Genomic DNA, 282,642 nt, shown 5'->3' with positions numbered 1-282,642 from the left:
CTGTAGCAGAACTCTTTTCTTAGATTCAGGGGAACCCAAAGCTGAGCAGAATCACCTTGGGCCCAACCCACTCAGCTCCCCACCATCCAATCTGCCATCAGCATTTAAATTGACCCCAGGAGCCAAGAGTAGTTGAAATGCAGAGCTAGCAGCAGTTTACCTCCATAAATTCGACTCCCTGTTGCTCCTGGTATTAACTCTGGTTTCAGGAGCTTCCACTTCAATTAAGACTTGGCACATTTCAAAATATCCCAGAACAGCAGGACACTGATTGAATGCATTCGAGGTGCTGGGAAACCAAATGGAAAATATAACAGTAAAACCACTGGTCCTTTTATACTGTAGTTAAAAGCCTGAACAAACAGCTCTTACACCTCCTTTGATGTTCCGTTTGGTTCCAAATTAACCTGGATTTTTACTTACACTGTTTTAACCTGCCCATTAGGCATGTGCATTCCAGCCCATAATGGTCTTGAATCGAGGTTCCAGTTTGCCAATCACCAGCACCGTTTGTACATGGCGTGGGTCAAATTGACAAGATTTATAAATATTGAAAATAATGTTTGCATGTATTTTCAAATATAACACTTTTGAACAATATTTAAAATGTTCCCCTTTGGCCATATGAATTATGGTCTACCTATTTGATAAAAACTGCCTGGTCATTTAAAAAGAATGCAGGGAGAGTGAAGAATAGGAGGAGGAAATGGAATGTGTGGTTAATTGCCTCCATGAACAACTGCCTCCTTTGCTATGAGACTAGAAGAACTGGATGGCGCCCTGCTACCATTACTGAACATTTTTATCAAAGATTCTATAGAAGAATCCTGATCAAAAGAGGGAAGATGCAGAACAGAATTAAAACTTCTCGTGGAATCCAGACTGTCCGGCTCCATGGAGGCTGGATGAACCCCTAAAACTATTGCCCTGAAGTTCTCTATTACCAGTACTACTACCAATTACTATGAAGTTGGTTCTGACTATGGTAACCCCATGTGTGTCAGAGTAGAACTGTGCTCCTTAAGGCTTTCCAATGGCTGATCACCAGGCTTTTCTTCTGAGGTGCCCCTAGGTATACTTGAACCTCCAACCCAATTGCTATAATTGGCGTCACTGAATTTTACACATGGAAAAACACTGGATTGGCAAATGTAGCATTACCTGTATTTTTACAACAACAAAAGAAAAAACAGCCTTCCTTCTGCTTCTACATTATTTCCACCCTGGAGGAACTTTCAGGAAGGTTGCATCTGCTATCAGATTGCCACCTGCTGCCTAATAGCCTCTGAAACTATCCAGAATCTTGTCCTGCAGCTGACAGCTGAGACCCTCCTGGATTGATTGCTGTGGCCTGGAGTTTCTCCCTGGGCTCTTGTTCTAAAGCCTCCATGGACTGGCTATTCTGCCACCCACTGAACCCTAATTCTAATACTTAAGCCTCACTGCAATCTAAAGGGGAAGCTTGGAAATGTGAGTGCTTTAGCTTCTGCAAGTCTGGGAGGGGCTCATCAGGCTTGAATCTCATTCCCTGGAAATCTGGTGCCTTGCCCCCAAGATCGTAGGGCAGTTCCTAAAGGGCTTTCCGATGCTAAAAATGATGGTGATAGGCAAGGGTATGTCCAGCCAATCTCCTGTTTCTGTAAGCTGCCCTGTGCTTTGATGCTATCTGTCAAGAAATTGGAGCCCTGGTGGTGCAGTGGTTAAGAGCTTGGCTGTTAACCAAATAGTTGGCAGTTCGAATCCACCAGCTGCTCCTGGGAAACCCTAGGAGGCAGATCTACTCTGTCCTATAGGGTCGCTATAAGTCGAAATTGACTTGACGGCAGTGGGTTTGGTTTTTAACAGGCCCATGGGGTTTTGGTTTTTTGAGAAACTAACACAGCAATGGTCTATGTAACCCACTTTCACAGTCTACTCTTCAGAACACCTTCCTGACACGTTCGGGGATGCTACCGGATTTGAATCGTATCTATTCACAATGAATGTATTCTGTTAACGCTAGTTTTTGGTGTTTCTCTAAGCAATTTAGGCTTTTGACAACCTATACACATATATACATCCTATTTCTTTCCTACGGGCCTTTGTTTGCCTTCCCCTGAAATGCCCTGCCCACCTGTCTTCACATGGCTGTTACTTAATCTTGGAGATTCTCGGCTCAGATATCACCTTCTCCACCCCAAGCTGATCTAGTGCTTTCACTTCACCAGGGTTTAACCCCATCCTAACCTATGGTATTGAAATGACCTGTTAATGTGTCTCCCCTGTTGGACTGCAAGTCTTTAAAGATGGGGCCAGGTCTGGTCCCCCTGAGGCTGCTCGGAGTCTAAGCGATGTCCAGTGTGCAGCAGGTGCTCTGTCCACACGCAGCTCTGTCTACTGGTTGTGATGTCAGCCTCCAGGTGGCCTCATGGTGTCCTGACAAGTTCCCATCAGCACACTCATTGCATAAGTTTGCCACTCATCCAAGACTCGTCTGAAAGAAGCTATAATTGAAATGGCTTCCGAAGAAAAAATCACTTCAAGAGTTTAATTTACAAGCTTGCAGCCTGGAGCATTCAAACTGATTACAGAAAGCTGTTAGAGTGCCCCTGCTCCCTGTGCTGGATCCAGATGGGTGTGTTTACTAGACTGAGAAATAATCCAATTAAAACATGGGCAAGGGAAATGAACAGACACTTCACCAAAGAGGACATTCAGTTGGCCAACAGACACATGAGGAAATGCTTGCGATCACTAGCCATTTATAGGGAAATGCAAATCAAAACCACAATAAGATACCATTTCACCCCAGCATTACTGGCATGAATCAATAAAACAGGAAATAAATGTTGGAGAGGCTTCAGGGAGAGCAGAACTCTTATGCACTGCTGGTGGGAATGTAAAATGGTACAACCATTTTTGAAAACAATATAGCGCTGTCTTAGAAAGCTAGAAATAGAAATACTATTAAAAAAAAAAAAAAAAAAAACGAAATAGGATCCAGCAATCCCACCCCTAGGAATATATCCTAGAGAAATGAGTCGTCACACGAATAGACATATGCACACCCATGTTCATTGCAGCATTGTTCATCATAGCAAAAAGATGGAAACAACCTAGTTGCCCATCAGCATATGAATGGATAAACAAACTGTGGCACATACACATAATGGAGTATTACGCAATGGTAAAGAACAACGAGAATCTGTGAAGCATCTCATAACGTGGATGAATCTGGAGGACATTATGCTGAGTGGAAAAAGTCAGTTACAAAAGGACAAATATTGTATGAGACCACTATAAAAAATCATGAAAAGGTTTACACACAAAAAGAAATAATCTTTGATGATTACGAGGGAGGGGAGGGATGGGGATGGAAAAACACTACATAGACAATAGGTAAGTGGTAACTTTTTTGAAAGGTAAGACACTACACGATGCTGAGGCAGCCAGCACAACTCATACAAAGCAAGGTCATGGAAGCTCCGTAGAGACACCCAAACTCCCTGAGGGACAGAATTGCTGGGCTGAGGGCTGTGGGGACCATGGTCTCAGGGAACTTCTAGCTCAATTGGCATAACAGAGTTTATAAAGAAAATGTTCTGCGTTCTATGGTGAGTAGCATCTGGGGTCTTGAAAGCCTGTGAGCAGCCATCTAGGATACTCCACTGATCTTACCCCTTCAGGAGCAAGGAAGAGTGAAGAAAACTAAATATACAAGGGAAGGATTAATCCAAAGGATTAATGGACCAAATCTACCGTAGCCTCCACCAGACCGAATCCAGCACAACTAGATCGTGCCTGGCTACCACCACTGACTGCTCTGACAGGAATCACAATAAAGGGTCCCAGACAGAGCTGGAGAAAAATGTAGAACAAAATTCTAACTCAAAAAGAAAGACCAGACTTGCTGGACTGACAGAGACTGGAGAAACCCTGAGAGTACGGCCCCTGGTCCCCTTTTCAGCTCATTAAGTCACCCCTGAGGTTCACCCTTCAACCAAAGATTGGATAGACCCAAAAAACAAAGCAAGACTAAAGTGGCACGCCAGCCCAGGGGCAGGGACTAGAAGGCAGGAGGGGACAGGAAAGCTGGTAATAGGGAACTCAAGGTTGAGAAGAGAGAGTGTTGACAGGTCGTGGGGTTGTTAACCAATATAAAATAATACATGTACTAACTGTTTAATGAGAAACTAGTTTGTTCTGTAAACCTTCATCTAAAGTACAATAAAAAAAAATTGGGTAAAAAAAGAATTTCCAAGCTTGCGGCCTGGATCATTCAAACTGATGACAGGAAACTGTTAGAGTGTCACTGCTCCCTGTGCTGGATCCAGGTGGATGTGTTTACTAGGCTGAGAAATCTTGATCCTTTCTTTGGCTCCAGAAGTGCCTGGCATTCACTTTGGAGGGAAATAGAAAATAGGGTAGTACAACTGGCTAGGCTTATGTATAATCATACATATGTTTTTTGGAAAACTAGGTGGGGGTATCTGTTAATTCTAACCCGGGGCTGTTGGGGGACCTTTGCCTGTCAGGAGGCAGTGCTACTGTCATTGGTTTTAAAAGTTCAGAAAAAGAATATCAAGCATTCAGTCTTTACTACCATTACAAGGCTGGCCAAATTACCCAAGGGCCTGAAGGCTGACACAAGGCGCATGCCAGAGGAGGAAGGAGTGGGCTCTGAATCTGCTGTTCTCTTGAGAATATATGTGACCATGTGATGTGGGCCCAGGACAGTAAAAATAAGAAGAGCTCACAAATGTACTGAGCCCTGGCTTGTGGCCAAGCACTATGCTAAAGACTACATTCTCTACCTCATTGGATCCAAGGACGCTTTGAGGTAGGCTTCCCCATTTACAGTTGAAGAAATCAAGGTTCAAAGAGTGACTTGTCCAAAGTGGCAGGATGTTTATTTTCTTTCTTTCTTGTACATGTACGTTTATGGTGGCTTTATCTGTAATTGCCGAATCTGGAAACAACCCAAATGTTCTTCAGCAAATTGTGGTCTCTCCCTGCAACGAAATACTACTCATCAGTAAAAAGGAACAACCTGCATACAGAACATGGATGAACCTCAGATGCATTTTGCTAAGTGAAAAAGTCAGACTCAAAAGGCTACATGCTGTATGATTCCATTTATAGAACACTCTAGAAAAGCTAAAACTATAGGAACAAAGACTACAGTCTTCAGCATGGATTACACCTGAACATAAAGAAAACAAAAATCCACATAATGGACCAATAAGCAACATCGTTATAAATGGAGAAAAGATTGAAGTTGTCAAGAATTGGACCCATAATCAACACCCATGGGAGCAGCAGCCAAGAAATCAAAAGACACATTGCATTGGGCAAATCTGCTGCAAAAGACCCGTTTAAAGTGTTGAAAAGCAAAGATGTCACCTTGAAGACTAAGGTGCGCCTGACCCAAGCTGTGATGTTTTCAGTCGCCTCATATGCATGCAAAAGCTGGACAATGAATAAAGAAGACTGAAGAAGAACCGACGCCTTTGAATTATGGTGTTGGACAAGAATATTGAATATACCATGGACTGCCAAAAGAAAGAACAAATATGTCTTGGAAGAAGTACAGCCAGAATGCTCGTTAGAAGCAAGGATGGCGAGACTTAAGTCTCACATACTTTGGACATGTCATCAAGAGGGATCAGTCCCTGGAGAAGGACATCATGCTTGGTAAAGTAGAGGGTCAATGAAAAAGAGGAAGACCCTCAGTAAGATGGATTGACACAGTGGATGCAACAGTGGGCCCAAGCTTAATGATTGTGAGGATGGCGCAGGACCAGGCAGTGTTTCATTCTGTTGTCCACAGGGTCACTATAAGTCGACATCAACTGGACGGCAATGGTTTTTTTTTTTTTGGTAACAACAACATAGGAACAAAAAACATAATTAGTTGCCAGTGGCAGGGGATGAGAGAGCTCCTACATTATTGCAAACTTTTACACTTGAAATAATTTTTTAAAACTCTCGAATGCTGGCAACGCAACCAGCCCAAAAAGTGTTCTATGGGGCAAGAGCTCAAGTTCCTTCATAGGCCGGAAGGTCGGCAGGTGTCCGCAGGCAGCAGGGCAAGTCGAGGCCCATTTGTCCCTAGTAGACATTTTTTCCATGAAGTGCTTAAACCCTGCCAAGACAGCAAAGACTACAGATTTATGGACTGCCTTGACTACCTGCCTGCCTTGACCAAGCTCTCTTACATTCTGTCTTCAGTTATAGATCCAGTGGGTAGTCAGGGAGGGGAGCAGAGTTTTTCAAAGCCATGTGACCCTGGCATGGAAGAGTTTCTAGGCCTCACATGGATATTCAGGGAGACAGCAAGGAGAGGAAGAGTCTCTGTCAATCAAGAAGGCCAGCTCACACATGACCCAGCAATTCCACTCCTAGGTATATAGTCAAAAGACTTGAAAGCAAAAAAAAAAAAAAAAACCCAAACCCATTTCCATCAAGTCAATTCCAACTCAGAGACCCTGTAGGACAGAGTAGAACAGCCCCATATGGTTTCCAAGGAGCAGCTGGTGGATTTGAACTCCAAACCTTTTGGTTAGCAGCCGAACCCTTAACCACTGTGCCACCAGGGCTCTGAAGACTTGAAAGCAGGAATACAAACAGATACTTGTACACCAGTGTTCATTGCAGCACTATTCACAATAGCCAAAAGGTGGAAACAATCTAAGTGTCTGTCAGCAGATGAATGGATAAACAACATGTGATATATACATACAATGGAGTATTACTCAGCCATAAAAACCTCTGACCCATGCCACGACTTGGATGAACCTTGAAAACATACTGAGTGAAACAAGTCAGACACAAAAGGACAAAAGTTGTATGATCCCACTTATATGAAATGTCTAGAGTAGGCAAATGTATAGAGACCAAAAGGAGCCCTGATGTCACAGCGGTTAAGCACTCAGCTGCTAACGGAAAGGTTGGTGCTTCAAGCCCACCAACCTCTCTGAGGGAGAAAGATATGGTAGTCTCCTGTAAAGATTTTATAGGCTTGGAACCCCTGGGGGGCAGTTCTACTCTTTGTTACAGGGTCACTATGAGTCAGAATTGACTCTAGGGGAGTTGATTGGTTACCAAGGGCAATAGACCTCTTTAAAGTGTTAAAAAGCAAAAATGTCACCTTGAAGACTAAGGTTCACCTGACCCAAACCATGGTGTTTTCAATGGCCTCATACGTATGTATGCAAAAGCTGTACAATGAATAAGGAAGACCAAAGAAGAATTGATGCCTTTGAACTGTGGTGCTGGAGAAGAATATTGAATATAGGTTGGACTGCCAAAAGAATGAACAAATCTTGTCTTGGAAGAAGTACAACCAGAATGCGTCTTAGAAGCAAGGAGGTTAGACTTTGTCTCACATACTTCGGACATGTTATCAGGAGGGATCAATCCCTGAAGAAGGACATCATGTTTGATAAAGTAGAGGATCAGTGAAAAAGACGAAGACCCTCAAGGAGACGGATTAACACAGTGGCTGCAACAATGGGCTCAAGCATAACAATTGTGAGGATGTTACAGGACCTGGCAGTGTTTCGTTCTGTTGTACATAGGGTCACTGTGAATGGGAACCGATTCGACACCACCTAACAACAACAACAACAACAAGGCAGGAGAGAGTGAGAGGCGAAGTTATTGCTTAAGGGGTACTGAGTTTTTATTAAGGGTGATTAAAATTGTAAATGGTTACTGGTGATAGCTGCATAACATGGTGGATGTAATTAATACCACCAGATTATACACGTAAATAAATGTTGAAATGGCAAAGTTTTGTTTGCCATTTGTCATGTGTAATTTTACCACAACAAAAAGAAGAGGAAGACCATCAGCCGATGCCGTTGCCAGAAACAGGGAAGCGAACATCCTCTCAGTGAGCCCTGAGCTCAGTCCCATGAATCACCCCACAGCGCCTGCCTTGCAGCGGGCTTTGTTTGTGGAACTCTGTAATTAGTTAATGAACTATTTGAATGATATTTCTGTAGTCATTCAACCAGCCCCATCCTCAGGGTGCTAATTGTATTTGGGGCTATTTTAGAACATTGCTGTATCCAAATAGAGTTTACATCAGCAGACAGGGTGATTAGTAATCCTGCTATCCCTGGTGTTCCTAAACAGTGCTATAAACTGCCTGGTGAGTTGACCAAGATGGCTGCACCCACCATGAGTTCTCCTCTACCCCAGCAGGGCTTCTCTGCCAGAAACAACCAACCGACCAAGAGGGAAGCGTTCAAAGCAACTTGTGGCTGGAGTCCCAGTGGACCTCTGGTTTGGAACAGTCCGTTTTCAGAAGAGGTTCTCATCTAACTTGATCACTGTCTTTGGATGTGAACAAACTCTTGTCTTTATTTTACTCCAGATAAAAATACTCTGACATCAATCTTGTTCTGCTTTTCTTTACCACCATTTCTGGAGATATTAGAGCGATACAGCTAAAAGCATGTTATTGCTAACTGCCCTTGAATCAACCCCAAACTCATGGGGGCCCCATGCACAATGGGATTGAACCATTGTGATTCACTGGGGTTTTGTTGGTTAATTTTCAGAAGTAGGTTGTCAGGCTTTTCTTCCTACTCTATCTTAGGCTATCTTAGTCTGGGAGCTCTGCTGAAACCTGTTCAGCATTCTAGCAACACTCAAGCCTCCATTGACAGTGGGATGGTAGGAATTGAACCCACATCTCCCACATGAAAGGTGAGAATTCTACCAATGAACCACCACTGCCCTTAGTTAAAAGCATATTGTTGTTGTTGTGTGTCATCAAGTTGATTCCGACTCATAGCGGCCGCGTGTGACAGAGTAAAACTGCCCCATTCAGTTTTCTAGGCTATAATTTTTACAGGAGCAGATCGCCAGGTCTTTCTTCCTCAGAGCTGGTGCTAGATTTGAATACCCAACCTTTCGGTTAGCAGCAGAGCTCTTAACACACCACCAGGGCTCCTGTTACAAGCATAAACCAAAACCAAACCCATTGCTGTCAAGTCGATTCCATCTCATAGCAGCCCTATGGGACAGAGTAGAACTACCCCACAGGGTTTCTGAGGAGAAGCTGGTGGATTCAAAGTGCTGACCTTTTTTTGGTTAGCAGCCTGATTTTTAGCCTAGCTCTTAACCACTGTGCCACCAGGGCTTCTGTTACAAGCTTACCAAAAAAAAAAAAAAACCAAACACATTGCCGTTGAGTTGATTATTCCAACTCATAGAGACCCTACAGAACAGAGTAGAACTGCCCCATTGAGTTTCCAAGGAGTGCCTGGCAGATTCAAACTGCAGACCTCTTGGCTTTTTTCATGTATGATGTCCTTCATGTCATTCCACAATTTGTCTGGTCTTTTTTTTTTTTTTTTTTCGGTCATTAGTGTTCAATGCGTCAAATCTATTCTTGAGATGGTCTCTAAATTCAGGTGGGATATACTCGAGGTCATATTTTGGCTCTCGTGGACTTGATCTGATTTCCTTCAGTTTCAGCTTTAGCTTGCATATGAGCAATTGATGGTCTGTTCCACAGTTGCTCCCTGGCCTTGCTCTGACTGATGATATTGAACTTTTCCATCTTCTCTTTCCACAAATGTAGTCAATTTGATTTCTGTGTGTTCCATCTGGCGAGGTCCATGTGTATAGTCACCGTTTATGTTGGTGAAAGAAGGTATTTGCAATGAAGAAGTCGTTGGTCTTGCAAAATTCTATCATTCGATCTCTGGCATCGTTTCTTTCACCAAGGCCATATTTTCCAACTATTGATCCTTCTTTGTTTCCAACTTTCGCATTCCAATCACCAGTAATTATCAATACATCTTGATTGCATGTTCGATCAATTTCAGACTGCAGCAGCTGATAAAATCTTCTGTTTCTTCATCTTTGGCCCTAGTGGTTGGTGCGTAAATTTGAATAATAGTCGTATTAATTGGTCTTCCCTGTAGGCGTATGGACATTTTCCTATCACTGACAGCATTGTACTTCAGGATAGATCTTGAAATGTTCTTTTTCATGATGAATGCAGCACCATTCGTCTTTGAGTTGTCATTCCCAGCACAGTAGACTATATGATTGTCCAATTCAAAATGGCCAATACCAGTCCATTTCAGCTCACTAATGCCTAGGATATCGATGTTTATGCATTCCATTTCATTTTTGACGATTTCCAGTTTTCCTAGACAATGAATAAGGAAGACCGAAGAAGAGTTGACACCTTTGAATTGTGGTGTTGGTGAAGAATATTGAATATACCATGGACTGCCAAAAGAACGAACAAATCTGTCTTGAAAGAAGTGCAGCCAGAATGCTCCTTAGAGGCAAGGATGGTGAGACTGCGTCTCACATGCTTTGGACATGTTGTCAGGAGGGATCAGTCCCTGGAGAAGGACAACATGCTTGACAGAGTACAGGATCAGCGGAAAAGAGGAAGACCCTCAACAAGATGGATTGACACAGTGGCTGCAACAATGAACTCAAGCATAACAACGATTCTAAGGATGGCACAGGACCCGGCAGTGTTTCATTCTGCTGTGCATAGGGTCGCTATGAGTCGGCACCGACTCAATGGCACCTAACAACAACAATAGGACCAATTTTGGAAACCCTGGTGGCGTAGTGGTTAAGTCCTACAGCTGCTAACCAAAAGGTTGGCAGTTCGAATCCACCAGGTGCTCCTTAGAAACACTGTGGGGCAGTTCTACTCTGTCCTATAGGGTGGCTATGAGTCGGAGTTGAGGATGGATTTTAAGGACCAATTTTATATCTCACTGACCACCTTTATAGAGTCCCTTAAGAGGCAAATGCAAGCACCTGGGCTCTCACTCAGAGAAATAGGTTGCATTGGTAAGGCCTGGCCTCAGGTGTGGGAACCTTTAAGTTACAGAAGCCCCTGGTAGTTGCAAGACCTCTGCAGCCAAACTGCCTGGGCTCATCTCTTGGCTCTGACACTTTTACTGTGAGACCTTGGGCAAGTTGAGCTCTCTGCACCTCCATTTCCTCATCTGTGAAATGGGGATGATAACCATAGCACCTCCCTCAAGTTCTCGTGGGGATTAAGAAATAATATGTGTAAAGCACTTAGGAGAGAGCCTGGCTGCTGTGATAAATTACCATAAACCAAGCAGCTTAAAACAACAGAACTTTATTTCTCACAGTTCTGGAGGCTGTAATCCATTGCCGTTGAATTGATTCCAATTCATGGTGACCCGGTGTGTAACAGGGTAGAACTGTTCTACAGGGTTTTCTTGGCCATCATCTTTATGGAAGCAGATCGACAGGCCTTTTATCCACAGCACCACTGGGCGGGTTTGTACAGCAATGCTTTATGTTAGTAGTCGAGAGCAAACTGTTTGCGCCCCCCAGGGGCTTCTGGAGGCTAGAAGTCCAAAATCAGTCAGCAGGTCTGTGTGCTTGCTGAAGCCTCTAGGGGAAGAGCCTTGCTTTTCTCTCCCAGCTTCTGGTCGCCCCAGGCTTACCTTGGCTTGTGGCAGCATCACTCCAACCTCTTTTCTTCTTCACATGGACGTCTTCCTCTGTGTCTGTGTCTTCTCGTTCCCTCTCCTTTAATTTTTTTTTTTCAGTGACAGTTTACACAGAAAATGAGGTGCCCATTTTGTGTCTTCTCTTCTTACAAGGACACCAGTCATATTGTGTTAGGACGCACCCTGCTCCAGTATGACCTCATGTTAACTCATTACATCTGCAGAGACTGCTTCCAAATAAGGTCACATTCGCAGGTACCAGGGGTTAGGACTTGAACACATCTTTTTGGGGGACACAAGTCAACCCCTAACATCCAGACTAGAATGAGTGCCTCCATGATTAATTTCTCAAGGCATCTGTCTTGGTTATCTAGTGCTGCTATAACAGAAATACCACAAGTGGATGGCTTTAACAAACAGATGTTTATCCTCTCACAGTCTAGCAGGCTAGAAGTCCAAATTCAAGGTGTCACGTCTAGGGGAAGGCTTTCTCTCTCTGTTGGCTCTGCGGGAAGGCCCTTGTCATCAATCTTCCCCTAGTCTAGGAGCTTCTCAGGCACAGGGACCCCGGGTCCAAAAGATGTGCTCTGCTGCTGGCTCTGCTTTCTTGGTGGTATAAGGTCCCCATATCTCTCTGCTTACTTCTCTCTTTTATATCTAAAAAGAGATTGGCTCAAGACACAATCCAATCTCGTAGATTGAGTCCTGCGTCATTATATAATTGCTGATAATCCTATCTCACCAACGTCATAGAGATAGGATTTACAACACATAGGAAAATCACATCAGATGACAAAATGGTGGACAGTCACACAATACTGGGAATCATGGCCCAGCCAAATGGATATACATATTTTTTGAGGACACAACTCAATCCATGACAGCATCTTATATTGTTCCTTTTGGTGTTAACAATTGTAATTAAATTTTTATTTGTGTAACTTTAATATCCATGTAGGAACTTGGTCTAGCATCCGTATTGTTCACTGAACACGCCCAGTGCTTAGCATGGGCCCAGCTCATGATACCAAAATCAAGCCTGTTGCCCTTGAGTCGATTTCAACTCATAGCAACCCTATAGGACAGAGTAGAACTGCCCCATAAGGTTTCCAAGGAGCAGCTGGTGGATTCAAACTGTCGGCCTTTTGATTAGCAGCCTGAGTTCTTAACCACTGTACCACCAGGGCTCCCAGCTCCCAGCAGGCACTCAGTATTTAAAGGATGAATGGATGAATGAACACATGTGGTATCCCTTCCCTGGACTAATTCCTTTGCTGCAAACTCCACTCTACAGAGCCCTGCCTCACTTTGCCCAGCCCTGCTCTGTGGGGGTGGTGGTGGAGGCAGACCGGGATGCTAGTTAAAGCCCAGCAGGCTGAGGACAGGTGACCCTTGTCAAAAAATCAAAGCAGGACTGTATTTTAGGGCTGATTTTCCAGTCCTCTGCTTTGTTAATGCTGCCAGTGATAGGGAACTCATTCCTAGTTGTTAGCAAGTTCTTCCCGATATTAACCTTAATCCTATCTCCTTGAAAATCTCCACCTATTAGCGAGATTTTTATTTTCTTCTGTGACTTCTGTATCTTCCAAATTTTATAGTTTATATATTTGCATACAAATTGTTTTTGTAATTGGAGAGACAATATATTTTTAAAAATTTTGTTGTTGTGCTTTAGGTGAAAGTTTACAGGGCAAATTAGCTTCTCATTAAACAAGTATACACAATTGTTTTATAACATTGGCTGCCAGCCCCACAATGTGTCAATACTCTTCCCTTCTCCACTCTGGCTTCCCTGTTGCCATTTGTGCAGTTTTCCTGTCCTTCCCTGCCTTCTCATCTTAGTTGGGCTGGTATGCCCATTAGTCTCCTTTACATGATTGAACTACGACAAAGCATGTTCCTCATGTGTGTTGTTGTTGGCCCTATATAAAAAAAATATATAGACCTGTCTAATCTTTGACTGAAGGGTGAATCTCGGGAGCGACTTCAGTACTGAGTTAAAAGGGTGCCTGTGGGCCATACTCTTGGGGTTTCATTTTTTAAAATTCTAACCACAGAATCTAGCTCTGCCCTTCATATTAACAAGTAAATACAGGAGAAAGAAACCCAGTCTCTGGCTTCCCCTCCCACATTAAGCCAGAGACCAAGTCTAGCACAAACACAGCCCTGCTTAGGTTTTCTTTAGGACCTAGTTGCTATTTGCAGGTACAGTGAGCTGCCAGTAGCCAGCAAATGCTTTTCCCGATCTTCAGCGTGCACCTTTACCAGCTGGTATGTGGACCTGGAATGGTGTATGGACTCCCAGGGGCCACCAGGTGTGTCCCAGCAGGTGCAGGGTGCCTGCCCAGGGCCTAGGCCCGCTCAGGGCAAAGACTGCCTGTTCCAGTTCACAATCAATGGTACAGGATCTCTGGGTGAGTAACCCATGCACTTGGAATAAAATTCATCTGGAAAACAGAGGAACTTTGGAAAATCGTAACAGGGCTTTCCCAGGTGTAGGTAGGCCAAGCTCTAGGCACAGTCCTGAAAGAACAACCCTAAAGAATTCAGAGAAAGGCCAGATTAAGACTTCCCAGTTGAAACACTTCATTAACACGAGTATAAAATTTTAAATACATTTTCAAACAAGGATACATTTTACATATTATTTATGTACTTTGAAGGGAGCCCTGGTGGCACAGTGGTTAAAGCACTTAGCTGCTAACCAAAAGGTTGGCGGTTCAAACCCACCAGCTGCTCCGTGGGAGAAAGATGTGGCAGTCTGCTTCCATAAAGATTACAGCCTTGGAAACCGTATGGGGCAGTTCTACTCTGTGCCACAGGGTCGCTATGAGTTGGAATTCAACTCCATGGCAGTGGGTTTGGTTTTGGGTTTTTTTTTTGTACTTTGAAAAATTATTAACATTAAGAAAATCCAAACATAAACAAGGAAAACGGTACTAAATATTCCTCTCTACTAAAAACAATGCTTCCTTTTGGAAGTGAGAAGTGATAAAACTGAACCAGTTTGGCTTGTCCGGGTGAATAGCTGCTGCTCAGTACAGGAATGTGATCTTGAAACACAACCAAAAAAAAAAAAACACCATTGAACCAAGAAGGCTGAGTTTCCAGGGGGATCTAGGGGAAGAAATGAATAGGGCCATTTAAATTTAACAACCCAGTTTCTATAAAATGTAAATGGCTTCGGAGGAATGCTCTGAGAGGTTTGTTCAGCAAGGCCTTGGAAGGGGAAAGAAAAAAGTGTATTCAAGCACAGTGATAACAAAAGGGTGTGTCCAGCCACCAAGAGGTAGCACAGGAATATACCAGAGGCAGAAAAAGCTTTGATCCTAGCAAAGGATATCGAGTCAGAGGCATCCTGGAAGGCAGGGACACCCTGTGTCTGTCTGGTGTACGTTTGTATTTCAGTCCCTAACACACTGGCTAACACACAGTACGTGCTCAGTAAATGAGGGTTACCGGTCCAAGAGCAATGAAAAACCTGAAAATGTGGCATGATAATGTATCATGTTTTACAACTAACAGTAATTTTATGTTATTTTATTCACATATCTCTAGATGGGGGACTACTGAAGTTCTAGTTTATATTTTTCTGCATTGCCCGAATTATTTACGAGTATGTATTTTGAAATGGAAAGCAATAAAGTTATTTCCCCGTTGGAATAAAAGTAATTCCCCTAACCATCACCGGTAGCTTCTTATTTTGAAACCCTTTTAGAACAAGGTAGGGAATTAATTCTGCCATAGATTATAATTCTGCAGGAGAGCAAAGTGATGATTTATTTGAATTCACTCATTCTGCAAATATTCATTCATTTCTGACTTGTGTTAGGACTAAGTGGTGGTCGTGGTTGTTAATCGCTGTTGAATTGATTCTGACTCGTGGAGACCCCATGTGTTTCTGAGTAGAGCTGTGCTCCATAGGGTTTTTAAGGCTGTGACCTTTGGGAAGCAGATTGCCAGGCCTGTCTCCCCAGGCACCTTTGGGTGGGTTTGAACCACCAACCTTTCAGCTAGTAGTTGTGCACTTAATCGTTTGTGCCACCCAAGGGCTCTTACAGAACTAGGTAGACATGGGATATATTTATGTGCAAAAACACCAGCATATGGCCTAATGAGGGGGACAGGCATTAAACACATGCTCCCATTAACAAGTATCCGGTTGAAGCTGTGACAGTCACCAGGGGGAGAGTACCCGGTGCTAACAGTGCTTGTGATCCCAAGGTTGGTCCCCTGTTTGGGCCTGGCTCCACACGCTTGTTCTTGCTGTTTCCTCCACCTATTCAAACTTGACCTTGCTTCACAATCCTTCTCAAGCTTCCAGTTCCTGCTCCAGGCCTCCCTGACTGCAGGGGTGCTCACTTGTTTCCTCCCCTCAGCATCCCTCATGCAACTCTTTAGTAGTCTTCTCTCCCCAGTTGGAGTCTACCATCTTGGAAGACATGGATTGCTGAATGCTTCCACAGGGATTACTGTCAGGAGGTGTTTAATAAATCCTTGAAGAGTGGCGGAATAGAATAGCAAGTTTCTACAGACTTTCTGGAAGGGACATCGTGCACCTTCTGGAAACAACAGAGAATGTGTGACCCACCCAAAACCCATTGTCTTCTAGCCAATTCCAACTCATAGCACCTGTGTCTCCACAGGGTTTTCAAGGCTGTAATCTTTACAGAAGCAGACTCTCACATCTTACTCCTGCAGAACAGCTGGTGGCTTCAAACCTCCAACCTCTCAGTTAGTAGCCAAGTACTTAACCATTACACCACCAGGGATCCTTAGATGTGTGACTAACACGTGCTTAAACCCGAGTCCAAACCACACAGCAGAGACTCTAAAAGCACAGCCCTGCTCCTTTTCTGAGCAGAGTCTACTCAGCCTTACCTTCCAAGATAACACAAAAATGTGTGTCTGTTTGGGTTTTAACTTAGTGCAGCCCTAGTCGGTCAAGAAAAGACAAAAGAACAACACAACAAAATGTTGTGGCCTGGGGGAGAAATTCTTGACTCTGGTCTCTGGTTATCTTTTTATGACGTGTTACCTGTTTCAACCTTTATGTTTCTCCCAAGCCTGTTGTTAATTATTAAAATTAAGGCTTGCCCTTGCTTCCTGAGCTGGCAGCCGCAGAGGCAGGAGGAGGGGAAGCCCAGGCCAGAAATCCCAAGCCCCTGGAATGGTGGTCCTCAGCCCCCATCTTTATGTGCCCACAATTATCTGGTGTCCTTTTTTTCTCCCCTCTTCTGCATCTGCAAAATCCCTTTCATTCCTCCATAGTCCCAATAGAAAAATGGGCAAAGGGTAGGCACAGACTGCTTACAGAAAGGAATCCCAAATGTCTCCTAAACACACGAAAAGATACTCAATTATGCTCATCATGATGGAAATGCAAATTTAAAAATACAAGGAGAATATATCAAATTGGCAAAGATCAGAAAGCCAGATACACGGTCTGGGGGGATGGGCACTCTGAACACTTCGAGCTTGACCTTCTTGGACCTCCTTGACAGCAAGTTGCCAAAGGATCTCAATTTTTCAAATGTGCTGGTTCGATGACCCAGCAATTCCACTTGCAAGCATTAACAGACACACTCGTGCGTCCGTGCACAGTGACTGATGTGTGCAGGGGAATGTGTGCTGCAGCGTTGTTTGTAATGGCAGGAGGCTGGGAACCACCAGAAGGACTAGCAATAGGCTACCGTTGAATAAATTATAGCGATCCCTGCAATAGAGCAGTGCGCAGCTACTTACAAGAGTAAGGAAGCTCTTACGGACTGATGGAAATTTTATGCTGTTAAGTGAAAGGTGTCAGGTGGAGGGCAGCGTGCCAGGTGTGCTAGCATTTGTGAATAAGCACGCTTACATTGGTAAATGCACAGAGCACCCCTGGCAGAACACCCAGTGACGTAAGGATACTGATCAACTCTAAGCAGACAACTGGGAGGCTAGGGAACCTCAGAAGGAAGAATATTCATTTTTTCACTGAATAACCTTTTGTGCCTTTGGACTTCAGTATCGTGTGGGAGTATTACCAATTTGAAAAAACATTGAACACAAATGTCCATTTCTCCCTGAAGCAGCAAAAGGCGCAGGGGTGTTTAGCTTTATAGTTAAGCACAGACTCAGACAGACCTGGGTTCAAATCCTGGTTCTACCTGCTGGTCAGCTGTGTCAACTTCGGCAAGTTAGTCAACATCTCTAAGCCTGTTTTCTCATCCATGAAATGGCTTTATTAAAAGCCTATGCCTCCAGCTGGAACAAAGAGTGAGAATAGTTGTATATCTTGAAGAATGTAAGCAATGTCACTGAATTGTACGTGTAGAAATTGTTAAATTGGTATATGTTCTGCTGTGTATATTTTCAACAACAACAAAAAAAATACTTTTAAAAGATGTGAAGGGAGAGTAAAGACTTCTTTTGATTAAAAAAAAAAAAAAAAAGCCTGTCCCTTAAGGTTACTAAACCAAAAAACCACCGCCATTGAGTAGACTCATAGCGACCCTATAGGACAGTGTAGAACTGCCCCATACAGTTTCCAAGGAGCACCTGGGGGATTCAAACTACTGACCTCTTGGTTAGCACCGTGGCACTTAACCACCACACCACCAGGATTTCCGTTCCTGGGGTTACTACGTGGAATAAATGAGATCAGGTCCTAATGTGTTCAGCACAGTGCCTGATATTAAAACAATTAGTTTTTAATGCTGGAGTCCCCACTTCCATGGATCCTGCCATCCTTTCAGGAAAGAACATGAACAGTTAAATAACAAAACAAGATAGTTTATGATTAAAGACCCAGATGCCTGGTACAGGGTGTACCTGCCATGTGAGGTCAGAGAGCGCAGACTTTAACTTTTAATAACAAACAGATGCAAAGTTAGTGCTGAAATCCTAAGCTTTGCTGCTCTGCCAGGTTCTGATTTTTTCACCTCTATAGTTGGAATCCACCAGGCGCTCCTTGGAAACTCTACGGGGCAGTTCTACTCTGTCCTATAGGGTCGCTATGAGTCGGAATCGACTCGACAGCAGTGGGTTTGGTTTTTGGTTTTTTTGACAGGGTGTATTTAGGGTTATCATCGAAGTCTCCATAGCATAATCAGAGCAGACATCACTTCTCTCCCAATGCACTTGACCATCAGAACATTCTAGAGAGGCCATTGCTCACATCCAGTTGGCCCTGGCCTCCCCTTGTCCAGGCTGCCCAGAGTAGAAGGGTCCACCTGGAAAGTATGCTTGGCAGCATGGGCTGGTCCCTGATAACACCCCAAAGACATGCAAAAATGACTTTCAGGTTCAGCTTGGGGTGAATGGTGCTTTCGCTCAGATTGAGGAGAACTGGCTGTTCTGCTCTGCCAGCTCATGTGTTCCACGGGAGATGGATTAAATCATCCAGATTTTCATCCAGACACTGAATGAAAGCTTTCGGGTGACATTTTCATTTAAAACTCACCATTGTAGGTGGGCTGGAGGCCCGGTCTGCGACCTCTGCTGGGACTCCGCCAGTCTCTTAAACCCCGTTCACAGGATTGATCTGTAATCCTCCATGGCAGGGCCTGTTGCTGCCCTTGTTTCTTCAGCATTGAGAAAAATATGTGCACGAACCTGGATTTTTGAATTACAGTTTTTAATTTGTTTCCCTTGGTGATGAACAGGACTAAACGATCAGGTCACGTATCATATTTATTGAGTGCCTGGCTGTGTGACTTGGAGCAGGTTACTTCACTTCTCCAAACCTTAGTTTCTTCACCTATAAAAGGAGAATCATAATAACGCCTACATTGTAAGGTTGTTGAGAGAACTGTCCTATGTTTGGTTCCCCAGGAAGCAAACGCCAAGACAAGGTAGCAAGCAGGTTGCTTATTAGGGAATGTGGAGGGCAGGAAGCAGGATTGGGCAGAGGGAGGAGTTGAGCTGTGATGTAATCCCAAGGAAAGCCATCAGCCAGCCCTGGAGCTGGGATTGCCTTTCAGAACTATCCTTAGTTGGGACAAAGGATCGGGGCTTTTTATACCCCTCGGTAGATCAGTCATTCCACCATCAGTTTGTCAGCTTGCCATACTGCTATGGCTTGTGTGCTGCTGTGATGCCGGAAGCTGTGTCACTAGTATTTCAAATACCAGCAGGGTCACCCATGGTGGACAGGTTTCAGTGGCACTTCCAGACTAAGACAAGGAAGAAAGGCCTGGCGATCTACTTCCAAAAATGAGCTAATGGAAACCTTATGGATCACAGCAGAATATTGTTTGATATAATGCTGGAAGATGAGCCCGCCAGGTTGGAAGGCACTACACAATAGCTGCAACAGTGGACTAAAAAATACCAACAGATCATGAGGCTAGTGCAGGACCGGGCTGTTATACACAAGGTCCTGTGAGTTGGAGCTGACTCGACCGCAAGTAACCACAACAACAGATCAGTCATTGGATGCGGGTTGCCCCTGGAAGGAGGTATGACCTTGGAAAAGGCAATTTTCTCCAGCTGAGCCAATTCTCAAAGGGGACTAACAGCTGAGAGAGGTCTTCCTGTATTGTTCTTGGCAGGTAGGGAATAAGACCCTTATTCCTGGAAGGGGATCTGGGCAGCTCATCCCAGCCTCCACCTCAAAGATGAAATGAGACAACTAACATAAAGTCCTTAACACACAGTACCTGGATTACAGTAAGCGCTCAATAAATGGTAGCCATTACAACTGTTAGCGTTGTGCTACATGCTGGGGATACAGTGGTGATCAAGATTCCGCTCCCGCCTTCCAGAAACTTGATCCATGAGCACATCAGATGATCCAATAAGCAATTTCCATGTGGTGTAATTGATAGGGTGGCAAAGGATTTATATGGGAGCACTTAGAAGGGACACATGACCTAGACTAGGAAGGTGGAGGTGAGTGATGTTGAAGACGATACCTGAAAATGAAGAGAAGTCAGCCAGGCAAAAGGAATGGGAGGAGCTGGAATGGGTGTGGCTCTATAGATGTAAAGATAAAAAAAAGATGTATAAAAAAAATGTATAGGTGAATTAAATTAAGACTGACCTCAAGGCATACACTAGGCGTGGTTTTTGAATTATTCACATGTATCAGCTCACTATCCCATTCACTCAACAAGGATTTATGAAGCATCTTTATTCAATATGTCAGACAATGGACTAGGTGCTGATATCGGGATGAATGAAAGCCAACTCCTGTCTCAAGGAGCTCACAGTCCAGCAGAAGACATCAAGGTAATTAATTCCGAACTGTTCAACAGGCTGTTAAGGCAGAGGGAAGGGCAGCGACCTCAGACTGGTGGTATGGGGCTGTTTTTCTCACAAAAAGTGGAGAAATTCTAAACAGTCAAGATTTTGAGTTAGTTGATTTGATAAGTAATCACTGAGATGGCTCCAGGCAGCAAGCTTAGACAACTCTTCCCAAGTCTCTTTCTGTAAAATTTATATTTATTGAAAGCACTGTGGCTGGGAGGTACTGTGATTCGCTCTTCTAGGAGAGACTGGATGGAGAGCAGAAATCCTCATTTGTAGAAGGGATCTATGGTCATCTGGCTACACCCTTCTGGCCTATGAAAAGTGGCTAAGGCTGACGGGAAAGTCTGAGCACAAGTCAAGTTCACTGCCCAAAACTCAGAGGATTAACACCTGAGTCTTGTTCTTATTGCTAGTTTTTTGTTCATTTGGTTCTAAGGCCTCCACTGAGCTAAATCACCTGCTTCTGGACAAAGACAAAGTCTTTTCTTATCATGAGGAATCTGTAATAAGACAGACATGCTACTCATTATTCAGCATGGCTCAGAGGGGCTTCTTCCAATCAGCTCTCCAAGACTCAGGGCTCTGCTTTAGACAAACCTATTTGAAATCCGTGGAGGACTACAAAGGAGGCCCGATGGTGCAGTGGTTAAGCGTTTGGCTGCTAATGGAAAGGTCAGCAGTTTGAACCCAACAGCCACTCTGTGAGAGAAAGATGTGGCAATCTGCTTCCCCAAAGATTTAGAGCCTTGGAAACCCTACGGGGCAGTTCTACTCTGTCCTACAGGATCCGACTATGAGTTGGAATTCGACTGAATGGCAATGGGTTTGGTGTTTGGTTTGGTGGAGTACAGTCCTCAGAAGCAGTTATGTTATTGCCAGAGGAACCTCCTTCCTCTCTGCTTCTGTCTATCAAAAAAAAAAAAAAAAAAGGCCAGTGAAGAATGCTCTCAGTGCTTAAACTGTAGTTGTAGTGGTAAGTAAATTGAACAAATGAAGAAAATAGAAATACAAATTCACTTTGAGTTTGATTTTCAATGAACATAAACATTTATTGAATATGGGCTCTGGGCCGTGTCCTGTGTTCAGGACATCGGATGCAAGAAAGCATAAGACACTGACAGGTCAACTTGAGGGCCCCAGTTTCTTCAACAGTAATTTTCTTTTGGTAAATTAATGCACTGCCATTGGGGTTTATACATCAGTCTCTTGTGTGTTTGGTTACCTGAGTCAGTGTCTGGGGTCTAATCACCTTTCTGTTTTCAGGAAAATGAATTTTTTTTTTTTTCCCATTCAAAGCCGATAAGTATACTTTTTAAAGTGGGTATCATTCCATTGGAAATGATTGGCAGGCCTCCTTAGGGGTCATTTGAGGGCAGGAAGAAACAAGAGGTGTTTCTGAGGGCTACAGACCTATTCTCTGAATTTGAGTTGGAAACTGGGCCTAACATTATTCCAAGAAAGCTTCTCAAACTTTCTGGGAAGGCATTGAGTCGACATGCCTAGAGGTCTAAATTGGAACCTCCCTAACATTCTCTCTGTGGGACGCAGACCTCCCAGGGGAGCCAGGGCGTTCTGTTGAAGTTACAAGTGCAACCACCATTGAATCAACCAAACAGAAAATTTTAATTGTACGTTTTGGTCTCTACTTTCCAAATGAAGGTCAAGCTTTAAGATTTCACCTTTCACTCTCCTAGCAAGAACCTCTACCATAAATAACGATCAAAACCCAAAAGAATGTGATCTTTAAAGTTATTCACTGCAATTAAAGTTTCTGTATTTGAGATATGACGTTCGAGGAGAATAAAACCATCGGCTGGAGCAATCTTTTTTCCTTCTTTAGGTTTCAGAAGGCAGGCAGGTGAGTTCCCACTGCGCCTCCATCTTCTGCCCGGCTTTGTTCAGTGTCCAATCAACGTTCCAGACCACCCCCTCCCCAAACAGCCCTCAAGCTCCATGAAAGAAAGTGATTAAAACGTAACTGAGCGACGCCCCTGTTCCCAAATACCCGTGTGTCGGTGGGGGAGGGGGGGCGGAAGGACCGTAACATCTCCAGCTCAAAACGACTTTAAAGGCTAACGATGACTTTGTTTTTATGAAAAGAAGGGGCAGCAGCCGCACGGCGCGCGGACTCCCAGTCCGGGGACACCCACGCGACGCGCAGGGGAAGGAGCGAGTCTGAAACCCGAAACCGGCCCGGGGACCCCAGAGAACGCCCCGGGGGCTCGCACGGCCTGGGTGCGCCCCGCGGCCCTCTCGGGGAGGGGTGGGGGAGGGGAGGCCGGCCTGGCCCCGCCCCGCGCGCCACGATTATAGCCGATGACTCAGGGCGGAGCTCCGCATCCAAGCCAGGCCGCCGCCAACTTCTCTGGATGGGACCAGAAGTTTCTAGCCGGCCAGTTGCTGCCTCCCTTTATCTTCTCCGTCCCCTTTGGCAGCAAGGAGGCTATTTCCAGACACTTCCACCCCTCTCCGGCCACGTCACCCCCTCCTTTAATTCATAAAGGTGCCCGGCGCCGGCCTCCCGGACACGTCGGCGGCGCAGGACTCAGGCTCCGGCGGCGGAGAGGTCCCCGCGGCGGCGGCCCAGCATTTCGGCGCCTGGAGGCCCGGCACCGCGCGAGCCCGCACCCCGCGACCCGGCACCCAGTTCTCTGGCACCCCGTGACCCGGCACCGCGCGCTCCGGCACCCCGTGACCCGGCACCCCAGCACCCCGAGACCCCGCTCTCTGGCACCCCGGCGGCCGCCCTCCGGGCCGACCCCGACCAGCATGAGCGCAGCCACCCACTCGCCCATGGTGCAGATGGCGTCCGGCAACGGCGCCGGCGACCGCGACCCCCTGCCCCCGGGCTGGGAGATCAAGATCGACCCGCAGACCGGCTGGCCCTTCTTCGTGGACCACAACAGCCGCACCACGACGTGGAACGACCCGCGCGTGCCCCCCGAGGGTCCCAAGGTGAGCTGGGCCCGCGTCCCCTCCCTGGCCGGCGGCCCCACCTCGATGACAGTCGGGGCCGCAGCGCCGGGGCTGAGCCTCCGCCTGTGCCCAGGCCGGGAGGTCGGTGGAGGCCACCTCGGCGGACGCACAGCCCTCGGGGTGACAGCCCTCCCTGTCCTCCCCGGGGTCGCCCGGCCCCTCGAGCTCGTCCTGCCGCGCTTAGGGAGACCCCTCCGGATACGCCCTTGACAGGCGTCGGGGCGAGGGCGAGGCCCCGGAGGCGACAGTCCCCACCGCGCCGCATTTAGTTTTGGGGGACGGGGGTGGCCCGGGCCCGTCCACTGGGTCGAGTCGCGAGGCGGGGAGCGGGGGGGGGAGCTGGCCTGGGGCCTGGTGCACCGAGGCCCCGTCCGTCAGGCCCCGCGCCGCAGGCGCCTCTGCCCGCCCGGCTTCTGTCCCCAGATCCTCAGCCGTGGGACCGAGGGGCCGCTCGCACACTCGGGCGGTGGTCTTGAGGACTTTGCTTCTTTAAGGTCCACAATTTGGCTGAGGGGGTCTCCTGACTTTACTCTCTCGTCTCGGGGACAGAGTGACTCAGGAGGCTGGTGTAAATACACAAGATTTTTTTTTTCTGTTTTTGAAATTGAAACTGTTTTATCGTGTGGAGTTGTTTTCAATAAGAATGTGTTCTAGTTTGACTTCTTAAAAACAGTGTACTCTTAAGGCAGTTTCTACCCAAAGCCCTGAGAATGTCGCTCCTAGTTGTCCCTCGCCTTAAAACATTGCCTCACGCTGGAGAGACAGCCAATGATTTTTTTTTTTTTAACGGCATACATTCCCTTACTTGTTATGCTATTAAAATGTTTAGGATTTGTTTCCAATACACAAATATAACTAAATAGTAATAATTTGGTAAGGAGCCCTGGTGGCGCAGTGGTTTAAGCGCTCAGCTGCCAACGGAAAAGTCTGCAGTTCCAACCCAGCAGCGGATCCAGTGGAGAAAGAGGGGCAGTCTGCTTCCGTAAATATTTACAGCCTTGGAAACCCTATGATGCTGTTCTACTCTGTCCTGTAGGGTCACTATGAATCAGAATCAACTCCAGGGCAGTGGCTTAATACTCTGTGAATACCACAATATTCCTTGTTTACATACATGCAAGGATTTATACTTCTCAACCCTTAAGAGCATGAAAATTTGAAAATATAAATTTGGAATGAGTCTGTTAATTTAAAAAAATTGTAATTAAATGTGCCACTCTTGTAATTTTCTATAAATTTGAAATTTTTCAGAATAAGTTTTTGAAAAATAAATATACTTAGACAAAGGGTAATTGTTAATACTGTCTGTGCAGTAAAAAACTGGTAAATTATTTTGAAGATTTTAAAAACTCACATAAAGTTCAAAATGCTTTATAAATCAGTATTTCAGACGAAAGACCTGAATGTCCCACCTTCAGTTTTGGGCACTTTTTTGCCCACAGATACTGATAAAACTGTTGTGCCCAACAGCGAGACGTACATTCAGCAATTTACGTTTACAAGGAATTAGATGTATATTTATTTCTGAAAATTACTCCACAAGGCTGTAATTAGCTGGAGTGGACGTAATTGTGTATACCTTTTGGTGTGCCTGTTCAGCCCCATTAATGGGTGAAATTTATGTCGCTGTCAAGCCAGTTCCTGTGACTGCAGTCAGCATGGCTGCAGAAGACCTTTAGTATGGTATAAAGCTATTATTTTGAGGCCTACTTCCTATAGAGGCCGACTCTGCCCGCAGCCTTTGTCCTGAGTGAAGATCAAGTTGGAACACACACTGTGAGTGCAGTCAGTATAAGACCCAAATTGCCAGCGCTTTGTTTTCAACATGGAACTCACCCGGCTAGTTGGGATTGCCTGCTTGCTTTGCTTCATGGACCTGCCCCTAGGGTGGATGGATTATGACTGTGGTTTCACAAAGCTTTTTAAGGGGGGGACAAGTTGAATTACTATTTCCAAAAAAATAGAAAATAAAAGCTACTGAGTCAGAAGTCTGACAATGGAAACAGAATTTTAAAGTTGAAAGGCCCTTAAAGATCGTATAGTTCAGCCTCTTTATTTTCCTGGTAAAGAAACCCAGAGAGTTACGGTAGGCTTCTCAAGGTCACTCAGCTAGTGCTAATAGCAAAGAGAGAACTATACCAAAAAGCCTCCAGTTTCTAAGAACAAAAAAATGGTTCACAGCCCCAATGAGAGAGAAGGTAGAAGTGTCTTGAATCTTTATGAAGCTGTGAAGCATGAAAGTTAAAAACTTGATTATCTTTGTGTCGTGCCATCCACCGAGTACAGGATTACCAACCTCTGTACCCTGGTTGCTCGGGATGGTGGTGACTGGATGTGATTAACTCAAGAAAAGCACCGTTTATCAAATGCGCTGCTTGAGATTTGGCAGCAGCATGGCACCAACCCTAAGGACAAAACGAATGTGCAGTCCACGAGCCGTTTGGGCTTCCTTGCTTTCAGAAAGCCTGTGCTTTTGATACACCAGAATATCTGGGTGACTAACTCAGTTTCAGGAGTCCCGGAGGCCTGCAATGGTTAAAGCACTCAGCTGTTAACAAAAAGAACGGCGCTTTGAGTCTACCCAGAAGTGCCTTGAAAGAAAGGTGTGGCGAGCTACTTCCAAAAACTCAGCCACTGAAAACCCTGGGGAGCAGAGTTCTAAGCTGACCCACGTGGAGTCCCCATGAGTCGGAATCAACTCAACAGCAACTGTTTTTTTTTTTTTTTTAAATTCAGTTTCACTTACATGAATTTCACTTTACTCCAGGTGAAATACAATGGGAAATTTTTCAGTATTATTTTATGTTAGAAATTGGTTTCTTAATGCACAGTGAGAAAGGATTCTGGCATAAAGCAAAGCGCAGATTTGGGGGGAGCAGAGTCCGCCCCCACCCCCAGCACCCTCACCTTGAAGAGGAAATGTGCTGAGCATCTGCGGTTTGCAAAGCACTGCATCTGGGGGGACTCTACTTCAGGATGTTTATGGTCTAACCGCGTTGGTAAAGAGATGGCTTTTGTGGGAAGGAGAAAAGGACTGCAGCTTCGTGTTTTATTTGCGACCTTTTATACTATGTCGTCTCACAGTTGACCCTCCTATATTCCCCTGAAACTGATAGAGCAACTCTTGTCCTCATTTTTACAGAGGAGGTGAGCGAAAGCAAGAGTCTTACCCTTCATTGCAGAACCAGGAGGGCTGCAGGCAAAGACTGTGGGCCTTATTTACCCAGTTCCATTCTAAGCTCCAGAAACCCTCGTGGTGGTGCAGTGGTTAAGAGCTACCATTGTAACCAAAAGGTTGGCAGCTCAACTCCACCAGGCCCTCTTTGGAAACCCTATGGGGCAGTTCTACTCTGTCCTATAGGGTTGCTATAGGTCAGAGTCGACTCGACAGCAACGGGTTTGGATTTTTTTTACTCTAAACTCCTGAACCTCCTCCCTGCAGTTTTCCTGGGTTTCAGTTTTCTACGCACTTGGGCTTCCCACTAGTCTCCTGGCAAGTTTGTACCAGTACCAGTCCAGACCCCTGTGTGGCGGAGAGGTTGGCCTTGGCTTTGGAGTCAGGAGATGCACAGTTCTGGAGCTAGGGCTCCTCACTGCTCCCTCATGGCACAGACTGAGGCTCTTCCCTCACAACCTGTCAAGGACCCAGGCTGATCTAGCCCCACGGATCTTGGAGGTCACCAGGCTGATCTAGCCCCACGGATCTTGGAGGTCACCAGCCCGGCAGTCTCCAGGGGAGCCTTTTAAGAACACAGATTCCCCGCTGTGACAGCCCCCCTGCCCCTGCGTGTTGAATCTGAATCGCTCAGGGTGGGGCCCAGAAAGTCTATAAGTCAGAAAAGCCCCCTTGAGCTGATAATCCTGATTCAGCCAGCCTGCCATTGGGGAGCCACTGATGGCTTGTGGTCTCGTTTTGTAAGGGGGAGCGCGACTCCTAGTGCACAGCTGCCCGTGGGCCCTGGAATCCTTCCCCAGTGGTACCTGGTCCACATCTCACCTGCAGAGCCTTTATCTGAGCCCTGTGTTCCCTCCTGGTGAAACCCTCCCCATGCCTGGCTTCTGGTTCTCAGCTTCTGGGGATGTAAGCACGGGGGTGGTGTGGGGATGGAGGGAGGGGACAGCAGCATGCAGAGTGGCAAGGTGGCAGTGCTGGGCATGGGGAAGTGTTCCAACTCAGGGCTGCCTCCAGCTCCGAGACCCTCGTAGAGCCCAGAAGGGAACCACAGTCACAGTGGTTCTGCTGTCCTGGCGGAACCTCGCCATAATGATTTGACAGATTGTTGTCAGACTCTGTGAGAGGTAGAAACGTTCTTCCATCAGAGGAAATTGGAAATGTTTTGAGTTCTGATTGAAGTGGAGAGATCCACTTGTTCTGCTTCGAGTTCAGAGAGCCTCTTGAATTTTCTTAAAGATGAGATCGTTTTGCCCTTTCCAGATCAATTGTGTGTTCCTGTGCCTCTTAGCAGAATCAGAGAACAATCAGGAAAGGAGTGGCTGTGCTCATCTTCCTGTTTCCAGTAAGACGCAGTTATGGCTGAGCAGGGATTTGTTGGGGGGCGGGTAAAGAGAAGGCCAGACACCCCCGGAGTCCAGCTCATCTGAGACCTTCATTGTCCCCCTAAAGAACAGCCTGTGTTTGGTGCCTGCAAGAACTGACCGCACCTCTGAGAACATCATTTGTCCCCTGTCTTGTAGAGGGATTTGCCCTTTACAAGAGTAGTCAGCAGACACACAGGAACTCTGGCAGTGTTTGACGTTAGCCAGGGCCGGGAAGGCTTAACTGCTTGATGCTGTCAGGGCTGGTTGTGAGTCAGAAAGCCCTGTACCACCCATAAGGCTTGACTAGTGCTGTCCTTGTTTCTGGAATGACACATGGTAGCCTTACATAAAATATTCTACATGTTTATGACTTTTTTTATTGACATTCAGAAATGACGTTCTGATGTTTATCATCAAATATAGGAAAGAATACGTAATGCAAAGCTGCTCTTTTTCCTTCAAATTTCTGCTGTTTTAATATTGCTCTTTAAAAAACATTGAAGAGACCTTCAGTAGAAACGGGCTTCCTGGGTGGTGCAAACGATTAAGTGCTCAGCTGCTAACTGAAAGCCTAGAGGTTTGAGTCCACCTAGAGGCACCTCAGAAGAAAGGCCTGGCAACCTATTTTTGGAAAAATCAACCATTGAAAACCCCGTGGAGCACAGTTCTACTCTGACACACATGGGGTCGCTGTGAGTCGGAGTTGATTCAAGGGTAACTGGTTGTTCATTGTTTTTTAAGTAGAAATACTGGGAGATTAAGATGGAGGCTGTGCTCCTTGGGAGCATCCAGTGCCCCTCTAGTACTGATGAATCTCCCTCTATTATTCCTGACTGCATTATGTCCCAGGCCTCCCTGGCTCCCTGAATCAGGCCTACAGCCCCGTGACCCTCTTTTGCCTCAGAACTCAAACTCTTGCTGTGCCTTTGAGGCAGGGCTCAAAATCCCCTTCTCTTGCAGATGTGGAAGTCAGTCTCTGTCCCTCATTTGGCACTGGTGATGCTCTGTGAGATGTCTGGTGTTATTAATTTTTCACATATTTCTATTAAGACCTCTTTAGGGCCTTGGCAGTGTTTCAGGAAGCCAGGCAGCTTGCAGAAGCATAGTCAGAAAGAATTTCTCTAGGAAGGAAGGAACCTCGTATTTTTTGTCTGTCAGCATGTTTATATGTATGTGCCAGACACTGGCGGGTGCTTTTACAAATCTTACCTAAGTCCTCGAAACAGTTTTCTGAGATAGAAACTACTCAGTGTGTCTTATGCTGGAGAAAACAGACTGGGAGAGGGAACGTGCCAGGCCTAAAGCCTGTCCACTATGGTAGAACAGAAAGGCTGTGGTGGCGGGAGTTAGCCCCACCCGGGCTCCTGAGGGGGCAACAGGCGGTCTTTGTTGGGCCTGGCTGCTTCTCAAAACTGCTCCTTCCTCAGAGGTGCCTGGGCACAGCCCTGGGTAACAGGCTTACGGGAGCCCATCTTCATACAGTTGGTCAGAAGTGTTGGCTTGTTTCCTGAGTTCAGGAGTTCTGAACTTAGGAGATGGGCGTCAGTCTTTACTCACTCATTCGTCCATCAGAGATTTATCGAGTACCTGCTCTGCCCAAGTCATCATGTCAAATGCCATGTAGAGGACAACTGTCCTACGAAGTGTTTCCTGCTTCTCTCTGGTCGAACTGTCCCTTCTCTGACCTCCACATTAATTTGAATCTTCCAGAAGTCAACACTTCCCTGCTTTGTCTTGAGGTCACCCCCCTGTGAGGCTGAGAACTCCAGGACGGGGTCTGAATCTGCCTCTTGGTGCCTGACAAGGCCTAAACAAAGAAGCAGAAAACCTGTTGCCATCAAGACGATTCTGACTCTTGGCGGCCCCCTGTGTTTCAGGGTAGAACTGTGCTCTGTAGGGTTTTCAGTGGCTGTGATCTTATAGAAGTAGATCCAGGCCTTTCTTCTGTGGTACTGCTGGATGGATTCAAACTGCCAACCTTTCAGTCAGTAGCTGAGCGCAAACCGTTTGCACCACCTGGCCTGCAAGCTCAATTGGAAATTGAACGGATGGTTCTGTGTGGAGAAGAGAAAAACCTGGGCCTGGGCTCGGAGTGCATAGGCTGGTCAAAGAAAAGCTACCCATTTTAAAGTGCAGGCTCATGACGGATGTGCTTGTCACTGGACGCCTTCTGTGGGTTCCTAAGGACTGAAGTGTTGAATGGTACGTAGCCTACCCCAGGCTCCTAAATGTCCCCAGAGGCCTGTTCCTTTTTATGTCACTTCTGAATGGCCTTTTCTCCACAGAGGACTTCAGTTTTGGTTCCCCGAGTTCATCCCTGCCAGTCTGGAGAAGCTATCTTTCGTTTCCACCAGTGATTCAGCATCCTACGGCAGGCCTCAGGGAGCTTGGAGCCTACAGCAAGCAGATGCCCTGCCCCGTGGCTGCACAGAGAGCAGTGCTGGCTTGGCAGCAGGTGTCCCTTTGTAATTTTTTTTCTTGTGGCTGGCAGTAAGATCGGACACCACATACATGAAGTTTCTTGTGAACAGCCCAGGATTGCAGATTGCCCGCTCTCTGTGTCAGAAGCCTGTGCACAGGTCAGCCCAGGAGCCCCCCAGCACAGCTCTGCCCCTGGTGAGCTGAGTGAGACTTCCCACTGGGATGCCCTTGGCTTCTCATTAGAGAAAGAACATTTCCTATTTTGAAAACACTTCTGCAGTGTTCGCTAAAGTCGTTATAGTTTTTCTCAGTTTTAAAATTCTTCTTGGACACTGAATGAATGAATGGTTTACAAATTCGAACCTCCAGAAGAGAGGGAAGCACACGTAGCCATTTCCCTTTTTGAATTACTGGATCAGCCTCGAGACCCGAAGCTGTGGAGCAGGACAGGCTCTCCTGCCTGAGTTGAGAGGGGCTTTCTCTCTCTGAGCCCGTGGTTCCGACAGAGCCCCATGCTGGGTGCCTGTGGAGTCTCAGGGCTGTGGTGACTCAGAATCGAGCCAGGTGCCTCACTCTCGCCCGCCTGCCTGGCTGGGCCGATGACTCAGCACTGAGCGGTGGCTCTCTGACACAGAGCACATTTGAACTGAATGTTCCAGGTCTGAGCCTCAGTCCAGCGCTTTCGGGCAAGATGAAATGCTTCACTTCCTGCTTTGTTTTACCCCGGGGAAGATAAGGGCTTAAGACACCAGCCACAGAGTTAGTATCCCACAGTGTACAAGTGTGACAGGAATACCCAAAGTAATAACATATACCTGACCTTAAAAAAAAAAAAAGAAACCAAACTCATTGCCGTTGAGTCAATTCCGACTCATAGCGAGCCTATAGGTCAGAGTAGAACTGCCCCATAGGGTTTCCAAGGAGCAGCAGGTGAATTCAAACTACCAACTTCTTGGTTAGCAGCTGAGCTCTTAACCACTGTGCCACCAGGGCCCCATAGGATTCTAGTGATCTTAGATAAATCACTTACCAACCCTGCGCCTCAATTTCCCTTTCTGTGAAATGGGCATAGCAGCAGAACCTGTCAACAGGGTTGCGAGGATCAAGGGAGATGGTGCATGGAAGGCGAGTGATAGTCCAGGGCCTGGCCAGACATACGTGCTATCTGTGGAAATGTTACAGCCTCGCTGTGAAGGAGGAGGGTATTGGTGGGTAGGTGTTCGGCCTCCACATGCAGTGGGTGGTTCTGGCTGTGCATGGGTCTTTCAACTCCCAGGTAGGCCTGAAGTTTTATTTCTCAGCAGGTGGGTGTTCCCTTACCCCCTTGTTCCATGTTTAGCTGACTCCCCCTAAACCAGGGACAGCCTTCAGAACCCTACCCCTGGGATCCCTGGACTCCCCCTGTGGGCGGGCAGTAACTTGGGACACAGGGCAGGGGTCAGATGGAAGCAGATGGGCTTTGGGAGCCTCAGCTAGCCCCGCGGCCCACAGCCCCATCAGCCTATGAACTTGTCCCAGCACCCACCAGAGACAGGCCGAGTGGACCTGTTTCCTGCATGGAGCTCTGTGGAGTGCCCATGTACCCTCAACCCCTTGCCAGGTGGACCTGTTGCCTGCACGGAGCTCTGTGGAGTGCCCCATGTACCCTCAACCCCTTGCCAGGTGGACCTGTTGCCTGCACGGAGCTCTGTGGAGTGCCCCATGTACCCTCAACCCCTTGCCAGGTGGACCTGTTGCCTGCACGGAGCTCTGTGGAGTGCCCCATGTACCCTCAACCCCTTGCCAGGTGGACCTGTTGCCTGCACGGAGCTCTGTGGAGTGCCCCATGTACCCTCAACCCCTTGAGGGGAGGGCTCTCCCTTGGCTGTCTCTGGAGACCCGAAGACAGCCAGGCAGGACCTAGGTGCCCAGTCTGCACTGAGGCTAAGTCAGGCCATGTAATGAGGGGCAGGTCATCTGTTGTTCTGGCCCGAGCACTCAGGGTCCTAAATGTCACCGTGGATGGAAGGAAGAGGAGGGAGGAGTTTTCCTGTTGCCACTACCCACTTGGAGAAGATGGTTCCGGTGGGGAGGAATGCTCGGAGAAGATGCGTAGGGTTGTTGTTGTGTGCCGTTGATTCAATTCTGACTCATAGCTACCCCATGTGAGAGTAGAACTGTCCCACAGGGTTTCCTAGGCTGTACTCTTTACAGTAGCAAGCCACCAGGTCTTTTCTCCCGCAGAGCGGCTGGTGGATTTGAACTGCCAACCTTTCGGTTAGCAGCCAAGCGCTTAACCGTTGTGCCACCAGGGCTCCTTCTGCTTAGGGTGGGGAGGAGATTTCCCCCTACCCAGGGGAATTGCCGTCCTCTTCCAGAGAAGGTCTGCAGCTGAAGAATTGGAGATTGTTTTGGAAAATTGTATTTTGTACAACGTGCGTGTCTGGGAATGCCTTCCGCACTGAGAACTCACCAAACACTTACATGGTTGTTGCCTTGTAGATGGAGTAGCTATGTGACTGGCCAGTGTTTTCACTTTTTAGTATGAAACAAGTCCTTGAGAAACCCATGGAAATGTACCTGGTGAGAAGAGGCCCTTTTCATGGTCTCTTGTCTAAATTCAGACAGCTAGCTGCCTGATGTGGAAGCCGCAGGTACTTTTCCATCTGTGATAGGCAGCTGTAGACTCATTCAAGCTGGAAGCCCCACTCTTTTTCCCTGAAGAGGAAGTAGTAGGGAGTTATTATTTCTCTGAAGCCGTGATTTCCACCCCCTGGCTCTGCACTAACTCCCTGTGTGACCTTGAGTCACATTGACGTTCCCACATCTGCTACTTGGACTCCTTGAGGAGGACTCCAGGGGTGGGGGCCGTGGGGAGGCTGGGAGCTGACTGAGTCCCCAGTGCTTCCTCCGCCAGGGGACTGCCCTGCCTCAGTGAGGCAGCTGTGACTGTGCCCTGGGGGTGGGGAGGCGCGCTGCACCGAGGGTGTTGAGGAGAGCCAGCAAGCAGATTCCCTCAGCCCAGTCAGCAGGCCTTGGCTTTTCTCCCCTAGGTCTCCGGGGGGGTGTGTAAGGACCCGCTCAGCACAATCTTTGCAGCTGGGTTTTGTGCACAGGTGAGGCTCTCTGACCACAGGCGCCTTCAGCAGAGCACACTGATTGGGCCTGTTGCGGGGAGAGGGGGATTTAGAGTTTGGGACCCCTAGAGTTGTCTTTCTGGCAGTTTTTGCTTCCAGACTCTGAAACTTCAGACACAATTCTTAGCAGAGAAATTGGCACCCTGACTAATTAGTATTCTTAAAGGCTATGATCTTCATTCTCTCAGATAAGAGAACTTGTAAGTCTAAGAGGGAAACCCTGGTGGCGTAGCGGTTGACAGCTACGGCTACTAACCAGAAGGTTGGCAGTTCATATCCACGAGGCACTCCTTGGAAACCCTGTGGGGCAGTTCTACTCTGTCCTGTAGGGTTGCTATGAGTAGGAATTGATGCGACGGCAAAGCTTTTTTTTTTTTTTAAAGTTCAAGGGGGCTCGTCACCAACATGGTGAGAACTTGGAGGAATTAGGCTTTGCAAACCATAGGCCAAACCAGCTTGCTCAAGAAAAGCTTGATCCATCAAAAGCTGACTGGGGAATGAAGGAGCTGGACTGTGTAGAGCTGGTAACAGTCTCAGGTTACAAAGACTTCGTCTTGCCTTATTTTCACTTAAATCATGCAAAAATCTCTGGGAGGGGTGGGTATCCCTGTTTTACAGCTGGGGAAACAGTAGCAAGGAGTCCCATCCCAGGCCAGCTGATGAGAGGCAGGGCTGGGACTGGCCTGGAGCCCAGAGGGCTGACCTGCAGACCAGGCTTAAGCTGGCTCATCCCAGCCTGCCTGTGTATTTGCAGAGGGGCAACATTAAGTTTCACCATTAAAAAAAAAAGTTCAGGGACACTCATCTCATAAATCCCAGAATAAAATAACCCCACTATTTTTTTTTTTTTTTTTCTTCTCCCAATAGCAGGCATATCAGATGAGTCTCCAGTAACCGTGGCTACTTATGGAGCCTGTGGTCAGCACAGACTCCTTTGTTAACTGGGAGTCAGTCTCAGGACAGAACCTGATTCCTCAGCTGTGCGGTAAATGGACTGGCAGGAGAAGGAACTTAACTGATTATTCAGAGTTTGTCCAGGGCCTGTTCTGTGTCTCGCCCAGAGCCCAGGGCGGTAGGCACAATCCTGTATCCCGTTATAGTGGGAACAGACACATTTTTGATAGTTTGGCTGAGGAACAAAAATGGACGTGTATAGACCAATTTGGCAATGACATTTCACTCATTTATGTGGCCTGTAATAACAAACGGAAAGTTTTGGTAGGATGTTGACGTTGAGCTCTCTATCTGTGCTTTAGAAGAAAGTTTTGCTTTTGTTTTTTTCCCTGCCTGATAGAGATGAGCCAGGCCATTTAGGCTTGACCCAGGTCTTGGCTGGATGGGGAGTTCCAGGATGCCTATCTCCTTCCACCTTTTTTCTTTGTCTCAGAAGTTTTGAAGCGCTGTTAGCTTAAAAGTCGACACTTGACCCGGTAAACAGCTCTTCTGGCCTAAAAGCCCAGTTAATAAAATCTGCGCCCTGCTTCAGGGCTGCCATACTGTTGGGCCGGAAGTGCTCCGGGGCAGCCCTGAAGAGGTAGCTTTGTTGTTATCACCCTTAATTCAGACCAGAGCTCTGGGGGCTCACAGAGGAGCCGTTTTTAGGGTTCAGAGGCCACTCAGTGTACAGGGCACCAGTTGTGGGTGGGGGGGGTCCGGGCAAACCCTCCCCTATAGCTGTCCTTGAAAGCAGCAGAGGTAGTGCAGCGTCCCCAGTGCAGCAGTTGGCATCAACCTAGTGAGTGCCCAAGTGCTGTGGTTCCCTTCCGGAGTCAACAGCTGCCTCTTCACTTGGAACGTGAAACCGGGGGGCACCTGGCGTTCCAGTGATTTCTAATTTAATTGAGCGCAATTAAGAGTGGCCACTTGTAGATTTCCTTGACATTCATTTTTCCTTGTTTTTGAGTTTTGTGTAGATGTTTAGAGCTAGAGAGGAGCCCTGGTGGAGCACTGGTTAGACAGCTGCTAACTGTGGTTCTAACTCACCAGCTGCTCCGCAGGAGAAAGACGTGGCAGTCTGCTTCTGTAAATATTAACCCAAGACCCCCAGTGCCATCGAGTCGATTCCGACTCATAGCGACCCTATAGGACAGAGGAGAACTGCCCCATAGAGTTTCCAAGGAGTGCCTGGCAGATTCGAACTGCTGACCCTTTGGTTAGCAGCCATAGCACTGTAAATATTACAGCCTTGGAAATCTTATGGGGCAGTTCTCCTTTATCCTATAGGATCGGTATGAGTCAGAATTGACTCGGCAGCAACGGGGTTTAGAGCTAGAAGGGACCTTGGAAATCAGAACCATGAATGTCAGAGCTGGAAGGAACTTTCGATCAGTGTTTCTTGGTGCAGTCTTGGCTGGGCTCCGCCATACACCTGCTGAATCAGACGTTCCTGGGCTTGAGCTCACAGTCTGCATTTTCGAACATTCATTTCCCAGAGTGCTTCTGATGTCCCTTAGAGTTTGAGAACCACTGCTTTTCAGAACATGTCAGGGCGTCTTCCTCACTTTACAGCTGAGGAAACTAAGGTTTCTGTCACATAGCTAGTTAGAAGCAGATTCAGGATTCGGACTCACAGTGTTTCCCCATGTCTCCTAGCTGTCCCCTTAGCGCCCACATTGTTGGTATTAAGACCAGTATAAAGTTCAGACATACTGTCAGACAGATAAGCCCAACTGCTCTCACAGAGCCTGCTTCTGGGCTTTCTCTAATAATTTCCAAGGAGTATCTGGTGGATTTGAACCTTTTGGTTAGCAGCCAAGCTCTTAACTACTGCTCCACCAGGACTCCATCTTGTACTTAAGAGGGTAGATTTTGGCTCCTCTGGGGTAGTTTTTACCTGCTTTTTATACTGGCCATCTTGTGGATCGTTTGGTGCCCTGAAACATGCTTCTGAGGATTTTAATGCAGTGCACAAGCAAATGGGAAGAACTCACCAAGTCGTTTTGTAAATTACTACAGTCAGATAAGCAGTGAGAATCAGGCGTCTGGCCCCTGGGCTTTGATTTCCTGATTGTACTTTGTATATATGTGTTCCTGATACCGTTACCCAAAGAGAGGACACTGAGCTGAGCTGCATGGGACAATAATCCCTGTTATGGCCCAGGCAGGCTGTGATGAGGAGGTGAGGACTGACATCCATGCGTTCTATCACTGTGACTGCACCCTGTCCCTGTCACAGGATCGCATGGAGGCCCCCTGAGAAGACAGACTCTGATGAGGCAGACTCAGACATTGGTCCCAGGTCTGCAATGAAGTCAGGACTGGGCAGCTAGTGAGTCTCACCTGAGAGATGCCTGCTGTCCCCAGTAGGCTCTTTCCAGGCTTGTGCTTGAGCTTGAGGACACTTTTTGTGGGACTGAAGAGACATGTTTTAGTCACATCCTGGGGGAAGCATGGATTTTAAACTTTTTTTTCTATTTAAAAACTTGCTACCTTTTTTTTCTGCCAGAACGTGATGAAAACACCATAGGAGATAGGAAGGGCACTATAACTCTTTCGACGGTATTTTTTAGAAAGTAATGAGTTAGTTAAAATGGAAGCATCAATGACCGCATTTGCTGTTGGCAGGACTCTAATGAGAGCAGGGTAGAAATATTAGGAAGTGGCATCAGAATTCCAAATACAGACCTTATTGTGCCTGAGAGTTTCCTTTTTGGTGCTAAAACCTTGCCATTGAGTCAATCCTGACTCATAGCAACCCCACAGGACAGAGTAGAACTGCCCCATAGGGTTTCCAAGGCTGTAATCTTTACGGAAGCAGACTGCCACATCTTTCTCCCACGGAACAGCTGGTAGGTTCAAACCACCAATCTTTCCATTAGCAGCCAAGTGCCTTAACCACTGTGCCACCAGGGCTACTTATTCATTTATGTAGAAACATTTAATTACCAATTCTGTGAAGCTGGTGTGGCTTTTTATTCACCTAAAGCTGTATTCTTCAAAGCAAAGCCCCTCCTGAGTGGAAGAGGGTCTGGTGCGTCTTTCAGATGTGAAGTTCGTGAAGAGACATGCAATGTTTTCTTAAATGGCACAAGTGGGTTGTTAATTCACAGGGAACCAGGAGTCTAGACATTAGGACTGTACGAAAAGCAGTCCCAAGGCTGCCTTCAACACTCCTGCCTTCCCACCTTGTGCCAGCGGGCAGCATCGTGGGTCAGTCAACCCCCAGCTCAAGCCTGAGTCTTCCTGGAGGCCTCCTCCTCTCACTCTTTTCCATGTCCTGCCAGCCATAAAAGCCTTTCCATCCCCCTCACCCCATCTTCCTGGGCCTTCCCTTCTTTCCATCTCCTCCGCTGCTGCTTTACCCTGACGCCCCTACTCTCATCCCTGACTTCTTCCCTTATTTTTTATTGTGCTTTAAGTGAAAGTTTACAGCTCAGATTGGTTTCTCATACAAACATTTATACACACATTGTTATGTGACCCTAATTGCTCTCCCTATAATGTGACAGCACACTCCTCCTTCCCACCCTGGATTTTCCATGTCCATTCAGCCAGTTCCTGTCCCTTTCTGCCTTCTCTTCTCACTTTCGGACAGGAGCTGCCCATTTAGTCTCATGTATCTACTTGAACTAAGAAGCACACTTTTCACGAGTATCACTTTATGTCTCATAGTCCAATCTAATCTTTGAAGAGTTGGCCTCAGGAATGGTTTTAGTTCTGGGTTAACAGAGAGTCTGGGGGCCATATCTTCCAGAGTTCCTCCAGTCTCGGTTAGACCATTAAGCCTGGTCTTTTTAGTAGAATTTGAATTCTGCAAGCCCACTTTTCTCCTGCTCTATCAGGGACTCTCTGTTGCATTCCCTTTGAGGGTGGTCATTGGTGGTAGCCAGGCACCATCTAGTTCTTATGGTCTTAGGCTGATGTAGTCTCTGGTTTATGTGGCCCTGTCTCTTGGGCTCATATTTTCCTTGTATCTTTGCTGTTCATTCTCATTTGCTCCAGGTGGGTTGGGACCAATTGATGCATCTTAGATGGCCGCTCGCTAACTTTTAAGACCCCACACCACTCACCAAATTGGAATGCAGAACATTTTCTTAATAAACTTTTGTTATGCCCGTTGACCTAGATGTCCCCTGAAACCATAGTCCGTAGACCCTCGCCCCTGCTACACTGTCCCTCAAAGTGTTGGGTTGTGTTCAGGAAACTTCTTAGCTTTTGGTTTAGTCCAGTTGTGCTGACCTCCCCTGTATTGTGTGTTGTCCTTCCCTTCACCTAAGATAATTCTTGTCAGCTCTCTAGTTAGTGAATACCCCTCTGCCTCCCTCCCTGCCACCTCACCTCAGGCAGACTGGCTTCCTTTCGTCCTCTCTCCCTCCCTCCCTTACTCATAATTTGGGTACAGATACATTCAGTGAGGTGCACAACTCTCGACAGGCTGGTTCTAGTGACTTCTGGATTCAGGGGGCTTCCCCCAGGAAGAGCCAAGCCTCAGCCAGCCCTGTCTCAGAATTCCAGACCCTGGGGGAGGGTTAGAGTGAAGGCACAGCCAGCCTCTGGCAGCAAGAGTATAGTGGCATTGTCAGTCCTAACCTATTAAATTTGGATAGTAGGGGTGCGGTATAGCAGGAAACAGGAAGTATGGGGGCTCCAGGGAAGTACATAGTTTGATAGATTTATACATAGGTGGTAGTAGTTGTTAGTTGCTGCCAAGTCAGTGTCGACTCATGGCAACCTCACGTATAACAAAAGGGATCATTACCTGGTCCTGCGCCATCTTCATGATGGCTGGTGTGTTTGAGTCTGTTATTGCGGCCATGGTGTCAAACTGTCTCATTGAGGGTTTCCCTCATTTTCCTTAGCTTCCACTTTATCAAACATGACATCCTTTTCTAATGGTTGGCTTTCCTAATGATGTGTCCAAAGTAAGCAAGGTATACACCCTTGTCACCAGCATCCAGAAAAAGAGAACATTTCCATCACCTCAGAAGGTTCTTCAAGACCCTTCCCAGTCATCACCATTTCCTCCAGGGGCAGCCATCATTATGACTACTGTCACCTTCAGTTAGTTTTGCCCATCAGTTTTTATTTCTTTGACACTCTGGGCCCAAATAGCACAATCTCCTGTCTGTTTAGGGAAGGAGCTAGCATGTCCGAGGGCCCGCCAGGTGTCCTTTTCTAGGAGCTTTTGTAACACCTCACAAAAGTCCTGCAGGGTGGGTGTTGCTGCTCTGTTTATTAGATAGGAAAGTTAAGGCTCAGGGAATTTTCCAAGATCACAGAACTGTCACTTGTTGTTAGGTGCCATTGAGTCAGTTCTGACTCACAGTGACTCTCTTAGGACAGGATAGAACTGCCCCATAGGGTTTCCAAGGAGTGGCTGGTGGATTCGAACAGCGGACCTTTTTTGGTTAGCACTTAACCACTGGGCCACCAGGGTTCCATTGGGTAGCCCCATAGTACCCTGCAGTGCTATGGCAGAACATTCCCCTAGGAGGCAGGCGTGGATGAGGGCATGCTAACTGCTGGGCTCCCTGGAGTGTTCAGATGGTGTGAGGCTTTTGGACGTGGCTGGGAAGAAGCGATAAGCCCTGTACGGCCAGAAAGGTGACGTCCCAGGACTTGTGTAGGCCCCTGATTCAGACTGGAAGGAAGGGGCCCCGTGAATGGATTAAATGCCCGGAACACATGTCATAGCTCCACACTGGAGCAGAGCCTTTCTTCTGCCTCTTGCTGGCTCCCTTGTGGTGCCTGTCTCACGGCAGGAATCGGGTCCTGAGTTGTGAGGCCTGGACCCACTCTCTGCTCTTGGGTGACCTGAGAGTCAAGCAGGCTAAAATAATGCCACTATCCTGAGCACGTGGGGATTCTAATCTGAGAGGGCCTGTCTGCTCATGTCCCCAAGGACACGGTGACACCCTTGCCTTTCCTGTGTGCTGGAGAGCTGCTCCATGAGTAGGGTCTCAACAGGAGAGAAGCAGTTGATGGGCCCGAAAGGGCTGAATCCCAGGGCAGCCACCTGGTGCTCATGCCTGCACACAGATGTAGGAACACATTGTGAACATAAAACGATTCATCAGTCAAAATGCAAGTCAGTCCTCAGTGTCTTTCCTTACTTTCAACGGGTTTTGCAGCAGTAGAAATTATACCCTGCGAGCTTGTTTGCAGTTCAGAGTAATGCCTCCTTAAGGAAGGATCGCTCTCCTTAGTAGCTGACCTACTTGGACATGCGTAAGTGACACGACTCACCAGCTCCCCTCCCTAACCAGACCACATGCTGTCAAGTCGACTCTGACTCATGGTGACCCTGTGTGTGTCAGAGTAGAACTGTGCTCCATAGGGTTTTTAGCGGCTGGTTTTTCAGAATTAGATTGCCAGGTCTTTCTTCTGAGGCACCTCTGAGTGAACTTGAGCCTCTAACCTTTCAGTTAGCGGTCGAGCACATTAACTGTTGCACTACCCAGGGACTCCCTCCTCTGTAAAGAGACCTTTACTGCTCAGAGATAGTTGGGACCCGTGGCCTTGGGGATCTCAGTTGCCCTGCTTCTGCTTGGTGACAAATGACATTGCCTGGTGAGTGACTGGCCAGCCATGTTGTCTAAAATAAGATCTTTTCTTGTGGCGCATCTGGAGCTTGGCCTTCTCGAGGGTCCCAAAATAGCTGGGGCACTGAGAGGAGAACTTCCCGAGAGCACACGAGAAGGTCCCCAACCAGGCTTCCCCCACCAGGCTTTGTTGGCATCTCGAACTGACAGCTAACCTGTCCCCCGTCCCCACGCTGTACAGCTCCTGCACCCTGGGTCTCACTTTCTTGCAGCTTGTTCTGGAAGTACTCCTTAGGGGGTAGCCTGCCCCCACCCCACCCATTCTCTGCCGGGATTTCCAAACTGGGTCTTGTGTTTGAGTCCAGCGCACACACTCAGGTTAGGAAGCTCGCGGACCTTATTTTGAAGCCAAGAAGCTTGCAGTAACGTGTGGTGGTGGTGGTGTGCTGTCCGATGGTCACCCAGAAAAAAAACCTGTCTTACGAGTTTGGGAAATTAGGACTGCTCTTGGGCTCAGCAGACAGTTTGGCTCAGTCTGCTTTCTCTAAATGCCCCTGGTTCTTAAACTGCTGTCTCCGAAGCAGCCTCTGTAGGGGAGGGAGCGTTAGGGGCTGTGGAGCAGCCACGCTCCATGGGTGCAGGTGTCCTGGCTGACCCCTGGGGACCAGATCGCTCTGTGGAAGGTCAGGGCGCTCAGCACCAGGCTCTGCTTCCTCTTCAGGGGAGTTTCCTTCCCAGTTCCTGACCAGTCTGTGCTTCTCCTCTTTTTACTTCAGGAAGCTCCATCCTCGGCAAATGGCCCTTCTCGAGAGGGCTCCAGGCTGCTGCCTGTTAGGGAAGGCCACCCTGTGTACCCCCAGCTCCGACCCGGCTACATTCCTATTCCTGTCCTCCACGAAGGCGCAGAGAGCCGGCACCCTTTCCATGCCTATCTTCAGCCTGGGCCACCGAGATTCCGAACCGAGGCGGCAGCAGCGGCGGCTCCTCAGAGGTCCCAGTCCCCTCTGCGGGGCGTGGTGGAAGCCACCCAGCCAGATAAACAGTCCGGACAGGCAGCAGCAGCTGCGGCAGCCCAGCCCCTAGCTGCTCACAGACCTGAGGTAAGGAGAGGCCTCTGCAGGGCAGCCTGGGAGCGCGAGCTGCCGGTGTCTCAGACCGGGCCCTGGTTCTGGTGCAGTACCCTGGCCAGGCACCTGTGAAACGTAGGGGGACTGGGCCGGATCTGCAACATCAGACACTCAACAGCCCCAGATTGTCCCCTCATGTTTTACAGGTGCGCTTTTCAGGTGGGCAGGGTGGGGGTCACATGGCCTTCTCGTAGTTAAGGCATCAGGGCTCAGAGGGTAAGTTTCTTGGTCCAAGTGCAAATAGATGGAGTGGCAGGACCAAAAGCCTGGCCTCTGGCTCCTTCTCGCTGTTCCTTATTCACACCCGGCTTTCTACTTCAGAAAAATGAAGACAGCTATGCATTATTATTTCGCTCACCTCAGTGCACGTGGATGGATATTAACTGCTTGGAACTACATTGATATAAAAATAAGACACCACACTTGCCCTCAAGTTCCACACAGTGACCCACAGCTTAAAAGGAAACCCAAAATCAGGAAGGCAGCTGCCCTAAGATGGTGTTTGAAGCCCGAAGCCAAACGCCTCTGGGCGGTTTAATGAGTGTAGTGCATGAATGTGTCTGTTTAGCTTCAGTGCCTGCTTGGGTATGAGAAATTACAGTAACGCAGGATACCGGGAGTGGGAGCTGCCTTCCCTTCTTGGAGAACTAGTGACCACCACTTGCCATGGAGTTGACTCCGACTCACAGTGACCCCACGTGTGTCAGAGTGGAACTGTGCTTCACAGGGTTTTCAGTGCCTGATTTTTCAGAAGTAGATCACCAGGCCTTTCTTCCGAGGCACCTCTAGGTGAACTTGAACCTCCAACCTTTCAGTTAGCAGTTGAGTGCATGTGTGCCACCTGGGGGCTCCTTTCCTGGAGAAGCAGTATCTATATCTGTAATGTTTTTATTGTAAAAATCAGAAGTGACACATTGGTCAGTGACATATCAGAGAAATTGGAACATATTTAAGCTAGCAGAGCCCTTTGAAGCCAGCTGGGGAAACCCCTCCTCGGCTACTAGGGGAGAGAAAGTGGTCCAGAAGGGGAAGGGCCTCCCCCGGACTACACAGGTGACACAGCTTCCAGGGGCTCAGCGGAGTTCTCTGTAGGCTAGTAGAGAAGGGTCAGGAGAGAGGCCATGAAATGCCATGTAGTGAGCACACAGTCCCTGTGTGTCAGGACCTGCGCTCAGGCATGTGCACAGATAGTTAATCTGCAGAACAGCCCTGGGGGAGAGGGAGGGACTCTTTTCTCCATTTTCATGATGAGAAAGCTGATGCGCACAAAGCTGTTAAGAACTTGAATCCAGGCCTCTTGACTCCAGAACTTCCAGCCTTAACATTCTAAAAACTGACGTGTGTACAACTGAGAGGGCTTTCGAAATGTGTTACCATGAGGGGACAATTATGGAAGGCCCCCATCTGTGGTAAGAGCACATGGCAGGGGCACTGCTTGTGGGGCCAAACCGTCTTACCATGAGCAGATACATGTGGAAGGCCCCCGTCTGTGGCCGGGGTACATGACAGGGCCACTGCTTATGGGGCCACACCCTCTTATCACAAGTGGATACATATGGAAAGCCCCTGCCTGTGGTCGGGGCACATGGCAGGGCCACTGTTCATGGGGCCATGCCCTCTTACCATGAGCAGATGTATATGGAAGGCCCCCATCTGCGATCGGGGCATGTGGCAGGACACTGTTCATGGGACCATGCCCTCTCCCTTTCTATCTTTCAGCGATCCCAGTCTCCAGCTGCCTCAGACTGCTCGTCCTCATCCTCCTCAGCCAGCCTGCCCTCCTCCTCCGGTAGGAGCAGCCTAGGTAGTCACCAGCTGCCCCGGGGCTACATCCCCATCCCGGTGATCCATGAGCAGAATGTTGCCCGGCCTCCAGCCCAGCCCTCCCTCCACCAAGCCCAGAAGACCCACTACCCAGCTCAACAGGGTGAATACCAGACCCACCAGCCTGTGTATCACAAGATCCAGGGGGACGACTGGGAGCCCAGGCCCCTGCGGGCGGTGTCCCCGTTCAGATCACCCGCCCGGGGTGCGTCAAGCCGTGAGGGTTCACCAGCCAGAAGCAACACGCCAGTGCACTCCCCGTCACCCATCCGGGTGCACCCTGTTGTCGACAGGCCCCAGGTATGGGAAGCTAGTTGTCAGCAGGCTTGCTAAGACAGCCATCTGTCCAGGGGCTGAGAACTCTCAGCAGGTGCCCTAGGTCTTCCATCAGAACTGGAGGAGGTGAGATTCCAGAAACTGCTGGTCATCTTCAGAAACACAGGACAAGGGCTGTGAACCCTCAGCACTTTCTACAGCTTTTGGTTGGCTGATCTTTTCTCACTGTGGATGCCTCAGGGCCAGGCCTCCAGCCACCTCAGTAGGAAACAGCTGGCAGGCCTCATGCCGTCACTCACATACCTGGGACCCAGGGTTGTTTATTGCCCACCCTGCCTTCCTTTCAGGGCCCTCCAAAACCCCGGAAACAGGAGTTGCAAGAATCATGCAAAGAAGTCCCATATACCCTTTAGCCACGTTGACTGTTGGTTAAGATTTTTCTGTATTGCTATGTCTCTACACACACACACACACAGACAGAGACACAGAGACAGAGTCTGGGGAAACCCTAGTGGCGTAGTGGTTAAGAGCTGCATCTGCTGACCAAAAGGTCTGCCGTTTGAATCCACCAGGCGCTCCTTGGAAACTCTATGGGGCAGTTCTATTCTGTCCCGTAGGGTCGCTATGAGTCGGAATCAACTTGACTACAGAGGGTTTGGTTTTGCTTTGGTTTGTACACGGTTTGAGAGTTAGGTACAGATACCATGCCCCTTGACCCTAAACACTTCAGCAAGTATTTCCTAAGAAAAAACATTGTCGTTCATAACCACAGTAGAATGATCAGATTCAGGAAATGTACCATTATTACGATACTACTAAACACACAGTGCGTACTCACATCTCCTTCACAGCAGTCCCCTGACCCAGCTCCAGGATCTAATCCAGGCTCGCAAGCACCACGTGTGGTTGTCATTTCACTTTAGTCTCCTTCAGTCTGGAACAGTTCCTTGGCCTTTCTTTGCCTCCGTGACCTTGACATTTTTTAAGAGTACAGGCCATAGAATATTCTCTCCTAAGGATCTCTAAAGTCAGTTCTTCTTCTGCAGCCATTGTTTTTAAAACCCAAAGAGGGATGTGTGATTGGTTTATGAGTGGTAAGGGCCAATGTTGAGGACATCTGGGCTAAAATCTGGTGCAGGTGGCCAGTGTTAAGTTAGCCAAGTGTCACACTGGATCCATACGCAGGCTCAGTAATCCTAGGAAAGACGCCCCCGTTTATAGAGCCACAGAAATTTCCCCACATAACTGGTGAAACAGTACTTCCTCTTTTACCCCCTTTACGTGGTCCATGGTGCCCTCCCTTCATAGCCTATTCAAAGATCCCTTTTTGGAGGCTTGCAAGGACTTGACCTAACTAAACATGATAGAAGAATTTAGCATTTTAAATGGGGAGTATTTTAGAAGCGATATAGTCTAACTCTTACTTCCCAGCTGATGAAATTAGGGTGTCTGAGATTTCTGAAGGCTTTTTAGATCCCAGCTGATGAAATTAGGGTGTCTGAGATTTCTGAAGGCTTTTTAGATATATGCATATATGTTAGAAGAGCCAAGATAGCTCTGTTTTAAGCACAGCTCATTTAAGAATACATGGCCCCAGCTTACAGTCCCAGTAAGGAACCTCGGCCTGCGCCAGGAAGTCAGCACAAAGATGCTACATCATAGCTGAACATAAGCTCCGGCACAGATGTGCTGAAGCAGAGTTCTTAGAGGGTTAACTATTTTGGGCAACTTGCTCATTCTTGGAAAATACATCAGTCTGGGCAGAAACCACGAGGCTGTCATGGGTTTTAAAAAAAACCACGCTGTAGCTGCTGACCATCGAGTCAATTCCGACTCATGATGGCTCCACGTGTGCCGGTTAGAACTGTGCTTTATAGTTTTGGAGGCTTGGAAACAGATTACCAGGCCTGCCTTCTGAGGCGCCTCTGGGTAGATTTGAACCACCAACCTTTAGGCTAGTAGTTGAGCACTTAACCAAAGTTTGTGCCATCTGGGGACTTCATTAAAAAAAAAAAAAATTACAGGTTTAGAAAAATAATGCCTTTGATGAAACAGGACGTAAGGTATATACGCTGCACAGAGCTGGTCTCCGTGCATGAAGAAGGAGAACGCTGGCAGGTGCCCCACAGCTGCGCCACCTGAGAGTAGGACACCCCGGTACTTTGCCTGGAGCTGTGGAGACTAAAGTATCTCAGCGTTGTCATGAGGACTTGGAATTTTCATTTTTGAAAATTATTTTGGTTTTCTTTTCATTGCTCTAAGAATACTTTCTACAGAGAAATTCCATGAGAGATAACAGACGGATAGACCAGGGTCGTAAATGGAGGCATAACAGTGGTTTGGACACATACATGATTAATGTCGTATGTCTATTCTATGAAACTGTTATCTGACTTAGAAAATCTTTTATACTGTTTAACTTAAAAAAAATTTTTTTTCCTCACTTTTGTTTCTCACTGGTACTAGCTGCAAACAGCTGCCTCTGACTTCTAGTTATTAAACGTATCTCTGTGTCCTTTGTCCTTCTCAGCAGCCAATGACCCATCGAGAACCTTCGCCTATTCCCCTACCAGAAAACAAACCGGAAAGTAAGCCAAGCCCTGCTGGACCAGATCTCTGTCCCGGACACATCCCGATTCAAGTGATCCGGAAGGAGGTGGATTCTAAGCCTGTTTCCCAGAAGCCCCCACCACCCGCCGAGAAGGTGGAAGTCAAGGTTCCCTCTCCTACTGCTCCAGTTCCTTGTCCTCCCAGCCCCAGCCCTTCTGCTGTCCCCTTAGCCCCTAAGAATGTGGCTGTAGAAGAAAGGGCAGCCCCCAGTCCTGCCCCCACAGAAGCTGCACCCCCAAAAGCAGGAGATGCCGAGCCCCCCCCGAAGCATCCAGGTGTGCTGAAAGTAGAAGCCATCCTGGAGAAGGTGCAGGGGCTGGAGCAAGCTGTGGACAACTTCGAAGGCAAGAAGACTGACAAAAAGTACCTGATGATAGAAGAGTATTTGACCAAAGAGCTGTTGGCTCTGGATTCTGTGGACCCCGAAGGACGAGCCGATGTGCGCCAGGCCAGGAGAGACGGTGTCAGGAAGGTTCAGACCATCTTGGAAAAACTTGAACAGAAAGCCATAGACGTCCCAGGTCAAGTGCAGGTTTATGAACTCCAGCCCAGCTCCCTTGAAAGTGATCGGCCGCTGCAGGAAATCATGGAAATGGGTACCATGGCCACAGACAAGAGTAAGAAAAGTGGCGGAAATGAAGACGACCCCAAAACTGAAACACAGCAGCCAGAAGCCAAAGAAGCAGCAGCTCCCAGCCCCGCCAGCACGACAGACACAGCTGGTAACCCAGCAGCACCATAGTCCCAGCTAGATAAACATCAGGCCCAAAGACTTGGAATTGATGGTGTGCTTAGGGAAGTTTAAGTTGCATGCATTTCAGGGACTTGAGATCAGTTGGTTTTTATTCTTCGTAGCCGCTTGGTACGCAGTATCAACTTGGGTGGAGGCAAAACACACTAATAAAAGGGCTAAAAGGGAAATAATGCTTTGCTTCTCTATCCTTATTCTGTACAAAGGAAGTTGCTTGTTGTTTCAAAGCTTAACCCCACTGCTTGTTGTTTGGGGGCTCTCTCTGTACCTGAGCACCACATGTTAGCCATAGCTGTGAGCCGTCTTCCTGTGGCTCTGGACTGAAGGAGTGTTTTTGAGAGTGGACGGGAGTCAATTTTCCCGTCACGTAAGTGCCAAGTCCATTCTTCAGAAATGTTGCCATTTGAATGGGATGATTTTCTTCATCTCATAGTTCAAATACCTGACTTCAGCTAGAAGAGAATGTGTAAGGTGCCGTAGGAATATCTGTATGTTGGATGACTTTAATTCTACATTCAAAAAAAGAAAATAAAGTATTAACGTAACTTAAGGTGTTCTTGGTGGTTTCTAAAACTTTGGAAAGAGTGGCAGCTTCTAGATTGTTACTAGCTTCAGTCAGAGTAAATGGCAGGCACATTGACAAGCCTGCTTTGGGATTCAGAAAGTCTCTACTGGCCCTGCTTACGAGAGAGGGAATGAGACCTGATCATTTTTTCTGTCTCCGGTTCCACTTGGAACCTGGGCCTGTGAACTCAGGTGAGAGAACTGTGTGCACCCCTTCAGACTGCCCCACCCAATGGCCAATGAGCCACTTGGGCAGCATCTCTGCCTGCCTGACCTTGGGCCACCCTTAGGCTGCACCCAGGGTCTAAGATGGTTCAAAAGTGCTCAGGGAAGTGAGTTCCCAGAATGGCCCAGGGCTCTGAGGGAGTGTTGGGCCATCTATTTGACACCTGAGTCACCAAACCAGACCAGCACCAGGTTTATCTTCTCAGATCGAGTTCCTAGAAGCCACTTGGGTTAGGGACCAGCTGCACACAGAAGCCACTGGGTGGAAGAAGATCCTTCTTCCTGGGCCAGTGCTTTTTAAAAGCTTCAGAAGGACCACAGCCACAGAATTTGGAGAGGTACTAGATTTTCTTTAACCACTTGACAAATCTGAAAATGAAAGGAAGCAAAAGATGGGCCTGAGACCTTAGAACTCGCAGCGAGCATCCAAACTTAAGAGTACCGAGCTGAATTCTCATGACTGTATTGAGTTTAATATTGGTGCCTGACGATGCTGCACAAAAATACACACTGGTGTACTTGCCACTCTTAGCTTGCTGAGAAACGTTGACATCATTCGGATGGGAGTGCGCCAGCATCATTCCTGGGTGAACTCATTTGGGAAGTACAAGCAGACTGTAAAGACATGCCACTGATTCTAGAAACTCAAACATGTAAATAGGAAAAAGCTACCAAACTATTTTTTAAATAAACCATAGTTAAACAATACGACCATTTCTCTCTGGGACTTGGGCATCTATTCTTGATGGCCTGAAAACAACATTAAGGCACCTTCAGCTGTTAACAGAATAAGTTGATGTTATTTTTTTTTATCACTCAACATCATCAGTAAGTAGCTCTTTCATGTAGTTACTGTTTTCAGTCTTCCCAGTTATGTGAGATATGAATGTAAGGCAGGAATTACTGGGCCTATCTGTGTTGGTGGTCCCTGGGCCTTGCATGAAGGCAAGAGGTCGGGCTCAGAGCTGGCTGCAAGTTCTTGCTAACACAACTGCCTTGACCCCCATAGGAATCAGGAAACATGTCTAATGAGTATCCGCCAAGTAGCTGGGGCTTTTGGCTTGTATAATCATACCAATACCCTTTGGAGACTATCATATTTAGAGCACAGGCTTGAATCACACCTCCTGGGTTCAAGTCCAGCTTCACCATAACAATTCTGTGGCACTGGACACATTACATAGTCTTTCCCTTCCTGGAGAAAAAGTATTAAATGATTGCAGGCAGGTGAGGTCCTAAAAGTAGTGCCTGGCATGTGACAGAAGTTGGCCCTTATTAACATCCTGTTTTACAACTGAGGACACAGGAAGTGACTTGCTCAGTCTCACGAACCAGGAGCAGAGACAGCATTTGGATTCAGGTCCATGAGCCATCAAAGGCCACGTTAATGTCACCACTGTGTACCGTCATCTTTAGTACTAAGTGGACTGGGGTGGCCAAGAGGGGAACGACTATCCTCCACCTCTCCCCAGCTCAGAGAGCAGTTGTTGTTTATATATTGCCTTGGAATCCTATGAGATTATTTCTGTGTCCCACATGAAGCAAGTGACTTGGAGCTAGTAAGTGGTGTCTACACTGCAAGCAGCTATTAAGTGATGGTGTCTGCACTAAAATCCACGTGCAGCCCTCTACATGCAGTCCAGATCCCTGGATTAGGTGTTAAACCTCTCCCTTTCTTCTTCTCACCTTTGTGTTCCTATTCTCACCTTCCATTTCTGTACTCTCCCAGCTGTCCAGATACCCCACCCTGAGGCCCACCTTTTTTGTGAAACCTTACCCACCTGGACAATATGCTTGCTCACAAATTTCCTGAACTCCCATCACCCTTTGTCTACTTGCCAGAGCCTAGTTTTCTAGATGTTTTAAGGTCTTTAGTCATTTCTTCAATAAGACTCAGTCTTCTGAAGACAGGTCTACGCTGACCCCTTCTCATCTGCACGGTGTTGTCCAGACCTGGGCACATAAAGCACCCTGGGTGGCCAGGAGACCCGGAAAGTCCCCTTAAGATGTGATGACTCCAAGGCTGAATTGATATTTCTTCAGAAGTGAACATCACTCATCATCAGTTATGAGAGTTTAGAGCCCAGCTTTCCCACAGTTTTCTCTTGTAGTATCCAGCTATGTAATTTGGGGCAAGTTGTTCCCTCTTGCTGGGCCAACCCTGGTGTTGTAGTGGTTAAGTGCTACGGCTGCTAACCAAAGGGTCGACAGTTCAAATCCACCAGGTGCTCCTTTGAAACTCTATGGGGCAGCTCTACTCCGTCCTATAGGGTCGCTATGAGTCGGAATCGACCCGACGGCACTGGGTTTTTGGGTTTGTTCCCTCTTGCTGGGCCTCCTTCTCCCCGCATATACAAGGTAGGCATTGGCCAAGGCCCCTCTTGGTGTTCTGGGTGATCCTGGTAAGTCCACACTTCTTGCTTTTGTGGCCTCTGCCCTTGGTGTTTCTCCATCACCAGCTCAGCCCTGAAGCTTAACATGGAACTCCATTATGAGGTGTGCGTTCCCACAGGCTCCCGTGTGGAGGTGGACAGTTTGTCCACTGTTCTGTAACATTATACAAATGTAATTGTATGCCAACGGACAGGATCCAGAGCTGCAGTTATTTTGGGATGTGCAGGAGCCTGTGGGAAAATGCTGGAACATGTCTGAGTCACTTAGGCAGATACCTTTCTTTCCGTGTTCCAGCATGTTTTGAACTTTGAGGCAGCACAAAAAAAGCTCAAGCTGGCGCACACACCCTTTGTGATTTGGTGTGCCCTTCCTGAGTAGTGCTTTCTTCTCCTCGGCCTAAGCCACCACATCCACTGGGCTCTGAGACGTTTAAGTACAGAGCGGTGAGAGGAGCCTGGGCCTCTGCCAGGGCTGGATTAAGCCATTGGAGGCTCTCAGCATGGAAAAAACACCCCTGGTGATGCAGTGGTTAAGCGCTCAGCTGCTAACTGAAAGGTCGGAGATTCGAACCTACCAGCTGCTCTGTGGGAGAAAGACTTGGCAGTCTGCTTCTGTAAAGATTACAGCCTTGGAAACCCTATGGGGCAGCTCTACTCTGTCCTACAGGGTTACCGTGCTTTGGAATCGACTTGACGGCAATGAGATAAGCGTGGAAAAGATTGTGCTTCTCCATCTTAAATCCAGAATAAAAACAATACTAAACACACCATATATAAAAGCAAATTCCACATGTACTAAGGATCTAATTGTAAAAAGCAAAACTTTAACATGTATATTTAAAAATTTTTTAAGTATTTTTTATGCCTTTGGTGAAGACAAGTATTAAAAAAAAAAAAAAGCCACGAAAGAAGTATGAGAGATCTGAATTTCCCAGCTTACACCTTATTGCTTTAAAAAATGTTAGAAGTCAGATTTCTCCAGTTGTGTGTGCGTGCACTTAGGTGTGCAGCCCTGCCCTCCTGGTACTCTAAGCCACCTAGTGTCCAGCTCTGCCCGTAGGAACCAGGGTAGACCAGAAGGAGCTGCTTCAGTCCCAGGGGAGGATGCGGAGCAGCACGAGGAGGGACCAGGACCACAGGAGAGAAGCCAGCAGATGGAGCTGGAAGCTAGCCTGAATGATGTGCGGAGGGGCTGGAAAAAGCAGTCCAGGCAGAAGGAGCGTTTTACTGGGAAACTCCTCCTCCTCTCCTTGTCCACTCTAGCAGTGCTTTCTCCTGATGACCTGGGTTGCCCAGCATGGAGGCTGCACTTTCTCCCACAGCCCTGTTGCTGAGGAAGCGGGTCCCTCTTGTTCTCTTCCCGGGTGGCACAAATGGTTAACTCGCTCAGCTGCTACGTGAAAGGTTGAAGTTTTGAGTCTACCCAGAGGTGCCTCTGAAGAAGGGCCTGGTGATCTCCTGAAAATCAGCTGTGGAAACCCCCATGGAGCACATTGTACTCTGACACACATGGGGTCATTGTGAGTCAAAGTTGACTGGACGACAGCTGTTTTTTTCTTTTCTTCTACTTCGTGTCTCCCTTAGCCTATAAATAGCACAAACCAAAAAGAAAAGTTTCCTGCATCTTCCTCAGTTTATTCCCCTTCGTTGTCAAGTATCTTGAAAGAGCCATCAAAGGTTACTGCCCGGCCTCTCACTTACTGCTCTGCCCACTTCGGTCTGCTCCCTTACCCCCCACCCCACCCCACCCCACATGAAACCACTCCTGTGGGCACATGTTGCTACCTGACCTCATTACTGTCATTAACACAATGGCTTCTTGACCTTCTTCACCTTCTTGACCCCCAGTGAGGCTGCCCTGACTCACCTTCTTCACTGCCCCCTCTTCTTACACAGTGAGGTCCCCAAGTGTTCTTCCCCTCCCCACTGCTCTTCTCACTGGTCCACCACTTCCTCTGCCACTCCCAGGCCCCCTCACCACCACCTCTATGCTTCTGGCACCCTCTCTCCAGAGCACCAGATTTAAAAGCTCAGGTGCCTTCAGGACTAACAGGAAGGCAAATGTTCACTTGATAGCCTCCAGGAACTGATAATTCAAATCCCAGGGTCCCCAGCATCCCATCAGCTCTGTCACAGCACAAGTCTTGAGCACCCACAGAGACCAGCTAGGTGGACAGTGACAGCCAGCTGTCATGAGCGCGGGAGGGGACAGGGGCAGATAGGGCCAAGCTGGAGAGCACGCACTCCCTGGGGGGCAGCTGCTTCTCAGCCCCTGCCAGTGGTTACCACACAGGGACATGGATCTAGAAAGACCAGAAATTTGTTTATGTAAAGTCTCTCAGTTTTTTAAATATTTTTAAATGTTTGTAAAAACCCAGGCAGGCTCAACAAAACCCATCTGCAGGCCAGATTTGGCCTTAGGGCTGCCAGCTAGCAAGTTACAAATCCTACTGTGCTGTAAATATTTAATTCTGTCTCCAGTTCCTATCATCTTTCTCTACCCCTGGGAGTGTCCAGAGGGCAGCGACTGGCTTGGGCTTCTTTGATTCGCTGCATCCGGCTTATGGTGGAGTCAGTGAATGGGAGAGAGACCGAGAGGAGGATCTTGCTACCCTGTTCTTTCTCCATCAGGCTAAAATCTTTTTTTCATTTTCCCACCCCCACCCAAGGCTTTCATCCTGTCACTCAAGGATCGCCAACAAGCACCTGTTACATCTAGCTCAGAGTAGGCCTGATATTCAAGGTCTCCCACCCCTGACTCCACTTTTCTGAAGAAGTCAGTGAGTTGCTCCTGGCATCACCTGGTGTAAACAAAACTCACATTCAAATTCACCCATTACCTTTTTACTGGCCTGTGCTGTTTGCTCATCACTGGTATTTTAAGGGTAGTGGTTGAGAGCCTGCTCTAGAGTCAGATAGGCTGGGTTCCATCCCAGATTCTTCTCTCAAAATCTATGTGACCTTAGGCAGGTGCTTAACCTCTCTGAGCCTTGGTGTCTCCTTTAGTTAAACGGTGATAGTAAGTGTACCTAACAGCCCTGGTGGCACAGTGGTTAAGCAGCTCAACTGCTAACTGAAAGGTTGGTGGCTTGAACCCACCAGCCACTCCACAGGAGAAAAATGTGGCAGCCCGCTTCTGTAAAGATTTACAGCCTTGGAAACCCAATGGGGCAGTTCTACTCGGCCCTACAGGGTCACTATGAGTTGGAATCAACTCAACAAAAATGGGTTTGATTTTTGGTTTTAACTTTTTATAAAGTAACCCACGTAATGTTGAGGACAACTTGCCCAAGACAGTCAATAACAGAGCATATTTTTACCACCATTCTTTCCTTCATAGCAGCCACAAGGACAAAGAGAAAAGGGCTAAGAAATAGGTCCAGGGTGTTGGTCCTTCTATCCAACCTCAAGATGGTATCAGGGCAGAGTCTAGGGAAGGGGTAATCAGACACCACTCCAGTTGCTTCTCTCTCTGCTGCCCCTACTCATCTCTGCAACCTCTTCACTCAAGTCTGGCTGAAATCTTTTTACAGCGTGTTCCAAGCAGATTTTGTGGTTATGAGGAACAGGGAACAGAGACTCACTTAAAGTACCTCGAGCAATGGGTCTATTGCAAAGATCTCTGAGCCCTGGAACCCAGGAAACACTCAGGCCAGGTCTCAGGGGAGCAGGAGCTTTGGATCCAAGGTGGCCTAGGATCTGCCATGGATCTGAGCCACCAGCTCTTCCTGAATTTTCTCCTTTCTTCTCTCTCCACCAATGACCAAGACATAAAAATCAGGACATATGATGTTATCAAGGAGGCACTCAAGTTGGCAACCACTGGCCATTCCAAATGCCCTGAGACGAGGCCTTCAGACAGAGTGGCAAAGGGAGACCAGGGGGCAGTTGGTTTCCAGGAGCTGAAACTGCTGTTGGTAAACACAATATAGAAGTAGGGCTGTAAGAGCAACCTGACCCTTAATGCACTTGACAGTTGGTGCCTAGCCATGGCAGTCGCCTTTAATGGCCCTTCAAGATTGTGTATATGGGCCAAAGCCATTGCCTTGGAGTCAGTTCCAAATCATAGCAACCCTATAGGACAGAGTAAAACAGCCCCATAGGGTTTCCAAGGCTATAATCTTCACAGAAGCAGACTGCCACATCTTTCTCATGTGGAATGACTACTGGTGCGTTTGAACCTCAACCTTTCGGTTAGCAGCCTAATGCTTAACCACTGCACCACCAGGGCTCCTTATGTATATGGAAGGGTAATGATTAAGGGAGCCAGTCCAATTCTAAAGGCAAGATAGAAAATGTATGCATCTATATAGCATTTAAGCAAACCAAGCCTAGATGGTAAGGTGCTGGGCTAGACAAGCTGGCTCCTGCCCTAGAGCCTCAAAAGTATATGTGCCTAGCCTCACAAATCCCCAAATGCCCACGTTCCTTCCTGCCATTCTTCCGCTGATAGAGGAAGGGTGTAATAGAATACCGTTTAGTCGTGCCTAGACAAACTTCTGGCAAAAAGGACTAGGTCAGGAATCAGTCACTTGGAAATTGAGCAGACAAGCTCCAGGAATGTCAGTAAAGAGTTACAGATTCTTACAATGGCTTCACTTTCAATGACCACTGCAGTGTGAGAAAAAAATGCATAGCGGCATTAACTCAAGTTAGAAGGATGTCAGGGCAGATTTCTTATATTCTGGAGGATGAGGATGTACTTAAGTGACTTGGCAGCTGTGTGAGGTAGAGAGTTCTAGAAGGGTGTAGAAGAGTCTTCAGAGATGGTGGTAACTGCATTAGTAGCAGTGAAATCACACAGTTTTGGAAGATCTTCTTACCCACTTACCCACCTCCTTCATCAATCCGTCCCTGGAGATACAGCTTCTGTATACTCATATCTTTGGTTTATACAGGGCCACCATGGCCATCCCGGTCTTTCTTTATATCTGAACCTCTCAGCTTCTTCTCCTACTGCTCACTGTCTCATTTTCTACATACAATTTTTTTTACAACAGCTTTATTGAAATGTAATTCACATGCCATACAATTCACCTGTTCAAAGTGTACAATTCAGTGATTTTTAGTATATTTACAGGGTTATGTGACCATCACCACAGTTTTAGAACATTTTCATCACCCCAAAAGAAACTCTATACCCATTAGTAGTCATTGCCTATATCCCTCCAACTTTTCCACCCGCAGCCCTAGGCAACCACTAATCCACTTTCTGTCTCTATGGATTTGCCTAGTCTAGACATTTCATACAATATGTAGCCTTTTGTGACTGGCGTGGCGTTTTCAAGGTTGATGGATGTTGTAGCAGGTATTCTTTCCTTTTTATTGCCAAAGAATGTTCCATTGTGTGGATATACTACATTTTATTTATCCATTCATCAGTTGGTGGACATTTGGTTTGTGTCGTTTCTTGGCTATTATGAATAATGCTGTTATAAACATTTATGTACAAGTTTTATGTGGACATATGTTTTCATTTTGCTTAGGTATATACCTAGGAGTGGAATTGCTGGGTCATATCTACGTAACTCTATGTTTAATCTTGTGAGGAACTGCTAGGCTATTTTCCAAAGAAGCTGTGGTGGCGTCACCAGGGTTGGTGTCACCCAGTGTGATTGTTGTGTTGTCATCCCTCCCGTGCTAATTACCACAATATTGTAGCTAAAACAGCAGAAAAACTGACAAAATCAGAGACTGTAAAAACACCGGTAGCAATGAAAACAACAATGCGTGTGTGTATCGTGTGCAGATGAAACCACGTGGTTTGAAGCGTCATTGTAATTGAGTATTAATGACAGCTCTGATCGCAGTATCTTAGAAGGCTTAAGAAGTAAGCTAGCATAGAGTTTTAGCCTTGTAGGTATAATGACACATGTAAGCTGGGCTTACGAAAATTTTTTTGTTTTTATAACTAACTACAGGAATATTTTTATAAAAAAAAAATTTCTGGTGAAACGCTGCACAAAAATTTTATAGACATTCATTTTGATGTCACCTCCTCTGACAGTTCTCACAGTATGGTCTGCACCCTCCACACCCCTCTAGAGACATCCCTGAAAAACTGTACTGTTTTATATTCCCACCAGCAATGTTTGAGGGTTCCAGCTTCCTCAGATCTCATTCTCTACATATCTTAGTTAAACGTTTAAGAGCATGGATTTTACCTACAAGTCATCTCTTAAAAGCAAAACAAAAACCATTGCCATCAAGCGACCCTATAGGACAGGGTAGAACTGCCCCATAGGGTTTCCAAGGAACAGTTTGTGGATTCGAGCTGTTGACCTTCTGGTTAACAGCCAAGCTCTTAACCACTGTACCACCGGAGTTTTACAAGCCATTTCTTAAAAACCCAACCCTTTGGCATCGAGTCAATACTGACTCATAGCTACCCTATAGGACAGAGTAGAACTACCCCATATGGTTTCCAAGGTGTGCCTGGTGAATTCGAACTGCTGACCTTTTGGTTAGTAGCCATAGAGCCATCTCTTAGCACCAGGTAATATAGTTCACTAGCTATCTCACGGATTGGCTGCCTTGGGTCAGACTGCCTTAGACTCCTGGGCCAATCAGTGAGTGCCAGCGTGATGAAGCTGCGTAATATGGTACAAAAGATGGCTGCCAAATGCCTATTCCTTCAGCAGGACCTTTGGGGAAGAGAAGATGGCAGAGCACTTGAGGATGATAACAGCTTCATCTCAGGGCCATATGCAAGCACAAAGAGGGCAACTGGCTAAAGGAAAAAAATGGAATTCCTTTTCTTGGGACTCTAATTAAGGCAAACTAGACCATGTAACTAGTTTGACTGCTTCAAAAAAACACTTGGGTTCCATGCGCAGCCAGGTCTCTAATTTTTCAAATTATTTTCTGAAGCACCTATACGCCTGCTATGGATTGAATTGTGTCCCACAAAATATGTGTTGGAAATTCTAACTCCTATACGTGTGGTTATAATCCTATTTGGATATGGGTTTATTTTGTTGTGTTAGGAAGCCCTATCAGTGTTAGGTGCGTTTAAGCCAATCACCTTTAAGATATAAAAAAGAGCAGACTAGGCACAACAAGCACTCAGAGATGGGGAAAGATAGGTGCCAAGTCACATGAAGACTGTCAAGGAAGAAGCTGAACAGAGACAAGAAGATTGCCAAGGAAGAAGCTGAACAAAGACCTTCCTTCAGAGCCGACAGAGAGAGAAAGCCTTCCCCTAGAGCCAGTGCCCTGAATTCAGACTTCTAGCCTCCTAAACTGTGAGAAAATAAATTTCTGGTAAAGGCACCCTCTTGTGTTATTCATGTTATAGCAGCACTAGATAACTAAGACAAAACCCTTATTACTAAAAAAAAAAAAAAAGGCCAGTGTCTCCATCCAAAACCTCCCCCTTTCATCCTGAATTGTCAAAGAACCTCGGACTCGCTCAGATCAGTGAGAGTCAATCCTGCTGGAGACGCCAGGCAGAGAGAGAGGGAAGGAAAGTTCTGATTTGCAATACCTATAAAGTCGTGAAAAAGCCGTCACCGTCAAGTTGATTCCGACTCATAGTGACCCTGTGCGACAGGATAGAACTGCCCCATGGGGTTTCCAAGGAGCACCTGGTGGATTCAAACTGCTGCCCTTTTGGTTAACAGCCATAGAACTTAACCACTACGCCACGAGGGCACCAGGTTTTACAGTGTTGCTAGGAGTCCCTGGGTGGTACAAATGGTTAAGTGCTCTACTACTAACCAACAAGTTGGCAGTTTGAGCCCACCTAAATGTGCCATGGAAGAAAGCCCTGGTGATCTGCTTCCAAAAGGTCACAGCCTTGAAAACCCCATAGAGCACAGTTCTACTCTACAACACATGGGGTCATCATGAGTTGGAGTTGACTAGATGGCAAGTGGTTACAGTGTTGCTGTTGAAATCTGGCCTTTTCTTACTGCACGTTGACCCTTTACATTCCCTCCCAGGTGTGACCCAAAGGAAGTGCTCATCACCATAGCAAGGCTCTTCTGAACACCTTTGCCTTAATAAGAGTCTTGTTGTTAGGTGCTGGTGGAGTCAATTTTCGACTCACAGCAACCCCATGTGACAGAGTAGAACTGCCCCATAGGGTTTTCAAGGCCTTAATCTTTATGGGAGCAGATCACCAGGTGGATGTTGCGTCTTAGCCACCTTTAACAGAACACAGCTGAAAACAGTTAACTCATATTTACCTATGAATGTCCTTCCTGGGCTTCCCGCCATGGCCTCCTGTGACCCTCACTAAATGCCCTTTGGCCTCCCTCCAATCTCCCCACCCCCACATCCTTGGTGTCCAGTGGAGATAGCTCTCTCATAGAGTTTCGCTTGGGGCCTTTGGTATTCTTTCCTGTCAATGGTCTTTTCTGTCTCAGAATATCAGAGAAAAAGGGCAGGGACCTGGAGATTTTGCTCCCAGGAAGCTCCTTGACTATAGACAAGTTTATACCCCTTCTCCATGGCAACCAGCTTTGCTCATCAGGAAGTATTAAGGGAGGAGCAGGCTTCATAAACCCTTGAAAAAGTTTTATGTCACTTTCCACTCAGGGCAACGAGTGCCTACTTGCCCTACCTTTTCATAACTAAAAGAAGGAACCCAAAGACTCTTGCTCCAGCAAAGAAGGTTCTAAGGTGACTCTTGGTGTCTACCCTCTGATGTAAAAGCAGCTGGCATGATTTTTAAAATGTCTTCCAATAGGAGCCCAGTTACATTTAAAAATTCTGAGATAATTTTGTCTAATTATTGGGTCACAGAGTTCCTTTGGGCATTAAAAAGACATAAAGGTCATTACTTCAAATATATTTTTAAACCTTCAGGATTTAAAAATATTAAGAATATTATGACTCTTCCATTTTGATGTTCTGTTCATTATATTTCATCCTAATGATCAAGGTAACAGAAAATATATAGTTTAAAAACAAATGTAATGGTTACATTTGGTAACCATTTCTTGAACAGTTGAAAGGATAAAGTTCCAGGTCAGGTGGTAACGGAGGGAGGGAGGGAGGGAGGAGAGAAAACATGGGTCCCAAGAATAACTTACTGTTGATTTGTTTAAAATTAATAGGCTGAAATGGTTAATTTTGTATAAACGTGATTTCTTGTGATCCATTGGAATGTGCAACTCAAAATTTGTCTTTACTGTTAAGGCTTTACCTAAGCTGTTTGTTAGTTCAAACTCTTCAAACAAACTTGTTGCGAATTCTGACTCACAGCGATCTGGGACAAAGCAGGACCGCCCCATAAGGTTTCCGAGGCTGTAACCTTTACAGATAAGCAACATCATGATAAACGGAAAAAATATTGAAGTTGTCAAGGATTTCACTTTACTTGAATCCGCAATCAACGAAATCAAACTTGATATTCCACTCGGCGAATCAGCTGTAAAAGACCTCTTTGAAATGTTAAAAGACAAAGATGTCACTTTGAGTACTCAAGCCACGGTATTTTCTATACTTTCGTATACATGCAAAAACTAGACAATGAATAAGGAAGAGTGAAGAAGATCATCTTTGAATTATGGTGTTGGTGAAGAATATTAAATGTACTCTGAACTGCAAGAAGAATGAACAAAATGTCTTGGATGGAGTACAGCCAGAATGCTCCTTAGAAGCAAGGTTGGTAAGGCTTCATTTCATTTACTTTGGAGAGACCAGTCCCTGGAGAAGGACATCTGCTTGGTAAGTAGAAGGCCAGTGAAAAAGAGGAAGACCCTCAAAAAGATGGGATGACACAGAAGCTGCAACAATGTGCTCAAACATAACAACCATTGTGAGGATGCCATGGGACTGGGCAGTGTTTCATTCGGCAGTGTACACCATGAGCTGGAACCAACTCGAGCGCCCCTAACAACAATAATCTTACTGAACCAGACTGCCTCCTCTTTCTCCAGCAGAGGGGCTGGTGAGTTCAAACCATTGGCCTTTCGGTTAGCAGCTTAACCCCTGTGCCAGCTCCTTAAGACTCTACAGGGATTGGTTTCTGAGTACAGGTAAGGCTGGCGGGTTCTGGCCTTGGTGGGCTGCGGAGTTAAATTAGTCCCTGGAGTCCTGAGATGGCGCATCATCCCAGCATCACCAGTAACTCACTGTGTTTTGTTGTTGTTGTTGTTAGGTGCCGACTTGGTTCTGACTCATAGCAACCCTATGTACAACAGAACAAAACACTGGCTGGTCCTGCGCCATCCTCACAATCGTTGTCATGCTTAAGCCCATTGTTGCAGCCACGGTGTCAATCCGTCTCATTGAATGTCTTCCTCTTTTTCACTGACCCTCTATTTTATCAAGCATGATGCCCTTCTCCAGGGGCTGATCCCTCCTGATAATATGTCCAAAGTATGTGAGACGCAGTCTCGCCATCCTTGCTTCTAAGGAACATTCTGGTTGTACTCCTTCTAAGACAGATTTGTTCGTTCTTTTGGCAGTCCAAGGTATATTCAATATTCTTCACCAATACCACAATTCAAAGGCATCAATCCCTTCTTTGGTCTTCCTTATTCATTGTCCAGCTTTCACATGTGTATAAGATGATTGAAAACACCATGGCTTGGGTCAAGTGTGCCTTAGCCTCCAAGGTGATATCTTTGCTTTTTAACACTTTGAAGAGGTCTTTTGCAACAGATTTGCCCAATGCAATATGTCATTTGATTTCTTGACTGCTGCTTCCTTGAGTGTTGATTATAGATCCAAGTAAAATGAAATCCTTGACAACTTCAATCTTTTCTCCGTTTATCATGATGATGGTTACTGGTCCAGTTGTGAGGATTTTTGTTTTCTTTATGTTGAGGTGCAATCCATACTGAAGGCTGTGATCTTTGATCTTCATCAGTAAGTGCTTCAAGTCCTCTTCACCTTCAGCAAGCAAGATTGTGTCATCTGTATAACGCAGATTGTTAATGAGTCTTCCTCCAATCCTGATGACCTGTTCTTCTTCATATAGTCCGTTTCTCAGATTATTTGCTCAGCGTATAGATTGAATAAGTATGGTGAAAGGATACAACCCTGAGGTACACCTTTCCTGACTTTAAATCTCGCAGTTTCCCATTGTTCTGTTCCAACGACTGCCTCTTGGTATATGTACAGGTTCCTCATGCACCCAGTTAAGTGTTCTGGGATTCCCATTCTATGCAATGTTATTCATAATTTATTATGATCCACACAGTTGAATGCTTCAGCATAGTCAATAAAACACAGGTAAACTTCTTTCTGGTATTCTCTTCTTTCAGCCAGGACCCATCCGACAGCAGTGATATGTCTCATTCCACATTCTCTTCTGAATCTGATTTGAATTTCTGGTAGCTCCCTGTTGATACCCTGCTGCAACTGATTTTGAACGATCATCAGCGAAATTTTACTTGCATGTGATACTAATGATATTGTGTGATAATTTCTGAATTCTGTTGGATCACTGTTCTTTGGAATGGGGGCACAAATATGGGTCTCTTCCAATCAGTTGTCCAGGTACCTGTTTTTCAAATTTCTTGGCATGGATGAGTGAGCACTTCCAGTTTGTTGGCTGAAACATCTCAATTGGTATTCTGTCAATTCCTGGAGCCTTGTTTTGTTTTTTAATTGAACTTTAGATGAAGGTTTACAGAACAAACTAGTTTCTCATCAGTTAGTACACACATTCTTTTTTTGTTTGTTTGTTTTCTTAATAGATTTTATTATGCCAATTGACTTAGATGTCCCCTGAAACCGTGGTCACCAGACCCCTGCCCCTGCTACGCTGGCCTTCGAAGCATTCAGTTTATTCAGGAAACTTCTTTGCTTTTGGTTTAGTCCAGTTGTGCTGACCTCCTCTGTATTGAGTACACACATTCTTGTATGACATTGGTTAACAACCCCATGACATGTCAACACTCTCCCTTCTCAACCCTGGGTTCCCTATTACCAGCTTTTCTGTTCCCTCTTACTTCCCAGTCCTTGCCCCAGGGCTGGTGTGCCCCTGTAGTCTTGTTTTGTTCCATGGGCCTGTTCAATCTCTGGCTGAAAGGTAAACCTCAGGAGTAGCCTCATTACTGAGCTGAAAGGGTGTCCGGGGTCCATACTCTCAGGGTTTCTCCAGTCTCTGTCAGGCCAGCAAGTCTGGCCTTTCTTTTTGAGTTAGAATTTTGTTCTACATTTTTCTCCAGCTCTGTCTGGGGCCCTCTATTGTGATCCCTGTCAGAGCAGTCAGTGATGGTAGCCAAGCACCACCTCATTGTACTAAACTTAGTCTCTTGGAAGCGGTGGTAGATGTAGTTCATTAGTCCTTTGGACTAATCTTTCCCTCGTGTCTTTAGTTTTCTTCAGTCTTCCTTGCTCCCGAAGGGGTGAGACCAGTGGAGTGTCCTAGATGGCCGCTCACAGGCTTTTAAGACCTCAGACACTACTCACCAAAGTAAAATGTAGAACATTTTCTTTATAAACTCTACTATGCCAGTTAAGCTAGATGTTCCCTGAGACCATGGTCCCCACAGCCCTCAGCCTAGGATTTCTGTCCCTGAGGGAGTTTAGGTGCAAAAAAAAAAATTTTTTTTTTTTTTTTTTTGTGGAGCTACCATGGCCCTGCCTTGTACAGGCTGTGCTGGCTTCTCCAGTATTCTGTACTGTCTTACCCTTCACCAAAGTTACCACTTATCTATTGTCTCTTAAGTGTTTTTCCATCCCCACCCCTCCACACTCTTGTAATTGTCAAAGATTGTTTCTTTTTGTATGTAAACCTTTTCATGAGTTTTTACCGTAGTGGTCTCATACAAATTTGTCCTTTTGTGATTGACTTATTTCACTCTGCATAAGGTCCTCCAGATGCAGCCATTTTTATGTGATGCTTCACAGATTTATTGTTCTTTAGCTTTGTGTAATACTCCACTGTGTGTATGTTCCCAGAGTTTGTTTATCCATTCATCTGTTGATGGGCATCTAGGTTGTTTCCATCTTTTTGCTATTGTGAACAATGTTGCACTGAACAAGGGTATGATGACTCTTATTTCTCCAGGATATATTCCTGGGAGTGGGATTGCTGGATAATATGGTATTTCTATTTCTAACTTTCTAACGAAGTGCCATGTCATTTTCCAAAATGCTTGTATGATTTTGCATTCCCACCAGCAGTGCATAAGAGTTCCGATCTCCCCACAGCCTCTCCAACATTTGTTATTTTGTGTTTTATTGGTTTGTGCCAGTTATGCCGGGATGAGATGGTATCTCACTGTGGTTTTGATTTGCATTTCTCTGATGGCTAGAGATTGTATTTCCTCATGTGTCTGTTGGCGCTTGAATGTCTCCTTTGGTGAAGTGTCTGTTCATATCTTTCGCCCATTTTTTAATTGGATTATTTGTCTTTTTGTTGTAGAGGTGTTGAATTTTCTTACAGATTTTAGAGATTAGATCTTTGTCTGATTTATAATAGCCAAAACTTTTTTCCCAGTCTCTAAGTTCTCTTTTTACTCTTTTGGTGAAATCTTTTGATGAGCCTAAGTATTTGATTTTTAGAAGATCTCAGTTATCTAGCTTATCCTCTGGAGCTTATGTGTTGTTGGTTGCGATTTGTATCCTGTCAATGCTGTGTATTAGGGCCTCTAGCATTGATCCTATTTTTTCTTCTATGAACTTCATAGTTTTTGGCTTTGTATTTACGTCTTTGATCCATTTTGAGTTCGTTTTTGTATATGGTGTGAGGCATGGGTCCTGTTTCATTTTTTGCAGATGGACATCGAGTTTTACCAGCACTATTTATTACATTAAAAAGGCTGTCTTTTCCCCATTTGATGGACTTTGGGCCCTTGTTGAAGATCGGGTGACTGTAGGTGGATGGCTTTACATCAGGATGGAGCCTTGTTTTTTGCCAATGCCTTCAGTGCAGCTTGGACTTCTTCCTGTAGTACCATCAGTTCCTGATCATATACTACCTCCCTAAATGGTTGAACATCAACCAATTCTTTTTGGTATAGTGACTCTGTGTATACCTTTCATCTTCTTTTGATGCTTCCTGTGTTGTTTGGTATTTTCCCCATAGGATCCTTCGATGTTACAACTCAAGGCATGTTCTTCCCTTTTGATTTTCTATCTCCAGGTCTTTGCACATCTCATTATAATACTTTACTTTGTCTTCTCGAGCTGCCCTTTGAAACCTTCTGTTCAGCTCTTTTACTTCATCATTTGTTCATTTTGCTTTAGCTACTTGGTGTTCAAGAGCAAGTTTCAGAGTCTCTTCTGACATCCATTTTGGTATTTTCTTTCTTTCCTACCTTTTTAATGTGCTCTTGCTTTCTTTATGTATGATGGCATGGTGTGTTTTAGCAAGCTGCTTCTCCTCGGATTCATGAAATTCTGCTTCAGTTCCATGATTGTTAGAAGACTAAAATCTGCGGTGAGGAATTTTGCTTCATTGACCAGTAGGGGGCAAGTCATGACTGTGCCTTCTATTTTACGCTGCCCCAAAGAAATCCTTTCCTGCTTTCTCAGAAAGTCATCCCTGTCATTGTCAGAATGGGCGACTGAAAATTTACTTCTTTTATTATTCTTTATTTTTACAATGCAAGTGACACAAACAAAGGGTTTTTACTTGAAAAGCAAGAAAATGAAGCAGGTAGTGCTGGTCTAATCAGTTGTCTGAGCTGATGAGAACACAGCCATGCATTCAGGCACTCTCATTCTGTGAATAAATGCAAGGATACTTCCATTTTCTATAATTGAGGAGATTTGTGAATCAAAAGGAAACCCTGATGGCGTAGTGGTTAAGAGCTATGGCTGCTAACCAAAGGGAAGACAGTTCGAATCCACCAGGTCCTCCTTGGAAGCCCACAGGGGGCAGATCTACTCTGTCCTATAGAGTCGCTAGGAGTCAGAATCCACTCGACAGCAACAGGTTTGGTTTTTCGGTTTGGTGAATCAAAAATAATCCAACCGATCATCTGATTAGAACTCCATTCTAATAATGGAAGTAGACCACACCCATCTAAGAGCTAACCCAGCCAGCCACATTTTATGTGGTTTTCTAGCCATGTAAGGCCGACTTTGGGGGAAAAGGCAAAAGCTCTCAGAGTTTTAATGTCAGGCTTAGGCTTTCATTGCCTGGCCACTGTGACTGGGCGAGGACTGAGCATGTGACACAAGCTGGGCCAACCAGAGCCCTACACCAGCTTTTTCTCCTGGAGACGCTGGGCATCTCTCTTGCTGTTGTTGTCTAAGAGGTGACGCTAGGTGAGGCTCAGGGGAACTCTTCCGAGATCTCTTGTTTCCATGGAGGGACTTCTGCTACCACAGTGGTTTGTAACCCAGGCTGCACAACCAGAGAGATTTTTGAAAAATATGAAAGCTGCGGTGTGATTGAATACATTTGTACGGCTTTTCTAGCCATGGTCTTGTGTATCCCACCTAGGTGATTGGGCAGGACTTTGTGATAGGGTGGTCATGGCCCACCAAGGGAATTCATCAGTTTTGTCTTAAAACAGAGCCAATTCCAGAGCAGAGAGGAGAATCCCAGCACCACCAAGGCAGCGGACAGCGTGTCCTTTGGACTCAGGATCCCTGCACTGAGAAGCTCCTGGAATCAGGAGCTTCTCAGGAGGCAGAGAGAAAGAGAGCTGTAACACTGAAAGAGAGCTGTGACAGGAGAAACCCAGCAACAGGAGATGGTGTGGTGGACTTCCCGGTCCATGCAGAGAGAAAGCTGAGTGCCTCTGGGGAGAGGCCTAGGGCCAGGGAGAGGCATGCCTGCGAGCATGGTTGGAAAGAGGCTGTCCTGATGAAAGAACTGTATCCTGAGTGTTCCTGAGTCTGAATTGTAACTGTTACTTCCCTTATAATAAACCCCATAATCGTAAGTATGGTCTTTGAGTTCTATGTGGCCATTGCAGAGACATAGTGCTGTGTGAAGGACAATTGGTGTTAGAATTAGTAAAGGTGGCGGAGATGAGGCTTGTCTGGCCTCCATCTCATGAGAGTCAGCCTTGCACTGTTCATCTTGGTTCTCCTTCTCCATTGTGGGGTTTGAGGAGGTCAGACACTGCCCCCACTTCCCATGAAAGAAGCCAGACACAAAAGGCCACATATTGTACGATTCCACTTATATGAAACGTCCAGCACAAGCAAATCTGTAACCTGACCCTAACGTTGTTGTTAGGTGCCATCGAGTCCGTTCCGACTCACAGCAACCATATGTACAACAGAGGGAAACACTGCCCAGTCCTCCGTCATACTTACAATCGTTGTTATGCTTAAGCCCACTGTGCAGTCACTGTGCCGATCCATCTCATTGAGGGTTTTCCCTTTTTTTGCTGACCCTCCACTTTACCAAGCATGATGTCCTTCTCCAGGGACTGATCCCTCCTGACAACATGTCCAAAGTACATAAGACGCAGTCTCGCCATCCTTGCTTCTAAGGAGCATTCTGATTGTATCCTAATAATGCCAGTAAATTTCCATTAGTCCTTAAACTAGCTCAAGCTAGATTTGGCCCACCCCGCATGCCCAGAATGGCCAGCTGTGACCACTAATTGACCTCAAGAGAGGACGTAGCAACAGGAGGAATGAATCAGAAGGAAAATCATCACCCGGACCCTATTTCCAAGCTAGAAATCCAACAAGAACCATGTCACCTCCTGTGTCCGAGCCACCTTCTGGAGTTTTCCCTCCCCAGTACGCCTGCGTGGCCGCCATCTTACTGCCCAAATCACGTATAAGCCCTACCTACCCATAGCTCAGGGAGCTGGATCTGAGGAACTTCTTCCCAGCTCTTTGCTCTGTGCATTCCAATAGTTACTTTCTCAAAGATCGGTGTCCAGATAATTGGCAAGTCTGGGCACACCGGACAAGAACTCACCTTCTAGGGTTTTGTAACCAATCCAGAGACAGAAAGCAGATTAGTGGCTGCAGGGGCTGGAGGGATGGGAATGGGGAGTGACTGCTAAGGGGTAGGGGTTTCTTTTTGGGGTGATAAAGATGCTCTACAATTAAATAGTGGTAATGGTTGCACAAAGGAGCCCTGCTAGCACAGTGGTTAAAGCAATAGACTGCTAACCCAAAAGGTGAGTGGTTAGAAACCACCAGTGGCTCTAGGGGAGAAAGATGTGGTAGTCTGCTTCAGTAGAGGTTTATAGCCTCTGAAACCCTATGGGGATGCCATGAGTTGGAATCAACTGAATGGCAGTGGGTTTTGGTTTTGGCTGGTTGCACAGCTTTGTAAATACACACTAAAAGCCACTGAGTTGTACACATTAAAAAGGTAAATTTTATGGGGTGTGAATGGTATCTGTCATGGATTGAACTGTGTCCCCCCAAAATCTGTCATCTTGGCTAGGTCATGATCTCCAGTATTGTATGATTGTTTACCATTCTGTCATCTGATATGATTTCCCTATGTGTTGTAAATCCTGTCACTATGGTGTATTGAAATGGATTAGTGGTAGTTACATTGATGAGATCTACAATCTCTTTTGAGATATAAAAGAGAAGGGAGCAGAGAGACATGGGAATCTTGTACCACCAAGAAAGTAGTACTGGGAGCAGAGCATGTCCTTTGGACCCAGGGTCCCTGTGCTGAGAAGCTCCTCAGCTGGGGAAGATTGATGACAAGGACTGTCCTCCAGAGCTGACAGAGAAAGCTTTCCCCTGGAGCTGACACTCTGAATTTGGACTTGTAGCCTGCTAGTCTGTGGGAAAATAAATTTCTCTTTGTTAAAGCCAACCACTTGTGGTATTTCTATTCTAGCAGCACTAGATGACTAAGGCAGTATTTTAATAATAATAATAAATAACACAAGCCCAGCCTCTGCCTCAGACCAATTAACTCAAAGACTCTGTAGTGGAGCCCAGGCCTGGACACTGTTAACGAACTTCCCCAGTGATTCCTATGAGCAGCCTGGATGAACCATTGTTAGGGTGACATGCCTGGGGGAGGCGGGCTAGATGGGGAGAGAGCTGCCGGCATGTTTGCTTGACTTTCTCTCTCTTTCCTTTTCTCAGATCAGTTCAGTGGGAAAGCCCAGTTACAGTCAGACATCTCTTTCTCTCTTAAAAAAAACATTTTTTATTGTGGTAAACAGCTAGGTAATAAAATATTTGCCATTTCAACAATCTTAACATGTACAGTTCAGAGACACTAATTACTACGTTCATCATGTCGTTCAACTGTCACCCTCACCCCCCACATCTCATCTTAGTCTCCGATCCAGCTGTAACAGCTGGTATTTGATCTCTGGTTCCTGAGTTTCTCAGTTGATCTAAACCCACGAAGGGGGAAAAGGCAACAACTGTTAACCTAAAACCTGAACACTCATTCTCCCGCCTCCCTCCCCACCTGTGAGGAGAGTTATTCTCACCATGCTTCAGTTCCTGCTTCCTGTTGGGATTTACAACACGTATTTTGGGGGGACACAATTCAATGCATAACAGGGAGTAAGCTTCAAAACGTGTTTCTGTTGCTCTTTTGATCTGGCCCCTGGCTCTCTGCTGGTCCTCACCCTCCCCACTCCTCTCGTCTTCATTTTCTACTTCCAGTCTACAGGGATTTCTTCCCATTCCTCAACAAGCATGCCCTCTCTTGTTCCCAGGGCTTTGTGCCTGCTGTGTGCTCTGCCACCCTCCCCACTCCCTTCTCCGGCAGGCTCCCATCTGTCCTTCAGAGCCTTCCTTGCTCCTTCTTTCTGCAAGCAGCCATGTAAGTCTCTATCCCCTGGAGCTGAGCTAGGACTGAGATGCCACTTCTTCAACAAGCTGTTTTGAGCCCAAGACTGGGCTACCCAACCTCTCCTTCTGTCCACAGTAGTAATCTGTTCTATGACCACATGCTCTGTAATTGCCTGTCTGCTAGCTCACTTGGCATCTTCCGTGACTGAGACAAAGATGTCCTATCTGGGCAGATACAGCTCTGCTCCAGGGTGCTCAGCCAAGTGAGCAGAGCGCAGGCTGGATTTCAACTCACTTGTCTCCTTGGCTGGGCAGTGTTCTGCAGTGCACAACCTGTACAACAGAACAGTGACTCTGCACACGGGAGTCACTCAGCAATTGTTAATTATATTTATTAATTTAAATGAATGAAAAACCTTTTCTTCTCCCTGAAAAGTAGATTCCAGCGAAATGGGGCTCAAAGAGTATTAGGGCTGGGAGAACATAAGGCACGGGTGTGAAACTATAGGGAATTCTGGTTCCAACTCACATGTTCTGGGAGTAAAGGGGGGTTGAGAGCGGAAGTGGCCTTCGCTGCCTGGGACCAAAATGCTTGGCTTAAGGAAACTGAGTGCTAAGTTCAGTTGTGATGTTTTTAGCAGTGGGTGGGCAGTGGTATATCTCTTGACTTTCTGTTTCTTGTTCCAGGACTTCCTCTGAGGTCTGGCTCATGTGATGAACTGGTCAATTCACCAAGCCAAGGCCAAGTTTTTGTATCTGGAAATTTATAGTAAGTCAGTAAGCTTATCGATTTCATGAGCACGTATTAGTTAGCACAGCCATTGATAGATAAGGAAGCAACCAATGGTATTTTTCTTTATGTTGATGACAAGCATCAACTGCAGGAATGTTTGGTGAGTGCTTGGGGGGGGGGGGTCCTGGGATGGTACAATGGTTAGTGCAGTTGAGGTTGGGGTCTACTCAGAGGTACTTCAGAAGAAAGGCCTGGTGATCTGCTTCAAAAAAATCAGCCACTGAAAACCCTGTGGAGCTCGGTTCTACCCCGATACACATGGGCTTGCCAAGAGTTGGCGTCGGCTCAGCAGCAACTGCTCACCGGGCCCCTGAGACACCCTTCCGTCAGAAAATAAATGTCCTTTTTAACTTAAGCTAGCTTGAGTTGGTTTCTGTTATTTGCAGCCAAGGGGTTCAAATCATACCCATTCTCCACATATGAGCCTTGATATCTGAAAAATGGAAGAAGCTCAAACATGGGGTCTCTTTAACAACTGGCAATATTCTTGTGCTGATTTTCAAAATTAGAATAACAGAATGTTGGCATTAAAAGCCCCAAATCCAGAGCCTACTCCGCTTTCCAGTTTAACTTTCTGTGGACTACATATCTATCTCAGTCAGCGCGCATTAGACAAACACACCAAGCAGTTATGTCGTGGCAACAACTGTGAGGGTTTGGGGGACCAGCACTGAACACAACTGGTCCTGCTGCAGTTAGGGGAAAACATTGTCTTTCCTCTTTTGATGATAATCACTTTTTGACCTATGACCTAAACGTTTCTTTATTAGATTGTATTCATGAGGGAAATCTATGAGTATACCATGAGTATATTTTTGAGTTATGTAATTTCACTTCCTTTTTCTTTCTCAACACTTTTACTATTGGTAATACTCTATCAAAATTTCCCCTTTTTCCTTCTTTTCTTTGTATTTCTCTTTTTTGTAAACTTAGAAAAACAAGGATGCCATATTTCACAAACTTTTATGAAATCTTCTACCATCTACCCAAGAGAATGACGCCTCAAAAATTTCAAGCACCAGAGTAAGTTTCTAAATGTGTACTTGATGGCCCAGAGTTGAAGACTCAGCATGATCGCGCAGCACGAGAGATCGACCAGCGTGGTGGGGATATGACTATTTCTTCTTTTGTTGTTGTTAGGTGCCAACAAGTTGATTTCCACTCATAGCAACCCCACGTGACAGAGCAGAGCGGCCCCATGGGATTTCCTTGGCTGTAACCTTTACGGAGCAGATAGCCAGCTCTTGTTCCTGTGGAGCCACTGGGTAGGTTGGAATTGCCAACATTTTCATTAGCAGCCAAGTGCCTAACTGTTTGCACCACCAGGGCTCCTTGAACATTTCATATATTCATATATATATGTACGTATGTGTGAAATTATGTACAAGGAAGGAACCAGTGCAGTGTCAAGGGAATCAAGACACCTGGGTTCTACTCCTGAGTTCTCCCCCAAATTAACTATCACTTTGGGCAAATCCCTTAAGTTCCCTAAACCTTAGCCCTTTGTCTATAAAATGATGCTGTTCAGGTAACTGAAAGTCCCTTTTTACTTTAAGTCTCTATGCTTTTATGATCCTAGAGAGAACCACAAGGAAGAAAAAATCAAACAGCTGGTAACAATTAGGGAACAGTTTGGAGAGGAAAAAAGGAGGGAAAAGGAAAATTCCAAGGAAAAAGAAGTTGATATAAAATAAATCAGAACAGCAGAGAGTAAAGGAGTAAAATAAAACAAGGCTTGTTGTTGTTAGGTGCCATCGAGTAGACGCTGACTCATGGAGACCTTACGTACAACGGAACAATAGTTGGTAGGTTTGAAGCCATTGTCATAGCTATGGTATAGTGCCTCCCAACTGGGTGAGCTCAGTTTGCCGTACTATATCGGACAATATTCAAAGCAAGGTAAAAAAGGAGAAAAAATAGAAATGTTTTCTTGGAATTGCAATGAGAAAGCACATAAAATTTCATTTTTAAGACTGAAGTTAATGTTAAAGGAAATCTAGTTGTTTGTATTTCTCTTGCATTAAGATGAAATCTTTGGAAATTATTATGAGTTGCCTCTGCAGGGTTTAACAAATTTACCAACAACAAAAAAAGAGAGCTGGTATCTGGTAGCTACTTGAGCTATCAATTTGTTATCACTATTACACAGTAGTTATTGAGTGAATAAATGATTCTAAAGAGAAGGTGGAGCCCTGGTGGTACAGTGGTTAAGCTTCAGATGCTAACCGAAAGGCTGGTGGTTTGAACCCACCAGCCGCTCTGTGGGAGAAAGATATGGCAGTCTGCTTCTGTAAAGATTACAACCTTGGAAAAACTATAGAGCAGTTCTACTCTGTCCTAAAGGGCTGCGATAAGTCAGAATCGAGTTGACAGCAATGGAGGGGTTTTAAGGAGAAGGTGGGGAAAGAATGTTGTGGGGTAAAGTGAGGCAACGTGGGGTCACTCAGAGTGAATCGTTCGATTTTGTTGGTGTTCCTCCACACTCAGAAAGAATGCTTGCACTTCGTGATTTCACCCAACCCTGCAACAATGCATTGTACAGATCAGGGAATAATGCTTAAAAGGCCACCCAACTTACACAACAATGGGGCCCTGTTGTAGAGTGTTGTAGGAATGGCTTATTCTGATTCTGCTGGTCTGTCAGAAATTTACTGAGGTGCCAGAGGCAACAGTGCTCATGCAGAAACAGTAGCTCCTAAACTAGCCACTACAAGCACAGAGGGAAGAAAAGAAGCTTCTACTCTGGGCCTCTTCCACGCCGTTCTCTCTGCCCCCTTTCTCTCTCATCCGAGCTCTCTTGCTCTTGGGGTCAGAGTAGGGTGTGTCAGTCCCTAGCTTACCCTTTCCCTTCTCAGGAGCTATGAGACCTTACCTGGCAAGTTCCTGGCATGATCTGCCTCTCATTTTCCACTTTCCTAATCTGGGGGGATGAGGGCATTGAAGGTTCAGTAGTAGAATTCTCGCCTTCCATGAGGGAGATCCAGCTTTGGTTCCCAGTAAATGTACCTCATGTGCAGCCATATTGCTATGGTGCTGAACAGGTTCCAGGGGAGCTTCCAGACTAAGACACACTAGGAAGAAAGACCTGGAGATCTATTTCCAAAAATTAGCCAATGAAAACCCTATGGATCACAATGGTCAAGTCTATAACCCATCACGGGGAGGGCAGTTTTCATTCTATTGTGCATGGGGTTGCCGTGAGTGGGGGCCCAACTCAACAACAGCTAACAACAACAATTTGGGATGATTGTGTAAATCATGCTGAGTAGACTGAAGATGCCTACCAGAGCATCTTAGAATGGAAACTCAAATATGTTTATTATTCTTATTACATGTTTCTCCCTCTACAGACATCTTTTCTTTCCTTCTAAAGAATGACTGAATCGTTAGCATAGACCACCACATTTCAGAAGACATTTCCTCTGAAAAAACCTGTTATCAGCTTTGGGGATGGAGATGCAAAAAAACTGTAATGGAAAAATCACATAAGATTTTATAGATTCTGTGACACAATAAGTTTCAAGTCACAGAATTATGAATCTTAGAAATAGGAAGAACTCTTTGAGAAAGTATTCAGAGAGTATCTGGGTTATTTCACTGGTAAACACAGCGATCTCTCCCTTTTTACATGAAGATCATGGCCTTTGATGATTTTGAACACATTTACCAGTCCCTGGGTGGTGTGAGGAAACCCTGGTGGCGTAGTGGCTAAGTGCTACAGCTGCTAACCAAAGGGTTGGCAGTTCAAATCCACCAGGTGCTCCTTGGAAACTCTGTGGGGCAGTTCTACTCTGTCCTATAGGGTCGCTATGAGTCAGAATCGACTCGAAGACACTGGGTTTTTTGGGGTGGTGTGAGGAGCCCTGGTGGTGCAGCGGTTAAGAGCTTGGCTGCTAACCAAAAGATTGGTAGTTCATATCTACCACCCACTCCTTGTAAACCCTACAGGGTAGTTCTACTCTGTCCTATACGGTTGCTACGAGTCAGAAGTGGCTCAACAACCATGAGTTTGGTTTTTGGTTGGTTTGGGTGATATAAATGGTTAAGCACTCTATCGCTAGCAGAAAGGCTGGCAGTTTGAATCCACCCAGGAGCGCCTCCAAAGACAGGCCTGGTGGTCTGCTTCCAAAAGGTCACAACCTTAAAAACCCTATGGAGCAGTTCAGCTGTGCACATATGGGGCTGCCATGAGTCGGAATAGACTGGACAGCAATTAACAACAACAATCCCTAGGTAGAAATATCCTGGTCTTAAACTGACCAACCGACCACATCTCTGTCACCACTCTTATTTTGATCTATAGAATGGGCTGATTCTTGCTCTCAATAGCTTTGAGATTTCTAATAAAAATTTTAATGTAATTATTAATACGTCATATTTTTATATTAAAATAATCTATATTTGTTGTTGTGTTGTTGGGTGCCATCAAGTCGTTTCTGACTCAGTGATCCTACATACAACAGACCAAAACACTGCCTGGTCCCGAACCATCCTCACAATCATTGCTATGTTTGAGCCCATTGTTGGAGCCACTGTTTCAATCTCTTTGAGGGCCTTCCTCTCTTTTGCTGACTTTCTACTTTATCAAGCAATAAATATTTGGACTGGGGAAATCTCCTAATGGTTCGGTTATATGCTTCTAGAAAAAAAGGAGAAACTCTACAGACCACCTCCTGTGCTGTTCTATTCAGGGCTAGGAGATCCTGCCCGGTGAACCCAAGCGCCACCTAAACACGCGATGCTTGAGTTGCACCAGCTGTAAATGCAGCTGATAGTTACTTCCTGCTACCTCAGAACAAAAATAAGTCTCTTAAGTATTTTGAGCTCTACGGAGGCTGCTGTGGAAAATTAAAGTTAGCGTTATTATCTTCCTCTACCTCTTCTCCCTTTTTTTTTAACTGACTTGTCCTGCCTCAGAACTTGTTATTTGGATCTTTTCCCTCAAGACATCTTCTCTTTGATGCCTGACAATAATTCTTGTTCCGATGTCATTGGCGATTCCACACCTAAGCAAAGGTGTTATTTTCCATTCCATCAGGAACTCAGCTGTTTATTTCATTCCATTCACAGGCCTGTAGGAGGAGAGGATGTTGTGGTTGAATTTATTCCCTCACCTGTTGGATTATAAACAGGAGTGTAAATGGAATGCACTGTGGGTTATCTGTTCATTTGTGTGTTTTGTCTAATTTTTTTATTGTGGTGAAAATATACCTAACAAAACATATACTGTCTCAACTATTTCTACATGTATAATTCAGGGGCTTTGATTACATCTTCAAGTTGTGCAACCATTCGGGCTATCCTTCTCCAGATTTTTTTTTTTATTTAATGTGAGATTGATGTAAACCCTGTCAACCTCACTCTGTTTTATGCCTCCCACTACCCCAGTGAGTCAGATTGAACCTGGAGCTGACACTACACTGTAGCTGAGTGGATTCTGACACTAATACCCAGAAAAAGGCTCATTGCTTAATTGCATCATCATTAGTGATAAGCTTTCTCATCTCATACTTCCTAACTACAAAAAAAAGGTTCTAATTTGCCTGTTGAAAGAGGGATCCTTTGTCCTGGTAGCAGGGCTGTTTTTATGTGCTTACTGCAGTCTTCAGTGTTAATGCTTCTCTAGGGCATTATAAATACGTCTTTTTCTCATGCCCCAAAAGTAAAAGATGAATAGCCACGTGGTTTTATTTTTCTATGCCCATAACTCTTGGCTAACATTCTGTCTCTAAAATTTAGACTTTTTTGTTGGCATTCATTCACCTTTTTTGTTTGTTTTAAGAGGAAGACACTTTCCCACATTAGATGTTGGTTACGACTGAATTTTTTATTTTTTTATATGTATAAATCTTTTTAAAACTTTGTGATTATTCTCTGTGAGCTTACTCACTGACAAAGTTTTGGTGCTATTTTTAGCACCCAGCAAACTTGTTGTTTTAGATTACATTAATAAAGGGACTAAGTTGGGTTCTGAACTCTCATTTTTTCCGTTTTCTCAGTTAATAAAATATTTTTAATGTTGATGAAATGATCATTTTTAAAGAGTACCCTAATTTATTCAAGAACTTTACAGAGTATGTCAGTCATCTGGAAATTGTTGCAAGTTTCTGGTTTAAATGCGTCTACCTAATTTCAAATATTTTGCCTTGTAGGCTGAGAAAGAATTTCACATTCTGTGAGGTGATTGGAAGGACCCCAAGGATTAGGATGATGGGGAGAAGAGGATAGGGTAGGTGAGCTGATGGTGAGCTCTTTGGCTGGGTACTGGCTACATCCTTCCCCATGGTGAATTTCAGTTTGAAGGGCAATGGAAGGGACATAGAAGAGAAGAATGAATGGCAGATCCATCAATTCAAAGATCTGCTTGGTAGAACTCTGAAAGCTCTGAGTAAGTCATCGTATATAGATTGGCTTCTTGAGGGTAGGTAAGGGGAGAAGCAGAGAGGGTAACAACAAAACACACTCAAGTAGGCCCGGGCAGAGGAAGTCGGCTGTGAATATTCCCACCTTAATAATTTGGTTGTTGTCATACTTGGATTCCTGGGTGGCTGATGTTTTATCTTTGTTAAAAAGTAAGTAAATCTGTACTCTGTAGAAATAGAAGGAAACAGTACAATTAATTTGCACAGGCTTCTGTTACTTTCTCTCTGTTTTTTCCCCCCTTTCTGAATGGCATGAAGAATTGATGTATTAAAAAGGAGAGTAAGTGAAAAAACAAGCCATCTAAAGAATGTGGAACCTACAAATCTCTCTTGGGTTAGTGAGCAAGGCAGGGACAAGCATGATGCTTGATAAGTGCTTGATGGCTCCTGAGTGTCATCCAGTAGCTACAGGCCCAAACAAGACAGCCTAAACACGTGGTGAGCATTATATAAGTGGTAAAGTGTCTGGCACAAACCCTCAGAAAAAGTTTCTCCCCTTCCCTTTCAAACACACTGCATGACAGATGGAAACTGTTGACTGAAGTCACGTGAGTACATCTCTTGGGGCTATTCATTGCTTCAAATACGATAACACGTGTAAAGAGCTTTAGAACTAAAGGAAACATCATTAAACCATGAGGTGATTATTATACCATCAGTGTGAAGAATCGTCTGTATCCTGAAACATCAGAAAAGCTGCTTTGGGGTGTAAAATCAACTAATTTTTGAGAAATCTTCCCTTTATGAGAAGAATTATTATTTAGCAGCAGGAACAGGAAGGTAAGGAGCCATGGTGGCACAGTGGTTAAGAGCTCAGCTGCTAACTGACAGGTCAGAGGTTCAAATCTACCAGCCACTCCTCAGGAGAAAGATGTGGCAGTCTGCTTCTGTAAAGATTACAGCCTTGGAAACCCTATGGGGCTGTTCTACTCTATCCCATAGCATCACTGTGAGCCAGAATCGATTCAAGGGCAATGGGTTTACAGGAAGGTATTAGGACTGCAGTATTTTCCTAAATCTCTCAGATGTAAATGTGAAGTAGGAATCCCTGGCTTTGATGTCTAGTGGTCTGCCTGTCATTTCCACCAAAAGAGGTGGTGTGAGGATTAGTGAAGCATATACTTGAAGCTGGCTGGAGATGAAATAGCAGCATTCCTATATACTAGGTTACCTGAGAGGCTAGGTGGTGTGATGGGAAACATGCCAGATTAGAACTTCCAAGGTTGACTTCTATGAGGCTTGATGTTAGGCAAGTTGCTGCAACTTGTTGAATCTTCATTAGACTAGATGCCTGCTGGAGCTCTCTATCTGTCCCCTATTGAGGGGGGAGGGTAGAGGTATGGACGACCTATGGTCAGAAGATGACAATAGGTCATCTCCACTAGTAATCCACAAGGGGGCAGGGGATCACCCCACCTGATGATTAGAAGTCAGTGCTGCCCACCCTTGCCAGATCAAGCACTTACAGAATTCTGAGATGGGTTGTATGAGTTTCCTATAGCTGCTATAACAAATTTTTTTTTTTTTTTTGGCTTAAAACAATACATTTTTATCCATTTACAGTTCTGGAGGCCAGAAGTCCAAAGTCAGTCCTACTGAGCTGAAATCAAGGTGTCACAGGGCCTTGTTCCTGAGACTGTAGGGGAGAATCCATTCTTTGCCTCTTCTAGTTTCTGTTGACTTCCAGCTTTCATTGATTTATGGCCACATCATTCCAGTCTTCAAGGCAAGCATCTTCAAATCTCTCTCTGCTCTGTCTTCACATTGCTTCCTCCTCTCTGCCTGTGAAATCTCCCTCTACCTCCCTGTCATAAGGATATAGGTGATTACATTTAAGGCCTACCTGGATAATCTAGGATAATCTCCCCGTCTCAAGATCCTTAATTTAATGGTATCTGCAAAGACACTTATTCTGTATAAGAAAACATCAGCAGGTTCCAGGGACTAGGACCTGATATCTTTGGGGACCCTACTACAGGGATTTAGACTGTACTTTTACATGGTGGCATGGTGGTTAAGAGCTACGGCTGCTAACCAAAAGGTCAGCAGTTCAAATCTACCAGCCACCCCTTGGAAACTCTATGGGGAAGTTCTACTCTGTCCTACAGGGTCGCTATGGGTCAGAATCAACTGGACAGAAACGGGTTTGGGTTTTTTAAGTGAAAGGAAGCCCTGGTGGTGCAGTGGTTAGGGGCTCAGCTGCTAAGGTCAGTAATTCCAGTCCACCAGCCACTCCTTGGAAACCCTATGGGGCAGCTCTACTCTGTCCTGTAGTGTCTCTATGAGTCAGAACCAACTTGACAGTATACAACAACAAAAACAGTGCTAGAAGCTTTGACTCCATTCAATTTACTCTTTTCCTTATACCACTCAGGTGTAGGGAAAGACCTCATGGTTTAGGTCTTCAGAGAATGTTCAAAATGGATGATATCTGTTTCCTCGATTTTATCTCCCCAATTTTCAATCCTCTGTCTCCTGTCCTCCTTTTGGCCTCCTCCCAGTCTGACGTCACCCATCCCCTACCCTGACAATTCCAACCTTCCCACATGAGCAACCTGCCCTCTATCTCCCCGTGTGTCCTGTAATCTCTGCACTTCAGGCTTCAGCCAGATGTCACTGAAGATATTCCTCTGTTGGCTCTGGAGTGGGGAAGTGACCTTGGGTTCCTAGGAATTGGGGGAGTGCTGTGGGACCTTGCTTGCTTCCAGGCAGTGCTTTGAGCAGGAACAGCTGTGACCAGGTTTTTCCTGAATCGTTCAAGGACAAGCACACCTTGCCACACACAGTTTTGCATTGCTTCCTAAGATAACCCAGTTTAATTGCATACAGTGAAAACACTTTCTTCCTATTAATAGTACTTTTGAATCCACTCCTGGAGAATCTATAACCCTAGCATTAATTGAATCAAAGAGTTCTTCATAAGGGCTCCACATTGACTGGGAATAGCTCTGAGTCATCTGGGGTGAATGCTGCCATCCTTGAACATACTATTTCCTATCTCTAAATTTATGCCCTGATTGAAGCGAGTGAGTTTGTGTGTGTGTGTGTGTGTGTTTTCACCCAGCTACATGATTGTTAGTGGATTAGATAACTGGAGGGAGCAGGAGCTATACCTGAGATTAGAAAAGAAGAATGGCTAAAATGATACAAGAGAATGATCAAAGAGGGGAGGACAAATCAAGAGAAGACAAAGAGCAGACACAAAATTCTCCTGGAGTATAGAAGCATGGAAGGTTCTTTCACGGTGCTGTTGGGAGCAAATTTTGTGGGGCCTGAGCTTTTTAAAATATGGAGGGTCCTCTTTAGCAAGACAAGCACAAAATAAAGAATACAGAATTAAGCACAGGGCTTTTGATGAAATAGAAATGTTCTGAAACTTAAGCCTCATTAGCCCCAGGGGAAATCCATCCCTGGTTGGGAATTAAAACCAACGTCTACCATATGACTATATAATGTACATATTCCTCTTATTTCCCAATGATGTGAGCTACAAACATTTGAAATATATGTATATCCCAGCCCAGAAATACACACACACACACATACATATGATTGCATCATATATATTATGTGTACATAAATATGTTAATAGGAATCTGTCAATAATGAATTTCAGATCTGTAGGATAAAAATACACATAAAGTAGGTGTATTTTTTGAAATTATAAAATAACATTTCGATAACACTTAATAATTTAGGACGTCCCTTCAAAGACTTTACATCATTTAATCCCGACAAGAACCCTGTAAAGACAATTTCGTATTTTACCCCATTTGACATATAGGGAAACTGACCTAAAGACCTAAAGACAGGTAGCTGGTTGATAGGGGAGGTGGCAGGGGACCCAGGGCTTGGTGCTTGCCAGTGTTGCCAGGGTAAACAAAATTCTGCTTACCAAGGGCAGAAGCGGGGTAGGGCGGAGAGGAACCAGACAACACAGCTCATCGGAACTGCCTGCCTCTCGCTGGTGACGTCTTACCTGTCTCCCACCACCCCCGGAGGATTTCTCAGCTCCAAGGTTGACAGGCAGAACAGTAAGTGATTTGCTCCAAACAGGACAGGTCAGCAGAAAATAAGGGACTGGTGACACTTTGGGGAATAACTTTAGATCCAGTTGCATGGTCATCTCTGCCAGTGGATCCCAGTCCCCCCAAAGCTTGCTGTCCATCTCTGAGTCCAAAGATACTCCTCAAGTTCCAATCACAAAATCACAAAGGGAGAAAAGCCCAGATACTAGCCTGCAGGCCTTGAATATAAGGGCCCCAGATAAAATCATTAACAGGACATACTTTTTTGACACTTGAAATGAAAATAGTTTTATTGAATCTTAAGGGGTGAAATACGGTCATGCTGAGGTCGTGGGGTAGATTTGGTTTATGCCTGAGTGTCTCCAGCCTTTTCCTTTTTCTCCAGAGCTGGAGTTTTCTGGCTTAACTTTGTGCTGTTCTTCCCGTTTCCCCCCTTCCAGGAGGGCCAGGCTTCTCCAGGGAAAAATGAACCCTAAGTGGTTTGGTCAGATTTCACAATAAAGAGCGGAAAAAGAGAAAGGAGGCTGGAGAGAGAAAGCATTGTGGAATTTTGAGAGGAGATGCCTGAATGCCCTATGGGGGCCATGGTGAAAAGAAACGAGCTTGTTAAAAATAACTGTCACAGAGACTTCATAGTATTCGAGAAATGTACCCAAAGGACTTGAGTTTTCTCAAAATATTTTTAATTGTACAGAATGCTTTTTTAAATTTTTTTATTTTTAAACTCAATGCTGTCCAGGACTGAACTCCTTGGGCTGTTGCTATATAAGTACTATGTTGCTGTTGTTGTTGTTAGGTGCCGTCGAGTCTGTTCCAACTCATAGCGACCCTATGCAGAACAGAACAAAACACTGCCTGATACCTACCTACAACTTAGAATTACCGCTTGATTAAATTGGAGAATGGCAATGAGAAAAACCACACGATGCACTGCTTTGGGGCAACTTAAATGTTAGCATCTTGCCATTTTTGAGAAGTAGCCACATGGAGGTAGTCCTCGAATCCTACAATTAGACTGAGGGCCATATTTTGAAAATTCATTTGCCACAGCTGCCGGGGGGGTCTCTGGTTACCCATCACTGGCCTAGTTAAAAACACCATCATGAGAACTTGGCAAATCACATTCCACTCTTAGCTCCTCTGTCCTATAAATTGCCTGTAACCCCACCCCCAACCCCTCTGCTGATCCAGTCATGAGCAGTACAACCCTCCCAATACCCCCTCCCTTCACTGTCCTCCCTGAGGGTCCTTGAAGAATTGCTGCATAATCAAGGCAAGAGAATGGAGCAGTGTTAGGAAAACCAGACTCCTGTGTTCCTTTGTCACTGAGTGCAACTCTTCATAAATGGTGGAACACTGTAAGATGTTATTTTTCTTTAACCAGGACAAGAAACAATTTCAAGATCCATGCGGCAGCTTTTCTGAGGTGGTACCAAGTTTCTACGGGGGTAATTTCCTCCCTGTTGTTTCCTGGTGCTGTACAGAGCATTCTTTTGACAAATCCTTAATGTGAGTATCTAACAGAGACCATTTCTGACAACTGTTGCTGACTAGTGAGGTGCAGGCCCCAACAAGCCCCCAGCCTGAGATCTAACAGGGAGCATTTCTGACAACGGTTACTGACTTGTGATGTGCAGGCCCCAACAAGCCCCCAGCCTGAGAATTAGGAGCAGCAGAAAGGAAGAACGAGCTATGGGTTTTGCTTTAGTTTAGAAAAGGTGGTAAAGAAAAAGCCCTGTTCCTTACCCTCCATTTAAAGGCATATACAGCATAGAGAGGTGGTTTACGTGCTTACCTGTAGCTGGCTTTGACAGCATTTAAGGTGTTAAGAAAGCTCAAAAATATTAAGTAAAAAAAATTTTTTTTTTACTTAATATTTAAGCATTTAAGGTGTTAAGAAAGCTCAAAAATATTAAGTAGAGGACCTAAAAGCAGTGACATGAAGAGACACAGGCATACATACGTTCATTGCAGCACTATTCACGATAGCAAAAAGGTGGAACAACCTAAGTGCACATCAATAGACAAATACATAAACAATGGGGTAAACAGCGGGGTATATATATACAATTGAATACTACTCAGCCATAAAGAGACATGAAGTCCTGATACATGCTACAATATGGATGAATCTCAAAGACACTATGCATTAAAAAAAAAAAAAAATTATGCTGAGTGAAATAAGTCACTCAAAAATGACAAATACTGTATGACCTCACTTATATGAAATGACACCAAAAACCAAAACCAAGCTCAGTACTGTTGAGTCGATTCCGACTCATAGCCACCCTATAGGACAGAATAGAATTGCCCGATAGAGTTTCCAAGGAGTGCCTGGGGGATTTGAACTGCCGACCTCTTGGTTAGCAGCTATAGCATTTAACCACTACGCCACCAGGGTTTCCCATGAAATGACAAGAATAGATAAATATACAGAGACCAATGGTTATTAGTGGATACTTAAGAGGAAGGGAAAAAGGTAACCATTCTCTGAGAAAGAGTGAGTTTATGTCTATGGTGTTGGGAAAATTGGCATCGATTAAGGGTAGAGAGTCCTGGTAGTGCAGTGGTTAAGGGGTCGGCTGCTAACTAAGGTTCAGCAGTTTGAACCCACCAGCTGCTCCATGGGAGAAAGATGTGTCAAGTCTGCTCCTGTGAAGATTACAGCCTCGGAAACCCTGGATCTCAAAGAGCTGGAATCGACTGGACCTCAGTCGGTTTGGATTTTTTGTTGTTTTTTGGAAGGGCAATGGTTATACAACTTGACTCATGTAACTGATACCACTAAGTACACCAAAAAAAAGGTGAAATGGCAAATGTTGTGTTACATATAAAAAGAGGCTGTAATTGCTGATACTACTTAGGCACAACCAAATACTCATGGGATTAACTCTCTTGGTTCAAAGTTTTAGGGTCATGACTTCATGACACTGTCCAGTCCATTGGCCTAATATTGTTTTTAGAGTTTCTGTTCTACCCCCTAGTTAAGTGAGAAGTACCTGGGATCTTAAAACCTTGTTCATGGCCACCCAAGATATGACAATTCGTCTCTATTCACTTGGAGTAGCTGAGGAGGAAGGAGACCCAGGAATCAGAGAAGGAACTGGACTACAGGTCTAACTGCCTCCATGAACTACTGCCTCCTTTGCCTTGAGATCAAAGAACTGGATGGTGCCTGGCTACCATTACTGAAGCTTTTGATCAAGGACTCAATAGATGAATACTGATCAAAAGGGGAAAAATGTGGAAAATAATTTCAAATTATTTTGGAATCCAGACTTACCAGACACATTGAGATGGGAGGAACCCCTGAATCTATTGCCTTGAAAAAATGTTTAAACCTTGAACTGAAACTATCCCCTGAAGTCATCATTAAACTAATCAACAGTTTAACTAAATGAGTAAAGAATGTTAGACTTGAGCATTGCCCTCTTTTAAAGAATTATCTATATGAGATCAAATTGACAACAGTAACTCTAAAACATAGATGAGAATTTTATAGGGCACCATCTATGACAGTGAAATGATATGGGTAGAGATGACGAGAATGGTAACACAGTGTGAAGAATGTAACCAATGTCATTGAACTGTACATGCAGAAATCATTGAATGGGTATGTGTTCTGCTGTGTACATTTACACCAAAAATTAAATAAATATTAAGGAGAATATGAGGAATAAAAAGAGCTAAAAAAAAAAAAAAACCACTGCCATCAAGTTGACTCCAATTCATAGCGACCCTATAGGACAGAGTAGAACTGGCCCACAGGGTTTCCAAGGAGCGACTGGTGGATTCGAACTGCCGACCTTTGGCCAGCAGCTGCATGCTTATCCACTGTGCCACCAAGACTTCAAGAGAGCTAAGAATGAATAAAAAAAAATCCTTTGGACTGCTGGTTTGCCAAAACAAAGGTTCTATAGCTCTTAAATCAATTTTTTGAAGAGGAAGAATGAGTTTTACACACATACACACACACAATATTTTACTAGTTTCTTTTTTGATTTAAAGCATTAAAAGATCAAAAGAGTATACAAGAATATAAAGTGAAAAGGGAAAGTCTTTATCTTCCTTCCTGCATTCCTTTCCCATGGCCACACCTCCTCCTCCATCTCCACACCTCAGAGGTAACAAACACTTTGTGTTTTGTTCCAGAACGTTCTCATAAAAACATAATATTTTTCCCCTTCCCCTTTTAAAAAATCCAAATAGGATACTATAAAATACTATACTGCAACTTGGGCTTTTTCTTTTAACAGTATGTCTTGGTCATATTTTCCAAATTAGCTTATTGAGAACTACCTAATTTTTTTTTAAGCTATTTTTTTTTTTTAATTGAGAAAGTAATGCATAACAGAAAGGAAGTGAGAGGCAGCTGGCTTTAGACAAATATGAAATTACCCACTGTAAAAGGCTAATTATCTTCCCTCTGCAAGGAGAGAAGAGAAAGACAGGAGGCAGAAAATACATTTTCTCACACACACAAACACAAGAGTTACATCAGGAGGTTTAAACTATAGCTCAAGGCCTTGATAATTTTATCAGGTCATACAATTAAAAAGCCGTACTTATTAACCCTCAAATTATGGCTATGAAGGCAAGATGGTCTTCTGTAGTAAAAGAAGTGATCTCTGTCTTTAAGACCGACAAGACAGTCTCCTTATGAGGGACTTCTCTCTCCCTCTTTGTCTTATGGTGCTTCTCAAAGGAACAACAGGATCTATGTCAAAGTTCTCTAAAATGGTCATTACAGTTTCCGATTGTCCTTGATGAAGCTGCTTCAGAACGTAGCACAAGTTCATTAGCAGATAAATCCATGACAAGTTGGCTGACAGTTGGTCAAATGTAAAAATAAGGGTTGTGAATGTCTTGGGCTCTTAGCCTTAAGCTGCCCTGACTGCTGGCCTGAGAAATTTGTGGACTTCTAACAGGCAGAATGTGTATACACACACACATACCTCAAAAATGGAATACTTGCTGTCAAGTCAATTCTGACTCATAGTAACCCTATACGATAGAGTAGAACTGCCCCGTATGGATTCCAAGGAATGGCTGGTGGATTCAAACTCCTGACCTTTTGGTTAGCAGCCAAGATCTTAACTACCATGCCACTAGGGCTTCATGTATATGTATGGAAACCCTGGTGGCACGGTGGTTAAGAGCTATGGCTGCTAACCAAAAGGTCAGGAGTTCGAATCTACCAGGCGCTCCTTGGAAACCCTATGGGGCAGTTCTACTCTGTCCTTTAGGGTCACTATGACTTGGAATCGACTTGACAGCAAGGAGTTTGGTTTTTTTGGCTTATATATATATGTAAATGTATGTATGTATATACAGAAATTCTCCCAAAACCAATATGGCATACATAGTTATGACTGAGGAAAGTGCTTACAGACAAACGACAAACAGACTGGACAAACAGACAGAAGACAGGAAATGATGCTAAAAGTAAAGTTTCATCAGAAGATACCAAAGTCTAATCAGAACCCCCAAATCCTGAAGACAAATAATAAACCTCACATGAAGGGCCAAAGAAAAAATCAGAGTTTAGATTCAGCATAAAACCCACACAACTGAGGATAGAGAGGCCTCGAGGGGTAAAACTCCAGGGGTCTCATATGGGCACATTATTACCAAGCCAACGGACCCAGTCCCTAGCAGCAAGAGTCACAGTCAGGATGCCGCGGTGGACAGCTTCATCACACGGTGGAAGATCTAAGACACAGCCACCTGACCTGGCTGAGACATCTTATGTAGGTTTAACTATGTGGGCACATTTCTTCACATTCACAGATTTTAGGGCTAAAAGAACCCTTAGTGATCATCTCTTTTAACAAATAAAGAAACTGAGACTAAACCAATTAAGTGACTTGATGGAGATAACACAGAACTGGCTAGAAGCTGACTCCTGAGCAAATGCCCTTAAATTATTGTAAATATGCCATACATGTAAAAGAAGAGATATAATATGTAGCGGTCATCCATGTTTTAAAAATAAGACAACATCATATGAACTTGCCATTAGAATCTAAGTGACATTAGGGCAGGAGTGCCTTGAATTAGGACTCTGGAGGACGGTAAAAAGGCTGGCAGGCAGCCACAGGCCCAGGATGGGGAGGCCAGCCAGGGAGGGGAGGAGCTGCAGGGTCTGGAGCTTCAGGCAGGCAAGCAGGGTCCAAAGTTGAGGAAGTCCAGGGCAGGTGTCTGGCAAGGCAGCTGTGGCAGGTGGGAGGCTTGATGTCTGCAGGGGTATTCATTCATTCTGCTCAGCCAGGCCAGAGCTCTGCCTGCCCCAAACCTGAGCATGTTATTTGGAGCATGAGGGAGGAACAGTGTGCCTTTGGGTCAGGTAGATAACACACCTTTCCTCCTGGTTTCCTCTTTTCTAACTACTCTGCTTGTTAACTCTGGATTTATAGATAACCAATCCCATACAGTAGTATTTGTTAACAACTGCTTTTTTCTGCTTAGTAGTCGTCAATCACATTTTTCTAATGAATTTTATTGATTAGGATAAATTTTTTTTTTAATTAATTTTGTTGTTCTCAATCCTGGCTGCACTTTAGAGTCAGCTGGGGAATTTAGAAAAAAATGCTGATGCCCCATCTCAGAGATTTTGATTTAGCTGGTCTGAGGTCCAAGCTTTGGTATGTTGGAAAAACACCCCGCTTTTTCTAATAGGTAGCCAGGGCTGAGAGCCACTGATTGGAAACGTCTGGAAAAATTTCAATCAAGTAATAAGTTGTTTTAAAACAGTTACAAGAGCATTATTTTCTTCACACCAGGCGGTATGATTCATTAAAAAATAACTAAGTAATTTGCAGAACATACTGTCTTCATAAACTTTCTCATTATCTACTCAGTTTTGCTAAGGAAAGTCAACATATGGCTTAATTCGACAATAAATCGGCAACTGATGTTTTCACTGAAACTTCTTTATCATCTTGTCTCCATGATCTTCTTTGTCCAAATCATACTACACAAATTTGATATAGTAATCAGTCCTCTTGACCCTTCTGTGGAGTAAGGTAGCCCAGAAGGCATGGTATTTAGAAAAGATTCCGGGATATTTTTTCATCTTGGGACTTTTCTGCTATGGAAGTTGAAAGGAGCAACCAGTGTGGGCTGGAACAAACTTCCCTCTCCCCAAAACAATAACAAAAACAAACCCGTTGCCAGCGAGTTGATTTCGACTTATAGCCACCCTGTAGGACAGAGTAGAGCTGCCCCATAGAGTTTCCAAGGCTGTAAATCTTTAGGGAAGCAGGCTGCCACATCTTCCTCCCAAGGAGGGGCTAACCCGCTGACCTTTTTGGTTAGCAGCCAAAGGTTGAACCACTGTGCCACCAAGGTCCATCTCTGGGATAATTAGCAATGTGGAACTCCTTCCTGCTTTTGGCGCCTCTCTCTTTCATCTAAGCAGAAGGTTAAAAATATTGCCTCCCAACGTGCTATCTCATTAGGGGGAGAGCAGCTAGGAGTCCACAGCAAGGTATGTATAACTTTTTGTCCGAGAGACTGACTTGATTTGTAAACTTTCCTTAAAGCACAATAAATAATTAGTTAAAAAAATTCTCTTTAAAGGAACAAAAACAATATATTTGTGAAAGAATAGCAATAAAAGAATAATAAATGACAAAAAAAAATTGTCTCCCTTTTTTTGTCTCCTACTTCTTGTCTTTTTTCTTTCTAAGGCATTAGATAACGCAGGAGATAGGAACAGAGAGACTGATTTATAGAACCGGCTGTGTAATTATAAAGGTCATTTAGTTCAACCACCACCTGAGACCAAGAGACTTTCGCAAGATCACACAGCTAGAGACACCCGGAGGTGAGTTTGGACCTGGTAGGCTTGGCTCCCAAGCCCCATTCTATTCAAAATACCACCTGGCCTTTTAGAGGAGACTTAGTTCAAGGATGCTGGGGAGGGATTCCTCTTCCCACAAGAGGTTCTCCAGCCATCTTGTGAAGTGCTTTACTACTAGCTAAAAGAGTGGTGGTTTGAATCTACCCAGCGGTGCCTTTGAAGACAGGCCTGGAGATCTGCTTCCAAAAGGTCACAACCTTGAAAACCCTATGGAGCAGTTCTGTTCTGCACACATGGGGTCACCATGAGTCGAAATGAACTGGACAGCAACTAACAACATAACCCTTCCACTTCATTAACTGCTTTCTTTTATGAAGTCTCCTCAGACCCATGCTGCCTAACCCAGGACACAATTGCTTCTGTATTCACTCCCTTGCCTGTCTAGTGCCCTCTGCTGCTAATAGTGGAAACCCTGGTGGCATAGTGGTTAAGAGCTATGGCTGCTAACCAAAAGGTTGGCAGTTCAAACCCACCAGGCTCTCCTTAGAAACCCTATAGGGTTAGTATGAGTTGACAGCAACTTTTTTTTTTGTGGCTGCACTTGTGTATTTTCTATTGTTTCATCTCCTCCTTGACGTGCACTTATTGTATGCCAGCTGTTGTCAAACCCACACAGAAGATGCCCCTGCTCTGCAGAGAGCCTGGCTGGGGATGGATCCCAGCAATCAGCCCTTTGGGGCCCATTTCCCGGTTCTCCTGGTGCCTCTACAGGCAGCTCAGGCCTGAAGGGCACCTGACGACTCGCAGAAGGGGACAGGGTGGCCTGGCCTTTCTTAGGGCTGAGGAAAGGAATAAATAACCCTACGGCAAAGGCGGGGGGGGGGCCCATAAGTGGGTCTCTGCCCCAAAGGCGGCGGCCGGCATTGGTCAGGCATGGCTAGGTGCTGCCTACAGCCGCCCGGACAGGAAGGCGGACTGGGCAGGGGAGGAGCCTGGGGAGGAGAAAGAGCCTAGCGGGAGGAGGACGGGGGAAGAGGAAGGGTCGGTGGGAGCAAAAGAGGGAGGAGGAAGAGCCGGGGGGTCGGACCCGGAGGACAAACCCGGGGGAAGCCTGAGAAGGAGGAGAAGGAGCCAGCGAAGGGCAAGAAAGAGGAAAAGAGGAGGAAGGCCAGGAGCTCGGGGAGGGGAGGGGCAGGGGGCGGAGCCGGTCGGGGGGCGGAGCCGGGAAGGGGAGGGGCCGGCGGGGAAGCCTCCGCCGCGGTCGCCGCCGGGGCGCGTCCTCCTCCCCGGGGCCGGCGGGCGGCTGCTCTCTCGGCCGGTGCTCTTCGGCGCCGTCCCTCCCGGCCGCTCCCGAGGCGTCGGCTCCGGCGGCCCTGGCCGACGAGGACGCCCCTCGCGCCCCCCGCGGGCCGCAGCCGCCGGGGCTGGGAGGCCGCGGAGACGCGGACGCGCCCGAGCCGCCGCCGCCGCCGCCGCCGCCGCCGCCCGCGGTGCCCGGGGCCGGCATGGAGCTCTTCCAAGCCAAGGACCACTACATCCTGCAGCAGGGCGAGCGCGCGCTGTGGTGCAGCCGCCGGGACGGCGGCCTCCAGCTCCGGCCGGGTGAGCGGGGGCGCCGGGGCCGGCGGAGAGCGGGGGGCGCGGCGGGCCTCGCGGGGAGGCCGAGCGGGCGCCGAGGGCGCGAGGGGTCTTGCTTCCTGACGGGGGAGGTGGCCTTTCCCCCGGCGGCGCGCCCTCGTCCACTCCCGCCCTCCGAGGGGAAGAAAGGGCGGGCGACCCTCGTCCTCCGGGCGCGCCCCCCTTCCCGGCTTCCTGGGAGCGCAGCCGCGAGCGGGCCGCCAGGAGTCGGGGTCCGAGGACCCCGAGGGCCGCGGGCCTTCGCAGCTGCGCCGGCCGCCGGCTGAGCAGCCCCTTCCACCGGAAAGTTCGAGTGAGCTGCCTTGGTGTTAGAGCCGCTTCGCTTCCCGAGAGGCCGAGTAGTCATCTTGCAGGCAGAGTCGTGCCCCCAGGTTCTGGGTTCTAATCCCAATTTAGAACATTCGGCCGGAGACTCGCTCCTGTCGACTTCTGTGTGTTTCTGGTCCCTTATTTAAAGTGTGAGTTCACTATGGTTACCTCATAGGACGCGATTAAGCTGTATTGCGATATAACTTTAGTATTTTTGTGTGACTCGATTTTGTGCAGTACACAGTGTACGGTGGGTTGATGTTTGGGTATCTTGTAAGCTTGTTAAACGACTGTAATATGAGATTCCCAAGTCTACCACAGTTAGTTTGCTCTAGGAAAGTTCCTTTACACTGGGAATGAAACAGACCAGCGCCTGCCCTCAGAGAGCAGACAGTCCGTCCTCTTTGAGGGAACTTCCCCCCTTTTTAGGCGGCCAGTCGTTTCCCTCATCACCTCAGATCTTTTCACTTTAGGAAAAGTGTGAGAATGTAGTTCTTTAATAAAGACGTAGCTAGAGCATCTCAACTTTACTTGTAATTCTTGTATGTAATCTAGACAAAAAAAATTATTCCCATGTTGGGAATCAAAGTGTAAAAGGTCCAAATGAGCTTCTCATGTCATAGCAGTTACCATTTATGGGAGGGTTTTCAAGGACCAGATCCCCTAAGATATTGTTCCCAATCCTCACAACAACTTTGCAAAGCAGGTGGTAAAAAAAAAAAAAAAAAAAGGTGGTAGCATCCTGTTTTTCAGGTGAGGAGAGGGATGTGAGAGGTTATGAGTAACTTGTCTGAGGTCACAGAGAGAGTGGAGTTGGGACACTGATTTCCGACAGTTTGACAGCCACCAGAAGGCTTTCTGGCAGGCCTCACTGCTGTTTTTCTTTCCCCCCTGGGGGGAGGTGGGGGTGGGGACCTGCTAGTTGATTTGCTTGAGCAGTGAACAATTTATTTTTTCTAGGCTCTGGCTGTATTTTCTTGCTGTTGCATTTTATTTTCTCTATTCAGAATGGAAGGAGCCCTGGTGGCACAGTGGTTAAGCAGTCAGCTGCTAACAGAAATGTCAAGGGTTCGAATCCACCAGCGGCCCTGTGGGAGAAAAGATGTGGTAGTCTACTTCCCTAAAGATTACAGCCTTGGAAACCCTGTGGGGCAGTTCTGCTTTGTCCTGTAGGGTCACTGTGAGTCGAAATTGCCTCTACCTTTGGATTCAGAACAGAGGAGAAACAAGTGCGCCCAGATAAGGTTCTCGATGATCTTGGGACAGAAGCTGTTGTAGATCGGCTAATTTTGGCCTGTCTCCAGTCATTCTCTCCTCACCTCTGTTTTTCCTGATTTGACCCTTTGTCTGTTTCCCTCTCCACACCTCCCCAAAAACGTTTGGGTAAGTCTTCAAAAGCAGCTTGAATAAAAGCTATTGCAGAATTTCCCAGGCTGTCAAAGAACCAACTCTGTGGATTCTCAGAGCCTAGACCTTTAGACCTGGATGGAACATGAGATCATCTCCAGCTCATCTGACAGATATAAACTTTTCTGTCCCTTAGTTTCTTTAACTCTAAAAAAAGAAAAAAGGTTGGGTTTTTTTGTCTGCTTGTACATAGTGAAAATATTTTTTTAAAACAATACCCAACTGTTCAATGTAGGTCTTGGAGCCAAGAATTAATATATTTCATAGAAAAACACTCAGGAAATCCCTATGTGGTTACTTGTGTGTTCGGGTGCTGAATTGAGGCGTACATAAATAGGGTGGACTTGGGTGTCTCCATTTCTAGCGCCACCTCTCTCCTTTCTCTTAGCCCCTAACATAGACAGAGATGAACCAAGCTGGTAAAATTACGTGGCACAAGGCAAGGTCCCTGGAGTCATCTGAATAGGAGGGGTTTTCAAGAAATGACTTGTCGTTCTGTTTGGTCTGTGTTCGTGTTTTGTACGGAGGATGCCCTCTGATCCTAATGGCTGCTTGGGGATGAGCTTCTCCTCTCAAGTGAAGTACGTCAACTTTTTTCAGGATTCTGGCTAATAACTTGCTTTTCAGTGGAATACTTATACCCACATGGATGAGCAGTGCCACAGGTTCAAACCTTTAAGGGATATTTACAGGGTAACCTGGCCTAGACTTTGTATTAAGCCCGGTGGTTTGAATTATTATTTATTATCCAAATTCCATATTATAAGGCAAATTAATTTTTTTTTTTTCCTGAATAAAATGGCTCTTGCCTTTGCAACTAATTCCCTCAAGCTTAACTCACTTCTTAGACTACACCGGAGCACAGTCTGAAGCAGACCAAAATCTAGACAGATGAGGGAAGAGGCCAGAAGTAGTGGCCAGTCTTGATCTTTAGGTGTTTAAGTATATAGCTAGTGAATAAAGAATCTCATGCACTTGACCGCACCACATAGTTTATCTTGTCAATACTCAAGATCCTTTCTAAATAATGGCTACTTAATAATGGTGTTTTAATTGAATAAATGGTTTTTAGATCTATTCTTGTATATGGAATCATTTAAAATTCTCTTCATGTTACTGAATTTTTTTTCACCTCTGCTTTTATGGCCACTTTTTTTTATTGTTTGTAGTGACAGCATTTAAAATCTTTCATTGTTTCCTATTGGTTATTCAGCTGAATAGATTGCTGACCAAGACCTTCTTTTTCCCCATAGGTCAGTATTATAAGACCAAAAAAAGCTCTTGGGCATTGCGGCTTTTGTATTTGTGGCTATTGAACAACCTTGAGGCAGGATTTTTCTTTTTCCTGGACACATCAGAAGAATCAGTATTGGTGATAATGTAAAGTTAAATGCCTGTTTCCTTAGCCTGGAATGTTGGTACTGCCAGCCCCATTTCTTGCCTAGTTCATTCCGTAAGACCCAGCTACTACCTTCGTCCTATGTTCACCCCGGTCCTTATCCCTGGGGCCAAATTATGGGCCATCTTTATTGTGTTTCCAGGCACTTTGTATGTGTAGTTTACACTTCAATAATAGTCTTTGCTGGATTATATAATAACTTACTTCCTTCCCCAAGGTCAAGGACTACACTCATCTTGGTAGCTCTGGGCTTTAGAGGACTTAGGATGTAGAAAGCATTTTTTGGTTGAGTTGAGCTGAATTAAATTTAAGTCAAAGTATGTTTCCTAAATTTTATTTATTTATATACACAGCAAAACATACGCCGATTCAACAGTTTCCGTGCCCGCGTACAATTTAGTGACATTGATTACATTCTTCCAGTTGTGGAACCATTCCCACCCTCCTTTTTAAGTTCTCCCTCCTTCATAAGCTTACTGCCCCCTGATGTTCTTATCTAATCTTTCGAGAGTTGCTGTTGTCAGTTTGATCCCATATAAATAGTTCTTAAAAGAGCTTCATACTCAAGGCAGGCCTTTCTTACTAACTAAGCTAAACTATTGTTTGGTTTTTAAGATGACTTCAGGGGATGTATTTGGCTTAAGGTTTAAAGACTGTCTCAGGGCAATAGTTTCAGGGGTTCATCCATTAAGTCCAAGTTTTCTCTCAGTAGTATTATTGCCTTAAAAAAATCAGATGTGTTCCTAGAGAAATAAGAGCCTTTACGCGAACAGATATATGCCCACCCATGCTTATTGCAGCACTGTTTACAATAGCAAAAAGATGGAAGCAACCAAGGTGTCCATCAAGGGATGAATGGATAAATAGATTACGGTATATTCACACAATGGAATACTATGCATCGATAAAAAACAGTGATGAGTGTGAAACATTTTATAACATGGAGGAACCTGGAAGGCATTATGCTGAGTGAAATTAGTCGGTTGCAAAAGTACAAATATTGTATAAGACCACTATTATAAGATCTTGAGAAATAGTTTAAACTGAGAACACATTCTTTTGTGGTTACGAGAGGGGGGAGGGAGGGAGGGTGAGAGAGGGTTATTTACTGATTAGATAGTAGGTAAGACCTACTTTAGGTGAAGGGAAGGACAATACTCAATACAGGGGAGGTCAGCACAACTGGACTAAACCAAAAGCAAAGAAGTTTGCTGAATTAATTGAATGCTTCAAAGGTCAGCAAAGCAGGGGCAGGGGTTTGGGGACTGTGGCTTCAGGGGACATCTAAGTCAGTTGGCAGAATAAAATCTATTAAGAAAACATTCTGCATCCCACTTTGAAGTGTGGCGTCTGGGGTCTTAAACGCTAGCAAGTGGCTATCTAAGATGCATCAGTGAGTCTCAACCCACCTGGATCAAAGGAGAATGAAGAACACCAGGAGACAGAAAGGGCTACATGAACTAGAGACTACATCATCCTGAGACCAGAAGAACTAGATGGTGCCCGGCCACAACTGATGACTGCCCTGACAGGGAACACAACAGAGAACCCCTGAGGGAGTAGGAGAACAGTGGGATGCAGACACCAAATTCTCATAAAAAGACCAGACTTAATGGTCTGACTGAGGCTAGAAGTTCCCCAGCAGTCAGGGTCCCAAACCTTCTGTTGGCCCAGGACAGAAACCATTCCTGAAGCCAACTCTTCAGACATGGGTTGGACTGGGCAATGGGTTGGAGACAGGTGTTGATGAGGAGTGAGCTACTTGCCCCAGGTGGACACTTGAGACTGTGTTGGCATCTCCTGTCTGGAGGGTAGAGGGGGTTAGAAACTGGCAAAATGGTCAAGAAAGGAGAGACCAGAAGGAGGGAGCGGGCTGGCTTATTAGGGGGAGAGTAAATGGGAGTATGTAGTAAGGTGTATATAAGTTTATATGTGAGAGATTGACTTGATTTGCAAACTTTCACTTAAAGCACAATAAAAATTATTAAAAAAAAAAAAGATGTGTTATGATTACTGGAAACTCTGGTGGCACGGTGGTTAAGAGCTATGGCTGCTAACCAAAAGGTCAGCAATTAGAATCTACCAGGTGCTCCTTGGAAACTCTGTGGGCAGTTCTGCTCTGTCCTGTAGGGTTGCTGTGAGTCAGAATTGACTCGATGGCAATGAGTTTTTTTATGATTACTTATTTTAGGCCCTGTTTTGAATGCCTTTTAGTTGGGGCAGAGAAATGTCTGTGCACTTGGGTGAGAAAATATGAGAAAGAGCGCACTTCCACTTGTGTTATTTTTCTGTCTGATTTAGGATTATTATTTTTGTTTTTTATCTTGATGATAATATTCCTTCTTATTTTCTTCTTTACCATTGTTTAAATTTTCTTTTCAGTTTTTTCTTCTTGAAAAACAGCTGAGTATTGTTATCTTTTCTGGTATTTCCTTTTTTTTCTTTTTAAGCGTAGTGGGTAGTTAGTATTCATACATAGCACTGCTCTTTGGTGGCGGCTTAGGTCGTAAGCTGGTGACCACCAAAGCAAAATATTTAGGTGGATTTATTTTATTTTCCACCAGGGAAATTGATAAAACACAGTGTAAACATTCAAGAGTCTCCTGAGAGTGGAGCTTACTATGAGAATAAGAATCGTAACTTAAAGACATAAAAAGGGATATAATACAGTCCAGTTTTGGGGAAGGGTGATACGGTCTTATCTCTTCCGTCTTAAAATTGCTTTGAGGAGTCCTTATGGCTTTGTCTGATACGACAGTGTTATATAATTTATTGCTGTGTGTTACCTCGTTCTATTCTGACACTGAATGACCATGGAAAGATCTCAAAGCATCTGCCATACACGTAACATTCATGAGGATATAAACTATATATAGAAAGGCAGTACTCTGAATGGTGAATACTGGTGAATTTTTTTTTTTTTCTGGAGGGGATACTAGCTATCAGAATTCACAGAAACAAAGTTTTCTTGTTGTTAGAATTTTTTTTTAAATAATAAAATTATTTTCATAGTATATCATGTAAAGTTAAAACTCATTTTTGAATGAGAAATTATAGTTATGGAATTGAAACCCATATGGAATATTTATCTCTTTGGAGGAATCATGTTTTATGAAGCTATATTCAGTTCATTTGGAGATTTGTGTCATCTGGTATTTGCTAAAAAAAGAAAAATTTTGTACTTCACCTTTTTTTGTTTTGATTCCTATTTGTTAAAAATTCAGGAATTACCATGACAAAATGTAATAGGCATCTTAGTTTAAAAGTTAATTACTAAATATATGGTAAAATCATTCTAACCATTTTTGATGTTGAGTAACCAGTTTTTCTCCTAGTGCCTTTAGCCTTCAGTTTTCTTTTAAACGGCTTACCAATTTTATACCCTGAACTTCTTTTTACCTAACAGGCCAGCAGTTAGTTTGAACAGGTCTGTGTGTTTATGTATGTATGTTAATTTTTATGCATGCAAGGTAGCAAAAGAATTGTCTTTCCAAAGTCCCTGTCCCCTTTGGTTTCAAAAAAAGACCGCCTTTCTAAGGTGACGGACGATATTTAGAATCGTGTTTTACGGATTGGAGAACATTTTTCTGTGTGTTTTGTTGTCTGTATCTGCAGCTGAGTGATTAATAGCTAATAATAACAGCTTTTATTTGTTGGGAACCCTGGTGGCACAGTGGTTAAGAGCTTGGTTGCTTATGAAAAGGTCTGCAGTTCGAATCCACCAGCTACTCCTTAGGAACCCTATGGAGGCTGTTCTGCTCTCTCCTATTGGGTCACTATGAGAGTTTATTTGTTGAGCACTTTTCTGAATCAGACACTGTTCATGCATTATTTCATTTCATCCTCACAATCACCTCAGGGGAAGGGTTCTGTTATTATCCTCATCTTACAGATGTGGAAACTGAGGCACAGAGAAGTAATTTGACCAAGTTTACAGAGTAAGAAAAAACCAGGCTTCTGCTGCCTTAACTAATGCTGCTATAACAGAAATAACACAGGTGGATGGCTTTAACTAACAGAAATTTATTTCCTCACAGTTTAGGAGGCTGAAAGTCCAAATTCAGGCACTGGCTGTAGGGGAAGGCATTCTCTCTCTGTTGGCTCTGGGGGAAGGTCCTTTTCTCTTCAGCTTTTCCCTGGTTCCTCGGAGATCTTTGTATGGGTGGGCATCAGTCTTCCCCCATCTCTGCTTGCCAGCTTTCCTTTTAATCTTTTGTATCTCAAAAGAGATTGACTCAAGATACACTGTACATTAATCCTGCCTTTAACATAACAAAGACAATCTGTTCCCAAATGGGGTTATAACCACAGGCATAGAGGTCAGGATTTACATCACATATTTTGAGGGGACACAATTCAATCTGTAACAGACTGCAAACCAAAATTTTCTTCAATGTTGACAAAAATGTTTTGTAAATCTTTATCTCTTGACTACAAAGTTATAGAAATTATGTTTTTATAGGTAATATCTGAAATGTATCCTTATCATAATCATTACAGTGTAGGCTACATAGAGAATATAGCTTCTTAATGTCAAAGCAAGCACATCGAGGAAAGATCTGTATAGAATTAAAGGCTGATAATGGAACTACTGGTTTATTCTTTGGCCTTCCACCTGCCTTGACTCATTTCTTGTGAAATTATGTAGTTAAAGGGAAGGTTGTTATATAATAGATTGTCTGGTTGTTCCCCCCCCCCCCGCCCCCAGCTATGGCCAGTTTATCAGGTTTCTCTTAAACTTCTAGAATATCTGCAATTTGGGAAGGGAATAGATATAGGGTAGATCTTTGAGCAGAAACATTGTTATGTAACCGAATGAGAACTATTTCAGCCAGTAATGAACAACCTGAAGCCTTTCCTAGTCTAGCTTTTCAAGAGTCCTAGATCCAGTTTCATGGGCATACTTTCAGAGCATGCAAAACAAAGAGGAAAAAAGTCTTTGGTGCAACCACCTCCAAAAGGGGAGGAACCTTTGTAGAATCTCTGGTTCCCAGACTCTTGTGTTCTGGCTAGCCGTGACCAGTAGAGGCCAGAATTTGTGAAAGGCTGCCTCAGATTAGAGGCCAAATCAAGCCCTTCTTACATTAAAAAAAAAAAACCAAACCCAGTGCTGTCGAGTCGATTCCGACTCATAGCGACCCTATAGGACAGAGTAGAGCTGCCCCATAGAGTTTCCAAGGAGCGCCTGGCAGATTCGAACTGCCAACCCTTTGATTAGCAGCTGTAGCACTTAACCACTGCGCCACCAGGAAGCCCTGGTGATTAAGTGCTACGGCTGCTAACCGAAAGGTCGGCAGTTTGAATCTGCCAGGCGCTCCTTGGAAACTCTTATGAGGCAGTTCTGCTTTGTCCTATAGGGTTGCTATGAGTCGGAATCGATCTGACAGCACTGGGCTTCTTACATAGCGTGCCAGAAACCATGGTCCCTGACAGCTTGGTCTTGTGGGAATCTGGCCATACTGGTGCTGCTCCAGGATGCCCAGCTTATGTGGCTCCCTCGTGTCCCACCTGCTCTGCCTAAAGGAGCCTGAGCAGGAAGAGATGCAGATTCATCCCGGTACCCCTAGCAGCTTGCCCACAGCAGGCCTTCAATAGAAGTTGTATTGAATGAACTGAATGAAGTCTAGCCCCTGGTCTCTTCGGTACACCTTGAGCAGCTCCCTCCATCTAACTAGGTTTTAGCATTGCTGTTTGTATGCCTGTGCAGGTACTGTAGGCTCCCCCATGGTGGGCAGATTTTAATGGAGCTTCCAGAGTGCGACAGATTAGGAAGAAAGGCCTGGTGATCTGCTTCTCAAAATTAGCCAGTGAAGACCCAGTGGATCACAACACAATATTGTCTGTCTCGTGCTAGAAGATGAGCCGTCTAGGATGCGAGGCAACAGTGGACTCAGACATACCAACGGTCATGAGGATGGTGCAGGACTGGGCAACATTTTGTTCTGTCGTACATGAGATTGCCATGAGTCGGGTAGACTCCACGGCAACGCAGAGCAACAGTGTTTGGGGGGCCAGGGTCCTCATGGTTCCTACCTCAAAGGGTAGTTGGGATGATAAATGGGGACTATAAGAACGAAAGACCAGAACACAGCAATTCTTCCCACTTAAAAAAGCTATGCTGATTTCTTCTGGTCATTTTATTCAGTAATAAGGATCATCTAATTTTTAAGCCTGTGGATTCAATAAATCTGTTCTCTTTTTGAGTGAAAATAAATGGGACCTATAGTCATTTTTGCTTTTCCTGAACTGGCCCTTATGCAAAAAAGTTTGATTGTTGCTGATTTGGCCCTTATGATTCATCATGGAATTGCCTGGTGTATCTGTGGATACTAGACTATTGGAAAATCAAACTAGTTTGGCCATGCTATTGATCCGTCTCAGTCTGAGAACCTTGTTTTGGCGTGGTTTTATGAGGATTTCAATATGTTAGTTCTTTAAAAGCTGTAGGAGCCCCAGTGGCACAGTGGTTAACTACTTGGCTGCTAATGGACAGGTTGATGGTTTGAACCCACCCGTCCCTCCTTGGGAGAACGATGTGGCAGGCTGTTCCCATAAAGATTACAGCAGTAGGGCAGTTCTACTCTGTCCCATAAGGTCTCTCTGAGTCGAGATCAACTCAACAGCAGTGGGTTTGATTTGGGTTTACAAACTGTTTTCTGTGTCTCTGTGACATTTTTGTAAACTGTTCTATTCCTGTTCAAATATGTCTTAAAATATAACATTTTAAAGTCTATCCTTGCAAACAAAGGCAAGGCTAAGAAGTAACAGAAATGTCACAGAGCCTCTAACAAATAATTACTGGTTAGCTATACTAAGTCGTAATAATTACGTGTCAACTGTCCATAATTAAGCTGAGAATAACATTTGAATCAGTATATTTAACAAAACAGGGAAATAATAAATTTTTTTATTATCAATAACTTGATAATGCCTTAAGTACTGATGTATACATAGTATTTTTAAAGTCAGGATAAACACTGAACAGTTAGAATTACAGTACTATCACTGTTAGTATCTTAATTAAATGCATGCTCTGTTAGGATGACTCATTTTGTGGTTGCTGTGAGACCCTTAAGAGAACTGCCTCCATTCAAAAAAACAAATCCACTCATGTTTGCTTTCTTTGGTAAGGCTGGTTGAGTGAAATACAGGTTGATGTAGGTCAGTGTTCCTTGGTGTTCTTTTAAGTTACTTCATTTTAATTTCAGGCTCTTTCAAATTTAAATTGATAGTAGGATATTTAAGAGTGCATTAATTTTCTCTATGGATTTCATTCTCTGAAATAGCTTTTCACTTTCTTTTAAGTTACACTGAACTCAAAATTTCATAATTTCTGCAGTTGTCAGTACATACAATTTGAGACAGCCATAATTTCTAACTGAAATGTCAGGAAATTTTAATCATGCCGTATGCTTGTGTTTTCAGTAGTTTGCACGTATATGTAATATTACTGATGTTTCATTGTGTAATTATACATTGCTTTTATGCCAGATACTACCATTCTTTTCCTTTTTTCCAACCTAAGATAACTTCCCCCACCCATCCGCAGGGGATAACTGTGGTGGTCAGACTGAACGGTTTAGTAGAATAACAGTTTACAGCTGTGTTTCTAGATTTCCAGGCTTCCTCTCTAGTGACTGGCATTTATTCTCCTTTGCACCTTTCAAATACCCCCTTTGCTCAAATCTGACTGGTTTCGTATTATATTTATTGTCCAAATTACATTACATTTGAAATTCTGTGAAGTCCTTCATTTTTCATTCAACAAACATTTATTGAAGACCTGCCTGCTAGGCATTGTGTCCAAGTTAAAAGACGGGTAAGACACTGCCCCTACCCTAGGGTGGGGGTGCAGCTCAATGGGGGAGAGACATACACATGAGTCTAGAGTGACAGACTGTGATCAAGGTGTAGATAGAATTCTGTGGGAGATTTGAGCTGGTTCAAGGCCTCAGTCTCTTTTTCCAAGGTGGTGAAATCCTTTTTCCTTCCTAATAATGAAGAAAATGGAAGAAAAGTGCTCTTTCATTTGATTCTGTAAAGTTCCTTCGAGCTGTAAATAGTCTTGAGATTGTATCTGTAGGAATGGAAAGCCCAGGAAGATACTGACCAAATGCACTATTGGACTTTGATGGACTTCCTTTTGTCTTATGAGAAATGGCAGTATGTACAATGCCTTCATTCTGAGTGCACAAAAAAGATTTGCGAGAATGAATAGTGCCTAATGGGCCAAACTAAGAAATAGTACAGATCCCTACCCCCCACCCTCCCAAGACACTATCCTGTGACCCTTGTTTGATCCTAAAGCAGTTCTTTACTTAAGGCCAAGGAAAATGGTCAGTCCTAAATTTGATAGTGCGTTTGTTTGAAGGCAAAGCTTTTGTTGATGAGGATTTACGGTGGCAGAATGACTGTACAGTCTGAGACTGGTGAGAGAAAGTTAACTTTGAACAAAGTTTTCAGGAAAATTGAGGAAAGTATTTCAACATGAGATGGGAGAAAAGTTACGTCTAACAATTGAAGCGCTAATGTCACGCGTCTCTGTTAGGGTTCTAGCAGGAGGAGAGAGAAACACTAGTTGTGAACTCGTCTGTGCTTTGATACAGTTCTCAGAATCCTGGTTCCGAAATTGATATCAAAGGACAGTTTTGGGGATTGCATAAGGTGAGGGATTATCTCAAGATGATTCCCTGGGTGATGTATTTTGAATTTATTATCCAAGGATTTATCTGATCCTTGTTTGAACTGTATTTTCATCTCTCAAGGGAATGAGTTTGGAAAGCTTTCATTTAAGATGTACTTTCATTGTTTCCAAGCATTTGTGTGTCTCTTGTATTGCCATTTCAAATGTGCTGTGATGTCCACACCTTTCATGACTTTATATATCTCCAACAGGTCCTCTCAGCAGAAAGTCCTAATGCTGTCTGAACTTTCACATCCTCTGCCCTGGATCTTTCTTGAGATGTGATAATTAGGACTTTATGTTCCAGATAGAGAGTCATAACATTTTGCATTTGGATATTGCAGAGTTAAAAAAATGTTTCTAATATCTTCATGATGATGATCAAAACCTTGTGCCCCAATGAGAAACTCAGTTTCGATGTAAACTTTCACCTAAAACACACAAACACACACAAATCTTGTGACCCTCTTCGCTACACTGTAACTAGATCCTTATCTTAATAGAAAGTGTTTAGAAATTCTTAGGTCTCTTTATTAGGTGATAAATAATAGATATATGGTATTTTTCATCTTGTAAGTTTTCTTGGTATTATTTTTTGAAATGTATTTCCTTCTGCTAGCTTAGCCCAAGATGTCTCCTTTCAGGCCGTCTCCCTATACAATGAGGTCTTTATGCAGTTTAGGAGCCCTGGTGGCTCAGTGGTTAAGAGCTTGGCTTCTGACCAAAAAGCTGCAGTTCAGATCCACCAGCCACTCCTTCAAAACCCTGTGGGGCAGTTCTATTCCGTCCTATAAGGTCGCTATGAGTTGGAATAGACTTGATGGCTACGGGCTTGGTTTTCTGTTTTTTAATGCAGTTTATGATATTTATGGCATGAAATAGTTACAGTTGCACATACCATAGGCACCATCTTTGAATCAGATTGGTAAGATAAAAATACTAATCCAGTTTCCATCCAGTGACCTATAATCACTTACACAAGTGATTGTCAGCCTGGCTGCACATTAGAGTCACCTGGGAGAGATTTTAAACACTACCAGAAACCCAATGCTGTCGAGTCGGACTCCTAGTGACCCCATAGGACGAAGTAGAACTGCCCCATAGGGTTTCCAAGGAGTGGCTGGTAGATTTGAACTACTGACCTTTTGGTTAGCAGCTGTAGCGCTTAACCACTGTGCCACCAGGGATCCAGTACCTATAGCAGGACCTACTAATTGAGTATGAATCTCTCAGGGGTAGGGCCCAGGCATCAGTGTTTTGTAAAGCTCTCAGATAATGATCATAAACAGCCAGGATTGAAAGCCACTGAGTTAGATTTCACACTGGTAAATGACCAGCTGCTAGGATTTCTAAAATTGGATTAGCTTTTTAGCTTGCTGAATGCTGGAGAATAACTACCATTAGAGAGTTCAGAGAAATGTATCAAACTTTACACTTAAAAGATGGCACCCAAATCAAATTATTCCTTAACGTGTTTTCCTGGCCTAATTAAATTCTGAGAACTAAAGCATGGATGAGCTAACAATTGGAACTTTTAGTTCCTCATTTTAGAACCCTTTTCTTCATCTGTTTGACACTGGTCTTGGTGATTGTCTTTTCAGAGCAATAATACCCTTTGTCTTAAACAGGAAATGAAACTTGGGTCTGATTAGTTATGCATACCCTGGCACCTTTTTTTTTTTTTTTTTAATGTTACGAGTGAAACTGCCTGTGAACTTCGCTGCTGTGGAAACCACAGGCTTGTTCCTGGGCTGAGGGGGCGCCTTCACTCTCGGCTCTTGGAATGAATGACTCATGCTCTGTGCAGGCATCAGTACTTAATCACCTGTTTTCTGTGTACCAGGAGGAAGCGGGCATATGAAAATAGAAGCCTTGCCTGCCAAATGGATCTGAGATAAGAGTGGAAATGTTGACCTAATAGGTCAAACAATTGAGTTTATGATTTAAAAAAAAAAGCTTATGTCTTTGGGGGTATTTTACTTTTAATTATTTCATTGATTGAAATTTGGCACTATTTCTAAAATGCAATACTTTTTGTAATTTATAAGGAGCTCTACTCCTAGCAAGGTAACTTTGATCTGAAACTTTCAAGCTTATCTTAGAATTTAAAATGTTTATCTTTTGAATTTGTATGATTAGAAAACAATTTTTTTTTGGAGCGGGTAAGTTACATAGTTCTTGATGGAAGGAGTCTCTGGGTGGTGCAGACAGTTTGTGGGTTTGGCTGTTAACTGAAAGGAGTCCACCTAGAGGTACCTAGGAAGAAAGACCTGGCTGTCTGCTTCTGAAAAATCAGCCATCGGAAACCCTATGGAGCATAGTTCCAGTCTTATACAGATACGGGGTCACCATGAGTGGGAATCGACTTGATGGCAGCTGGTTTTTTTCTCTGTGGAAGGATGGTATAAGCACCGTTGGCCATGTTCTTTGCCAAATCCACTGCCTTTTGCCTCCAGAGTAGCCATTTAATGTAGGATACTGGGTTTTGTTTACTGAGGGTATCCACTATTAAATGTAGCTGCTGCGTATTCTGAAACCAAAATTGCCTAGACATGTCCCTGTACTGACAAACTCTGCTAGTGTTGGCTTGTTTTATTTCCCTTAGTGAAGAGTAACATTAAAAAAAATACATACACGTATTTTGAAGTGTCTGTTGTGTGCCAGGCACAATACCAGGCAGCGAAGACACAGCAGTTAATCAAGACAGACACTGAGGCTCTCTTGTGCCAGTTACATTGCCCCTCAGGCTCTTCCCTGTTGTCATCTGTCTCTGTGTCTCTATTGGTATGAGAAGCCATTGTACCTGCTAGAAATTTTGAGATAATTTGAAGTTGTCTGGAATTTTTAGGTAAATCTTCCATTGTGAGAAATCACAGTCATCATTTATTATGTTTACTGAAAGGTAAATGCTTTTATTATTAAAAGCGCCAGTATGGCACAGGCTGATATTTGGGAGCTTCTTTAAAAAAAAAAAACAAAACACCAGAAGTTAACCTGGTTACAAGTCAATGAAAAAAAGCAGCTGGTAGGAGAAATCCATTCTCCAATTCATTCTTTGTTTACTTTTATTCACTTACTCATTTGATTCAGTAACCATTGAGTGAGCGTCTGCTATGTGTCAAGCACTGTACTAGGCCACAGGTATACAGTAGTAAACAGTAAACAAAATAGTCAGTTAAGAAAACCGATATAAGACTTAATAAGTCCTTAAGACTTATTAGTTTGCTTTTACTTGGTTAGTTGAAACTGTTTACATTTATATCTTAGTTACTACTGCTGTTATAACAGAAATACCACAAGTGGGTGGCTTTAACAAGCAGAAATTTATTTTCTTACAGTTTGGGAGGCCAGAAGTCCGAATTCAGGGTGCTAGCTCTGGGGGGCTCTAGGGCTTTCTCTTTCTGTCAACTCCGGAGGAAAGTCCTTATCTCTTCTGAACTGCTACAGGGCAACCTTCATGTGGCTTGGCATGCCCCCATCCTCCTTACTAGCTTGCATTTTCTGTTTTGTATCTCAGAAGAGGTTGACTCAAGATACACCCTACATGGAAACCCTGGTGGCGTAGTGGTTAAGCGCTATGGCTGCTAACCTAAAGGTTGGCAGCTCAGATCCCTCCAGGCGCTCCTTGGAAACTCTAAGGGGCAATTCCTACTCTGTCCTGTAGGGTCACTATGAGTCGGAATCAACTCGACAGCACAGGGTTTGGTTTTTTGGTTTGACACCCTACACTAATCCCACCTCTTTAGCACAACAAAGACAGTCCGTTGCCAAATGGGATTGTAACCACATGCATAAAGGTTAGCGTTTACAGCGCATATTTTTTAGGGGACACAGTTCAATCCATAATATTCCACCCTTTGGGTACCCAAAATTCATGCCCTTACCACATGCAGAATACACTCACCCTAGCACATCATCCTTAAAGTCATAAATTAACTCCCAGTCCAAAACCTCATCTTCTGAATCTTCTAAATCAACATGGGTGAGACTTTAGGTGTATTCCATCCTGGGGCAAAATTCCTTTTTATCTGCCAACCTGTGAAATCTAGATTACGCATTACCTGTTTCCAAAGTACAGTGGTGGGACAGGCACAAGGCAGACATTTCCATTGCAAATGGGGAGAAATTGGAGGGAAAGAAGTGATAACAGGCACTAAGCGAGTCCAAAACCCAGCAGAACAGTTTATGTTGGCTCTCAAGGCTTAAAAATAATCCTCTGTTCTCTGAGACCATCTGGGCAATGGCCCTGCCCTCCAGACCCTGGGTGTTGGCCATGCTGTCTGGATTCTGGGTGGAGACCCCTCATCCCTGGGCTTCAGCTGTGCCTTCCAGGCCCACTGGAATGGCAACTCTGCTCCCTTGTCTTTGAGCAGCCTCACTGTCCTAGTCCATCTGAGTGGCAGCCCCACCCCCTCAGTCCTGGCAGGCCTCTTCCTCCTGCCCCTTGGGTATGGCAGCCCAGCCCCTCAGCTTTGGGTGGTGGCCCCCTCCCCCTGGCATACCTTAATGGCAGCCTCATACTTTGGAACTGAGTTGGTGAAGATCTGAGTCTTTGAAACCTAGGAGGCTGTGGCCCCACCCTTCAAGATCTAGGAGACTATGGCCCCACCCTTTGAAACCAAGAAGGCCCTTCTTCCTATGCTCCTTCCAACAGTTCTTCTGATCTCTGAGCTGCTCCAGGGGTGGTCCTTTTCTTGGAGGACAACAGATGCAGTTCCTTTGGCCTGTTTCCTGCCTGTAGAATTCCAAGAGGCGGACAGCGTTGTCTCCTTTTGTTCTTTCTCTGGCCCCCTCAGTCTAAGCTGATGGGTTTTCTGCTATGGTAATTGGTTAGATCCATCAGTCACAGGCTTAATCTCTTTAACAGAAGATTGTGTAGCCCCAACCTTGGTGAATATTCTAGGACACATGTCCTTAGTTTGTACAACAGAATTTTCTAAATCTTTAAGTTGTGTTTTTATTTTGCCCTGTTATTTTTAAGTCCATCTCTTTCCTCTTGTATTTTATTATAAGCAACAAGGAGAAACTGTGCAGCCCCTTTAATATCTTGCTTAGAAATCTCATCAGCCAGATATCCGAGCTCATCCCTTATAAGTTCTACCTTCCACCAAACATTTGAACATAACCCAGATAAGGTCTTTGCCACTGCATGAAAAGCACCACCCTTCCTCCACTGACTAATCACATGCTCACCATTTTCTGTTAGAGCTCGGCTGCTAAGAAAAAGGTCGGCAGGCTGAATCCACCAGCCGCTCCGTGGAAACCCTAGGAGGCAGTTCTTCTCTGTCCTGTAGGGTCTCTATGAGTCGGAATCAACTCGGTGGCAGTGGATTTGGTTTTGGTTTAGAAGCACACTTAATGTCCACATTTCTAGCAATGTTCTGTTGCTGGCGCCATATGTATTCTCTAAGATGATAGAGACTTTCTCTGTAGCTCTCCTCACTTTGTTCTGAGACCTCACCAGAATTGCTTTTGACATCCATAAATCTACCAATAGTTTCTTCAAGGCCATTTAGGCTTTTAGTATTAGGCATCCTAAAACTCTTCCAGCCTCTACCCATTACCTAATTCAGAAATCACTTCCACATTTTAGATATCTTGTTAGAATAGCACCCCACTCTTCCGGTACCAAATTCTGGCTTAGTCATCTAGTATTGCTGTAACAGCAGTACCACAAATGGTGGGTGGCTTTAACAAACAGAAATTTATTTTCTCACAGCTTAGGAGGCTAGAATCCAAATTCAGGGTGTGGCTCTAGGCAAAGGCTTTCTCCCTCTGTCGACTCCGAAGGAAGGTCCTTGTCTCTTCAGAGCTCCTGCTTCTGAGCAATCTTCATGTGGTTTGGCATCTCCCTTCCCCTGTGTCTGCTTGCTAGCTTGCATTTTATCTCTTTTATATGCCAAAAGAGACTGACACAAGATACATCCTCTACTAACAGAAGTTAACATAATAAAGACAACATAACAAAGACAACCCATTCCCAAATGGAACTACAACCACAGGCATAAAGGTTAGAATTTACAACACATATTTTTGGGATACGAAATTCAATCCATAGCAGTTTATAATAACTGTTGCTATATTAGGAATTATTTCTACCTTTTATTCATGCTTTCTATTTATCATGCTTTTTTCCTACCGTCTAGTCCTACCTAACGTTGGCTGTCTTGCATTTTTGTCAGATGCCTCTGTTGCTGATTAAAAGTTATGCGTTCTATTTGTATTGTTCTATGGTTTCTCAAAACTTAGGGCCCAGTACTTCTTTTCTTTTTTAATTTTATTGTGTTTTAGGTGAAAGTTTTACAGTCCAGGTAACTTTCTCATTCAAAAATTTATATACAGACTGTTTTATGACATTGGTTGCAGTCCCTGCAGTGTGTCAGCACTCTCCCTCTTACCTTTTCTACCCTGGGTTCTCCATGTCCAGTTGTCCGGTTTTCCTGTCTCTTCCTGCCTTTTTGTCTTTGCTTTTGGGCAGATATTGCCCATTTGGTCTTGTACATTTGATTGAACTAAGAAGTGTGTTGTTTGTTTTATAGGCCTGTTTAATCTTTGGCTGAAAGGTGGACTTCAGGAGTGGCTTCGTTTCTGAGTTAGCAGGGACCCAGTAGTACTTATTTTCAGGTACACGACTAAAGCTTACTAGTATCTCCGTCATTTTCCCAAGCATGTTTTTACCTCCTTTTACACTCTCCCTCCTCTAGGTTCTCTCCATGTAGGGAACTGGAGGAGAGGAGGAAGCTGGCAGTCATGCCTGATTGGCCATTTGGCCCAGAATTCAGTTGCTGGGACTGAATCTGGATGCCCGGTTCTGAGCTGCATCAGAGCTGCAGACTTTGGTTTCATGTTCTTAGGAAACAGAACATAGTTCTGAGGGCAGATCTAAGATATTGTCATAAAGTACTTCTGGTGCAGTGGTTAAGTGGCTGCTAACCAAAAGGTCGCAGTTAGAATCCACCGATTGCTCCTTGGAAACCCTATGGGGCAGCTCTTCTCTGTCCTGTAGAGTTGCCGTGAGTCATAATCAACTCGATGGCAATGGGTTTGGCTCTTAGAATGCTTTCAGGAATTATGGCCCTACCAATAAGTCTTTTACGTTTAAGGTTTACTAAGTAAAAGTCTTATTGAAGGTCTTTTTTAAAAATATGTTCCTTTTTTAAAAAAAACTGTATGTAGATTCTTAAAATAAAAAAATCTATGGTGGGGTTATGGAGAGGTAGGAATCTGGACTTTGGAAACCTTGGTGGCGTAGTGATTAAGAGATGGGCTGCTAACCAAAAGGCCAGCAGTTTGAATCCACCAGGCGCTCCTTGGAAACCCTATGGGGCAGTTCTGTTCTATAGGGTCGCTGTGAGTTGGAATCGGCTTGATGGCAGTGGGTTTTGGTTTGGTATATGTTCCCCCAACTTCAGCTAAAGTTATAGAACATTTACTACATGCCAGATATTGAGCTAGGCACTTCCACGTAATTCTCTCATTTAATCCTCATAAAAATCCTATCTATAAGTTGGATGGAATTTCTGTTTATAAGTGGGGAAACCGAAGCTGAGAGGGATTCAGAGACAAAGTCCTGCAGCGGAGCTTGGATTCTTTACCTGGGGCTCCAGATGCCAAAGCATAGGCAGTTTCCACGTTGGACTGGTGTCCCTGGACTCTGGCTTCAGACTCCAGAATCAGCCCCAGGCCACCCAGTCCACACTCTTATCAGTCACCTTGATCTCTGGCCTTGGGTTTGCCCTTTCATGTCTGTCCTCTACACATTTGTCCTAATGTTTAATCCCAAATGCTTATCTGCCTGTCTAGAGGAAATCAGAAAGCCAAACCCATTTCTGTCCAGTCACCAGTCAGTTCCAACTCATAGTGATCCTGTAGGGCAGAGTAGAACTGCCCTGTAGGTTTCCAAGACTGTAAATCTTTACGGAAGCAGACTGTCACATCTTTCTCCCATGGAGAGGTTGGTGGGTTTGAGCCACTGACTTTTCGATTAGCAGCCAAGTGCCTTAACCACTGTACCACCAGGACTCCTGGTAAATGACATGGGAGTACTAAAAGGACTAAATAGGTTAGGAGGTGACAAGCAGAGAGAACAGTTTCTGGCACATGGGAAGTAGTAGCTATATAAGCGTTACATGTGATTATTGTTGTCATCTTGTTCCTCCTCCAGTTGATTCTGACTCATGGAGACCCCTCCTAGGACTATTGGGAGAATTCTATAGTACCACAATCCAAAAAAAAAAAAAAACAAACAAACTCATTGCTGTCAAGTTGATTCTGACTCAATGGGACTTTATAGGACAGAGCAGAATTGCCCCATAGGATTTCCGAGGCTATAGACTTCACGGAAGCATATTGCCACAGCAGATCTTTCTCCCTCAGAGCGGCTGCTAGGCTCGAACCTCTGACCTTTTGGGGGAAAGGGCTTTGGAATTTACTTTCTGGTGTCCTCCTGATTTGCCCCTTGCTTGGTTCTTCAGCCACATTCTTACAGCTCCCTTCCTTAAACCTTAGAGCCAACAGAACCAATTTGCTAGAGTTCTCAATGCAATCAGTAAATATTGGAGAGCCTGCTAGATGGTGGGAAAAGGCAGCTCTTTTAATGATCCAGGTGGTGAAGGTCTTGCAGCTGGACAAGGAAAGCAGCATTAGGGGGTGAAAAGAAGTGAAGATTCACCAGATGTTGAGGAGATAGAAGCATTAGGACTCAGTGAGGATGTCACTCCCAGGTTCTCACTTGGGCAACTGGAACCATGGTGGTAAGCTGAAAGCCCCATACAAAATATGAAATGAGAGTACAGTATTATACCAGAGAACATCTAGAGGGGAAACTTACAGTTTTAGAAAGTGTGTTGAAAAAAGTGGGAAATTGTGTTCTGATTTTAACAGGCTGTGTAATGTTGGGTAGTCACTTTACCTTGGCCAGCCTCATGTCTTTATCTGAAACAGACCAGGTTTGCTGCTTTAAATAGTTGTGTGAACCAACCCTTCTAACTCGATTCAGTGCAAATTGTTGTCTGACCTCAATTTGCCTCTCCTTTCTGTGTCATTCATTCATCCCTCTGTTCAGCATTTCGGAGCCTGCTGTGTACTGGGCAATGGGGACGTAAACAAGAGCCTTCTTGACAAAGTTCCTGGTCAGTCAGGGAGATAGGCAAATCAGCAATTAGGTGCACTAAACAAAAATAAGGTGCCATAATAGGAATATGTGCGGGATTCAAAGGGGGCACAGAAGGGAGCTGGACAGTTCTGGGTGGGTGGAGCGGGGAATGTGGCAGGGAAGTCTAGTGGCTTGTTTTGAGTCTGGAATGAAGAATAGGCTGAAGTGAGTGGGAGCAGCATTCCAGGCCAAGCACTGTGTGTGGTTCTGGATGACTGAAGACTAGGTGCTGGGGCTGGGGGATGGGGAGTCAGGAAAAGAGTGGACAGGGCCAGCCCGTGTACATTTATAAGCCTGTCCAAGGAATTTGGACTTTGTTCCCAAGGCTGTGAGGAGTAGAAGTAACCTGATCAGATTAGCAGTGTTCACATTTATCTCTTTTTAATGCCTACTGTGTTTCTTTCACAATATTGATGTTACATAAACTGGACTTTAAGGGAAGGAGCATTACTTGTAATAAAGGCATTTATTGCATTCACAATAAACAAAACAGTTCCCCAGAGAGAGAGAATCATCCTGAGTGTATATATGCCTGACAACATAACCGTAAAAATAAATAAATAAATGAAGGAAAAATTAAGGAGGAGAAATGGAAAAAAAATACATAAAGCATGAGGTTTATTTTTAATTTTTGTTGTGCATTAGGTGAGAGTTTATAGAGGAAATGAGGTTTCTGTTCCATAGTTTGTACACCAACTTGGTTTCATTACCTACAATGTGTCTGCACTCTCCCCATTTTCTGCCTGGGTTTCCTTTTCCTCTTACCCTGATTTTCTACCCCTTCATGCTTTCTCACCTATGCTTTTGGGCAAATATGCCATTTTGATCTTGTATAATTGTTCTAAGGAACATGTTCCTCTTGAGTGTTTATTTTATGGGCATGTCTTTTGTCTCTGGGAGTGGCTTCCGTTCCAGGTCAGAATGGTGTCTTAGGGCCATAATCTCCGGGATTTCCTCCAGTCTTCTCTCTGGTCTTTTTTATGAATTTGATTTTTTGTTCTACATTTTTCTTCCGTTCTGTGGTTCTTTGTTGTGGTCCCAGTCAGAGCAGTCAGTCGTCGTAGCCGGGCACCATCTTGTTCTTCTGGTCACAGGATCGTGTAGGCTGTGGTTCATGTGGTCCATTAGTCCTTTGGACTGATTGCCACCTTGAGTTTTTGGTATTCTTCACTTTTCTTTGCCTCCAGAGGGAAGAGACCAATAGTTATATCTTAGATGGCCACTCGCGAGCTTTTAAGACCCCAGGCGCTACTCGCAAAAGTAGGATGCAGAATATTGTCTTTATGAACTGTATTGTGCCAGCTGACATAGATGTTCCCCGAATCTGTAGTCCTTTGTCTTCAAGCCTAGGAACTTCATCCCACAAGTAGATTTTCTTTTCTTTTTAAAATATATTAATTTTTAGAGCGGTTACAGGTTTACAGAAACATTGTGCAGGAAGTACAGCGTTCACATATATCCTTCTCCCCTGTGCACACAGTTTCTCCTATTATTGACATCTTGCATTCTTGTGGTGTACATTTGTTACAATTTTTTTTTTTTTACTTTAGATGAAGGTTTATAGAGCAAAATAGCTTCTTATTAAACAATTAACTCACATATTGTTTTGTGATGTTGGTTGCCAACCCCGCAACATGTCAGCACCCTCCCCTTCTCAACCTTAGGTTTCCCATTACCAGCTTTCCTGTCCACTCCTGCCTTCTTGCCCTTACTGCTGGCTGGTGTGCTCATTTAGTCTCATTTTGTTTTATGGGCCGGTTTAATCTTTGGCTGAAGGGTGAACCTGAGGAGTGACTTCAGTACTGAGCTAAAAGGTGTTTGGGGGCCATACTCTCAGTGTTTCTCCAGTCTCTGTCAGACTAGTAAATCTGGTCTTTTTTAGTGAGTTAGAATTTTGTTCTACATTTTTCTCCAGCTCTGTCTGGGGCCTTCTATTGTTATTCCTGTCAGAGAAGTCAGTGGTGGTAACTGGCCACCATCTAGTTGTGCTGGACTCAGTCTGGTGAAGGCTGTGGTGGTTGTGGTCCCTTAATCCTATGGACTAATCTTTCCCTTATGTGAGTTTCCTCATTCTAGCGAGGAGGTTTTTTAAAATAAACATCATGCAAAAATAGGCCAAGCAGTCAAAAAAAAGAAAGAAACTAGTAAGTATAATAGAGAAATTGAATAAAATAATTCACAAGGTTGACATAATGAACCCTCAAGCAAAAGTTAAATAATTCTCAAATGTTTCTGCCGTTCATAGTAAGAAATATTTTTTACATTATGATCTAGTGAACAGATACATATGTGTATGTACTAGAAACAAAAATTTCATGAAATGATTTACCCTTACAATGTGCAATTTTCTATTTTCTGTTCTATTTCGTTGTTGTTAATGCTGGTCTTATTATACAAAATTGATTTCATGACCCGCTAATGGATTTTGAATGGTGCTCATGGTTTACCCTCGGGTGCTAACTGAAAGGTTGGTGGTTCAGGTCCACCCAGAGGTATGTCAGAAGAAAGTCCTGGTGGCAGTCTACTTCCAAAGTATCAGGTATGGAAAGTCCCGTGGAGCACAGCTCTACCGTGACACACGTGAGCGCTCCAGAAGTTGGAACTGACTGGATGGCAACTGGTTTTTTGATTAATGGATTGATACTTTTTTTTTTTCTTGAAAACACAGTTAAAAAAAAATATACGGACTTTTTTTTTTCCCCTTAAGTAGGAATCGACTCAACGGCAACTGTTGGTGGTGGTAGAAAAGCAAATAAACCAACAATGGGACAATTAAAACCAAAACCCACTACTATTGAGTCGATCCTAACTCATAGCAACCCTGTTGGACAGAACAGAACTGCCCCATAGCATTTCCAAGGCTATAAATCTTTTTATTTTTATTTTTTTTGTGCTTTAGATGAAGGTTTACAGAGCAAATTAGCTTCTCATTAAACAATTAATACACATTTTGTGACGTTGATTGCTAACCCCACGATGTGTAAACACTATCCCCTTCTCGACCTTGGGTTCCCCATTACCGGCTTTCCTCTCCCTACCTTCTCTTCGTTCCCCCGGGCTAGTGTACCCATTTAGTCTTATTTTGTTTTATGGGCCTGTCTAATCTTTGGCTGAATGGTGAACCTTGGTGGCCTCATTACTGAGCTAAAATGGTGTCTGGAGGCCATACTCTCAGTGTCCTCCAGCCTCTATCAGACCAGTAAGTCTGGCCTCTTTTGGTGGGAATTTTGTTCTACATTTTTTTCCAGCTCTGTCTGGGACCCCCTATTGTGATCCTTGTCAGAGCAGTCGGTGGTGGTAACCAGGCACCATCTAGTTGCGCTGGACTCAGTCTGGTGGGGGCTGTGGCGGTTGTGGTCCATTAGTCCTTTGGACTAATCTTTCCTTTGTGTCTGGTTTTCTTCATTCTCCCTTGCTCCAGGCAGGGCGAGACCAGTGGAGTATCTTAGATGGCTGCTCACAAGCTTTAAGACCCCAGACACTACTCACCAAAGTAGGGTAAAATACACAGACTTTTTAAGGACACAGCATGTTTACAAAGATACTTCCTGGATTCCCCTCGCCACTGCTGAGCCTCCAGTGTCCTCCTGTTCTCTGTCCTTCCCCTGTAGACTTCAGAGATGTCTTTGACTCCTGTTTTTACTGAGTCAAGGCTATCCGATATGCTCATTGGCTTCTCTTCTCCATTTCTGTATTGAGCCTTTCATCTTTTGTTCTAGACTTAGAAAAAAGACTGTCTTTCTTTTCCAGGGTTAACTTTTATGCCTGTATTTTTGATTTAATCGCCTGCTTTTCCTCCTTCAGTATCTCGCTTACATCTAGCCATTTCCCCTTGATAGTCTCACTGGTAAAGTAGAGGGCCAGTGAAAATGAGGAAGACCCTCAATGAAATGAGTTGACACAGTGGCTGCGATAATGGGCTCAAACATAGCACAGTTGGGAGGCTGAGGCAGGACCCGACAGTATTTCATTCTTTTGTAGATGGGGTCACTGTGAGTCAGAACCAAGTTAATGGTACCTGACAACAACAAACATACCATCTTGAATTCAGTCCTGATGAGTTTAACTGGTTCTCTCTCTCAACTGCTAAAATTACTGGCGATTATTATTTTTAATCATTAGACTTTAAAGCTTAGTCATCTTTATAGTTTTTTAAAACTTTTTATTGAAAATATTTTTCTGGGCTTTTTAAGCTAAATTTTTCTTAAATGGGTGATACATTCACATGGTTCAAAATGCAAAAGGTGCAAAAAGGGTATTGAGTTAGGAGGTTCCCACCCGCCTGTCTCCTGGCTGCTGTATACCCGTCCTTCTGCCTCACTCCCCCTTTCTGTCCTCCTCCGTGTGCTCATCCACTTCCCTCCTCCAGAGAGAATAGATGTCTCAGTGTCTTCTTCAGTTTATTCTCCTCCTGTCCTTTGTAGATCTTCCTTTGAGGTGGTTCATGTTAGTCTCTGCATTTTTTTTTTTTTTTTTTGGCCAAATGACTTAAAAAAAAAATCGTCGTGATAAAATACATGTAACAAAAAAATTGCCATTGTCACCGTTTTTAAGTGTACAATTCCATGACATTAATTACATTCACCATGTTGTGCAGTCATCACCACCATCCACTTCCAAGTATTTTCCATCACCCTAAACAAAAACGTAGTACCCCTTAAGCAATAACTCTCCATTCTCTCCTTCCCCCAACCCCTGGCAGCGACTAATAAACATTTGTCTCTATACATTTGCCTATTGTAGATATTTCATATAAATTGGATCATATAATATTTGTGCTTTTGCATATGACTTATTTCATACTTATTTCAAAACTCAACATAATATTCTCAAGGTTCATCCATGTTGTAGAATGTATCAGAACTTCATTTCTCTTTATGGCTGAATAATATTCCACTGTATGTATATACCACATTTTGTGTATCCATTCCTGATGATGGACAATTGGGCTGTTTTCATCTTTTGGCTATTGTGAATAATGCTGCAGTGAACATTGGTGTGCAAGAATCTGTTTGAGTCCCTGCTTTCAAGTCTTTTGGGTATATACCTAAGTGGAATTGCTGAGTCATATGGTAACTCTAAGTTTTATTTTGTGAGGAACTGCCAAACTGTTTTCCACAATGGTTGAACCATTTTACATTCCCACTAGCAGTGGATGAGGGTTCCAATTTCTGGCTAATCTTTGTGCATTCTTTACCTACTGCCAACCCCACTCCCCACTTAGTTCCGTGTCATTTCAAGCCAACATTCTTGCAGTAACCTTCTCACTGGTTTCCTACTCGCATCTTCCATGTCCTTCCAGTGCTGTCCTTGTAATCCTTGGCCATAATCTTACTTTGCTTATACCATTGTCTGCCTGCCAGGGTCTCCAGAAAGTGTGGACTTATTAGCCTTGCATTCAGACCTCGCCTTAATTGGCCTCAATTTCCTTTTCCAGTCTTCTTATCAGTTCACACCACCACTGTACCACCTGGTCTTCTGTTATCTAAACTCTTTGGTCCTTTATTTTTATATCTTCTTAGTCTAATACACTGCCTGATTCCTGGCAGGTACTTAGTGTTTCCCCACTGATGGTACATCCCCCAGAACAAACCTTGTGCCTTCTTTCCTTTATTGTTCTTACTGCTTTCCTTGTGCCCAGAGTTTACCTGCTTCCATATAATTGTCCCTGACTGCTTTAGTTCTAACTTTTTCTTCCTCCTCCAAACTCCTCAAGCTCATTTGGCACCCAAGGGACAGACTCTTGTCATCTGTTTGTCTGAGGACAGGGTGGCGGGGTTCTGGGTATCCGGAGCTGCTTTTCTTAGCAGGGACTTCTGTGTTTGCAGGTGTCGAGACTTGGCCTGCGTGATACAGGGATCTTGGCTCACTATTTAAAGAAATCAGGGCATCTTTATTCTCTACATCAACATGAACTTCAGTGGAGTTATATTTAAATTTTTTACAATTAACAAAGAGATAAGAAAATTAGTAAATACCTAATGATATTGGGTAAGGAACAATGTTTAAAGCATAAAGATAATGAAAAATGATAGATTTGTATAAAGGGAAAACTGTGGAAATCAATAAGGAATATAAAGAAAAATTGTTAGAGGACATGAACAAGAAGATCAGAGAGGAAGAAACATAAAGTCAATTTTATAATTAAATGTTTAATCTTACCAGCAGTGAAAAAAATAAACACTAAGGAATGGATGCCATCAAATTAGAAAATTAAAAAAGAATCTAAATGCTGGTAAAAGAACTTTAAAACAAGCATTTTCATATGTTTTTGGAAGAAATCTAGCTTGGTATATTTATATTTGAAAGCTTTAATTTTTAAAATATTTTGACCTAGTAATTTTATTCCTAGGAATCTGTCCTGAAGCTATTACTTATGGATGCAAATAAAATATTTGCATAATAGTAATCATTTACCACAGTGTTTTTTATAATAGGGAAAAATTAGAAATCACTTAAATGCTTAAGAGCGGGGAAGTACTTCCTTAAGTGGTAAATTATGCTGCCATGATGTTATGTTTTTCAAGAATATTTTAAAGACCTGGGAAAATACCCATGAAATGCATAAGAAAAAATTAGTATGTAATGCTGTATTCATACTGTTGCAATTTGATATACACGCACACACCCTTATAACTTGAAATGTGGCAAAATAATAAGTTATCTCTGAGTGGTGGGGCTGGAGGTGATAACATTTTTTCCATATCTTCCAATTTTATGTAGTGTTATTTTTGCAATGAGAGTACATATTATATAAAAATTTAAATGTTGTCTTACTGATTAGTTCCATTTACAGCTTCTGAAAGAGGCATGACAGTCAAGAGCACAGGTCATGGAGTCATGCAGACCTGGCTTTGGGTGCAGCTCTGCCTCTTATCCCACGTATGACTTTGACCATGTTACTTGTCTAAGCCTTCATTTTCTCGTCTGTAAAATGGAACTCATAATATTAATGCACAGAGCTGTCAGGATTAGAAATGATAATATCTGTAACATCCTTTTGCAACCTGGATTCCACAAGAGAATCCAGACCTAATGTCCTCAGTCATATCTGTAGTATTGAACTAGTTTCTCTCCTCTGCATCTAGAATTGTACTAGTTATGTGCCATTCTTAAGAGAATTGAGAAAACAGCCACCTAGATCATTGTCTGTGTTCAGGGTTCAGCTGAGGAACCCTGGTTAAGGTGCTTGGCACGTAGTAACCAAAAAAACATGAAGCCATAATCATCCAGTTGACTCCAACTCATGGTGACCTGATGTTCTTCAGAGTAGAACTGTGCTCCACAGGATTTTCTTGGCTATAATCTTAACAGAAGCAGATCACCAAACCAGGCCTTTTTTCTGTGGTGCCACTGGGTGGATTTGAACTGCCAACCTTTCAGTTAGTAGCCTAGAGCAAACCGTTTTCACTACCTAGGGACCTTCTGGCAGATGAAAGGCACTCAGTAAGTAGAAGCTGTTTTTATTATTTTTGCTCCAGAAGTGACAGAAAAGAACAGTGGCTTTCTGGATGTCTGTTTGGTGTAAACATCTTTAAGGAAGACGTTTTCCTGAGTGTGACTTAGTAAGTGGGCATCTGTATGGCGTTTTTTCAGGCCTTATTTTTGATTCTTGGACCAGCTGTGCCTGTATGTGGACAACTCATCCCCTACACCCTCTTGCAATGAGCCAGCTTCTCCCCTCTGCCATAGTGCTCTGCCATACTGCCTCCCCTCTGGGAAGTTCCAGAAGTTTGGTTCTCTCCCCATAACTGTCCTTGTATTAGGAGCCTCATTCAGGCCTTGGATTTCATGCTTTTTCCCAAGTTGCTGTGTGGCAACATATTCAGTTCTGGATGTTGATAACTGCTTTATTGGGACCTTGTTCATTTTTAAAATATACTGTTAAAGATAATTGTTTGAATGTATTTTCTGCTGAATATTTTCTCATGACCGCTTCTTTTTTTATTTTAGCTACTGACCTACTTCTTGCCTGGAATCCCATTTGTTTGGGGTTGGTAGAAGGTGTTATTGGGAAAATTCAGCTTCATTCAGGTATGTTTCTATAAATACCTTAAACTCGTTAGATTTGATGTGGCACTCTAAAATTTTCCTCTTTGAGGATAAATGTAGATTCTGTTACATCTTTGGTTACTTTGCCTTAACTTGAGGTCTGCCTAAAATGAGTGTATTTCCGCCTAAGTTAAATGAAATAAAAATAAAGCTTTAGAGAAAAGGAGACATATTATTGCAATCCTTTCTTTTGTTTAAGAAAATGCTTATTAAGTGCCTACTGTGTGTCAGGAATTGTGCTGGTAGAGCACATAGTGAGCAAAAACAGGCCCATTCCCATCTTCATGGAGCTTACAGCTTAGGGGAGACAGATGTGGCTGAACAATCACTAAAATAACTGTATAATTATTTGGTAACCGTGGTAGGTGCTGTGAAAGAAAGATACCAAGTGTGATGTCAAGGGGAAGAATAGCAAGAATAAGGATGGAAAGGTAGCCAGGTGGCAGACATGGATTGGCCAGCTTTGGGTCAGGTGTCCATCTCTGATACAGTCAGCTGTGGCCAGGAAGAGCCTGGGTCTCTTAATATGTGGTGTGGTCCTTTCCAGGAGCCTTTTCCAGGGCAGTCAAATCGATGGAAGGTCTAGGTCATTTATTGAGGTCCTAGATGGAAGAACAGGCACCTGCTCCTGGGCTCAGAGGCAGTTTTGTTATTGGGAAATATAATAAGTGTTCAATAGGTAAGTACCCAAACGCTAACGAAAAAGGACTGAATTAAATATTTCTAAGCGCTATAATTAAATATCTTATTTCCCTTGGTATTAATTTTAATATGAGTTATTAACTATAGGAGGCTTTGTCATTATTGCTGTGTAATTGGGAGAATATCTACCTTTGGAGTGTGCCCTTTTTATTCTTTGAAAATAAAATTATTGAGCATTTGGGAGCCAGGTTGGTTTTTGTGTGTTGTAAAGCACATATTGCTGGAGACAGTCTCATTTTGCTTCACTAGATTCTTTGGTTGGTTTTGAAAACTAATTTTTATTATGAAGTATAGCTACAAAAGGCTGAGTATCACAGATGTGCTATATAAGTTATTTTAAAACAAGCACATATGTCTACCACCCAGATGAAGAAACGGAATACGACCGGTGTCTTTGGAGCCCTCTAAGTGCCTATCTCCAGGTGAATCCTGCTTCCTTCCTTTCAAGAGAGCCTACTATTTTGGATTTTGTGCTTATTATTCCGTTGATTTTCACTATAGCTTTTGTAACTTATTGTATCCCTGCACAACGTGTTGTTAAGGTTTGTATTTTGGAGACTTTATGTAAACATAGGTTCGCTATGAGTCGGAACAAACTTGACAGCACCTAATAGCAACAACAGTGTATAAACTGTGGGTTTAAAAATTTTTTTTCTCACTCAGGGTTATATTTTTGAAGTTTATACATGATGATGTATGAAACTGACTATTTTTGCTATTTTATAATAGTCTGTTGTATGAATACATCGTAATTTATCCTTTTTCCTATCATTAAGTAGTTGAATTGTTCCTAGTTTTTTGCTATTGCAAATAATACTGCTAAGAACATTATTATACATTCTGCCTTTGGTAGTTTTTTAGAATGGGAAGAAGGTCCCCAAGTGGCATTTTAGACATTGTTTAACCATGCTAATTATTTTATTAATAATTAATAATTATTCCTACCCATCCATGGGAACCCTGGTGGCATAGTGGTTAAGAGCTACAGCTGCTAACCAAGAGGTCAGCAGTTCAAATCCACCATGCATTCTTTGGAAACCCTATGGGACAATTCTCCTGTGTCCTATAGGGACACCGTGGGTTGGAATCAACTTGAGGGCAATGGGCTTTAATGGGCTATCCATCCATATTTAGATACATACATACATATTTATATATATTTTAACCATTGGTCAGTGTCTTTAGTCAATTTTTTTTTAACATCATTTACTTTTTTATTTTTAATAACACTGTTTTTTAGAGAAGTTTTAGTTTTATGGACAAATTGTGCAGAAAATACAGAGGGTACCCATAAACCCCTTCTCCTCTCCCCACTCCCTACCCTTTCCTCTGGCATTAATGTCTTGCATTCCTGTGGTGTATTTATTACAACTGGTGAGCCAATATCAATACATTATTATTAACTAAAGTTCATTGTTTACATTGGGATTCACTCTTTGTATTGTACAGTCCTATGGCCTTTTTTAAAAATTAAAATTAGATTTTATTGTGTTTTCGGTGAACGTTTGCACAGCAAGTTAGGTTCCCATCTGACAGTTTCCACACAAACTGATCGATAACATTAGTTACATTTTCCACATATATTTTAATTTGTTTACATGTTGAGAGGATAATGTCATAGCTAGCTGTTCTGAGCTAAAATATGTTTTCTATTATTAAAATAATGTTTATGAAACTTCGAATTATTTTCCTTCACTTTGTTCACATCTTGGAGCAGTGAAGTGATCACTGAAATCAGTCAGAAGACCTGGGTTCTAGCTCTGTGTATTAGCTTTGAGATATAGGGGAAGTTACTCAATATCTGTTTTATTTATTTACTGCTGTGTTTTAAACCACCCCAAAAGTTAATGGCTTAAAACAACTCCCCTGTATATCTCATCATTTTATGAGTCGACCAAGTGGCTCCTCTTCTCTGTGTAATATTGGCTGGGGTCACTCGTTTGGCAGCATTCAGCTAGGAGTCGTGCTAGGGTGCCTAGGTTTTCCCTCACATGGCCTCTCTTTTCACGTGTCTCATCTCACAGGGCCTTACCTTTAGTCCTCTTTCTTGGATAGCCTGAATGTTTTTTCACAGTGGTGGTGGTGGTAGCGGCTGGGTGCCAAGGACAAGCCCCAATGCTTAAGTCCTTATCAAGCTCAGCTTCCATCACTTAGCTTGCTAATATCTCATTGGCCAAAGGAAGTCTCATGGCCTAGCCCAGAGCCAATGTGGGAGCGGACTTCACAAGGGCATGAATCCCAGGAGGCTGGTTCCTGGGACCACCAGATAAAAGTTGACCACAATGTCTCTGAGTCTTTATTTCTTAAGAAATAGTAAAAACAAGAGTAAAAATAACTGTCAAATGAGATGATACACCTGAAAGTACTTCTTAAATCATAAATTACTATTTTATCTAGGGCTCTCTTGACTGCAAATACAAACCTATTAGCTTAAGCAAAAAAAAAAAAAAGTTTTATAAGGAACCCAAGGTGCCAAAACCAAGAAGTGAGATGTTGTATACCCTGTATCTGTTGTCACTGAGTTGATTCTGACTCACAGTGACCCTAGAGGACAGAATAGAACTGCCACATAGGGTTTCCAGGGAGTGGCTGGTGGATTTGAACTGCTGACTTTTTGGTTAGCAGCTGAACTCTTAACTGCTGTGCCACCATGGCTCCAGGGACATTGCATATGATCTGATATTACTTTCTAGAGGCCAGGGGCCTCTGACTACTACTCCCTGTGTGTCCCCTTCATTGCTATTCCTCTCTTTTTCTGTTTTTCTCTGTTTCTGTGTATGTAGGACTAAATATTTGATGATATCCTGAAATTGACAATTATCTGTTCCCTGTAACCACTGGAGACTAACCTAGTTCAGATTCCTAGAAAGAGACTCTTATTGGCCCAGCGCTGGGCTGTGAGCCTTCCCTGGTCACAAGTTCAAACATCCTCCAGAGGCCTACTCCGCCAGGTGGGAGGGGCAGTCAGAGCCAGAGGGCTTGGACTTGGCAGGCAACCCTGAGGTTGTCTCCTGCAAGCAGTGTGTACAAATATAAGTTAATAGGTGGTGAATTTTTGATGCAGTGACTGTATGGACATTCGTGTAGTGGTGGAGGTATGGTCATCTCCTGTGGTCAGCTCCTGCTCACAGGTACTTTTCCTCCTCGCATTGTTTGCCTCTCTTTGGAGCAACAACAGGTGGTTGGTAGGCAGTGGGGGTACCCATTATATAGGACATATTAGAAGGGGGAGAAGCTCTGTAAGTGGCACACACATTTTGCGTTCAACTGCTAACCTAAAAGTTGGTGGTTCGAACCTCTCCAGAAGTACACGAAAGAAAAGGGCTGGTGATCTGCTTTCATTAGGATTACAGCCAAGAAAACGCTATGGAACAGCTCTACTCTGTAATACATGGGGCCGCTGTGAGTCAGAATCGACTCGACAGCAAATACCAACAACAGAAGGAGGAGAGGTAGGAGATAGAGTGGGCTGGGGAAAGAAAATATGAAAAAGGAAAGGAGGACAGGGAAAATCTCTCAGTTTTTCAGTGTCTTAATTCCTGTACCTTTTTCTCCCCTTGTTATATCACTTCTAAGGTTTGATTGTTAAAAAATGGGGTGGGGAGGAATCACAGGTAAATCTTTTCTGGGCCCCTTACCCCTCTTCCTTTCCTCCCCTGGAAGGGAACTAGCTGCAGACCCAGTCTCTCTGGATCACTCCACCCCTAGCTCCGTGCCCTTTAAGCATCCAAATTACCTTCCTGTCTTTTTCTTTGTTCCCTGTCCTCCGGGATGCCTCACTGCATTCCCTGCTTGTGCCATCTTGCCCCAAGTAAGTGGCCGTACCCTCAGATTGGCTGGGATGGGAGCTGGGCTCCTGGTATACATGAGAAGTCCAGGTCCACTTTCCCGTAGGAGCGTCTTCTTGGTGGTAGAAGATGAGGGAGGAAAATGCTGTACTTAAAATCTTTCTCTTCTCACTCCCATTCCCTCCTACTTAACCCTGCACATATTAATGTACTAATTTTTGTACTTGGCAAATGAGATGGGAACATAAATCTTATTTCAGCAGATGCTAAACTGACAGTTTAAAAGCGGCGTGGGTGAACTGTGCCACTGTTCCTGTCACTGAACTCTGAGCTCGTGGAATGTAGCAGGCTCATGGGACTGAGGAGCCTAACGTGGTTATTGCAAAACACGTCAAAGAGAAGTTGCACTAGTCCAGTATTGGAGCCCTCGTGGCCAAGTGGTTAAGAGCTCAGGCTGCTTACCAAAAGGTTGGCAGTTAGATCCACCAACCGCTCTTCGGAAACCCTATGGGACAGTTCTACCCTGTCCTATAGGGTTGCTGTATATTGGAATCAACACGATGGCACACAACAGCAATATTTCCATCTGTTTCCTGCTTCTTGGCCTTTATTTCAGGGTGAGATAGACCATTCCCCAAATATCATTGACTAGGTACCCACTCCAGGGATGAACAGTTCCTGAGAGGCCAGGCGTTGTTTCCTTAAGCATTGTTTTGCATCAGATTACTTCATCTGAGCCTCAGCTTCCTGTTTATAACAGGAAGATGATCATACCTCCTTAATACAGTTTTAGTGAAAATTTACCAAAGTTCATATGAAGTGCTTAGCACAGTTCTTGGTGGTAGTAAGCATTACTGTTACGACTGTTATTTTCCTCTTAGTTTTAACAGTTTTTTTTTGAGGGGTCAGATATTCTACCAGAGAATCATTTAAAATGTTAGATAATCAATTTTGAACAAGTTTTAAACTTGGACTTTTTCAGTAATGTTAATATTTGCTGAAACTGTCATACTAACATGTCACTAAAAGACTACACAGTGGGAGTGAAATATTAGTGGCATTAGTGAAGGTTATATTTCATAATCTCCACACCCACTTACCAAATGTATGAGAGAATTTTTAAGTATTTTTTGGTTGTGGTATCTTGTGCTGATAATCACCCTTCCTTTCACCGTGCCCTGCCAACAAATTCTTCTGTTGATTTTAGTGCTTAGCAAATCTTTCTTTAGAACTGTTTGCCTTTCTGTGGGTCATAAGGTTTCTTCCCCAGACATTAGCCAGCAGATGGACTTTAAGGCAGGTGTTATAAAAGGTAGTGGAATGCAGTCTGTCCACAGAAACTGCAGTGTGTTTGGCTTTGGTTTGGTCAATAGGGATTTAGTTAGTTTGAGAAACAAGAAGTAGGGAGGACATATAATTTGACAAATAGATTTGTTGTTGTATGCCGTTGAGCTGATTCCAGCTTATAGTGACCCTACAGGACAGAGTAGAACTGCCCCATAGGGTTTCCAAGACAATCTTTCCGGAAGCAGATCGCCAGGTCTTTTCTCCACAGGATCAGCTGGTGGTTTTGAACCACTGACCCTTTGGTTAGCGGCTGAGTACTTTAACCATTGCATCACTGGGCTGCTGACAAATAGATTAAAGAAAAGCACAGCTCCATAGACATCGATGTTTTTGATTGACTCTGGTGTCCAGGAGGAGGTGCAGAATGATAGTCGTATGCTTTTCACAGTTGTAATTAACATTGATTTTTTATTCTTCTTGTCTGTCTCCCCTCTGGAAGATAAGCTCGAAGAAGACGGGGGCTGTGTGTGTTTTGCTCACTGCTGTGCCCTGTGTCTGGCAAGGTGGTGGCTCACAGCAGGGGCTATTCAGAAATGCTCAACAGATACTTGTTAATTTAATGAATATTTATTGAGTGCCTGCTGGGTGCCAGGCTCCATACTCAGCGCCGGGGGCTCCAGGGGGAACAAAACTTCAGGCTCCAGAAGCACAGAAGTGAATGCGAGAGGTGGATGTTTTATCATTACAGGCTTAGGCTTCTGAAGAAAAGTATGGGGTGCTGTGGAGTGTATCAGAGGGGCCTGATGGGATTGGGGCGCGGTGGGGAGTCCTGGAAGGCATCCCTGAGTAAGTGATATATGAGTTTAGGCCTGAAAAATGAGTGGAGATCATCTAGACAGGGCCAGTGTGTATGTGCGCATGTGTGTTCGTGTGTAATTTTGGGAGAGAGATGAGGGGTAGGGCATGGGGGGAGTTCCCCACATGATTGGTGTGTTTCTTCTATTTTCTGCATGCCTAACTTCCAGGATATAGCCCTGTCTGTACACAGATACCCATGAAAAGATTGCTTTATGCTGAGAATTTTAAGTGAATCACAAAAGTTCTGTAAGTGTAAATCTGTTTTGAAGATGGAGAAGAGGATAAGCTCAGTTATCGTAAGAAGTATCTGCATATAAAAAGCGAAGACATTCTTTAGCAAAGGTCTACCCTCTATCTCAGGGATATATTCAGAAATAGTTTGAAAATTGTCCGGAGTCTTGATTTGGCAAAAGAGACACTTTAGTAATTAAATGAATTACCACTGATAGTACTGAACAGTCCATAGACAAAGTTCTCTCAAATAGATCTCGTTCATTCAAATAGTACTTACCAGCTGATCTTTTTCCACTTCTGATGTGGTGAAGATGTCTCAGTCATTAAAGTGGTAAAATGCATCATGCATATGATTTAAAAACGGTGATTTTGGTCTTCTGCTGTCTGTGGAAACTTTTTCTTAGTATAACAATAATGGCATAAAATAATTTTTATATTTTAGTGATGAATGAGTTGAGTGTCAATAGCATTGCTTTAATACTTTTCCTAAAGAACCATTGGAAAACTCCACTCCTCAAGGGCACTGGAGAGAAACAGAAGCATGGCAGGGCCCGGCCGAGCTCTGGATGGTTCTGGGGCGAGCCTTCTACATCTTGCTTCTATTTAAATATAAGTTTAATTACCTGTCTACAGGTACATTGTGAGATGCACAGTTTGCTCTAGTGACTGACAACTCAGGTCGTTAAGAACAGGCAAGGACTGTGATGAGGGTCGTACAACTCTAGAAATTAATCAAAATCATTGAGTTTTACATTTATAATGAGTGAATCTTACGGTATGTAAGCTATATCTCAAGAAAGCTGTTGAAAATTTTAAAACAGAAGATAGCTCTTTGGTATAGATTATTGTTACTTCTGATCTTGAAAGCTTAAACGCATCTACCTTTTGGTAACTTCTAGATGGTTTTTTCATGTCCTGCGGTTTCTTTAGAATACTTCCTTCAAAGCAACAGTGTTATTTGTAACAGGACATTTCTACCACAGTATAAATTATCTAAAATGTAATTCAGAAACAGTCATTATATATTCATTTTGTAATTCATGAGGATCTCAGGATGATTTATTTTCCAGGTAAGATTTTCTTTAGTGATTAGGTTCCTAGTTAGCCCTGAAAAGATTCTTTAATTGTAGTTGTTTGTCCTATTTTGTTAATAGTTTTGGATCCTGGAAGCAGGCAGCTCAGTGGCCTGAGAAGATTCTCTTTGGCATCTTCTCATCTCTGTTTTTTGCTTCCCTCATCTTCCTTTTACTCTCTCCTCGGGTATCCAGGTGCTAGCTAAGTGGGTCATACCATCCTTTCTCTGCTCCCCTCAGTCTGTTCCATCATTTCATGCTTCCAGATTTCCTGCTTCCCTCCTCCTTAACCTGAGCTCCAGACCCCTTGGTAAATAGTTGGCTCAAGTTCCCTGGTAGGAGCGTTGTACTGGGCTTGAAGTAGTCATGTGAATGTGCCCCATGGTTTTGAGTTCTCCTAGAGGGTAGTTAAACAAACATACTTCCAATTTCTGAGTATATCTCTGAAAGATTTTTACATTTTTTAGGCAGAGACATTTAGAGTCAGGCCAGCTTGCCTCTTTCACTGTTCCCCCATCATTCTTTTTTCTGCTCATAAACCCATTTGTTCTTAAACATCAGTTGTTTTCCTCAGTGATTCCTATGGCAGTGATATTAGAAGCTTTGGTTTTTAGCCTTGGAAAGAGAGGAGGATTGTTAAGGTAAGAATGACTGTTATGTGTAGTTCACCTGTAAAGGTGCTTCCTATATTTATTCCCTCTGTTACATTCTTTTGAATTTTTTTTATCTTACTGAACATTTGGAAATAATTAAAAAATTATTACTGGATCTAGTAATATGTTTAAGGAAGGATAGTCTTGCTAAATACAGTAATTTCTCTCACTTACTTAGATTTGGCCAGTATCAGCCATCCAGAGGAGAGAATGAAGATTGTTTGTTTAACTGACTTGGTTATCTGGTTTTTTAACAGTCTTGGGTCCCTTCATGTAGGAGCCAGTCACTTCCAACCTTGCGGGCATCCTTATGCCACCTCTCAAAGCAGTGATTTATCTCCATGATGATAAACCTGCATCATGAATAAAAATCCTGATTATATTTAGTATGCTGGGTTTTTTGGGGGGGTTTAATAGATACGAAAGTATTTAATATATTAAAGCTTTCGATAAACATAAGAAGACATTTTAGCAGCTTAGGAAGGTAAGCTCTAGTTATCTGGAAAATGTACTTTTACCCAACAGTACTTTATAAGTAAGACTTTTATAGTTTTCTAAGGCTTTTATAGATGCAAAAGGGATTACATTTTTATCAAGTATAGTAGATTATTTCATTTTATGGCGGATCTTTATTAGGAATTTAAACTTAGTCCTAAACTTTCCAGGCTAAGCTGAATATTCTCTAGCTGCACAATTTGGTACTTTTGAAATAGAGCCTGTTTAAAGTGTGTCTCACCCTAGAGGCTCTGTGAGTCATCGTCACTTTTCTATAGACACAGATTTAGGACACTTTAGTAGGCGGCAGAATGACCAGTCAGAAAACATCGTGTAGCTACTGTGTTTGGAAGATGAGCAAATTAAGTATCGGCTCCTCAGTCCCTGAGAGCGGTAGAAGTCCCATGTAATGTACTCTTAGCTAGCAGGTATCTGAGACTGAGCAGTGAAAATAGAGGTTACAAAACAAGTTAGGGTTGTATGCTGTCTTAGTCTTCTAGTGCTGCTATAACAGATAGCACAAGTGGATGGCTTTAACAAAGAAGTTTATTCTTTCACAGTCCAGTAGGCTAGAAGTCCGAATTCAGGGTGCTGGCTCCAGGGGAAGGCTTGGTCTGTTGACTCTGGAGGAAGGTCCTCGTCATCAGTCTACCCTTGGTCTGGGAGCATCTCAGCATAGGAACCTCAGGTCCAAAGGACATGTTCTGCTTCTGGCACTGCTTTTTTGGTGGTATGGGTTCCCCACTCTCTGCTAGCTTCCCTTTCCTTTTTTCTCTTGAGAGATAAAAGGTGGTGCAGGCCACACCTCAGGGAAACTCCCTTTACATTGGATCAGGTAGGTGGCTTGGTAATTCCACCCTACTCCTCTTTAACGTAAAATTACAATCACAAAATGGAAGACAACCGCAGAATACTGAGAATTATCACCTCACCAAGTTAATACACACATTTGTGGGGGAACATAATTCAATCCATGACATATGCTAAGGAAAAAAAAAAGTCATTTTTAAGCTCTCAAGTAAAATTAAATGGATGAGTACCAAGAATACCAAATCCTGTCCATCTCATTGGACTCCTTATATGAGAGAACTCAGAAAGCGGGGGTTTGGATTAGATGTAAAGTATTTTCATGGGTTTGAGGACAGTGGTCAAAGGGAGCTTCAATTGTATCCGTAAGATTTATGTATTTATTTTAACAAGTGGAACGTATTTATATTTTCCCTATATGATTAGATTGGCGTAGTGGTTAAGTGCTACAGCTGCTAACCAAAGGGTCAGCAGTTGGAATCCGCCAGACGCTCCTTGGAAACTCTGTGGGGCTGCTCTACTCTGTCCTATAGGGTCGCTATGAGTCGGAATCGACTCGACAGCACTGGGTTTGGTTTTGGTTGGCATATGATTAGATTAATAAAAAGGATTGCTCAACCTGTGTTGTTGGGTCAAATGCATATCATTTCTATATGCTGGTAGGATAGATAGCCATGTAGATAGAAATATGGAGGGGATGTTGATGAGTAGGGAGAGAACATTTTTTTCCCAAATTGAATAAAACTCTTTACCCCACAATTATTTACTCCTTTTAAGTGAATTACTTATTGTACATTGCTAGTAATTGAATATTTTCCAGGCCTGTTGTTTTAGCTTGCCCTACTGGTCATGCTTTTCAAGATAATAACTTCCTTATCAGTTTTCTTATCTTGCTGGGGAAGTCAAATTTCCTTGTCTTTTTTCCCCTGGAGGAGCCAGGGTTACAAAAATGACTTTAATTTTCCTCCATTGTAATATATTTATTAAGTTGAAAAGGTATCTTTATGCCATTTGACCTGGCTAGATGAAATTATCTGGTAACTCTTTGTTATGCTGTATATTTAGATCTCAATGTGACAACTTTAATTTAGCCAAGTTTCTTTTCTTGGTAGGTAATATAAACTAACAGTAGCTTGCTTTGACACTTTAAAAATTTTTATGTACGGAATTATATTTGAATGGATATTGGGACTGTTTAACAATAGTGAGGTTGTACTTTTACATTTTTCTTGTCTTAAAATTCAGACTATAACAAGTATATTTGAATCATTTAATCCTGTAACTCTGCATGCACCTACCTACTTGACTTCCTAGACTCTTTGTGTATTGTTGTTTTGTCTCACCTAAGGCAAAATAATCACAGGAAGAGAGATTCCCATTATTTCCAGTGAGGTTTTGTTTTGTTTCATTTTTAGAGGGAATGATTTTGCCTTGAAGTCCCTCAGGGTTCGGTTCATAATTTTACTTTTCTTTCTATTGCAATAATTTTAATTCTGTTAAATACTACTGTGAACAGCTACATCTTTTCATCAATGTTTTAGCTTGCCCTACTAGTCATACGGAAACCCTGGTGGCGTAGTGGTTAAGAGCTGAAGCTGCTAATCAAAAAAAGTTGGCAGTTCGAATCCACCAGGTGCTCCTTGGAAACTCTGGGGCAGTTCTACTCTGTCCAGTAGGGTCACTATGAGTCAGAATTGACTCAGTGGCAGTGGGTATGGGTACTAGTCATATGTTTCAAGAATTAATAGACTTCCCTAGCCTAAAACCTCTGTCTTTGGCAGAAAATACACTTGTTAGTTTTTTATTCTCTGCTGTAGTAGGTAGGACTCTTACAAGTTCTTCTTTTGTTCTTCAGAAAGAGCTTTTTTAAAAAAAAAAAAAAAGTGAGGTGTAATTCACATACCGTAAAATTCACTCTTTTAAAGGGTGCAATTCAGTGGTTTTTAGTATATTCACAGGGTTATGCAACCCTCACCACTATCTAATTCCGTTCTCATCATGTCAAAAGAAGTTCTGTGTCTGTTTCTCCCTCCCCCTGTTCCTTGCAAGGATGAAATCTACTTTTCTCGATGAATTTGCCTATTCTGAACATTTCACATTAATGGAATCATACAATATATGGTCCTTTATAACTGGCTTCTTTTACTCAGCGTAATGTTTTCAAGGTTCATGTTGTAGAATGTGTCAGAACTTCATTCCTTTTTATGTTGTTGTTAGGTGTCATTGAATTGGTTCCGACTCATAGCGACTCTGTGTACAACAGAATGAAACAGTGCCCAGTCCTGTGCCATCCTTGCAATCTTTGTTATGCTTGAGCCCATTGTTGAAGCCATCTTGTTGAGGGGACTGGTCCCTCCTGATAACATGTCCAAAGTATGTGAGACGAAGTCTTGGCTATCCATCTAAGGAGCATTCTGGCTATGCTTCTTCCAAGACAGACTCGTTTGTCCTTCTTTCGATCCATGGTATATTCAATATTCTTCTCCAGTGCCATAACTGAAAGGCATCAATTGTTCTTCAGTGTTCCTTATTCATTGTCCAGCTTTTGCATGCATATTAGGCGATTAAAAACACCATGGCTTGGGTCAGGCACACCTTAGTCCCTAAAGTGTCATCTTTACTTTTTAACGCTTTAAAGAGATCTTTTGCAGCAGATTTACCCGATGCAATGCATCTTTTGATTTCTTGACTCCTGTTCCCATGGGTGTTGATTGTGGATCCAAGTAAAATGAAATCCTTGACAACTTCAATCTTTTCTTCATTTATCTTGATGTTGCTTATTGGTCCAGTTGTGAGGATTTTTGTTTTCTTTTTGTTGAGGTGTAATCCATACTGAAGGCTATAGTTTTTGATCTTCATCAGTAAGTACTTCAAGTCCTCTTTACTTTCAGCAAGCAGGGTTGTGTCGTCTGTATATCATAGGTTTAATGAGTCTTCCTCCAATCCTGGTGCCCCATTCTTCTTCCTACGGTGCAGCTTCTTGGATTATTTGTTCATACAGATTAAGTGTGGTGAAAGGATACAACCCTGTTGCCTACATTTCCTGACTTTAAACTATGCAGTATCACCTTGTTCTGGTAGAATGGCTGCCTCTTGGTCTAAGTACAGGTTTCTCATGAGTACCATTAATTGTTCTGAAATTTCCATCCTTCTCAGTGTTGTCCATAATTTGTTATGATGCACACAGATGAATGCCTTTGCATAGTCAATAAAACACAGGTAAACATCTTTCTGGTAGTCTCTGCTTTCAGCCATGATCCTTCTGACATCAGCAGTGATATCCCTTGTTCCATGACCTCTTCCGAATCTTGGCTTGAATTTCTGGCAGTTCCCTGTCGATTTACTTGCTTCAGGCACTTTCGAATGATCTTCAGCAAAATTTTACTTGTATGTAACAATATTTTTTGATAATTTCTGCATTCTGTTGGATCACCTTTCTTTGGAACGAGTACAAATATGGTTCTCGTCCAGTCCATTGGCCAGGTAGCTGTTATCCAAATTTTTGACATAGATGAGTGAGTACTTCCAGCACGCTGCGTCCGTTTGTTGAAACGTCTTAATTGGTATTCCGTCAATTCCTAGAGCCTTGTTTTTTGCCAATGCCTTCTTGGACCACCTACTTCAGTACCATAGCCTCTTGATCGTATGTTACCTCCTGAAAAGGTTGAACATCGTCCAATTCTTTTTGGTACAGCGACTCTGTGTATTCTTCCATCTAATTTTTACTTCAGTTCTATCAGATTGAGAAATGCTGTGCATGTTCTTCCCTTTTGGTTTTCTATCTCCAGGTCTTTGCACATTTCTTTGTAATACTTTGTCTTCTCAAGTTGCCCTTTGAAATCTTCTGTTTAGCTCTTTTATTTCATCATTTCTTCTTTTTGCTTTAGCTACTCTGCATTCAAGAGTAAGTTTCTTCTGACATCCATTTTGTTCTTTTCTTTCTTTCCTGTCTTTTTAATGACTTCTTGCTTTCTTCATGTATGATGTCCTTTATGTCATTCCACTGCTCTTCTGGTCTTTGGACATTAGTGTTCATTGCGTCAAATCTGTTCTTGAGATGGCCTCTAAATTCAAGTGGGATATACTCAAGGCCATACTTTGACCTTCGTGGACTTGTTCTAATTTTCTTCAACTTCTACTTGTATATGAACAGTTGATGGTCTGTTCCACAGTTGGCCCCTGGCCTTGTTCTCACTGATGTTGAGACTTTCCATTGTCTCTTTCCACAGATGTAGTTGGTTTGATTCCTTGTATTCTGTCTGGCAAAGTCCATGTGTATAGTTGCCGTTTATGTTGTTCAAAAAAGATATTTGCAATGTAGAAGTTATTGGTCTTGCAAAATTTTGTCATGATCTCCAGTGTCATTTCTAATGCCTAGGATGTCAATCTTTATGTATTGCATTTCAATTTTGACAACTTCCAATTTCCTAGAGTCATAATTTATACATTCCGTGTTCCGATTACTGATGAATGTTTGCACCTGTTTCTTACGGTTTCGCGTTCTGCCACATCAGCAGATAACAGTCCCGAAAGCTCAACTCCACCCACATCATTAGGGTCGACCTACTTTGAGGAGGCAGCTTTTACCCCGTCGTCGGTTGAGTGCCTTTCAACCTGAGGGGCTCATTTTCTGGCACTATACCAGACAGTGTTCTGCTGCTATTCATAAGGTTTTCAGTGGCTAAATTTTTTCAGAAGTAGACTGCCAGGTCCTTCTTCCTAGTCTGTTTTAGTCTGGAAGCTCAGCTGAAACGTGTCCACAGGGGTGACCCTGCTGGTATTTGAAATACTGGTGGCAAAGCTTCCAGCATCACAGCAACACACAAGCCCCCACAGTACGGCACACTGACAGACACACTATTACCTGCATAATATTCCACTGTATGGAAGTATCATAATTTATGTAGCATGTTTTATATTAGTAGAATTTTAGGTCACTTCCAGTCTTTGTTGTTGTTTTTTGTTCCAGTCTTACTTTATGATAAATAATGCTGCTGTAAATAACCTTGTACCTGTGTAGCTTCCCTCATTTGTCATCATATCTTTAGGATAAATTACCAGAACCAGAATTGTTCTGTCAAAGAATAGAAACATTTGTCATTTTGATAGATATTCCCAAATTGTCCCCATAGAGATTGTATAAATTTACATCCTCAAAGCAATATCTGGTTTACCCACAGCCATATAAATTACATAATAGCATTTTTTGTGTTTTTCCAGTGTGATAGGAAATACATTTTTGTATTTCACCAGTATGAGCGATGATGTCTCAGTGTAGTTTAATGTGTTTTTCACTTGTTATAAATAAGGTTACACATCTTTTCATATCTTACAGCCACTTGTGTTTCCTTTTCTCTGAATTGTGTGTTCATATCTTTGGCTCATTTATCTCTTGGATTATTTGTCTTTTTCTTTCCAATATTTAGGTACTCTCTATAAAGTAGGGAGATAATCCTTTGGCTGCAAATATTTTTTTCTAGTTTTCCTTTTGATTTTGTTTTGCTGTGCTGAAGTTTTTGATCCTAGCAGCATAATCAAATTTAATCAATGTTTTCTTTTATGATTTTATGCTTGGTAAATTTTCTTTACCAAGGCAATTTAAAGCTATGTTGGGAAGGGAAAAAAAATTCCAACCCAGTTATCAGCATACCATTGTCCAAAGAAGAAAGAAATTAAGGTTAGATTACTTAGATTACAGCTAGTAGATATCAATTTCCTAATCCATTTTACTCTTAGGTTAGTTTTATTTTTCGATCAATATGTGAGACTGACAACACTCGGAGAGGAGATTAACATTGAACTCTTATTCTGTTTGGTACTTTTCATTTGCTACATCTTCGTTTCCACCTCATGGAGAAAGCATTGTTATTGATGTTAGGTGCTGTCAAGTCAGTTCTGACTTACAGACCCTGTGTACAATAGAACGAAATACTGCCCGGCCCTGCACCATGCTTACAATCATTGTTATGCTTGAGCCCATTGTTGCAGCCAGTGTGTCAGTCCGTCTCGGTAAGGGTCTTCCTCTTTTCCACTGACCCTGTTCTTCACCAAGCATGATGTCCTTCTCCAGTGATTAATCCCTCCTGACAACATGTCCACAGTAGGTAAGATGCAGTCTCGCCATCCTTGCTTCTAAGGAGCATTCTGATTGTACTTCTTCCAAGACAAGGAAAAAGGAAAAACGTAGACCTTAGATATAATACAAAAAGTGAAAGAATAGATATATATATTGTAAAGAAAAGAAATCATATTACTTAGAAAATCTCAAAAAATAGAAAAAAACCTTGGTGAAACCAATAATAATGAGGAGGCCAACCGTATGAGTTCTAAATGTTGCCTTGCCTGGTCTTCTTCCTTCTCCAACTAACCTGTTGCTAACCAATTTCAGTAATTTCTGATTCATCCTTCATGTTCCTTCCCCCAGATGAGCTGGTACATATATATCTTCTTCTTCTGTAGTTACTTTTGCACTTTGATGTCTTCACTTCATAATATGTTCCGGAGCCGCCCCTTATCAGTTCATGGAACTCTTCATTGTTTTCTTAGCTGCAGAGTACTCCATTGCATGAATGTGCCATAGTTGATTGAACCACTCTCCCATGTGTGAGTATGTATGTTGTTTCCAGTATTTCACAGTTACAAACTGCTACAATGAATAGACTTGAGTATATACCCTTGTAGTGTATCTTCAGGGTAAATTCCTAGGAATGGGATTGCTGGGTCAAAAAGTAAGTGCATCTGTTATATTGTTAAGTATTATGAATTTTCCCTCCAGCAAGTTGTGCCAGTTTGTATTCCTACTAAAACTGTACCAGGGTGCCTGTTTTCCCCACAGCCTCTCTAACAGGTGTGTTGTCATACTTCTTAATTACCCTTGACCTGTTAAGTGAGAAACGGTATCACAATGTTGTTTTCATTTACATTTCCCTAGTTATGAGTAAAAAGGAGCTCTGGTGGCACAGTGGTTAAGCACTCAGCTGCTAACCAAAAAGTGGGCGGTTCAAACCCACCAGCAGCTCCTTGGGAGAAAGATGTGGTGGTCTGCTTCCGTGAAGATTACAGCCGATGAAATCCTATGGGGCATTTCTACTCTGTCCTGTAGGATTGCTATGAGTTGAAATCAACTTGATGGCAATGGGTAATTATGAGTGAAAGGAGCCCTGGTGGCGCAGTGGTTAAGCACTCACCTGCTAACCAAAAGGTTGGCGGTTTGAACCCACCAGGCACCCTGCAGGAGAAGAGACCTGTCGATCTACTCCCGCAGCCTAGAAAACCCTATGGGGCAGTTCCACTCTCTCCTATAGGGTTGCTGTGAGTAGGAAATCAACTAGACGGCACCCAACACACTACCATTAAGCATCTTTTTTACATGCTTAAGGGTCAACACACACAATTAAGCATCTTTTTTACGTGCTGAAAGCTGAAAGAATATAAGAAAAAATTCAAGCCTCGAATTGCAATTTTGAAGGATTCTGTGGGCAAAACATTGAATGACAAAGGAAGCAGCAGAAGCAGAAAGAAGGAATACATAGTGTCACTGTATGAAAAAGAACTGGTCAGCGTTCAGCCATTTCAGGAAGTAGCATATGATTAAGAGCCGATAGTTCTTTCAGAAATTGACAAAATACCAATTGAGATGTTTCAACAAACAGATGCAGTTCAGGAGCGCTCGCTCATCTATGCCAAGAAATTTGGAAGATAGCTGCCTGGCCACCCAACTGGAAGAGATGCAGTGTTAAAAAGCAAAGATGTTGCTTTGAGGACTAAGGTGCACCTGACCCAAGCCATGATATTTTCAGTCTCCTCGTATGCATGCGAAAGCTGGACAATGAGTAAGGAAGACCAAAGAGGAGTTGATGCCTTTAAATTACGGTGTTGGTGAAGAATATTGAATATATCATGGAATGACAGAAGAACAAACAAGTCTGTCTTGGAAGAAATACAACCAGAGTGCTCCTTGGAGGTGAGGATGGCAAGACATCGTCTCACATACTTTGGACATGTTATCAGGAGGGACCAGTCCCTGGAGAAGAAGGGCATCATCCTTGGTAGAGGGTCAGTGAAAAAGAGAAAGACCCTCAACAAGATGAATTGACATGGTGACTGCAACGGTGGGCTCAAACATAACAATGATTGTGGGGATGGCGCAGGACTGGGCAGTGTTTCATTCTGTAGTACATAGGGTCACTATGAGTCGGAATCAACTCATTGGCACCTAACAACAAGAAGAAGGGCCATTTTACATCTTTCTTCCTGTTTTACTTTAACAAGTTGTATCTTTTAAATGTATGCATTTTTGTTGTTGTTCTTGTTAGATTTATTTATCATCATCTTGCCAGGAAAGTAGTGCTCTTCATAACAGCTATTGATACGTCTTTTCTCTTTCAGATCTTCCATGGTGGCTTATTCTAATTCGGCAGAAAGCAGTGGTGGGCAAGCTTCCAGGAGACCATGAGGTCTGTAAGATTACCAAAATTGCTGTGCTGTCCCTTTCTGAAATGGAGCCTCAGGATCTTGAGTTAGAGGTAAGGTGAAATCATAGGGAATTTTATAGAAATTTGATATAAATGTAATAGCAAAGATGAGGATTTGATTTAGTAGGCCAGAATCATGCAATTTTAAAGCTGGATTAGCAGTTACCATTGGGTCAGCTCCAACTCACAGTGACTTTGTGTGTGTCAGAGTAGAACTGTGCGCCATAGGATTTTCAATGGCTGTTTTTTCAGAAGTTGTTTGCCAGGCCTTTCTTCCAAGGCACCTCTGGGCAGACTTGAACCTCCAACCTTTTGGTTTGCAGCTGAGCACGTTAAATGTTTTCACCACCCTGGGGCTTTCTAGAGCTGGATAATATCTTTAAAATAATTTAATCCTGTGGTTTTCAAACTTCTTATTTTTAGTAGAACCCTTGTCTTGAAATCTGGTATATAAAACACATAGAAGCAGAGCTGTTTTGGTTGAGGTGGTGATGAGGGGATCCTTGGGGCTCTGCCCATTTGGCCTCTCCTGGGAACCCCCTCTCTTCCAGGGGATCCCCTAGGTTCTGCACAAACTGTAGTGATTTAGGGGGATTTAACTTTTACTCTATCCTCTTTTGTCTGTATTTCTTGAAATTTTCCTAGGCATTGTTACTTCTATCATTTAAAAAAAAAAAGGTTTTTAAAAGAAAGAAAACCACTGATTTAGTGCAGTCTTCATTTCCCAGGGAGGAAACCAAACCCCCAAGTAAAGCAACTTAAGGCCAAAGTAATAAGGTTGCTAGGGCTCGTGTCTTTCCACCCCTCGGTGCTGCTCCTGGTAGAAGAAGCCCACAAGAGCAGTTGTATCATGTCTGATGTCGGTGTGGGATTTGGTATGTAGGGTCTGTCAGCACTCTGCCATAGCCCTAGCCTGTTTTGCTCACTATGTGCCCAGCAGACCTTGTGAGTTACCTGGGTTATCATATTTAATCCTTGAGACTACCCTTACTACGGGAACTGTTCTGATCCATGCTGTACAAATAAGGAAACGATGCTTGGCCAGGGGTAAGCCACATGGTTGGCACGTGGTACGGTTCGGACCTGGACTCCAGTAGTCTGGTTCTGTATCACTCGGCTCAGCTGCCTCCCTGAACAGTAGGTAACACAGCACCACATGGTTTTCCATGCTGAGTTCTTAGGGAGGAAGTTTAGGGACAGGGTTAAATTGTTTAAAAAATAAGTAAAAATGTAAGTATTTTTATGCTTCAGATTTCATTAGAAATTCTACAATCCAATTTTAAGAAACTAACATTAGAACAAAATTAAGAGGACCTTGATTTTAACTATTTGTTAAGAGATTAGAGTACTTCTTATGTTGCTCTCATGGGTGTTACTGCTAGAACACAATTCCCTGTTGCCGATGTAGAGGCTGATAACTTAGACGGCAGTTAGACCTATTAAAAGCAGATGTTTACATTGTTTGTTTGCATTTTATTTTAATGAAGAGCAGCCAGACAAGCAAAAATTGCATTAGTTTACTAAGGTGATAAATTTGTGACCAGTGTCTTTTGGATGGTATTGCTGAGAAGTTGAAAGATCAGCCTGCCTGGCTACGTAGGACCTCTCCCTTGAGGGTGATCACCCCCTGGCTGGTACTCTGGCTGAGCCTACAGCTGGGGGCCCTGGCAGTTAGATTTAGAGAAGGGGAACTGCTTACCCAGCACCTCGTGCACCTGCAGTCATTACCTTGATCATTTGGCACTCCCAGCCCTGGGGAAACTTCAGTCGCTCCTCATCCAGAGAAGATTGGAACCCCTCTTACTACACTTTTCAGGGAGGTTTTCGAATACCCTTCTTGGCCACCAGTTTGTAACCTTTCTGAGTCTAGTGGCTGAGATCGCTGGGGCTAGTGTTTCCATTTATTGTTTACATGGAAAAAAAAATATGAAATTTTTAAACACAAAAGTGAAAACTTTGAGGTTTTCTTTATGCTTCAGACTTTTCTCTCTCGATACTCTTTGAGTAAAAAAATCTTCAAATAAATATGAAAATGAGCCCTCCCCCCATGACATAGTTGAATATTTTTACAGTACTGTTGGACTGTGTAAGCTACAGCACTTACCAGGGCCGCTGAAGGTTATGTTGCATGTTAAGAGTTGAAATATGTTAACGCTTGCTAATTAGGGATAAAAGTCACTATAAAGAAGGCATTTCCAAATCCTGTTTTAGGAAATAGTTTGGTTGTCCTTTCTCTCAAGAGAATATAATTTTTTAAATTTGCATTTAAGCCTTTTTCTCATCCTTTAAATCCCATTTTATGGTAAAGGGGCTTTATGCAGTAAATCTGAGGTGGAAGGGCGAAGAATGGCTAAGTTGAAAATCAGGAATCACTTACTTACTTTCTAACATGTTAATTTAATTCTCTGCTACCCTCGTTTCAGTTCCCGTACAGCCCCATTTAAAAGGAGCTTTCAGGAGCCTAATCATTTTTAACTTCCATTTTTCTGATTATGCAGTAAATAGTGAAGGAGGATTAAAAAATCCCACTACTTAGATATAATCGTTGTCAGTATTCTGACTAGTTTTAATGGTTGTTTCCATTTGCCCAAAGTTCTTTGGAAGAGCAAAATTATTTTCAAATTTTTCAGGATAGTTGTTTTTTTTTTTTTTCTTTTTCATTTTTACATATTTTTTCCTAATTTTATTCTGTTGTTTTTTTGTGAACATACATATTTCATGCATGTAAAACAAAACTGATTCTTTTGTCTTTGGAGTCCTCTGTAGCGCTTTTGAATAGCACAGTACTTTATTCTTCCCAGCAGGACCCTCAGGCTCTTCAGCGTGGTCACTGTTTCAGATCTGCTAGAGCATAGCTTGTCTTCTGTAAGTGGAGCAGAAGCAATTTATTTCAGAGTCTGGTATTAATAGAAATTTCTGGTTTCTTGCCTCAGTTGCCTTTTTACCTCAAGTATGTGCCAATTTTAAAATAACAACTTTATTGAGATATAGTTCACATACCATAGAATTCACCCGTTTAAAGTGTACAATTCAGTAGTTACAGTATATTCTCAGAATTGTGCAACCATCAGCACATCTAATTTTAGAACTTTTTCATCATCTCAGAAAGAAACCCCATATCCATTAGTAGTTACTCCCATTTCCTTCCTTCCCCTCAGCCCCAGGCAACCACTGATCTGCTTTTAATCTCTGATTTTATCTGTCTGGACATCTCAGATAAATGAAGTGATACGGTATGTGATTGTTTATGACTGGCTTCCTCCATGTAATACTTTCAGGGTTCCACATGTCGTATCGTATATCAGTACTGCATTCCTTTTTATGGCCGAATAGTAGTCCGTTATATGGATATGTCACATTTTATTTATCCTTTCATTGGCTAGTGGATATTAGGTTATTTCTCCTTTGAGGCTGTTATGAATAATGCTGCCATGAACATTCATGTATAGATTTTTGGCGTAGACCTGTGTTTTCATTTCTCTTGAGTTTATACCTAGGAGTCAAATGTTGGATCATACGGTAACTTCGTTTGATCTTTTGAGGAACTGCTAGACTCTTCCAAAGCATTGTGCCAGCCCTTTAAAATGACCTGTACGGGGTATGAAGAATCATGGGGTTCTAATAAAGGAGAACATAGATGTTCTTTCTTTTGAAAAAACATCCTTTAAAGTTTTATAGGCATATATTCCATGTCTGCATATCTTGTTTGTGTTATCTCATTGCCTTAATAGATAACTGCATCATTTTCCGTATTTAGTTTCCCATTAGACATCTGTTTAAAATTTTAGTTCCAGATGGATATAGCTAGATACCAACTTTTAAAATAAAACAGTTTATTTTGCTTTTCTTAAACAGTAGCAGCAACATGTCCTTAACTTTGGTTGCGAAACGTAAGTTATATGAGCAATAGAATAAATAGGAGAGCATTTCACGGAGCCTGTGGTGGTCGTTTTCCTTCTGAGATCACGTGCATCAAGCTGTGATAAGGTTCTAAGCACATACTACACAGAACTGGCTGGGCCTGCGGAAAAGGGAATGTGATCCCACTGTCAACCCTATACCTTGTAATCCCAAGGGCTCTATTTAAACAAAACATCACAGGACTGGAAAGGATCCCGAGAAGTAATTTTCTCTATTCCTTTTTTTTTGGCAGGACTGACTTTAACCCTTTCAGAAAGATACTAGCCTATCTTACCTTTTCTAAAGGTAACTATGTAGAAGCTTCTAAAATATTCTTTGAAAATATATAAATCTAAGGTAATTTTAGTTTCTATTTAGAAAAATTAGTTTTAGGAGACAGAGAAAGACTTCTGCTTAACCTCTGAGTTTGTGCTTTGCTATGCAGAACTGCACTGCCTCATCTGAAACCTTCAGAGCCATATTTCGTTTGGAATTCAGAGTTTTGGGGGATTTTCAAAAGGTTGTTCCATGTATTTTATGCACCTCAGTGAGTCTGAAGCATCATCCCTACAATCTCACACATTAATATTTCTCAAAGGCCCATGAGTATTTATACTAAGGGAGGTCAACAATGACTGTCCATAACCTCATATCAGTCATTTAATGAGTTTGCAACAAACTTTAACAACTTTCAGGTTTCAGAGTTTGGGGATTTTGGGTTGTGGATAAGGAAGTTAAGGGATAACGGGCCTATCCCAATTCTGTTCTAACCACAGTATAAGGACAGGTGAAAAATAAAAATAGGAAAACATTACCGGGCTCAGAGAGAAGCAGCATCCCTGTGGAGCAGAAATGTGCAGTGCAAAGAACTGAAGGCACCGGCTACCTGGCTTCTGGATCTAAAAGCAGGCGTGACAGCTGGAAATTTGTCCCCTCAGTGTAAATAAAGGAGAGGAAAAGGCCAAATGGGAGATGGGGACCTGGGGCCGTGCTCTATACTTAGAGCTTGGTGCTACTGTGCAGCTCCCTGGCTCACGAGAAAGGAAGCTGTCAGGTTGTCTGCACTATGTGGGATAATCCTTCCTAAAGAAGAATTCTCCTCTCTACCATGCTGGGAGACCTTGTGTTGAGAAACACTGGTCTGGGCAAAAGATAAAGATGTAAATTAACACAGTAGCACTGGCCATGAAGTGGTGGGTCGAGAGGAAAAACTTTAAGGAGGACAGCGGAAGATGATGCCAAGGCCTTGCTTCAGTGATCCAGTGGGTCAGCTGTCACCCGACAAGGGCGTGCCAGAGAAGGTACAAGGTTTGGGAGACAGATGTTGACTGGTGTGTCAGTTACGGGGAGATGTTGGATATATGAGTCGTGAACTCAGGGTAATAGAATGAGTCAACAAATATAGTGGTAGCTGAGATGATGAAAGAAGATGAAATTTTTTAGACACAGCATGAAGAGTGAGAAGAGAACTAAGGATAGAACACTGGGAAACACCAACATCTTAGGGACAGAAAGAGACACCAAAAAAGGAGACTGAGAAGGAATAGTCAGAGGTGGGGAAGAGCCCAGAGTGATGGGTGCCCTAGGGATCAGAGGAAGAGACAGCAGGGAGAGGACATTCTATAGAAGTGAGAAAAGCTTTATCCTTTTCAAAGTTGAGGAGGATACTTGTTTCAGACTGCCCAAACACTGAACTGGGGCCTTCATTCTGACCTACCCCAGTCAGACTATCCTCACAGGTCTAGTGACTGTGCTAAATGTGACACTGTTTGAACCCTGCTGACTCATGGTGGGGATTCCAGAGTTGAGGAATAGGTTTAAAAAAAAAAAAGTCCTGGCATACTAAACATGTTTATAGGTGGCAGGAAAGGAGCTATCAGAAAGAGAGGGCAGAACAGAGGAGAGGAGTGAATGGTGAGGCAAGGCCCGGATCCTGTAGGAGAGACAGCAGGAAATTAGCCTTGAACAGAAAAAGCTACTCAACCCCCGTTTTCTGAGTGAGGAAAGGGTGGGTGCAGAATAGGGATGCTGCTACAGATTTGCTTTAGAATAGTTTTTGATTCGTGCATGGGGGGAAATTTTGCTGATTTGAAGGCTTTTGAGGAATAATTATGTCAGACAAATGCATAATATCCTGTTTTGAGTACTAAAATTGCAGCAATCTGTAACTAGGTTTGGGCATGCCTTCAGATTTTTTAAAAGGAAGCGTTATTAATATGACTAGATAATTACTAACATTCTGTCTAAAAATTGCTAACCAACAATTGCTCAGTGCTACAAGCGGCGGCAGCAGCTTCTCTGCTTCTCTGCTGTCCCAGGGATATTCCCCAAGGAAGGTGGCGGTGAGGGGTGTGATAGGTTGATAGAGGGGAGTCATGGTTTTCCCAGGACTACTTACCTGGCCCGTGTGTAAATCGTGGGCTACCACTGACATTTGTGTGCTGCGGACAGTGATTCAGCTGAGAAAGGGAAGAATCGCTGGAGCTGTGTTTACATACTTAGTTCTTCTCTCTTTCCCTATCAATGTTAAGATCTTGTTAGTTTCACTGTTTGAAGGGAAATTAAGTTAGCTCGGTTTTGGCAGGACCGTCAGCCTTTTCTACCTCATCTTTAGTTCCCTTGTCTTTAACATTAGGGCAGGAGCAGTGTAAAGTTGTCATCATGTTGTGAGACCCATGTGAACAGAGTGTTCATAATTTTGAAAAAGGCATAAAATCAGTTGGAGGTCCCATAGCATCTGAAAACTTGGTCCAATTATTAGCCCCCACTTCCACATTTGATTAAGCAGGGATGGTCTTTGTTGTGTTTTGTTTTTACATTTATAATGAGAGTTTGAATTTTGTTCTCATTAAGTTTTACCCCATCCTGTCCATCATCTGCTAATGATTATTCTGTAAGACACCAACAATAGGAAACATTTAGTGACTGCTAACTCTCGTTAATAGGAGTCCACCACTTAGTGGAGTGACACAGCTAATGTGTTGAAAAAATGGAATTGGTCTGCATATGGTTAATAGAATCCTTGGGTGCCTTTCTGAATACTTGCTTTGTGTTCTGAGCCACATGAAATTGTATGTAAAACCAACCCTTGACTTAACCGAGTAGCCTTCTTTAGCACTTCTGTGCCCTTTTTGTCTTACCAAAGCCATGTTCATGTTCCCGTCCTCTTCTTCAACCCAGTCAGTTGGATGGTACGTTTCCTGCAGCCCCTAATTATTGCCTTTTAAAATTTAACAAGTCTCTGGACCCAAAGAGTGTATTAGTACGCTTATTTCATTGGGAACAGGAGGAGAGGGAGTGACTGAAATGTTCATCTTTTAAGATTCCCGATAGAGCACTCTTAAGACATCTTCTCAACCAAAACTTAGTCAACTTGCATTAATAAATTCTTATCACAGATAATTTTCTCATTATCACGGATAGCTGTGAAATAATAACCCCGAAGGATAGCAAATGTATATTTTGCAGTATTTGTAATCCTAGACACCAGTTTTTAAAACATTAATAACCTCAGAACATTTTATTTTTCAGCTATATTAGGCATGAATCCTAACCTGAATTTTCCACCTCTGAACATTAAACCCTAAGTATACCCTGCCCTGTGTTCTTCGTGTCTTCTCTTCTACTATAGCTTTCTAATCGTTGAAACCACAGCTGCGTTTCCTAACATCAGTTGTCTTCTTGGTCATTTTACTAACTCTTGAGGCTTACTTTGAACTGAAAAGCACGAGCAGTAGCGTTCGCTTCTGCCCTCATGCTGAACATTCAACAAACGGATATTAATGCTAATGAACCATCTTTCTCTAATTATTCAGCTCTGTAAGAAGCATCATTTTGGAATTAATAAACCAGAGAAGATTGTACCATCTCCCGATGACTCGAAGTTTCTACTGAAGACCTTTACGCATATTAAATCCAATGTGTCCGCGCCTAATAAAAAGAAAGTAAGAGTTTAATTGATACGACTTTGAGTGCACTTTTGATTGGTTTTAAATCGAGGAGTAATTTTCCTGCCAGTAAGTTTATTTTCAAAACACTTTGTCGCATTAAAACATTGTCTCTGCAAGTCCTTGGGATTATTTTCAGCTCTGTCTTAGGAAGCTGTGTGTTATCCGCGTAATACTTTACACTTAGTTCCCATGATGATAGTAGATGTCATTTCTCCTAGGTTAGGGAAAGTAAAGAAAAGGAGAAGCTGGAGAGGAAATTACTCGAGGAGTTGCTGAAGATGTTTGTAGACTCGGAGTCCTTTTACTACAGTTTGACCTATGACCTGACCAATTCGGTGCAGAGGCAGAGCGCTGGGGAGAGGGATGGTTGCCCCCTCTGGCAGAAGGTACTGCTGACGCTCAGTAGGGTTTGCCCTCCAGACAATGTATGGACCTCTTTGGCTTGTGTGGGAGAACTGCAATAGCATGTGTTTCTGAACTGTTTATTCTCTTGTTTTTCCAGGTGGATGACAGATTTTTTTGGAATAAATACATGATACAAGATCTTACTGAGATTGGTGTGAGTAGCTGTTTCTAAAATATCCTAAGCGATAGTTGTTAAGTAAGTGCTTTAACTTGTGTTAAAATAAAAATCTCACTGTAATATTTTCCCCTCTAAAATGGGGTCGTTTAGGCCATTATTTTAAGGCAGTTCACAGTCCCACTACATAGCCAGAGGCTCTCTTTTTAGCAGGTTCCCATAGGATACTGATCATTTAAGGCTGCGGAGCTACTGTCCACAGAGTTCTGTAAAGGGGATATTTTGTTTCTACCCATGGAGTGTGAAGCCTTTGATTCCTAATCTTTAAAATTAGAGAATTGAAGTAGACAGGTCTCTAAGGCCACTCCAGAACTGCCAATGATTGATTCCGGGAAGACAGGGAATATGACGAGATTATCATGTGAGGCTCCTTCTGGTTTAACGATTACGTTTTTTCTTCTCTCTGCCCCAGGAAGATTGGTTCATACATTCATTTAATCATCAAATATCTAAAAGCTTGCTGTGTGCCTGTTGCAGTTCTATGCAATAAACAAAGCAGATTGATAGCTGAATAGGGTCATACATTATCCTTTTTTTTTTTTTAAACTTCAGAAATTTCAAACCTTTTAACTTCTTTCTGTTTCTCCCCATACACCTCATTCATTTATGCTGACGTGGTTAGTAGAAATGATTTTGACTTCATCTAGTGGTGTCTAACCAATGTATCAAGAATGAGGCATGAAGTTGTTCTCACCTCTGTTTATGATGCGGATCAAGCTATGACATCAAAACCCAGTGACAGAAGAGAAAAATGATAAGGGTGTTTATAATGATTAGATTTGTCCTGTCCACTGGCATTCACAATGTGGAGTTCAAATACGTTTTACAGAGTTATTATTAGAACATGTTTTACATTACTATTCCAAACTGATAAGGGTGGTACTTGGCAGCATTTATTTCTCCATTCCTGTCCAGTTTTGCTTTTGTTGCTAGAACAAATATACAGATAACGGGATTGGTGATAAGAGTAATGAATGCAGGTAGTGCCTTCAGCTCATTCACTATTTTCAGTTCTATCCACCTTCCTGAGATCCTATCTGCAGGCTCCATGAAACCGTGAGATAGGGCCTGGAGCATATGATGATTGACGAGGAAATGGATTTGAAGTTGATTCTGTGATTAAGTCTAGATACAGCTATGGAGGTGGAAGGAGAGAAAGTGGAACTGAGAATAACTCTCTGGAGTCCCTTTCATCCTTATCCTGTCTCTATATATAGTCAGTTGAGAAATCTGAATCTTTTTAGTCTGAAAGACACAGAAGAGGAAATCTCTAATTAATACTCCCCTAATTATGTTGGATTGGAGCCCTGGTGATGCAGTGGTTAAAGCGCTCGGCTGCTAACTGGAACGTCAGTGATTTGAACCTGCCAGCCACTCTGTGGAAGGAAGATGTGGCAGTCTGCTCCCGAAAAGATTATAGCCGTGGAAACCCTATGGGGCAGTTCTGCTCTGTCCTATAGGATCACTATGAGTCTGTCCTATAGTGTTGCTATGAGTCAGCGATGGGTTTGGTTTTTTGGTTTTAATTATGTTGAATTACTTTTTAAAGTAAGATATTTAAGGAAAGGCATTCCTTCCCCCTCCCTCGCACCCCCCCCCCCCATTTGCTACTTGGATTTTGGCTTAGAGAAGCAAGTTTTTTTTCTAAACTAGAAAGTAGAGTAGACCTATGTCATAGTAAAGTGATCAGAATTGGTTGTATTTTATTAAAGGCTTAATATAATTGGAGTTAAAAATCCATTTTTAAAATTTATTTCTTTGAGTCAACAACAGTAATCATAACAACTACATTTGTTAAATACTATGCTGTAACTACTATTTGGCATGGAATATGCTAAACACTTGACATACACTATTCACTTAACCTCCACAGCACCCTGTGAGGTAGTAGTTATGCCTGTTTCACAGAGGAGGAAGTTGAGGAACAATAAAGTGCAGTGTTCACCTCAGTGAGTTTGTAAGTGGGGAAGCTTGGATTTGTACCCAGGCTGTCTGGCTCCTGTGCTGTGTTCCTCTCAGTTAGCTCTTTTCAAATTCACCACCATAAAGAAAAGGAAAGGGCCTTCCCTCCTTCCTTCCATTCTTCCCTTCTTCTTTCCTTCCATCCCTCCCTTCTTCCCTCCTTCATTTTCTTTATTTTTCTCCCTGCCTTCTTCCCTCTTTCCATCCCTCCTTAGTTTCTCTTTTAAACAGAAAATATGGGTAAAGAATAGAAGGTTTCTGCTTTTTATAAACTGACAAATATTTGCTAACTACTGTTTGGTTTTAAGAAAGTAGCGGTTCTGCACAGAACAGAGACAGCGTGATGTTCATATTGTTTCCAGGTACCGGATGTGAACTTTTGGATCATCCCCATCATCCAAGGTTTTGTGCAGATTGAAGAACTTGCGGTTAGTTATAACGAAGCATCTGACGATGAGAAAAGCAGCCCAGAGACCCCCCCTCAGGAGTCCACCTGTGTAGATGACGTTTACCCGCGATTTCTAGTGGCTCTCATTTCACGCCGAAGTAGGCACAGAGCAGGTGAGCTGTGGGGCTCAAATGGAAAGTTGGCAGATGTGTCGAAAGGCTAATGGCAATGCTGGGTTTGGAAGCACAGCTGGCTCCAGAGTGCTGCTGCTGTTAGGTGCAGTCGTGTCAGTTCCGAGTCATAGCAACCCTGTCTACAAAAGAATGAAGCGCTGCTGGTCCTGCACCATCCACGCAGTGTTGCTGTGCCTGAGCTCACTGGTGCAGCCGTTGTGTCAGTCCATCTCACTGAGGGTCGTCCTCTTTTTCACTGACCCTCTGTTTTACCAAACATGGTGTCCTTCTCCAGGGACTGGTCCCTCCTGATAACATGTCCAGAGTACATGAGACAAAGTCTGGCCATCCTCCCTTCTAAGGAGCTTTCTGGCTGTACTTCCAAGACAGATTTGTTTGTTCTTCTGGCAGTCTGTGGTATATTCACCATTCTTTGCCAACACCGTAATTCAAAGGCACTAATTTTTCTTCTGTCTTCCTTGTTCATTGTTCAGCTTTCACATGCTTATGAGGCAATTGAAAATATCATGGCTTGGATCAGGCACACCTTAGTCCTCAAAGTGACTCTTTGCTTTTTAACACTTTAAAGAGGTCTTTTGCAACAGATTTGCCCATTGCAATAGATCGTTTGATTTTTTGACTGCTCCTTCCATGGATGTTGACTGTGGACCCAAATAAAATGAAATCGTTGACAACTTCAATCTTTTCTCCATTTATCGTGATGTTGCTTATTGATCCAGTTGTGAGGATTTTTGTTTTCCTTATGTTGAGGTGTAATCCGTACTGAAGGCTGTAATGCTGAGTGGTTCTAAATACTGTGACATACATAATCGGGGGCTAATTTTTGCAGAGGAGTGAATAGGGAAGAGCTAGCAAAAGGAGAAAGAAAAGGCGGTATATAGAGAGAAGAGGAGAAAGTGGGTTTTGGGGTGTGCTTCTGAAGACTAATGTCCCACGTGACAGCTCGTAGCCCAGGGATAAATCCTTAAGTGCAAGTACCTGTGAGAAAACCCTCCTCTTTCAGGTCTTAGGAACTGCCTCAGCTTCAGCTTGTTAAAAACAAAGCTGTGTATAATTATGATTTGGGTCAGCTGGTACTGTTCTGGCTGGCGGTTGCCCATCGGATCCCAAGGCAATCCTGAAATGCCCGTGTCTGGTTAAGAAAATAATCTAGGCAGACTAAGTACACTTCTTCAAATGCCGCTGCTTTGTATTTTATTCTTCTTGCAGGAATGCGCTATAAACGAAGAGGTGTTGATCAAAATGGAAACGTTGCCAATTACGTGGAGACTGAGCAGTTAATTCACGTTCATAACCACACCCTCTCATTTATTCAGACACGAGGCTCTGTGCCCGTGTTCTGGAGCCAGGTTGGGTATCGATATAATCCAAGACCTCGACTGGACAAAAGTAAGCATGTCAGTTATGTGGTTTTCAAATGAGGATTTCGGAGAGAATGTTCTATTTTTTTTTAATTAGGTATTGATAGCTTTGCTTTGACAGATAACTTTACTCAAAACCATAATTCATAATGTCAAATTTAATAGAAAGTGATATTAATTACAGAGATAAGAGATAATAATAGCTGTTGACTATTTAAATTATTTATCTAACAATAAACAAAAATTTCCCAATAATAGAGCTAGACAAAGCTTATTTCACAGACTTTTAATTGCTATTGCTTTGAAGAATACCTTATTGAATGCTTAATTTTGGTAAGGGTAAATGTAGCCATTATTTATAGAAGGAGGAAATGCTTTAGCAAGATGGCATCTACCAAAAATAGATTAAATGCCTTTACTTAAATGTCTCTCCATGAAGCTTTTTTGTTTTTTTTTAAATAAGATTTCGTTTCTTCCAGTGTTTTAACTGTAGGACTATAATAGTTAAGTCATTTAAATCTAATTAGATTACTGAATGAGGCTGATTTTTAAAATTGTTTATAAAATATTTTTCTTTTAAAACTTAATTTGTATTCTTTGAGAATTCAGTAACTTTGGTTTTTTAAAATCCTTGTTTTAGAGGGGCTTTTATTCTTTTATTGTAAGCCGTATGAAATCTTCAGATATGAAATCAGGATGGATTATAAATAATGTCATAACTTCACAGTGTGCACTTTCAGATATGTTCAATTTAGTCTATTTAAGAAGAAGGTTAGAGATCTTTGGCATAGCATTTCATTTTAAAATACTGCTTTTAGACAGTCAGTGCATTTCAACTATCAATAAATTATTTAAAAGCCAGGGTAAAAATGGAGTAGACACTAATTCCTGTCTTAAACATGGGAAGGAAAAATAGACTTTGTGTCACTTCTTTGTAGGTGAAAAGGAAACTGTTGCCTATTTCTGTGCCCATTTCGAGGAACAACTGAAAATTTACAAAAAACAGGTGGGCTTTGATCTGTAGTAGTAAATGTTCCTTCATATTTAGAAATGATTGTGTATCTCTTTAAATTTCATGAAAATAACAACGTGCTATTGATAATTAAACAAAGCAGCATTTATCATGAAGTTAAAAATACATATAAGCTAAGAATATTATTTAAAAATAATCGAGTTAGCTACAGTAGACTGTATTTGCATAACATACAGAGATTAGACTGCTTCCATTATTACAGTCCATGAAACCTCTAGAGTAAGAAATGAAGGTCATCTCTCAATACCACCCAGACTGTCACCTTCTGGAGATAACAATTTGGTTTGTATCATTTAAGATTTTTTTTTTTTAATTGTGTTTTAGGTGAAAATTTACAGCGCAAATTAGTTTCTCATTCAAAAATGTATACACAAGTTTTGTGATGTTGATTACAGTCCTGCAAGGTGTCAGCACTCTCCCCCTTTCCATTTACACGCTGGGTTCCCCATGTCCATTCATCCAGGTTGCCTGTCCCTTCCTGCCTTCTCTTTGCTTTTAGGCAGCTGTGGCCCATTTGGTCCTGTATATTTGATTGAACTAAGAAGCGTGTTCCTCACATGTGTTATTGTTTGTTTTATAGGACTGTCTAATCTTTGGCTGAAAGGTGGACTTTGGGAGTAGCTTCAGTTCTGAGTTAGCAGGGTGTTGGGGGTTCCTCTCAAAATCTTTTTTTCTCTGCCCACCTTTCATATGTATTCATATACTCACATATAGGAATGAGATCATCTAAGCCAAAACCAATTAAAAACTATTAGATAAAATACCAGTTCAATAACATAACCAGATTTCAGATATAAGATTAGTGTGTAACAATCAGTAATGCTTCTGTCATTATCAGTGACCAGTCTAAACGTGTAATGCCATGGGATGCTTTTTTCCTAACAGCAACAAGAATAAAATATGAAAAAATAACCTGAAATCTAACAAACATACACAAAGATTTATGTATTACATATTGTATATGTGTATATATATGTTATATATATAATGTGTGTGTATATATATATATATATGGGGAAAAAAGAGAATAACTGAAGAACAGAAAAGAAAACCTAACACATAGAAAATACCACATTTCCTGGAAAGGAAGACTTATTATTGAATAGATTTTAATTTTTTAATTAGTATATAAATTCAGCGTAATCCCAAACAAAGCCCCAGCAGGGAAATAAAAAACAAACGTTCAGATTGAAAAAAAAAAAAAGCTTGATAATAAGAGATCAAGGTAGGTATTTGGGGAAAGGAGAACCCTCACACATTGCTGCCGTTAGTTGCTGTTATTTGCCGCCACGTCATGACGACCTTTATATAATAGAATGAGATGTTGTCCATCCTGTACCATCTGCATGATTGTTGGTATGTTTGAGTCCATTGCTGTGACTATTGTCTCAATCCATTTAATTGAGGGTTTCCTTCATTTTCATTGACCCTCTACTTTACCAACCATAATGCTCTTTTCTAGCAGGCGGTTTTTCCCGATAACACATTGAAAGTAAGCAAGCTGAAGTCTCGCCATCCTCGCTTCTTGAGGAACATTCTGGTTGTTATTTCTTAGACTGATTTTTTCGTTCTTCTTTGCCAACACAATTCTAATGCATCAATTCTTCTGTCTTCCATTTTCATTGTCCGGTTTACACGTGCCTGTGAGGCAATTAAAAAGACCATGGCTTAGGTCAGGTGAACCTTAATCATCAAAGTGATATTTTTGCTAGAGGGAGCATAAGTGGATACAGCCATTTTGTGGGTGGCTGAAGTGGTTAAGTCTGTGACTACTAGCTGAAGGTTGGTGGTTTGAACCCACCCAGTGGCACCCCAGAAAGCGTGTGTTGCCATGAATCAGAGTCAACTCGAATGCAACTAACAACAATTAAAATAAAATATATCGTTTGACCTAGTAATTTTACTTTTGATATCTATCCTATGTACCGTATACAAAAGTCAACTCCAGTTGGATTATGGATCTAAGCGTGAAAGGTAAAGCAATAAAACTTTTAGAGGAAAACTACATCTCTGTGACCTTTGGTCTTAAACACAACTTAAATAGCACTAAGCATAATAGAAAAATTGATACATTTGACTTATTAAAATAAAGAACTTGTATTTATTGAGAGGCACCTAATGAAAAGGCAGTTCACAAAGTGAGAGAAGATATTTTCAGTACATATGACAAAGGACTCATATCTTGAGTATATAAAAAAGAACTCCTGTAAACCCATAAGAAAAAGATAGATACCCCAAAAGAAAAATGGCCAAAAGACTTGAGCAGACTCTTCCTAAGAAAGGGTATCCAAAAGGCTAATAATAAACACATGGAAAGGTGTTCCACTTCATTAATCATCAGGGAAATGCTGAATTAAAACCACTGTTCGTGTACCAGAATAGCTAAAATTAAAAAGATGGGCAATACCAAGGGTTGGCAAGGATGTGGAGCAACTGAAACACTAATACACTCCTCCCAGGAGTATAAATTATGCAACTACCATTTATGACCCAGGAATTCCGCTCCTACATATATACTTAACAGAAATGCATGTGTATATTCACCATAAGGCATATACAAGCATGTTTATAGCAGCACTGCTCATAGAAGTAAACCGGAACTACCTGATTGTTCATCAGCTGTAGAATGGTAAATAAAGAGTGGTATATCACACAGTGACTTTACAACAATGTGAATGAACAATTTACAACTGGCAAAAGAAGCCAGCCGTCGAGTCCATAACTGGTTATTCAGTTTGTATAACCATAAAGCAAGCAAAACTAATTTCTGTGGCCAGAAGTCAGGATAGCAGTTACCCGGGGTAGTTTGTTCTGTTCCATTTGAGTCATTTCCTATACTGGTACCATAGTTTTGGAGTCCTGGTGACACAGCGTTTAAGAGATTGGCTGCTAACCAAAAAGTCGGCAGTTCAAATCCACCAGCTGCTTCTTCGAAACCCTATGGGGGCAGTTCTACTCTGTCCTGTAAGATCACTGTGAGTCAGAATTGATTCGAGGGCAACGGGTTTGGTTTTGGTTAATGTGTAGAAAAGCTATTAATGCCATGGGTGTTAGCACTTCTCATAAACCTGAACGTAACAAATGAAAATTCAATTTTATTGGAAAAAATTTGAGGCTTGAATAGATTGTCTAAGTAAAGCTATAAAATATTTCTAAAACATAATTCTAAATACATCATTTAAAAATCACATTATGATCCTAACATCTGATTAAACTTAATTTTTTTCTTTATTTTCTCACTCTCACAGGTTATAATTAACTTGGTAGACCAGGCAGGAAGAGAGAAAATTATCGGAGATGCTTACCTGAAGCAGGTGTTACTCTTTAACAACTCACACCTCACTTACGTTTCATTTGACTTCCATGAGCACTGGTAAGGTGGCTTCCTGAGAGGAGTTTAGATCAGTCCCAATGCTTATGGTAGCTGCTGCCACAAGGACCTTAGGTTGTCTTCTTTTTCCTAAAAAGAGAAATTCCTTCCTCTCCTCGTTTTTAGAAAGGTAAAGAGTATCATTCGTTTATTTAGTTCTCATTTTCGTATGGGTTTTATTTTGCCCAAAAACATGAGTTAATTGTCCTCGAAATACTTATAGTCTTCCTGGTCTAAAATGACTGGGAGATGGAGAGTCCCATTTTCCCTTTTTTCCCATCAGTTGAAGAACTTCTGGAGCGTTTTCTCTCTGCTTGGGTCTTAACTCGGAGGAAATAATAGAGTTCTCTTACTCAAAAACATCTTGCTGTCGTGTCTTCATATTTTGTTAGTAGTACGACTTTCCCTATGGGTCAGCTTCACCAGAGTTTGCTCTGGAAAAAACAACTGGGGAATCATCCCCATGTCACTTTTAACTTGTGTGCATTCTGAAAGCGAAGCTCTTTTGTCATGATCCTGGCTCTTACTTGGGTTAATTTGCCTACATATTGGGGAATTTGATGGGAAAAGAAGCTTCTGACACCTGTGATGATATGTTTCAATGTATTTTTAAGTATGCTTTATTTCACAGTGCAAATTATTATAAGCATTTGTATAATCTATATGACGTATAGTAGTGCTCACTCATATACTTTTAGCAGCAGTTCTCTTTAATTTTTACAAGCTACTTTAAATATATCTTACATAAATTTTTTAAAATTTTCAATTATTAAAGTTTTTTCCTTTCTTTTGGCATGTATTTTAGCCGAGGAATGAAGTTTGAGAATGTTCACACACTAACAGATGCCATTTATGACATTATTCTTGACATGAAGTGGTGTTGGTAGGTATTTCATGAGAAGTCAGTTTGACAGACTCTTGGTCTGTGAAATCATGTGTGCTTTTTCTAGCTACCACTGAGCATTAAAATAATAGCAGCATGTTGAGAAAGGATTTTTGTTTTGCTTTCCAATTCCTCTTCTCCTTTCAAGAGTATTGTTCTTCATCAGGCAGTGCCAGCCTTGAGCAGGGAGAGGGTGTCAGATGGTTGGGCACAATGGAGTGAAATGCTCTGTGACTGTTGAGGACGTAAGTAAGTCTGTTCTAAGCTCCATAGTCCTCATTTTCTCTTTCTCACTATCCCTAAAATGGGAAGTGAGGCTTCCTGGCGAGTTGCTCCCAGTTTTCAGGGGTATCAAATTGTCAGAGAAGGAAAACGGTTCTCAGACAACAAGGGGGATGTGTAGGAAGAAAATTTGGCTTAAATGACAGGAGAGAACCTTAGATTAGGCTTTAAGACCGCATGGGTGGCCAGAGACACTAGATGGGCCAGGGCCAATGCACGACTCCTCCCTGGGTGGTAAAAAGTAAGTGAGTCTGTTTTAGATACCTTAGGTGCATTTCTGCCTGGTATCATTTATCAAAAGGGAGGAACAAGATGATGTTTGATGTGCTTCCTGATTTTTAAGTATAGAGAAAAGCATAAAAGTGAGTTTGAGGAGCCCTGGTCATGCAGTAGTTAAAGCACTCAGCTGCTAACCAGAAAGTTGGCAGTTCAAACCCACCAGCCGCTCTGTGGGAGAAAGATGTGGCGGTCTGCTTCCATAAAGATTTACATTCTTGAAAACCCTATGGGACAGTTCTACTCTGTCCTGTAGGGTTGATATGAGCCGGAATCGACTCAACAGCAGTGGGTTTGGGTTTTTTGAACCAGAGTTTATCTCAGCTCTGCCTCTTGGTAGGTGTGTGATTTGTGTCACAAACCTTTTCCTGTGCCTCATTTCTCCCCCTGCCTGCCCCATGGGGATAATACATTTCTTGTATTTTGCGAATTAGCAACAATGTCTATCAAGGACTTGGTAATGCCTGGCATATCATAGTAATATTCTAAACCATTGAAAGCTAATGCTACTGTTGTTGCTTTAAAGAATTGTGATTTTTGAAAGCTTACTAAAGTATTTCACATTGTAAAATGCCCCTGTACTGTTTTCGAAAAGGGTGGATCAAGCTGGGGTGATCTGTAAACAAGAAGGGATTTTCCGTGTGAATTGCATGGACTGCCTGGATCGCACCAACGTGGTCCAAGCTGCCATCGCACGGGTGGTCCTGGAGCAGCAGGTAATTTGGAGTCCTCTGGCGGGTCGGCATTCATCTGTGAATGGTTTTTTCATATGTAAAAGAATAGCTGAAATCTTTGTCTAGTAGAACATACAGCATACCAGCATTCTTGCTGCGTTCAAACTTAGAAAGCTCAAACTCCACTAGAAATAAGCTGAATAAAGTGGCATTCTCTAAAGTACTTATTTCAGGAATGTCAGGATTGAAATGGATTGGGTGGCATTGTGTGGTCATTTGCCTTTTTTCCTTCAGTTCCAAAACCTACCTTTTTGTAGTAACTTCCAAGGACCTTGTTAGTTGCCATCAAGTTGATTCCGACTCATGGCAACCCCATGTGTATAGGGGCCTTGCAGATGCAGATCGCCAGGCCTGTCTTCCAAGGTGCCTCTGGGTGGGTTCGAACCACCACCCTTTTGGCTAGTAGTCAAGTGCTTAACCGTTTGCACCATCCAGGGACTCCATCCTAAACTCACCCTTTTGTATTCCATTCTGGATGCTGGGCCCAGACTCGGTGTATCACGTATCTACTTGGCCAGCCAACTCCTTGTCATACTCTGCCAGGAGGGCTTGCCAAAGGGAGACCACCAGGCAAGAGGAGGAAAAGGGACAAGCTCCTTCACCTGTGCCGTACCTGTCAGCACTGCTGTCCCTGGGCTTGTTGGTTCCTTGGTACCACAGAACCAGACTCTCCCTTTATGCCTCAGCCCTAGGGGTGGCAGCTGCTTCCTGCAGATGTCTTCACTGCCAGCTCAGTGTCTCCTCTCAGGTCGTTCCGCCCTCCGACACCTGGGTTACGGATTCTCTGTATTATATTCCCAAAGTAGACATACTCAGCATGGTTTCTGTTTTTTCCTGACAGGCAGCTTAATATAGCATTTGAGTATCTGGGCTTTCGAGTCAGCTCCCTGGGCTCAAACCCTGACACTACCACATACTAGGTGTTGACCCCACCACATACTAGGTGTTGACCCCATGCCAGGAGCTTAACCTCTCCAAACGTCAGTGTCCTCATCTTTAAAATGGGGATAATAAGAGTATCGATTGCACAGAACTGTTAACGAGAAATCAGTGGTAGTTTTGTGAAAACACTCAGACCCCAGGACCTGGCCCAGAGTGAATGTTTGCGGGACACTTACTGCTCTGCTACTGTTAGTGTTACTGTTGCTTCTCTGTGCTGTTTTTGATACTTAGTTTCACTTCATAGGCAAGTTTAAAACAAAGACAAAATATAATAGTGTGAACCTATGCACTAAAAATTACACCAACACAATGTAAATATTTTATTCAGCTGTAGTAATTTATAAAGCTGTCTTCCAGGCAGAACTTTATTTTTAAAAAGTCTGGAAGCATTAGTGCTTTTTTTTAAGAGTCCTAAATTGTATATGATCACACTTCCTTTTCTGCAGCACGAATTTTATGCTATGGTTTCCTGGCTCCTATGCAGTTAATCTACCCATATGTTCATTTTAGCTGAAAAAGCTCGGTGTGCTGCCCCCGGAACAGCCGCTGCCAGTGAAATGCAGTCGGATTTACCAGCTAATGTGGGCCAACAACGGTGACTCCATTAGCAGACAGTACGCTGGGACAGCTGCTCTCAAGGTAAATGTACCAGCAGGCATCTGTGGGTCGTCTGTGGGACGCAGACCAGATTGTGGTTTCAAACCAACTTGGTTTTTGAGAATGGTATTTGGACTCCAGGTGGCACGTCCTTGTAGTTGTCTCCTTTGTGGAGTGTTGGCTAAGGCAGGGTCACACGTTCATATTCTTGCAGGGCCCAGGTAACGTGGCTCCAGCAGGCCACCCATGAGATCACAGGGAGAGGTGAGTCTGTGTGGACCTGAGGAGTCGGAATCGACTTGGCAGCAATGAGTTTGGTTTTTGGTTTTATGGAAGTGGTTGAGTTAGTTCAAATTAGATTTATGTTAATTTTCCTTCAAGGTAAATTCATTTGGAGATATTTCTTCCACAGCTAATAGTCTATCTTTTGGTTAAGGAATAAATATCTAAAATTTTTTTATTAACTAAGGGAGGTGAACTTTAGAAGTCCTTGTGAAAGTTCTAGTCTCAAGGGAAATACAGTGAAACCTGTAAGAGCTGGAACTCAACAGAGCTGCCTTTTCCACGTCTCGCCAGTTTTCAGCCTTTGACAGGGTGCAGTTTTACCACTTTTCTGTTGCTCTCTATTAGTGGAAAACATTCGAGTTCTTCTCTGACAGGTTTCCACTTTACAAACGTTTAGCTTTCACTTTTTATACTTTTATTTTAAAGTTCTTTGGAGTCAGCATTCATGCTCCTCTCTTCTGTAATAGATTGTTCTTGTTAGCTGCCAGCAAGTTGGCCCCGAGTCATGGCAACTCCATGCACAATGGAATGAAATGCTTGGCGGTTCTGTACCATCCTCCTGATCAGTTTCGGATTGGACCATTGTGATCAATGGAGTTTTCAGTGGTTGATTTTTGGAAGTAGATTGCCAGGCCTTTTTCGCTAGTCTTAGTCTAGAAGCTCTGCTGAAACCTGTTCAGCATCATAGCAACAGGCAAGCCTCCGCTGGCAGGTGGTGGCTGCGCTTGAGGTGTTACTGGCTGGAACTGGCATCTGTGTCTCCCATATGGAAGTGCACTGAACCACCAGTGCCCTCTCCTACAGTAGATGCTTCTTGCTATACAGACAGCCCCCAACTTACAACGAAGTCTCATTCTGACGACTCTGTCGTAAATCAAATGCCTCGTTTTTTTTAGTTTTTATTATTATTGCCTTTTATTATCAGTGTCTTTATAAATCCAATATTTATTTGGAGGTTGGAAACATTACATATAAATTTACAGATACATTTTAACATCGTATGTAATACATATTGCTAACGATAAGATATACAAAAAAAAAAGGTTTTAAGTGTGGTTTCTCATGACTCAAATGCGTCATAAGTTGGGGACCACCTACCTGTACTAATATTTCCTAGGAATTACCCAATTAATTGGCAGCATGTTCTTAAATTGTCAGTTGTAGGACGAGGCCTCTTTCAAAGATTGCATTGGATAGAAAGAGTGGTGTTGGGATGGGGACAGAAGAGACAGTACCTTCCTTGCCTGAAGTTTAAGTCACTGCCTCCCTACAGACTTGATCTGACATCTTTGTTGTGGAAAGTAAAGGAAACAAAACAATGTATATCTTCATTGGATCATTCTGTGGGTAATTGTAATGTGCAGCGAGGTATGGAAAGCTCTGCACGCCCTTGCTCGCTGGCTCTACTCGCATGCGCGCGCGCGCGCACATGTGTAGGTTAAATCCCATTGTCATAAACTCTAGGGAACTGTCCAGGCTTTCTTGCATGAGAATTTTGTGGTTTTTGTGTATTACGCCACTTCGAGGCTTGAAAATCTTTTCGTTGTTTGGTTGTTTCTTGTATAATAGGTCTTCACAGGTAAACTAGAAATTCTACAGGTTACCAGGAATGACTTTAACCTAGCAGATCGTTTAGCTGTGGAGACTTGATGCCACAAATAGCATATTCAATTAACTACACCATTTGGAAATTTTGAAAGTTTATGGTAGCCTATAGAATTCTAGTCTTGGACTGATTGTCAGAATGACCTTTTCTTTGACAGGGTGACTTTACAAGGACAGGAGAGAGGAAGTTGGCCGGAGTAATGAAAGATGGAGTTAACTCGGCAAATAGGTATTACCTGAATCGATTTAAGGATGCTTACAGGCAAGCCGTCATAGGTAAGAAACAGATGCTTTCCTTTCCTTGAAATTTGTTATTCTTTCTGTGACTGACATTTTACAGAAGCCAACTTTATTAACACAACTCATGTTTTGTAATATACTTGTGTTTGTATAGTGAACATCTTAATAAATCAAATTCAAATGTTTACAAGATTAGAGTTTGACAATCTTTTGGGCTGGAACAACAAAAGAAGCCACCTATTTCCATACAGACTTGTCAGTAAAAGACAACAGAGTGGAATAAGGTACCCTAAGACCTCAGCAGCTGAAAGCCTTATATTCCACGTGTTTTTCTGTATTTAAAGCTGAGAGATGTAACGAGATAATCCCCCCTGATGCTATTTATCATGTGTTCTGACTGTGGATGAAGGCACCACCCTTGTCTCTAAGTGTGGTTTAATAGCCAGGTTTAGAGATTATCCTAACCAACTCTCAAAATTTTTAGAAGAGGAAATGGCAGGTAGGTTACCCAGTAGAATTAATGCCTTGGCTTGTTTTTAACTTAATTTTCATGAAAGTGTTATCTTAGAGGATTAAGGTATAAATGCATAATGTTCTGGGTTAGAGCCAGATGTAACATACCTGACCCATGGTCCCTGAGAATCTTTTTTAAATCCTACTTTTTAACTGATTGTGTAGCACACATGAAATGGTAGGGCCTAGCCACAAACCAGTTAGGGATTTGACAGGTCTGATGTAAAGAAAAGCAGGTCTTCAAACCTGTTCATTCCTGTTTGAACCACTGCTGGGAGTTTGCATTTCTAACAAGCTCCCAGGAAGTTATACATAAGAATCACCTGGGGATTCTGCTTCTGGAAAGATTACAGCCTTGGAAATTCTACGGGGCAGTTCTACTCTGTCTTAACAGGGTCTCTAGGAGTCAGAATTGACGTGACGACAACAGGTTCGGTTTTGGTTTGGTGTAAAGAAGCAGCTTGCCTCACAGATGGAGTGCCTACTGCGACCTGAAAATTGGATTTTAGCAGTTTATTCAAGGAAAAACAAGATATTTTGTTTTCATTGGTTGATCTAGTGACTCAATGGTATGATTAATGTTCTGTCTCTCAATTTAACTATCATTAGTGTCTGCATCATTCCTAATCCTAAAGCTAGCTGTCTTCAAGTTTGAAAGTACCAGCTAATAACAATCTGGGTTTATTGCTTTCCCGTTTAGAACTAAACCCACCCAAAAACCTAACCCATTGCCGTCAAGTTGACTCTGATTCATAGCAACTCTATAGGACAAAGAAGAATTGCCCCATAGGGTTTATAAGGAGCGGCTGGTGGATTTGAATTGCCACCCCTTTGGTTAGCAGCTGAACTCTTAACCACTGCGCCACCACGGCTCCCTTGTAGGACCAAAAACCAAAAAAAACCCCAAACCTCTTGCCATTGAGTTGATTCCGACTCATAGTGACCCAGGGCTTGGCAAATCTTCTTTCCCAGAAACCTCGTCTAGCCTCCTTGGCCCGAATAACTTCATAGGAGTGGGATTATGATCATTCCCTACGGTTTGACCACATGCCCCACCAGGAGCGTGATGTCCAATTTATCTATTTTTCTTTTGTTGCTTGAGCTTTTGGTGTTAAATCTAATAAATTATGCCTAATCCAAGGTCACGAAGATTTACACCTATATTTTCTTCTAAGAGTTTTACAGTTTTAGGTCTTAGTTCTTTTTCATTTTATATAAATATGTTAGCAAACTGAGCTAATGATAGATAACTAACATTTCCACCTTAGATTTGATGCAAGGCATTCCTGTCACAGAAGATCTTTACTCCATATTTACCAAGGAGAAAGAGCATGAAGCTTTGCATAAGGAAAGTCAGAGAAGCCACCAGGAACTAATTAGCCAGCTCTTACAGAGTTACATGAAGTTACTGCTGCCTGATGATGAAAAGTTCCACGGGGGCTGGGCCCTCATTGACTGTGATCCGAGGTGAGCTGGGTACTTGCTTAACCTTACCATGTCTCTTGTCATAATTAACATTGGCAGCTGCTCGTAAAGCTGTGGTCATGGCTGCACGGTGCATGGCATTTTTCAGATACTGGGCTGCTACTAAGGTCAGGTGAATGAGCAGATCATTAAGGGGGTGCTGAAAAACCCCGCATTCAAGATAAATAATATTTTGATGCAATATTAAATGAAAAAAATTTAGAATGGCATATGTGGCCTGTTGTTGGGGCACCCCCCCCCCAAGAATCTAGGTGTAGTGTATTAATATTCATAACTGAGTACAGCAAGATACCTAGCAACGCTGGGTGCTTGTATTGGTCATAAGTGATCCTAGCCTTTAATAGAACAGAACAGGCCACTAATGAGTAACACTTTTTTAAATAAAAATTATTCAGTTTCAGGTGGTTCCTCAAAAAAATCAATGAGCAGCAGAATCTAAATTTACCAGATTGCTTGCTTTTATGCTGAAGTCTAAGATTATAAAATTTAATATAGTGAATCAGAAACACTTCAGAAAATTCTAGACCAAGCTTTGAAAATAAAACAGTCTACTTAGATCTTTTCTTGTTTTTATACACTGTGGTTTTAATAAAAGGGCCACAAAATAAGGTTGAAAGAACAATTAAATGTAAGGTAGTTTTTATATAAAAGTGAATAAAAGGCAGGGTTGGATTAACCAGTAAAGAAGGTACGCACAGGCTTACTTGTATTCACTTTAGTCTGTAGTGCACAATTTCACCTAGGTTTCACCGTATCTTTGTTGGTCTTTGATCTTCTTCAGTAAGTGCATCAAGTCCTCTTCACTCTTACCAAGCAAGGTTGTGTCATCTATGTATCGCAGATTATTAATGTGTCTTCAGTCCTGATGCCGCGTTCTTCCCATAGTCTAACTTCAAGGATTATTTGTTTGGTATATAGATTGAATAAGGTGAAAGGATACAATCCTGCTGCACACCTTTCCAATTTTAGATTGCAGTGTATCCCCTTGTTCTATTCAAATGACCGCCTCTAGATCCATGTACAGGTTCCTCGTGAGCACATTCCCATATGACGTTATATTCTCCGTCTCTATGGAATTTCGTATAAATAGAATCATGTATGGTCTTTTGTGACTGGCTTCTCAGTATAATGTTTTCAGGCTCCACGGATGTTGCTGCATGCATCAGTACTTCATGCATTGTATGGCTGGGTGATGTTCCATCATATGGATAAGGCCACGTTTTGCTTTTCATTCATTCAGTGATGGACATTTTGGTTTTTTCCACTTTTTGGCTACTGTGAATAATGCTGCTGTGAACACTTGTTTGCAATTTTTTGTGTGAATTATTGGTCTGCTTCACCCAAATTTTTAGAATTTGGGTAAATTTGGGTCTGTTCCGATTTTGCTTCGTCGGCTATGACTGAAGCAGTTCAAACCAGTTTGTAAGCCCTGGTTTAACCTTTTGAGAAACTGCCACACAGTTTTCCACAGTGGCTGCACTATTTTACATTTCCACCAGCAATGTGTGAGGGTTCCAGTATCACCAAATCTCTCTAACACTTGTTATCTTGTTTTTTTTTTTTTTTTGCATTATAGCCATCCTAGATGTAAACTGGTATATGTCTTTGTGATTTTGAGCCTTGGTGGCATAGTGCTTAAGAGCTACAGCTGCTAACCAAAAGGTCAGCAGTTTGAATCCACCAGCAGCTCCTTGGAAACTCTGTGGGGCAGTTCTACTCTGTCCTGTAGAATCGCTATGAGTTGAAATCGACTTGACGACAGTGAGTTTGGGTTTTTTTTAATTTTTTGGTAATAACAAATGATGTTGAGTGTCTTTTCCTATGTTTGTCAGCCAGTTGTATATCTTCTTTGCAAAAATGTCCATTCAGATTCTTTGCCTGTTTTTAAAATTGAGTTGTGCTTTGTTCTTGAGTTGGGCTGTGTTTTTATAAATAATTTCTATTTTAACTGGCTGGGATTAGGGTGAGGTGAGTGAGGCAGGGTTGCACAAGTGCAGGGTCAAATCCTGTCTTTATTTAAATTTTTGATACTTTGTTCATCATGGATTTTTTTTTTTTTTGCTATTCTGATTTTTAAGAACATGGCATTAACATTTATTTCTGTTGGTGAGAGGTTTTTGGTGCCCCCTTAAATTTGCACCAGAGGCCAGTGCCCTTGCTTACCTCACGGCAGTCCTGGCCCTGTTTAGAATACCTGTTTTAAAAAAAAAAAAAGAGTTACGGCAGGCATTTTACAGATATTCCTGCCGACGCCCAGAAGACTGGAACCTGGTGGTGCAGCGGTTCAGAGGTCCGCAGCCAGAATCCAGCAGCGCCCTAGAAGCCCTGGAAGCCGGGGTTCACCTGCCAGCGCTCCAGCGGGAACTGTCCAGCACCGAGACCAGCGGAGCCGCGGGTTCCTCGCAGCTCCCTTGGCTTCTTCCCTCCGTCATGATACGGGGTCCCACTTGTTTTTCTTTCCCAACGCGGGGCACAGCTCATCGTGCCCCCTTAGACAGCCCCTCTCGGGCCCTTTCATGTCCTTTCCCTTCCTCATCCCTCCCTCGCCCCCACCTCCAGCCCCGTCACCACAGGAAAATCGCTGACTTTAATCACATCCGATCACTCCTGGCGGTGCGCTACGGAGCGGAAAGAGGAAATCCTAAACTTGAAAGGAAATCAGAAGTACTGTAGGGTGCCCTTCAGAATCGCCACCAAGCCTTTTCTACTCTGTAGGTGAGCAGTAGGCGGGCACCAGCTGCGCTCACTGCCCCGTCTCCGTGCAGGGCACAGACCCGGCCGCGTCGCCCCCAGCCACCTGCCCGCGGCCCCTCGAGCTCTCGCGGGAGCAGGGTGCGGCCCCCCGGGCGCTGACCCCCGCAGGGTCTGGGGTCCGCATCTTCCGCAGTATGAGCGATGCGCAGTGGGGGCCACGCATGCGCACTGTGCGCTAGCCGCGGCCGGAAGTGGGCGGCCGGAAGCCAGCCGCATCCCCTGGGCGTGACTTGGCGCTGCCGCGTCGCAGTTGCCGCATTCGCCGCATTCGCCGCAGGCGTGAGGCAGGGTGCGGGCGGCTTCCAGACTGAGCTTCGACGCATCGACGGACGGACCGACTGACAGCCTGACGAGATGCCGCGCTCCCACAGGCATCCGCCTGCGGCCCCGCGCCCCGCCGAGCCCAAGTCCGACGGCGTGCTGGCTATGACTTTCAAGATTTTCCTCCTTTTTGCAGGACTTATGGTCAAAGTTCCTGTGGGGCTATATTTTTCCTGTAAATTACTCCTTTTCCAAAGTCTCATGTTAATGTCCCCCGAAGACAGCGCCTTTTACGCGACCATCGTCGCAGTGGTGGGGCTTCATGTGGTGCTGGCCGTTTTCGTCTTCATAGTGTGGAAGGAAGGCTTGCCCCACTGGCGGGAAAACAAAAACGAGTAGAGCAGCTTCTCCGAGCTGCAGGCGTGGGGGGTGGGAGGACTTAAAGGGGTGTCTTCTGTTTCTTTTCTTGTTCTTATTAAAAAACTTTTTTTTTAAACGGGGAGGGGTAGTTGGGGAGGGGGACATCAGTATTTACTGCAGCTGAGACGTCAGTAAAAATGGGGGGTGCTGATCTTTTGCGACCTGTGTTAACGTGTCCTTTTCGTTAGGGACTTAATGTTTTTGACTGAGGATCATGTTTGACTGATGTACATATTCATGCCAAAATAGGAAGCTCAATTTTGTGAAAGTAACACTGTAATTAGAGTTTAATTTTTTCGTGCCAAACGATGTGTCGTGATGTAATTTTTACGGCCTGGCTCAAGCAGCAGTTTTCAGTGTGCACGTAAGTATCAACATACAAAACGAAATTCCCTTTTACGGTGGGATTTTCAGTTACTATCAGGGAAGCTGCCAGGATCAGTGCATTTATGGCGTTCTTTTTCCCGCTGATTGATGAACTTAGTGCTCAGAATTTGGATCCTATAAGTGACCTGTGTGTTACCAGATTCTGGCGTCTAAGTGCCCCCATTCGTTGTATTTTTTGGTCTAGTGGCAGAAAATGTAAGGTGAACTTGTTATTTCAGGTTTAGGTTGTGTTGGGAAGTGTTCTGCTGTCCCAAACTGCTGCTAATGTAGGAAACTGCTGTTTAAGGTCTTGGTAAATTCCTCCAGTTAAACAGTGACCTCATTTTCACGCAGATTGACTATGGGTTTACATTCCATCCACAAGTGATTTTTTTCCCTGCTGTTTTCCACTAGTGTTTTGATAAGACCTGGCAAATGCGTATGACATCCTGAGGCAGAAATGTCCACTCTTGCAGTGGAATTTTGAGGCCAGTGTATTTTCCACATTTTGGTAAAAAGGCTGTTAATTGATGTTAGATTAGTAATTGATTAAAAGTTTCATTTGAGTTCAAATTCTGCCTGTGTTATCTGTGGATTATTTGTGGGTTTTCTACTTTGGCCATTTTCTTATTAGTAATCTTAAAAGGATGTTCATTTTGCTGTAGTTTTGGTTTAGTGGTTCTCAGCTCTTAACCTGATTTCTAACCCTTTTCTGATGCTTGATTTTCAGAATGGATACAAATATGGCAAAATGAACTTAGAATATGGAAATGTTTAGCTCTTCCTCGAAAGCCAAGTAAATAAATCTGTAGTGAGAAAAATGCAAAAGCAGCTTGGGCTTGTTCCACGTATGCACATATTATCTATGCAAAATTCTTTCAAAAGATGCATTGTACAGGCGTGTAAAAATATCCTAAGTACACAGTGTTATTTTGAAGTTTTAGATAATGTGAGAGAATTTTCTAGTTGATTCCTCCCTTCTCAGCCATATCTTTTCCTTCCTCCCATCTCCCCCCACCGCATCATCCTGTTTACCCTCTGGCCCCCCTCCTCCTTGGCTACCCCCTTTCCAATCCAGTTCTTTCCCTCTTCTCCCCACTTTTTAAGTCCTGTTCATATTTTATTAATTTTTTAAGTTTTCAGATGGGTAGATGATACTGCATTTAACCTAATGAGCACTTAATGATTATTTGATTTTCTTTATATATTTTTTCTGGCCAATCTTTTGTTGTAAGTGGCTCTGCTGTAGAAATACGCTTGGCAGAAATGCAGATGAAAATATTTCATTCCTGTGTCATGTTTGTTTAGCCTCATTGATGCTACTCACAGAGACGTGGATGTGCTGTTACTGCTTTCTAACTCTGCCTACTACGTGGCTTAGTAAGTGGCTTATTCATTTAAAGCTTTTAATTTGTTCCTTTTTAAAAACTTGAATAAGTTTCCTTTTGAGAACATACAGCATTAAAAAAAAAGCCTAAGAGTCTAGTTTTGCCATTTTATGAAAACTTCATTGAACTCTTTTACCTGATGTAACTGTTAAATTATTCTTTAAGATCCTTATTAGTTTGAAAATGTGATTTTAGAGTTATATAATCACTGGGTTCAAACAGTGTTGTGTTCTTTTTAGCATTTAGTATTATTTCGTATGTGTCTCTTAGCTTTTTGATATATCCTATATATCTTTATTATTAACGGCCGTATATTTTATTGTTTTATTACTATAGCTAAACATTCTCCCATTGTTAGGCATTGAGTTATTTCCAGTTTTTTTGCTATTGTGAATGACGCAGCTGTCTTTGCAGACATGTACGTGTGCATGTCTTTCGTTACAAGGGTATGATGGATTACATGACTTTCATGACTCATTGTCAGACTGAGCTCTAGAAAGACTGCCAGTTAACAATGCCACCAACAAAATGCAAGCACTTGTGCCTCGAAGCCTTACCAGATGCCGGTGTTACTGTTTTTTTCTAAGCGAATATTCACTTTTTTTTGTCTACCGTGAGCTCTCATTTCTTTAGTCGTTGGCCCAGGTGGCTGCTGTCATCGATCAGTGGATTTTTCATTCTTGATTTTGGATATCATATTTACCTGCCGAAGTAGTCACAGATACATACTTGCATTCTATGCATGTGTATGTGTTGCCTTCCTTTTAGGTTTGTTGATTTTCACTCCATAAAAATTTTTATGAAACAAATTATTTTTGCCTTGTAATTGGTTTCTTTTACTGTAAGATCTATAAGCTGATTTTCTTCTAGTTATTGAACTATATATGATATCCTTCTTTCATCTAGCCTTTAAAGTATTTCTTACATGCTTAACTCTTTTATTACTCCAGAATGTGTTATGCTGTGGAAGACTTTGTTATTTTAACTGTGTAGTAATTTGTTGTTATTATACCTCAGCTGACGAGCCAAATATGCTTTTGATTTTAATCCTCTTTTTACTCCCTTTTTATCTAGTTATGATGATGAAGTTGATAAAGTAAGCCAGTATCAACGACTAAGTCTCAGAGACCTGGAAAAAATAGAAATAGGTAAATTTTAGTATACTATCCAAGTCATAGAAAAAAAAAATGCTCCTTCTTTTTTAAGAAGTGGTCACGTTATTTAAGCAAACGGTACAATATCTTGTTAGCGCTAGAGAGAGAGATAACTACAGTCTATGTCTTAAGGCTTCAGTTCTGTTTTTTAGAAATTAGTGATGGATTTAGTTTAATAATAGTAACTGGAATCCTTTTATTATTCACTTTGTGAAGATTAACCCCAGGATCAAGAAAGTTTAAATATTTGAGATTGAAGAAGAAATTTTATTTGTATCCTCATTAACACAAATGGTTATGATAAGCTTATGTTTTGTGTGCTCTGGTTTAAGTCATGAAGAAAAAGGTGCCAAATACCTAATTGATGAACGTATGTTGGTCCTTTGAAGATAATAGAAGAGAAAGTGAATATTATATGAAAGATGTAACTTTACACATATTCATTTGGGTCTTTAGGTCCAGAACCCACTCTTTTTGGTAAGCCAAAGTTCTCCTGCATGCGGTTGCACTACAAATACAAAGAAACGAGTGGCTATTTCCACACACTGAGAGCTGTGATGCGCAATCCAGAAGAGGATGGAAAAGGTAATGAAGAGTCTACTCTAAGCACAGGTGGGATTGGGGATGTTACACACCATTGCTGACTGAAGGACTGATTCAGGGGAATAGTATTTGTGGTTTCAGTCTTCAAAGCAGCAACTCTGTTCCCAGCAACATAGGGGGATTATTTGTAGTTTGGGGCAAGGAAATCTATAATGGAAATTCTCAGTGTGTTTGACTCTGTAAGGAGTTGTTTGGGCATCAGGGCGTTTCCCACCACATGTTCTCTCTCGGGCAGTAGTCAGGGACCTTACCTATCTGATGCACTGCTATTGCCTTGGCACCCAGCACAAAACTTGTAACAAACAAGAAGTAGAACAAAGTTGTTGACATTTTAATAATTTATCTTTTGTTGTTGAATATACTCAGCAGAAAGTAATACCAGTTCAACAATTTCTACATATACCATTCGGTGGCATCAGTTATATTCTTTAAGTTGTGCGGCCATTCTCACCCTCCTTTTCCAAGTTGTTCCGCCCTTATATTAACATAAACTCACAACACCCCAAGATTCCTGTCTGATCTTTTGAGTTGCTGTTGTCGATTCGATCCCATATTGATCTCAATAGTACACAATGCTCAAGGCAGACATTTTTTACTAATTAACCTAAACTGTTGTTTGATCTTTTAAGATGACTTCAGGGGATATTTTTTGTTTAATGATTATCTCAGGGCAAAAATTTTGGGGACTCATCCAACCTCCATGACTCCAGAAAGTCTGGATTCCATGAGAACTTGAAATTCTGTTCACATTTTCTCCCTTTTGATCAGGATTCTTCTATAGAATCTTTGATCAAAACATAGAAGTAGAACAAAGTTTTAATTCCAGTTGATTTGGTTCTCTTGTTCTCTACTCTTGTGTTAATTTCTTGGAGTATGTTTTGGAGAAAGTGGCCATCAGTTACGTTTGGGTTTCAGATACCCTTCAGTGCATTGCAGAGATGCTGCAGATCACCAAGCAAGCCATGGGATTGGAGGTACCTGTAATCGAAAAAAAACTTGAAAGGTGAGTATACTACTTTGAATCTCTCCCAAGAATAAAGATACTATTACCCAGAGTGTTACTTCTTTAAAAATATTTGTGAAGGGGGAAGGTCACATTATGGTAATGTGTTGGGGGCCTTTGGAAGGCCAGCCTTTCTCTTCTCATCTACTGGGCTCTACCAGAGAAAACCGTGGAGGAAGAAAGCTTGGCCAAAACCACATGGCTTTCAGGCATGTCTCCATACCACTTTCAGCATTGAAATACTCAGCTCATTCCTCATCAGACAGCTTAAACATTAAACTGTTCTCTTTTGCAATTCAGCTTGTAGTGGACAGGTTTCTCCACAAGAAACTTACATTAATACAAAGTTGATTCGTTCTAGAACTACTTATAATGAGACACACTGAGATTTTTTTTCTCACAGATATGATGAGAGGAACACCAAAGGAGTAGAAGACGTTAAGATTAGTTATTTAAGTATCTCACATCTTTTAATGTAAATTCAGTTAACCTACGGGGAACAGTATTAGGACGTGGAATTCATATCCCCCCCGATACAGACGTGCATGCGCGTACACACACCCACACCCCCCCACCCCTAGAATGCGTCTGCACAGCTTTAGTTACGATGCCATAGATTTCCATCTGGTCAGGGGTACCTTTGTGCCAGTTACAGATTCTGGAGGTGCTAGACCTGAGCTGCCCAGAGCAGCAGCCACTAGCCACATGTGGCTCTGGAGCCCTTAAAATGTGGCTCGTCTAAATTCAGGTATGCTGTAATCAAAGACTTGAGAAAAAGAAAAAAAATACAAAATATCTCAGTAATCATTTTTTAATATTAGTGTTGAAACGATAATATTTTGGGTATATTGGGTTACATCAAATGTTACTAAAATTAATCCCACCCGTTTGTTTTTATGAGTCAGAATCAACGGCAGGAGGTTTGATTTTGTTTGTTTGTTTTTAATGTGGCTACTAGAAATTTTAAAATTACATGTATAGTTCACATATTTCTATTGGACAACACTGTTGTAGATTCAACTGAGTTACCCAAGTTTATCAATTAGCAGTGCACTGTTTTCAAAAAATTGGAAGCAGTTTTAAGCAGAGTTTTCACTTCCATTAGTAATTGGCACTGATAGATTCCTTGGGGGATGAACTTTTTTACTTTTAATTTACAGGAAGAGCAGTAAACCTCATGAAGACATCATTGGTATCAGATCTCAAAACCAAGGCTCTTTGGCCCAAGGAAGGAATTTTTTAATGAGCAAATTTTCATCTCTAAATCAGAAAGTAAAACAGACAAAATCCAACGTAAATATCGGCAGTCTACGAAAGCTAGGAAACTTCAGAAAACCTGAAATGAAAGTTAACTTTCTAAAACCAAACTTAAAAGTAAATCCTTGGAAATCAGACAGTAGCCTTGAAACCATGGAAAATACAGGCATGATGGATAGTAAAGACCAGGCAGAGTCCGATGGGGAGATGTCTTCTGATAATGACTCATATCACTCCGATGAATTCCTAACAAATTCCAAGTCTGATGAAGACAGGCAGCTGGCTGATTCCTTAGAGAACGTGGGGCCAGCGGACTATGTTCTCCCCAGTTGTGGTATTATTGCTTCAGCACCTCGGTTAGGCAGTCGATCCCAGTCTGTAAGCAGCACTGATATTAGTATTCATGTTCCTTCAGAGATTACTGGCACTCATGGAAGTGGACTTGTGAAAGGCCATGAGTCTCCTTTGAAGAAAAGTCCTTCTGCTGACCGTATAAACGCATTGACTGGCTTTGCCAAGCCTGTGGATATTTATTGCTACAGATTTGTACAAGATGCACAAAATAAAATGACCCAGCCATCGGACACCAAGTCTGTTTGTCAGCAGGCTACTGAGGAAGGAAATCAAGTGACCAGTCAAGTTTCTAATGAAGAAACCCAACTAGAAGCAATGGGGCAGACACCTTCTCGACCATCTCAGTTAGACGTGTCGTTTTCTGCAAAAGGCCCGCAGTTTTTGTCAGTTGAATCAGTGCATTCAGTCGTATCTCAGAAGACCCCAGGCTCTGGACCCGCAGTGCTTGAACTTGAGACAGGGCTTCATGTAACTCCTTCTCCTTCAGAAGGCAGTAGCAGCAGAGCAGTGTCCCCCTTTGCAAAGATCAGGAGTTCCATGGTCCAGGTTGCTAGTATTACCCAAGCTGGATTAACGCATGGGATAAACTTGGCAGTGGCGAAAGTTCAGAAGAGTCCTGCAGAACCTGAAGTGGTTAATGAAGTCCAGCAAAATGAACTTAAAAACATGTTTACACAATGCCAGACACGAATAATTCAGATTTAGTTTTCAGCCATAAAGAATCCTGTGGCTTTCATTTAATCCAAAAGAACGTGGTTTCATGTATTAGCCTGTTGCTATTTGTACTGTCTTTGAAATCTAGGGATCACAAATTCTGTTTACTGGGAAAAGTTTCAAAAGGAGTCTGAACCTGAGCAGATTTCCACATTGGACAGCTGAGATGACAAGTGCATTGTCCGAGAGTATGTAAATCTGAGTAGCTTACACACTACAAAGCAGTCTGTCCCTTTGAAAGGAATTCAGAAACAGGTCACTTTGGGATGTGACTTGAACCTTTTTGGACCGGGGGGTGGGGTGGGGGGGTGGGACGTATGACGTAGACACAAAGGATGGGCATGGACACATTTAGGGGATTAGTGTTTTTCATAACTTTTGTTCTGTTGTCGGTTTATTTAGTACCTCTGCAAGGTAGGTAATACATTTTGTTTTTAGTGACTAAAATGTTACTAGTATAGAAAACATCTGAATCCAAAAAAACTACTGGTTCTGATGGCTTAACCATTTCCTGTGAAGAGTTGAGGGTTACTGACAGTACTGTCGAGAAACATGTGCTTGTGTGAACAAACGTATTCTGCAACCTGCACACCCCACAGTACAAAAGCAGTAAGACTTGTCAGACGTAAACCAGAGTTTATACCAGCATCGTATTAAATTTAGTCCTGCTGTTTTCTGGAAGACTATATTGGCTCCTGGTAATTATAGAAAGAAATCGTCAAATTTTAATTTTCCAGGGACATTCCTCAATATCCTGGGTAGACTATTACAACTATAGAGTATTTAGTCTGAAGCACAGCTGTGCTCAAACTGGTTTTATGACCAGAATCCTGACCACGTAGAACCCGTGCCTCTCCTGTGAGCCCCTACAGTAAGGCGGCAGCACATCGTATTCCAAATAAGGGTTGGTGTGTCTGGTATCTTCAGAGCTTACTCTGTTTGAAGTGATTCTCAGCTAAACATTACGTCTGTTGTAACTCTGATAAGCATTTCCACTTTGTAATTTATTAGTGGTACCTTTTTTTTTGAAGTGTCAAGTCTTGTGACTTTAAAATAAAGTACCATTGTAATTTAAAGTGACAGTATGTATGAGAATTACTTGAGTAACATTTTAAAGGGTTTGGTCTTAACTCAGATGAAGGAATTTACTATAACGGAACACTTAATCCCAACCATTCCATATTTTTTATTCCTTTGAAGTGTTTTTATGACTTTATAAATGATGAAATAGATCACAGTATCAGATTTAGAATGCAGGCATTTGAAACTGCATGTTTTATTCTCCTCTCACCTGTTCCTCTGGGTCTGGAATGTATTTAAGTGTTCACAACATCAGAGAAAACATAAGCCAAGATCATGTGATAAAATAATGCATTTAAAGTTCTACAGAAATTAGTTCCAAAGAGGTTTTTTAAAAACTAAAATTATCTGAATGCAACACTTAGCTCCCATCAAAGTAATAGGAGGCCACATCCCGGTACCTCGCACAGCATCTGGGAATGGGTTTCCATCAAGAGGACAAATAGCATCCCGTGGGATCTGTATGCCGAGTATTGTAATTCACGAGAAACAGCCCCAGGTACTCGTAATTTGGGAAGTTTTATTATTTATTTGAAAGAGGAACCAGTTCTCCTTCCAAGGGAACTCTTCTGCAAGACCAAGCACATTCTTCTCTTCTCTTTGGTAAGTTACAGTTCACATTGGCACAACAAACACACTGGTAACTAATCTGCTCTAGGCCCGTTGTAGAAAAGGAATTTTCTCACAAATCCAGTTCAGCCTTCATTTTATTTCTGAAAGTTTAAGGTCTAGTCTACCCGTTATAAAAATGAAAACCAGTTAGAATTCTAAGTATAAACAGATTATTTACATTTGTTTATAAAAATAGATTTGAGTTTAGGAAAAGTTAACATTGTTAGACAATTAGTAATTTTCATTTCAGTTCATGAGGCATAACAAATTCCTTGATTTTCAAGGCTGACCCTGTTCCCTTGGTTAGCAGTGTCAGTTTAGGCCTTACAGGAAAAAATTTAAGGAATCATGTAATTGACTTCTGATGTTTTCAACTCAAACTACTGATTAAAAATTTATCTTATATACAATTGATAGCTTAGAAAAAGTAATGTTCTAACCTTTCCAAAGATTTCTTGTTACCACAGTTATACTCTAGAGTATCATTAACTTGCTTTCTAGCTATGGGCAATGATACTTTTGTTCTTTTGCAAACTTATATTAAAACTGTTAATTGGTCTGGGGAAAACCTACCTTGTCTCAGGCCATTACTGAACTAGCAGATAATGTCACTTGATCTAACACATCTGGAACTAAGGTAAAAAGTTCAAAATTCATACAATCACCAAAGCAACTAAATGACATCAATAATTGAAAACCTTTTTTTCTAAAGAGGGCCTTTTTTTTTTTTTAAAGTTGGCAGCACTCCCTTGAGTGGTTCCCAAATACATTGGGTGAAATGAGGAAATAAGGACAATGGTTTTTTTCCCCCCAAAAAGCTACATTTATTTCATCTAAAGGACTACCTTTTATTCTGAGATTATCCTCTTATGAAAAAAAGTTGATAATACACAGTGACTTCCTTATTTCAGATTACTTGGCAAAACAAATTGGCCATCTTGTCCAAAAAAATCTTGGAAATATTACTGGTCCATGAAATTCTAAAGTCTGGGAACCACTGGAGTGTAAAAGACTACTTTTGCTTACTATTAAACAGCTGCTACATGGAAAAAACTTATGTGGTCAAACATTTGGGAAATAATACTGGAGAATTTCTCATAACCTTGACTATAATCATGTGAATCAACTACACCCCACATCCCAAACTTTGACCACTGAACACTCAGGACCACTGTTAATTGGAAAGACAAGTTTGAAGTGAATAATTCCTCTGACTTTTTGAAATCACATCAATTTCCTTCAAATGAAGCTAGCTAACATTAGCATTTTAAGAGTCACCTATAACTTAAGCTGAAGCTAAGAAAATGCTGTAATCTGCAACATTATCAATAGTAAACTTTAATATCAAATACATTTTTGTACATTACTAATTTATATAATTATAAAACAAACTTCAAAAGCTCCATAAAATCAGTAAGGTAAAAGCTCTTACTGAACAGTATATAAACTTCAGATGTTACCAGGCTTGATTTCAGGAAGTCATTGGTTTTTAATACAAATTATCTACAAAACACTGTGGTATAAATGATATTTGAATTTTACAATAATGGTGGCCATAATTTGCACGTTAGTTTTCATAGGTATCATCTTTAAAGTTCATTTCCATTCACACATTTCTGCTGTTGAAGCCTGGTTCTTCTTAAAGCCTCTAGCTGCTTCGCTCTTAGCCATCGTTCTCGTGACAGCGTCGTCTGACCGGCGCTGAGAGACAGAAACCTGGTGTGAAATAGGGAGATGGAGACGAGGTTAAGGCCGGACCTAGGAACACTGTTGAAAGACACAGCTCACGTTAGCAGACGAGCTTCCGTAGATACAGAGGAGTCAGGAGCCAAGTTAGTAGATGGAATCTGTTAAGAGCTGGATCGAGACGGCCGCTCACCCTTTAAGGCTTGGAGAAGCAGCACACCTGTTCCACTGTAGTGATCACCAGCCAAACACAATCCCCTGCAATAAGCCCTTTCCTAAGGTGTTTTTTAAAAGGAAAAAGTTCATTTCCAATGTTAGAAGTCTGCCTCAGTTAACTGCTACATCAATTAGGAAAATCATCCAGAGCTTACTGAAAAATCCCATTTTGTACACAGCACTCACCGGGCGACAACGAGCAGCTGGTGGAGGTCATCAGCAGTGATGCTCTGGGGATCGTTCTTGCGCATTTCCACAAAGTCATCTTCTACCGCCTGCGGCAAGAGGAAGGGGATTTTAAAACTACCTCTTAGGAGGAAAAGACATTTGCCTTTTTGTAAGGAAAGGAAGTCACACGTTGACGCCCCTTGACTGAATACTAGAAACCAAGATTTTATTATATCCAGCAAAACTATGCTTGAAAAATGAAGGCGAAATTAAGACATTACCAGAGAAGCAAAAACTGAAAAGGAGAATTTGTCACTAGTCAGCCTGCCATAAAGAAATACTAGAGTTCTTCAGTTGAGATGTAAAGGATGTTAGACGGTAACTTTCATCCACATCACGAAATAAAGAGCACTAATACAGGTGACTATAAGTGAATATAAAAGACAGCACCAATCCCTTTTTTATAACTTTTTTTTCTCATTTAAAAGACAACTGCATTAAGCAATCATTACAAATCTGGGTTGATGAGTATAAACTGTATAAAGGTGAGGTAATGCAACTATATAGGAACAAAGTTTTTGTATACTATTGTAATTAAATTGGCCTTAATCCTAACTAGATTGTTACATATTTAGATATTAATTGCAATCCACAGAGCAAACACTAAAAAAAAAACACCTGAAAGAATATTACAGAATAAACAAGGCAATTAAAATGGTACACTAGAAAACATCTGTTTCAAACGAAAGAAGGTAATCATGGAGAAACAGAACAAAAAGACATGGCATACAGAAAATAGCAATATTGTTTTATCAGTAATTAAAGTAAATGCAAATTGTTTCAACACAAGGAAATTCTTTATTTCAACCCAAACATACCTTGGTTATTTCATCAGATATGCTGTAATCTAGGAATCTCAAGAGAGTCAGATAAATCCGGAATTTATTCAGCACAGAAGGCAGCACCGCGGAGAGAAGGCTATTCATGTGCTCCTCCACGTTTGGGGGGATTAGCTGTGGCTGTAAGTGGATCTGGCAGTCTGCCTGGAAAGAGAAACAGTACACAGTATTTTTCAAGTTTCTAAATTAATCTAAAATTTCAGGAAGATGTATCATCTCTGTCAATACCGTGGGGGAATTAGAAATACCATTTATTACTTGGGAGGGATCAGCTTTTAATATTGATTACGGGAGCTCTAACTAGCAATAAAGAGAGAAATGTTAGCTGCTTTTCGGTCACTTAAAATGTTTCCTTAATCAAGTACTTCTTATTGAAGTACTTTTCTAGAAACCACATACATACAGCAAATCACACTTTCCTGCAGAAAAACTTAGCACTGGGCCATTTCATTCTTAATCACAGGCTTTGTTTCTCATAAATCAAGGTAGACACTACTATACAGACAAAATAAACACCTTTTAAACAACTGGGAGTATGTCTCATCATCCTCAGAATTAAAGACTATCAGACTAGACAAAGCCACTGATGATTACTGGAGGACTGCACAATAAAGCATCCAAATAATTACCAAAGGATGAGGGACGTTTAAAATGAAACTATTATATAAATTAAGAATGGCAGAAAATGCTATTAATCAGACAATTTATGGACCAAACACCAAAACCAAACCCACTCCCATCAAGTCGATTCCGACTCATACCGACCCTATAGGACAGGGTAGAATTGCCCGATAGAGTTTCCGAGGAGTGCCTGGCAGATTCGAACTGCCAACCTCTTGGTTAGAGGCCGTAGCACTTACCCACTACGCCACCAGGGTTTCCAATTTACGGACAGCTTCTACATTGTATCTCTAGATACGGGAGTTTCTGCTGACCACAATTTGGCTTGTCTTACGATTGATTTGCTGATAACGTGGTTCTTGGTAGATACAAGATTTTTATCCCAAGGCAGAAACTAATTGATTCCCTTATCAATACACAAGGGCCACAATTTTCAAACAAAGGTAACTTATTAACACTCAACAGTACCAAGAAAGGAAACGAAAATGTAGGTATCTTTCCAACGTAACCCCCTCCATTTTAAAATGACTCATCCTACCGGGAGGAGAGATCTCCCCTCTGAAGTGATAAAAACATTGATATTGCAGGGGAATTCCATCTGGTGGTAACTAAAGTCATAATCCACCTTCTGCCAAGTTATCAGGTTGCTCAGAGCAGTCACGTTATGAACGCCTAGAAAAACGAGAATCATTTCTTAGTCATTTGATTTTAATCACCTAAACAAATTGGTTTTGCTGACAATGAATCTGAGACATGAGATTTGTACTGCTTTAATAAAGGCACTATCCAGTTGCCTCCAAATCACTAAGCTAAGCTAAGCTTTCATTAGGCAACAGGCTTCACAGAAAATATCAGTCAAGCTAGAAATTGTTGAGGCCAGGACCCCACAAAATCTACTATCTAGCACACAACCAGGCATAAAATAAATTCCCAATAAATATGATTACTTTCTAGGTGGTTCAGTTCACATGGCTTAAATACTATGACAGGGCTATTTTTATATTCATTCACATCTGTCTTAAAGGTACCCAGTGTACGTTATTTTTACCTACTGAGCTTATTATGATCAGCAAAGTATCTTCTCAGTTCTTCCCACTGAAGCACAGGTAAAGCAGTTTTTCTCAGGATTGCATAACATGTTCTACATTTGAGGTTAATTTAAACCATCTGATCTACCTAATATTTTCTTTATAAATTCTCTGAAAAATTTTTAAAACTTTACAATGGGAGGTACAAAATGTTTTATTAGACCTTTTCTCCACTTCTCTTTTGAGATAATAGATGACTAAAGACAACATCTCCTTCAAAAGGCTACCTGCTGCTTCCTTATTCCATTCTTACACTATTTTCTTAATATTATTAAAAAACATGCTCGGTATACACAATTTAGTTTACAATATACACTTTAATCAAAGCCATATGCCAAGCCTTAACTATCAGTGGGATGTGAATTTATCTTTGTCCACAGACATCCTTTTAAAGTCATTATTGGCTCTGGCTTTAACAGGAGGTTGGCAATGGAAGGGAAACCTCTGTGCACGTACCTGGTGTGTCCAGCTGCCCTTGCTCCAGAAGAGTCTCGTCAATTACAAGAGAAGTATTGCTGGGCAGCTGCAGGAGCCCGCTGACCAAGCGGTTGGCCGTATAGTCTTTGTGGGGAATGAATTTCAAATGATTCATGTTCTCTATGGTCATCTGTAGCCGAAAAGACTGCAAAGAGAAAATCATAATGAGCGAGAAACTAACTTTCCCTGTTTCAAGACAATTTATATTTGTGATTAAACACTGTGCTTTATATGGAAAGACCGATTTTATAAGTTTCCAAGAGAGCAGAGTCTCATGGTTTATTGGACTCTTAGGAGCAAAAGCAGTATCTATATCCCAAACAAGAATTTCACTGACTCTATGAGTTGCTTTATTCTCAAATGGCTTGTTCAAATATTCTTGAAGAGTAATTTTTATTTTTCCAAATTTCACAGACTGGCACTAATAGACAGTGTAATTTTCAGTGAGTCAACTACAACTGTGTTGCCAGACTTACAGAAATGTGTGCTGAGGCGATAGAAGAAAAGTCAGAGAAAAAGTGGAGGGTACATTGTAAATCATGTAGCCCTGCAGGCTACGTTTCCCCTTAAATGTTATCTATGAAAATCTCAAAAGTTAAATATTTGGATAAAATAAAAGACAAAATAAATGGATTTTTAAAACATGCTTAGGTTTATAATATCTCTATGTATTTGTACATAGATCTTACTGCAGGAACAAGATGCTGGATAATCCGATACAGATGCTCCGTGAACGTACTACTCCGTGGGCAGCCACTCAAGTTAAGGGTGAATTTTCCCAGTGGAAGAACATCTCTTCTTGTGTATCTAAAAATAAAATAAGATACTCAAGTATTTCCCCCCAGAAGCAAATATCATTAAATACTATCATTACAAAATAAAGCCAGCAATACCCTGACCAGTTATTTGTCAGAATGACGGCAATAAGAAGAAGAGCCAACACTCAGACAAAAATGCCGGCGATGTGCCGGGGACTGTTCTGAGTTCTTAAATGCTTCCTTACTTAATCCCCAAGCACCCTGAGGAAGGTGCTCTTATCTCTATTTTACAGATGAGAATTCTAAGGCACAGAAATTTTAAGCAATGTGCCCAAGTTCACGTAACCAGGAAGTGGTAGAGCTAGGATCCAAACCAGGTACTCTGGTTCCAAAGACTGTAGTCACAACCATGACGTGCTACTGTCTCAGGTTCCATCCTAGGGAGAATATGATTCATAGTACAAAGATGTTTACCACAGTGTTATTAATAAAGAAAAACTAGGAAAATCTAACATCTGTGTTTAGAGTATAACCGAGATCTATGTAGGTGTATATACATACAAATATACATATTAATAAAGAAAAACTAGGAAAATCTAACATCTGTGTTTAGAGTATAACCGAGATACATGTAGGTGTATATACATATAAACAAAAAAGGTGACATGAACATGTTATCAGCGTGGAAGCTGAGATGATGTCTAAGTGGTGAGACTACACATGATTTCTATCATCTTTGTTATATGCTCTTGGAACTTATCAAAGAAGCACATGTTACTTTTGAACACACAGATATACATTGGAGTCACAGGGTGTGGTGCTAAAAAGCCAGCGTTCAAGTTCAGTGTGCACACGATGTGCCTCCGCTGTTGTGAGAAGAGCCTTCGGACGTATAAATAGAATGCAGACAGGATAAAGTAGCTTATTTTATTCATCACCCAGGTCCCTATCTGATTTGGGCTCTAAATTTTTTTAAGGGGGCATAATCAAAATGCAGAGAAAAGATGAAAAAAAGAATCTGCACGTCATCAGGTATAATGCTTGTTAACACTGAACAAAAGAAAACCATCTGATGATGAAGCCTGATAAACTGACACAGAAATGACTTCAGAAACCTTCCTTTTCTTCTCAAAGTTCTATGAAGCACCAAACCTCCGTAATTCCCATCAGGAATAAAGCACTTACACTGTAGAGATAAGATGTAATATAAGGTATTCGGCAGCCAAACTATCTCCCAAGAGTGCATGAGTGAGGAACCCAAGCAGCTCTGCTCTGACTGGAGACAATTCGGACATGAAGCCTGAGACAACTGGAGAAGGAAGAGAGCCAGAGTCAGAACGCACACACCAGTTCAACTCACATGTCTTTAGTTAAAAGAATAACTATATGGAACATAACATTATAATTTAGCAGAAGACTCAAGGCAGACTTATGTATTTCTACTCAAATCACGCCCGCTACATTTGCCTGTCAACTGCACCCTCCCCTCCCTGCAAGGTGTTTTCAGAAGTGCCACCATACTGTTTTTTTTTTTGTTGTTGTTAAAAATTAGCATACTGCACTTAGAAAAATACCTGGGTGGGGGGGCGTACAGCTGGCAAACAAACACATAAGGTGTGCATTGTTTGTGTAAACTACGGTAAAATATTAGTCGATGATGCCAATCTTAAACATAACACAGTTTTCATACTTTCATTTTACTACATTTCAATGAAGAGAAACACTCTAAGAGAAAAAGTGGCGCAAAGAAACGGAGATACTGGAGAAACTGAGTCTGATGACTAAGGATCTGCCTTTCAATTCCAGTAGGAGCGCACGTCACAGAAAGCTCTGGCCACACACTGAGGACAACACTGTGTGGCCCACTGGGCTTTGACACTTACAGGGTTTGCTCTCCTCTTTGTTGAGGCAAGCAGGCAGCAACGGATTGATGTGCTGCAACTTCTGGGCTAAAATCACATGAATCCTTGGCACTAAGGAGGCAGGAGGGCTGTGGACTCTCTGCTCTTCTGCGGAGTCTGTGCATTCCATTGGGTCCAGGAGTGAGGAGGCATCCCTGTGGAGGGACGGCAAAGCTTCACTTTATGCATACATCAGCTGTACAGATGCAAAAACAATACGCATCTCTCAAAATAAAATTAGAATCTAAGCCAAGGACATTTCCACTCTCCTTAACCAAAAATGACACCTCATTCTAAAATATTACGTCACAGATTTCAGCCTACTCAGGTCGGGTTACGACATACTAATTCCTGTATCCCATTCTTTAAGAACAATGAGATTTTTTACTCAGTGTGTTATCCTTGCAAGAAATGGGGTATCGTATGTCACGCATCAGGTTACTTCAAAACAAACATTCTTTCTTGAGCTATCAGCTGGGACATCAAATACTTCAAAGCACATCTCAAAACCTGCAGTTTTTTACTCAAAAGCCATCTGCTATTATTCAGTGTGCAGAGGATCCGTTCACCTTGCTTAACTGTTTTTCCTAAATTTTATTCTTATATGATACCTCCCCTTGAGTAGTGAGTGAACAAGCAATGAAAATGTGAAATTTTCAGATTTGCTAAATTAGCAGGTGACAGACTTATTGTGAGATGACTGAAACAAATAATTAAGACATTTTTAATCTTCAGACTTTACGGACTGACTCCACAGAGTAACAAATCGATACTACTCTCTTTCTTTGAGAATGAGGACGACGACAACCTTTTACATAGCACTTACCATGTGTCGGACAATGTTCTATGCTTTGCACACACGAATCATTCAACCCTCACAACTATCCTCATTTCTTCACAATGGGGAAACCAAACCACAGTAAGGTTAAACCCAAGGTCACATAAGTGGCCAAACTGGGATTCCAACCCAGGCTACTGGCTCAGAGTCTATGCTCTTAACCTCAACCCTAAGCTGCTTCTCTAATGAAGTAACTAAAACAGACTCACCTTTCATCATTATTCAGTATACTTAGCACAGGATCCACAGACAGTATGCCATATAACTCAAGAACATCATTTACTTTGAAACAATCCCAATCCTCATAGACCTGACAAGAGACCACGTGAAATCAAGTGGTTAGGACTAAATGACACAAAATTAAGATAGCAATCTTGAGGCTAAAGTAATATCTTAGAATTTTAAATCAGGAAATGGACCTTACAGACATCTAAAGCAACTCTTTCATAAGTTGAGACCAAGAGAGATACAGTATTTGACCAAAGTCATTCTGCTAGTGAGCGACAAAAACGAAAACAGAGGACTCCTGATTCCCGGGCCAATGTCTGTCTTCAATACACAACACTACCTTAAAGAAAAGGCTTTTCCCAAGAATGACATTCAGCGAGAACTAGAAGCAGGCATTATCTCAAAACCTATTAAGTGTGGCCAAAGGAGGAAAAAACCAGGACCACGAACTCTGGGCTTATCCACAGGCTATGTAACATTAGGAGAATTAACACCGTCTTAGAATGAGAGTTTTCACAATTAAAAAACAAACTGTCAAAGTTGTCTGTCATGATAGACTTTTGTAACAACTGATAGAAGCATGCCAGCAGGAGAAAAGTGGTAATGCCAGCCCTGTGCCAGAGAACTGAAGTGACATTTAAGTCAAAACCGTAACACCTAAGAAGGGAAATTCTCAACTGTCAATTCTAAAACTCAGTATCACTTGTTCACCTATCAGGATAAAAATAAACAAACACAGAATAAGCAAGATAGGAGAACAAACTATGAACAGGCTTTTTCTTTTATTTTATATATAAGTGAGAAATGGGTTTTAAGAGAAAGAAGAATGGTAAAAATGAGGTAGATATTAAACAAAAAAAACCCAGACCCGTTGCCATCGAGTTCATTCCAACTCATAAATGATATGGGAAGGGAGTACATAGAAATTAAAAAGTTGTTTCAGCTCCAGCCCCACTTAGGTTCTTTAGGAACACTGGGGTAGACAGAATAACGCACCCTCCCCTACTCCCACCAAGATCTCCAGGTCTTAATCCTGGAAATCTGTGAATGCTGCTTTACGCAGCAAAAGAGTCTCTGTATGTGATCAAGTTACGGACACTGAGATGGGAAGATTATTCTGGATTATCTGGGTGGGCCTGCTCTAATCACACAGTCCTTAAAATTGGAGCATTTTTTTCTGGCTGTGGTCAGAAGGAGATGTGACTATAAAAAATGGTCAGAGAGATGCCATGTTGGTGGCTTTGAGATGGAGGATGGGGGAGCCCAACAATGCAGGTGGCCTCTACATGTCGGAAAATCAAGGAAATAGATTCTCTCCTGCCAGTCCTGCCGACACTTTGATTTTACCACAATGAGACCCGTGTCTGACTTCTAACCTTACAGAACTGTAAGACGATAAATGTGTGTTGTTTTAAGCCAATAAATTTGTAGCAATGTTACAGCAGCTGTCGTAGGAAACTAATGCCAATGCTAAGAGTTCTCCTTTTTATTTTCTGATACACACAACACACCTATGTCAATGTGTAAGTCTGTGAAAGGTTTATTACCTTCACAAGGCACGCAGGGCCTTTCTCTCCCGGCAGGGGGAAATTCAGATCAAAAGGAGAGGACAGGTTCAGGAAGCTGAGCTGCTGTCCAGTAGAAGCTTCGGTTTCTAAACGTTTGGGCTCTCCACACCACTGAAGACTGCCGACGCTCCCTAAAATCAGAGGGTATCGCCGTGCTTAGTCACTGCCAAGGACTCCTGGACAAACCAACCTCCTAAAGGGTCTGTCAAGGTTGGTGCTAAGTGATGCTTCTGCACTTACAGGGCTCAAGTTGTTACAGTCTTTAAGGAAATAACAAATACCAACAAAGCCCTCTTCTGACTCTTAAGAAAATAAATATGAAGATCTCCAAATTTTAATGATTTTTTCCCTATCATAAATGGCAACATATTCCCTCAAATTCTGTGTTAATTACTTTTAAAAGTTAATATTCAATAGGTGACACTGACATCTTTGACCTAAGGAATAACACGCTCTGCGGTCAACAAAACCACTTTGACAGGACCTACTTTCTCCTACTGCTTAGCAGAGTAAAGCTACATAGCAACACATGCATTTAGCAAGTATTTATTAATACCCACCATGTACCGGGAATCAGATTAGTTGTCAGAGATACGTAGATGATGAACAGAGAGCCCCTAAACCTGAAGCAGTTACAGTTGAGGGCTGATAACTCATCAGAATCGAAATACAGCCTGTCATACCATGGAATTCCACTTGGCATAAAAAGGAACAAACTATTGGTACATGCAACAGCTTGGATGAATCTCAAGGGAATTATGCTAACTGAAAAAGGCTAATCCCCAGAGTTACATCCTGTAAGATTCCATTTATGTAACAGTCTTGAAATGACAAAATTATAGAGATGGAAACACATCAGTGGTTTCGGGGAGGACGGGTATAAAAGAGCAACATGATGGATCCCTGTGGTGATGAGAACTCCGGTGGCACAGTGGGCTACAAGAGCTTGGCTGTGAACCCAAAGGTCGGCAGTTCAAATCCATCAGCCGCTCCTTGGAAATGCTATGCGGCAGTTCTGCTCTGTCCTATACGGTGGCTATGAGTTGGAATCGACTTGACAGCAATGGGTTTTGCGGTGATAAACTCTTCTGTATCCTGACTGTGGTGGTGGTCACACCAATTTACACGTGATGGAGGTGCACAGTAAATACACACACACACGAGTGCATGTAAAAATGTGAAACCTGGGTCAGTCAGTGAATTGCATTGATGTTTATCTCCTGCTTATGGTACTAAACTCTAATTATGCAAGATGTCACCTTTATGAGAAGCAGGTGGAAGGTATATGGGGTCACTCTGTATTATTCTTAAAATTGCATGTGAATCTACACTTACCTCAAAATTAAGAGTTTAATAAACATTTGCAAGTGGGGAGAGAAAAAGAATATGATTACATTTGTATATATTCATGTAAAACATCCCAATTTTAAAAACATCAAAATATGCCTTAGCCTTAAAGACATACAATAACGCGAGTTTATACGGTAAGAGGGACCAGTGCCTGGAGAAGGACACCATGCTTAGCCAAGTAGAGGGTCAGTGAAAAAGAGGAAGACCCTCAACAAGGTGGGTGGACACACTGGCTGCAACAACGGGCTCAAACAGCAACGACTGTGAGGATGGCGCAGGACTGGACAGTGTTTTATTCTGTTGTGCGTCGGGTCGCTGTGAGTCAGAACCAATTTGACGACACCCAACAACAGCCAGTATGCAGTCATATTACTTAAGATTGGGATAAAAATAAGTAAGAGGGTAAAGGGACCTTTTTCAGACAACCCCCTGAGAATGTAAAAACTTACAGCAGAGCAGCCACTTCTCACTAAGTGATGAGTAATGGCTCAGTTGCCAAGTAGAGCCTGACCAAACGCTACTGCAAAAACTCTCAAACTTTCTGTAATGCTGATAAGCTTGAAAGCAAGGTTTCGCATCACTGCTGGCTCTTACGTCTAGAGCTATATTTATAAAACGATTAACTGTGGAACCAAATCTACTGCAAGAGAGCACAAGCCTACAGGAAGCCTGCTGGCACACACTACCTGCTTCTCTGGCGCCTGCATGCTGCTCTTTCTGTTTATTGGGCTGCAGGTCCATGTCTTCGTCATCTTCGTAGCTCCTCTTGTGACGACTGGGAGTGTAGGATGTGGAGGGACTGACCCGAGTTTGGCTTGCATTAACATAGGCGTGAAATGAAAGGTTAAGAAAAGACTACATGAACTGAAGAACATCCTAAATCATGCAACTGCTAAGACTACTAAAAGATTACTCAGTGTGGCAATCTGGTTAGAATGAAATGTGTTTTTCACAAGAGGCTGGACTTCTGGGGTCGGTCAGGATAAGAACTGGTACCAGCCTTGTACCCCCATTCTGCTACAAAAAAGAGCAAAGCTGAACCAAACATACGAAGCACAGGACACAGGGAACATCAGCTGGGCTCCTTGCATGAGGAGAAACACTCCAGGCAGACTCCACACTCTCCACAGCTCTTGGGGTATTTCCGAAACTGCAGCGAAGAGAAGGAGGGGCCCTGTCCTCGCAGGGTGGAGCACACAAAGCACATAGTTCAGGGCTATTAAAGGAACTGGAATTTGCAAACAGTACTGAAGAGGAAGGAAATGTGAACAGAAGGAAATCCAGAAATCTGTGCAGGGTCTTAGGTTTGGGTCTTTGGCTGGAACAGCTGAGAACTAAATGGAGACTCTGGAGGCCATACAGCACTAGGACTGGATTTGCTCATCTACACCCCATGCATGTAGATGAGACCCAGAAGTAGCACACCTGACGAGTGAGGACCACACTCTATGCAGTAAGGGCTACTCTATTCCCACCTTAACAGAACCCCAAACCAAGCCTTGACAAGATTAAAGTGATCCACCCACTGGTAAATTATCTGCCTGCCAGAACAAAACGCAAGTCTTGAAGACAAAAATCTAAACTCTCCACCATGTAGTACCAGCCCGGTAGCACACAATAAAATGTACTAGATGGGGTGGGGGGATCTCCCTGGGGTGGGAGAAAGGTTCTTTACCTTGACTGTGCGCATATGCATTTATGCAGATCAATGAACTTTGCCTTTATAACCTGTACATTTCAGCATACGTGAACTATGCTTAAAAAACTACTAACCAAAAAGACTAAGTAAAAAATAAAGGGAAGACAGATGTCTCACACAAACTCTTCTCAAAGGAAGCAACATGTTTTCCCTCAAGAGAATTAGAATAAATTCTAATTTGAGACTTTTTTTTTAAACTTAATTATCTCAGTAGTCAGTAGATTAAAGGTACTTTTTCAAGTACCTTTAAAAGTACCTTTAATCTAACCAAGGACACAAGATAATTACGAGCCCAAGAGACAGAAAGGGCCACATGAACCAGAGACTACATTATCCTGAGACCAGAAGAACTAGATGGTGCCCGGCTACAACTGATGACTGCCCTGACACGGAACACAAGAGACCCCTGAGGGAGCAGGAGAGCAGTGGGATGCAGACCCCAAATTCTCATAAAAAGACCAGACTTAATGGTCTGACTGAGACTAGAAGGACCCTGGTGGTCATGGCCCCCAGACCTTCTGCTGCCCCAGGATAGGAACCATTCCCGAAGCCAACTCTTCAGCCATGGATTGGACTGGACAATGGGTTGGAGAGGGATGCTGGTGAGAAGTGAGCTTCTTGGATCAGGTGGACACTTGAGACTATGTTGGCATCTCCTGCCCGGAGGGTAGATGAGAGGGTAGAGGGGGTTAGAAGATGGCGAAATGGACACGAAAAGAGAGAGTGGAAGGAGAGAGCGGGCTGTCTCATTAGGGGGAGAGTAACTGGGAGTATGTAGCAAGGTGTATATAATGTTTTTATGTGACAGATTTGTAACCTTTCACTTAAAGCACAATAAAAATTATATAAAAAAAAAGTACCTTTAATCTACCTCAATCTTTTTAACTGTACTTCACTCTAGGGATGTGACATAATTCTCAGTGATGGAGACTTAGGTTGTTTCCAGGTTTTCCTATTTAGGACAAATAAGACATTAAAATAAAGCCAAGTTTTCTAAACGAAGACTACATTTTTCTTTCCCCGCTAACTTCACTGGGGTAAAAAGACAACATTCTCAGAAACTCGAAATCTGAACTGTGGTCTTTTCAATTAAAAAAAAAAAAAAAATCAGGAATCATTTAACACATTAAAAGGTTCAGATAAAGGATATTTCTTTTACCCACGTAGATTCCCCAGGCACTGGAACACAATAGAAAGTCTGTCTTTCCAAAGTGGTAGTTTGTGGAGAGTTTAAATCAACTTCGTGTTGAGGCTGTGATGTATACAGAAAGTATTTTTTAAAAATTATTAGTAAAAACAATTAAGAGAAAAAAAAGTAGCAACTACATTTTCACATTATTTATAAAACCACAGTAAACATTTCACATTGAGTTAAATTAATAAGAACTGCCAATTCTAAACTACCATTTTTTAAAAAATAAAACATATCATTTCAAATGCAATAAATCAAAACAGTACCCTCCTTCCAATCCATAATAAGTAGCACCCTATGTTACGAACTTAAATCCTTTTTAATAAACAGCATACTCTATTTAATTTTTTCCAAAGAGAAAGCACCTGGCAATCCCAATGTCTGGCTCACAGAAAACTATCAGAATCAGCTTATAAAATAGAATTTAATGAAATACTCATAACTAGGTGGCTCTGAGATAAAACACAAAGTCAGATATTTATCCTTAGAAAAGGCACATTCTCTATTTCAGGCATACTTAGAAAATCCCAAGAGCAGAAAGGACTCAAAAGACATCAAGTTCCAGGCTGAGATGTCCACAAGCTGGTTTTGTTTCCTTCTTTCTCTCCAAGCCCAAAGTCCCCTGTTCCTGGTAGGGGGGTTCTTGCTTATGGTTTTTAGCAACATACATAAACTCTCTCTTAGCCTTTGGTAGCGTCACAGATAGACAGCCTCCCCCTCTCATTTCCAGATGAGGAGATTACTGAGTTCTAGTGAGACTGCATTATCGGGTACCTGGAACAACTATGCATTAATATATTAGCCTCACATGAGTCAGGGCTCCTTAAACAAAGGATGCACTAAGCATTTATAAGGCTGATCCATTGAACTTGGCCCGGCATTTACTCTAAAGACTCAATTCTTTGGAAAAAATGATTTAGGGAGAACTGAAAGTCATCACATTTAAGATACAACAAATCTTTTCTTTCACATGAGCCCAATACTCTAAATAATTGCCAGTAGTTGCATTTTTCTTTAACATAATCTCTGAGGCAACCTTCCGAAGGGCTGTTCTTCTGTCCGGGCCTGCCCACTGACCTACAATACTTCATGCAATCAGGTACAACTTCTGGGAATTGATAAACTGGTCCTGGGGTTTATAAATCGGTCTCTTCATTCAGGTTTGAGTAAGCAAGAGTCACTGTCCCAGAACGTAAAATGCCCCAGATAACCTGATAAAGCTAAGATTCCGGATCTGCAAAGCAGAGAATTAGGCGCAGATGGAGATGATTCCATCCAGGAGTCTTTGCGCGGAGGCCCTGTCTGAGCACCTGGGCAGCCCCGACCTGTGATACTGTTTTTCCTTCCAACTGTTGACAATCATGGTTTGTGATTCACCAGAACCACATGAAAAACATAAAATGAGCAAAATACAGCAGGCATTTTTAAACACATTCATTTTAACATGCTGATAATCCTTTTTGCTATAAACATAGAAATAGATTTAAACTTTTCCCAGCTATAGCTCCCAGCAGGTTGAACAGGTATCAGATTGAAATTAAAATCGCCATGTTGTTCTCTATTACCAGAAAAGCGATGGGAAAAACAAAACAAAACAAAAAACCCAGATGTACTGTGGTTCCTCTCTGACTGTTTTTCTAGTAAGTTTCTACCACAAGACCACCCCGTTCACAGCTATAATTACATCCAGTGTTCTGCCTTCTTCCCTCTCCCATTACTGATAGTAAGAGTTTCTATTACTTCCCTTCATTAAAGAAAGTTCATTAAAAATACTGTTTTTCTCCCAGGAAAAGAGGGCAGGATTTAATTAAATTCAATTAGGCAAGTGCTAAGCCCTAAGTTAATCTTCTGCTTTTGTTTTTAAAAGAATGCATCATAACCTGCAATTTTTTAAACAAAGTATATAGATATTGGAGCCCTGGTGGTACAGTGGTTAAGAGCTTGGTTGCTAACCAAAAGGTCGGCAGTTCGAATCTACTAGCCACTCCTGGAAATCTTATGGGTTTCTATTCCTTGGAAACTCTATGGGTTTCTACTCTTATCCTGTAGAGTCACTGAGCAGAAACCAACTCGAGAGCAACAGGTTTGTTTTTTGTTTGTTTGTTTATATAGGTACAGGGAAAAGAAAAGAATTAATCTTTTACTTACAATATTCTATCGTCGAAGATATTAGAAGAGAAAAAAAATCACATCAGAAAAGCTCTTAAATAAAAGGTAAATAAAACACTTCACATGATTTCTTAAAACTTGTTTACATACAAGACAAATAAATTTAAGATCAACCAAAAGGAAGTAATAAATTCTCTGCGTGGGAGAAACTATTAAAAATGTTTTATACAGCTTTAAGGATACATACCCCACACTCTGCTACATCTCTGTATTTTCCAAAATGAAGAACCTATGGCCCAAAACACAGGATAGCAGTATTACATCAGTATATGAGAATCAAAACACAAGGACAAAATTAATACAACAAATTAAAAGCAGAATGTTTCATTAAATAAAGCAATACATACACGTGCTTTCGTATTTCGGTTAACCGTCTCATAAACTCCCATATAAAACTCAGGGTCAAACATATCCTGAATCATGCAACGAAATTTCACAAAACTGTTGGGCTTCAAATAATGAAGGGGAACTTCATTCAGCGATGGTACCTTAAAGGAAAACAAACAAGTCCTCAAAACATTAAGCATATAAATATAGACTGTGTAAGGAGTCAAATTGCCATTAAAAAAAAAAGAAGCCCCCTCAGGGAGCTACAATAATCTCAATGGCCCACATAACATAATCAGTGGTCAAAAGTATTTCCAAGTTCTTACAGGTTTGTAGAAGGAACATTTGACTGTACTGTAAAAGCACGCTTTCCTTCAGAACACTGTTCACGCAGCAGGAAGGCCTTTGCAACGTTGAGCTCTTCCCTTAAAACAAATTGATGCTAATTCTTGTAAATGAAGGTAATCAAACAGAGGTGACAGAAGCTCACACAACGGATTTTTTCCTCGGGAAGTAACACTGTCAGTTACTGCCACCTAGAGGCACCAATACAGAAACATTCCGTTGTTTCAACTTGCAAACTAGACCAAAACCTTTTCATACGTACATTAACGTATGTATTTTAAAATTACACGTGGGTTACTAGTCTACCAAGAGAGGCTGGAAGTCTGCACAATCCTCTCCCCCCAAAATAGCAACACGCTTACCCATTTAGGAGCATTATTTTCCTTCAGCTTTTCCTTAAAATATTCAATTACTTTCTTCTCCCAGTCAGGATTAACTCCATTTTGGGCTGAAAGAGAAACGTACTTTTCAAAACTAAAGATACAATATATAATAACAGGCTACATTTAGGTGAGTCACACAGTAGTTTAGCTAGTTAAAACTGAAGCTTGCTAACGGTAAAGGCATTTCAGCGTGTCTGACGTCTGATGCACAGCACAGGACGAGAAGTTGTCCTAGTTAAAAAAAAAATCCATTGCCGTCCAGTTGATTCGGACTCATAGCGACCCAACAGGACAGAGTAGAGCTGCCCCAACAGAGTTTACAAGGAGTGCCTGGCAGATTCAAACCACAAACCTTTTGGTTAGCAGCCATAGCTCTTAACCACTAAGCTACCAGGGTTTCCGCTGCCCTATTACTGGTTGCCATTGGGTTGATTCTAACTCATAGTGACCCTAGAAGACAGAGGAGAACTGCCCATAGAGTTTCCAAGGAGCACCTGGTGGATTCGAACTGCCAACCTTTTGGTTAGCAGCCGTAGCACTTAACCACTATGTCACCAGGGTTCCGCTGCCCTATTAGGGGCTGGGTATCACAAATCAAGAGGAGACTGGCCTCCTGCAGGCTGTCAAGAAGCTAAGAACGTAGAGAACACCCAGAGAATGAGATCTGAGGCAACTCAGAAAGAGGAGCATACAGAACACCGGTTGTAAATGCTCTGCTCTTTCAAAACATCATTATATATATATATATATATATATATATATATATAGACACACACACAACCCATACCCATTGCCATCAAGTCCATTCCAACTCCTAGAGACCCTATAGGACAGAGTAGAACTGCCCTGCAGGGTTTCCAAGGAGTGCCTGGTGGATTTGAACTGCCAGCCTTTTGGTTAGCAGCCACAGCTCTTAATCACTATGCCACCAGAGTTTCCATACATATATATATATATATACATAATTTTTTTTTTTTTTTAATTTTTACAACTACCCTGCAATGCAGAGCAGGGGGTATTCTTTTTTTGGAATAATTCCAACTTCCAGAAAAGCTGCATGAATAGTACAAAGCATACCAGTACCCTTGCCTGGATTCACCCATCATTCCATTTTCCTCATGTGCTTTATCATCTGCTCTCTCCCATTTATATACTTCTGACCCGTCTCAGATTAAGTGACACACTTGTGTTTCTGAAGAATAAGGAGATTATTTTACATAACACAGTACTGTCATCAACCTCAGGAAATTCAGAATTTACACAACACTTTTTATCTAATCTACTGTCTATACTCCAATCTGTCATTTGATCCAGTACTTTTAGGACTTCAGTTCAGAACCCAGTCTACAATCAAGGACTGCATCTAGCTGTCAGGTGTCTTCAATCTCCTTTAATATAAACAGTTCCTCAATCTTTATCTTTTATGACATTGATATTTAAAAAGAATACAGGCCCTTTAAGGAAAACAGAATGCTCCTTTCTTTTGAGTTTGTCTGAGGCTTCCTTATCTTTAAATCCAGGTTATGCACTGCCAGTCAGACTACTGCATAAATGATGGGCCCTTCTCAGGGTATCCAGAGAGACATCACTGGCAACGTTACTGTTGACCACCCAGTCAACCCTTTACAACCAACAAGCAATCTGCGGTGAGATGCTTTAAGACCAATAATTTTCATGAAACTTGCTTCACTAGATATAGTAACCATTGATGATTCTTGCCTGTACCATTTTTCTCTATGATTATAAAATGATGAAACAGTTGTTTTTATTATCATCTTAAAGAAAACCAAGGTTTTGAAAAAATGATGGGAATTGGCCAAGACCAGAGAGAACATTCTCCACAGAATTAGGAACACTTATTTATGCGAAATGGTTAACACACGTGGCTGCTGACCCACAGGTTGGAGGTTCAAGTCCTCCCAGAGGCACCTTGGAAGAAAGGCCTAGTGATCTACTTCGAAAAAGTCAGCCACTGAAAACCCTATGTGCCACAGTTCTGCTCTGACACACCTGAGGTGGCCATGAGTTGGAATCAACTCAACGGCAACTGTTTTTTCTTTGTGGTTCTAATCAAATGGATGTTTTAAAGGAAAGACTTACAAGCAGCCATGACTGCTACATCAACACTACTTCTCTGACTGCGTGTGTGTAATAAACATGAACATGTCACATACACATGATGAAGCTACATCAAAGAGTGATTGGGAAGAGGTAACTCACATATACATACACGAATGCAGCTTTCTTAATTAAAGGCCAGCTGACAGATATCTGGTACTGCTGGACAATTAACGGACTGCAATAATGATCCTCAACTACCACCCCCACCCCCCCACCAGAAGAATCAAGAGTACAGGAACTTTTTCACAACCCGTTAAACCTACGATAGGCCCAGCACTGCCTGGTCTTACGAGGTTACATGGTCCCTGCCTGAGGGAACTGAGAAGCTAAAATAAGCTATGGACAGAATCACAGCTCAGGGCATAAGATTCTAAGTGCTTGGAAAGAGTTAAATTCATTAAACAAAAGAAAAGAAATTAACTTGGATCAAAGAATCACAGAGGGCTTCTGAAAGAGGTAGCAGCTGAGTGAGCCTTGAATCAGGCAGAACTGAAACATGGAGCTTTAAGAGGGCAGCATACACTAGCTGGAGGGCACTCTGGGCCAAGGGACAATAATGGCAAACCAGGGCAAGAGTGGGCACCACCAGAAACGCAGGTACATAGAGCTCTGAGTGCCTGGAAGAGAACACAGCCAATGAATAAAAGGTAGACAAGGCCACACATACCACAGGGAGGTTTCAGAGCTAGGCTATGGAGCTGCTCTCTATTCACAATTCACCTTTGCATTTTCAGGGTCTAGCAAGGACCTGGGATGTCAGGCGGGTCTTGGCTGAAAGCACAGAGTACCAGAAAAATGTTTACCTGTATTTTATTGACTATTCAAAGGCTGTGTAGGTCATAACAAATTACGGATAACACTGAGAAGAATGGGAATTCCAGCACTTCATTGTGCTCATGAGGAACCTGTACATAGACCAAGAGGCAGTCAGTCATTTGAAGAGAACAAGGAGATATTAAACCAAAAAACCCACTGCCGTCGAGTCGATTCTGACTCATAGCGACCCTATAGGACAGAGTAGAACTGCCCTATAGTTTCCAAGGAGCACCTGGAGGATTTGAACTGCCGACCTTTTCGTTAGCAGCCGTAGTACTTAGCAGCCGCAGTACTTAACCACTATGCCACTAGGGTTTCCCAAGGAGATACTGCATGGCTTAAAATCAGGAAAGGTGTGTGTCAGGGTTGTATCCTTTCACCACACTTATTCAATCTGTATGCTGAGGAAATAATCTGAGAAGATGGACTATACGAAGAAGCATGCGGCATCAGGATTGGAGGAAGACTCATTAACAACCTGCGATATGCAGATGACACAACCCTGCTTGCTGAAAGCGAAGAGGACTTGGAGCACTTACTGATAAAGATCAAAGACCACAGCCTTCGGCATAGATTGCAGCTCAACATAAAGAAAACAAAAATCCTCACAACTGGACCAATAAGCAACATCATGATAATTGGAGAAAAGACTGAAGTTATCAGGGATTTCACTTTACTTGGATCCACGATCAGCACCCAAGGAAGCTGCAGTCAAGAAATCAAATGACGTATTGTGCAAATCTGCTGCAAAAGACCTTTTTAAAGTGTTAAAAAGCAAAGCTGTCAACCTGAGGACGAAGGTGAGTCTGACTCAAGCCATGGTATTCACAATTGCCTTACATGCATGTGAAAGCTGGACAATGAATCAGGAAGACCAAAAGAAGAACTGATGCCTTTGAATTATGGTGTTGGCGAAGAACTTTAAATATACCACAGACTGCCAGGAGAACAAACAAATCTGTCTTGAAGAAGTACAGCCACAATGATCCTTAGAAGCAAGGACGGCGAAACTTCGTCTCACATACTTTGGACATGTTATCAGGAGGGACCAGTCCCTGGAGAAGGATACCATGTTTGGCAAAGTACAGCGTCGGTGAAAAAGAGGAAGACCCTCAAGGAGATGGATTGACACAATGGGCTCAAACATAGCAACAATTATAAAGATGGTACAGGACCAGGCAGTGTTTCATTCTATTGTACACAGGATCACTATGAGTCGGAACCGACGTGATGGCACCTAACAATGACAAAAAAAAAAAAAACTGGATGGAGGAGTCCCTGGGTGGTGCAAACAGTTAAGTGCTTGACTACTAGCCAAAAGATTGGTGATTTTAACCCACCCAGAAGTACCTTGGAAGACAGGCCTGGAGATCTGTTTCTGAAAGGTTGCAGCCTTGAAAACCCTATGGAGTTCTACTCTGCACAGATGTGGTCACCATGTGTTAGAATTGACTCGACAGAAACTAACAACATCTTCTTGAAAAAGAATGAAGTGTTAGATTGATTCCCTGATCTTCTCACCTCCCAACCAGGGCTGAGAAGTTCAACCAGATTAAAAAAAAAAAAAAAAAAAGGCTGGTCAAATACCATTCCCCCTCAGATTGGACTGTTTGTCTTAGTATCATTGATTTGTATAAACTCTAGATAAAAGTCGTTTGTCAGATACAGGTACTGCAAACATTTTCTCCCAATCTGTAGCTAGCCTTTTGATCTTCTTAATGGTCTTTTGATGAGAAGATTTTTATTTTGGTGGAATCCAATTTATCAATTTTTTTTTCCTTTATGGTTACTGACCCCAAGGTCATGAAGATATTCTCCTGTGTTTTTAATAGTTGTAGTTTTCACATTTAGGTCTTTAATCCATACCGAATTAACATTTCTGTTTATAGTGTTACACTGGGGTCAAGGCTTATGTTTTTCCAAACAGTTATTGTTTCAGCACTATTTAATGAAAAGGACTTTCCCTTCTGCTACTGAGCTGCTTTGGCACTTTTATTAAAAAAATCAATTGACTATGTTAGTCTATTTCTAGATTCTCTGTTATGTTATACTGGTCTATTGGTCTATTTTTATGTCAGTACCACAATGCCTTAACTACTGTAGCTTGATAGTAACTTGAAATCAGATAGTTTAAGTACTCCAACATTGTTCTACAACTTTGTCTTGATTATTTTAGATCCTTCACATTTGTATGAGCCCTGGTGGTGCAGTGATGAAGAGCTTGACTGCTAACCAAAAGGTCAGCAGAGTTCAAATCCACCAGCCATTCCTTGGAAGCCTTATGGAGCAATTCTACTCTGTTCTGTAGGGTAACTATGAGTCGGAATCAACTCGACGGCGACAGGTTTTTGGTTTTCACATTTGTATACAATTTTTAGGGCCAGTTGGTTGATTTCTATTGAAACTATACATTAATTCGGAAAAAAACTGGCATCTTATCTTAACAATATCACGTCTTCTATCCATGAACATAATATATCTCTCTGTTTATGTAAGCCTTGACACATACGAAAGCTCTTCTGTAAAAGATGTTATTAGGAGGATAGAGATCCAAGAAAATCCTTGTCATACATGATTACTCTAAATAGAAATCACTGCACAAAAGAGTCCATGTTATGTGCTTCCATTTATAAAAATTTCTAGAATCACTCACTGCCCACTCATTGCCACGGATTCTGACTCATAGCAACCCTACAGGACAGAGTAGAGCTGCCCCACAAGGTTTCCAAGACTGTCATCTTTAATAAAGCAGACTGCCAAAGCTTTCTCCCGCAGAGAGGCTGGTGAGTTCGAACCACCGACCTTTCCATTAGCAGCCAAGTTCTTAACAAGTGCACCATCTATAGTGACAGAAAGCAGATCAATGGCTGCTAAGGCTGGGGTGACAAAGGGACCAGTTACAAAGGAGAATAAGAGTTTTGGGGAGATGGAAATGTTTGTATCTTGACTATGGTGACAGTTCAACCTCTGTCAAAACTCATCAAACTGAAAATCTAAAATGGGGACATCTTATTTTATGTGTATCATACATTAATGAAGGTAATATAAACAACTTAAGTCATGGTCACTAAAACAAGAAAGATTATACAAATGTAGCTCTACTCTCTGGTCTCCTTGAAAACAAATACAAAGGTTGAACACCTACTCTGTACCTAGCATTAGCCTAAGTGTCTTGAAATGTAAACTGGTACAAATGGAACGTGAATTAGTAGTAGTCACCGTTGTCCCTAAAAGTTCGGCAGCATTACAAAGTTAGCAACTTGCTCTTTCGGCACAACCAGCTGTCATAGGGCACTATGTTAAATTTGCTGCCATCGAGTTGATTCCAACTCACAGCGACCCTATGAGACAGAGTGGAACTGCCCCGCAGAGTTTCCAAGGAGCGCCTGGTGGATTCAAACTGCCGATCTTTTCGTTAGCAGCCATAGCACTTAACCACTACACCACCAATTATCAGTCAGAAGGCAGAAGTAAAGAACCCCCTAAGGAACTGTGGTGAAATACTCCGAAGTGGGTATAATGAAGTAGGAAGCAGGGTTTTGAAGACTAGACAAGAGCTAGATGAACGGAGAAAACAGAAGAGAACATTCCTGGTTAGGGAAACGGCTTAAATACAAGCTGCGCGAAAGAGAGCATGCAATGCTGAGACCCAACTGCAGTGAGTAAACCAGACGATGTGCAGAGAGGAGCCTAGGAGGGAGGAAAGCGACTTAGGGACAGCCTGTCTACAGCTTTATATGCTGATGAGGCTAAAGAGGTTAGGCTTTATCTCGTAGAAAATAAGGAGTCTGGGAATGTTTTTGAGAAGGAAATTAGCAGGGTCAAAAAACCCAAAAAAGCTGGGTAGGAGACTGGAATGGCAGAAGATTAGAGACCAGAATATCAATTAGGAAGCCATCTCAACAATACAATTACGGGGGTAAAAGGAGCACTTCCACCTATCAGCTACCTGACTCAATGAGGTTTACTAATTTTTTTTTTTAATTAACATGCTATGAACTTGATCTTTTTGAGCGTACAATCATGAATTTCAACATACATGTATTGGACAGGTTAGTGTGACCACCACCACCAAAAGCAGAATATATAACAATATGTAACAGTTCCACTGCCTCCAAGAGACGCGTTGGCGCCCCCCGCTTTGTAGCCATACCCTAACCTTTACCCTTAACCCCAGGCAATCACTGATTTGTTCACCATCACTGTTGTCTTTTTGAGAATGCCACAGAAATGAATTCTAGGTGTGTAACCTTTTGAGGAAGAAGGTCTGATGGCACAGGAGTTAAGTACTCAGCTGCTAACCCAAAGGTCAGCAGCTGGAACCCACGAGCCACTCCGTGGGACAACGATGTGGCAGTGCGTTTCTGTAAAAATGACAAACTTGGGAACCCTATAGGGCAGTTCTACTCTGTCCTGTAGGGTTGCTATTAGTCTGAACTGACTACACGACAATGGTTTTTTTTTTTTTTTTAACGTGTTGAGACTGGTCTTTTACTCAGCATAAAGTCTTTGAGATTCATCCAAGTTGGGTGCAGAAAAGAATTAACATAGCAAGCTTGTGACTTGGCTCAGGGGAGGTGGCTCAGAAGAGTTCCCAGTCAAGAGTTAACTGCTCAGGGTGGTTCATCATAACTACACTGTGCACACAATATGGTTTATGCCTAACACCTGCTTTCCGGGCCTTGTTACTTGCCGCCCATAGGGCGGAGCCCCTAAGAAAAACCTCAGGTTCTGTCTCTGATGAGCGTCCTGGGGCAGAAACAACGCACAGGTTACTATATTTTCACTGCTGCGGGAAGAGTGCCCTCTGTGTGACACCCCATGGATAAGAACACAGGAAACCTACACGTGGAGCTATTTCTGAACTCTCTATTCTGTTCCACTGATCTCATGTCTTATGCTGGGTAAAAATGGCGTGATGGCGTCAGACGTCATCGCCTTCACAGGGGGGAGAATCACCAGCAACAGCCCAAGGCTGAGTCCTGTGAGGCAAAGGTCAGACATAACCTTCTCTCCAACCTCTTTACCAATTCTGACACCAGCCGTCTTTCCCATGACACTCTCTACTTCTCTGCTGGGTTCGATAATTTGTTGCAATGGCCACATAGAACTCACAGGCAATACTCACAATTACGGTTATTAGGGAAGTGCCAAGTTACAAGTCAGGATCAGGAATGACTGAGGATACAGTTTGTCTGTCAGGACACCTTCTCAGCAGTGCCCACAGGCAGGACTCTCCCTGGCCCTCAGCCTCTCGGCCCTCATGGGCTTGCCCGGCCTCTGCCGCGCTCAGGCAAGTGTTACAAACCTCTTTAGCTCCACTGACAAGTGCCTGAGGCAGCCCACTTCACCAGCAAGCCTCCTGGAGCTCAGCTCTCTCACTCCATGGGCCAAGAAGCCCACTGCGCTGTCTCCTGGTTCTGCTGCTGCCTATTCTCTGTTACGCGTGCTGCTATTTCTCCAGTGTTCAGCTGTCTCCTGGGTCTAGCGGGTTCTCAGCACAGGGACACCAGGTCCAAAGGATGTGCTCTGCTCCCGACTCTTCTGTCTTGGTGGTAATGAGGTCCCCCCTTTCCGCTCCTGGGGTGGCAAAACTGACCAATCCCCTCATTAGGGTTCCATACACCTTATTTGCATGGTCCCACCTCCACAAGGGTGTCAGGCACCTTATTTGCATTATTAGCAAGCTGTCCAATCCCCTCCATTGGCCACAAGCACCTAATTTACACAGCCCCACCCAATCATTAGGCAGGAGTTATAAGACCACCACAGCAAGACTGGCCATATAAAAGTGATCCATTACACCATACCCTTCACAAACACCACAGTGTCTTAAATTTAACTTCATACTTAAGTCTTAAAATAGGGTAATGAGTCACCAACATTATTTTTTCAAAATTTACCTCTTCCAGTTACTTTGCTTTTCAATATAAATTTTAGAATCCTATTATTTCTATACCTATAAAACATCCTGTTTGAATTCTGATTGGCATTATGCTAAATCTATAGTTGGCATCATTATTATACTGAATCTTCCAATCTATGGTATATCCTCTACTTATTTAGGTCTTCTCTGATTTCTTTCATCAGTGTTTTTGTGGTTTTCTGTATATAAATCCTATACGTGTTTTGTTAGATTTATGTAAGTATTTATTTTGAGAAGAGTTACTTTAAATGGTATTGTTTTTAAATTTTCATGTCTAATTGTTCATTGCTAGTTTACAGAAATACGACTGAATTCTGTGTGATCATCTTATATCCTGTGATCTTATCAAACTCACTCACTAGTTCAATCAGTTGTTTGTTTTTTCTCTATAATCTTTGGAAATTTCTCGGTAAACAATCATGTCACCTGCGAAGAAGCAGTGTCATTCTTTCAACCCGTATGTCTTTTATTTCTTTTTCTTGCATTATGGCACCGTTTAGGACTTCTAGTACATTGCTGAATAGGAGTGGTAAAGGTGAACATTCAGAAATGAGAAACCTAGCTAACATGGGTTCGAAGTGAGAACAAATGAAGGAGAAAAAGAAAGTACACACACACACACACACGCCTTTTGCCACAACTGCCCAATCCACTCCTCTTCTCTGAGAACTCCCCCAGTGTTGAGGTGTGGGCCTCAACAGGAGTGACTGACCCATATAACCCTGTGCCTGGGCCATAGCTGACTGATCCATGAGTGGACTCCTGACTCCGTGCTGAGCCAATTAGATTCTCTATCCCCGGAATTTGCGATTAAAATAAAGATGCTAGCTAATGTGTGCTGGAACCGAGAACAAGAGTATTTGAGAACGTCGGAACGAAGAAAGAGTCACTGAGATGAATTTAGTCTTAGGGAGAAAAACTAAGCACAGTTCCTTGGATTTCTCCCACCTTTGAGTGTGTTGACTGTTTTTACCACTGAGAGACTCCATGTGGTCACAGTAACCACCCCAATTTAAACCACTTCTGATTAACCAGCGGGAGCCCTGGTGGCACAGTGGTTAAAGCGCTCCACTACAAACTGACAGGTTAGTGGTTCAAACCCACCAGCCATTCCATGGAAGAACAGTGTGGCAGGATGTGGCAGTCTGTTTCTGTAAAGATTTACAGCCTTGGAAACCCCATGGGGCAGTTCCATCCTGTCCTATAGGGTCACTATGAGTCAGAACCGACCTGACGGTTGTTGAGTGTGGTTTTTTTTAGTTTTGGTTCTGATTAACCTATCCACTATTCAATAAATGTTTACTGAGCACTTTCAATGAATAAGTCACATGCTAGACAATGAAGATATGCTGCTGTTGTTGGCTGCTGCTGGGTCGACTCTGACTCACAGCGACCCCACGTGACAGAGCAGAACTGGCCATCGGGTTTTCCTGACTGTAATCTCTGTGGAAGCAGATCACCAGGTCTTTCTCCTGTGGAGCTTCTGGGTAGATTCAAATCGCCAGCCTTTCAGTTAGGAGCCAAGTGCTTAACTACTGCACCACCAGGGTTCCTAATGAGGATTAACAGTGAATACAGCAGATACAAGCCCTGTATTATTCCTAGAGCACACCATCTAGCAAAGGAACCCAAGAAGCGAGTAATTTCAACAGTGTGCTTGCTCTACATGCTACTTTTCAGGGACACGTAGGATGCTAAAATAACATGCAGCGGGGGGGACGTAAACTGGCCCAGACTCCCAAAGGAAGAATAAGATTTAGCCAGGAAAGTGAGGGTGGGTTGGGAAGGGGGATGGGGCAAAGGAACAGCAGATGCAGACGGCCTAGAGGCAAGGTTCAAAATCAAGGAACTGAAAGAAAGTTCAACATGGCTAAGATGGAAAGGGTGATGGGGATATGGTGATGACGTATGAGAGCTAGGCAGGGACGGAGCCAAGAAGGGTATCATAAACCACTTTAATAGGTCTGGATCAGATCTTACAAGCAATGCGAAGTCACATAAGAGTTTGGTTCCGGTATAGGGAATGCAACTGACAGAGGCAAGACTGGAAGCGGTTAGGAGGCTGTTTCGGTCATCCAGGAAGGAGATTACAGTGGTCTGAATTATGATGGTATCACTGGAAATGAAGATCTCTGGGCAAATTCAAGAAATACTTAAGAATTCAAGCTGTTAAGACACAGTAAGAGAACTCAGATCCAGAGAGAGGGAAGACTCAATAAGTAGGTGGTTATCAAAAAAGCTAGTATCACCTACTAAAAAAGAGACTATATATATTCTAGATTACTGCTGTAAACGAGATCTTTCTGACACGACGGAAATGATCCATGTCTGTGCTGTCTAATACAGTAGCCTCTATTTACATGGTAGTCACTCAAAATGTGGTTAGTGAGACTGAGGAACTAACTAAACTTTTAGCTTTGTTTAATTAATTTAAGTAGTCACAAGAGGCTACTGCATATGGTATTGGACAGCACAGCTCTACGTTACTGAGATGTCTAACATCGATTCAATGGCAGTGGGTGTTTAACATAAAATATATGACAAGGTTAATATGTTCATGTGACAGTATATGACAGGGACAGTAAGAATGGGAAAAGAATTCCCTCAGACTCAGTTGGAAAGATGTTCAAGATATATCAAGGAAAACACAGTTTAGAATAATATGCTACAGCAAGATTCTGTTTTGCAGATTTAAAAAAATTAAGTCTAAATATATGCAACGAAAAGAAAATGGACAACTATAAACCAAACAGTTGTTATCTCCGAGGAGGAAAGATTAAATAGGGCTTCCATATTCTTCATTATGTTACCAAACTGCCTATTTTTCGGAGGGAAGGTGGCACCAGACATGCATTACCTTCTGATCTGGAGAAACTAATTTAAAACAATTTCTCCTACTAAGCCAAAAAGAGTCTACAAGTTAAACTGGTCCACGTAACATACCTATAATGGTGTTGTTAGAAAAGTATTTGATATAGTCACAGCGATAACGAAATACAGCAAAAATGTCTATACTTCACAGCAGCTTTTGCAAAAACATGACTACGAGGCAGTATCGGTTTCTTCTAAGACACAACCTATATGGGAATAAGATACTCTGGGAAATAAGGTCCAGGCCTCCACAACAACCCACAAAATTTATAAAACACTGTAAAGCCAGTATTTTATATACAAATTACACCTTACCCGTACTATGACGAGATATGCTTCTCAGGAGGATAGACTCAGGAAGCAAAAGCTGACTCAAAAACATTCAAATCCGTATCAAATATAAGATCATTTAATTTATCCAGCAACACTAGGGTATGGTGTATTTCTCATGAATGAGTTTTCTCCATATTGGTAACTGGAAACTTAATTCTTTAAGTACAAAAACTTCACTTATAAAGAATTTTTTTCTAAAAAGCACCTATGTAACACATGTATTTATAACAACAAAAACATTTCTATGTGTCTGCACCCTCCTAAATCAACATCATAATTTAATTGTCATTTGATATTTTGGGGCCATTATTTTGAACATCAACTACTGGTTCCACTACCCGTTATAATGAAATCAATTAACAGGATCTCGGGAAGGGGTATATGCCCATTCCTCAAATCACCCTTGACTGCTATATTGTTAATGGCTTTTGCCTATTTTTGTTCTCTGTATAAATACATGGAAACCCTGGTGGCGTAGTGGTTAAGTGCTATGGCTGCCAACCAAAGGGCTGGCAGTTCAAATCCGCCAGGCGCTTCTTGGAAACTCTATGGGGCAGTTCTACTCTGTCCTGTAGGGTTGTTATGAGTCCAAATCAACTCGCTGGCACTGGGTTTGGTTTGGTTTTTGGTATATGAATATATATTTACATATATATGTGTGCATATGGAAACCCTGGTGGCGTAGTGGTTAAGTGCTACAGCAGCTAAGCAAAAGGTCAGCAGTTCAAATCCACCAGGCACTCCTTGGAAACTCTATGGGGCAGTTCTACTCTGCCGGATAGGGTCACTATGAGTCAGAATCGAGTTGTCGGCAGCAGGTTTGGTTTGGTTTATGTGTCAATATAAATGGCACTGTTGGGTCTGGTGTGTGTGTGTGTGTATATATATATATATATATATATATATATATAAAACCTGTGTAAGATGGAAACCTGTCAGAGAAGAAAACTTCAAATATTTCGCACTAACAGAGGGCGATAAGGAAGTGGTAAGACTGCACCCTGTCAAAGGTGGAAAACTTGCCACACTGAGAAAAACATGGCTCTCACAGGTTTCACTATATATACATATATACGTATATATGCATACACACAGACACACACACATATATATGGCATTTTTGGGGGGGTTTATATATATAAAAAAAAATTTTTTATATATATGAGTTCCAGCTCTCACAGGTTTCACTATATATACACACATATATATGTTACACACACATCGTTTTTAATTTATCAAGTTGTCAGTGTTCGCTGGCTGCAATAGGTATAACACCTACCCAAGCCCTCTTCTAATTTGCTGCCTCTAGTTTCAGCCTGGGAAACGAAATAACTAAGCTAGTTAGAATTATAGATAAAATGAACAGAGTTGCTGAGCAAGGATGAAAGAAGCACAAACACTTTATGCCCTCGGCTTTGAGTGCTGGGGCTTATTAACTTCTTCCAGCCTTTCTCAGTAATATTCTACAACCCTGTTACCTCCAGGCAAGTCATGTGTTTTCCTAACACCGTGATTTCTGGCTGGGGCCGACGCCACCACTTCGAAGTGCAAGAAGACATTACGCAAGGGGTGTGTCAAATGCCCAGTTCAATGACAAACAAACCTAACTTCTTCGTTTAGCCTTAGCAGAAACCAGCGTTAACAACTGCAGCTAAAATTTAACAAGTTTTCTTGCAGCGTTCTAAGCTCTTTCGAGAAACTGCGGAATCGTTCAACATTTCTTGCGATCTATGGCACAAGAGGAGAACCACACCAGATAGGTTTTAAAGTCCTTCTCAGAGGAAAGTGAAGCCCTAACGTTCCATCCGATCCGCAGCAGAAGAGGTGTGTGGACAGGAGTTGGAGCCAACTTCTGCCCCGCGCGGCACGCACTCCCCAGCACACCGGAAGTTTTGAAATTTCCTGTCGGCTTCCAATGGGCACAGCGTCTCCCCTCGACCACATCTGCGGGCCCTCGCCGACGTTCGAGGACCCCTCCGAGCCCTCCCCTCGGCCCGGGGTCCCGCAGCGGGGACGCGAGGCCGGCACTCACAGCCCGCGGCCCCGGGGACCGAGCCCTCCCGACTTCCCCTCGGCCGCCCGCGAATCGCGAGTCGGGCAGGTGGGAGGCACCTGCGCCCGCGGCCCGGGGACCCCGCCAGGGGCGGCGCGGGCGGACCGGGGCGTCCCAGCTCCGAGCCCGGCACCCCGGCCGGCGCAGGCCCGGTGGCCGCCTCGCCTCGGGCCGCGCGAGCCCTCGAGGTGGCCCCGCGCGGCCGGCCCGGGCCCGGAGCTTGCAAACTCCGCGGCCCGCCCCCGGCGCCGCCACTCACCGAAGAAGCCCTGCACAATCCCGAGCGGGTGGCTGAGCCAGTCCTCCCCGCAAGGCATCTCGCCGAGTGGCCGCCGCGACCGGCGGCGGCGATCCGCGGGGCGAGCGCGTCCGGGCGGCCGGCGCCCCTTCTCCGCCTCCTCCTCTCAGGGGTTCGGCCGCTCCTCGCCGCGCCCTCCCACGCAGGGCGAGCCGCGCCGCACGGCCGCCCGACCCACCCGCGCCTTCGGGAGCTGCGGCGGCGGCGGCCGCGGGCGCGGAGCTGCTGGCTGTGGGCAGGCGCGGCGCACGAGCCCCCAGCCTCCACTTCGCACAATGGCGGGAAATAGGCGCCGCCGACCGCGCTGCCTGCGACCTGGGTGGAGCTCGCGCGGGGAGGGGCGGCGGGAGCGCGCGGCGCGGCCCCGCGGCGGGGAGGAGGGGCGGCGGGCTCGCCGGGGGCGGGGCGCGCGGCCGCCATCTTGGAGACGGGCAGACGGCCGGGCGGCGCCACCCCGGGCAGGCTGACAGCGCCGCGCCTTGGGGTCGCGCGCCGCGGGCGGGTTGCTGCTGTTTGTCGTCCTGTGCAAGCGTGAACTGGAAAACTCTTGCAGGCCTGTTCACTAACTACTAGTGAGAGTCCTTGCGCCGCTCGAGGCCGCAACAGCCCAAAGCACAAACTCAGAGAGAACTCAGAGACGGCCCTGGGCAATAGGGTGGGTGAGGCAGCCTTTGGTGCCCGCCTTCCTCCTCTTGGTGCTTTTTTTTTTTTGCTGTGGCAACTCTTTTTTTCTGGTCCCTTGCCGGAAGCCCTATGCCGTGATTTTCTCCCAGCTGGATAAGGTCTTAGCCCGCTGAGGGAGGTAAACATTTAGTTCAGGGGGCCTTTTAAACACCCCAAATTCCATTTGCTATCGTCTCAGGCACTGTGGAGGAGCGGGTTCCTAATTGAGGGGCTCACCGCCGGCCCCGCCCTTCGCCCCTGAGGGCGAGAACACTCTAGTCTGGGTCGGCCTAGAATCTAGAAACTGCCCGGGAGCTGCGGCAAGGTACCTCCAGAAAATGTGTATCTAGATACCCTCAGAGAATGAAGATGGTAGGCGACAGCACAGATAAATAATTAGATCTGTAGCAACCTAAAAACCAAACCCATTGCCGTGGAGTCAATTCTGACTCACAGCGACCCTAGAGTACAGAATACAGCTGCCCTATAGAGTTTCCAAGGAGCTCCTCGTGGATTTGAACTGCCAACCTTTTGGTGAGCATCTGTAGCACTTAACCACTACCAGAGTTTCCTATAGCAACCTAACGGCCCTAAATTCTGGTGAGGGAATGGGAGAATATCCAATTTCGATGGTGAAACGTGTTTCCCTGGGGCCTAAAATGTACCTAAGAGAACTCCAGTCTTATCGGATCCGTCTACTCCACTGAAGAAAGGGTGTGTTAACAGAAGGCAGATGATTTGAAAGGAGCCTAGAAAGTGGGGAGCTGAAGGACAGGAACTGAACCCAGATTTCAATTCCTTCTTAGCAGTCTGTATTTCTCATTACGAACTAATTAACTGGCACACTGGATTGTGCATCTGGCTTTTGGGAGTTTGAGTGAACAGAAAAAATTGAGTTTCAGATCCATGGAGACCTAACCAGGACGCTACTATCATTCATTCATTCATTCATTAGGAAAAAGGGCTGCCAAGTTGTGGCTGTAATATGCAAAAATGTCTGACATGAAACTGCCTGCTTTTGAATTATTATAATTTTAGATTTGCTTTGTTTAAAATGCTGCTTGATACCAATTAAGCAGTGGCTAGAAACACTTCAGCTTTTGGTTTTTCCATCTGTGGAGGATTTAATGACTTGCAATAAAACAACTGCTCAGATTTGATTTAAAAGGACACTGTGATCTTTCTGAGGAATCTCTCCCTGGGTGGTATACATGGTTAACATGCTCCACTGCTAACCACAAAGGATGGAGGTAACAGTTTACCCAGAGGTGCCTAGGAAGAAAGGCCTGGCTAGCTACTTGTGAAAAAACCAGCCGTTGCAAACCCTGTGGAGCACAGTTCTACTCTGACACAAATGGGGTTGTCACAAGTTGGGGTTGACTAGATGGCAACTGGTTTTGTGATCCTTCCAAAATGTAATTATTTTGTAATGCAAATAAGTTCACCCTTTAGATTTTTTGTGATGAGACATTTTGATACTAATAATAAGGATTTGGAAAAATGTAAAAGGCTACAGGAAGGTCTACAGAATACATCTCTATGTCAAGATTTTTTTTTTTTTAAATCCCACCACCAGCAACAACACTTTCATCTCACCTGAAGGGTTTATTATTTTTAAAAAGGACATTGTGTTGTTGTTAGTTGCTGTTGGGTTGATGGCGACTCATGGCAACCCCATGTGTGCAGAGTAGAACTGAGCTCCATAGGGTGTTCAAGGCTGTGACATCTTACAAGCAGATCGCCAGGCCTGCCTTCTGAGACGCCGCTGGGTGGGTTTGAATCATCAACCTTTTGGCTAGTAGTTGAATGCTTAGCCATTTGAGCCACCTAGGGACCTTGCGAGGATATTAGGCCATGCCATCTATAAGTAGGAAACCCTGGTGGCAGTGGTTAAGTGGAACAGTGGTTAACTAAAATGTTGGCAGTTCGAATACACCAGGTGCTCCTTGAAAACCCTGTGGGGCAGTTCTACTCTGTCCTGCTGGGTCACTATGAGTCAGAATTGACAGCAATGGATTTGGTTTTTGATTTTTATCTGTAAGTAAGAGCCCTGGTGGCGCTATGGTTAAGCGTTCAAAATGTCAGCAGTTTGAATCCACCAACTGCTCCCTGGAAACCCTGTGGGGCAGTTCTACTCTCTCCTGGCAATGAGCTCATTCGGTTTTCATCCATAAGTAATTACTGAGGGCATTGGAGGTACTGGGGTAAAAAAAGGAGATACCATCTGTCTTAGGCTGAGTTCTCCAGAGCAGCAAAACCATTTGTTATGGATTGAATTGTGTCCCCCCAAAATGTGTGTCAACATGACTAGGCCATGATTCTCAGTATTGTGTGATTGTCCACCGTTTTATCATCTGATGTGATTTCACTATGTGTTGTAAATCCTACCACTACGATGTTAATGAGGTGGGAATAGCAGCAGTTATGTTAATGAGGCAGGACTCTATCTACGAGATTAGATTGTGTCTTAAGCCAACCTCTTTTGAGATATAAAAGTGAGAAGCAAGCAGAGAGACTGGGGACCACATACTACCAAGAAACAAGAGACAAGAGCGTTCTTTGGACCCGGGGTCCCTCCACAGAGAAGCTCCTCAGCTGGGGAAGGTTAATGACAAGGATTTTCCCCCGGAGCCAACAGAGAGAGAAATTCTTCCCCAGGAGCTGTAACCCTGAATTTGGACCTCTACCCTCAAAGACTGTGAGAGAATAAATTTCTCTTTTTAAAGCCATCCACTTGTGATATTTCTATTATAGCAACACTAGATAATTAAGATATCAGTGAAGCATATCTATCTATCAATCTATCATCTATCTGTCTATCTAACTAGCTGCCGTCGAGTCAGCTGTGACTCATAGCATTCCTATAGGACAGAGTAGAACTGCCTCATAGAGTTTGGTTAGCTGACCTTTTGGTTAGCAGCCAAACTCTTAACCAGTGGGCCACTAGGGTTCATATATATATATATATATATATATATATATATATATATATACATATAGGCCCTGGTGGCACTGTGGTTAGGCGTTCGGCTACTAACCAAAAGATCGGCAGTTCAAATCCACCAGCTGCTCCTTGGAAACTCTATGGGGCAGTTCTACTCTGTCCTATAGGGTTGCTATGAGTTGGAATTGACTCAATGGCTACAGGTTTGGTTTTGTTACACATATATAATATACATATGTATGTATATATAGAGAGATTTGTATCAAGAAAATGGCTCACGTGGTTATAGAGACTGGAAAGTCCCAAGTTCGTGGGTCAGGCCAGAGGCTTCTCCTGATTCACGTAACTGCAGGGGCTGATGAGCACAAGATCGGCAGGTAAGCTGCTAGCTCAAGTTCCAAGAACCAGAAGCCAGATGGAGGATTCAGAGCAAGCAAAAGCCCACAAGCATTGCAGAAAGCCCATATATATTGGATGCAAGCCACACTCCCAAGGAAACTCCCTTTAAACTGATTGGCTGTTCACAGCAGATCTCATCATGGAGGTGATCACATTATATCAGTTCTCATGGAGGTGTTTACATCATTACATAGCTGCCAAACTACATCATAACTGCCAAACCATTGAGAATCATGGCCCAGCCAAGTTGACATAAAACCTTAATCATCACAGTCCACCCCTTGCCAGCTTGGCACCTGTACACAACTTGGCACCTGTACAATCTCTAAATAAAGACAATTATAGTGTCATACTTACACCTAACATGATACAACTAACACAGTATAACCAAAAACTCACTAGCCGTGTTTGCATCCTGCATTTTATAAGTGAAGAAAATAAACATATTTGATGCACACATACAAGGCAGAAATGCTCATAACAATCACAGTCCTTGGTTCTGCAACTGATCACGTGGTCATAGCTCCTATTTAGAACTACCTTCTTCCACCACCCATTCCCATTCCGTATTCCCTTTACCCTTAGCAAGCACCTAAGCTGGGTGTGGTTCTTTGTCTGGTGGGGTGACCCAAACCTTCATTTCTGAAGGGTTTGGGCCATTAGTAGTGATGTTAGAATTGGGTTACTGTCATTTTCCATTGACTTTAATCGCAGGGCTTGGTAGTACTAAGAGAAGCCCTAAAGGATCTCCTGAATTCCAGACGTATTCTTCTTTACCTCCATTATGTATTATTAATCTGATTTCTTCTTGGTAATTGGGCTCCATCACATCAGCCAATATGTATCTCCCTTCTTTGCCTGTTGATCCAGAGGCATAAGGAACCCAAAGTAGCTGGGTGGTATTCTTAGCTTCCAGTTCAATGGAATCAGTGTTGTGTCTCCTGGTGGGAGCAGTCCTCCCTTTGGAACTAAGACCTCTAGTCCTGCAGAGCATAGGATCATAGGGACAGGAAGCAAAAGTTTTACAAGTGGGCCCTTAGGGGTAATAGTGAGTGGTGCCACTCCCATTTCCACCCCTTGATTCCTGGACCCATGAATCCTGGCTATTGGAGAAAGGGCACCATATATTGGAGGCTGGTTTAGAGCATATACAGCCTCCTGGAAAACATTGCCCCAACCCTACAAGGTATTGCCACCTAGCTGGCACTGTAATTGTATCTGAGAAGGCCATCCCATCATTCTATCAAGCCAGCTACTTCAGGATGTTGGGGAAACATGGTAAGATCAGTGAATTCCATGAGCATGGGCCCATTGCCTCACTTCAGTTGCTGTGAAGTGAGCACCTTGATCCGAGGTGATGCTGTATAGGATACCATGATGGTGGATAACGCATCCTGTAAGTTCATGGATGATAGTTTTGGCAGAAACATTACACTCAGGGAAGGCAAATCAATATCCAGAGTAAGTGTGTATTCTAGTAAGAACAGAACGTTGCCCTTTCCATGATGGAAGCAATCCAAGGTAATCAACCTACCACTAGGTTGCTGGCTGATCACCTTGAGAAATCGTGCCATATTGGGGACTCAGTGTTGGTCTCTGCTGCTAAAAGGTTGGGCATTCACCTGTAGCCAAGTCAGCCTTGGTGAGTGGAAATCCATGTTGCTGAGTCCATTCATAACCTCCATCCCTGCCACCACAGCCACTTAGTTCATGAGCCCATTGGGCTATGATGGGAGTGGCTTGGGAACAGGATGACTGGTTTCCACAGAACATGTCATCCTATCCACTTGATTGTTAAAATTCTTCTCTGCTGAGGTCACCCTTTGGTAAGCATTCACATGAGACACAAATATCTTCTTTGTCCCATTCAGAGAGGTCCATCCACATACTTCTTCCCCATACATCCTTGTCACCAATTTTCCAAACGTTCCTTCCAAGTCTCTGACCATCCAGCCAAACCATTGGCCACAACCCATGAATCAGTATACGATTGCACATCTAGCCATTTCTTCTTCTAAGCAAAGTGAACAACCAGGTGCACTGCTTGACGTTCTGCCCGTTGGGAGGATCTCCCTTCGCCCTGTCCTTCAGGGAGGTCCCAGAGAGGAACTGTAGTGTGGCCACTGTCCACCTTCCAGTGGTGTCTGCATATCACGCAGAACCATCTGTAAGTCAACTGATCATAAGGAACTCCCCATGAAGCCATAGGAGCCGACTGGAAGATGGAAGATAATGTGCCAGGAGTGGAGACCATGGGCATTTGGACATTTGAGGAAAAGTACTTCAGGTGTGAAGATTACGAAAACCTGGCATGTTGTTGAGTTAGGGGTAGGAGAGGTAGGTAGGGGCCAGACCATGAAGGTCTTAAGAGTTACGCAAAGAGCTTTAGCTTTTATAAGTGCGATGGAAAACCATTGAAGAATTTTGAGCAGGAGAATGATGTGATTTGATTTACATTATAAAAAGATCACTCTGGCAGAGATAGAGCAATTCTTCCCAACTATTCTCATATTAGAAAATTACAGTAATTATAGAGCTCTTTGGAGATAGACATGTATTCTAGAATGAGACTGGTGTTGCCATAATAAGGACAATATAAGATGTGCTCCTAGTTCATTGATTTAATATTATTTTCTTACTTTCAGTACACAAATTAGAAATATTCAGAACACTAGGTGGTTATTTTTTTTTTTCTATGTCTTGTAAAATTCTATGGTATCTCTGAACGTTATACAATATGGTAGTTTACACATATACAACTGTGGTCAATAAATACGGGCCAGAACTATAGTAACTGTAAGGAACCCTGGTGGCATGGTGGTTAAGTGCTCGGCTGCTAACCAAAAGCCTGGTGGTGTGAACCCATTAGAGGCTCTGTGGGAGAGAGTTGTGGCTATCTGCTTCTGTGAAGACCACAGCCTCGGACACCCTATGGGGACAGTTCTACTCTGTCCTAGAGAGTTGCTGTGAGTTGGAACTGACTCGACAGCAACAGGTTTATAGTAAGTATGTTTCAGTTATTGCTGCTTAATGAACTACCCCAAAATCACAAACATTTATTATCTCAAGGTTTCTGTGGGTTAGGAATCTAGGCACAGCTTATCTGTGTACCTCTGGCTCAAGGTCTTGCATAAGAATGCGTTCAAACTATCTGCAAGGACTGTGATCTCTTCTGAAGACTCTATTGGGGCAAACAGGGTCTGATTCCAAGCTCATTCGTGTGGTTGTTGGCAAGCTTCAGACCCTGCCACAAAGGCCTGTCTATAGCCATTGTGCTGGGTACTCACACCTCTCAATCCGATAACTCATGTCCTTCATTTCTGGGAATTAAAAAATTGTTTTTTGTTTTTCCTTTGGTAAGTTCCTTCCTTACATTTTTTCTGTTCTTTATTCTTAGGAGGACTCTTATTATCCAGATATTGTATTTCTTTGCCTGGTACTCTAGTTTTTCTATTATTTTTCTCTCTTCCAGTTTTTATCTTTTGGAAACTCTGGTGGCGTAGTGGTTAAGAGCTACAGCTGCTCACCAAAAGGTCGGCAGTTCAAATCCACCAGTGCTCCTCAGAGACTCTATGAGGCAGTTCTGCTCTGTCCTATAGGGTCACGATGAGTTGGAATTGACTCAATGGCAACGGGTTTGGTTTGGTTTTCCATCTTTTTGGAAAATTTCTTCCCTATATTTGTCTCCTAACTCTTCTACTGATACTTAAGTCTTTCTTTTTTGTTCCCTGAATATTATTGTTCCCTGAATTTTTTTTTTTTTGGTTTAATAGCACACTGATCGTGTTTCTTGGTTGTAAATTTTTATTCCTCTGAGGATACTATCGATAGTTTTTTTTAAAAAAATTAATTTTCTTCCTGCGTGGGTTCTATTTCTTCTAACTTGCCATTTCCTGTTCCTTTTGTCTTGCTTTGGTCTTTCATCTTAAAGGCCTTTCTCAGCTATGTGGTAATCCTTGGTTGCTCATATTTGAAGTCTATGAAGACTAAAATGACGGGAACTCAGAGCGTATAAGCAGGGCTTGTTTATTATGAACTTTATTATGGAGTCATTTGGCTGAGCCATTCTTATTGGGAAACCCTGATTTCAATATCTCTAGGTGTTTTGTTCCCATTCTACAGGGAAGTGTCTTCCAATCTCCTGCCCAGAGTTTGAAGACCTAGCTGCTAGTGTTCTTGGAGCCAAATGGGGAAATCAGGCTGAGGATTGGGGAAGAGATTGTTCCATTATTCAGTAAGTACATACTTAGTTAATCTTACATCTGTTTTACCCTCTCCAGAAGGAAGAAAAAAAAAGCCTAGTATTATTCCAAGGAGGTGGATAGTCAGTAGTCCAGTTACACAGAGTTGAGGAGAGGACCCGATTCCTTCTTAAACAGACTTTCAACCAATTCTCCTAAGTATTGAAAATCTCTCTGCAGATTCATTGCTACTTCTAGAAGGGCCTGATGCCATCAGGTCATAAGCCTATGGTGTAGATGGCTATGAGTGGAAATTGACTCAACAGCAATTTTTTTTTTTTTTTTTTCGGTATGGTGCAGATCAAGTTGCCTTTGGACTTACCCCACTTCTGGTTTGCTAAATTATCTACAACGTGTCTATCTTTTTTGTGGCTTCCAAAATCTTGTTGCTATCTAATCCTCTCCCATTCTCCTCATCCTTATGGGTTTATGCTTTTAAAAAAGAAATCCATATTTGTGCTTTCAGCATGGTGTCAAGAGGAAGCAATGAAGATTCATCTGTTCAATCTGACATCTTTCCCCAGAAGTTACTCCTGTTTTTTTATTCCTACTGCAAGCACTCCAATTTGAACTATCATCATTGCTCACTTGGTCCACTGCAACAGCTGGCCAACTGCTCTTCCTACGTATAGGCTTGCTCTTTTCTTAACCATTTTATCACACTGAAGTCAGCATGAACTTTCTACAGAACAAATATTATTTCCTCTTTAAAAAAGAAACCCAAACCCATTGCCATCGAGTTGATTCTGACTCATAGAGACCCTATACAATAGAGTAGAACTGCCTGCCCCATAAGGTTTCCAAGGCTGTAATCTTTGCAGATGCAGACTGCCATACCTTCCTCCTGCGATTATTTCTCTACCCTCCCTTAAATCCTTTATTGGTTCCCTATTGCTCTTAACCTATAAGACCCTGCACCATCCGGCCCTTGTCTACTTTTCATCCATATCTCCCAACTTTTTCTCAAAAGCTTATTTGTCTCCAGCCGTTACTATACCTCTGTTTCTCTTGAAATCCAAATATGGTGTCTCAGAACAACCCTGCATACTGTTCCTTTATCTGAAATGGTCTCTTACCTCTTCCTATAACCCCACCCCGCTAAGTTTTTCCAGTTAACTTCAACTCTTTATCTTTGAGGTCTCAATTTCAATTTTTCCTCTTCAGGAAAGGCTTTCATGTCATCCCAGACTAGGTAGGTTCTTTGTTGATGGTCTGATTGTTCAGAATATTTGCTACTTCACCCTATGGAAGGGTTATACCTCCCTCCCCTCACGATGTATTTCATGTAACACACTTTGGGAAATTCTACAGTATAACACTCACCACACATTTGTTTATACATGCTTAGTTGTCTGTCTTCCCAACTAGACTGTAAGCTCCAGGAAGGAAGTGTCTCGCTCTTACACATCATTGTATCCTGTGTGTTTAGCACATTGCTCCCCACCCCCCAAAAAAGCATGCTAGTTACAGAATTAATGAATAAAGTTAGGTTCTATATAGATGCAAACAGCTTGGGGGGGGGGGTTGGGGCCAGAGCCAGGAAAGTCTCATTATTTCAAGGTTTCTCTTGGGGGTCTCTTTTGAGCTTCTTCCCCCCATATTCCAAGAAGCTGAAAGACTGCTTATCTGTTATTAATAGCTCTATCTACTCTGTCCTATAGGGTCGCTGTGAGTCGCAGCCGACTCAACAGCAATGGGTTAATCTCTAAATATGTGAAAGATAACAATTAGATCCAAGTTATTCACAATCCACTTTGGATTGAATTATCCAAACTACTGTGTAGATTTATATACAAAAAAATTTATACACAAAGCTATTTAAAAAGTCACACCCTCCCCCTAAATTTCAACCACCTGGTTTCTCTTTTAAACAATTTTTCTCTCCCTATGGCTTAAAAGGAAACCGTGCTGGTGTAGTGGTTAAGGGCTATGGCTGCTAACTAAAAGGTCGGCAGTTTGAATCCGACAGGCGCTCCTTGGAAACTCTATGGGGCAGTTTTACTCTGTCCTACAGGGTCGCTGAGTTGGAATCGACTCCACGGCAGTGGGTTTGGTTTTACGGCTTAAAAACTTCTAAACCTTTACAGTTTCTATTTCTGGGCGAGGTACATGTGGGTGCAAGAGTGGGTGAGTTGGCTCGTAGTTTGTTGCGAATTGCCAACAATCCTCCCTCTTCCTCTGCCATCAGAGGGCTGGCAGCAATCTGCCACCCGCGGCATTCCGCCCTTTCTTCAAAACCTTTGCCAGTTGAACACTCCCGTTAGTACAGGAAGCCCAGCGCGTCCCTGGCAATCCGTGACTTCCAGTTCGTGCACTGATTCAGTACGGGCAAAGCTCACTCTCCCACGCTCCTGCCCTGGCCCCGGCCCTGGCCCTACAGCTCCACCCTGCTTCGGCAGTCGTGCAGCGTGTCACGTGCAAGATTCGGGCGTGAAGGCCGCGCCGCCATGTTGATCTCTGGCGGCGCCCGCTAGGTGAAGGAGGAGGGCCGCTGACCAGCCGCCGGGATTTCCGGCGCCCGTGCGCAAGTGCGGAAGTGAGTCGGCCCCGAGTGTGACTGGTTTCCGGTTGGCGGTGGGCACCGGCTACACGGCGACGTGTAACGGACGGTGGGCCGCAACCATGGCAGAAAGGAAACCTAACGGTGGCGGTGGTGGCTCCTCCACCTCCTCGTCGGGCACCAACTTACTCTTCTCCTCCTCAGCTACGGAGTTCAGCTTCAACGTGCCCTTCATCCCAGTCACCCAAGCTGCAGCTTCCCCGGCTTCCCTGCTCTTGCCAGGAGGTAGTAAAGGGAGGGGAGGATCCCCTGGGACGAGTGTGTGTGTGTGTGGTGGAGGGGAAGGAAGGAGGGCGTGGAGTGACGAGGAAGGAACCCTCTCTCGTTTCCGACTTGTCCAGAGTTCGCATTCCACAGATCTTTTTTGGATACGGTAAAAATGGCATGGCGCAGTGGTCGAGAGCTTGGTAGTTCAAATCCACCAGCCTCTACTTAGAAACCCTATGGGACAGTTCTACTCTGTCTTACCGGGTCGCAATAAGTCGAAATCAAGGGGTTTTGGTTAACAGGTTGCAATTCAGGTTCAGGAATGCTCAGGGTACAATTCTATCAGGACAGCCTCTGCTCAGCCGTACCCACAGGCATGCCCCTCTCGGCCCCTTGGCCTCTGCTGTGCTCAGGCAAGTCTTACAAAGCTCTTTTAGCTCTGTTGATAAGTGCCCGGAAGCACCCTACTCTGCCACGAAGCCTCCTGCCCTGAGGCAGTCAGCTCCCTTGCTCAGTGGGATGAGCCCGCAAACCTCCTGCCAGTCTCCTGGTTCTGCTGCTCCTGCTGCCACTGTTTCTGTGCTGCTGGTTCTCACAGTCTTGCCATTCGGTGCTACAGCTCTCTGTCTCTGTCTCCTGGGTCTAAGAACATCTCAGTGCAGGGATCCTAGGTTCAAAGGGCGCACTCTGCTCCGGCCTCTTCGTGGTAGTAAGGTACCCTCTCTGCTCTGGGAAAGGCTCTCTTTTAAGCCTAGTGGGATGGCAAAACGGACCAATACCCTAGTTAGGATTCCATACACCTTATTTGCATGGTCCCACCCCCACAAGGATGCCATGCATCTTATTTACATTATTAGCAAGCTGTCCTATCCCGTTGGTGGGCCGCAAGCACTAATTTTCATAGTCCCACCCAGTCTTTTGGTGAAAGTTATGAGACCGTGGTGAGGAAGACCATATAAAAGCCATCCATCGCACTGCAAATACCTACAGTGTGCGAGATGCTGCCAGGGGATGCAGATAAACAGTGCCCCTCCCCCGGGAGCCCACGATCTAGAAGAGAGACAGACCAAACCCAAAACCAAACCCATTGCTGTCAATTCCAACTCATAGTGACCCTACAGGGCAGAGTAGAACTGTCCCACGAGGTTTCAAGAAGTAGACTGCAATATCTTTCTCCCACAGAGCAGCTGGTGGATTTTAACTCCCACCTTTTTGGTTTAACATTTGAACGCTTAATTACCGTGCCATCGGGGCTCCTAGAAGAGAGGCACAGACATGTAATATCTGCAAAGTAGAAATACAGAATGCATTCTTCATCTTCCAAGACAATATATTCTGCTAAGAAACTTTTTGTTGTTCGCTTAGGCCCTCACTCCTATGTGTTCCTGTTCCTCTTTGTTCATATCTTTATTATCGTCTATAGAGATTGCAAGGAGCTCTGGTGGTACAGTGGTTAAGCGCTCAACTGTTAACTGAAAGGTTGGTGGTTCGAACCCACCAGCCGCTCCGTAGGAGAAAGAGGTTGCAGTCTGCTTTTGTAAAGATTTACAGCCTTGGAAACCCTTTGGGACAGTTGTGCTCTGTCCAGTTGTTGCTAGGTGCCATCAAGTTGGTTCTGACTCACAGCAACTCTGTGTACAACAATGAAACACTGCTCGGTCCTGTGCCATCCTCATAATCATTGTTATGTTTGAGCCCATTGTTGCAGCCACTGTGTCCATTTCATTGAGGGTCTTCCTCTCTTTCGCTGACCTTCTGTTTTACCAAACATGATGTCCTTCTCCAAGGACTGGTCCCTCCTGGTAACATGTCCAAAGTACGTGAGATGAAGTCTCCCCATCCTCACTTCCGGGGAGCACTCTGGATGTATTTCTTCCAAGACAGGCTTGTTTGTTCTTCTGACAGTCCGTGGTATGTTCAGTATTCCTCGTCAACATCATAATTCAAAGGCATCAGTTCTTCAGTCTTCTTATTCATTGTCCAGCTTTCGCATGCATACCCTGTCCTAGAGGGTCACTATGAGTCAGGATGGACTTGAGAGCAATGAGTTTAAGGTGATGGCTTTTTTTAACGATTATTTGGCATAACCAGTGCATAGTGTGTAGGAGCACAGAATTTCTGGATTCTAGTCCTGGCCTTGCCAGTAACTTGCTATGTGACCCCAGGCATGTTATTTTACCTCTCTGTGCTTTCAGTTTCCATATATGTGCAGACTCACAGGGCTGTAATGAGAAATTATTTCTGTAAAGCAATGTCTTACCTGGCTCATAGTGTTACATAGTGTTTGTAAGATAAACTTGTCTACCTTCCCATTTCAACTGTGGACTTCTTAAAGTTTGCAGCTTTGACTTAATTACCTTTTTATTTCTAGTATTTTGTTTAGTGCCCAGCACATAGATCCTCAGTAAATGCTGAATGTACCAGTAAATAATTTATTTTTGCTTGAAGGACTAGGGAAAGTTTCCTAGAGAAGTGAGGAGAAGCAGACTGGGGCATCAGGGTTCCCCTTCATACATGAAAGGTCCACTTCTCTTGTGTTGTTTCTTCTTGGTGCCTATTGTCACCTGACATTTGCATTGATTTGTTTGTTTTATCCCACTAGAATGTAAGCTTCATGAGAGTAGGGACTTCGTTTTATTCACTCTTCCTTCCCCAGTGCCTAGAATAGTACCTGGCGTGCTAACCGTGGACCAGTTAGTCAATAGACATTTGTTGAACAAATGGAAAGACAGGAGTCAGAAATACGTATGTTGTGCTTTGGCATCGTGTCTGCCTTCAGGCACTGCCATTCCGGCGAAGGACCAGTCTGGCTGGAGCAGAATGCCATGGGAGGTTGCAGGAAGAAGGAAGATCATACCTGGGATTTCACATCATCCTTCTGCTTCACAAACGTTGTCTTGTTTCATACCCCTTTTCCTTGCTATATCATATTCATGTGTGTTGCTTTCTACTAATGCTAAACATTTTCATTGTCAGCTATGTGGATAACTGCCATAACTGGCTTTAAAACTCTTGTTTCTTAGAAACAGAGCTTGTATTTTTGTGAGGAAATTACAAGATTTTAGAATGAAAATTCTGCAACAGGTATTTTTCCATCTCTAAAAAAAGGGGTTTCATAGTTAGAAAGCCATTCAGGAAACTTCCAGAGACAAAAGAAGACCCTGTCTCACTGGAAGCAACAGTTAATCCTATCATTGAAAGAGACACATAGGAAGCAATTTCCTTCGTTCAGCACACATGGATCGAGCAGCTTCCATCTGCTGGGCCCTGTGATAGATGTTAGGGAGACAAAGCAGAGCAGACAGCCCTGCCCTCAGGGGCCGCGCAGTGTACGGGTGTACAGACATACCCCGCTGTGTCGGCAGTCACGGGGCAGTTGATAGCAGCTACACGGGAGTTGAAAGACTGCTGTGAAAACTGTGGTCTCAGGCTGGCCAGCGGGGTGAGGACTTCCTTAGGCCTTCAGAACCTGCTGAGGAACTGATGCTTGAGCTGAGTGCTGAAGGATGCATAGAAATTAGGGAGCCTAGGAGACAGTGTTTGTAAAAGTCTGCGGATTTGGGAGTTGGTGGTGGATGGTATGGACAGGGATGGGTGACACACAGATACGTTCCCCCTCCTCTTTCCTTTTCCTCTCCCTCTCCAAGTACATCCATGTGACTGGAGTTTGTTTAGGGGCGTGGCTCTTGCAAGGGGAAGCTCATGTGGCAGATGGGGACTGAATCACTAAGGCCTCACTGGTAGTATGGTAATACTGAGGAGTCTGTAGTTCATCTTGTACGTGTGGAGGAGCCTTCGAAGGATTTGAAACAACGCAGTGATACTCATGGTTTGTTTCAGAGAGACTGGAGAATGGGTTGCACGAGAATAAGGTCAACTGGAGTAAGGCTGATTGTGGCAAGATTGGTCTGGAGTCTGGAGGCTGTTGTGGAGTCAGGCAGGAGCAGACAGCACTTGGCCCCAAGTCAGCCTCATTGGGTCTGAGGAACAGGGAGCAGGTGTGAGAGATTTTAGACTATAAAATTGTTGGGGCTTAATGAGTCAGTAGAGGCCAGACTGTCAGCTCTCTAAGCACAGCAGCCCCTTCTGCCTTGCTCCGTCTAAGCCTCAGTACCTAGCGCCATGCTTGGCACATATAAGTGTTTCCTGAATGAGTATCTGAGTGACTAAATGAAGGGTGTGAGAGTGAGGGAGGAGATCTGAGAGACTGGAGATTCCTGCTTTGAGTGTCTGGGTGCATATCGGCAAACGTCCATTGAGGTAGGGAGATGTGGTAAAAGGAGCAGATGGGGTGGGGGCAGTTAGGATGCTAAATTCAGTTTTAGGCTTGCTAAGTTTGAGGCATATGTGGCTGAGTCTGTCAGGAATGCTGAGGAAGTAGGTGGAAAGTAGGATTTGGAGCACATAAGAACAGTTTAGGTCGGGGATAGAGTTGGGAGTGTCTCAGAGCATACAGGTGCTGATTAAAGTTGTGGTTAGATGTGGTATGTGTTGGTGTATAATTAGAAAGTGCCCCTGATGTGAGGCTAATGGTATGTTGAGACCAGTATTTCATTTGTAATTGATGCCAGTCAGAAAAAAAAGTGTCTTGGATCAGGTTGATCTTTCTGTATAGGATGAAAGATGTCACAGAGGTTTTTTTCCTACGCTTGTAATGGTTGGGGGACGAACTAAGAACCACAGATGAGCCCAAACGAGGTTCTAGTGACTGAACAGAGAGGGTATGCACTGGAAGTGGAAGACTGACTGATACAAGCTTGTGCAGGAAGAGATATTTCCGTTCCAAAGGAACAACAGAGAGGAACATTTTGAATAGTGGCGGATCTTAGTTCACTTGATGTGTGTGAGATATAATGGGAGCAACCTAGCAGCACAAGCCAGAATCTTCCTTCCTAGTGGCCTCCTTCAGCAGAGTCAAGCAGGAGCTGGGAGCTTGAAAGCAGACATCCCCTGGCTGGTCTTCAAGGGCAGGAACCATAGAGTACCTGTGTGCTGGGCTTGAGTCCAGCCTGCTGGTGGACCCCATGCCACCAGCAGATAAGAGGGAATGAGTCATGAGAAGGACAAGATGAGGAGGAGGAGGAGGGTGAAAGTTAAAACAAACTAAGCGCTCCTAAAAGTGAGGTGGACTTTTCAGGCTGCCAAGAAGGAAAAATACATGTTTTATAACTTGGGATTGGAACAGACAATAAATACTTCAGTATTGATGATACCCATGGTGACGATTAAGTCGGGGAAAGAGAAATGAAGAGAACCCCCAGGTGACATTTCTAGGTATTTGGCATTCTGTAATGACTAATGTCCACCTGTGGTATTGTGTGATTTTAGGGTTGGCAATTAATGGTTGACCCACTTTGCCTTGGGAATGCAAATACCACATATTCACTTGCACAATAAGTGCTTTGTAGGTAAGAGCCCTGGCACACCCCTTCTTGTCTGTAGAGTTAACATCCGTACTCCAGTTTCTTGTCCGTACTCTAGAAAGAAATTTATGTCTATTCAGGTAGTGGAATAACATTTGTATTATTTCTTACCAGGAAAAAAAAAAAGCATTCAAAAATAATTTATAAATATAGTAGGGGTAGATTTTGTTTCTATTGTAATAAGCCTCATCTTTTTTTTATGGTTATATAGAAATACTAATTAAAAAAGTATGAGAGGGTTAGTGCAAAATGTTAATAGTCTGGGAGGTGGGCTTATGAGTGAATTGTAATTTTCCCTCCTTTTGTTTTTTTATTATCCATATTTTGTAGTTTTTCTTTTTAACTGTCATTTGTTTTTTCTGTAGTACAGAAATACAAGTTGGTAAAACTAGGAGGTAAAATTGCTAGATCCGCCTTGTGGACTCATATCCACAGAATGATGCAGGGAGTATACTTTGAACCATTTGCTCTCCTTTTCTAGAGGATTCCACGGATGTCGGTGAGGAGGACAGCTTCCTTGGTCAGACTTCTGCTCATACGTCTACCCCACAGACATTTAGTTACTTCTCTCAGGTATCAAGCAGCGGTGACCCTTTTGGAAATATTGGGCAGCCACCATTAACAACTGCAGCAGCACCGGTTGGACAGTCACCGTTCTCTAAACCCACAACTGCTCTCCCTTTTACAACTGGATCCCAAGATGTGTCGAATGTATTTTCACCGTCCGTTTCGAAGGCTCAGTATGGTGCTCCACCTGCGCCGCAGATGGGAGTAAATGCTTACCCGCCTTCTCAGCAGAGTGGTCTCCCTCCTTCACATTTTGGGAGCCCACCCCCAGGAGCACCCCAGCAAGGATACAATCCATATCGCCATACTCCTGTCAGCAGCAGGGCTAATCCTTATCTTACACCACCACAGCTGCAGCAGTGCCAGACACCTGGCCATCCCACCCCCCCGCCACCCGCTGGACCCCCTGTTCAGACGTACCAGATTCCTCCTGGATCTTTGCCACCGGTATGGAGACAGGTTTTTATATGCTAATCATTCACTCTTAGTTTTTCTCTCTCACTGTAGCCTGTTTTTAAAAATGCCCTGTATTTTATAATTTGTGTGGTGACATTATTTTCAGAGGATATTCTGTGCAAGCTGCATGCCTTGAAGTAGCCATTTTCTTAAAGGTAGCTCATTGTTTTGTTGTATTGTACTTAGGGTGACTGTGAGTCCGAACCGACTTGACGGCCCCTAATAGCAACAGAACTCATTGGGTGGTTCAGTTTCTCTCTCTCTCTCTTTTTTTTTTTTTTTAAGTAAATAGACTTTAATTTTTAGAGCTGTTTTAGGGTTACAGAAAAATTGAGCCAAAGTACAGAGAATTCCTGTATTAGCCCTACCCCAACAGTTTCCCTATTACTAACATCTCACATTGATGTGGTATATTTGTTACAATTGATAAAGATGGTTCACATTTTATCTTAATTTATATCACCTATTTATTGACGTAAAAGGAGCCCTGGTGGGGCAGTGGTTAAGCACTCAGCTGCTAACCAAAATGTTGGCAGTTCAAATCTACCAGCCTGTGGCAGTCTGCTTTGGTAAAGATTACAGCCTTAGAAACCCTATGGGGCTGTTCTACAGTGTCCTGTAGAGTTGCTGTGAGTCAGAATTGACTTGACGGCAATGAGCTTGGTTTATTTATTGAAGTAGTAATTGATTTTAATGAGTAAGCTACCTGCCAATACTTCCGGATAATGATAATAAATGTTGTCTAGGTGCACATGAGAGTAGAAATAATCACTGTCTTAACAGACTGCCAGTTTCTCATCTTATAATCGCACAATTTAATCAAAACACTCAATTACACAGGCTAAAATTGATTACTTCAGTACTTTCTCTTATTTATATCTATGGGGCTTGAACCTAGACAGCCAGACTCTGTCTCGGGGACGATGGGACAGCGTTTGCGTTGGGCATGTTTTTGGAAGTCCCCGTATGCTTTTTTCTGAACTGATAACTCAGCTGAATTCAAAACAGGAATCAACTGAGTTGAAGAAGGGAAAAGGTTAAAAGGAAGAGTTAAGAACCCAACCCAGTGTTTTTCTAGTATAAATAACCCTTTGATGTACATCCTTGTAGGTAAATTTTTGCTTATTATAATAATTATTCCTTAGGATAAATTCTTAGAGATGGAATGACTGGGTTTAGGTGTGTATACATCTTAAAGGTTAAATAAATCGTGGGCAATATATTGCTAGATGGGTATCTATCAAGTTGTTAGTTTACACGGCCATCAGCGTGAGGAAGTCCTGTTCTCTTTGCCACTGCTTTTGAGTTTTTTTTTTTTTAATTTTAATTGTTTTGGGGCCTAGTTATTAAACTAAATAACAAAAAAACTCATTGCCATTGATTTGATTCTGACTCATAGTGACCCTATAGGACAGAGTAGAACTGCCCCATAGGGATTCCAAGGAGTGGTTGGTGGATTTGAACTGCCAGCTTTTAGTTAGTAGCTGAGCTCTTAACCACTGAGCGACCAGGGGCCCATTAAATTAAATAGTTGTTCAGAGATGTATCTGGGGTAATTATTACTTTTGTCAGTTTGGGTCAGAAGCATACACAAAGTTGTTCATTTGGACGATCATGACGGTCTTCACTTTTTGTCCCCGCCCAGAGTCCTCCTTCGGTGCAATCAGCCTTGCCCCCACCATCGCAGCAGCAGCTACTGGCTAGACCTGCAGGCCCCTCGGTCCAAGCACCACCTCCTTTTCTACTTCAAAACCAGTATGAACCTGTTCAACCCCACTGGTTTTACTGCAAGGAAGTAGAATACAAACAATTGTGGATGCCTTTCAGCGTGTATGACTCTTTGAATCTTGAGGAAATCTATAATTCAGGTAAATACTGATGGTGCATTGTCTTGTGTCTGATTTTAGGACGAGAAGAGACGAAGACAGTTTATCCATGGCCTAGTTTTTGTGAATGTCAGATTGGTTAATCCTTGTAGACCCCAGCAGATTCTGTACCTTAAAGTGGTGCTATTATATTAATGTAAGTCCTGATATATCTGAGCAAGCTATTGGAAGAAATGGTTTAGTAATTTCTTTCTTTATTTAAATGTGTTTTAAATCAGAAAATAGAGTAACTCATATCCCAGGTTTTGTTTTGTTTTCAGTTTTTCTATTTCCCTTTGTAGTTATGGGCCATTTATAAGAGCATTTTCTGTGGAACTCTTGTTTCTGGAGAGGCTGTGTGAAGAAATTGTCCCATGTTCAGATGAGTTTTGGTAGTGCTGCTTACTACCTCCACAGGGCATGTTAAGGCTCGGAGAAGTCTTGCAGTACAGAAATATGCTTCTCGTCAGTGATCACTGGACTTCAAAACAAATTACCTATTAATATCCCTTAGAAACATATTTCATGGAGTACTGCTATAGGTAGATATTACTCTATTGAGTGGAAAAAAAAAATCTACCAGTTAATTGAATTATTTTATAATCATGTTTTTAAATTTTGGCCCTGGCTATTTCTTTTCTACTTAAGAGTCACAGTTTTGAGCAGATTAATTTGAAATTTATATTTTAAGACTAAAATGAGCTTAGTCCTTTGTCTTTAAGGATGGGCTGGTCACCGTAGTCATTTATTATTTCTGAATGTGCTTTGTGACTGTTGGGCTAAGATGGAGACTTTGTGCTCTAGTCCAGCCAGACCCCGAGAGTGTGGTTCTAGGGACAGATGGAGGGCGTTACGATGTTTACCTCTATGATCGGGTGAGGAAGCCCGTATACTGGGAAGAGGAGCCGGCCGAAGTGAGGCGCTGCACTTGGTTCTACAAGGGGGACACGGATAGCAGATTTATTCCCTACACCGAGGAGTTTAGTGAGAAACTAGAGGTACGTGTGCTTTACTCCTTTGTGCGTTTGTTTAAAAGATCCTAAGCCCAGTGTACACAGGAGCCTCATGTAACACCACTCATTATGGAGTTGACTTTTTTATAAGAGAGACTGTCTTGCTCCTCACAAAGAAGATGATTTTTTAAGTGGTGCTGTCATTCATGAGGGGCCCTGGGGTGCACTGTCGAAGAGCTTGGCTGCTAACCAAAAGGTCGGCGGTTCCAATCCACCAGCAGTTCCTTGGAAACCCTATACAGAGGTTCTTCTGTGTCTTGTGGGGTTGCTATGAGTCAGAATTGACTCGATGGCAGTGGGTTTTGGGATTTGGTCACTCATGAGTGTAGCAGGGACTTTTCTGTCTTGAGGCCTCAGTGTTTAAAGATAGACTGTATTTTGCTGGAGTGCAACACAGACCTAATAAGGTTCTTGTATCAAAACTTCAAAAGAACTTACGCTGCTGGCATTTGTTGGCAACAAATGCCAAGCATATGGCCCTTTTTCAAATTAATAATTCAGTAAAAGGCCTGAAATTAGCCTCTGTGATTTGAAAAATAAGTATAAAACAGAATAGGTGCTAATGTCATGAGACTTAATAGCCATCTTAAGACTGGTGTTTTATATAACTGTTTTAATTTCTTGTGATAATTATACAGTAAAACCTGTGACAGCCAGAACCTGTGTAAGGCAGAAGCCTGTCAGTGAAGGAAATCTCGAATATTATCCACCAAAAAGAGCCTTAGAAAATTGGCAAGTCTTGTGAGACCTGGAAACACAAGACAATCCCATTGAGTTCTGGCTGTCATAGATTTTACTGTATTTAGTAGCTGTGTATTAATTATTTGAAATAAGTTAAATCACTTCAGCCGTATACATGGAAAATAAGATATAGCATTTTAGCTAACTGTTACTTAATGTAGTTATTAAAACTTGTGTAACCAACACTAACATTAAACATTAAAACAGCACTTACGTTAGCATTAAAAGGGGCCTTTGAAACGTTAATCATCTCTAGATACACATTTTCAGTAGCCTCAAGCAAGGCCTAGGCCTTGTGTTCTGTTTAGGAACTAACAGTTCAAGTATCATTAATTACTAGTTTTTTTTTCCTTAAAGAATAATTACTAGAAATAAATTCAATCAGTTTTTTAAATCAAACTGCTTTTTTTTTATATTGTTTTAACATATTTTTTCAGCAATTATAACAGCAGACCTTTTTGTGAGGTATTTCGCCTTTTAAAAAAAATTCTATAAATGCAATTTTTTAGGAGTTATCAATTGTTCCTGCTCTGGAATATAAGCTTTATAGTAGTAACTATAAAATATTATTCTGTAACCAAACCAATACTGAAAGATGAGTGTTGGTCTGAAGTAAAGACAGGTTAGTTGAGACTGAGTTAATTGAAAAAGAGGCTGTTGAAAACAGGGACTTCATTGTTTTTAATTTCACCCTATAGTTACGTTGAGATTTAGTGTACACATACTTGATATTTGTCAGAGACGGCGGTGTTCTGGTAAACCAGCTATCTAGGAAAAAAAAAGTCCCTGACCTATAGCATTTGTGTATTTCTGTGGTGTAAGTATTCCCACCATGGCCAGTTTTAAGCTACCAACGTGACGTCACAGAACATGGAGTTGGGAAGAGATGTGTGATGGGCTCTTGTGAGCCAGTAGGAGCCTGCTCTAACACACCACTGCAGACAGGTCCGTGGGACAGCCCTCACCTGACAGTGTGTTATTTATGTTGGTAGTTTCTGTTTCATTTAAAACATTTATTTCACAATATGTCATGGTCAGGACCCACAGTTTGAGAAGCACTAATTTAGAGCACACACAGAACCCAGTCAAAAGAAGGCATAATTAGTTTTGTTCTTACAAATACAAAATGTTAGGAGGCACCAGTCTTTGAAAAGATTAGTTATTTAAAGTAAAAAAGAATAAAGGAATGCAGATATCTGTAGCTTAATTTTGGAGCCCTGGTGGCACAGTGGTTAAGAGCTCAGGCTGCTAACCAAAAGGTTGGCAGTTTGAATCCACCAGCTGCTCCTTGGAAATCCCATAGGGCAGTTCTACTCTGTCTTATAGGGCCACTGTGAGTGGGAATCAACTCGATGGCAATAGCTTTGGCTTTTTTTTTTTTTTTAAAGCTTAATATTAGACCTGAATGGATGAGTGGATGATCGAATACTGTAATTTTTGGTGCCTTTGGTAGGAGTGTGCTGAAGCTATAATGTCCCAAGGCCGAATGTTTAGTCTTATCTTGAAGATGAACTATATACTTTCGAGGCTAAGCAGTATCTAAAAGTATATGCTGTAACTTCAAGGTATTTGATCATAGATGGGCAACATAGGCTTTGGGGGTGGGATAGCTGTCCATATACTGACCATCTCAAGAGGACATGGCTGTTCTTAACCTAGAGAGGCCTTAACTCCTGTTCAGCCTTTTTCATGAAACCCAGAGCAGAGCATGGGAGAGGCTGAGCTGGTTAGGAAGTGAGAACCAGATGGTTTAACATGTAAAGATTTTCCAGCCTCGATAGCTCCAGAAGTCTGGATTCCATGAAAATCTGAAATTCTTTCCCACATTTTCCCCCTTTTGATCAGGATTCTGCTATAGAATCTTGGATCCAAATATTCAGTAATGATACCTGGGTATCACGTGGTCTTGTTTTTAAATATAAATATGTTTAAAAATAAAAAAATCCAAATCAGGAGGAGGGTCAAATGGACAGAGGCCGATGAAGAGGAATCGTTCCTGAATGATTGCCCAGGAGACAAAAAGAAACACTTCTTTTGGTGACATGGTTGTCAAATAATCACTGTTACCATACACATACACAAATTACTTGGACAGTAGGTATGCCAGTGTTGACAGAGTGTTCAGCACTCTGTGGTGAACCTCTCCCCAGGAGATCCTTAGATTTTTGCCTAATGCAAAACGAAAGTAGTATATCTAGAGGAAGAGGAAGAAAATGGTTGAGCAGTCAAGCCTTTGGAGTCAGGAAGTCCTGGGTGGGAGTGAATGTCATTTCTGCCATTGCTACTCAGTACTTGTGTAATCTTGTGGTACTCTGTACTTAAAAGGTCTGAACCTTGCTTGGTTTTCTCCTCTATAAAATGGGAGTAATACTATTTAGGAATAATTCAGAGTAATTCATTAAATGAGGCAATATGCATAAAATGGTAACCAGTCAGTAAACGAGAGCTGCTGTTACTATTATTTTATTTGCTGTTGTTATTTTTCCTTCTCAGTGTGGCACAGCCTTGTCATGTGGGATGTGTGTCGTTTCTGTCTTTGTAGGCTGAATATAAGAAAGCTGTAACCACGAATCAGTGGCACCGCAGATTGGAATTTCCCAGTGGAGAGACCATTGTCATGCACAATCCAAAGGTAGTGGCTCTGCTTCTGATGTTAGAGTGTTAACTTTAGTAGTTACTCTGCTGGATGCATCCGACAAATGTTCATTTTTAGTCACTGCTGCAGTGAGGATATAGGTACGAGAGCGTTGCTTTTAAAATAGTTTACTGTGGTTCACAGTCATCACGAAAAGACAAAGGCAATTTAAATTTTTTCTCATGAAGTTTCCGTTTATGGCAACATATTAGTGGAGGCTTAGTATGCATGAAGTTGCCGGACACATTTTTCTGTTTGATCAGGGATCAGCAAGCTTTTTCTGTAAAGGGTCACAGTAAATACTTGGGGCTTTGTAGGCCATCTGGTCTCTGTGGTGGTTTGAAAGCAAAAGCAGCCATACACAGTATGCAAACGCGTGAGCACGACTGTTTCCAATAAAACTTTATAAAAACAGGTGAAGGTCTGGCTTTGGCCTGTGGGCCGTAATTTGCCCACCCCTGCCCTTGACGATGGCTTGTTTTAACTTTTGAAGAAAACAGTGCATCCTTTCTCTTTTTATTTGTATCGTCTTCACGAACTTTTCTTTTGGTTTTTAAAAATATTGATTAGTGATATTCTGATTTTTTTATTTACCATCCTCACTCTCTCTGAGCACCAGGTTGCTTGTCTGCGATAATGTTTATCTCCCAGGGTCAAGTTTTAGATGAAGTGATTTATGTGAAAGCATCTAGTAGTGCTTGGCACACAGTAGTTTCTGAGAACATGGTTGGTTTTTGTGTTACAGGAAAGTGTAAAGAGAAAACAAGAATAACCCTGATCTACTTACCGTCACCTTTATTGGTACTAAAATAAAAAGTTAAGTGAAGTTTGAATAGTATAGAAAGATAGTAAATGAAATAGAAAAGCCTCCCCCAACATTCTCCACCCCATTTTCTCTTCTTGATGGTAACCATTTTTTTGTCTTTTATACAAATGTAAAATTTTGCATACCATCATGTATACAATCATATATATATGAGTATATATATATATTTTTTTTTGCGAGAAAAATTTCTGTATAGCACAGGGCTAAATTTAGTATAGTTGATTTAACAGAATAGATTTCTTCCCAAAAAAATGATGGGTAAATCAGTTTTCATGGAAGTTGAATTTCTAAGTTCATTAGTAATCTTACTATCCATGGGATTTTGCATTACATGTTTTTATATTACTGAGACTCCTCCTTTGCAGGTAAGTTTTCCTTAATTTGTTATGTGTAAACCTAGATTTTTATGTTAGATTTTAAAATCAAGCTATACTGTTTCTGATTTAGTTATTTTCTGGCATAAGCATTGGAAATATTGGTATTGTTTTCTTGATTTTAATAGTTAATAAACCGTGGTAGAACTTTTAAAAAATTAGTTTTAGTTTTGGGAGAACAGTACTGACTTGATTTATAAAGTACTTACGCTGTTAAGTAGTTTATTATGAATTGGAATAAACAGTTTAGCCTGCATTGAAGAAGAATTTGGTAATGAGTCGTTGTAATTCTGCTGTTGTATCCTGAAGGTTATTGTCCAGTTCCAGCCTTCCTCAGTGCCGGATGAATGGGGGACCACACAAGATGGACAGACAAGGCCCAGGGTTGTCAAACGTGGGGTTGACGATAGCCTTGACGAAATTCCTGACGGTGTGTATAGCTTGTTTAGGACCAAGATGCCTTTGAGCTTTCTGTTGTTTTAGCACCGTTCTTTAGCATGATGAAAAGAAACACAGTTATTAGAATTACTTGGCACAACGTGCAGAAATTAAGCAGTTTCGTCCATTTTCTTTTAAATTTTATTACTTTTACATCTGTTTATTAATTTAGAATTTGGTTGAAGATATACAAACCACATAATATAGATTCTAAAATATGTGTTGCTTTGAAGGAGCACTTTGTTCGTTAAAACTAGACCTGTGGGACCACTTTTGGGCTGAGGTTTTACGCCTCAGCTAGTTTGTACTGCTCTAGTGCTGGGGTCTGCAGGCTTCTTTTCTAAAGGGCCAGACAGTAAGTACTTTAGGCCCTTGTGGGCTGTATGGACTCTGTTCCAGCTATCTATCCACCTCTGCCGTTGTAGTGTGAAAGCAGCAGTAAACATTATGTAAGTAAATGGCCATAGCTGTGTCCCAGTTCAGCTTTATTTACCAAAGCAGTCATTGGGCTGGATTTGAATCATGAGCCATAGTTTGCCAACCCCTGCTGTAGTGAACATGTTTTGGTTTCTCTGTTGTGCCATTTAAAGTGTGGATTACGTTTTGACAATCATAAATATTCATGTTTGTTTTATTGCCTAATAAAATTATAAAATAAACCAAACCCACTGCTGTCGAGTTGATTCCAACATATAGTGACCTGCCCCGTGGGGTTTCCAAGGCAGTGAATTTTTACGGAAGCAGGCTGGAACGTCTTTCTCATGTGGAGTGACTGATGGGTTCGAACTGCTGACCTTTTGGTTAGCAGCTAAGCACTTTAATCACTGTGCCGCCAGGGCTTTTGATAGGTAAATAGGTGCTCATATTGTAAAATCTGGAAGAAATAACCACAGTAGAAAAAACAGTAGATTTAACTTGGTGATGCTCATTTGGTATGTGTGAATCCCCCAAAGCCAGGGGAAGGATCTGGGGAGAAGATTGTCAGGTTTCATATTGATGAGTTGCTTCTCCACGTGGGCCTTAGTGCCCTGGGAAGCTCTGAAGAAATCACGAGCTTATGGAGTGTCCACAGGTGTGGAACTTCTGGTCACCGTAGGCTGAGAGCCCACCTGCTTCCTCCACCTACTGGTCCACATCGCTGTTACTTGCCCAGATGTTCTTTGAGCGTTATTCTTCTGATGTGGTAGAGAGTGATGATACTTATTTAATTAGTTAGGAAGGATCATGAATTTTTTTGTCGAGTGTGTGGATAACAAAAGGGATATCCAGAATATTGCTTTTCAGTTAAGGAAACCCCAACAGATTTCCAACATTCATCAGTGATTGATTTGTTTATTCAGGGGAAATGCCTCAGGTTGACCACTTAGTGTTCATGGTGCATGGCATTGGACCCGTGTGTGACCTGCGCTTCAGAAGCATTATTGAGTGTGGTGAGTGTTAGCTGTCATATTTTATTTTGTGGAATGATTTGAGAATGAATAGAAGAGCTTTTAAATGTTTATTTCTTAGGGTGGTTCTCAACTGTATGCTACTTGCTGCAATGCAGGCTAGGTTGTAAGATGCAGATTTAAATGATCAGTGGGAAAAATTAATTTGTACTTCATTTGCTCTTGTGACATACCTAACTCAAAAAATCCTAGACTCTGAAGAATTAGAAGGGATCTTGGAAATAATTTAGTCAAGTCTTTCTGACGGACAGCCTCTGCCTGAGCACTTCCAGTGACTAGGAGCGCCTGTGCACTGAGCTTACTTACAGTGAGTTAGCTGTGAGACGTTTAATGAAAATATGACTCTGCCTGGTTTACTTCACTTTTTATGTTTATGTAATAATAGTTCATGCTTACTGGATACTTGGTATATGCCAGGTACCTTGCCTGTCTTATACAATGATCCATCAAAGTAAACCCTTGGGGTGTAGGTGCTGTTATGATCATCCCTGTTACCCCATGTTTAGGTGAGGAATTGATGCCCAGAGAGGTTCCAGCACCTCTTGGGCGTCCCAGTCAGTAAGACTCGGAGCAGGAGCTGCAGGCAGGTGGTTTGACTCCAGAGCTGTAATGACAGGGCCGTAGCGCTCACCAGTAGTGTTAGTTAAACTAATGTTTTACAGTTGTTTATGCCTTCCTCTAAAATAACGAAGAGTTAAAAAAGCTTCCTAAAGGTTTGTTATCTTTTCTAACAAAATTTGTCAGCCCCATTTTTTCTTGAAAATTAAAAAAGTTTGGGCATATTTGAGGTAATTGCTAACTAGCTATAAAGTGAGGACAATTTAATTAATCTTATTTGATTTTGTGTTTTGATTTTTGAAGTGGATGATTTAATCAATTTAATTTGTCTTACCAGAATTTTTTTTTCTTTTTAAGTGGATGATTTCAGGGTGGTTTCTCTCAAATTGCTGCAGACACATTTTAAGAAATCTTTTGATGATCAGAAAGTAAGCAGAGTGGAGTTCCTCCCAGTTCATTGGCATAGTTCCTTGGGCGGGGATGCCACAGGTGTTGACAGGTTTGTAGATTTCTATAATTTATTTTCACATCAGTCAAGTTTAGATTTAGAATTTAAATACGTAATTAGCAATAGTTCATTCTGACTTGACGTTTCTTTATTTAATTAAATACTTGCTCTGACTTATGACTAAATACTGGCTGTTAAGTTTATGTGCTAATTTTTAATGTGTATATGTGTGTGTATCTATAACTTGTTTCTATTGTAAAGAAAACCTAAGAAACTTCAGCCAGTTTTAAGTGCAGTTCCAATTTATAGTGGTGTAGAGAGGAGGTGGTCCTGTGTGTTGTAGGGTGTTTAGCAGCATCTCTGGCCCCCTAGACCCACTAGATACCAGTAGCGCACCCCTCATTCCTCCACCGGGTAACAACCAAAAGCGTCTCCAGATGTTGCCACGTGTCACCTGGGGAACAGAATCGCCTGGTCGAGGGATGGTTTAGAATCTTGTTTTTCTCAGAGAAGTGCTCTCGGCAGGGCAGTTCCTTCTTGTGTAACTACTCTGTGCATTGCAGACCACTCAGCATCCTTAGTCTGTGCCCACTAAATGCCAGCCGCACTTGCCAGGCACGGGGAGAACTAAAAATCCTCTCCTTTGAGAACCGCGGGTTTAGGTAATATTTATGCAGGGACACAGGACTAATAATGTCTGGATTTTAGGGAATGTTGTCATGTTTTAGGGCACGTGGTTTAATACAACTGATCCTACAAACAGCATTGTCTCCAGGTTGGGCCCTACCATGAGGTGTTTTCTTTCTGCATGGATGTTTATGAACTTCTCTGTAGCCATGCTCAAATCAGGAAGTGTTTCATCACACGTAGCTCCTCTCTTACTCCTTGCTGTGTTCTCTGTTCTTCTCACCCACCGTTTTTGTCAGGTATCCTGATCTCCAGTTGGGAGAAAAATGGACGAGTAGGCTTTCCTCTATAAAAGTAAAATACTTGCATAATGCCTCATTTTGTATAATAGAACTTTTCCTGAGAATCCCAAATTCATAGCACAGTTATAGGCCTCGGTATCATTTTTGTTTTATCTTGATTTGTTTATAATAATTTTGTCTACAGACTCAATTCGTAATTAGTCTGTGGGGTTTTTCGACTCAGTGTGTTTTTGGGAATCAAAGTCTAAGCAGCTTTTTTAAAATCCATGGGTTTAAGGTCGATACTGACTGAAAATACTCTTTTTTTTTCCCCTTTGTAAACAGGAATATTAAGAAAATCACTTTACCAAGTATTGGTCGGTTTCGTCACTTTACCAATGAAACCTTGCTAGATATTTTGTTTTACAATAGCCCCACCTACTGTCAGAGGATCGTGGAAAAAGTGGGAATGGAGATAAACCGTCTGTACGCACTCTTCAGGAGCCGGAACCCAGACTTCACAGGCGGCGTCTCCGTGGCTGGGCATAGCTTAGGTAAAACTGTCAGATGTGCACATTTTAAACATCATTTTTGTTGAGCATCACTGCTCTCAGTTCAGGTGATGTTAGGGTAAGATTTAGGGTTGTAGATGGTGAATTTTGTAAAGGGTAGAAGTTGATGCTTTGAGTTCAGATTCTGCCTTTACTCTTCACTTCTAATACCACCTGGGAATGCTTTTATACTTCAATTTATTCTGCCTCGTGATTATCAAATCTTTATTTGATTATGAAGTACTGATGATCAAATTTTGATTAGCATCTAAGTTTTGTATACTTCTGCCTATGGACTTTGAAAAAAAAGTAGGAAAATTTATTTAGTGTTATTATTTATTAGTGTTATCAAAGCATTTAGTACATCATTAAGCAAAATGCTTCCTTTTCTTAGGCTCTTTAATACTGTTTGACATACTGTCTAATCAAAAAGACTTGAGTTTGTCAAAGTCTTCTGCGCCTCTTGCTGTTGCTAATGGAGTTGTGAAGCAGTCACATTTTCTGGAAAAGCAGGTATGCTGCACGTGACTTAATTAACATTGGGATTTATAGTCAGAGCTGAACAGTTCTCCAGAATCTGAACTGTTTCCAGAAATGTCTTTATATGTTAAAATACATTAAGGTTTAGAAGCGTAACGGCATCATATAACTAGTTGTTTGAGCCTCTCACTTAACTTTCCTTCCTTATGGTTTATAAATTTAAATGCGAGAGCAAGTTTATAATTTAAAAAAAGAAAAGAGTAAATTATTGTAGGAAATGGGTGTATGAGTGATTTATCAAATTTAAATACTTTTTAGAATATTTAAACTTTGGATGGCAGAGTACTTAAGATGATGGTTTGCGTGTAGAGCAATATTGTTTAGGAACTTTCTGTGGATTAGGAAAGACATTTTGTGGGAGTTTTTCTGAGCTTTGTAATGTTGCCTGTTTATTTTTAAGATGACCGAAGAGCCAAAGCTGACTTTGGATGAGTCTTGTGACCTTGATGTTGAAAATGAAGAAGTCCTAAGTTTGCAAGAAACACTGGAGGCACTTAGCCTCTCTGAATACGTTAGCACTTTTGAAAAGGAAAAGATTGACATGGAGTCTCTGGTATTGACAGCAGTTTCATTCATTTTTGTTAAAATTGTTTTTCCTGTGCATATGATTAAAAATGAAGACTGACTTAGACACTCTGACATCAAAATACATTCTAAATAAGTCAAAGGTTTAAATGTTAAAAAGATTAATAACCTGGGGCTGCATTTCTAAGGATGATACAAACCCAGAAGGCGTAAAAGACAGAAACTGCACAGCAGAAGACACCGTAAACAATGTTAAAAGAGTGATGATAGAAGAATACTTAGAACACACATTATAGACAAAGGGCTTAATATTCAAAGCTTCTACACGTCATTTACAAAAGACCATCCACCCAGTGGGAAAACAGGCAAAGAATATGAACAGATAGTTCACAGAAAAGGAAATAATGTGAAAACTCGTAAAAAGAGAAAAGTTCAGTGAAATTGTTTTAACCTATCAGTTTGGCAAGAATTAAAAAATCTGATAATATACCATGTGGCTGGGCTGAGTAGAAGTAAGCACTGTTATAGATTGTTGGTGGGAGTGTAAGTTGGTCCATCCTCTATGGAGGGCAGTTTGGCAATACCTTTTTAAAATACGAAAAGGACTGTATCTTTTGACCCAGTGATTCCACTGGCAGGGTATTTCCTGTAGAAATAGTCACATGAGGATGTACACAAGGACACTCACTGTAGCGTTGTTTGTAATAGCAAAACCTGGGAAGCACTTCAGTGTCCACCAGGAGGCACTAGCTGAATCAGACGTCTTGTGCCCACATTGTTGAATGAATGAGGTGGTGTTAGACTGGTGTGAGATGATCTCTAAGGTGTGCTATGTGAAGAGAGCAAAGCTCAGTACTGTGTGCTTAGTAGCAACGTACAAATACACGTCAAACACCGTGGAACCATAAGGTGTTTCTGGAAGGAGACCATGTTGTCAGCAGTTGCTGTGGACAGGAGAAGTGACTGGTTGGGACAGGAGGGGAGGAGAGAGACTTCATTGCATGCTCGATTATAGTTTGAATTTTGTACGACACACATGTATTTTCTGCTAAAAATTAAAAGATAGAATGATTTAGATACAGAGATCTAAGACTGCACAGCCCAAACTAATGCATGACTTAAAAACAACAAACACCTTATAAATTGACTAGATCTTAGATTGCTTTAGATGATTCGGTTTCTTATAATTTTCTTATTCCACTTCATTTTCTCTATCACTCCTTTTATTAATTAATATGCTTGTTTGTTTCCCTTTAAAGCTTATGTGTACAATTGATGACCTGAAGGAGATGGAGATACCCCTTGGACCCAGAAAGAAGATAGCTAACTTTGTAAAACATAAAGCAGCCATACTGGTAAAGTTCTTCTCTGCCTTAATCCCGTAGTGGTCAGGCAGGCTGGCTTGCTAGCATACAGTATTGGAAGCACACACTTTGGAGTCAGTCAGGGCTGGTTCAAGTCCCAGTTAGGGTGACTGACTGTCCTGTTTTCTGTGGGACTGAGAGAGTTCCCAGGATCCAAGACTTTTCAATTTTAAAACTGGTATTTGGGGGTTTCCTGGTGCAAAACCCAGCAAAGTTCTGGGCAAAGTGGCACGCTTTGGTCTCCACAATGCCCAGTTCAGCCACTTACTAGCTGTATATTCTTGAGCAATTTGCTTAATTTCTTTCATCTTTGATTTTCTTCATTTCTAAAAGGAGTTGACAGTGCTGCCCTCATAAATAGGTGAAAGAATGAAATAGGGCAGGTGAAGCTCAGCACCAAATCAGTGTTAACTCACCTTCTGTCACCTGCCTTAGCCCTTCCACCATCTGAAACAAAAAAACAAACCCACTGCCGTCGAGTTGATTCCGACTCACAGCAACACACACATACATGATACCTCATTAAATAATAACCAAAAAGCAAAAATCCTAAACAATACAAAACAAAACGAGTAGCAACACCACCACCACCAAAAAAAATTAAAAAGAAGTACAACTGGGAAAAAACCCAGTTTTATTTTATTTTAATTTCTTGTTCAAATTAATTTCACAGACGTTTTCTAATTGCTTAATTAGAAAAATTAGAGAAGTCTTTTAGGGTAGCTACTTTATTGTTACTAACCCAGTCTTTGGTGACCCATGTTTTGAACTTCTGTGGCTCTTTTATTTGTGCTGTTTATTTGGAACTTAATACATGCCACTTTGTTATTTGTAATTTGTAAATAAAGCCTAAGACCGATTTTTTATGTTTGTTGTTGTTCTGTGCTTTTGAGTCGGTTTCTGACTCGTAGGGACCCTGTGCACAACAGAATGAAACACAGCCTGGTCTGTGCCAGCCTCACAATTGTTGCTATGCTTGAGCCCATTGTTGCAGCCATTGTGCCAATCCATCTCATTGAGGGTCTTCTTTGCTGACCCTCTTCTTTACCAAGCATCATGTCCCTCTCCAGGACTGATCCCTCCTTGAAAACATGTCCGAAGTATGTGAGACATACTCGCCATCCTTGCTTCTAAGGAGCATTCTGGTTGTGCTTCTTCCAAGACAGATCTGTTTGTCCTTTTGGCAGTCTATGGTATATTCCGTATTCTTCACCAGCACCACAATTCCAAGGTGTCAATTCTCCTTCCGTTTTCCTTATTCATTGTCCAGCTTTCACATGCATATGAGGTGATTGAAAATACCATGGCTTGAGTCAGGCCGCACCTTGTCCTCAAACTGACATTTTGCTTTTCCACACTTTAAAGAGGTCTTTTGCAGCCGATTTGCCCAATGCAGTGCGTCTTTTGATGTCTTGAGTGCTGCTTCCATGGGTGTTGACTGTGGATCCAAGTAAGATGAAATCCTTGACTTCAGTCTTTTCTCCGTTTATCATGATGTGGCTCACTAGTCCAGTTGTGAGGATGTTTGTTTTCTTTATGTTGAGGTGCAATCCAAACTAAAGGCTGTGGTCTTTGATCTTCATTAGTAAGTGCTTCAAGTCCTCTTCACTTTCAGCAAGCAAGGTTGTGCTATCTGCATATCGCAGGCTGTTAATGAGTTGTCTTTTTGTTTAGCTTAAGGAATTCTGAGACATTCAGCATGTTTATTGGGTAGCTTTTTTGAATCAGGCTCTGTCCTCAGTTCTTGGGATTTGGAGATGAACAAGGGTATACGATCTAATTAGGGGGGAGATTTGACCACAGATGACGACACGTCAGTCCTGTAACGGGCTTTCTGAGCTGTGGGACAGAGGAAGGCGGCAGTTCTGACCCGAGGAGAAGGGAGCTGGTGCCAGTGAGAAGAGACTTCCCTGAGGGGCGGGGACTCGAGGTTGAAGGAGTGTAGGGTTGGGGGAATGGCCTTACAGGAATAGGCGTGTGTTTTCTTGTGGAAGTAACATTAGGTGAGCTGGGAATAGGGTGGGTGGGGGGTTCTGAAGGCCTGAATGGCAGGTGTGCACGTTTGGATTTTTTCTTGTAAGGGGGTAGTGGTTCTCAGCATGTTCTTACGGCCAGTCACTGAAAGTTATGATGCTTTTAACCAGACACCATAGAAGGCCAGCCTGTTTGATAAATTCTGATGAAGTTGAGAAAATTCTGTTGTCAGTTTGTATCACTGCTGAAGGGCGGGGAGGCAGTGAGGGCAACATTATGAGTGGACTCACATTCCAGAGTGTCCACTCTGGCGGGAGTGTGGAGACACAGTTGAAGGGAGTGAAGCTGGAGGCTATTAGGAATCTCTTAGAGCAGCCCAGGGTATCATACAGGAAATGGAAAGCAAGGGTGCAACTCAAGAGACATTTTAGACTTACAACGAATAGTATTTGATGACGGGAAGATTAGGAGTTAAGGAGGAGGTTATTAACTTTGGCAGTTAAGCAGATAGAGATGTCTTCAGTCTCGTTTTTACTGTATAATGACTCGTCCTAACAGGTGAGCCTCTTGGCAGCTCTGTGAGGTCAGTCCGAGGTAGCAGTCTCAGGGGCACAGTGGTCAGACCAAGACTAGACCCCAACCAGTGTGTGAGTGTTGATACTTTACATCAGGATGACACTCCGTGTGTGAGAACGTTAGTCCCGTGTGTGCATCATTGAAGCACAAGCCTGCAAAAACTCCCAGAAAGCAAAATACAGGATGTTTTCAGTCTCTATATATGTCCTTGATTTAATTCTGTAATAAAAGGGAAAAAAAGCAGAAAGTATTCTATAGTTCTTGAAAAATTTCTGGAAGGAGCCCAGTGTATAGACTGCAGTTGCTTGAACATGTAAGTTATGGTATTGTAAGAATGTTTTGAAAGGAGTAAAAATCTACAGAGTGATCTTAGTTTTTGAATTCAGAAGTAACTGTCTGTGGATGAAGCATGACTCGTTCTCAGCCGAGCAGCCATTGACCGCTATACGTTTTCCACAGACAACAAGGTGCTTCCAGGTCAATAGTAAGATCATGTGGCGTGTCCTGTTGGCATACTGTAACTGGAGTAATCGATCTAAAATTAGCCAGTTATAACAAGGAGATCAAATATTAGTGGCCTTGCTTTTTTTTTCTTTGTAAACCATCTTAGTGATTTTCATTTGAAAGGGAAATAGTTTTCATTGTTAGGAATTATTGATAGTCAAGAACGTATGTGTGCTGGTTGACTTAGTTTTAAATTATTGCGTGTGACTAGGGGAAACAAAACAGCTGTGGCCAGTAGGAGAGTTTGTGATCTCTTTAGACAGCTCCTTTAGCAATTTAGAACGCTCAGTTCTGTGAATGTAACAGGAAGCACTTTTGAATGAGAAAGCAAATTTAAACTGAAGAACATAGAAAGTGTTCTTTGGATTTTAGGTTTGATCTTGTGTTCCTTCCAAAGGGCAGAGATAACCAAGCCTTAAAAGCCTTAATGGTGGGAGCAGTTAAAAGCTGGCTAGCAGGGAGTTTTCTTTTTCTGTATTGCCTTTTGAATTAAGCAATTGAAATTCTTTCCTGATTTCCTAGTATTTGAAATCAGGTAATAGATTAGATAGATTTGGGCAGCTGTTTTGTTTAGGCTGTCTGTGGTTTTTTCAGCAGAGACTTGCACGTGGCCATTCACAGCCCAGCGAAGGGGGACCATTGAAATATGTGCTGTTCACACTCCTCTGGTGTTACTGTTGCTACTGTATTGAGGGTGTGATCATAGACCAGTGCGAACAGATTTTACCTCATTGTTACAGAGACATACATTTTATGTAAACTGCCCTAGAGCTTTTGTTTATTTACTCATTTATGGAAATGCATAGATCATGAGTGTTCAGTGTAATAAATTTGATAGTTGTATACACTGTATGGAAACCGTGGTGGGATAGTGGTTAAGTGCTACAGCTGCTAACCAAGAGGGCGGTGGTTCATATCCACCAGGCGCTCCCTGGAAACTCTATGGTGGCAGTTCTATTCTGTCCTGTAGGGCTGCTGTGATTCGGAATCGGCTTGATGGCAGTGGGTTTGGTTTTTTTTTTTATTGTACTAAGATAAGAATAGAACACTTCTGTCTCTCAGCTATTTCCCTTGACCTTTTTCTAGCCAACTACTCCCCCCATACAACTACTGTTCTGATTTCTATCACTATAGAATAGTTTTGCCTGTTCTGGAGATTCGTATAGATGCCATCAACATATCTGGCTTCTTTTACTCAAAATAATGTTTCTGAGATTCATCCAATTGTTGCTTCATTTGTAGCTCATTCCTTTTTATTTTTTTTTAATCTCTGAGCAGTATTCTGTTGTATGAATGTACCCCACACATAAAAAGCTTTTGATGAAAACTTGTCAGCGGCTCCATCTAGACACAAGGGGTATAGACATGTTGAATGAAGAAATCTCTAACAAATCTTTATAGGAAGCATATGGATTTTACAGTTACATAGTATTCTAAAGTGTCTGAGGTAGAGATCATAAAAGGAGAAGTTGACTTTTTAGAACTTTTCCTTGAGAAAATTTTAAATTATGTACAGAAGTAGAGAGATGGTGTAATTATGTAGTGGTAGCCGATACTTAGATTTCACCATAGCTGTTTTGCCATATTAGGTTCTTCTTAATATTTTTTCCTGAAGGATCTTAAACTATAGGCACGGTGGCTCTTTGTCTCTAAATATTTAGTATACATTTCTAAAAAAGGTCATTTCTCTCTTAATACACTGCCATTATCACGCCTAACAAACTAATCATTCCTTAATATCAAGATAGCGTGCTTCATAGTGATCACAGAGAACCAAACTTTTCCTCAAGGTTATATTACGAATTTTGGTGTTTCATAGGAACAGAAAAAAACAACTTCAGAAAAGAAAGCAGCGATGGCCACCTCGACAAAAGGGCAAGAGGAAAGTGCTCAGAAAGCTAAAGAAATGGCTTCTCTCCCCTCAGAATCTAACGAGTCAAAGAGGAAACTTCCAGTTGGTGCTTACGTTTCTTCTGTGCACGTTGATTACGAGTCTTTTGGAGTTGGCACTGGACAGGTGAGCCTCCGTGTTGACTTAGGGCTACACGCTATGTGTAGGTGTCACCTGTCCTTATGATTGAGGTTATTCGTTCAGTATTTACTCAACATTTATTTAGTGGGGTGGGGGAAATCTGGTTTTCTCATCATTAAAATTGTATGCTCCTTTCATAATGTTTAGAATAAGGGACTGAACATGTGGTGAACATATTATTTAGCTTTCGAAATTCTGTATTTCAGTTTTTCTGATCACTTGTAATTTTGTAGCATTAGTCTGTCATAGCCACTAACAACAAAGGTAGCTATCGTTAGAAAATTACTTCCAGAGTGTATTTAAATTTCTGTGAGAGAAATTTTCTGCATTCATTGAAATTATATTTTTTAGTACTCACAATTCTTCCCTTGGGGGAAAAATTCTTATGAAAATTGACCAAGTAGTTGATTATAAAAAAAAAAAAAGCTGCATTTAATAATATAGCTTAATGTACTTTTGCCTTGATGGTTTGAAAGCAGTAAACTTTTTTTAGAGTGTTGCATTCAGTTTATTTATAGTTGTGTAGGTAAGGATCTGTCAACACAAGTGTACAGAATTGACTTAAAGAAGACAGAAAACGCAGCTGGCTACATGTGAGCTACAGGGGTTCATTAGGGACAAATAACTTTTAATGGAAGGAAACTTGACCTAAAAAGTGAGGTTGCTGGTTGTAATAGAGGTAATACTTGTGTTAAGCACTTTATGTGGATTAGGGTATTTATTCTTCAGCCACAGTATTTGGCATTATGATTCCCAATTTATAGATGAGGAAACTGAGGCTGAGGCAGGAGGATAAGAAACTTGCCCAGCGTCACACAGTAAGTGAGGAGTAGAGTCAGGATTCAAAGCCAGGCAGTTTGGTTCTAGAACTTGCAGTTTTAAGCACGCTTACGACTATAATAAATGTAGTACTTATTATATACTGTATAAGGAGCCTTGGTGGTGTAATGGTTGAGCACTTGGCTGCTAACCAAAATGTCTGTGGTTGGAACCCACCCATCTGCTCTGTGGGAGAAAGGACCTGTCCATCTGCTCCTGCAAGGCCTAGGAAACTCTGTGGGGCAGTTCTCTTCTGTCCAGTGGGGTTGCTATGAGTCGGAATCAACTCGATGGCACACAACAACAAAAATAGTACAATGTACGTAATATGTTATACAGGTAGTTAAGTTATAGCCAGAGGATATAATTTATAAATTATCTTGCTTTAAAGAGAAGTTTTTAGTCCTTTTAAGCTAGCAACAGCTAGCTGTCCACGGCAGTGATTGTAAGCATCCTAAAAGTGCGTATGCGGTGCATTGTCTGTATTTGTGTGCTTTTAATATGCGCGCAGTTCCAGGAACTTTTGAAGCTTTTGAATTTTGTATTAGGCGATGTTGGAATGATCATCTTTTATTGTTATTTGTTTTTTTCTAGGTTTCTGTTGTTTACAACTCATTAGACTTTGCCCCAGAGATTTTCTTTGCCTTGGGATCGCCAATTGGTATGTTTCTCACTATTCGAGGAGTGGATAGGATAGATGAGAACTACAGGCTTCCTACCTGCAAAGGATTCTTCAATATTTATCATCCAGTGAGTGAACTGAATTTATTTTCTATTTTGAAGAAGGCAAAGAACCTGTTCTTTTTATTCTAATAGATTCTCAGAATCTTATTTCTTAGAAATTAATACTGATCTTGATTTTGTATGACTTAGATCTTTGCCTTAAGGCTTCAGTGAGACACTTCCCAATAAACTTTTCTATAAAAGCGTTTTTGCAAGGAAAGAATTCTATTGCTTTGCTTGTGAAAGTAATTTGACTTACAAACTTGAAAGTCTACTTACAATCACTAGTATTTGAATAAGGTGTGAGAAGTCTCTGGTTTGTCAGTTATCCATTTTCTCACCCAAGTAAGGTGTATAACTCAAAACAGCTTTTCATAAATTTTCAATTCTTCCTTTTACAGCTTGATCCAGTGGCATATAGATTAGAACCCATGATTATCCCAGATTTGGACTTAAAAGCAGTTCTCATTCCACATCACAAAGGCAGAAAAAGACTTCATTTAGGTAAAAGCAATACAATAAAAACTTGTTTCCTTCTTGTCATTTCATAGTCTAAAATGAATTATGAAAATTTTAACACTAAGTCCTTTCTGAAAGAATTACTGTTATTTAAGTGCTTACTATTTGTGGCACTTTTTAAACTAAGTATTTGGAAAAGCTGTAGAGGAAAGTTGTGAATGAGTTTCTTCTCCTTGGTGAATTTGCATTCTAGTTGTAAAGATAATTGGGGATGAGGGAAAGGTGGTAATAAGGTGCTTGATTAGGTTGTGATACAAGATTTGGAATTGGGAGGAGGAGAAGCATTTGAACTAATAACCAGGCCATCAGGAGATAGATTTGGTACTGTCTAAGTGAGCCTTTAATTCCTTGCTAACGAGACAAACATTTTCTATGAAAAAATTCACTAAATGTAATGTATTGTTAATTATTCCAAGCGGGATTTAGATTTCTTCTATGCCAGTAACAGTCTGTATTATGTATCCACAGGTTTAAAAGGTTGTTGGGTACAAGGGATGGGAGTGGGGAGGAGAAGAGAAGGAAAAGTAATCCTCCCCTCCTCCCTTTTTAAAATATTTTATCAAATTTTAGGAGTCCAGGTGATGCAGTGGGTAAGAGCTTGGCTGTTAACAACAACAAAAAAAAAGGTCGGCAATTCGAACCCACCAGCCGCTCCTTGGAAACTGTATGGGGCAGCTATGGTCTGTCTTGTAGGGTCACTATGAGCTGGAATTGACTCGATGGCAACGGGTTTTTGGTTTATTGAGTTTTAGGTGAAAATTTACGTGGCAAATTAGGTTCCCATTTAACAATTTTTGTATACCTTGTTCTGTGACATTGGTTACATTTTTCACCTTGTGTCAGCATTCTCATTATTTCCATTCTTTTTGTCCTGCTTCCATTAATCAGGTGTCCCTGTCCCTCCTTAGCTTCTCATCTTTGTTTAAGGATAAATGTTGACCATTTGGTCTTGTATTGTTGATTATTTAAGGGAGCACAGTATTCACGGATGATGTTATTTTATAAGCCAGTCTATTATTTGGATGAAAGGTGACCACTGGGAATGGCTTCAATTCCAAGTTCAAAGGATAATTTAGGGCGGCAGTCTCTGGGGTTCCTCTAGCCTCGAACAGTCCAGTAAATCTGCCCTATTTTTAGGAATTTGAGTTTTGTTCTACATTTTTCTCCCTTTCTCTATGGGACTTTCCATTGTGACCATTGTCAGAACAGTCAGTAGTGGTTACCAGGCGCATCTAGTTTTGGGCTCAGGTTGGATGAGGCCATGGTTCATGTGGGCTCCTAACCCTGTGGACTAGTTTTTTCTTTGAGTCTTTGGTTTCCTTCATTCTCTTCCGTTCCATGTGGGTAGAGACCCATCATTGCAAGATGGCAAGCTTTTAAGACCCCAGACACTACTCACTAAACTAGGACGAAGAACATTATCTCCATGAACTATGTCAGTTGCCCAAGTTGTGCCATAAGACTATGGTCCCAAGCCTTCAGATCCAGAAATCCAACCCCATGAGGTGTTTGGTTATGTCTAGGAAGTATCCATATCTGTGCCTCCTACGTGGTTTATTATCCATGTGAATATATATGCAGCACACTTAAACATGCATACACATATGTCTACAGATACACTTGTACTTTCACACCCATGTACCATCCTATACACATATATGCATACATCTCTACCTATGTAACAACACATATGTATTTTTGGTGGTTATTATTGTTGTAAAACTGTATAGCATTTACCAAAATTGTCCCTTATTCTTACGTTCTTAGTGTCTTCCTTTACCTCGGACATGTTGCGCAGACTTCCCCCATATTGGATATTGCCTTTCCCTCACCAAAAATAACAACTGTCTCCTATCTAGAAAGTGATTCCCTCTCCCTTGCCCTCTCATCCCTGGTAACCGTCATAGAATGTTGTTTTCTGTGTGTAAACCTATTCTTGACTTTTTATAAAAGTGTGACCATACGGTATTTGTCCTTTTTTGATTCTCTTAATTCACTCAGCTTGATGTCCTCCAGATTCATCAGTGTTACGTTTCCAGGACTCCTCATTGTTCTTTTTTGTAGCATAGCATTCTGCTGTGTGTGTGTGCCACGATTTGCTCATCCATTCATTTGTCGATGTGCACTTAGGTTGTTTCCATCTTTTTGCTATTATGACTAATGCTGCGGTGAACATAGGTGATTTTCTTCTTTACCTTGGTAAGTAGATTTATGGATTTTCTTTGTGGTTACTCTGAAATTTTCCTTTCTTTTCCAAAGTTTAAAACAGTCTGTTATATCTTGGTATTGTCTTGACTTCCTCTCTGTATGGAAATTCTGTAACTACACCATTTATTCCCCCTTTTTGTTTTGAAGTTGTTGTTGTTTACGCATGGATATCTCTGGTTCCCTGTTTTCAGTTTTGAAGCTTTATTTTACATTTGAGAATTCTTTGGGTTGGTATTTGGGTGATGTTGTCGTGCATCTTGATCTCAGGTTGTTGTCTGATGATGTTGGTTCCCTGTCTGGAGGACTCTGTTTAATATTTTTGTAAATTTGGTCTGGTTTTTACAAATTCCCTTAATTTCTGTTTATTTGGGAATGACCTAGTATTTGGAAGATAGTTTTGCTGGCTACATGATTCTTGGTTGGGAGTTCTTTTCTTTCAGGGTTTTACATATGTTACCCTGTTGCTTTCTTGCCTGCGTGGTTTCTGCTGAGAAATCAGTGCCTAGTTCACTGGTGCCCCTTTGTAGGTGATATTTTGTTTTTCATGAGCTGCTGTCAGAATTCTTTCTTCGCCTCTGGTTTTGTAAAGTTTGATTATGATATGTTTTAGTGATCTTATTTTGGGGTCTGTCGTATATGGGGTTCATTGAGCTTCTTGAATGGAAAGCTTATCATCTTTCATGATATTAGGGAAGTTTTCTGGCAGTAAATCTTAAAAAATTCTCTGTGCTTTTTTTTTTCTCTCCTTTTCTGGAATCCCAGTTATGTGTAAATTCTTCCTCTTGATAGTTGTCCTACATAGCTCTTAGGCTTTCTTCGTTTTTCTTCATTCTTTTTTTCGATTATTCCTCAAACAGATTAGTGTCAAGAGATTTGTCCTCTGTTTCACTGGTTCTTTGTTCATTGCTTCAGTTCTACTTCTGTGCCCTTCCATTGTGTTGTCTATTTCTGAAATTTTGTTGTTGATCTTCTGGATACGCAGTTGTTTTTGTATGGTTTCTGATTGTCTATTATTTTGTCATTTTGTCCTTGTATTGTTTTCCTGAATTTTGTCTGTGTTCTCCTTGATCTCTTAAAAAAAAAAAAAATTTTTTTTTTTCCCTAATCTCTTAGAGGAGCCTGCATAGAGAAGTCTTTTGAATTCCTAATTAGTAGTTCCATTACCGTTTCTTCCTCAGGAAGGTTTTCTGCCCCTTTGTTTTGCCCACTTGTTTGAGCCATCCTCTCTTGTTTTCTCATATGATCTGTTGTTGTCAGCTGTCTCTGAGGCATTAAGGTGTGGATTTATTTATTTATTTCTTTATTGATTGTATGTTCGTTTTGTTCTGATCTTTTAAATTTGATGTATTTGGAGCTTTGTTTCTTCTCTTTGGAGTATCTTTCTTCCTTTGTATTATTTTAATTGTGTGTGATTTTGGTGGTGTCTTTTGGTCGGGCGTGATTTTCTCTCAACTGGTGGGTATTGTGTGTCTCACCCATGTGCGAGTACTCTGTGGTTAGGCTTGTACGTCTTCCTTGATTGGATTGAGTGGAGTTGGGAGAGCAGGTTCTTTCCCTGATATTGGGTGACAAGTGTTGGGTGGTCAGGGTCCCTCCACAACGCTTGTGGGACTGTGGGGCCCTTCCACGTTTGTGCCAACAGATAGTGCATTCTCTGGAGGTCAGGGCAGGACATCTCCATATGTGGTGTGAGGGAGTGCTACCCAGTTGGATAGGGTATGCCTGTTGCCCATGCACGATTTGGCATCTCAGTAGGTGGTAGGGTATCAAGGGGTTTCAGTGCAAGTGCGGATGGCCTGTAGGAATTGTTTGGGTGTGGGATGTGTGATGGTACAGCTGGGCAGTGTTGGGTGTGGGCACTAGGATCTCCAGCTCGTCATTTGGCAGAGGTGTGGATGGTGTCTGTTAGGATGTGACTAGTGTTGCCGATGAGATGATGTGTTTGTCTGGCCGGTCACTGGGGCATGGGTGCAGGGAGTGTTCTCATTGCAGTTGTGCACTCCTGTCTACACGCTCTTCTTCTCTAAGGCTCTGATGACTCAGTCTGTTTTGCTTGTTCTAGGGGCACTTCCTTGTGTTTCCCTGGTTTCAAAGCTATGCTGCTCCTGTGCCTCCCCTCAAAGGGTGCTCTGACCCTGGCAGCATCCTGCCCAACTTGTCATTTCTTTCCAGGGGTGTCTGCACAGAATCTCTGCCACCAGCTGTGCTGTCTTTCTTGGGTTCCTCACTCTGAGTTGCTATTTGATGCTGTCCCAAAATGATCATACTGCCCTGTGCTGGCAGGTGGGCCACAGTTCATCTGCATCTCTCTGTTTTCCTGTTGGCCTTGCTCTGCCTCTTCCACCAGGGGGTGCTCAGTCTGTGTCTTCAACTCTGTTTGATGCTCTGGAATCCGAAGTCACTTTCTGCGTCTGTTTTACCAAGTTTCTTGAGTCTTTGTTGTCAGGGGTCTTTATGGTACACATATGTAAGGCACTATATTGACCAGCTCTGTCTCATGCCCTCTTTTTTAAAAGTATTATTTATTTTTTTTGCTACCATCATGGTTTTTTTTTTTTTTTTAAATGTTTAACTCTTGTGAAGATAAAATGAGAAATTTGATAGCTTAAAGACCTTGAATTCAAATGTGATTTATTGGATAAAAGTAGAAAAAGCCAAGGGGGAGGGGCTCCTTCATTTCTAAGTTAGAAGTTTAAATTGTGGTTATATCAGAATCTTAAATTCTTATAACCATTTCTCTCACTATTAAAGATTAGAAAAACGGTGATTTTTAAAATCTTGTAGACCCATTTTTTAACATACATACAATAGAAAAAGCACATGAATGTGCTTACATTTTTATGGTATTTGAATCCTTTTTTTTTGAGAGAAGAAATTTATAGTTTTTTTTAAATGATATAGTAAGACATGCAAAACACAATTTTAACATGTTGAGGGGTCTTGGGTGAGAAACTCCATATATTTGAAATTTAAGTAAAGTCTTAATGTTCCTGTCTGAGAAGAGTGTTAACTATTGTTTTAAGTTTTTGTGTGCAGAGTTTTGGCTAGTGATCGATTAATTTGGTGTGTCACCTTAATCTCTTTAGAGTTGAAAGAAAGCCTCTCTCGTATGGGATCTGATTTGAAGCAGGGTTTTATTAGCTCTCTGAAAAGTGCTTGGCAGACGTTAAATGAGTTTGCCCGTGCTCATACCTCTTCAACTCAGTTGCAAGAAGAATTGGAGAAGGTAGCCAATCAGATTAAAGAAGAAGAAGAAAAGCAAGTAGTTGAAGGTAAGTTTGACATTTGAAGCCTTTTTCCAAAACAATTATATTTATGAACGTAACACTTATAAGTTACTTAATGATGCTTTCCCTGTTTTAGTCATTTTTGTTAAAACGCGAAGGCTCTTCCTGTAAAGGAAAGTCTCTTAGATAGACTGTACTGTCAAATGTGTTCTTTCAAGATGCTTGTCATCCTTTTTTACTAGGCTAATTTTACCTAATAGTTACTGAGTTTTTTGCTCTGCAAGTTTTTTATTTTATTTTATTTTATTTTGCTGAAATTCAAGACCGGAGTAGGATATCAAAGTGGAGAACTAGGTCTGTATTCAGGCGTTTCAGAGAACTCTGAGCAATGATCTCCCTGATGCTGTTGTTTAACTGTCGTTACAGACTTTATGTGCAATGTCAGGTCATTTTGCCATGGTGTTTTTGACTTTTTCAAATTCTGATTCTATTTCCTTTTTTTCTGCAATGCTCTCTCACCCCTTTTCTTCCCAACTTCTGTCAGCTCGTTGGCTCTTTCTCCTCTCTCTGTGGTAATGAGCCCCTCTTCCCCTGGCTCTTTGAAGGAAGGAGGCATGAGCCTGGTAGCTCCCCAGGTTGCTACGTGTGTCAAGCAGTATTCTCATTGAGCCCAGAAAGTCAGCTAAAGTCAGAGGATCATGACTAAGTGATTGACTTTGATGTTGAAATGGTTTAAATTCTAGCAGAAAAGATTGTTGAAAGTCCAGATTTTTCCAAGGATGAGGACTACTTAGGAAAGGTTGGAATGTTAAATGGAGGCCGCCGAATTGACTACGTTCTTCAGGAAAAGCCAATAGAGAGTTTTAATGAGTATCTTTTTGCTCTTCAAAGTCACTTATGCTATTGGTAAGTATTTTCAACTTCGGTTTGAATGAAATTTGTCAAATTTTAGTTTCTTTATATAAAGCTACTTTTTTATTCTTTAAGATTTTTTATTAGAAATTGTCATTTGGATAACATTGATAGGGCCTTTAGGTGCTGCCAAATATAGCTTTCTTTTACTGATTTATCGTTTATTATAAAATGTTAATTTGAGTTCCTATATATTCAAAGAGCCCTGGTGGTGTAGTGGTTAACCAAAAGATTGGCAGTTTGAATCCACCAGCTGTTCCTTGGAAACCCTGTGGGGCAATTCTCTTCTGTCCTGTTAGGGGCATCGTGAGTCAGAATTGACCTGACGGCAGCAGGTGTACGTATACACAGGTATAGGCTCAAAATTAGTAATTTTCCCTTTTATTATCCACAAGATGGCAGTATGTCATCTGTTTTTGACCAAACGCCTTTGGTTCTTGCAGCACATTGTGGCCTTTCACAGAATGTGACTGGTAGGGACTTTGAAAAGCCATCCTCTCATCCGTTTCCCCGTCACTAAGGAGAATTGCAGCACGAGTGCTTTGGAGCTGATCTGTATCTGTCCAGGTTTTAGGGACAGCTTTGAGGTTACACTGTTTTTATCTGCCCTTCTTAGGTAGAGTTGAATAGCACAAAAGCTGCATTTTCCACCTTTGTGCATAGAGATTAATTTCTGCTCATTATCTCAAGGAAATGTGCTTTTCTTTTTGATAGGGAATCTGAAGACACTGCCCTGTTATTACTTAAAGAAATTTATCGAACAATGAACATTAGTCCAGAACAGCCCCAGCATTGAGTGGACCTCAGTTTCACTGTGTGAGTTTACTTTTGTTGAGTAAATTCTGACTGTTTATGTTCTGAAGTCTTTTTTTTTGGAGTTGATGTTGACTGTAATTTTCTCTTCCTCTTAGTATATTTATTTATTTATTTATTTATTCAGTATAGAGACATTTGGAAACCCTGCTGGCATAGTGGTTAAGTGCTACGGCTGCTAACCAAAGGGTCAGCAGTTCAGATCTGCCAGGCGCTCCTTGGAAACTCTATGGGGCAGTTCTACTCTGTCCTATAGGGTTGCTATGAGTTGGAATCGACAAGACGGCACTGGCTTTGGGTTTTTTTTTTTATAGAGACATTAAGGACGAGAATTGGATTGCCATATACATTTCTGATTTATTACGTTCTTCTTTCTAATTCTGTGTAGAATTTGAGTTCTTTCATTTTTAATGTCTCTTTAAAATAGAATCCCAGGAATATTACTGAGGAGTTCCTTTGGCTTTAGGTAACAGAACTAATGCACCGTACCTTAAACGAAGGGGTTTAATTTTCTTACATAACAGGAAGAGTTCACCTGTTGAGTGATGCACCAGATACCCAGAGTGCTCACATCTTTTCACCTACATGTTGGCTCTTGCTGCCTTGTAGTAACAAGATGGCTCCCGGAGTTCCAGACATCATATCTTCATCAGGCATGATAAGAGGGGCAGCTATCCCTTTTCATCAGAAAAGCAAAAACATATTCAAAAATTTGCTCCGCCTTATTGACTAGGCCTGTGTCACAAGTCCTACGTCTCCCTCCCTCTAAGCTACAGGACAGATTGGAAAAGTGATGTATTAAGCATTCCCAGTCTTTGTGGAGGAAAGGTAGAGAGAAGGAGGTTAAATCTCTGATGGGTGAGCCAACCTGCCATGTCTGCCACACTCTGTATCCGTAACTGACCTCCAAAAATGCCTGCTACTGGTTTTTCCTCTCTAGGTTATGCATCACTTTAAAATTTAGGTAACGTGCTTTTTAACAAAGAAATTTTAAAGCCTTCAAAAGAGTGAAATACAGAATGCTGATCTCTGAATTGCTGAAATCAAAAGTAATTCCTAGCACTTTTTGGTTTTCTAATGATAAATATATGAAGGTCCCTTCAACCTCCATGCCCTTTTTGGAGAGATAGCCACTTGCGATGGAATTTCCCTAGAAATTCCTCCGTGTATATCCGAGCACGTATGTATGTATTCTGAAACAAACGGGCTCTCGTTGAATGTATTTTTCTGTAACTTGATGTTTTCAGTTGGTGACACGGCCTGCACAGCTGTCCGTGTTAGCATGTGTAGGTCTTTTTCATTCTCTTTAATGGCTATGTCACAATCCATTTTATGGCTGTGTCCCATGTTATTTAGTCAGTTTCTGCTCATGGACATTTAGATGATTTTCAGTGTTTTTTATGCTGTATATATATATTTTTTTATTAGGGAGTCTTAGTCAATGGAGTAGGTAAGAGGTCTAAAAAGTCATTTTGTTACCAAACTCTCAATACCATTTTATCAGTTCTCACCCATTTCTGATACTATAATATTAAAATAAATTAAGTATAATGTCAAAAACTATCACAGTCTAGATTGTTAATTACGAAATAGCCATTTAGTTGGTCGACAAATATTTATTCAGTATACCTGCTATGTGCCGGGCACCAGTGTTCATGTTGGGGATAAGTGGTAAACAAGATTCCATTCTCACCTTCAGCGAATTTACATTCTGCTGGGAGGGGGTAGGTGGTAAACCTGTACTCATAAGACATAAGCACTATGGTAGCGAGTGCCTTGGGTTGCCTGTGGGGAAGGCCTCGTTGAGTTGATGACGTTTGAGTTGAAATTTGAATGACAAGAACGTGATGGACATATGAGGGTTTGGGAGAAGAACGTTCCAAGTGGAAACAAGAGTGGCTGCAAGCAAAGATCTTGAGAGGGGAACAGATATGCCATGTTTTAGGGACAGACAGCAGACCAGTATAGCTGGAGGGGAGTAAATGAAGGCGAGAATGGGGGATGGGGGAGGATGAGTTAGAGAGGTAGGTGGGCCTGTCTGTGAAGGATCTGGTACAACATTTGTGTTTTATTCTGCATGTGACATTGGAGGCTTTTAAGAAGAACAGTGACATCGTTTGATTTACCCTTTAGAGAGATTGCTCTGGGTACAGGGTGGAGGTAGATTATTAGAGGGGCAAGGATGGAAGCAGGGAGAATAGACTAGGGGTGACTTTGACTAGGGCTGTAGTAGCAGGGGTGGTGAGAGATGGTTGAATTCAGATCTGTTTTGTTGAGGACTTACTGAGAAGCATTAAGGATGACTCATCGACAGGCTGGATGGTGGTGCCTTTTCCTGGAAAGGTTTGTGGAGGGAGCAGATGAGTTGGGGAATCGGATCTGTTTTGTGAAGTCAGCTGTTGATGTTGGTCTGAACCTCAGGAGAAAGCTCAGAGCGAGAAACAGCGACTTTAGATTCATCAGCATGTACTTGGTATTTGAAGCCACAAAGTGGGTGGATCATCTAGAAAAGATGATACAGGTGGAGAAGAGAGGAGGGCATGTGGAGAAGGGGAAGCCAGTGAACTGAAAGAATCCAGGGACTTGTGGTCTCACAGAGGCCGAGAGAAGGTTGCTTCAAAAGGAAGGAGTAGTCAGCCACGTCACATGTGACCGAGAGGTCAGGTAAGAGGAGGACCAAGCTTTGGCTGGTGGCTTCAGGAAGATGTAGGCCATCACTGCTGACTTTGACCAAGGCTGTTTGAATGTCGTGGTAGGGTAAAAGTGGGCTGAGGAGAGGGAGAGGTAAGGAATCGGAGAGAAAAGGGCTTCACTGTGAAGGGTGACAAATAAGACAGTAACTAGAGGGGAACAGTTTATGATGTTAAGGTGTGTTTATTTGACAGTGAGAATGAACCAGTATTGAGGGAGAAAATTGATAACGCAAAGAGAAAGGGGATAATTGTAAAAGAAATACTTGAAAAGGCAATGGGGGATGTGACCAGGCAAGGTGGAGAGTTTAGCCTTAGAAAAGGAGCAGGAATTCATCTTTCATAGTACTGGGAGGAAGGTGGTGTGAGAAGGCAGACACGGGAAGGTGGGGGAAATTGGTGGGGGGCTGAGGGGGCTCTCTGGTTACTTTGACTTCCTCTCTGAAGTGTGTAGAACAGTCATTAGTTGAAAGCAAGGTCACCGGTGGAGGGTTCATGGAGAGAGAAGCAGAATGACACTCAGTTCAGAGTGTGGGAAGAGGGAATTTCTAGCAAAGTGCAGTGGGATTGTATTGCAGACTTGAATGCCCCATTTCATAGTTTTGCTCATAAATTTGGAGTGAGTACAGTTAGCACAAGGCATGGGTTTTTTCTGGCCACGTTCCACTGCTTGGGTGAGGTTGGGAGCAAGCAGACGTTTGGGTTGAACCAGGGTTAGGGTTTTGCTGGGCAAGCAAGACAGGAAGAGAAAGACAAGAGTTAAGAGAGGTGGTGGGGAAAGTGAGACGCTCAGTGGTGGGCTGAGGATGGAGAGTTGAGGAGCTGGATGTGCCGGTAGAGTAAGGAAAGGAGGTTTGGGTCAGAGAACGAGCTTCTGCTGTGGAGATGGCCGAGGCCACGCGATGTAACTGTGTGACAGGACCCAGTGTGGGTGTCCTTTCACGGGGTCAGATGGCCGAGGCCACGCGGTGTAACCGTGTGACAGGACCCAGTGTGGGTGTCCTTTCACGGGGTCAGATGGCCGAGGCCACGCGGTGTAACCGTGTGACAGGACCCAGTGTGGGTGTCCTTTCACGGGGTCAGATGGCCGAGGCCACGCGGTGTAACCGTGTGACAGGACCCAGTGTGGGTGTCCTTTCCTGGGGTCAGTAGAGTCCTTGCTAACTAGATGCTCTCTCCGTTCTTGACTAGTGACCTCACAATCTGTTGTTGATGTTAGTTGCTGTGGAGTTGATTCCAACTCATGGTGACCCTGTGTGCACAGAGCAGGACTGCTCCATAGGCCGTGACCTTTCAGAAACAGATTGCGAGGCCTGTCTTCCGAGGCGCCTCCGGCTGGGTTCACCCCCACCCCCACCTTTTGGCTTCACCATTTGCGCCCCTTAGGCACTTCTCTCTCTGTGTACTTAAAAAGCAGTTTTAAAAAAAAAAAAGGCAAGGCCTCATATAGAAACCTTAGAAAATACAGAAAAGAATAAGCAGCAGCAGTAATCACCTATAATTTTACCGCTCAGAAACGTTACGGTGGCTATAGCTTTCCAAACTTTTATCTGAGTCTCTCTGTGTTTCATATTATTTGTTGTTTTGTAGCCCAATTCTTTTCTACTTGAGTACATTGTGTAATTTTCCCCTATCAGCCTGTAACGTGTGTGGTGTGTGCGCATGTGTATATTTACGGTTTTTATTTGTTGTTCAGTATGGGTTATACAGACACTTGGTTCAGCTTTTAAAAGTGACGGAAGTGAAGGATGTCCCACCTGTCTTCTTCCCCCAGTTTCTGTGCTCAGATGCAGACAGCCTTCCAAGTCTTGTGTATCCTTCCAGACATGTCTAATGTATGCATACACGTGTCAGTTTTTCCTTTTTAAAAGGATAACACAATAGATGCACTGTCCTTTTGTATCTTGGAGATTGCTCTATATGCATGCATCCACCTTCCCATGCACCCACGCACCCATCCATCCAACCATCCACCTATCCATCTTCTCACCCATCTGTCTGTCCATCTGTCAATCCGTCTTTCCATCATTTCTTGAATGCTCTACCTAGTGCCAAGTAGTATTCTGGGCACTGAAGTCCTCAGCAGTGGACCAAATGAAGTCTCTACCCTCCAGGATCTTACTTCCCCTGGGGGAAGACTGAAAGCACATAAACAGTTGACCAGTTCTGCCAGGTGGTAATAAATGCACAGAGGAGAAAGAGAGCAGCAGGGTAAGGCAGAGGGGGTGCACCTGGGACGGGGGCACGTTGCTCTTGTGTGTGAGATGGCCATCGTGTGTATGGTGTATTGCCCTCACTGATAAAGTGACATTTGAGCAAGTGAGCCAAGTGGATTCTCGGGGAAGAAGGTAATTTCAGGCACAGAGAAGGATATCTGTCAGAACATGAGAACTGCCTCCTTTTTAACCATCGTGTAGTATTCCACTGACTGCGACGCCATGTGTTTGTCTAACTGGTGCCCTGCTGATGGGCGTTTCAGTTATTCTCGTGTTTTACTAGTGTAAACAACACTTCAGTGATGTATGCTATTTAGTAGTTGTGTTGTTAGCCGTTTTATGGTTCTATTATGATTTGTTAAAATAATTTATCCCCCATTGTTGAGTTTTTAGGTGATTTTCCAGTTTTTCACTATTAGAGAGAATTCTGACATGTAGTGGTACATTTCACACAGCTCTGATTATTTGCTTGGGATAAATTTTTAGAAGTAGCATCGGTGGATCCAAGAATATCGCATATTCTGAAAGACTTTTGATCCACACTGATTGATAAAACACATTCCAGAAATGCTCATCAATATATGTGAGTGTCTGCTTTTCTGCATCCTTGCCAACACTGGGTATTATTTAACAAATTTTGGCAATTTGGTAGCCAGAAATGAGCTATATCAGTGCATTTATCTGCATTTCCATTGCTAGTGAAGTTGAGTATTTTTGGTGTATTTAATTGACCATTTATATTTCTTTTGTCAGTTGTCTGCTCCTGACCTTTGTGCACTTTTTAGAACTGTAGGGTATTTTTGTTTTCTTCTTGATTTATAGCTATGATATTTAAGGGTATTAACCTTATGTCATTGGAGATATTTTTCTCTAGTTTGACATTTGCCTTTTATTTTTGCTTATGCTTAGGATTTTTTGAGGTGGGGGGACATTTAAAAAATAGTAATCAGTTTTTTAAGATTCTTATTTAGATACTTTTCAATTTTCATTGGTCCTTACATTTTATTTTCCCAATTGACTTTAGAGATAAGATTATTGTATAAAGAATGGATTTTTTTTTTCTTAAATAGTTATCCTTTTTTCCTGGGCCATATATTGAATTGTCTACCCTTTGTCATTGATATGGAGCCCTGGTGGCATAGTGGTTAAGTGCTACAGCTGCTAACCAAAAGATCAACAGTTCGAATCTACTGGCCACTCCTTGGAAACCCTATGGGGCAGTTCTCCTCTGTCCTATAGGGTCGCTATGAGTTGAAGTTGACTCAGTGGCGAGGGGTTTGGGTTTTTTTATTTTTGTTTTTGGTCATTGATATAAGGAGTCCTGATGGTGCAGTGGCTAAGTGCTCAGCTGCTAACGGAAAGATTGGCGGTTTAAATCCCCCAGCCTCTCTGTGGGAGGAAGATGTGGCCGTCTGCTTCCTTAAAGACTGTAGCCTTAGAAACCTTGTGGAGCAGCTCTACTCTGTCCGGTAGGGTCGCTATGAGTCGAAATTGACTCGGTGGCAATGGGTTTTTTTTGGTGGTCGTCGATAATGCCGTGTGTTTGCTTTCCAGGCTTTCTCATTTCTTCTCTTGACTTACATAGCTGTATATGATATTTCATTGGTTTCAAGTCATATTTTTCACATTTTGGCATCTTTAAATGTGGGATGCATCATAAAATTGTTGACTGCTTATAGTTTGCTGTTACCTGGATGGAATGTGAGTGCTTTCTTTGTATTTTCTTCTTCCAGTCACGGGGGGGGTGCTGCCAACCCAGATCAGCTTAAGTTGACTTCTCTGCTTGGGATTTTCTTGGACTACACTGGTAGTATGAATTTAGACCACCATATTTATGGAGGCTACCAGTTCAGATTTTCAGGGATTATTTTTTCCTCTTTCCATTGTCAAGAAAGCAGCATGTGTCTTCTTTGCTGTCCCTTTTGCATGGAGGGTTACCTTCTGCCCCGCAGGGAGGGTGTAGCCCTTCAGTGTCTGCTTTTTGTGAGGGTCTCTGCCTCCTTTTAAACTTCTTATCCTGAGCATCTTTTCTGGTCATGGTACTTAGAGCACTGGTGCATCTTAAAATTGACGGTGTCTTAGATTCAGTGAAGTATGGTTATTAAAATAATTGCGGCTTTATAGGTTTTAATGTCTGGCAATACAAGTTCTCAGTATACTGTAGTTTTAATTATTACTCCAAATGAATTTTGAGATGATTTTGTAACATTCCTCTGACCCCCGCCCTCCCCAAATGAAGTGATACAAACAAAGCCCAAACAACGGTAATCATAAGGTTTTGATTTCACATAATTTGAAAAACTCAGTATAAGCCCCTTTCATTCACGCATAGTTTATTCTCTGTAATTATTTTGTATCTCCTTATACCTGACCCTGTCAGTTTTGAGTCTATAAAATTTAGGCACAAACTTAAGTTTCTAGTAGTATAAAATAGTTAATTTAAAATACCAACAGTCCTACTCTCTACATCGTTCATTCAAGCATAGGTCAGTATGTATTTTGCCGAGTAGTCCTTTTGTATGTCCTTTTAGTCCTTTTAGAGCTGTTCTTTAAAAAGCCTAGCATTAGCCTGACAGATAATTAACTTTAAGTTTTTGTCTTTTACTTTCCAAGCTCTTTATGATGAAGATTATCAGGCTAGTTAATGTCACTGAGAGCCCCTTGGTGCACTCTGGTCCCCTGAGTGCTTGTCTGGGGGCTTGTGCTCACAGGGTGTGTCAGCTTACGCTGGGGGCAGTTGACAGTGTTTGCTCAGTAGAGTTGAGCCTGTGCCTATATGTTCTTTTCAGAAAGGAACAGCAGTGCACTGTTATACTGTTACTGTAAGCTTGTGAAGTTCACTGAGGGTTCTTTTTTTCTTTTTCTTTTTTAAAGTTTGTCTTCACAGAAAGCCCCAGTATAAATTACATTGCTGAGAAAATCCCCAGAGGACGTGCCCAGTTTGCTTCTGTGATGGATGATGGAAAAGTGCTTCATTGACAGCTTCTCAGTATAGATTCTCAGGCGTAGGGCTTCATTTGGAAGAAAATAACACAGAACAAAGACAGCGAAAAACATCAGTACCACATTTGAACAGTGTAGATGAGAAAATGTAATTATAAACATGATGCAATTAAAAATTTCTCAGATCGTTTTAGTTGTACAGTTGTCAAAGTCATGTGGATTAATGAAGAAATGTGTGTAGCATGCAGACGGTTATTTCTATTGAACACTTGTCAGTGGGCCATTCAACATGCATTTTTTTAATTAATGCAATCTGCTCTTTTTATTCCAGTAGAGACTATAGTAATAATGATTTTTTAAAAACAAACAACTGGTGTCCTACCTTAAATGTGAATTGTAGTGCTGAGCTGTTTTCATGAGGATCATTTGTCTTTGTTAAGAAGAAGTAACCAAGATCTCTTACATCCCACGCTGCGTCAGAGGTTTTCATAACGTCTTTTAGGCTGTCGCTGAGAGCATAGTTGTGGAAGGACGTGAAGTGCTCTCTTACCCCACAGCAATCCCAGGAAGGGCTCTGCAGCGCGTCTCTCTCCACTGGGAGAGCATCCTCCAAGTAGCTATGCAGCCGCCGCATTGTGTAAGTTCAGACTAATGTGAGAACCAAAGTGGATAACTTTGGGTTTTTTTTTTTTTTGCTTTGTATTAATTTTACTTATACCAAAGTGAAAGTATGAAATGTATTGCTTCTAGATATAAAGCTCCTTCATGAAAAGACTGTTCTGTAATGATATTTCATTTTGTTTTACTATAAATCCGAATTCTCAAAATATTTTCCTAATCCTAAACGGGAATGCTGATTTTCTTCTTTTGTTATGTAGTAGAACCATTTTACATTGTTTACATAGTTCTCATGGGACATGGAATTTTTTGAAAGCAACATATGATACACATTTTTCGTGTATATATTCTAATTAGCGTAAATAAAGCAGTAGCATTGATGCGTTTTTTAAGCAGCAAACCTCTGTATTTCTCTTGTCTTCCTTAAAGTATTCCTATGAGGCCAGTGTCCATTCCCTTTTCATTGTGAGTACCCAGTATAGCGTTAACATGTAACTCTAGCACTTGCTCATAGTAGTGGAATTAGAACAGTAGAATTTTAGGGCTGCAACTGACCCCAGACAACATATATTCCAACCACCTCATCCTACAGCTGAGGACACAACACTAAATGCCATTGCCAACTGCCTGGACCCTTGCGTGGCCTTCATTTCACTCCATGAGTCCTGCTGCTTCTCTCAAAATTTTCAATTGCCTTCCCAGTACTGAAGAAATAAAGAAAAATGAGGTTTATTTATGTATATTTTAATAAAATCCAGTTTGATTTTTCTACTCATAACTGGTTTTGTTTGTATTATTCAGCCTAGTTCTTCTGAGTGGTGGGCAGAGGAGAAGGAACACTTGAACCAGTTTCCATAGAAGAAACGTGTACCGGCTGAGTTTCAGGAATCTTGTGATGTTATTACAATACTTGCAGAGACATAAAATAGACTTTTCTGGTGACTCTGCCTGTGGACATTTATATCACGATTCTGTTTCTTTAAAAAATAAACATCAGGCCCCCTGCAGGCAGACTGTATTTGTCAGCATGTTGTTAACCATTGTAACTACCATGCGTACCACACAGTCTTGTAACAGTCTGGCCCAGACTAAGGCACTTTCCAAATATTTGTTGGATGAATGAATTTGAAAAATGAAAACTGTATTTTTATACTTGGAAGAGATCTTGGAGTGCCATCCAAATCAATAGTTTGCAAATTTTTAAAAAGAACCCTTTTTTGAAGTGAAACCTTTCACCAAATTCCAGTATGTGAAATTGATACGCGTATAATCACTGAGTAAACTTGGCCCCCCTCTCTCACCGGGAGCGACTCACCCCCTCCAGGAACCTCCTGCCCCCGGCCTCTAACCTGGATCAACACCCTCACTTTCTCCTGACGAGGCAACAGAGTAGAACTGCCCGCTAGGGTTCCCAAGGAGCGGTTGGTAGATTCGAACTGCTGACATTTTGGTTAGCAGCGGAAAGCTTAACCACTGCGCCACCAGGACTCCAGCAGGAAGAAAGGACTTTTCAAGCCTGAGGGACCTGTGTGTCTTGAATTCATCTATGGGAGTGAAGTGTTAGTCCAGATAAGAAGGGTGTTTTCTCAAAACCTAAGTATGATTCTCATGAAAGGAAACTACACAGATAATGTTGGTATTTGAGGAAATATGTTATTGAAAAGGTGTGATCTGTATTAAACAAAACAAAACAAAAAACCCTTTGTTATCAGGTTGATTCTGACTCATAGCTACCCTACAGGACAGAGTAGAACTGCCCCGTAGGATTTCCAAGGAATGGCTGGTGGATTCAAACTGCCAACCTTTTGGTTGACAGCTGAGCTCTTAACCACTGCACCACCAGGGCTGTGTGATCTGTATAGAGCCTTGAAAATGAAGAAGTTAGCAGGTAGCTACCACTGTTCTGGCAGGGGTGATCATATATTTGGAATAGTAACTCATAAGGTCTTACTGTAACTTGAGGGCTGGAGATCAGGACTGTCCCAGAAAATCGAGGTGACTTGGCCTTGGTGCTTATATTACCATTGTTTTAGATGTTTGAGACTTGAGGCGTCTGTCTGCCACAGTGCTGTGCCTGGGTTTACCAAGCAGCTTTCTGGTAGGAACTTGGTTTCCCAGGGAGGTATTGCCCCCTGTGTTTGTTTTTTCTCCAGGCTATAGTTCTTGTTGGAGCTCAATAAAATGGCACCTGGTTTACCACGCAACTGTTCCTCAGGGCTGAGTCCTCTAAGGCGGGTTGATAGGATACAGTTCCTGTAAGAGCCGAGGTGCTGACATTGTTTTCCTGCTCTTGCCGTCTCCCTGCAAGGCAGATGAGCTGTCTGCTGACATACTTTCTTGTTCTTTTCATTATATTCTCCACCAGTTAGCAGTCTAGTTCTGGTGTTTCACCTACAGATTGAGTTTACCAGAAACTTGATATCATAAGAAAGAGCTCTGGTGCCCATGTGCCTCTATCTGTGGCAACCTTTGCCTCTTACCTGGGAGTCCATAGCAAGTCCCTCTGCCCGCTCTTAACCTCTGAGCAAAGTGTTTTTTTGTATTAGTTTGTCCTGGGTTTTGGTCAAGTTTCCTCAATCATGAAATTCCTAAACATCATAGGGTTGTTGTGAGGATTAAATGAAAGGCTGAGTGAAGTACTGGGGCACATAGTAGGCACTCAGGGTGTTAGCTCATTACTGTTATTGCTCTCTGGTCGTGAGCACTCAGACTCTGGGTACACCCAGGCGTTTACTGCGGGGTCACTGTGGCCAGGTTTCTCGCAGTTGAGAGTTACCAGAGAGGGAGGCTGAGGTCTGCGTGTAGAAGACTGAAGATTGCTGGGCCTAGATTTTCGCCTGGGTGTGGGGTGTGGAAGCCTGGGGATTGTGCAGGTCATTGGAGCTGAGGAACCAACTGGAGATAGGGGTGAGGGGTGCTTCTGCTATTTGCCTGTCTTTGTGCAAGTTGGAAACCCTGGTGGCTTAGTGGTTAAGTGCTGAGGCTGCTAACCAAAAGGCCGGCAGTTTGAATCCACCAGGCACTCCTTGGAAACTCTATGGGGCAGTTCTGCTCTGTCCCATAGGGTTGGTATGAGTTGGAATCAACTCAACGGCAACAGGTTTGGTTTTATTGGTTTTGTGCAAGTCACCGGGCTTGAGAAAGTACCTGTGGCTGTCTCCTGAAGGCCCTGATGCTCTACTGTAAGCTCATCACGGGGTAGGGATCGAGAGAACATTTCTTCATTCTTCAGCTCTGCCTTCCCTGATATTTTATTTTCCTGCTTTAAAACAGCAACTGTGTTGCAGATCTTCTTAAACGTGTCAGCACACGGAACACTCAAAATGACTGCATGATGTTAATACTAGTTTACTAGTCATTTGCTTTGACTTATGATCTCAGATCAGGTGGGATGAGTTTGGGCAGTATACACAGTAAACATTAAACGATCACAACGTGTGTTAGATTGTATGACAATGTGTGTGATAGACCAGCGATTGCCAAGAACACATTCAGGAGACAGTGGACGAATCTGCCCATTGGCGAGTAAGCGAGCGAGCGAGCGAGCTGCAGGTCAGGCTTGGGGGCCGTGGAACTGATGGACTTGGGGATGACCTGCCATTTTTTCTTTTATTTCTCGTATTAAAGAATGACTTTTAAAAGACTTGCCATGGAAATTTTCACACATACTCAGAAGGGTGGAGAATGGTATCATTCTGGTCTTGTCCCAGCGCCAGTGGTGGTGTCAGGGAGGGTCTCCCTGAGGAAGTGACCAGGAGTGTGTGTAGCCCCATGAGAAGGGGGAAAAGCGTGGGGAAGGACGAGAGGCGGGAAAGAGCACCACACAGGCAGGCAACTGAAAGAAGTGGTTATGCATGAAATGCAAAAGGAGCTATATGGATGTTTTGAGTATGATTTTCATTAAAATTTTTTTGAAGAAAACATTTCTAGTGGTGTTTTTTCTTTCTGTGGCCACCTGGTAGCATTCACTCACGTTGAAAGGAACAGGGTTTGGAACAAGGCAAAGAACGTTCTGCTGGCTGGGATGTATCAATTTTCTGTGCCTTAAACCTATGCCTCAAACCTCAAACCTCTGAAGCAAGGCTGTTTTGAAGAGCACTCCCGGGTCCTAGAGAAATGGGTGAACAGGGCAGCTGTAGCCCTCTGAATGCTCCTGCCTGGAATAGAGCTAAGGAGGGGAATTTGGGGGTTTTGGGTGTCTGCTGTGTTTCAGGCATGGTGCAAGTCTCTAGCTCTTTGATGTAATTGTTACGGAAGGTAGGTATTCTTGCCATTTTACACAAGGTCACATATGGTATGATTCCTTTATATGAAATATCCAGAATAGACAAATCCATAGAGACAGCAGATTACTGGTTGCCAGGGACTGAGGGGAATAGAGAATGACTCCATAGTGGGTACAGGTCTCTTTTCGGGGTGATGAAAAATTCTGTAATTAGTGGTGATGGTTACATACCATTGTGAATGTACCAAATGTCCCAGAATTGTACTCATTAAAACGGTAAATTTTGTATTATGGGTATCCTATCACAATAAGAAAATAAAGGGAAACGTGTATTATAGAAAGATAACTTTTCAAATTCTTGGAAATTGACTTCCTGTCTTTTTTGTTGAAACACTGAGGCAGTCACACAGCTCATTTTTTTTTTGCACAAGCAAAAACGTTTTCAAGGGACATCTTTGAAAGGAAAGGATAAATTGTAGGAGAGCCGAATAATTTGCTTTGTTATTTTTCCCTGAAGTAGTTCCTTTTTTTTTTTTTTTTTTAAATGTGTTGGCAAAAACGTCGTGTTAATGAAGATTCCCAAACATTGGTCAAAACAAGGCCCAGATGTTTGCATAACTACCGTTTGAATAGAAAAAGAGGAATAATTCCATGCTGGCCTGTTTGTCCTCAGAGTGTAAACTGTGTCCCTAGTCTGCGTACCAGGCCCTGAGGCTCTTGGTGGGCACTGCCAGGTTTTACCGTTCTCCTGGAGTGACGTCTGCGTTCTCATTTCCATTATTCTGGTTTACCGGAAACCCAGCAGCGGGGACACTGTTCGGCCTCTGCAGCCATCCCAAGACCTCTGCCCCTCAGGTGACTTGCCTGCAAAGCCTTGCCTGCTCTTCTGGACTCTGGAGGAGGAGATGTGGTTTCCTTCCATCAGAATGTCACGTCCTCCCTGGCTTCCTGCCCAGCCTCTCCCCTGGCCGGGCATCTGTGCCTTCTGGAGAAGCCAAGCCACGGTAGTCACTCTCCCAGTTGGCTTTTCCTCCAGCTATTGGAGTTTTCTTTGCCATGTTGTCCCAGTGACATGTCCCATTCGGCCACTGTATCACAGTGCTGCCCTTCCTTCCAGGCCTAACAATTCCCACGTTCTCTGGGAAGCTCCGCACCACCAAAACCCTCAATGAGAGCTCCTTTCTCTGAACCAGTACTGTTAATTTGGTATCTCTAATGGGCTAATTGGAGCCCTGGTGGTGCAGTGGTTAAGAGCTCGGCTGTAAGCAAAAGGTTGGCAGTTTGAATCCACCAGCCCCTCTTTAGAAACTCTATGGGGCAGTTCTGCTCTGTCCTATAGGGTCACTATGAGTCAGAATCGATTGAACGGTAACAGGTTGTTTTTTTTTTTTTGGTAATGGGCTAATCGATTGTACCCTAGTTTGGTCTCAGGTGTGTTTTTCAGCAAGCAAAGTTCAACAGGCAGAAATGAGAAAGGGGATTCCATTCTTTGCCCTCAAAAGGGCATTAAAGGGGAGTCAGACGCAGAGTTTGCAGAAACGCTCATTAAAATTCCCTTTCCTCTTCTCCCCTGGCCCCTGCAGCTTCTGCCATGCTAGCACCCCTTCCCCAAACAGAATGAGAATGTTAGAATTCTTTTAAAGTTTGTCACAACTTCATCTTGGCCCAAGTGAATATCCATGAGCTAAAGGAAAGTGTGTAAATGACTTCTGCATTCTCTGGCTTTCCAGGCTCTGGAGGCACCACTACCTGAGAGCAGATTTCAGCAAGGTGACAAACGGGAGATGGCGTTTGCTGAAATGTGACATCATCTGAGGAAATGTCCTTTAAGGGTTTTGGGTTTAGTGTTTTATTCATCTGAATTAAAAAATGAAACAAAACATGTAAAAACTATTTTCTTTGCTGGAAAGATTTAAAATTTCCCCTAAATTACCTTATGTCAAAACTCTTATTTTAATTTCTTTAAATAAGACCCATGATAGCTTTTACTAGAGGTATTTTTCTGGATACCATCCAGAAATCCTTCATTTGTTTTTGAAGTGTTCCTTTTCTGGCATTCTCATTAGAACGTCCTATGTATCATGTTTTGGCTACTCTGTGGAGTTTCCTTCCAGCTTGTTTTATTCTGTGTTTATGAGTGTCTTAGGCTGGGTTCTCTAGAGAAGCAAAACCAGTAAAGTGTATAAATATATATAGAGATTTATATCAAGGAAATGGCTCATGAGACTGTAGAGGCCGGAACATCCCTAGTCCGTGGGTCAGGATAGAGGCCTTTCCGGATTCACAGAGCCGCAGAGGCTGGTGAATTCAAAATCGGCAGGTTGTGGCTCTTGCTCACAGGCTCTGAAGATCGATGAATCCAAGACTGGCAGGCAAGATAGCAGGTAACCTGCTAGCTCAAGTCCCAAGAACCGGAGGTCTGATGAACAGGAGCCAGCTGCAGGATCCAGATCGAGCAAAAGCCCATGAGACTTGCCAGAAAATCCACTTAAGTTCCATGTAGGCCACATGACGAAGGAATCTCCCTTTCAACACATAGCAGATCCCATCACGGAGGTGATCACATTGTAACTGATCTCATCATAGAAGTAGTTACATCATCATATGACCATCAGACTATATCATAACTGCCAAACCACTGAGAATCATGGCCTAGCCAAGTTGACACACAACCTTAGCCATCACAGCGAGTGTGTGTGTGAGAGGGGGAGATGTTGTTATTTCATTCATTGGGGGAGGCAACTCTTTTCAGAGTCTTAGATCTGAAATATCACTGTTGTTTTTTCCTTGGTGCCATGTCTCACTCCCGTTGGCGTCGAGCCGATTCTGACTCATAGCAACCATATAGCAATAATGGGCTCACACATAGCAACGACTGTGAGGATGGCGCAGGCCCAGCAGTGTTTTGTTCTGTTGTACATAGGGTCTCTATGGGCCGGAACTGACTCAATAGCACCTAACAACAACAATAATTGTCTCATTTCTTTCAGTTCAAAACATGATCTTTCATCCAACTTCTCTCAAAATTCATTTTCTGATGCCACTTTTCGTTTTCCAATAAATTTCAGAATCAAGCCTTAGATGACCCTACCTTCCCCCTCTCCCTCCTTTTCCAAATCAATATTGCCAACCTCAAAACCTGGAAGGGCGTTAGGGTTTGGATGGTTTTATCTCTCTCATCATTTTTTTTATTGCCTGGGCCCTGTGGAGTTTTATTCTGTATATAATGCCAATATTTTGTTAACTGAAAATGATAGTCTGTCATCTCCAACTGTTGTCAAATATAATGAGTTTTGAATTGGTGATTTTGAGTCTTTAGAAAAATCTAAGTCTCCACCAGAAGAAACATGCTAGGATTAAGGTTTCTGAATCCTTGAGCATCTCTGTAGTCAAGCGTGTGTTACTGATGAGGCTAAGAATTACATCCAGTCAGCTGGCTGGATTTCATAGCCATATCTGCTGCTGCTTTCTTTGGGCTGAGGGAAGAACGTCAACATTCTACTCCTTGGCGTATCTTACAGTTCTGGAAAGCTTTCCTGAATTGCAAGAATGATCATGTGCAGTAAACTGGAATGAAATTCCTATTTGCCAGGCCCCAAAGGGCAATGAGTATTTAAAGAACTTTTTATCTTATAGATGTTGTTTAGATTTGCATAGCGTAAATCCCAACCATCTTAATAGTGGTCATTTCTCCTTTTTATGTCTAAAATTAAGTCTACCACCCCTTTTGTTGTGGAAGTAATTACTTCATGGGTTTTCTTAACTATGAAATTTTGTGAACTTAAAATTATGAAAAGAACATGCACAGAAAATTCATTAAAAAGGAGAATATATGGTAATCTTGAAGAAAAATATTCATCTTCATATAATTGTATTAAAATTTAAAAAGCAGTGTCTTTTTTTTCTTACCGCTCATATTGGAAGGTTAAAAACAAAGATGAGCCACGCAAGCTTATACGTTGCTAGTAGGAATATCAATTCATACTTCCTTTTCAGAATACTATTTGGTGCAATATGTGTCAAGAGCCGTAAAAGGATCTGTACCTTTTTAATCTAGTAATTCCACTTTCAGAAATAGAGTCTGAAAAGATAAAGCTGACGAAGACTTATATACACCGGGCTATTTACCATCAGGGAGTTATAGAAAGCTGGGGATGACTTCAACGTTCATTGTGATTCAACGCAATCAGATGGTCATTTCAGGAAGGAGCAGACGACGACGGAGGGAGAGTGCAGAGTGAAAACCATACTGTGTGACTGGAAACTTTACAAGGTACCTTATTAGACCATAAGAGCCCGGGGATAGGCCAGAGCAAATCTTCATTTCTGTAGCTAGAAAAACAACCCAAATACATCTCCGTCAATGGCAGGTTTGCAGCACTGTCTTCATAAAAAGTCAGCATGTCAACAACAGAGGCTGTGTTGTAGGGCACAGTGCTATGTGAAATAATAGGTTTGTTCTTAATTAGTTGCTACGGAGTCGGCTCTGACTCATGGTGACCTTCCATGTAGCAGAATGGAATGTTGCTCAGTCCTGCACCATCTTCACGATTGCTGGTATGTTTGAAGTAATAGGGTAGTCACTGGTTTATAAACAGACTTGCCTGGTGAAACAATGATAGGCACTGCTCGAACCCTGGCTTGAGTGGGGGCTCAGGAATCCTCCTAGTCAGTCCTGAGCATTCTGAGGATTAGAGAGGGGAAGGGGTTTGGCCATGGCTGTAAATAATGACAGAACCAGGACTAAAGTCCTGGTGTCTTGAGTCCAAGCCTATTCGTGTCCGCCCTGAAATCAAAACTGAATAACAGCTTCATATAGTCACTTTGAGATTTGTGGCACAGGGATGGCACAGGCCCATTTTATAGATGAGGAAACTGAGATCAGAAAAGTTGCATGTCCGAGATCACATAATAATTAAGTGGTGGAATTGTGGTTAGAGTAGAGAAAGCAAAAATTTCAAAATGAGAGAAGGCAATTCAAGTTTTTAGTTATTTTGGGTTTTCTATGTTCCCCCAAAGTTTGCACAAAGTCTCGCGTATCAATCAAGATCCTGTTTCTAGTGGACCCGGAAGAGAGAGGAATATGTTATCATATGCAAGAGATGATCCCAACCTTCATATGCCGACGCGTCTTCCACAACATCCTTACCTTGCCTTTTCTGCCTCATGCCACCAGGGGCCTGGGGCAGCTCTTTCTTCACTAGCAGTTTTTTCTTTTAAAAAAAATCTTGATTTTTTCTCTCTGCTGGTTGCTGGTACCTACCAGTCCAACATTCCTGCCTCAGTGCTTCCTACAGTATTCTCCGCTCATATCTGAGGGAGCAAATGCTTGCACATGCCTGATAAGGACAGTATCTGGTGTAAAATGCAGAGCCTTTAATTTTATAAGCTTGAGTGTTTTCTATAGGACGATCACTTTACAATCCATTAACCCATATAAAATCTCCTAACAACCCTAAGAAGTAGCCATTATAATCCCTATTTTTATATTTGAGGTGGCGAGCCCAAGATTGGAGCCCTGATGGTGAAAACCGTCAACTAATAGGTTCTTGTCAAGCAGACTAGCAAATTGAAGTCAGCCAGACGCAGGTTCGGAAGAACAGAAAGGTTCGTTCACAGTTTGCAAACTGGAAGATAGGCAGGGTCTTGTGAACTAAGGCTGCCAGCTCAGCTCAGCCAAGGCAGATTTGCTGCTTTTATAGGGAGTGACATACATATGCATGAGCAGAGAGGGAGGATCTTCAATCTTGTGAGGTGGGCACAGTCCGCATAATTTTTGTGAATGAGTTTTTGCACATGGCTCTAAAAATATTGCACACAACCCTAAAAAAATGGCTGACGTTGCATACAACCCTAAAAAAATGGCTGCTGTCTCGCTACTGCCACCCCAGGAAGGTCCTATATCGGGTAGATTTGGAGTTAGTGGGCCTGCTCCTTGGCCTCCTGCTAGGAGAAGAGCAGAAACCTTGGAAATCAACCGATCGTGGTGAAGTGCTGTAAAGGTTGTAATAAAAATGTAGCAAGAGTAGACTTTTCTGAAAAACAACTATTATATGGGATACCCATAATAACCCTTTCATGGCTGCCTGCTTCAGTGGTGCAGTGGTTATGGGTTACGGCTGCTAACCAAAAGGTCTGCACTTTGAAGCCACCAGCCACCCCTTGGAAACTCTATAGGGTAGTTTTATTTTGTCCTGTAGGGTCTCTATGAGTCGGAATCGACTCAATGGCAATGGTTTAGCCCAAGATTGCATGGTGAATAAGTGGTGGAACCAAGACTTGAACAAACAGGCAAGTTCTAAAAAATGAGTGTTCTCATTTGTAAAATGGGGGATAATAGAAGGTTGTTTTGGGGATTAAATAAGATTATCTAAAGTGCTTAGCACATTGCCTAGTACGCAGTCAGCACTCAATAAATTCTAGATCTCATTATCGTTTTACTGTGTAGGTGGCCCATCCAAACAGATACCATGCCTACTTACCAGAGTTTCAATGGGCATCAAAGGAAACAAGGCATGAAAGAGTGCTTTGCAAATGTTTGCTATTCTATTATTTGAGAAACTCATGTGTGGGAGGAGTTTGCTGTACATAAAAGAAATATTATATACAAAAGATGTATGTGTGGAGTGTGGGAGCAAGGAGAGGGACTAGAAAGGACAGCTAGACAGAGGGAGAGAGAAAGAGAGAGAGCAATTTAGTGTGGTTTTCTGGCATTCTGTGCCATGGATCTCTGTGTGTCCCGTGAAGAGCTAAGGACATGGATGATACTCAGAGTAAAATAAGAGCAATTCTCACAGGGAAATGTGCTTGTCCAGCGAGGCAAGGGATTTTTTTCTCTGGCTTATCCTCAGGAAACTCCCTGGAATCCCCTCTCAAGAAAGCGGAGCCCCAGGCCCTGACCTGGCCAGAGGTCTGGGGTCTGGGCAGGAGGGAAAGATGGAGCTAGCTGCTGGGGAAATTGGACAGAATTCCAGTTGACAGGAATAGCTCTGCATCGAGTCATGGTTTGGCTTGGACTTCCTGACCATCAATTTTCTCATCTGTAAAATGTAGATAATGTTGTCTTTGTGGAGCTTCAATAAGGATTAAATGAGATGAAGCCAGAAGCCTAGCTTAATGCCTAGCTCAGTGGGGCTCAATACCAACAAATTCTTACCACTCTCATCCTCGTGATGAAATGTTTTCTTTACAACCCCTTCACTGATTGTGGAGACATGGATCATGGGGGGAGATGATGGGATCAGAACAGACTCTGCTTACAGCTGCTTATACCCAAAGACTGGCATCAACCAAGGGGCTGCTAGTGGGTTTTGGAAAGCTCTGGAGCACTGGGGACAGATTCCTATATGCATTCAGCTCTATTGTAGCTCTGGAAAGAATGGCCTGCCGAGCACCCTCCATGTGTCCTTGTTACCACAAATCCCAGATTCGAGCCGTCTGCCATAAAACCAATACTGAGACAGGGACTTTATGGAACACCGGTGTCCAAGAGACAGAGGGGGTTAAATTCCTCCCAGATTCTGTCTAACCCTAAAGGGCTAACTGGAGAGTTTTATAGGGGGAAGGTCAGGGTTTAGAGATTTCCAGGAATGTTAACTTTTCTTTGAAGTGGATGTGATGATAAAGTAATCTATCATTGAAGCATTGTAAGTCTCTTCCTGTCATTGTGGAGCCTTGCCAGTCTCTTCACGCCATCCTGATCTCTGTCAGGGTTTAGAGATTTCCAGAAATGTTGACTTCTCTTTGAGGTAGACCTAAGCTTTGTTCAGCTATCTCGGTCTTGTGTGTTTTCCTCCTAGGAGAGGAATCAACAATAAAAAAATTGATTACCTCATTTTCCTTTAAAGGAACAATCATGAGATAGATTTTAGAGCAAGTAAATATGTTTCAAAGACTAATCACAGCTTATACAACTATACTAAAAAACTAGGAAATATATTCCCTGTAATACTAAAACACTAAGGAAAATATATTTTCTCTACTTCATCCTTAGGCTGCTGTGATAGAAAGGAGGTGTCTGTATCGGATTGTAGGGTTCTATCGCAGTGTGTGGCGCTTGCAGGATTCCCCACCCCCCCCGCCCGCCCTGTGCCAGCTGCTGTCTCAGCGCTCAGGGCTGCTGAAGGTGCTGGTTTTTTGCTGCTGTTGTTGTTAACTTTCAGGGCTTCCACAGACGCTCATTTCTCTATTTTATTCTGTAATTCCAACTGCTAAAATGATCCTGAACCATGTGCAAACTGCAATAATGCGATCGCCATTTGGCTTCCAGGAAAATAAAAATGCAGCAGGAAGAAATAGTGGCAGGCGAAAGAAATTGCTGGGAAACACCAGCATCATGCAACACCGCCTCTATTTTTTTTTATGTTTCTCCTCATATCGCTCCATGGTTTAAACTCTGTATATTTTTCAATGCAGCATTGTTTGTAATAGCATATGGTTCTCAACCACCTTAGTGTCTGCCGATGGGAGATGGTTGGATCAATTACAGTACTTCCCACCGGGAATTCTGTACAGCTATAAAAAAAGGTCAATCTCTTTGTAGAGAAAGAGCTCTCAGACATTTTTAGTGAGATAACAAAAGCAAAGTGCCGAATAGATTGTATAGTATGATATCCTTCATGAAAAAAGGAAGCAAATAAAAATGTGTGTGCATGTATAATACATTCATATACTTCCTTGTATATGTATAACAAACTCTATAAAGATGCATAAGAAACCAATATTGGTATGGGGAGGGGTGGGAGGGAAATTTTCACATATAACTTTTAACGTATTTTTTTATTTTTGAGCCATGTGAATATACCACTGATTGAAAATAAAGGTAGAAAGGGCTTATATTTTTCCCACCAGCCTGACCCTGGGAAACCACCAAAAACCAAACCCATTGCCATCGAACCAATACTGACTCACAGCGACTCTGTAGGACGGAGTAGGACTGCCCCATAGGGTTTCCAAGGAGCGGCTGGTGGATTTGAACTGCCTACCTCTGGCTAGCAGCTGTAGCTCTTAACCACTATGCCGCCAGGGTTTCCAAAATCTACATTGAGTTGATTTATAGGCAATAAACAATTGGAGTTTCTTTTGAGAAAAGCAAATCTCTGTTTCAGGCTGTTAAGAATTTATCTTCTGGTCACCAAGGCCAGTAACTTCTTCTCATCCCAACCTGGAGATGCCTGAAGAAAGAGAAGTTGATGGAATTCAGAGGCTTACTCTGCAACCGACCCTAAACTCCAGGGAGAAAAGGGCGTGTTGGGTCAGTGTGGGTGGAAGTGGTAGTCTGGAGCCGGGCGAGGAGGAAGCTGAGGACAGGACGGGCTAGAAATGAGTTTTACCGGGACCTTTCTCTCCTCCTTGCATTGCCCTGGGCGGACCAGGTGGTAGCTGGGAGGGCTTCCTGGTGCAATAGCAAAGCTGGGCTTACTTGACTGAACCCAGAACTTGGGTGGCTTGAAATCTCACAACCTACCAGTTGCTGTTGAGACAGCTTTGACTCAGGACAACCCCATTGGTGTCAGAGTAGAACTCTGCTCCACAGGGTTTTCAATGGCCCATTTTCCGGAAGTAGATCAACAGGCCTTTCTTCCTAGGTGCCTCTGGGTGGACTCGAAATCCCAATCTTTTGGTTAGCAGCTGATTGTGTTAAACATATGCGCCACCCAGAGACTCCTAGCTGAGTATTAAGGAATACAAACGTGATACGTGTTTATAATTAAGCCATTTGATCTTTTCCCGAGGGTGGGGCTGGGCTTCGAAAGACTCTCTCATCCTGAAGGGAGAGCTACCATATTTTTATACAAATAACGTGCACCTTCCAAGTTTGTTTGCCAACCGTACCCTCCCCACCCCCGTGAGGTATTTTCGTAAGTGCCACTATGTCAATTTTATTTTACATGTTGCTGTAAAAAAATTAGCATAGCACACTTATGAAAATACCTTGCTGGGGAGGGTGCGGTTGGCAAACAAACATGGAAGGTGGACATTATTTATGTAAAATATGGTAATTCCTTTTTATGCCTGGGATATCAATTCAAATACTATATGTTGAGAAAAATAAAAAATACAACCAGATGTGCCTTAAACATTAAGGATATTTATTAATGCACAAAATATAAGAAGTTATGAGGCAGGAAATATCCACAACTGATTACTCCAGTGGTCCCTCCCAATGACTCATGATCTTTCTGCTCTGCCATTTTTAGTGTTGGTTTGTCTTCTTAGGTGCCTGCTTTTGTATTTCAAAGATGGCTGAGGCAGTTTCAAACATCCAGAAGCAGAAAAAGGGAAATTTTCTTCCTGCATTGGGTTATTAAGAAACCTTTCCCAGAAAGCCAAAGTATATGGCCTTTCATGTTTCATTGGCTAGAATTATGCGGCATGCCTAATTCTAAACTAGTCTCTGGCAAAGGGAATGGAATTACTATGATTAGGCCACGTTTCAAAATTTCATGATTATGAGTCTAAGTATAGGTTATTTTTATTCACTACCAATTTGCCCTTTCAATATGCAGATTCATTCTTTAAATTATGGAAATTGTTCTTGAATTATAAGTAAGTTTTTTCTTTCCTCTTGTTTTTCTTCACGCTTCTTTTGGCACCCCTATTATTTGGGTGTTGGACCTCCTGGACTTATTATTATTCCTCTAATATTTTTCATTCTTTTGTCTTCTTATAAATTTTTCATTTCAGCTGTTAAAAATTAAATTTCAAGAGCCTTTTAAAAATCTCTTAATGTTCATTTTTATAGCATTCTATTCCTACTTCATAGAGGGAATATATTTTCTTATTGCCCTGAGGATATTAAATATAAGTTAGTACCTTTTTTTTTTTCTTTGCAGTGTCTGTGTCTTCTAAATATTTTTTGTTTTTTGGTCTCTTTTGTGTTAAGGGTTTTTCTAAAACATCTGGTACTTATCTTTTAAGATGTAAGTGCTGAAAACCCTCGTGCACAGGAGCTTACTGAGTGTGAGCCATACCATCGGCTGGGCTATTTCACTGGGGAATTCCTCTCTCTTCTCCTAAGTCAGCCAGAATGCCCCTTAGAAGTGAGGATGGCAAGAGTTTGTCTCGTGCACTTCAGACATTATCAGGAGGGACCAGTCCCTGGAGAATGACATCATGCTTGATAAGAGGAAGACTGTCAATGAAATGACTGACACAGTGGCTGCAACAATGGGCTCAAACATACCTATTATTGTGAGCATGGTGCAGGACCGGCCAACATTTTGTTCTGTTACACACAGGGTCGTTATGAGTCAGAACCAACTTGATGGCACCCAACAACAACTCCTAAATCCGTATCTTTATGTCTTTTCTCTTAGGCTTGCCAAAGAAGAATTTTTAAATCTCCTTCTTGGAGTGTGGAAGCCTGGTTTTAACCCTGGGTTCCAAGTCAGGGAGGAGGACTGTGTATTTCAATATTAGTATGCAAGCTGTTATTTAATCTTCTTATTTTCAGTATCTTACTTTGTCCCTCAACTGTAGTTGGTACGTTGTTCTGTTTTACTCACTCCAGTGAATAAACCTATTTTCTGCCAGGGTAGGAGAGGCAGTTACTAGAGGGCACCAAGCTGGAAAGAACATCTAGGGGATCTAACTACTTTTTAATTTATTTTTTCTAATAGACTTTTTTTTTTTTTTTTTTTTTAGAAATTTTAGGTTTACAGAAGAACTTGAGAAGACAGTCCAGAGTGTTCTCATATGCCCCATGCCCAGTTTCCCCAGTTATCTATATCTTACGTTAGCCTGGTACATTTGTTATAATTAATGAGCCAGTATTTATGCTTTATTATTAACTAAAGTCCATAGTTGGTCCCCTTAGTTTTTACCTAATGTCCTTATTCTATTCCAGGGCCCCACCAAGGACAGCACATTGCATTTAGTTGTGGTATCTCTTTAGGCTCCTCTTGGCTGTGGCAGTTTCTCAGACTTTCCTTGTTTTTGATGACATTGACTCTTTTGAGGAATACTGTTAAGGTATTCTATAGGATGCCCCACTATTGGAATTTTTCTGATGTTTTTCTCATAAGACTGGGGTTATTGGGAGCAAGACTACAGAGGTAGAGTGCATTTTATCACATATCAAGTATACATAATATCAGCATTACCACCATTGATGTTTGCCTTATTTCCTGGCTGAGGTAGTGTTTCTCAGGTTTCTCACTATAAAGCTACTATCCTCCCCACCCCTTTCATACCATACACTTTGAAAGGAAGTCATTATGCACAGCCTCTACCTAGAAAACGGGGAGTTATGCTAACTGCTTCTTAAACATATTTGTTATATGGCCTTGTGGCTTTCCCCACTGTTGGCTCATGATTCCTCTTCCTTGGATCTGCTATTTGATTTGATTTTCTGATTCCCAGTTCTGAATTTTTGTTGCTATTGTCTCCTCTATTTTCCTTGTCCTTGTGGATTTACGATATTTTTTGGGGTCCCTTTTATGTCATTTTGGTGGGGGTATTTGAAGGGAGTAGAAGTGTGGCAGTTTTTAAAAATGTATATAAGTTCTTGGGTAATGCTCTCTTCAAGAGGTGGAGCTTAGTTCCTCTCCCTTTGTGTGTGGACTTGGTATCTTGCCTCCAGTGCATATAATGTGGTAGAAGTGATGGTATGTCATTTCTGAGATTAGGCCTGTAAATAGACTGTGGCTTCTCTCTTTGATATGTATTCTTGCTCCGTTGGATCACTCGCTTTGGGAAAAGCCAGTGCCATGTTTACGAGTAGTCCTGTGGAGAGGCCCATGTGGTGAAGAACTGAAGCCTCCAGCCAGCAAGAAACCAAAGCTTAGTACAACTACATGAGAGAGCTTGAAATTGGATTCTTCAGTCCCAGTTGAGCCTTGAGATGATTGTAGCCCGTCTGCAGCTTGACTGCAAGCTTTTCAGAGCCCCTGAGACAGAATGGTCCAGCTAAGCCACTACCAGATTCCTGACCCTTGGAAACTGTAAGAAATAAATGTTCGTTGTTTCAAGCTGCTAAATTTTGGGTTAATTTGTTATGCAGCACAGATAACTAATACCCAGTGCCATCGACTAATACAAGAGGTAAATCACAAATAGAAGCTTTTGTAAGTGTTACTATAGACTGTATTTAGATGCCATTTTTTTTTTTAGACATTGATGTAAAAGATGTGATTTTTGAAAATAAACTTCATTTTGGAATAATTTTAGACTGACAGAAAAGTTACTAAGATAGTACATACACCGCGAGGCCATATAACAAATCTGTTTAAGAAGCAGTTAGCCTAACTCTTTCTTAGGCAGGGGCTGTGTATAGTGACTTCCTTTCAAAGTGTATGGTACATATACCCCTCACCCTGGGTACCCCACTGTTAACATTTTACATTACCGTGATACATTTGTCAAAACTAAGAAACTGACATTGGTAATTGCCATTAACCAAACTTCAGACTTTATTTGGATTTCACCATTCTTCCATTATTAAATCCTACTTCTGTTCCAGGATCCCAACTGGGGTACCACATTGCATTAATTGTCATCTCTCCCTAGTTCCCTCTGGTCTGTGGCATTTTCTCAGTCTTCCCTTGTTTTTCATGACCTTACAGAGATCTGAGCTACACTGAAATTAATTTTGTTTGTTGGATCAGGTTTCTTGACTGTGACACTGCTAGGAAATCAACCACACGCACGCAGCTTTACAGGAGCTATAACATTTATCGCATTTTGTAATTAGTTCTGCATTCATTTGGGCAAGTATTTGGTTGTCTGCCTTTCCCACTAGTCTGTGACATCCATGAAGATAGGGGCCACGTTTGTGCTTGAAAACTTAGCATGGTGTCTGGCACAAGGTAGTTATTCCATAAATGTATGTGGAATGAATAAATATATATAGTTAATGATCCATACATATCTTTAATGAAAGAATGAGTCTCAGTGTTTCTCAGAGGAATTTGAATCGTACCTTAATTATATACCTGTTGCTGTCAATTCCGACTCATAGTGACCCTATAGGACAAAGTAGAACTGCCCCATAGGGTGTCCAAAGGTTGTAATCTTTATGGAAGAGGGTGCCACATCGTTTAACCATGGAGTGGCTGGTGGGTTTGAACCATCGGCCTTTTGGTTAGCAGCCAAGCGCTTAGCTACTGTGCCACCAGGGCTCCTTACTTTAATTATAGCAAGTCCTAAACAAATACAGCAAAACCTATGAAAGCCAGAAACTGTAAGGCAGACACCTGTCAGAGAAGGAAAATTCAAATATTTTCCACTAAAATGAATGATAGAAAAGTGGTAAGATGGCACGCTGTCAAAGGTGGAAAACTTGCAAGACCCTGGAAAACAAGGCAGTCCCATCGAGCTCTGGCTCTCACAGGTTTCACTATAGCAACTGTTTACTATGTGCCAGACACACTGCCAAGTACCTTACCTACACTAGCTAAATAAATATGTATTCAGTTCAGTCACATAAAATGAGAATAGCAAAATTCTTTCTGAGGGACAACATTCTGCCTTCCAAAGACAGAGACAGTGTTACCTGGTGCCTAGGTATTACTGCTTTTCGTTAAGTGAATGCAGAGAACACTGTCAGGATGGGCACGCTAGCTCTTCTTCCAGAAACAGTACACAGTATAAACCCAGTCTGTCTGTGTGCCAAGGACTATTAAGTCAGGTTTCTCAGGAGTAACATACACAGAGAGAAATGCCACAGGCTAGCGATACAAAGGAAGAACACACAAATTCCTGGGAATCGCCTATGCCTCTTTGAAATCTAATGCGCGGGTTCTGAAAATTTTTATTCTAATTAAGTACAGTTTCATTTTAATTCAGTGTAAACCTTTTATCCATCTCTTAACATTTGAGTTTAAAATCTGCCTGCTTTGGTATTCCGATTCATGTTACTATTGGCATTTTAGTTCAAATGCTAAGTGCATATCATTTGCTGGACTTTTTTATGGTGGGGATCCTGTGTGTGTGGAGGGGTGGACAGCCTGATCTGAGAATATGGTGGAAATAAGTCTTAAAGGTGTTTGGGGAGTGAGACAAGCTGAGTTGGCCATGTCTATAGCTGAAAACAAGATGCATTCCAGTGGCAGCTCAACTGACATTGTTATTAAAGGTTTTATGTGGTGGTTTATATATAATTTAGAAATAATAATAAATTGGACTTGGCCTTTTGGCTCTTCTCCCAGACTAAATCCCTTGAACGCTTATTTTACAGAAGACTCAGAAAGAATTTAATTTTAGCCTTGTATATTTATCTAAATGCAGCAAGTGACAGTTTGTTTTGTTTTGTTTTGTATAGGGCAAAAGTAAAAATGTGTTTCAGAGTAAAACACTGAAAAAGTCATTAAAGTAAAAATTCAGGGCTGGGACTCCATAATATATTTTGCTGGTGGCAGTAAAAGTACAGTCCAATAAATCAGGGCTTTTTGTTTACTTTCTTTATAACCGATTTTCCATATTTTTTAGCAAGCTACAGAAAATTCAGCTTAAATATGACTATTTTATCTACGACCTTCCATGGGAAGAAATTACTTGTGTCCATGTTTTAAATTATTTGCCTTCATGAAATTTTCATGGCCTTACCTCCAGATTACTGTTCCAGAAAAAAGGCTCATTCATTTTTCCACCCATTGTTTGTAAATACCTTGCACTGGATTACTAACAATTAGCCCAGTGCCTGACCCATGCTTTCATTTTATAATTTTTGTTGAATGAAGAAATGTCTGCACACACACACGTGACATCATTTTAAATATTTTTACTAAGACATGTTATCAGGAGGGACCAGTCCCTGGAGAAGGACATCATGCTTGGTAAAGTAGAGGGTCAGCCAAAACGAGGATGAGATAAATTGACACAGTGGCTACAACAATGGGCTCAAACATAGCAATGATAATGAGGATGGAGCAGGACTGGGCAGTGTTTCGTTCTGTTGTACATGGAGTTGCTATGAGTCGAAAACAACTCAGTGGCACCTAACAAGACATGATCACTTGAGGTGGCTAATATTCTTACACTCTCTGTTTTCCCTTTTTCTCACAGTAAAAGAACTTTCAACTTGGTTCTGCCTTTAAGAAGCAAGGTTTGCTTTCCCCTTGCTGCCTTTCCCTGTTCTTACTGGCTGGAATGCAGACAAGGTTTTGAACTATTATAGAATGATGAAGGCAATCCTCTGGGGATGGGAAAGCCACAGACGGAAGGTGCCTAGGTCCCTGCATAACACTGTGGAGCAGAGCGCTGGCCAGCCCTACACTTTGCAACTGCAGAGTTCTGTGAGAGAGAAACAAACGCCCGTTCTGTCTAAACCGTTGTTATTTGGAGGTGTCTCTTACACAGCAGTCAAATCCTTCTTGTAACCTTGCAATTCTGAAGGAACTTAATGTGAGAAGGGATGAGAACATTAGTTGCCAAATAACCACAGTGTAAGTCAGAATATGAGAAACTGCATCTTGTTGTTAGTTCCAGTTGAGTTGATTCCGACTCATGGCGACCCCATGTGTGCAGAGTAGAACTACCCTATAGGGCTTCTGGTGGCGTAGTGGTTAAGTGCTATGGCTGCTAACCAAAGGGTTAGCAGTTCGAATCCACCAGGCGCTCCTTGGAAGCTCTATGGGGCATTCCTACGCTGTCCTATAGGGTCGCTATGAGTTGGAATCGACTCGATGGCACTGGGTCATAGGGCTTTCAAGCCTGTGACCTTTCGGAAGCAGATCACCACGCCTGTGTCCCGAAGCACCTCTGAGTGGGTTTGAATCACCAAACTTTTGGCCAGTACTTGAGTAACTATTTTCACCATCCAGGGACTCTTGAGAAATCGCGTAAGAGAGTCTAATAAATGCTCTGAAGGTTTAGAGGAGGAAGAATTTACATCCCTTCGCAAAGCAAATTACCATAGGTGTGCTCCGAAACTAGGATCTACTCTAGAGCATGATGGGTATTATTATTCATGGGATCCTACCTGCTTGGCTTACCTGTCTGTCTCTCCCGAACAGTGTTGCTCCCTGCAGGCTTGAGAATAAGGCAGACATATATTCCAGAGGGCCTGGGGGAGGGGGCGCAGAGATCTGGGTGTACTCAGCCCCCACCCTAGCAAAGGCTGACTGAGCTGTCTCTAAGTAGATGAATTCAGGACTTTGCAGATCATCAAGGTCAAGACAGACACAGGGTTTGAACTCTACCTCCATTTCCAGCTGTGAGGCTGAGCAGAATTTGAAACCAGGCTTCCTAGGTTCAAATCTCTGTTCTACCACTTAGGAAATACGTGACCTACGGCAATTGGTTTAACCTCCCTGTGACCCAATCTACTCATGTGTAAAATGAACATAGAAAAGTACCTACTTCACAGTGTTCTTTGGAAAGATTAAGTGAAAATTCCTTATAATACTGCCATTAATCCACAGTTAATGTGTAGTATGTGTCAGGCATACACATATATATCTAAGTTATA

At 42.6% G+C, this 282,642-nt stretch overlaps 4 protein-coding genes across 15 annotated transcripts; 3 read left to right on the top strand and 1 right to left on the bottom strand.

Annotated features, from left to right (window-relative positions):
* The first annotated feature begins 23,027 nt into the window (after positions 1–23,027).
* On the top strand, positions 23,028–48,359 carry BAG3 (BAG cochaperone 3). 2 transcript variants are annotated; one of them, XM_064269244.1, is made up of 4 exons: positions 23,028–23,648; positions 42,003–42,326; positions 44,073–44,477; positions 46,987–48,359. In XM_064269244.1, exons 1-4 carry the CDS (start codon positions 23,463–23,465, stop codon positions 47,803–47,805), a joined length of 1,734 nt encoding a protein of 577 aa, XP_064125314.1. In that variant the 5' UTR covers positions 23,028–23,462; the 3' UTR covers positions 47,806–48,359. The 2 variants fall into 2 exon arrangements, with proteins under 2 accessions (XP_064125314.1, XP_064125313.1); XM_064269243.1 differs by having other exon boundaries at positions 46,984–48,359.
* Positions 48,360–90,119: 41,760 nt separating this feature from the next.
* INPP5F (inositol polyphosphate-5-phosphatase F) lies at positions 90,120–173,592 on the top strand. Of its 8 annotated transcripts, none has more exons than XM_064269235.1 (20): positions 90,120–90,251; positions 119,193–119,273; positions 137,577–137,713; positions 145,378–145,506; positions 145,731–145,898; positions 146,015–146,071; positions 148,417–148,615; positions 149,846–150,025; positions 150,936–151,003; positions 154,279–154,403; positions 155,206–155,283; positions 156,437–156,557; positions 158,028–158,156; positions 160,163–160,280; positions 162,026–162,224; positions 167,352–167,423; positions 168,506–168,579; positions 169,042–169,170; positions 170,104–170,191; positions 171,352–173,592. In XM_064269235.1, exons 1-20 carry the CDS (start codon positions 90,155–90,157, stop codon positions 172,505–172,507), a joined length of 3,405 nt encoding a protein of 1,134 aa, XP_064125305.1. In that variant the 5' UTR covers positions 90,120–90,154; the 3' UTR covers positions 172,508–173,592. The 8 variants fall into 8 exon arrangements, with proteins under 8 accessions (XP_064125305.1, XP_064125306.1, XP_064125308.1 ...); XM_064269237.1 differs by lacking the exon at positions 90,120–90,251 and adding an exon at positions 108,069–108,095; XM_064269236.1 differs by lacking the exon at positions 167,352–167,423.
* A 504-nt stretch (positions 173,593–174,096) lies between these two features.
* Positions 174,097–206,631, bottom strand: MCMBP (minichromosome maintenance complex binding protein). Of its 2 annotated transcripts, none has more exons than XM_064269242.1 (16): positions 206,501–206,631; positions 192,101–192,186; positions 191,414–191,554; positions 191,254–191,295; positions 188,856–188,957; positions 186,693–186,837; positions 184,636–184,787; positions 183,070–183,170; positions 182,005–182,177; positions 181,307–181,430; positions 180,053–180,170; positions 179,343–179,508; positions 178,337–178,470; positions 177,157–177,321; positions 176,297–176,385; positions 174,097–175,924 (listed from the first exon to the last, which is right to left on the bottom strand). In XM_064269242.1, the coding sequence occupies exons 1-16, from the start codon at positions 206,556–206,558 to the stop codon at positions 175,798–175,800; spliced, it is 1,923 nt and encodes a 640-aa protein (XP_064125312.1). In that variant the 5' UTR covers positions 206,559–206,631; the 3' UTR covers positions 174,097–175,797. The 2 variants fall into 2 exon arrangements, with proteins under 2 accessions (XP_064125312.1, XP_023396670.1); XM_023540902.2 differs by lacking the exon at positions 206,501–206,631 and adding an exon at positions 191,720–191,929.
* Positions 206,632–217,330: 10,699 nt separating this feature from the next.
* Positions 217,331–264,908, top strand: SEC23IP (SEC23 interacting protein). 3 transcript variants are annotated; one of them, XR_002784213.2, is made up of 20 exons: positions 217,332–217,571; positions 223,458–223,990; positions 225,645–225,867; positions 226,669–226,862; positions 230,161–230,250; positions 231,763–231,883; positions 233,232–233,321; positions 234,255–234,396; positions 235,599–235,807; positions 236,199–236,317; positions 236,745–236,897; positions 238,129–238,224; positions 243,107–243,304; positions 244,733–244,888; positions 245,263–245,365; positions 250,675–250,860; positions 251,559–251,721; positions 252,442–252,543; positions 260,321–261,026; positions 261,809–264,908. XR_002784213.2 is itself a non-coding variant. In XM_010601219.3 (19 exons), the coding sequence occupies exons 1-18, from the start codon at positions 217,409–217,411 to the stop codon at positions 252,521–252,523; spliced, it is 3,018 nt and encodes a 1,005-aa protein (XP_010599521.1). In that variant the 5' UTR covers positions 217,331–217,408; the 3' UTR covers positions 252,524–252,543; positions 260,321–261,776. The 3 variants fall into 3 exon arrangements, 2 of the variants coding, with proteins under 2 accessions (XP_010599521.1, XP_010599518.1); XM_010601219.3 differs by lacking the exon at positions 261,809–264,908 and having other exon boundaries at positions 217,331–217,571; positions 251,562–251,721; positions 260,321–261,776; XM_010601216.3 differs by lacking the exon at positions 261,809–264,908 and having other exon boundaries at positions 260,321–261,775.
* Positions 264,909–282,642: the final 17,734 nt, after the last annotated feature.

Source organism: Loxodonta africana, chromosome 16 (genome assembly GCF_030014295.1).
Source record: "Loxodonta africana isolate mLoxAfr1 chromosome 16, mLoxAfr1.hap2, whole genome shotgun sequence".
Classification (NCBI taxonomy): Eukaryota; Metazoa; Chordata; class Mammalia; order Proboscidea; family Elephantidae; genus Loxodonta; species Loxodonta africana.
The sequence above is the reverse complement of the archived record's forward strand: the minus strand, read 5'-3'. Positions and strand labels throughout refer to the sequence as shown.

Excerpts from the sequence above, each read along its gene's own strand:
- BAG3 (XM_064269243.1), top strand. The coding sequence starts at position 23,463 with ATGAGCGCAGCCACCCACTCGCCCATGGTGCAGATGGCGTCCGGCAAC. Across the intron at positions 23,649-42,002 it reads TGCCCCCCGAGGGTCCCAAG|GAAGCTCCATCCTCGGCAAA; the intron begins GTGAGCTGGGCC and ends TTTTTACTTCAG. Across the intron at positions 42,327-44,072 it reads TAGCTGCTCACAGACCTGAG|CGATCCCAGTCTCCAGCTGC; the intron begins GTAAGGAGAGGC and ends TCTATCTTTCAG.
- INPP5F (XM_064269235.1), top strand. The coding sequence starts at position 90,155 with ATGGAGCTCTTCCAAGCCAAGGACCACTACATCCTGCAGCAGGGCGAG. Across the intron at positions 145,899-146,014 it reads GTTGCCCCCTCTGGCAGAAG|GTGGATGACAGATTTTTTTG; the intron begins GTACTGCTGACG and ends TTGTTTTTCCAG. Across the intron at positions 158,157-160,162 it reads CTGGGACAGCTGCTCTCAAG|GGTGACTTTACAAGGACAGG; the intron begins GTAAATGTACCA and ends TTTCTTTGACAG.
- MCMBP (XM_064269242.1), bottom strand. The coding sequence starts at position 206,558 with ATGCCTTGCGGGGAGGACTGGCTCAGCCACCCGCTCGGGATTGTGCAG. Across the intron at positions 182,178-183,069 it reads ATACTGAATAATGATGAAAG|GGATGCCTCCTCACTCCTGG; the intron begins GTGAGTCTGTTT and ends GTCCCTCCACAG. Across the intron at positions 176,386-177,156 it reads TATCTGATGAAATAACCAAG|GCGGTAGAAGATGACTTTGT; the intron begins GTATGTTTGGGT and ends CTCTTGCCGCAG.
- SEC23IP (XM_010601216.3), top strand. The coding sequence starts at position 217,409 with ATGGCAGAAAGGAAACCTAACGGTGGCGGTGGTGGCTCCTCCACCTCC. Across the intron at positions 230,251-231,762 it reads TTGTCATGCACAATCCAAAG|GTTATTGTCCAGTTCCAGCC; the intron begins GTAGTGGCTCTG and ends TGTATCCTGAAG. Across the intron at positions 251,722-252,441 it reads CAAAGTCACTTATGCTATTG|GGAATCTGAAGACACTGCCC; the intron begins GTAAGTATTTTC and ends TCTTTTTGATAG.